The 288,358-nt window shown below is 39.0% G+C and overlaps 2 protein-coding genes and 1 pseudogene across 4 annotated transcripts; 1 reads left to right on the top strand and 2 right to left on the bottom strand.

Moving 5' to 3' along the window:
• Nucleotides 1-14,137: 14,137 nt before the first annotated feature.
• LOC137764630 (NF-kappa-B inhibitor beta pseudogene) lies at nucleotides 14,138-22,497 on the top strand (annotated as a pseudogene).
• Nucleotides 22,498-25,997: 3,500 nt separating this feature from the next.
• Nucleotides 25,998-40,900, bottom strand: CHRNA1 (cholinergic receptor nicotinic alpha 1 subunit). Its single transcript, XM_068543901.1, has 9 exons — nucleotides 40,858-40,900; nucleotides 35,161-35,306; nucleotides 35,013-35,057; nucleotides 33,836-33,945; nucleotides 31,228-31,423; nucleotides 30,496-30,733; nucleotides 27,842-28,065; nucleotides 26,436-26,675; nucleotides 25,998-26,129 (listed from the first exon to the last, which is right to left on the bottom strand). Exons 1-9 carry the CDS (start codon nucleotides 40,898-40,900, stop codon nucleotides 25,998-26,000), a joined length of 1,374 nt encoding a protein of 457 aa, XP_068400002.1.
• Nucleotides 40,901-78,213: 37,313 nt separating this feature from the next.
• Nucleotides 78,214-281,760, bottom strand: CHN1 (chimerin 1). Of its 3 annotated transcripts, XM_068544885.1 has the most exons (14): nucleotides 281,572-281,760; nucleotides 281,245-281,441; nucleotides 232,009-232,047; nucleotides 226,454-226,509; nucleotides 211,344-211,375; nucleotides 208,910-209,023; nucleotides 170,159-170,447; nucleotides 129,765-129,842; nucleotides 101,112-101,196; nucleotides 91,437-91,610; nucleotides 90,334-90,411; nucleotides 86,815-86,952; nucleotides 80,491-80,596; nucleotides 78,214-79,054 (listed from the first exon to the last, which is right to left on the bottom strand). In XM_068544885.1, exons 2-14 carry the CDS (start codon nucleotides 281,261-281,263, stop codon nucleotides 78,883-78,885), a joined length of 1,380 nt encoding a protein of 459 aa, XP_068400986.1. In that variant the 5' UTR covers nucleotides 281,264-281,441; nucleotides 281,572-281,760; the 3' UTR covers nucleotides 78,214-78,882. The 3 variants fall into 3 exon arrangements, with proteins under 3 accessions (XP_068400986.1, XP_068400987.1, XP_068400988.1); XM_068544886.1 differs by lacking the exons at nucleotides 170,159-170,447; nucleotides 208,910-209,023; nucleotides 211,344-211,375 and having other exon boundaries at nucleotides 78,217-79,054; nucleotides 281,572-281,759; XM_068544887.1 differs by lacking the exons at nucleotides 170,159-170,447; nucleotides 208,910-209,023; nucleotides 211,344-211,375; ... (2 more) ...; nucleotides 281,245-281,441; nucleotides 281,572-281,760 and adding an exon at nucleotides 168,091-168,168 and having other exon boundaries at nucleotides 78,218-79,054.
• Between the last annotated feature and the right edge of the window lie 6,598 nt (nucleotides 281,761-288,358).

Raw genomic sequence — 288,358 nt, 5'->3', positions numbered from 1 at the left:
GTCACTTTGGGCAGGTTCCTTAATCTCCCCGTGCTTCTTTTTGTCATCTACAAAACCCTGGCTCACAGGGCCGAGGTGGTGGTTAAATGACGTAATCTGTGCCAAGTATCTACGGTGACGTCTGCACGTGCTAAGCGCCCTTCAGGATTTGCTGCTCTGCTCTCCAGCCCCACCCCACCCCCGCCCCTGCCCAGGAGCCTTTGCTGCTCGGTTTTCCAGCCCTCCCCCCAACCCCAAGAGCCTCGCGCCTGGGGCTATGATTCAGCAGGAACCAGACGGTCGGGTTCACGTCCTGGCTCCCCAACCTGGAGAAAGGTCTGCCTGTGTGACCTGGACAGCCACCTGTCTGTTCCAAGTCTCAGTGTTCCCTCTGTTAAAATTGGGCCGGTGACTGTGCCTAGCTCTTGGGGATGCTGGAGCGTTGAGGGAGATGTGCAGCAAAGGCCGGGCCGAAGCTCGCGCTCGGTTTTATCGATGGACACGTACTGATTGGAGTCCACGCTGCAGGCTCAAGCGTGTCCCTGACCCACTGGAGCGCTGTGCCTCTTGCTGCCCAACCAACGGGTGCAGGAACTCCCTGGGTACCAGGGACGACAAGACCCAAACCCTTCCAGGCAAAGGAGAGAGAGGGCAGGCTGAGCCAGGTGAGTAAACCAGCCTGACCCCTCCCCGGGCGACTCACCTGGATTCCCCCCTAGCCCCTAAGCCCGTGAGGGTGGGGCTCAGCGGCAAGTTTGGGGAGCGTCTAGCGTTTTGCCTCCACATAATGAGTGTATGTGCTAGGTGTACTGTGTGCATAAAGAATAGAAGAATCCTGAAGGTATAAACATGATGACCAGACGGGAGACATCCCCGTCTCTGTCTGTTCTGGGCCTGCCAACCTACGCTGTTAGGATTGAAGGAAAGGCCAGTATGTTATCCCATCTCATCGTTGTCTCTAACACCTTGTTTTCACAGTTCCTCTCGGTGACTCTGGTGTCACCACAAGAAGTGTGTCCTTTTAAGGTATGAACCCGAAACTCCAGTGGGCTTCTCTGAAGTGAGTGGAGAGCTTTTCACCTACTTCAGTTAAATTGGCTGTGGGGATCTCATTGCTTGGAGAAGAATCTTGCACAATGAACGTGAGAACAGTTTTTTTTGTCTGTTTTTGTTTTTTATTATATTGAAGTATAGTTGATTTACAATATTGTGTTAGTTTCTGGTGTACAGCAAAATGATTCAGTTATACATACATGTATATCTATTCTTTTTCAGATTCTTTTCCATTATAGGTTTTTACAAGATATTGAAAATAGTTTCCTGTGCTATACAGTAAATCCTTGTTGTTTATCCATTTTACATATAGTAGTGTGTATCTGTTAATCCCTAACTCCTAATTTATCCCTCCCCCCTTTTTCCCCTTTGGTAATACATGTTTGTTTTCTATGTCTGTGAGTCTATTTCTGTTTTGTAAATAAGTTCATCTGTATCATTTTTTTTAGATTTCACATATAAGCGATATCATGATATTTGTCTTTCTCTTTCTGACTTCACTTAGTATGATAAGCTTTAGGTCCATCAGGGTTGCTGCAAATGACATTATGTCATTCTTTTTTATGGCTGAGTAATATTCCATTTTGTGTGTGTGTGTGTGTGTGTGTGTATGTATATATACAGACATGCATGGTGTACATAGCATGTATGTAGTAAAATGAATTATTTTTAGTACTGACATAGCACTGTAGTTTTGTCAATGTCTTATATCTTTTTTCAGGGAATAGTTTATATAGAATTTCAGCCTTGGGTGCTGGCGGTGAAGCGTAGTACTTCTTCCTTGAGTCTTGGGGAGATGTGCTGTTCTCCATTTTCCGGTTTACAGGACTGGGGTAGTGCGTTATACTTCAAAGACTCTCATTTCAGGAGCTTGTTTTCAATGAGACTAATTATTGGTATTAATACAAGAATTAAAAGAAAGTATAGGATAGATGCAAACTGTCCAACAGCCATATATGGGTACTCCACAGGCTGTCCTCCGATTCATGTTAGTGTCAGTAAGTCTGCCACTAATACTCAGAACAAGAATTGACTGAAGGGCCGAAATATTATGTTTCGTTGTTTAGATGTATGGAGTATTGGAATGAATGCCAGGATTAGGATTGAGAGCAGCAGGGCTAAGACTCCTCCTAGTTTGTTGGGGATTGATTGTAGAATTGCATATGCGAATAGAAAGTATCATTCTGGTTTGATGCGTGGTGGCATGCTGAGTGGGTTTGCAGGAGTGTAGTTGTCGGGATCTCCTAACAGGTCGGGTGAGAATAGCGCTAGTATTAGGCTAAGATTAATAGTAAAGTGCCCAAAATGTATTTTGTAAATGTATATATTTAATTGTATAATAGGGGTGGAATGGGATTTTGTCTGGATCGGATGGAATTCCTGTGGGGTTGTTGGATCCTGTTTCATGGAGGAATAATAGGTGAACGGCCGCTAGTGCTGTGATGATGAAAGGGAGAATGAAGTAGAAGGCAGAGAATCGTGTTAGCGTTGCTTTATCTACGGAAAAACCACCTCAGATTCATTCGACAAGGGTGGTGCCAATATATGGGATTGCTGAAAGTAGGTTTGTGATAACAGTTGTGCCTCAGAATGATGTTTGTCCTCAGGGTAAGACGTAGCCTATGAATGCAGTGGCTCTGACTATAAGTAGCAGGATAATTCCAATGTTTCATGTTTCCTGAAAGGCGTAGGATCCATATATAGGCCACATCCTACGTGGGCATAAAAGCAAATAAAAAACACGGACGCTCCATTTGCGTGTATGTACAGGATGATTCAGCTGTAGTTGACGTCTCGGCAAATATGTGTTACTGATGAGAAGGCAGTTGTTGTGTCTGGTGTGTAGTGTATTGCCAAGAATAGGCCTGTTAGGACTTGTAGGATTAGGCAGATGCCTAGTAAGGAGCCAAAGTTTCATCATGAGGAGATATTTGATGGGGTGGGGAGGTCAATGAATGTGTTGTTGAGAATTTTTATGAGCAGGTGGGTTTTTCAGGTGTTGGTCATTGGTGTTCCTGTAGTTGAATGGCAACAATGATTTTTCATGTCATTGGTCATGGTTGAAGTCCATGTGAGAATAATGATGACATGTATTTATTTTAAGCATTATTTTTGTGATTAGTTTTGTGGGGTTTCTTCAAAACCTTCTCCTATTTATGGTGGTCTGGGGTTGATTGTGGGTGGTAGTGTTGGGTGTGGGATTGTGTTAAATTTTGGCGGTTCATTTCTAGGTTTAATGGTGTTTCTGATTTATTTAGGGGGAATATTGGTTTGTGTTTGATTATACAATGGCTATGGCCACCGAACAGTGCCCTGAGGTTTGGGTTTCTAATAAGGTTGTACTGGGAGCATTTCTTTTAGGGTTGGTAGTAGAGTTTTTAATGGTACTTTATATTTTGAAGGATGAGGATGTGGAGATTGTGTTTGAGTTTAATGGGCTGGGAGATTGAGTTATTTATGTTACTGGTGATTCTGGGTTTTTTAGTGAAGAGGCTATGGGAATTGCAGCATTATATAGTTATGATACTTGGTTGGTGATTGTTACGGGTTGGTCATTATTTATTGGTGTTGTGGTTATTATGGAGATTACTCGGGGTAATTAAATAGGAGTATGCTGAGGGTGATAGTAATGAGGAATGATAAAAAGTAGAGCTTGATAAGACCTTTTTGATTTGAGACTAATGTGGAAGATTTTAGTTGAATGAAAGCTGTAGTCTTTGGTAGGATGGTTTCTAGTCAGATTAAGTTTAGTAAGGAGGTTGCTAATTTTTGGCTTATTAATGGATTTAGATGGGGAGGTAGGTGGTGTATGATGGTGGGGAAGTATCCGAAGAGAGTGGAGAACTTGGAGGAGTCTGACGGGTATATATATTTTAAGTTTTGTGTGTTAAGGTTGATTTTGAATGCTAGTACAAAGCCCAAGGTTGTTACTACAAGGGCAGTCAATTTTAAATATAGGGGTATGGTTATTAGGGGGATGGTTGTTGGAGGAATGGTGTTGGAGATGAGGAAGGCAGCAAAAATACTTCCGATAAATAGGCTCTTGGAGTTGATTAAGAGGGGGTTGTCTCTGAAGGAGAGAAGCGGGGCTGTCCTAGTAGTGCAAAGAAGATAATGCGAGTGCTATAGATGGCTGTGAGGGAGGTAACGGTTAGAGTTATTAAGAGGGCTCAGGAGTTGGTACAAGACATAGCGACAGTTTCGAAAATTAGGTCTTTAGAGTAAAATCCGGTGAGAAAAGGTATTCCTGTTAGTGCTAGGCATCCAATGATAAGGGCTGTTGCAGGGAAGGGAAAGGTCTTGAATAACCCTCCTGCTTTTCGAATGTGCTGCTCGCTGTCTAGGTTGTGAATGATAGACCCAGAGCATAGGAACAATATGGCTTTAAAGAAAGCGTGTGTGCAAATGTGTAAAAATGCTAGATGAGGTTGGTTGAGGCCAATCGTTACTATAATTAAACCTAGTTGGCTGGAGGTAGAGAAGGCAATAATTTTTTTAATATCGTTTTGGGTGAGGGCGCAGATAGCTGTAAACAAGGTGGTAAGGGCTCCTAGGCAGAGCATTATTGTTTGAATGAGTTTGTTGTTTTCTATTAAAGGGTAAAATCGGATAAGTAGGAAAACTCCTGCTACAACCATTGTGCTTGAGTGGAGTAGGGTGGAGACTGGGGTAGGACCTTCTATTGCTGAAGGGAGTCAGGGGTGAAGTCCAAATTGGGCTGATTTTCCAGCTGCAGCTAGTACGAGTCCTGTGAGGGGTAAGTTTAAAGAGTTTTGGCTGAGCATGAAAATTTGTTGTAGGTCTCATGCATTTGTGTTAGATAAAAATCATGCCATTGATATGATGAATCCAACATCTCCCATGCGGTTATATAAAATTGCTTGAAGAGCAGCTGTGTTTGCGTCTGCTCGCCCGTGCCATCATCCGATAAGCAGGAAAGATATGATTCCTACTCCTCATCCAATAAAAAGTTGGAAGAGGTTGTTGGCTGTAACAAAGATTAGTATAGTGATAAGGAAGAGGAGTAAATATTTGAAGAATTGGTTGATACAAGGGTCGGAGTGTATATATCATATTGAGAATTCTGTAATGGATCATGTGATGAACAATGCTACTGGTAAGAATATGATTGAGAAATAGTCTATTTTGAAGCTAAGTATTAGTTTGAGGGTTTGGATGGTAATTCAGTGTCAGTTTGAGATGAATATTTCTTGGCCTGTGTGAAGGAATATTATTGTTGGGATTAGACTAGTAATGAAAACACAGGAGACAGTATTTTTTACATATGACGGGTATTTGTTAATTTTGTAGAAGTTTGTGCTAGTTATCATGATTGGAATAATTAGTATTAGTAATGTAATTAGGGCAAAAGAAGAGAATAGGTTTATTACTTTTATTTGGAGTTGCACCAATTCTTTGGCTCCTAAGACCAATAGATAACTACTATCCTTTAAAAGTTTGAAAAAGCCATACTATTAGGTATGGGGACATGAATTAGCAGTTCTTGCAATACTTTTTTGGTAAATAAGAAGTCTTAGTCTTCTGTTGCTAGACTCACAATCTAGTGTTTTTTTTAAACTATATCTACAGTACAGGGGACCAAGATGATCTTGGGGTTTAGTGATAGGAGTAGAAGTGGAAAGATATGTAGGGTTTTAAGAGCATGTTCTCGTGTGAAGGAGGGTATAATGTTGTTGACACGGTGTGTATGTTTGCCGCGTTGTGTTATGATTAGTATATACATGGAGTACAGGGTTGTAATTACAATATTGGTTCCTATTAGGATAATAGTGAGATTTGATCATGAGAAAGTTGACATGACTACGAACAATTCTCCGATTAGGTTAATGGTAGGGGGTAGGGCGAGGTTTGTTAGGCTTGCTAGTAGTCATCAAGTGGCTATTAGTGGGAGAAGAATTTGTAGGCCTCCGGCCAAGATTATGATTCGACTATAAATTCGCTCGTAATTTGAGCTTGCTAGGCAAAATAACATAGATGATGTGAGGCCAAGAGCAATTATTAGGGTGGTAGCCCCTATATAACTTCAAGGGGTCTGAATAAGGATAGCTGCGATAACGAGTGCTATGTGGCTGACTGAGGAGTAGGCGATGAGTGATTTTAGGTCTGTTTGACGTAGGCAGATAGAGCTAGTTATGATTATTCCTCATAAGGAAAGCATAAGGAAAGAGTATGCTATATATTTTGTTAGAGGGTTAAATATTGATGTGATTCGCAGCATGCCGTAACCCCCGAGCTTTAGTAGTATGGCTGCAAGGACTATGGAGCCTGCGATAGGGGCTTCTACGTGTGCTTTGGGTAGTCAAAGGTGGAGGCTGTAGAGGGTCATTTTTACTATAAATGCTATCATGCAGGCTAATCACAGAAAGACATTGGACCAGGAGGTGGGTAGTGGTTGGGTTTAATATTGGAGTAATAGGAAATTTAAGGAGTCTATAATGTTTTGTAAATATGTTAATGCCACTAATAATGGAAGTGATCCAGTTAGTGTATAGAATAGAAAATAGAGTCCTGCATTAAGTCGTTCTGTTTGGTTACCTCAGCGGGTAATGATAATTAGGGTGGGGATTAGTGTGGCTTCAAGTATAATGTAAAATAGGATTAGTTCTGTGGCAGTAAATGTTATGGTTAGAAGTGTTTGTAACATGATTAGTATTGTGAGGTAAAGTTTTTTTTCGGATTAGTGGTTCTTTGAGTAGGTGGGATTGGCTAGCCATTAATATTAGGGGGAGGAGTCGTACTGTTAGGATTAGTAGTGGTGTGGAAAGGGAGTCGAGAAGAATGTTAATGAATAGTTGAGGCTATTGTCGTTGAACTGATTAAGAAGAAGTAGGCTTGTGAAGCTAATTAATAGACTGTGGGTTGGGGAGTTGATTCAGATCATGTTGTTTTTTGATAACCAGGTCAGGGGTATTAGTATGATTGTGGGGATGATAAATTTTAGCATTGGAGAAGGTTGAGGTTTTGTACATAATCAGTCCCATATGTATTCGATACTATTACTAATAAGGCTAATCCGAGAGCTGCTTCGCAGGCTGCGAATACCAGTAGGATGATTGGTATTATGCTGGCTAAGGTGAAGTGCGAGTTTAAGATTGTTAGGGCTGCTAGGATAAACAATGATAATATTATACCTTGTAAGCAAAGTAGTGAGGATATTAGATGGGATCGGTCTATTAGTAAACCTATAAGGGATATGGTGAAGGTTATTATAATGTTTATATGTACTAGAGACACTTGGTAGTTATGAGTTTAATCACAATCTAATGAGTCGAAATCACTTGTTTTATTTTAAACTAAATACCATGTTCGGCCCACTTCAAGCCCTTTTGAGTTCACTCGTAGGCCAGGCTGGTTGCTAGTAGTGAAATTAGAAACAGGGCTTTGATAAGTATTGTTTCTAGGTTGTTTGTTTGGGTTGCTCAGGAGAGGGGTAGTAGGAGGGCAACTTCTAGGTCGAAGAGAAGGGAGGTGATTGCTACTAGGAAGAATTTTATAGAAAAGGGTAGGCGGGCGGATCCTATAGGGTCAAATCCGCATTCGTAGGGGCTTGTTTTTTCTGTGTAGATGTTTAGTTGAGGAAGTCAGAAGGCAATAAGTACGAGTAGTGAGGCTAGTATTGTGTTTGTTAATAGGGTCAATGAGGCTAGTATTGTGTTTGTTAATAGGGTCAATATTAGGTTTATTGTTCTTTTTTGGGGTGTACCGAAACTAACTGATTGGAAGTCAGTTGTACTAACTAATACTAAAAGAACTATGAGCCTCATAGATAAATAGACACTAAAGAAATAGTCATACAACATCTACAAAATGTCAGTATCAAGCAGCATCTTCGAAGCCGAAGTGGTTGGATGTGAAGTGGAATTTTAGTTGGCGTAGGAAACAATAAGAAAGGTGGATCCAATAATTACATGTAATCCATGGAAGCCTGTGGCTACGAAGCAAGTTGACCCATAGACCCTGTCTGAGATTGTAAAAGGGGTTTCGTATATATATATATATATATATATATATATATACACACACACACACACACACACACACACACACACACACCACATCTTCTTTATCCATTCATCTGTTGATGGACATTTAGGTTGCTTCCATGTCTTGGTTATTGTAAATAATGCTGCTATGAACATTGGGGTGCATGTATCTTTCCAAATTAGAGTTTTTTTTCCGATATATGCTGAGGAGTGGGATTGCTGGATAATATGGTAGCTCTATTTTTAGTTTAAAGAACCTTCATACTGTTCTCCATAGTGGCTGTATCAATTTACATTCCCACCAACAGTGTAGGAGGGTTCCCTTTTCTCCACACCCTCTCCAGCATTTATTATTTGTGGTCTTTTTGATGATGGCCATTCTGACTAGTGTGAAGTGATGCCTCATTGTGGTTTTGATTTGCATTTCTCTAATAATTAGCAATGTTGAGCACCTTTTCATGTGCCTGTTGGCCACCTGTATGTCTTCTTTGGAGAAATGTCTGTTTAGATCTTCTGTAGGTGGGCACAGTTTTGATTCCAAGTCCAGAAGGGACTAAGGGAGTAAGCCCTGTGGAAGTTGGGACTTCTTCACCAGCTCCACGGCCTCCCTCCCAAGAGGGGCAGCGTCTGCCCAGAGAAGGGCCTTGAGTGGGCAGGCAGGCTGGGCCAGAATCCTGGCACTGCTACTTCCTCGCTTCCTGCATGACGTTAGGCTAATTATTTCTTTCTCCTGAAAATCAATTGACTTGTCTGCAAAATGAAGGTAATAAAACGTCCTTGTGTAGCATTGTCATGGGAATGAAAATGGAACATACTTTATAAGGATCCAAAGTGAAACACTTGAGAGCGTGAACGGGGCGTTATTAGTAATTCCACAGGAGCCCGCCTAGCGGCACTGTCCCTGACAAAGTGGCGCGTGTGGTCTCCTTAATTAAAGGGCACATGCTAGGTGCTCAGTGAGTGGTAGGTCACTTCTATCGTTACATCTACTTAAGACAGGATTGCCAGACTAGCAAAGAAAGGTTGTGTCACAGGGCCCAGCAGTAAGGTGAGAGTTACGGGGTTAGAGATAAAGTAAATGTAGCCAAGATTCAATTCATGAATCACTGGGATTATTGCACACAATTAGCATGAAACACAGGTTAGTCAAAGTAGGGAGGAAAAGAGGGTGGATAATAAATCACTCCCAGGAGAAGTTTGGGAAGGAGGCGTCTAACACAGGCAGTGGTCTCTGGTCCAGCAACAGGTCTTGCGACAAGCGTGAATAGAAAGTCACCCTCTGCTCTGACAGGGCCTCCGGTGTCCCTGGATCAGCTCTCAGCAGTGTGGAGCTGGGTTCTCCAGTGAAGAGCCTTCAAGTCCCTGGACTCAGTGGTCCCATGTTAAGGAGTCTGCCAGAAGCGAATAAGGCTGCGCCCCAGGGGGTCTTGTCTCTATCAGTTGCTCCTCCTGTTCCAGTGAAGTTTTTCCGAGGACATTACCAAACAATTTCCTTATCTAAAGTAACACTTAATTTATCACACGAAGACACCACAGTCCTATACCGGATGTTCCAAAACAACTAATTTGGAAGTTCGTGTTGGCCACTGCAATTCCATCTTGAATTACTTAACACAGCTTAAATCCTATGAGTTTCACACCAGATGAGTAGGAATCATGACATGAAAGAAATCACATCATAACACAGGGTCTGAAATATTGCCTGGAACGTACTTGTAATAAAAAATTAGTTGTTGTTTATCTGAAATTCAAATTTAACTGGTTAATACTGTACCTTATCTGGCAACTCTTGTTTAAGAGCCTCAGGTCACAGGGCCTTAAGTTATAAAAGTAAAACTCTGTTACAGCCAATGCCATGAAGAGGGATTGCCTCTTAGAAACAAACTGTTGCATTGGTTCTTTTCTCCCAGTAGTCACGGGTTATTTTGGAGCTGGCTTTAGGAGAAGGGGGAAGAGAAACCAAATGAGGGTGAGGGGAATGGTGGAAGGTGATGGAAGGTCCAGGGAAACTGGAGGGAAGATGACTAAGATCTCCTGAGGAACAAATGGAGACAACCTCAGACCCTTTCCGGGCGTGGAGCTTTAAGAGATTAAGGACAGAATGAGCCCTTTTGGGGAAAGATAAAGAGGAGTTTGGAAAGCTCAGAGTGAGGCGATGAGTTGTACTTCCAATGCCCTGAAGGCAGGAGGATGGTTACTGGTTACTGGTGTAAAGTTTTAGGTGTTGTCTATCTCAACCCTGACATTTTCGGTATGTTAAGTTATTTACCCAGAATGTTCAGAGGAGAAGATTAGCAGGGCTTTTTCTTCATTTGCTCTCTTTTTTACCTCAAAGGTGATCTGAGAGCTTTCGCTCTCCTGTTGGTGTGAGAAAAGACGGTAAGAGAAGGAGGGAGATGAACCATGGTCACCTACACACTGAGTGCTGCAGGCGCACGTGAGAATCAGTCCTGGGCCTGTGCTGCGGGCAGGAGTGGGTCTGGGAAGAGGTGTGCACCGCCAAGGCCAGGGCTCCGCAGTGGTCCTGTCTGACTCAGGGGGACACCTGCTTGTTGGTGGCGGGGCTCCCCCTGGACTCTGCAGAGCCAGGACTAATGTGAGCACCGAGGCTGTCATTTTTGCAGAAGGGCCCTGGGAAGACTGGCCTCTTGGCTGGGGCGTTGCCTCGGTGGGCCATCAGCCCCTTTGGCCGTTCACTGATGGGCTCCCCCTCTTTGGGAGGGGGTGGTATATTTAAGGCAATTTAAGGAGTGGTGCGAGGGATGCAAGCTATAGGTTTCTTTCTCACTACTGCCCACAGACATTCAGTCTGGGTTAAGCCCCTGTACACACACAAACACACACACACAGAGGTATCCCCTTTTTCTGGGTGTGAGAGGAGCAACTGAGAGCCTTTCCCCTTTCTAATCTGAGTCCTGGAGTGCGAGGGAGAGAATTCCTCCACCGGTCCCTTCCTGAGATCAGACGGCTTGGTTGTATGGAGGTGACGCAGTAAAAGAGGCTATTTGAAAGCCTTTCTAGAAAGCAGAGCACAAGACAGCTGCAGGCTCTTACTCGGCTGTTTACCTCATGGTCAGGAGAGAAATTAGCTCCCAGCAAGTGGGGTCAGTTCCTTCTCTCTTTCCCCTTCCTCCCCATAACCCACACGAGGCCGTCCGCATGCTCCCCTACAACCCAGCCAACCAAACCACACACTGGGACCAAGAAATTGGAGAGAAGTGGAGGGTGGCACCGAAGGCAATCACCTGTCTCCCACCTTCCGCCCGTCTTTCTCCTCTATCGGATTCAGAGTTTTTCATTTGACAATCCCCTCACTCGGGTTTCAGCATCAGCTGGTTTCCACTTTAGCTCCTGTTCCCCAGGGACGTGACTTCTTGCTCATTCTCACACACAACAAGGCAAACCTGAACGAGAGGATTATCCAATGAAAAGAAACTATGAAGCCAATTAGGAGAAACGTGGGCGGAAGATGGGTGTCAGGTGTGTGCCCTCGCATCTGCCCTCCGCTTTCTCTCTCCCGTGTTTGGATTCCCATGTGCGGTCCAGAACTAGAGTTAAATGTATTCAACAGAAAAAAAACTTCTTTATTCTGAGATTATGCCCTTCCTAATTTTTGGTGTTAAAAGTTCTTTTTTTTCCCATAAAATGAAGGTCATAATAAATGATGATTTAAAAACTGTTCATAGGTAGCGATATAAGATGTTAGTAGACTCATGTCAGTCCCTGAAAACAATTTCTTTAAAATATTTTACGCTTACACTTGAAATCCGGAAGTCCGGGAAGCACTGAGTTAGAACCTTGGCGCCCCAGGTGTCTGGGCCAGAGCAAGCATTCACATTCAGGTACCCGACGTGGCACTCACAGGCACACCTCTGCACTGCAGCGTCCTTTCATGACAGGCAGGCAGGTGACAGAGCAGACTCTTTCTGACATCATGGATTCTAGGGTAGAATAAATCTAAACTTCCACTGGTGTCCTTATTATACCACAGAAATTGATGAGAAATTCAACATGCATTTTGACAGCAACAAAACGCTACCTGCTCCCTTTCTGAGAGTTATGTGTACAAAGCCGCTGAAATACATTCTCCACCGGAATCTGCTTTTAATTAGCCCTGTTGCTTTCTAATTTTGTTAAATTGAACAAATATACATTTGAATCCTAACTGAACAAACATGGAATGAGGGGCTGTGGGAAAACTAGGAGTGGATCAGATGTGGCCTCTGCCTTCCAAGAGGTTACAACCCAGTAGGGTGATAAGAAAATGACCAACTGTGGTAAAGGGAGGACAGTGGGGGAAAGGCATGAGATGACTCAGTCTCAGGGGGGTGGTGGGGAAAAGGGAAACAGTTCAGAGGAGGCGGAGGTCACAGTTGACAGGGGACCAGCAAAAGCATTATGAGAAAGGTGACATCTAGATGGACCAAACTATGTGAGCAATGTGGGAGCTGCAACTGTGTAATCACCCGAGTGTCCCTAGATCCCTGTACCCAGTAAGTGCTCAATAAATGTTTGAAGGATTAATTAAATAAGTATTACTGGTGGTATATGTGCTAGTTAAAATAAAGAGTTACTAAACACTATGTTTTTCTTGGGCTTAGAGCATTTGGGGAAAGCTCTTAGTTTAAGCAAGTTTTATGTGTATATACCAAGGGATGCTTTCTCACATTTCAATTCAGTGGCTGCAGTACTTACTGTTCAGCACAAGAGGGAGCTGCTGCCCAGCTTACTTAACTAAAATAGTAGTATTTCTCTAGGTTTGCCCATTTTTTCTCAAATTACAGTGTAATATATTGTGCCACTTAACTACCCTCCCCCCAAATAGCCCACCAACCCCAAATTTCCTATCACAATACAATAAAATTATTATCGATGGTGCATTATTTTCTGAATGATTATTTTCTACATGATTAGTAGGAAAAAATATATTAAAAAATATATAAAAAAATGTTTTATAAACAAATACCTTAGACCAGGCGGACTGTTCTTCAGAGCCCTAAATAATCCAGGGTTTCCCAGTAATGGGAGCTTTGCTTATAAAAATGCTTTAGGACCTCATATGTGGGCAACAAATCTGAGATAACAGTCACTTCTACGTGCCCAAGGTTTCATGAGGATCAAAGTCTAGGAGGGATGTTAGTTGAGTCCAGACCTTTGAACTTAGGATGTGCAATTTCTTTTGCAAAGCGCTACAAAGTGTAGATTACGTAGTAGCCAAAATTCAGGTGTGTCTTGAATAAGAACACCTGATATTTATAGTAATCAGAGTTTAGGGGGGGAATTAGCAAGTAATTGTGTATATGATTTCAAAGGATTTCTTGGTTTACTAACAGATTCTTTACAGAATTTTTCCAACAGCAAGCTTCCTAGTACTGTACATTTAAAAAAAACACTTGAATTCCCCAAATCAAATCTACATACTATTTTTCAGTGACATTGTTTCTGTCAAAGTGTGTACTGTTATCTAAAAACAGCCCCTATAAATGACAGTGTATAGAACATTTAAATGTGGGAGGTAGCATTATTAAGGTAAACGGAGAGCAATGTGTTTTTAGTCACCTGCGAATGAAATAATAGAAAGAGTTTAAAGTGAAAGAACATTTGCCCAATTCATGACCAAATTCAACCTATGTAAAGAAATCTGAATTTCATCTTAAAGAAAGAAAACAATCCCTCTCGTCTTCCCAGAACTATTTCATTATTTATGATTCTTTTTGGAACGGTAAGTCCCAGATTTCTGCCATCACCAACGGCCACACTCTCCCATGTCTGAATGCCCGTGTTTGTACATCACCTTCTACCTGTACTGTTGCTCCATGCTCTTCACTCTTGAAGGGCAAGGACCAGGGCTTCTTGATTTTTGTGTCACTTACAAAGCCTAGCCCAGGGCCAGTGGTGGGCTCTTCATTCACGTTTAGAAAAGAATCACAGCCAAGGGTGACTGATAAATAAATAAAGGAGGAAGAAAATGGGCTCTTAATGCTTAAGGGTTATATGTTTGCTTATTTCTGGTTGATTGGTTGTTAAATCTTAATGCTCCAGTCAAGAGGTAGCAGGGGTGGTGAGGAGCATGGACTCAGGCACATGTGGAATAGTGGGACATGGCGGCAGGAGAAGCAGGGAATGGAAAGGTGAATAAGGAAACCTTTAGGGGTAATGTATCTTGGCAATGGCTTCGTGAGTGTATGCATATATCAAAACATCAAATTGTACATTTTATTTTTTTGTTGTTTTTTTTATTTTTTATTTTTTCTTCATTTTTTTTTTCACACACACACACACACTGTATTTTATTTTTACAAGAGATAAATAGACTGACACCAAGCATTGTACATGGATGACCACAACAAAAGCAACAATGATTGCAATTACCAAACATGAAACACAAGGGTTTATTCTTCATAAAATGTGCAGAACACTGTCTGACATACAGTAAATACTATTAGTGATTATAAAATAGAATAATTATATTGACTGAGAAGTAGTCAAAGTGTACGTTGTTCATTAAAAGCCAAATAAAGCTTTAAAAAATGTAATGGAGATGGAGTGATGAAAATGTTCTGGAATTATATAGTGGTGATTGTTGCATAGCCTTGTATACTAAAAACCACTGAATTGTATACTTTCAAATAGTGAATTTTATGGTATGTGAATTATATCTCAATTACAAAAATGTAATGGAGAAAAATTCAATTCAACAAATATTTATGGACACATAACAGGTACTCAACCTTCTCCTGGGCTCGGTGGAGGATATAAAGCAGTTTAAGACATAATCTTTGCTCTGGAGGGTATTGTTTAAGGAGCACCTGCAGAGTGTCATCGGCACCTTCCCCGGCGTCCTGGAGGACATCACTCTCCACGTTTCTTACACTGAGACTCAGAAGGGTTACGTAGCTTGCCCAAGGTCCCACAGGAAATATGGGTAGCAGGAACCCAGCTGCTTTCTTCAGGTAGGGACAGTCTTGTTGAGGACAGATGATTTACATCTACAGAGTAACTAGTGAAGCAGACATCACAGGAGGTCATCAGGCCCCATATGTGGGATAAGGAAAATCAAGAAGAGCAGCCAGTGGTAGGGGAGGCAAAGGCCTTTAGAGGGGTCTTTATAAAAAGGGGAGATTTGTGCGTGTGAGTCACAGTGGGAGTAGGCATCCTAGACGTGTAAGAAGTGCTCCCTGACCTGCTTTTCCTAGAATTATGCCTATTCTCAGGTTGAAAGCCTTATAGTGATCATGTTAACGAACATGGCATATGAGACATTCAGATGACACAGCTGAAGCCGTAGGCATTTGTTTGGACCAATGACACCAAGGTAGGATGTCAATGAGAGAACAGGAGGATCTAAACACAATTTAATTTGCTTGACTCACCACCCATTTGCTTCTTTCGTCATTTATTCAGTACTTTTTTTTTTTTTTTTTTTGAGCGCCTACCTGACTAATACCTGAGAATATAAACAGAAATAAAATGCAATCTTTGCCTTTCAGGAAGATTCCAAGCTAGGAGTTGACATCAGACAGGTATACAAGAAAACAAAGTGATAAGTGATATATAGCAAAGGGCTATAGAAAGGTGAATGGAAACACAGACTTAGAAACACTACGTTCAGTTGATGTTCAAAAAATAAAGATTGTTGAAGAGGTTTATTTTTCTGGCTAAAACGTATACTCTTGCAAAGTACCTTAACAGGGCCTTTCCCAGCTGATAGAAGGGCAAGAAAGGCTTGGGGAAGAGGTATCCAGGGCTGGGAAGAGACAGGAGACCCCTCCTCACTCTGCTCATGTGGGCTCCCTGGCTGGTGGGTGGGCCACTTGCCCCAAAGTGGTTTTAAATGTAAAGTGGGACAATTTCTCTGCTCTCCCTTTCCGAGTGACTTCCTGAGGGAAGATATGTTGGGGCCTGGTTGGAGGAGGGAGCCAGGCCCCTGAAGGATAGGATTCATCTCCCCCAAGACGAAACCAGTTTCTCTATCTGGGCCTCACTTTCACCCAACCCTCACTCAGGGACTATTTTCAAGGATAAGAAAGGAGCAGTTTGTGATTTTAAAAAACAATACTTTTTATTGTGGTAAAATACACATAGCATAAAAGTAATCATTTTTTTTTTTAAAAGAATTATTTATTTATTTATTTTTGGCTGTGTTGGGTCTTCGTTTCTGTGCGAGGGCTTTCTCTAGTTGTGGCAAGCGGGAGCCACTCTTCATCGCGGTGCGCGGGCCTCTCACTGTCGCGGCCTCTCTTGTTGCGGAGCACAGGCTCCAGATGCACAGGCTCAGTAGTTGTGGCTCACGGGCCCAGTTGCTCCGCGGCATGTGGGATCTTCCCAGACCAGGGCTCGAACCCGTGTCCCCTGCATTGGCAGGCAGACTCTCAACCACTGCGCCACCAGGGAAGCCCAAAAAGTAATCATTTTAACCATCTTTTAGTATACAGTTCAGCAGCATAAGTATGTTCACAAGGTTGTCCAACCGTCACCACTCTCTATTTCCAGAACTTTTTCATCATCCCAAACTGAAATTCTGTACCCCATTAAGCAATAACTTGCCCCTCCCCCCAGCCCCTGGTAACCATATTCTACTTTCTGTCTCTCTGAATTTGACTACTCTAGGTATCTCATTTAAGTGCTATCATATAATATTTGTCCTTTTGCATCTGGCTTATTTCACTTAGCATAATGTTTTCAAGGTTTATCTCTGTTGTAGCATGTGTCAGAATTCCATACCTTTTTAAGGCTGAATATTATTCCGTTGCATGTGTGCATCACATTTTGTTTATCCATTCATCCACTGATGGACACTTGGCTTGTTTCCACCTTTTGACCATCGTGGATAACACTGCTCTGAACATTGGTGTACAAGTATCTGTTCGAGTTCCTGCTTTAAATTCCTTTGGGTTTATACCGTCAAGTAAAATTGCTGGATCGTATGGTAAATCTGTTTTGCTTTTTGGGGGACCACCAAACTGTTTACCATAGTGGCTGCACCATTTTACATTCTCAATACCAATGCACAAGGGTTTCAATTTCTTCACATCCTTATCAATAGCAACTGCAGAAGAATGTGGAAAGGATCCTGAACTTGAGTTGAAAGAAGTCAAGTACCGTTTCTGGCTTTTCCTTTTTACTCCCTTCCCTTCCCAGCTCTGCTTTTTAATAAAATATTTATAGGGGAATAATTTTAGATTTACAGAAAATGTACAAAGATAGTAGCCTTAGTCTGTTTGGGCTGCTATAACAGAATACCATAGACTGGGTGAACAACAGAAATTTATTTCTCACAGTTCTGGAGGCTGGAAGTCCCAGTTCAGGGTGCCAGCATGGTTGGGTTCTGGTGAGGATCCTTTTTGGAGTTGCCGACTACAGACTTATCGCTGTGTCCTCACCTGGTGGAAAGGGTCAGTTAGCTCTCTGGAACCTCTTGAACAAGGGCCTCTTAATCTCATTCATGGGAGCTCCGCCCTCATGACTAAGTATCTCCCAAAGGCCTGACTCCCTAATACCATCATATTGGGCATTAGAATTTCAACATATGAATTTGGGGAAGACACAAGCAATTAGACCGTTGTAACAGTAGAGAGAGTTCCCATATGCCCTTCTCCCAGCTTCCCTCACTATTGACATAGCTATGGTACATTTATCCAAACTAAGCAGTTAAGATTGGTACAATACTATTAACTAAATTATAGACTTTATTCAGATTTCATCAGATTTCTACTAAGGTCCTTTACCTGTTCCAGAGTCCAACCCAGACACCACGTGGCAGTAAGCATATCTGCTTTTTAACTTTTTTTAAAAATAGAGGTATGAATGCCAGATAACAGCATGTTAGTTTCAGGCTCACAACATAATGATTTGATATTTATATACATTGCAAAACGATGACCACAAGTCTAGTTAACATCCATCGTACATAGTTACAAAAAATTTTTTCCAGTGATGAGAACTTGTAAGATGTACTCCCTTAGCACTTTCAAATATGCAGTACAGTATTATTAACTATATTCACCATGCTGTACATTGCATCCCTGACTTATTTATTTTACAGCTGGAAGTTTGTACCTTTTGTCTCCCTTCACCCATTTTGTCCCCCTCCCCTCCAGTCCTCACCTCTGGCAACCACCAATCTGTTCTCTGAATCTATGAGCTTGGTTTTGGGTTTTTATTATAAATTATTATTATTATTTTTAAGATTCCGTGTATAAATGAAATCATTCAATATTTGTCTTTCTCTGACTGATTTCACTTAGCGGAATGCCCTCAAGGGCCATCCAGGTTGTCTCAAATGGCAAGATTTCATTCTTTTTTATGGCTGAATAATATTCTTCTGTGTGTGTGTGTGTGTGTGTGTGTGTGTGTGTGTGTGTGTGTGTGATATTTTCTTTATTCATTCATCCATTGATGGATATATAGGTTGTTTCCATATCTTGGCTATTGTAAATAATGCTGCAGTGAATGTTGGGGTGCATATATCTTTTTGAGTTAGTGTTTTGAATTTATTTGGATAAATTCCAGAAGTGGAACTGCTGGATCATAGGTTAGTTCTATTTTTAATTTTTTGAGGATCCCCCATACTGCTTTCCATAGTGACTGTGTCAGTTTACATTCCCACCAGCAGTGCATGAAGGACCCCTTTTTTCCTCATTCTCTCTAGCACTTGTTATTTCTTGTCTTTTTTTTTAATTGAAGTATAGTTGATGTACAATATGGTGTTAGTTTCAGGTGTACAGCAAAGTGATTCAGTTATATATATATATGTGTGTGTGTGTGTGTGTGTGTGTATATATATATAAATATATATATATTTTAGATTATTTTCCATTATAGGTTATTACAAGATACTGAATATAGTTCCCTGTGCTATACAGTAAATCCTTTTTACTGTTTATTTTATTTATCTATTTTATCTATTTTATCTATAGTAGTTTAGTATAGTAGTTTGTATCTGTTAATCCCATACTCTCAATTTATCCCTCCCCCTCCCCTTTCCCCTTTGGTAACCATAAGTTTGTTTTCTATGTCTGTGAGTCTGTTTCTGTTTTGTAAATAAATTCATTTGTATCATTTTTTAGCTTCCACATATAAGTGATATTACATGATATTTGTCTTCCTCTGTCTGGCTTACTTCTCTCAGTATGATAATCTCTGGGTCCATCCAGATTGCTGCAAATGGCAATATTTCATTCTTTTTTATGGCTGAGTAATATTCTATTATATATATACCATATCTTCTTATCCATTCATCTGTCGATGGACACAGGTTGCTTCCATGTCTTGGCTATTGTAAATAGTGCTGCTGTGAACATTGGGGTGCATGTATCTTTTTGAATTATAGTTTTGTCTGGATATATGCCCAGGAGTGGGATTGCTGGATCATATGGCAACTCTATTTTTAGTTTTTAAAATACTGTTCTCCATAGTGGCTGCACCAATTTACATTCCCACCAACAGTGTAGGAGGGTGCCCTTTTCTCCACATTCTCTCTAATACTTGTTATTTCTTGTCTTTTTGACAATAGCCATTCTGACAGGTGTGAGGTGATGCCTCATTGTGGTTTTGATTCGCATTTCCCTGATGATTAGTGATTGAGCATCTTTTCCTGTTGGCCATCAGTATGTCTTCTTTGGAAAAACGTCTATTCAGGTCCTCTGCCCATTTTAAAATCAGATTGTTTTTTGCTATTGAGTTATATGAGTTCTTTATATTTGGGAGATATTACCCCCTTTTCAGACACATGATTTGCACATGTTTTCTCCAATTCAGTAGGCGGCCTTTTCATTTTGTTGATGGTTTCCATTGCTGTGCGGCAGCTCAGCAGCTTTTTATTTGCTGAGACCCTTCTGACACTCTCCTCTCTGAGCCTCAGTTTTCTCACGTGTCCAATGCGAACAACGATAGCAGCAACCTCTACCCACAGGGTACGGTGAGGACTGAGTGGATAGAAGAGGTGAGAGTGCTTTGTGGGCTGTAAAGCTTCATGCCCACGAAAAGGATTATCATTGAAGCCTGCAGCCTCCCTCCTTTCACCAACTGGCCTCCCTGCCCTGCACCACGTCTTGTGCCTCTTGCTGACTGAGCTGCCAAAGGCCGTCAGAAGGAGGCTCTGCCACCAGGCCTGCCCTGGCCAGAGGAGTCCTGGCGCTCCTGGCCCCGTAGGTGGCACTGACCTGATTGACCGAGGGCTCTGGCCTCTGGCGGGGCCTCCTCCCCGTGCTTCCTGTGTATTTAAAAAGCTCCTCCAGGTGCTGGCAGCTTGACACTTTGGGGGTGGAGAGAGGCTGGAGGTTACAGGCTCAGCTCTCTCCCTGGGCATTTGAGATGACCACTTGGGATATCCTCCGGCCACAGAGGGAGGAAGAAACCATGAGTTGGCTCAGCTGCTTTTTAATTCTCTCCAGGTTGGGGTCGGGCAGGGGTGGTGGGCTGAGGGTACAGGGGTGATATTCTGAGTCTGGTTTGAGAGATTGCAGGAGCTGAGCTCAGCATGCTCTCTCCACTCCTGGCTCCCTCTGGGGCTTCTTGGAAGGATCTCTCGCTTGCTCATGGCCACTCTCTCCCACATGGCTTCTTGGTTAGTGCTTGTAGTGGGTTGAATGGGAGCCCCAAAAGGTCCTAACCTCTGCTACCTGTGAATGTGACATTCTTTAGAAATAGGGTCTTTGTAGATGTAACCGAGTTGAAGATCTTGTGATCAGATCATCTTTTAGGCCCACTCTAAATCCAATGACAGGTGTTTTTATGAAACATAAAAGGAGGCAACACAGAGGCAGAGGAGAAGGTCGTTGAAGACAGACGCAGAGATTGTAGTTATGCTGCCACAAGCCGAGGAACGACACAGGTTGCGGCAGCCACTACAAGCTAGGAGTGAGGCCTGGAGGCCATTCCCCCTCGGAGCCTCCGTAGGGAACCAGCCTGTCAACACCTTGATTTTGGACTGCTGGCCTTGTCTTAGTCAGCCCTGGCTGTCATAACAAGGCACAACAGACTGGGTGGCTTAAACAACAGAAATTAATTTTATCACGGTTCTGGAGATTGGAAGTCTGAGCTCAGGGTGCTGGCATGGTTGGGTTCTGGTGAGGACCTTCCTCCTGACTTGCCGACTGCTGCCTTTTCACTGTGGCCTCACATGGCAGAGAGAATGACAGACAGCAAGCACTCTGGTGTCTCTCCTTAAAAGGGCACTAATCCCATTTTGAGGGCCCCATTTTCATGACCTCATCTAAACCTGAACTCCCCAAAGCCCCATCTTCAAATACCATCACACTGGGGGTTAGGGCTTCAACATATGAATTTGTGGGAGGGACACACAATTCAGTCCATAGCAGGCCTCCAGAACTGTAAGAGAATAACTTTCTGTTGTTTCAGGCCACGCAGTTTGTGGCAGTTTGTTACGGCAGCCTTAGGAAACTGAGACAGTGGTCCTCCCCACTTCCCTAGGCACCCTCCTCAGTGAGACCACCAGTCCAAAAGAAGACTTACAGGCCTCAGCGGGGCCAAGGCAGGTAGCATGCTTGGGGATAGCTGAGGATGTGGATGAATGGTGTGACAGCGGCCTGGGCCCTCTGGGTCCAGACTCAGTGCCCCCAGGAGGACTGGCACTGGGCAGCTGGGGGCTGTCATGGGTGCCCCTCGTCTTTGGCCACATCACTGAGGAGGGGGACCTGGCACTGCACTTGGTGGTGATTCATCAGCATGAGCCCTTCCTGGATTTCCTCCTAGGCTTGTGGCCTGGGCCTGCAAGATGAGCTGGGCCAAACAGCCCTGCACCCGGCAGCCGTCCTGGGGAGGCATCCAGGGTGCAGAAGTCATATGTGGCAGGCACCAGGTTGCACATGGTGGGACCACACCTTGCTGCACCTGCTCTGCCACGTCGCAGCTCCAGTGCCCACCTGGTGCGCGGAGGAGCTGCCCACGCCTACCTCAGTCAGGGCCTGACCACACCCCAGCACCAAATGCCTCAGTTGCCTTGTACCTGGAACCTACTTAGAGAAGCGGAGAGTGAGGAGGACTGGAAACTGCAGCTCTGGTCTGAAAATTATGAGGGCCACGCCCCACTCCACACGCCGTCATCCTCGAAGACGCAGAGATGGTCCAGCTGCTCCCAGGAGGTTGAGCTGACCTCAACAAACCAGAACCCACGTGAGGCTGGAGCCCCCTGCCCTCGGCGGTGGAGACCCAAGCAGCTGACTGGTGGGAGATTCTCCTGAGGGCAGGCTTGGGCCCTGCTGCCCCCAGGTACGCGTGTGCACCTCCCGGGGCAGCCCTGCTCCTGCCCACCCCCTCCTCGCCTGGCCCTTCCGAGCATGGAACATCTGAGGCTGAGGAAAGGATGACAAGCCTAGCTTCTGCAGCAGCAGTAGTGACAGCCACTGCGAGGGTGAGGGCGCGAGCTGAAAGGATAGATTGGGCGGTCCAGCAGCGGGGGCAGGGTACACTGGCCGCTGGGAACGGGGAGAAGAGGTAGCAGGCAGAGCACTGAGACCGACTGTGGGCTGGAGCAATTGGAGAATTCAGGCAGCAGAGTGCAAGTGTCCTCATGGAGCAGTCAGCACAGACCTGGACAGGGGTGGTGGGAAGGACTTGGACAGCAGTGGCTGAAAATTAAAGCAACGGCAGAGGTAGAACTCAGGCAGAAGTGGAGACCATGGGTCATAGTGACTGGCAGCCAGAGGCAGTGACAGGTGATTTGGGGGAGCAAGAGATGAAGAACTCAGGTGGAGGAGAGAGACTGCAGGGGCTTTGGCCGCTGAAGAACGGGAGCAGGGCTAGGACTCGAGCAGTAGCGTGGGAGAAATGACTTTGGAAATGGTGGCTTGAGAACTAGGAGCAGGGGAACTCAGGCTTCAAAGCAAGACCCAACTGTTGGGGTGTGAGGAGAGAACTCGGGCAGCGAGGAAAGAGACAGCCGCCTGCGCTCCTCTGCCTCGCCCCCTACCCCCAGGATGAACACGACGGCATCGTGGTCCTCAGTGATTGGAGCAAAAGCAAATACCTCCCACCTCAGCCTCGAAACGTCTCCCCATCTGATTTGTTTAATTGTTAGTACAATTTCCAATTTGATAAAACCCCAGTTCTGACAACCAGAAAAGAAAACAAAAATAACTTAAGGATTCGAACTCTGAATAATTTCTGCTTCCATTTTTCAGTCTATAATCCCCATCCCCCAGGAAAACTTACCCGTCTTGTTCCAGTTGGAGGATGCTCCTTATTTCCCAAGAAGTCACCCCTTTACCCAGACACACTCATCAATAAAGCCACATGGGGCAGGACAGGGCTGGGCGCTCACCTCTAGGAGGGGAGACAGATCCCAGCCTCCCCTCCCATTTCATCAGGAGATCAGCCCTTAATGAAGGGAAGAGATTCCAAAGATGAAAGTCCTTGACTTGGTGACAGATTGATGCGACAGGTATTGAGGGGCTGGTGGGGCTTCACACTGTGACATTGTTGTACCCACTCAGGGCCACCCTGCTGGCTTCCCGGACAGGTGGTGAGCAGGGAACATGTTGGAGAGCCTCACTTTTAGGGGAGAAATGGGCTATTTGATGTAAAGGAAACAGCATGAGGGCAGGAGTTAAGAGACCTGGCTTGTCACTAACTAGCTCTGTGACCTGAGGGAGGTCACTTCTCTGAGCCTCAGTTTCCTTGTTCTTAGAATGGACAACATGATTTTTAAGTTCCTCCTCTGAATCAATAGTGAGTCCTGGGAGACTGTGATAAATTAGGCAAGCAGCAGACTTAGGTGCTGAATCTCTCTCCCTCTCTCTTTTTTGGCTAATTGTAGTAAAATATACAGAATGTGAAACTGGCCATCTCTTTTCATTTTTATTTTATTTTAAATTATGGTAAAATACACGTAAAATTTACTATCTTAACCATTTTTAACCATTCAATCAGTGGCGTTAAGTACATTCACAGTGTTGTACAACCATCACAACTGTCCATTTCCGGAACGTTTTCATCATCTCTGGCTGAAGCGCTACCCATTAAGCAATAACTCGCCCCTTCCCCAAACCTTTGTAACCTCTATTCTATTTTCTGTCTAATGAATTTGGCTACTCTAGGTACCTTCTGTAAGTGGAGTCATACAATATTTGTCCTTTTGCATCCGGCTTATTTACTTAGCATAATGTTTTCAAGGTTGATCTGTATTGTAGCATTTATCAAAATTTCATTCCTCTTTCATGTTGAATAATTCATTATAAATGTATGTATATGTATGTGTGTGTGTGTGTATACACACACACACACACACACACACACACACACCACGTTTTGTTTATCTATTGATGGACATTTGGGTGGTTTCCACCATTTGGCTATTGTGAATAATACTGCAGTGAACTTTGGTGTCCAAGTATCTGTTCAGGTCCCTGCTTTCAGTTCTTTTGGGTGTATACCTAGGAGTGGAATTGGTGGATCATATGACAATTCTACGTTTAGCTTTTTTTTTTTTTAACATCTTTATTGGAGTATAGTTGCTTTACAATGTTGTGTTAGTTTCTGCTGTATAACAAAGTGAATCAGCTATATATATATATATATATATATATATATATACATATATATATATATATATATGTATATATATACATACATATCTCCATATCCCCTCCCTCTTGCGCCTCCCTCCCATCTACGTTTAGCTTTTTGAGGAATTGCCAAACCTTTTTCCCTTTAGTTTACTCTTAAATGAAGGCACTCAGTCCTGCCACGGGTGTGTGATGGGGAGTCCCATGGAGGTGTAGATTGAACCCACCTGCATTCAGACAGGCTGCCTGGCACTGCCATTCCCCGTTCTCCCTGGTACTGATGTGGATCAGATGTGTTCTGGGGATCTGATGACCATTACTGAGCCCAGGGCTGCACATTTTCTAGTTCTGGGGTGAACTGCCTTGTGGCTTATAGGTTGCTATGGAGAAAGGAAATAATTTTCTCTCCTTGTCCAGAATTGCAGAAATGATGATGATATGTGCATACATTTCTGATTTCATTTATAGAACTAGAACCCCAAACAGGAGTGGGGTAAGGACTGGGGGAAAAGGCAGGTGGTTTAATTGGGAAGGCAGAAAGATGGCTGACACTAGGACTGAACCTCTCAGAAACACTGACCAGAGTCGCAGAATGGCCCAGATGGAGCCAGAGTTGATCCAAAGAGCAAGCGAGCAGATGAATTGGCCCAGCCCAGAGCTGCTTTGAACCCACAAGGTCTAGGTTCAAATGTCAGCTCTACTTGTTATTTTGGGCTGTGAACTTAACCTCCCTCAAGTTCAGTTTTCGCATTTGTAAAACAGGGACAGTCATGAGAGTTCTGAGGATAAATAAAAACATGCCTGTGAGCCCATTCCCACAGTGCCTGGGCCCACACTCAATACAGGTTAGGACCTCTTTTCCCTCAAACCCCGAGCATCAAGCTCAGGTGCTGTGTTAGACTGGGAAGACCTTCCCTCACCTCCAAGTTCTAGAAACCTACTTTAAAACGTGAGTTTTTGAGACAGTTTGCGGTGGTGGCCATTGTGGTGGCCATTCTAGAATTTTCCTATTGTCTTTCTACTGCTTTCTTTCTCTCCAAGTCAAATGTTTCATCTTTTTGGGACTGGTAGATGGGCCTTTTTTAGCAGGTACAAAACTGACTTTTAAGCAAAGGATAGACTCTTTGGGTAAAATTTAAAAATTTAAAAACTAACAGAAAAGCTCAGTTATCCTGGGCAAAATTCTTCTGGACACTGTTGGAAATGAACGCTTCATGTAGCAATCCAGATTCATTTACTGCAAAAGGTTCACTCTCCAGGCAGCCACAGCAGGAGTGAAGGGAGAAGCAATGTGAAGACACTTTGAGGCCATAACCTTATGTAAACAGAAACTTTTGTCATGAATGATGACTACAGAAAATTAAATGTTTGATAAGTGAGCGTGTATCCAAGTAGACAGATTTCCCTGGCGCTGAGGTTCAGCTCAGCTTTCTGCTCATCCTTGCTGATTTAATTCAATGAGCCGACCTGCAAACACAGCCAGCGTTCCGATGATGCAGACGAGCATGAAGACTCCGAGGAGAATGTGGTCCATCACCATTGCAACATACTTCCATTCCTCGGCCGCCTGGGAGAGAGAAATATGTTAGAATTTCCGTAAGACGATCACGGACTCACTGTGTTCATGCTATCCATCATCTAGGCGCCCTTCAATCTGTTGATCATCCCTCCACTGGCATTATGATCTTTATTTTTTAAATAGGTTATTCACAATATGATGACTTGCTAAGATGGCCTGGGGGTCACTGGGCACATCTTACGTCAGTAGCTGCCCCTTGAACGCCAACCTTCCCATCAAGCCTAACCCATCCCTCTGTGCTCGAGCATTTGACCATTTAAACAAGAGGTGCAGATCCCAAGCCACAGAGCTTACGTTATTGGACTCCTGGTCTGACTTCATGGTCTCTGCGATGTATTTGATGCCCTCGATGGCACTTTTCACCTCGGGGTGTTTGATCAGGGGAGAGTGGAAACCCATGGGTGGAGGTCCCGGCTTCCCAGAAATGTCAGAAATATCAATGTCTTCTGTAAAAATTTTTTTGTCTTGTTTTTCTCTGGATGGTCTTTTCATCGTGGAGAAGAACATGATATTTGGGATAGTGTCGATAAAAACCTATAATAAAATAAAAAAGAAGTCCACGTATGGGAATTATTGTCAGCAGGGCAAGCATCAAACTCTGATTTTGAATAAGCAATGTGACCTTTGGCGAATCATTCAGCTTCTCTGGGCCTCAGCCTCTTTGTCCCTAAAACAAAAGGACTATACTAGATTTTCTCAAAGCTTCCTCGTCTGTATCCTGTGACCTGTCAAATTACTAAGGCTAACAGAGATGATTCTGTAATGCCAGCAGCTTGCCACTGGAGGGAGCCTGTGTGCAGCTACTGACTCATAAGAAACGAATGAAGCTTAAGCTTCCAGATCCCCTGTAGGCACCCACTTCTTTCAAGGCCTGTGTCCTCATGATCAAAAGGTTAAAGAAAGGGCCCCTCCCACTAAAAAATATATATATAAGGTTCCGGCCCCACAAAACAGCAAGACTGTTTTCTTCTGTTTCTTGTTCCTGAAGAAATGCAACGTAGGTATTGCCAGGAGTCATCTGGCCTTTAGAGAAGCAGGGACTGTCTCTCCTCCCAAAAGAATACATTGCAAGCAGTAGTTTCTCTGTCAATTCATAACAAATCTTTTGCATTGTGCACAAAAGACTGGACGTTAGTGTCTCTGTGAAGATGTATAAAAGAACCAACATATTGGAAATGTTAACACATTTTAAAATTCAGTAATGTAAATATTTGAGAGCAAGTTCCTCACTAAAACTTTTTGACAGTCTCTCATCAAGCCCGCTCCCTACCCCCACTCCCAATTTCTAGCCCTTATTCTAGTCTCAGCAGATGATTCTACCAGCAAAAATATAAGCAGTCTGTTCACAAACTGGAAGACATAAAAACAGACATCTCAAGATTTCACAGCATTTGAATAAAAGGATAGTGATTTATTCATCTTCTCTAATCAAAGAGATTCTTTAAGGTTGAGTTTGGAATGGGCTTTGTTAATTCTGGTTTTCTTATCTCCCTGGGACGGTTGCTTGAGTTATTTATACCCAGCAAGAAGCCAAAGAAAGTTCCTTCCCCAAAACCCCTACAGCCCAGAAAGGACTTTCCGTTCCTAAGTGCCCACAAGGGTTACCTAGGAGGCCACTGGCCACACAGAAGAGTAGACCTGCGGATGCCTTGAGGGAGGGGCAGCCCTGTGCAAAGTGTGCCGGGGCCTTGCTCGCTCACCTTCCGCACCCACTCGGGCATGACGTGGGTGCTGGGGGAGCGGTGGTGTGTGTTGATGACGATGACGGTGATGATGATGGATGCGATGACGAACACCATGGTGAACAGCATGTACTTGCCAATCAAGGGCACCGCACTGGAGGTGGAAGGGATCAGCTCCACAATGACCAGAAGGAACACGGTTAAGGACAGCAGGACAGAGATGCTCAGAGTCATCTTCTCTCCTGGACAAAAGAAGAAACAAACACAACCCACCTGTTATGGGCTAAATTGTTCTTCCACCCTAATTTATGTGTTGAAACACTAAGCCCCAGCCCCTCAGGGACTGTTTTGGAGATAGGGTCTTTAACGATGTAATTCAATTAAAATGAGGTCTTAGGTTGGGCCCTCATCCAATATGACCGGTGTCCTTATCAGAAAAGGAGATTAAGACACAGACACACACAGAGGAAAGGCCATGTGAGGACACAGGGTGAAGACAGCCATCTGCAAGCCAAGGAGAGAGGCCTCAGAGGAAACCAACCCTGCTGATGCCTTGATCTTGGACTTCCAGCCTCCAGCACTGTGGGAAAATAAATTTCTGTTGCTTAAGCCACCAGTCTGTGGTCCTTGGTGAAGGCAGCCCTAGCAAATGAGCACACCACCAAAACCCAAGGGTGAGAGGAATGTGACCGGCATGTTCTCAAGGTCTCGTTGTGGGGAATTTTTTCTGCAGAATTTCCTATGAGACCTTGGCAACTTAACTCTGCTGATGATGGCAAGTGGCAGGTGTTTCCATTAGAGGCTGCCAAGCAGGAAATGCTACTTCACCTCTTGCCCAGCGTTCCGTTTCTTGGCGGAACTCAGGGAACCCAGAGATGTTCTGGGTTGTAATCGAGACCCCAGATGGCAGTTTTTCCGTCTGCAGCAGAATGTCTTAAACCTCACAAAACTGAACTGCAGCCTGGCCTACTTGTTACTCAGCAGTTGGATGGGCAGCCCAGAAGTACATGTATCTTTTTCTCATTGTGGGAGCAAGCTGCAAGACCAAAGCCGAGAAAGGACAAAATCAATGATTTCACACCACTCACTTTCTCATCTTCATCTAAGGGGATGATTTGGGTTTTTTTTTCTTGTTTTGACTTTTTTTGTTTTTCATACTAAGGGATGAGGGATTCCCCTTCCCCTGACTATTTTCTCCAGGCCCTACAATTTCAGGGTGAACAATTCCCGGATGGTGTCTTGGTTGGACAAGTAAACAAGAAAGCCAGGGGCTGGATGGCACCGGAATATTTTTGTGGGGATTGACCAGCTCAGATGCAGTAGAGAGCCTTTGGAAGGGACTTTCCTTGGGCTGGTCTTGGTGTTTGTGTCCTGGGAAACCCCTCGTGTGGCCCTGCTTTCCAGTGTAGAGCTTTTCCCATTCTGGATGCGTCCAGATGCTAGGAATATACACAGGATCCAGAATGGATGCAAACAAGAAATTGTCAGTTTCTGGTGGGTAGGAAAGTCTTCAGAAGTAAAAAAGAAAACAGAATTATAAATATAAAATATTGATCAAGGTACATCAAATTTCTTGATTAATGATAATAATGATAGCTAACAATTATCAAGCAGTCTCACTGTTCTAAAAAATGCCTTTCAAGCATAAATCATTTAATATTTATAGAAACTCTGATTAGTTTCCATATTGCCCTGCCTAGAGTTTTCTCTCTTCACTTTAAGAAGCTTCATTTGATTAGAAAGTTGAAAAAAATATTTGTTTGTGATCATTTGTTTAAGAATGAGTACAATCCCTAGAACATATGTTCTGTGGGGAAAATTCTGCCTTATTCTCTACCTTATCCCTGTCTTGTAACAGTTGTTTAAACGGTATATGTTGAGTGAGTGAATGTGTAAGTCTTTTTTCCTTGTTGGAAAGTTGGATTTAGACTTTTGTGGGTTTTTTTTTTTTTTTTTTGGCCTTTTGATAAAATTGTTATCTGTCATAAGTTTGAGGACCACCTTACCACCTTTCTTTCTTCCCTGCTTGTCTGCCGTAAATCGTTTAAGACCAATGACTTGCTTGCAGGCATATGTGTTCCCTTTCCCCCTTTTCTGTAGATTGTTGGTGTCTGGTGAAATTATGTCACAGATGTGATTACTCAGTAGGAGGTAAGTAAGTCGTCCAGGCTGATATGGGAGAAAGAATTGCCACTTGGGAAGTATGGTGTTGTGTGTAAAGATACTGCCATCTGGAGAATAGATACACAAAAGCTATTTTCAAGGGGCAAGCAGTGGGCAAAGGAGGCAAGACCTGATTAGTCACATACAGCAAGTGACTTCATGGGGTACGAGGCATCGGTAGTGTCTGTGATACACGCCTTACCCAGCACATTTCGGGGCACACAGCAGGTATTCAGCAAAAAGGTGCTGGTGGTTATTCACTTAACCAGACTGAGCTATGTATGCGCTTCTTCAGAGTCCCCTTCAGCTCTCTGCCTGCTCTGTAGTCTGCCCCAGCTGGGACTTCACCACTGCACATGGCCACTCAGTACATGCGTCCTCCCAGGGATGGTGATTTGGGTCTGTCTGCCTGTATTTGTCTGTTAGCCGTGGTTATTTCTGGCTTCCCCCAAAATAGTAGCCCGAGATCCATCAGGGTCAGCAGCCGCCGCCATGGCAACTGCACCCACCTGAGTCTGTGGGGAGGTAGAACACCAGGCCGGTTAAGAAGGAGAAGAGCAGGCAGGGAATGATGACGTTGACGATGAAGTAGAGGGGCAGGCGCTGCATGACAAAGTGGTAGGTGATGTCCAGGTAGGGGGTGGAGGGACAGCAGGCGTAGAACACCCAGTGCTTCCAGCCCCGGGAATCCTTGATCACCCATTCCCCACTCTCCATGAAGTTGCTTAGGTCTGGCTGGTCGCTTTCCTGAGAAGATGGAATGAAACTTTGAATTCCCAGCCTCATCACCCTGAGGAGGGGTAGGGTTTCCTAATCAGCTGTGACAAGGCAACCGATCCCAGCACTGTCACATACCCAGGAGGGACCCTGGCTCACCTTCGCTTTGGGGTCTTAGGTTCCTTTCCTGTAAAATAAGGGGGTTTGGACTATTGGGATTCTCCATGTTGACTCTACATTCAAGTCACTTGGGAGCTTTAAAATATATGGGTGCCCTAGCTCCACCCCAGTCTGATTAAATCAGAATTCTTGGGCCTGAGCCTGGGCATAGAGAATTATTTAAGCCCCAGGTCGTTCTCTTATGCAGTGCATCAAGAACCTTCCCAACCAGTTGAGAACCACCAAACTAGACAATCCCCAAAGTTCGAATGGGTGCTGAGAGCCTATGATAATGGAGGAGCAGAGTTGGAGACTGAATCACGCTTGTCCTGCATCCAACCTCCTCACAGTGGGTCACCACCTACCGGGTTGATGGCCACCACAGATCCGTCATAGGTCCAGGTGCCCAGCTTCATGCTGCAGTTCTGTTCGTCAAAGGGAAAGTGGGTGACGATGATCTCACAGTAGCTTTTAAAGATGGCGGGAGGTGTCCACGTGATGTGGCCAGTGTAGTCCAGGAGCACTTTGGTGAACTTGACAATGGCAAAGTCACCATCTGCACTACAATTGGGATAAAAGAGGAACAGGGATCCAAGTGACAGATGAGCCTTCAATTCTGCTTGGGGATGTTAACGGGAGACAGTTGTTAATTATTCAGGTGCTAATTATAGAAGCTTTCTTTTGCGCTGCATCACTTTTTATCTGTGGCAATGTTTTTCAAATTTGTCTGATAATAAGGATCACTGGGGTGCTTGTTTAAAATATAGATTCCTGAATCTAAAAAATAATACAAGTGAATCTTTACAGAACAGAAACAGACTCACAGATACAGAACACAAACTTAACGGTTACCAAAGGGCAGAGGGAGAGGGAGGGACAAATTAGGAGTATGGGATTAACGGAGACAAACTACTATACTTAAAATAGATAAGCCACAAGGACTTAGTGTATAGCACAGGGAATTATATTCAATATCTTGTAAAAACCTATAATGGAATATAATCTGCAAAAAATCTGAATCACTATGCTGTATACCTGCAACTAACACAATATTGTAAATCAACTATACTTCAATAAAAAATAAAATAAAACAAAATATATATTCCTGAGCACCATCTAAGTGCTGAATCAGGATATCTGGGGATGAACCTGAGAATCTACAGCTTTAAAGGAATAACAGGTGACACGGATTCACTGCATCCCAGATTTTTCTTCCCAGTCCTCAGTAGTATTTGTGATGTTAATCTCCATGTGTCCCTTCTCTGATATACTTTGAAAGTTAATTGAGGAAAAAAACAGGAATTTTAAATAAAAACAGGTCTAGTGGCTCATTACAGTGACAAGCAGGTTAAAGAAGGGGTCTATTACCTTTAAAGAACTATTTAGATCCCAGTGGGGTGGGGGTCACAAACTCAGATGCCTCCAGGGCCAGGCAGGCAAGGAAGGAGGGAGGGTTGAGCCTGGCAAGGGGAGAGACCCTCTCTCCTCTGAGGAAGGCACCACTCGGCTCTGCCATGGTGTCTGCGTGGGAGCGAAGGCTCCATGTTGCCTGATATTGGATTCTTCCTTGGAAGCTGGGAATCAAGACTTTTAATCCAAAATTGCCATATTTTTGAATGTTGGATTTTTCTAGAGAAGTTAAAAATTCAGATTTTAATGTCCCAGTTTTCCAGTGTTGGCAATAATTTCTCGTTAAAAAAGACAACATGGTAGATACTAAAAAATAACAAACTGTTTCTGCAGGTCTTGTTCAGTGGGTGGTCCGCTCATCCCAAAACAGCCCGCACCCCAGGGCCTTGGCAGAGAGCAGGACAGTATAATAGGTGCTAAAAAGTGGGTGGGGTCTACCTTGCTGGGCTTTCAGGGACATGTGGTATATATTGTGCCTCACTTCATAAATCAAGAGATTTTCTTCTTGTTAATCTTTCCTTGGGACTGAGAAGAGGCTCTATCCAGAAAACCATGCAGCTTGAGACCCTCCCAACAGAGCAGAGGGAAAGGATGGTCTATGTCTCTCCTTCTAAGCAGGTGAAACAGGATTCTCTCCCCTATGAGGGTCTCTCTGAGTGAGCTTATCAAAAGGACCCGAGCATTTTAATTGCTTCCCTCAGATTCTAAGTGAAAGAGAAACTTAACTCTGAGAGATAGACACTCTGTCCTATGAGCGTACTTGTCCAAAAGTTTACACAAATGATTGTGTACTTTGACTCAAGTTTGAATCCCAGGTCGGACTGGAAAATATGTAATAAAATATCGAAGTTGGGGAGGGTCATCTTAAAAGGTATCATTTCTGCTCACTAGCCCTGGCCACCTTCCCTGGTGAGTCTGCTAGAACGCACAGCCTGCTCGCTCCAGACACGTGCTGTAGGATGTCAGACCACAGATCCTCTAGGCCAGTGTTGAATGCTCCTGCCTGGGAAGGAGGCTCTTTGCAATGAACATTCCCTGACAAATGAAGGGCGTATGATAATGAACGTGTCATTAAATTGGAGTGTCTTGAATCACATTATAATTTCACAACATGCAGTCTGTCACAGAGCCCAGCGGATGGGCTGCATAGGCATCCCAGGCCATCAGCAGCACGCGGCATCTTGGGATGCTGTGAAGATGTGATGAATAACAACCCCAGGAGGTTCAGACCTATTGGTCGGAAGGACATTTAATTCCAAGGAACTCAATTATATGATGTTTGGGTTCCTTGGATAGTTGCCATATACCCTACAGGAGCTCTCAGGGATTAAATGTCCCCCACCCTGCAGCCCTGATTCAATTTGGCTCTGATAATTGTTTCTATTCATAACATGAGACACCATATGGCAACCCTAGCATGTCAACTTGGCTCTTGGTTTTTAAGGGTTATTTAATGTGAACCGTGGTGAGACGCATGCCAAGAGTGGCAGCCCTTCCGTTAGGGCACTTGGGCTCCACCTGCCCCCGTAATGTCCGCCTCCTCATCCTGTCTGTTGTGCTTACTTGTTATAAAGAACTAGGTCTGGGTGCCAGATCTTTTCCGATGGAATGTGAATTTTTTTCACGCCACCATAGTCGTCTGGGTTCCATTTTAAGTTGCAATCCACCCATTGCTAGAAATGAAGACATTCGGTCGATTAAAAAACTAAAAATATTTTTAAAATCTAGGGTTATCAAGGGCTCTGATGAGCACGGTAATTCAGGTGTGGACAGAAATTGTGCTCCAGTAAGAAGGGTTTGATTCAGAATTCAGTTTTCCCTTTAGTAACAAGTAAGAGCAAACACAGAGCACTGAGTACCTGCAGGCACTGTTGTGAGCATTTTACCCATATTCATCATTTAGTCCTCACAATGTTCCCATGAGGCAGGAGTGATAATTGACCCCATGTTACACGTGAGACAACAAAGGTAGCCCCAAGTAACGCCACCAAATGGTAGTAGATCTACCAGGCACACTGCCCACCTTAGGAAAGGAGAATGACCCTATTGGGAATGTTTTTCTCCAGCAGGCAACATCGTTTTTTTTTAAAGTATTATATTTTCTTCTACATTATGAAAGTAACATATACCCAATGCAGCAAATTTGGATAACACAATGTTGAATTGTCTCCCCCAAATTAATATGAAGTTCGAACCCCCAAGACCTCAGAATGTGACCTTATTTGGAGTTAGGGTCTTTACAGAGGTTATTAAGTTAAAGTGAAGTCATTAAGGTGGGCCCTAATCCAATATGACTGGTGTCCTTATAAGATGGGGACATGTGAAGACAGATACATATTCAGGAAGAAAGTCATGTGAACGTGAAGACAACCAATTCTGAGCAAAGGCGAGAGGCCTGAAGCAGGTTCTCCCTCACAAACTTCAGAAGGAACCAATTCTGCCAACACCTTAATTTTGGACTTTTGGCCTCAAAAACTGTGAGACAATAAATTTCTGTTGTTTAAGCTGTCCAGGTTGTGACTTTGTCCCAGGAGTCCTAGCAAACTAATACACACAGAAAAAGCACAAAGTTCAATAAAAAAATAAACACCAAAACATGATCCACAGTCCCACTACCCCCAAATATCTACTTTTAACATTTTGGTACATATCCCTGTTACCTAAATTGATTCCCTCTGGGCCCATGTTAAATTTCAGGGTGAATAAAAACAACATGAATGCAATTATCTAGCTGAGTTACCTGTTTCAGACGAACATTGGTTGTCACGATCTGACTTACTTCATCCTGAAAACAAGATAAGGCCCCATCTTTAGGAGGACAAGAGGGGAGCCGGGGGAGGGTGCCCCGGGGCGGGAGGTGTGGAGAGCCTGGAGCTCTCTTGTCTCACCACGTTGATGAGCTGTATCAGCTGCAGGCCCACCGTCACCTCCACGGCCTTGCGGTGGTCTTCCACGGGCCGTACTACGCTGTTGTAGTTTTCAAATAGCTTTGCCACCAGGCGGGTCTCATGTTCGGAGCCCAGGACGAGGCCAGCTGAGACAGCAAACAACACACTCACTGTCAGAGTCTGCTCCCACCCTCCACACACACTAACGTGAGTAACTGAGGTGTGGCCAGCTCATGGAAGGCACGCAGGCCCCCTCGTTGAAGGGCTCCCCGATGCAGCTATTATTGCCTTGAAGTCCTTTCCAGGTGCAGCTGCCAGTGTGGTCCCTTCCCAGTGGGGCATGCCGGATTATCATGCACTTGTACTTTGGGCAGATGACACTCCTTCATCCAGCATCTGGCTGCATCAAGTTTGCTAGGAACACGCACACACAAGAAGAAAGGTCCACACAAAGTCGGTCTTGGTATTTCAGAATCTGGTCATGATGCAATGAAATCTCAGATTGGCTGGCCTCAGAGCTCATGATGCTATGAACAGCCCAAAACTGATGCTGATGCACACCCACTAGGTTGTTATTCCATAATTAACAAAATTAAAATTGACAAATATTGGTGAGGTTACAGAGAAACTGGAATCCTCATATGTTGCTGGTGAGAGGTAAATGGTGTAGCTGCTGTGGAAAACAGCTTGGTGGTTTCTCACACAAGTTATACACAGAGCTACCATATGACCTAGCAATGCCATTCCTGGGTATATCCACAAACGAACTGGTCATACAAAAATTTGTATGTGGGGGTGGGGGGGGATAGATTAGGAGGTTGGGATTAACGTATACACACTACTATATATAAAATAGATAACCAACAAGGACCTACTGGGAATTACACTCAATACTCTATAAAGGAAAAGAATCTGTAAAGGAATATGTATACATATATATATGACTGAATCACTGTGCTGTACACTTGAAACTAACACAGTATTGTAAATCAACTATACTTCAATTTATAAAAGAAAAAATCCAAACAAAAAACCCCCAAAGCAAACAAAAAATTTGTACATGAATATTCATAGCAGCAATATTTACAATAGCGATATGGTAGAAACAACCCACATGTCCATCAACGGATAAATGGATAAACGAATTGTGGTATATCTATGCAGTAGAATATTATTCAGCCATGAAAAGGAATGAAGTTCTGATACATGCTACAGCATGAATGACTCTCGAAAACATTATGCTAAGTGATAGAAGTCAGACACAAAAGGGCACATGTTGTTTGATTTCATTTATATGAAATATCCAGAATAGGTCAATCCATAGAACAGAGAGTAGGTTAGTGGTTACTTGGGACTGTGGGGACTGGGGAATGGGAGTGACTGCTAATGCGCCCAGGGTTTCCTTCTGGGGTGATGAAAAAGTTCTGGAATTAGTGGTGATGGTTGCATAACATTGTGAATGTACCCAATGCCACTGGATTGTGTACTTTAAAATGGAAATTTTATGTAATGCATATTTTACCATGGTAAATCTTACATACTTATATATTTTTCCATAATTTTAAAAATAAAAAAATAATCACTGCTGATGGTCCCGTGTCCCAATTAAGTTGCTAAGAGTGAAAACCACATGTTCTGCTGGCCTGGGTTTGGGGCTCCTATTTGGAGCATGAATGATTCCAAGGAATCTTTACTACATTTTCCTTCAGGATGGAGGGCAATATCATCCAGTATTGTCAGAGCCCACAGGCTTTGTGTGTCCAGCGTGATATGGTCCTCACCAGCAGGCAGGCAGGCAGGCAGACATTCTCGCCTGAGATTCTAAGAAGTGGGCTGACTTGTCTGCGGTCATGCGGCTAGGGCAGAGCTGAAGTTAGAGCCGGTCATTCTGTGCCGTGCTCCTGCGCTCACTTTTTTTTTTTTTTTTTTTTTTTGCGCTCACTTTTAATGTTATGAATGTGCTGGAAACTGTACAGCTACATGTGCCATTATTCCTTTGAGAAAATGTGTTCCAAATTCCAACAAGTGCCTTATGAAGAATCTCCGTAACTCAAGCCTGCTGTGGTTTAGGGGTTGCCTGTTCAGGGCTGGGAGAGGAAGTAGACACACAATCCATTTGCCCGGATTCATGTAACCAGATCTCCCCTTTCCGCCGGTTATTGCTGAAACTACACTTTTTCCCTGGGCCGAGACAACTTTAAAAATGAAACAAGTGAGATGCTTTCCCTTTTTTCCCAGTTGCGTTAACCGATCACCGCTAAGGCAGGTGATTGGGTTTTTTTTTTTCCTCCTTGGATCCTAAGTTTGGAAGCGTTTGTCAACAAAATAATTATTAAGTAAAAAGTAATTCCGTTTTCTATCTTTATTGATGAACAAAAATAATAACTAACACACCCAACTTGTCTTGTGCCAGCCCCTCTTCTATGTGCTTTATATGTACTAAGTCTTTCAATCCTCATAACTGGGTGTGGTATGTACTATCATGGTCCTCGCTTTACAGATGAGGAAACTGAGGCCCAGATTTCATAAATGGTGGAGCCACGATTGACACCCAGAGCCCATGCTCTCAACCACTATTTCTCATCCAGAACTTTCTATCAGTTTGAAATAACCAATGCTATGGAATGAATTGAAACATTTTCATGCTCCCAAAAGTATGTGTTTTATTTAGCCTGTAGAGCTTTATTGAAGGTCCTGTATTTGTATTACCTTATTGAATCCTTATAAAAATCCTATGAGGTCAGTCTTTACTCCTACTTCACAGATGAGAAAACTGAGGTCTGGAGAGCTGAGCCATGTATTCATGGCTCCCAGCTAGTTAGAGGTGGGATTATAAGTGGAGGCCGTCTGACGAGAGGGCCTGTGCTCTTCACCACCTTCCTAAAGGCAAATGTGTCACGTCCATTCGGATTTTTGAAGGTTTCAGTATAGCTCAGATATCTTCATTATGACCTTCCTGGACTCTATGTATTGAATGCCTTACCTAGCCTACCTCTTCATTTCTAGTTTCCCAAATGTTCTGGGCCTAAAAGGGTCTGTGCAGAGCTTTCATGTGGCATCTCCCCCAAACTACCTGCATTTGAGGACCCTTAGAGCACCATGTTGTCCAAAGACCCAGGTTTTGCAGGTGCCCCACTGAGCCCCTGGGATGCAGCTGTCCTCTGTCCTCCACGCCTTGTCTATCCCAGGGCCCACCCAGCCCACGGTGGGAGCAGTGGGGGACTGGTGTGGATCACTGAGTGCCTTGGCCACTGGGTTTGAGGTCATTGCTTTGGTGTTACCTTGGGCTGCTTATTTTTAAGTGACCGTTTATTCCAGTTTGACAGGAAGAACATACTAGAAAGCAACAGAGAGAGCAGATGCTCAGCATTCTGTGGCAGGAAAACTATGCAGGCCAACCCTAAGTTCTGCTAGGGAGTAGGGGGCACTGGGGAGCCAGGCACGGTCAGGGTTCCAGGGACACTCACTTCCTCCTCTGCACCCTCGCCAAGGCCAAGGGGCCTTGTGCCTTTCGTAATGAACTTCCAAGGAATTTCCAAGGAGGTCTCCATTCCTTAGACTATATTCATTGGTATTCTTTTCTTTTTTCCTCCCCAAAGCAGGGTAGAACGATAGAAAACTTACAGGACCTGAACTCAGAATTCTAGGATTCCGTTCCCAACTCCAGTATGGTCTGGAGAATTGGGACACCTCTTCACGGATTCAATAAATCACAGTAAATACTTTCTTTAAAAGGCAGGATGTAAATTAACAAACACACAGACAAACACATACGTAATGTCAGAATCTCCCTTTTCAGCAAAATCATGCTGGTCACCCCCCTTCAGATGGTGGTAACATGAATTCATTCACATATTCGTTGAACATTTGCTGTGTGCAAAGCATTGTTTGAGGAGCTTTGAGGTTTTCCAGCATCAATCTGATACAGATCCTGTCTTCCTACCTTCATGGACATTGATATTTTCCATTTACATAAATAACTGTAAACAAGCTGGAAAGTAATATGCCGTAAGAAAGGTGGTAATGAAGTGCTTGGGATTCCTGAGCTGGGGGAGAGGAAAAGTTGTAATGAAAGTGCTATAAGAATAGAACAGAGATCATTACGTGTTACGCTAACACGGGGAAAAGTGTCCCTCACTTTTGCCCCCAAAGGACTGAATCTAAGTAGGGGAACCCAGCCACAATTTTAAAGTGTTCTTTTGTACCATACTAGTCCAATCTGTATTTTTATGTGAGGAACAGCTTGGTGGGTTGGACAAAAGGAATTCTGTCCTGTTAATAGTCACCTTGGGTAATTCTTATCTCAACCTGGTGCTGTGTTTCTTGCTACCTTTTCAGTTTCAGGCTGTGTTCTCTGAACATGCACATAAAAAATGGGGTCTGATCACATTCCAAAGTGTGTGCATGAAGTGACTTTGGGAAGGTCAGTTCATGTCTTTTAGCCTCAAGTTTCCCTACAATATAAATTTGAAGATGTTGGATTGCCTCATCTTGCTCTCAATTTCTGTTAACTATCCATGTGAATTGACACCAGCAAACTCTAGGTTTGATCTAAATGCATATCACATACTTCAAACAATAGCTAAACTTGCATTTTTGGAGATCTTTGGTGTCCTAAAAGATCTCTTAAGGATTTTTATATATAAACATATCACTTAAGAATTTCCATTGAGTGTAGTGTTTGCAAACACACACACACACACACACACACACACCACCACCACCACCATCACCACCAAGCCAGCTTTGGTTGGATCGAGTCCAAATCCCAGAGGATATAGTTTATCAGAGTTTAGGCTATTTCCTTCAATTCTGCTATTGAAAAACATTAATAATAAAGCTCTTCACCTCTTTTGCCCAGAAGACCTGTGTTTGTCAGAGCAATATTAGAGAAGAGAAACCAAAGAATGTCAGCCGCCTTGTTTCTCAGTTGAGATGATATCACCAGTAAACTTTTATATGAAGCAATCAGCAAACATCTATCTCCCTCGACCGGAAGTTTGGGATTCACGATGGCTTTTCAGCTGCTGTGTTGTGACACATTCCAGAGTTGAATGCAGGTCAAGGGCTGTGCAAGGTTTTATGGTTTCAATTCAAACCCAAACCTACATATAGTAGTGTCCTTTAAAAAAAAAAAAAGTAGGCCGTAGTGCATTCATATGACTTTTTTTTTTTTAGCTTCAAAGTTTAAAAAATTACAAAATATTTCATCTCTCATGGAGAGAGTTTAGTTACAGTTATGAAAAGGTTTCTCCCCCCAGCACATGGAGCTGTCAATCTATCCTGTTCATTTTCAGAATTCTCCTAGAGCCATAAAGAGATTTGTTAACCATATTGCTTGTGATTATAAGTCACCCTTCTAAGTTCCTATAGTTGTTCAACTACGATAGCAGCTCCAGGATGGTAGAAGAGGTGAATCAGATCATACGGATTACTAAGGTGCAGGCACTGAAGGAAAGAGAGATTGCCTGTCTACTTTGTAGCTTTTGACCAGGCAGCTCCTATTTTAATTGGATAACCCAACTAAAAATCTTTATCCACAAACCCAATCAAGCCAACATCGGTGAGAAACTGACAGAGCAGCCTGGGGCTGGTGAAGCCCTGCCATTCTGTGTTCCCATCAAAGAAGCAAGACTCTGGTTCGGGGGCTTCTAGTGCTTCAGCCTCGAAGGAGAGCCCCGCAGCCCTGGCACTTACCTGAGCAGAGGCCGAGGAGCAGGATGAGTGGCCGGGGCTCCATGGGCTGGTGGTGGAGTGGTCGCCTGTGCCGCTCTCTGGCTGGACACTCGGCTGCTGGAGGGTTTGGCAAGTGAGTGGGCTGAGCCAAGCTATCGTTTACACCACCTGTTTGTGGCAGTGACAGCTGGGCTGCCCGGAGCCCTGGAGCCCCGGGGCTGAGGTCCTTACGTTATTGCAGGGTGTACACTTTACACAACTGCTGGACCTTTGACAAGTTGAGGGTGAATTGCACTGTGTTTTCAATGCACCATGAGTCAGGTCTTCATTAAAAAAAACAACAACACGTTAGAGTAGGGAATGAATTATTTTGCCCGGTGAGCAACTCCCTCCCTTTTGTATAAACCAGAGCCTCATCTGTGTGGATTGATTTGATCAGGGTCACTGGGTCTGAGTAGATAGTCAGCTGTGTGTGTAAGACGCTGATCATCCTAAATCACAAAAGTCCACGTTCTACAAAGAGGAAAATTTATTTGCTCTGGTTCCCTCTAGGCTGAGAATGCCTGGGGCTTTTGTGAGGGAGTGGATTTGAGAAGAGTGGGGTTGGTGCCGCTGGAGAGAATTCCATGTTTGATTGGGTTTGGTTTTAAACAACGGTGGCTTCTTCCATAAAACTGGTTTTACAATGGTCCCCGGAGTGGCTGTCACCAGCCCTGTCTCTGTATCAGGCAATACCTATCCTGCAGTGCGCCATTAGCGACAGCAGACAGCCCACCTCCCATGTCCTGTTATTCAAGTGAGAAGTAATTAATGGGAAAATTGTCCCACTGCATAAGCGCTGTTCCAGGTTCCTACTTCCTGCCATCATTCCTCTGCCTACTCTCACTCAGGGAAGCAAAGAGCAGAGTGCTTCAGTTTTTCAATTTATTTGTTTTAAAAAAAAAATCCCGAAAGCCAGTCGTTAGTAATTGCTCAGTCAGAGAAGGATTTTTACCAAAATAGAAAAGGGAGCAGTTATTTAAAGACACCCTGCCGGTTCCTTCCTTGCTTCCTTCTCAAATTGAATCAGGTGAAGAAGGTCCCTCACCTCAAGCCCAAGAACAGCATCCTGGCCAATTCCCCCATTCCAGTGAATCCAAAGAAATAATTAGGGAAAGGGCTGGGAGTGTAGTGAAGAGAGCTTGGAGTCTGCACTATTTTTTTTTATATAAATTTATTTATTTATTCATTTATTTAATTTTTGGCTGCATTGGGTCTTCGCTGCTGCACGCGGGCTTTCTCTAGTTGCAGTGAGCGGGGGCTACTCTTTGTTGCGGGGCGCAGGCTTCTCATTGTGGTGGCTTCTCTTGTTGCAGAGCACAGGCTCTAGGCACGCGGGCTTCAGTAGTTGTGGCACACGGTCTTCAGTAGTTGTGGCACACGGTCTTCAGTAGTTGTGGCTCACGGGCTTAGTTGCTCCGCAGCATGTGGGATCTCCCGGGACCAGGGCTCGAACCCGTGTCCCCTGCATTGGCAGGCGGATTCTTAACCGCTGCACCACCAGGGAAGCCCGAGTCTGCATTATTTATATATTTTTTGCTTTAAATTGTGGGAGATGTGCTGTCAACGGAAAAATTGGTTCCCTCCTTTCCATAGCGTAGCACTGCGACTACAAAGCCAGGAATACATCCTTTCACCCTGCCCCTTACATCTACATGGAGCCATGGGACTGAGTTCTAGAAAATGAAATGGGAGGGGAAATTTTGAGATTCACCATCCTCCCACTGGAGCTTGTCCATGCTCTTCCAGTCTCTGACTGGCTGGAATGGACATGGAATGGACATGACGCCCAGGGTGACCTTGGAAACCACATGTTGAAGGGGGCTTTGCTTTTGATATCCTGAATCCTTGAGTGACTCCAGGGAGGAGGGTGCCCCATTGGCCTGGTTACCACCCAGCTCTATTTCCATGAGAGAGAAGAAAACTTTGACTGTGTCAAGCCATCAAAATTCTTGGGTTTATTTGTACAGAAGGTAGTTTTATCATTATTAATACAAAACTTACTCCCTTGCATTGGGGATCCTAAAACATGTAGCACAGCGGGGAAAGTAAGAAAATTGGTACGGGAGGCAGAAAAGATGAAGATAATAGTAAATTACTTAATAAAACTGTTGTCCTGGATTTCTTCATGAGCAAAGTATGTACCAAGCCAGTGGCTCTAGAAGAGGTTGGAAAACACAAAGTCAGTGTTAGGGTTCTGGGGGGTTTTTTGTTTGTTTGTTTGCTTGTTTTGTTTTTTGGCCACATGGTGTGGCTTGCAGGATCTTAGTTCCCTGACCGGGGATCGAACCCATGGTCCCTGCAGTGGAACGGTAGAGTCCTAACCACTGGACCTCCAGGGAATTCCCAGTTCTTATTGGCTTTGCTTAGGGAGTCTGTACAAGGAAGAGTCAAGCTCAGGCAACAATTGGTTGGTTCAAGAACAGAAATGAAAGGGATAGGATGAGTCCAGAAATCTGGAGCTTTCTGCTTTGAACCCTAAGAGTAAGTGATAACATGGAGAAAAAAAAAAAAAAGGCTCTGAGAAACAAAAGCCCATTAGGACTTCTCAATACCTGGTCTCACCACTGTAGCAAAAATCGTTTAAGGTTGCTCTCTTCACGCTCAGGCCAATTTCTTTCCCAGAGGGCTTCAGGATGGTTTCCATTAAGTTGGAGGAGAGAAGCCTAGGGGTTAGGGTGCAAAGAGGTAAATCGGGCTTGAGAACTGTGTCTGGTAAAGAACCCTAGGTGTGCATACTGTCACGTGCAAATGACTGCAAAGAAAGATTTCAGAAGCTTACTAAATATTTGAAGGAATTGTATGGCCAAAGAATTCTGGGGTTTTTTTAAGAGTTACTTTTTTTTAACGTCTTTATTGGAGTATAATTGCTTTACAATGTTGTGTTAGTTTCTGCTGTACAACAAAGTGAACCAGCTATATGTATACATAATCCCCATATCCCCTCCCTCTTGCATCTCCCTCCCACCCTCCCTATCCCACCCCTCTAGGTGGACACAAAGCACCGAGCTGATCTCCCTGTGCTATGCGGCTGCTTCCCACTAGCTATCTATTTTACATTTGGTAGTGTATATATGTCCGTGCCACTCTCTCACTTCGTCTAGAGTCTGTCATACAGAGTGAAGTAAGTCAGAAAGAGAAAAACAAAAACCGTATGCTAACACATATATATGGAATCTAAAAAAACAATGGTTCTGATGAACCTAGGGGCAGGACAGGAATAAAGATGCAGACGTAGAGAATGGACTTGAGGACACGGGGAAGGGGCCAAAGAGTTCTTGAACTCAGACTACCAAAACTTTGGTTGCCCAAGCCTTGAATCAGTGCTTGGGTGCCCAAAGACGCACTGGGGGAAAGCAAGCTACAGTCTGCAGGAGGGCACTCTCCGCACTGCTCACCTCACATGCGGCCTTGGAGATAACGGACCAGGAAGAACCCTGGCAGAGGGCGCATCCAGGAGCCACGGAGGGCAATGGACAAGGGAGCTCCTCCCAGAGAGCAAAATCAGAGACTTAACCAAGGAATTGTTGCAGAACCTCTCAGTGCCCAGCCACGTTCCCTTGGCTTTCACCTCGACCTGGAGAAATCTACTGACTGCCCACACCTGCAACCCTCTACCTGAGATTTTTTTTTTTTTTTTTTTTTTTCTGGCTGTAGGACAGGGGACGTGATGGAAGTGCAAGGGAATTAATGCCCCACAAAACAGCCCTCAACCACTGTCGGAGGATAAATTCCCGCCTCGGATGGGATAACTGAGGCACTCTCTGCACTGCGTCCCAGGGTTCATCCATGGGATGGAGTCCTGGTTGCCCATAGTGGACGTGGCCTGACAGCCTTGCCTTTATTCGTTTCCATCTCTTTTCTGTCTCAGTGTCCCCACCCTGCCACCTCTCTGATAAACCCCTTGCTGGGTCTGCTTCTGGGGAAACACAAATCAAGACAGAATTTCTCGTGCTATCTGGGCAGGGGATCTTCACGATGACGTGAGTGGGTGCCTTTCCCACGTTTCCACCATCTTACCTTTTCTCTTCTGTGGGTGAACCGCTGGAACTGCAGACTAAAAAAAATATAACTGCTGTCATCCACAGGAGTAAACCTATTTTTTTCATTGAAAAGTTTATTATTAAAGTAATTCAACCTTATTATAGAAAAATTGGAAAACAGATGAACAAAAAGAAAAATTTTTACCCATGATCCTTCTACCAGAAATATCTATGGTTAATGGGTTATTTTATATACATTCAGACTCTTTCCATGCATTTATGTATGTTTTATGTATTTGTGTATTTATTTTCACTGACCCCAAACCCTGCTTTATGTTACTTGAAGTCAAAAGATTTCCTTTAATTTTTAGGTTCTTATGCTAGGGAAATGATATTTTCAGGAAAAGATGAATTTTTTTGCAATTTTATTGAGGTATAATTGACAAATAAAATTGTAAGATATTTAACGTGTACAATGTGATGATTTGACATCCATATACATTGTGAAAGGATTCTGCCCATGCCTTCATTTATTAAAAATTTTTGTCATCGGGCATTGCTATGTGCCAGGCACAGTTCTAGGCATTTGGAATACATCAGTAAATAAAATGAAGATTTCTGTTCCTCAGGAAAAATGCATTCTAGTTGGCGGAGATTATCGATAAAAAATATATATAGAACTATACTCCAATTAAAAAAATAAATATATATACAGATAATAAGTGAATTGTTTAGTATCTTAACAGGTCAAAATGCTATGGAAAAAGTAGAGCCGGGTAAGGGGGATCGGGTCAGCTGGAGAGGGGATCGCAATTGTAAACGTGGTAGGTCGAGGGTACGCTTCAATGAGGATGAGGCATTTGAGCAAAACCTTGAAGGAGGCGCAGGTATCTGTGGGCTGAGCATTCTGGGCAGAGCGAGCAGCAATAGAGGTCCCCAAGGGGAATGGGCCTGGCGTGCTGAAGGCAGAGCAACGAAGCCAGCCCGGCAGCAGCAGAATGAGTGATGGGGAGACGGCCAGAGGATGAAGTCAGAGAGTAGCCTGGGGGCAGAGGGGACTCAGCACACCTTGTAGACTTTTACTCTGCGTGAGATGCGGAGCCCCTGCGTGGTTTTGAGTGGGAGTGACATGATCTGACACATGTTGTAAAAGGGCAACTCTGGCTCCTGTGGCGGCCGGAGGCTGTAGGGGAGACAAGTTAGGAGCTACACAGTAATCCAGGAGGTGGATGGTGGTGGATGGGACCAGAGTGGATGCAGTGAGGGCCATGAGAAGTAGTTGGATCTGGGAACTATATTCTGACACTAGGGCTAACGGGATTTCCTGAAGGATTGGAGCTGCATGCAAAAAAAAAAAAAGAGGATGATGATTAAAGATGATTTGCAGGGCTTCCCTGGTGGGGCAATGGTTGAGAATCTGCCTGCTAATGCAGGGGACACAGGTTCGAACCCTGGTCTGGGAAGATCCCACATGCCGCGGAGCAACTAGGCCCGTGAGCCACAACTACTGAGCCTGCGCATCTGGAGCCTGTGCTCCGCAACAAGAGAGGCCGCGATAGTGAGAGGCCCGCGCACCGCGATGAAGAGTGGCCCCCGCTTGCCGCAACTAGAGAAAGCCCTCGCACAGAAACGAAGACCCAACACAGCCAAAAATAAATAAATAAATAAATAAACTCCAATCTCTTTAAAAAAAAAAAAAAAAGATTTGCAGGGTTTTGGCTTGAACATTATGAAGGTTTTATGTGCCAACAAGTGAATTAAGGAAGGCTGTGGATGGAGCAGATTAAAAGGGAGGAAAATCATGAGTTCTGTTAGTTTGAGGTGTCTATTAGAAATCTGAGCCGGCAGTTGGATTTAGGGAGTCAGGAGTTTAAAGGAGAGGTCTAGACTAGCGTAAATGGTGCTTAAAACCACGACTGGATAAGATCAAAGGAATGAGTATGGGCAGAGAGGAGAACTAACATCAAAACCACAATGAGCTATCACCTCACACCTGTCAGAATGGCTATCATCAAAAAGACCACAAATAACAAATGTTGGTAAGGCTGTGAAGAAAAGGGAACCCTCGTGCACTGTTGAGGGGAATGTAAACTGGTGTAGCCACTGTGGAAAACAGTATGGAGGTTCCTCAGAAAACTAAAAATAGAGTTACCCTATGATTCAGTGATTCCATTCCTGGGTACATATCCAAAGAAAATGAAAACACTAATTTGAAAAGATACATGCACCCCCATGTTCACAGCAGCATTATTTACAACAGCCGAGATATGGAGCAACATAAGTGACCACCAACAGATGAACGGATAAAGAAGATGTGGTATATGTATATACAATGGAATACTACTCAGCCATAAAAAAGAAGGAAATTTGCCATTTGCAGCAACATGGATGGACTTGGAGGATATTATGCTTAGTGAAATAAGTCAGACAGAGAAAGACAAATACTGTATGATATCACTTATAGGTGGAATCTAAAAATTACAACAAACTAGTGAATATGACAAAAAAGAAGCAGACTCACAGATACAGAGAACAAACTAGTGGTTACCAGTGGGGCGAGGGAAGGGGGAGGGTAAGACAGGGGTAGGGGATTGAGAGGTACAAACTACTGTGTATAAAAGAAATAAGCTACAGCAAAGGGAATATAGCCAGTATTTTATAATAACTATAAATGGAGTATAACTTTTCAAAATGGTGAATCACTATGTTGTACACTTGAAACATGTAATGCTGTAAATTAACTATACCTCAATTGAAAAAAAAAGTTGGGAAGAAGAGGAGGATGCAGCAAAAACTGAGAAGGAGGAAACACTGAGGCAGGAGGAGATTCAACAGAGGATGGGGTTCTGAAAGCCAGGTGAAGGGCTCTGCAAGGAAGAAGGTGTGGCCCGCTGTGTTAAATGCTGCTGATGGAGCCCATGAGACGAGGACGGAAGTGACCACAGGGCTTAGGAATATGGCGGCCACTGGTGACCTTGACATGTACAAAACCTGACTGGAGTAGGTTTAAGAGGGGAGGAATTAGAGGGGCTTTACTGCAGAGCATAACAAGGAAATGAGGTTGTAGCTGCTGAGAGAAGTTGTCAATAGAGGTTTTTTTGTTTTGTGCCCTTTTTGGGGAAGGGAAAAATAACAGCATATTTACATGATGATCATAATGACCCAACAGTAACAAGAAAAAAAAATTGATTGTGTAGTAGGGAGCTGGACGAAAACGCCCATAAAAATGTTTTCAAAAATGAGATTTACTATACATACTTTTCCATAACTTACAGAGTATATAATAGGCTCCCAGTCAAATAATGTCTCTACATTTTCATTTTTAATGGCTGTAGAATATTCTGTTTTTTGAGTGTATGATAATTTGTTTAACCAACCCCTTATCACTGGCCTTTTGGATGATTTCCTTTATTTATTTATTTATTTTGCTGTTATATGCAGTCATGCAGTGGACATCCTTATAAACCAGGTAATTTTCTGATTGTTGCCTTAGGATAAGCTCCTACAAGTGGAAGTACTGGGTCAAAGAATGAAAAGATTTTAAATAATTTTAATGCATATCAAATAGCCCAAATCCCTGTTTTAGAATTGATCAAAGCCATTCAGGTCTGCCCTTATCACAATTATATTTTTCTGTTATACCTATCACAGTTGTGTACTGTTACATTTATTTGTGTGATGATCTGATTTATGTCTGTCTCTCCCACTAGGCTGCCGACCAGTGAGTGCAGGGACAGCGCCTGATTTTGCTCACTGCTGTATCCTCAGCTTTTGGCCCAGAGCCTGTCCCACGGTAGGCATTCGGTTAATAATTATTGGTGATGGAATGAATAAATGTAAAGCTTAGTTCAATGCATAGGGGAGAAGATCACACTGATCATGTCATTTGGAGGTAGAATGAGGGATGGCAATCAATTGCTCCAGTGCCTCTCAGGGTACCTGGTACATAGCTACAAAAGTGTTTGTAATTGACTAATTAAATAATGCATGAATGAAGGGTACTGCTTTTACAAAAGTCCACCTTCTTGTGTGGTTTAGTGAGTGGAATAGTTGTGGATCCTCCCAAGGTCACTTCTTTGGAGAAAACCCTCAGTCTGTGTGTGTATTTTGATGCCTCTCCCAGGAGCCTGGCTATCCCCTAGCCAAACCCTCCTGTTCCCAGCGCTGAGCGCCTCCTTCCAGCGGCCAGCAGGTGGCAACAGTGGGTCATTGAAGTGACGGTGGGGCGGCTCTCCTGCCTGGAGCACCGCCCGCGGTCCCCAGGGCCTGTCGGGGTGCCGTCCACCCGGAAACCTGAAGGCAGGAGGCTCACATGTGTTCCTGGGGACCCCGGAGCGGTGGTCTCCCCTCGGGAGAGTTGGGAAAGAGGGGTCAGCTCTCAGGCCCCCGACAGAGTCTATTTTATAGTTCACAGTTCCCAAGAATCCTTACTGGACAGCTCAAGAGCTAAATGAAACTCATTTGAAAACCTGGACTTCTTCTGGCTCTGAGATTTTATCCAGTTCACACCAACTGACCCACCTCTGTCATTGTCTCAGGCTATCTGAAATGGTCAGTTTCTTTTAATTCAGTTTTTTTTCAGCCAAGCTCAGTGCCCGGCAGTTCAGGCTGACAGTTTTGTAGGAATTACTGGATCTGTAATCATTGGGTTACAGAAATGCTTCTTATGACGTACAAAACAGGTTGCTGCCCGCTCACCATGGGTCCACCCTGTCTTGGTGCTGTTTTATTCCAGAGGCTGGTATGGATTTGCCCCCATCCACCTTTGCTCTCTCTCTCTGCTTTGTCCCCTTGAGACTAATGATAGGGAGGAAATCACCGTTTGCTGAGATCTAGCCGTCTACCATTTCACTCTCACAGCCACCCAGAGGGGTGGGTGTATGTTAATGTGTCCAAGCCCACTTAGGTCGTAAGTAGCAGAGATATTTCTAATTCCATGTATGGTGCTCTAGCCACTACACTCATGGTCCAAACTGTGCTCCAAGAGGCCGCTCAGAGGGTAGATGTGGCCTAGGGGTGGTGCTTCTTGCCTCGCACCTTTGCTTCATCTAGAGCAACTGCACTTGGACTTAAAAGAAAAAAATTATATACGTATGGCTGTGCGTGTGTGTGTGTGTATATATTCTCCTTCTAAAAGGAAAGCTTACATAATAGTTTATGTACTTATATAAAATATAAGCAGAAGTTCTGAGCCTCACAGGATATGTTGATTTCAGGGTGCATTCTGACACGTGACTCATGGCAGAAATGTGCACTGTGGCTATAAGACAAAGCAAAGTTCACGGGAACTGCAGCAAGGCCTTGGCCCTTGCAGCGCCAGGGTCTAACCACTTGATTAATTCAGGAAATGCTTTGATGACAAAATCCTTCTGCAACCGGCTTCTCATGTTCTCTGGGACAGACGCAAATCAAGGAAAATGAATCTGATGCAAAATCAAATGTGTCCCGCTCCCACTCTCTGCCTGTAACAAAGGGTGTGTTTTGAACTTTTCTTTGTCACCCAGAGTCTGGGTAATAGCAGTCTGAAGGAAAACTAAAGAAGCCTTTGAGGCCAAGTTGAATGACAAGTGAAAAACTGGGGCAGAGAAAGAGGGAGTGGAGAGAGAAAAGCCTCTGGCTGGGTCTCTGGAGCTGGGAAGGGAGAGAGAGAAGGAGAGAGTGCTAGTCAGAGAGAGAGGAGTCCAAACAGTATTGTTAAGGAACTTTGCTGGAGATTTAAAGTACACTCCTACCTTTGGCATTTTCTCAAGAGACAGAAAAGATTTGAATTGTTTTAATTATATTTTCCTGCAGGGCTGGGTCCAAGACTGGACCATGTAGGATTCTGGGTTTGTATCGGTTACATAAGCAAACTTCAGTCTTTGCTGTCATCTGGAAGAGTCAAAACCATGCATGTTTTTCAATTTCCTTTTGTCAGCTGCCTGAGTTTCTATTCTGAGAGGTGCAAACTGTTAAACATTGTTATTCACTTGTGTTCCCTAAATAACTTTTAATTAGTTTCAATTTGGACCAAGAATGTTCCACTGTTGACATAGTGACAGGAATTATCAAAAGTAAAATTAATAAGGAACTCCAGAAAAAAACTTGCACTAGCATTATAGTATTTTATCATATCTATCTCAGCAGAGACACAGATAATTTTAATTTTTTAATGTTGGTTTTTAAATGATTTTCTTCAAAGTAATGATTGCGTTGGAAAGAGGTTACTTTAAACCTTATTTTTCACTTCTCAAGCATCTTTCACAATGGAATTTTTCTGTTGTCTTTCAATGAAATTAACTGCATTAGTGCAAGAAATGCAGTCAAATCAGCAACTGTATGTAGCCTCTGAAACCTCATGTGGAGTTGGATAGTTACTGCATTCATTACACAGTGGAAAACGATGAGCAATGACACTTCCACCTAAAAAACTGCCAAAGAGAAAAGCTTGTCAGGGCTCTCAGAATATCATAAAGCAGACAATACAGGAAATTTCAAAATATTGTCGGAGTTTTTAAATCAACTCTCTCCTCTCCCCTCCCTTGTCCTTTAGGACAATGGTGTTAGTGGTCCCCTAACCATTAGTGCATAATTCTAACAAAGACTTGCACACCCCTTTGGCTAAAAAGTAGCCAAATATCAAAGAGCTACTAATCTTGGGGTCAGCCCTTTTTCCAAAACGAGTAAGGCCTTCTGAATCCTTTTGGGTAAAAATCTGGCAAAGATCACAGAGAATTTAGTAAAGGTTTCTGATACATCAGTGGAATATCCTATGAGGATTCCGCCCATGAGACTAATCCAAGCATGCTCTAGTTTAGTCCAAAAACCTATAAAGTCATAAATGCATGAGCGGGTTTCTTTATTGAAAGGCTGTGACCTGCGGGGTAAATTCGCCAAGTGCAGCAATCAGCTGTGATCCTGTCTACAATCTCATCTTCATCATGCTCTTAAGTACTATGTAATTTGGTCTTGGGACCACTTAGCTAATTACAGATTAGAAGGATGGAGCTTGAATGTTACTGAACAACTGACAGAATTATTTAGTATTCTGCAGTTCAGTGAAAAGAGTATAGATGTGCTTGAATATTTATGGAGTTTTACCTTCTCTTTTTGTTACAGAGGTCTTACAACAAATTAAAACATGTGTCAGCGCCATAATGATCTAGATAGACTTTTAAGGATTGGCTAGCCAAGACTGAATTTTATTCAAGCACTATTTCATTAGTCATATTGATGTAACCGAGCAAGGGCTCGTGTGCCCACAGTGCAGAAAGCCAAACTCTGACAACGGATGTCTGTGGCAAAGTAAGGGTTTATGTCAGGGCTCCAAGCAAGGGAGTGGGTGACAAGCCGCAGATCCACTCCCACTTGGTCTTCGAGCTAGAGGGTTTTCTTAAAGGGGAAGAACAAAGAAGCTGGGGTTAATCATCGTCTTGTGACATTTCTTATTCATAGTTTCGGGAGTCAGGATGCCTATGATTTACGTCTCTGGTCTGGTGGTCCATGACAGGGGCAGTGGGGACAGGGTGTGTCTGTTAGCTCATCTTGCCCTGGAGAAACAACCTGAGTGTGTACGTCAATGATGTTACTGACAACAGCAATTTTAGTCCTCTGACTCTGGTGGATTAGTGTGCAGTTAGCAGAGGATTGAGGTCAGAGGGCACAAGAAAGGGAATAAAGTTTTGGATAGAGAGGTTAATCATAAACTCAGCAGGGGAACTTGGTTTTAGGGAGACTCGGTTTCACTAATTTTAAGTATTTTAGCCTATTGTATGGCTGTGATTGGTACTATTTAAACTGCCAACGTCTGTGTGTCCCTTCTGTGCGCCCTGACAATGTATCAGTGGCACTAGCTTGGCTTTGTCACAGCTCTGGGCACAGTGGCAATCCCTGGGGGGTGTCTGGAGCTCCTAGATAGACACGGTGCATCTGCCTGGAGCTTCAGTTTTACATGAAGCCTTGTAGAAAACAAAAGTAATCAATTTAACCATTTATTTAATGTGCTGCCAATTCTTTATTTAATTTGCTGTGAAGCAAGCAAAATTATGCATTAACTATGTTATGATTAAAAACTAAATATTGGCTAATACTTGCAGTGAGAGAATAACAACTTGTAAACCAAGAAGTGTGTCTGTTTAGCTGTCAGAGTTCCAGCCAGAAAAGAACTGGTGACATGGAGAAAAAAAAATATGATGACAATTGTCCTAGGAGAGTGACGGGCCTTAGTCCCACCTGGCCCAAAGGTGAGGCAGCCCGAAGTCTGCTGCTCCCATCTCCCATCAAAGTCCTCTGTCATTGCACAGGAACTCTAAGGACTACTGTTTCCAACCTGAGGAAACAGGACCCGTCCTGTTATGTGAAGTCCTGAAAAACCTGGACCAGCTGAGCGTGGGCAGAGCCATCAGAGAAGTTCCCACCCACCTCATCCTGGCCTGCACTGGGCACAAGGACATCCTCCAAGAATTGTCCCCATTACTCTCCCAAACTGGCTATGGCACCTCCCAGCTCCTGTGCCTGAGGTGCCATGGATGGCACCTTGAATGGGGACCACCCTCTAGCACACCCTCATTGTACCCCTGCCCTCACCAGTCTACCCCACTATGGGCAGCACAGCCCTGCTCACATCCAGTCCTTGCCCCTGGTCCAGGCTTCGAGGTCCTGTCTTTGTGTGGTCCATTCCCAGGAATAAGGACTGAATCATTTAAAGCCTGATTTTTCTGTGAAAATAAATATGACTGCAAAATTCATATGAGCGTGAAGACCTCAAAGAAGATAGGTGCTGTTTGTGACCCCTTTGAGAGGTCCCTGGGGGTGCATTCATCCTCCTCTGCTGTTAGAGCGCCACCAGTGTGCACGTTTGAGAAGCACGACTCCAGGGGACATCACAGCAAGGTGAAGGATACATCTGTGATGTCCTACCCTGCCCCCCAAATTGGGGACAGTGCTCTTCAGAGGGTACGTGTCCTGCTGCAATCAGGGAAAATTCCATACAGTTCCAGATATCCGGCCTCCTGACTGAACACCTGCAACGCCTTTGTCCCCTCCTGCCAATCTGTGCAAAATGTCAGGGAAAGAAACCAGTTTTCCTTCTTCATGGGCTCACAAGTTGTGCCAATTTTGTGCAGACTGGTCCTTTCTCTCGTTTTCTGTAAATTTGTTTTCAGAAGTATTTGAAGTTGTTTTGGTGAAATTCAGCTCTACGTTGCTTGTTTTTCATTTCAAGAAAGACAAAGCCAGCTTTGGCTGGTGCTGGGGAAGCTGAGCTCAGAGAGCTCAGGTAGGATCAGGGGCTGTTGTGGCTTCCTTGTGATGATTTGTGCAACAGAGCACGTGGCCTGGGCTCCATCCTCTTCCCTGCCCCTTAGAAACTCGGGGAGCCCAGGCAGGAATGAGAAGCCTTTCTGAGCATGTGACTATCGCTGGATGGAGAGGTCCCGGGATGACCTTTTCCTGGACAAATGACTGCTGTCCCTTACCTGGCCTTTCCTCCTTTCTCCTGCCCTGAGGGCTTTCAGGATGCATTTTGCGTGGGAAGAAGTGTACCATGGGGGGGGAATCACTCATTGGAGATCTGATTGTGAGAGTCTTTGGTTCCAGCCAGGCTGGTTCCAGGCCCAATTCAGTTAATTCTGGATTAAGATTGAGGGTCTGACCCTTCTCAGGGAGCCCTTCCCTCACAACCTCTTAAAACATAGTTTCCCAGAGACTGATCTTTGGTTTGTGTTTCCTAGAGAATAACTGGCAAATATGGAGGATTGTACTTCCGTATTCATTTCTACTCTGGTGGCTGATTAGCACGTTGGTTAAGAAGGATCTTGCGCATTTATTAGAATGGTCACCTTAGCAGTGTGTCTCCAGGGTCTGGCTCTGGAACAAACATCCCCACCCTCCCAGCTGCACAAGGTTTGTGTATCCCTTTTTGTCCTAAACCAGAGTTCTCTCTTGTACCATAAGCATGAAGACTTTGCAGACGGAAATTCATCCCTGAGACGGGGGCAGAGCATCTGCCTTCCCCCAGATGGCTTAGGAAGGGCAAAGAAAGATTCAGAGGAACGAAGCTAAGAAAGTGAGAACCATGGAATTGGGTCAGCTTAATTCTAGGGAAGAACTGGGAAGCAGGTTTGGGGAACGAGAGGTTACTGTCAGAGACTGAGGGAGATGCACCAGGGAGCTGCCTAGGAATGTGGGAAAGGACCCTGGTATCAGGGTAGAAAGACTCATGACTTCAAGGAAGAGAGGCTGAAGAAAATCCTGGCTGGCTGTGAGCAGGGAGAGGGTGAAGGTGTGGGGTGTGGGGAAATGGAGAAAGAAATTAGGGAGAAATTCAGACAAGCCAGGTAGTGCTGGCCTCTACAGGGACATGTGACTGGCCTGCGTTTATTGGGTCCTAAATTTTCTCACACATCAATAAAGTAACTCTTCCACCTGCATTAGAATGGGATGCATGTATACCCCTTCTCTCTCCCTGCCACCCCCAAGAAGATGATATAAGGACACTTGTTTGGGGACATAAATTCTAATATGTTTGATTTTTGAAAAATTAGTTTCATCACCCCAAAGTTATGCTTGGTGCATTCATGGTCTGCCTTTATGCTCTCTGAATTTGCCTTTTCAAAGCCAGGCTCTTCTCCAATAATCCACTCTGGCAGGAGATCAAGGGAGGGCCCGATGTTCTTCAGCTAATGATAAAATTCCACAGCGAAGCTTTCCCAGCATCACCCAGAAAGGACCCAGAACTAGCAATCTGGCTGTGAAGACCGCAGCATATGTCCCTATACAGGCTGTGCATCTCGTCTGAGCAGCACCCCTGTCCCCGGCCAGCAGGAGGATGGCTCGGCCAGGTGGGGGCTGATGGTGCCCGGAACAGCACGCCCCCAGGCTCATCCCTGGTGTCCCTTCCGAGTCTTTCCTGCACCCCAGAGCCACGGCCCTGCCCCTTGCCCCAGTGCCAGTGCTGTGGTTTGCTTATTTTGACGTATTCATCCCCGACATGTCAAGATGAAAGGCAGGAAATGGGCAGTTGCAGTTCCCAGAGCAGGAGTGGTTAGACCACATTGCATCACATCTCCAGGCCGGTCATGGGATCCTGGAGGCAAACTCAGCGCAGGTTGACCTCAGGCACCTCACACACTGGGCGCCGAACCCCCTGCACGGAACCCCTTCTCACCACGGACTGCCGGCAGCCTTGCTCACTCCCACTACTGCCTGTGACTGAAGCCACCTCCTCAGAAGGTCACTCGCACTGGGGCTCCCCACTGCCCCGAGGGGCGTGCCCCGGAGCCAGCCCACTTCCTGCCAGCCACTCCCAGGCCCGGGTGGCCTGACTGTCTCTGAGCAATTAATGTGGAGCTTTCCCTGCGAACAGGAAGTGCCCCCAGATCTTCAGGGCGGAAGTTTGGAAACCCCCAGGATTCTAAAAAAGTGGCAGAAGTTGACCCACCAAGACTCAAGCAAAAGAAAGGAAAAAAAAAAAAGCCAAGGCTTTGCTGTTTTCCCTGAGTGACTACTGGCTTTTCCTGCAGCCACCCAGTCAGCTAGAAGATTCTTCTGTAAACACGCCATCTTTTCCATAAGACATAAGTAAGCATCGCTTCCACCCACACTCAGGATGTTAAAACATTTGAAAAATGATTTGTTCTGGACCAGAAAAAACCTTGCAGGAAGAATTCCATTCCTCTTCCACCAGGTGTGTACCATGTGTCTGGGTTATGGGGAAGGTGGGGACTGTAAGTGTACAGTTCCTGGCTTTGGTGCAGTTACACCAAGCCCTCGTCAACAGGCCACAGAAAGAGCATTTGTGTATTTCATTTCCTCGGGGATGATTTTTGAAAGTGGCTGTAATGCACCTGATCACATTCAGATGTGTTCCGTGGGAAGCGGGTGATTTGAAAGTGCCATAAAGCCAGCTTGCAAGGTGCCCAGATAGAGCGCCACTTCTTGTTCAACAGAAGCCACTAAAGACGAATACTCAGGGATGATAATGTCCTTTTGTGCCTTTGTCTGGGGCAGCTTATTAAGGTAGAGACCCCTCAACATTGACAGGACAACCCCTTCCTGTGTGTCCTAGGAGAACATAATTGGCTACAAAACCTGTTCTCAATGTCACCACTGCCACATACAAACCCAATTAGCAGCAGTGAACTCCGATGACCCCTGGGAACATGGAAATCGCACGTTATACAGCTAATCAGACCCGTGGAATAGTGGCACATATCCCTGTCCTCAGGAAGGTGGGATCCGGGGACCACAGGGGGCTGGGTTCTCGCAGAGCCCACATGTTCCACTGATTTCAGAGCCCCCCCCTTTTTGGGTGAATTACATGGTCTTCAGGGATTAACAGAGACCGGCTTCTGTCTGCTCAAGGCCTCTGGGTCTGGGAACACCACAGTTTTACTGTGAGGCCAGAGATATTCAAAAGGAGTCATCTAGGTCTTAATTCAAGCACAGCCCCTCAGTCCTCTCCACAACTCCCTCCCCACAAATATGGATGGATTTAAGAAACCCTTTGTTTCTTGTGATCTGACCCTCCTCCCAAGGACTAAGGAATCGTACATTCTGACTCCTGAGAGACGAAACAAATACATAATTTCAAGGCATGGAAGGATGCTCTGGCCAACCCCTATCTCAGTTTAAATAAATAACTAATGTTGGCAGGCAGGTGCTAAAAGCATGTGCAGAGAGAAAAATATTAACGCAAAAGGGCAAGACCAAAGGAAATACTTGCCTAGTTTTGGAATCGTTATTATGACGGGACTATGGCGATCGTTGATCATTGCCATGTGGGATCATAAGCTGCAAGAGGCACGCTAGGCTCCGGGCACCTTGCTCCTAGTAATAAAAGTCCCATTTAGAAATAAGCTTCTGACTAGAGCAGCTGGGCTCAAATCGACTGGCCCAGCAGCCATGCAGGAGGCTGACGCAGAGCCTCTCTGGAGGTCATGCTTTACCCTGATTGGTGGTCTTGTTGTTTCAGGCGCTCTCCACTGCCCATGGGACAGGTCACTCCTCTCTTTCCCACCCAGCGATTGATGGGAAGAGCCCCCTGGGTGGAGGAAGCCCGGCTATTAGGGTAGGACGGCAGGGCTGGTGCCAGATTTGGAGGCTTTCTCTTTTTTATTTGACATGTGCTGTGCTGGGTTTGTCTCCATGGAGTTGGGTCTACTCTGGCCTCTGGCAGCAGAGAACATTTGGAAAGAAGTAGGGTGGAAGTCTCTGGAATCAGAGACCTGGGGAATCAGCTGGAACTCTCACCTGTAAGCAACAGAAGCCAACTCTTAAATGGCAGAAAAGGACTCTTAAATGGTGATGGGATGGTCCAGGGTTACAGGGGGGCGGGAGAGTGAGCTTGGAAAAACAGAGGCCTGAGGGCTCAGCCACAGTCAGGCCCACAGGCAAAACGACTCCCAACCCCAGTCTTTCCATGACTCTGCGCCGCCTGCTGGGGATCTCGGGGCATCGCAGCCCCCCAGGCACCGCTGGGACCGGACGTGGCCACTGTGGCTGAACAGCTGCCTTCGGGCCGCAGACACAGGACCCCAGAGCGCGGCCACAGGGCTCCTTCCTGGCTCCTGCCACCGTTCTGGCTCCTCGCTCAAGTCCAGAGCTGCCCCAAACGGTCAAGACCGGCCACTTGCCTGTGCCTCACAGATGTTTATCGCGTTGCTTGTAAGCCTGAGTTCTGATGCCGGTTCTCCCACTTTTATTGTCAGTGGGCTTTAATGAAGATGAAAGGAGACATCTCCTGAGCCCTGGAGGTTCCTCTCCTGTCCCTACACCCAATCACCTCTGGTCCAAGCCTAGTATTCTACTTGGTGCATATCCATGCCCTTCCCTTCTCTTTCTCAGGCTGTTGTCATTTTTATTTTTCACCTTAGAAACTGCATCAGTCGAGAGGGCAAGTTGTGGGCCAAGATCAAATGTGCCATTGCTCTGCAGAAAGTTTAGGGGGGCAGGGTGGAACCAGTGGCCAACTAGTGGCCAAGGCAAAGGCGAGACCTGATTAGACAATGCTAAGCATCTGTCAGAATTCCCAGCACGTGGAACAAAGCTTCGGCGGGGGGCTTCAGCTGGGGTCTGCAGCTTCCACGGGGAGGGGGAGAAACTCCGCGAGCAAGGAGATGGTCTCTAGCTGCAGGATGGAGCCGGAGCCAGGAGAGCTCGTCCCCCAGCCAGGTAGGAAGGAAACGGAGTGGGCTGGAGAACATTGGGAGGTTTTGAAAGAGTACAACAAGACTCTCTGTTTATCTTCTCCCTGGCTCCTGCAGCCGGTCTGCAGTTGGGATAAATTCAGCACCGGAGGAAGAGGCAGCGTTTCCTCCCCCTCTCTCCTCCCATTTTAGGTGAGAGGAGGAGGTGGCATGGGGGATAGAGAAAGATCTGGCGAGCTCACCAGCTGGTGCTGCGGGGCTGAGCACAGCGAGCTTGCTCTGTGCTCCCACAGAGAGGGGCCCCCTCTCTTTATCCCCTCCCCCATCTCCTTGAAATCAGGATGGAGGGAGTAGGTAGCCCCCGACACGGTGGGATCCAAGGGTCTCCACAGCCAGCACGCCCCAAGCAGAGCCCCACCAACCAAACCAGGCCATGTAGCTTCTCTGATGGGGGCCGTGATTTTGGAGAACAGCATTGTTTCCCGCAGACCCAGGTGAAATGCAGTCCTGCTGCCTGGGGACGGTAATGACTAGCCCCATCCCTTCTGCAGAGCTGGTTACTGAGGGGTGGGTGAAGGGGCGGCCTAAGGATGGGAGCTGGAGAGATTTCGATGCTAGTGAAGGGGAGGGGGGAGGGTGCACAGTGGCAAGTGCTCTGGGTGTAGGGGTCACTGAGGCTCTTGGATAAGAAGGGGCACCAGGGAGATTGGAATGAGTGAGCGACAAGGGATTGGGGACAGGATAATCAACTCGTGGCCTCGTGGCCACTAAGATGCAGCCCCACCTCTCTGTAGCTTGAGGAAGAAGCTAGAAAGCTTTGCTCCAGCTTTCCTAAGCCCTGTTGAAGCGTCTCACAAGAGCCTGGGTCCGGACAGCATGCCCAGATGCCTCTCGGGCTGCGTGTTGGCTGTGGAGATGGTGGAGGGAGTACGGAGGCCAGTTCACTTCGCAGGGAGAAGTAACTCTCCCAGCTGGCTCTAGGGACAGACTTAAGCAGGACTTTATTTATTGTTTCTATTTTCTAAATGGTTTGTTTTAAAATTTGGTTCAAGGCCTTGTAGTTATGGAGACGATATACTCGGTCTCCACTTGGCTCATCTCGTGCTTTTTTAGGAACCGTACAAGGGCCTGCCACATCTGGTCTTGCTTTGAGCTGCAGTGTCTGCACTCTGAGAGCATTAATGCAGGTTATAAAATGATAATGCTGATGATAAAAGTCTAGCTATAGTGTTAGCTACTATGGAAAAATTCTTGTCATTGATCTTTTCTGTGGATTGGGCTATGCACCTCTATCTATATACTGCTTATCACCATAAGTAATAGGTTTGGCTTTGTTTTGCTTCATGTGTGTACTGGTGTTTATGGCCAAGCTGAGAAGCAAAATATTGCCACTCACCATTAACAAATAAGGGCTGATCCTTTGGTTGTCTGGGCTCCTTATTAGGAAGTGTGATATTTGGTTATTACTGAGCCCTGCCTGGGTGGGAGGGTCATTTTGAGTAGGCCCAGCTTGGGACCTGGAAGCCAGCATTGCCAGAGGGTGGTTGGCCACTGGGCAGCCTAAAAACCTAGAAGGGAGCTAAGGGAGGTGGGTGAGAGCCATGCATTGTTATGCTGTTTTGATAAAGACATCACAAGTAGGTGAATGTTACATCATATGTATTATATAGACACATGTATGCAGATATGTTAAAAAGTAATCTTCTGGTGGTGGAATGCAGGTGAATTTTTTTCTTTATGTTCTCTGATTTCCAGGTTTCTGCTCTGAGAATAGCTTACTATTGTGATTAAAGGAAGAAGGCCACAAATATTAGTTTGTAAAGAGAAGGAATGAATTTTTATTTTCAAATAACATGTACGGTAGGATTTTTTTTCTAGAATTATATGTATAACTTGTGTGTTCATCTACCTGTCCATCCACTCATCCATCCATATATCCACCCACCTACCCACCCATTCATCTTTCATTTATCCATCCATCCATCCTTCCATCTGTGTATTTGCACAGAAAGATATTTGGAATTGTGTTGACCAAATGTTTGTGATGGTTATGTCTGGCTGGCGAAATTTCAAATGCCTCTGTGTTCTTTATACTTACCTCTGTTACTTGAAATTTGTAATGATGAGGTACATTTTTTAAAAAGAGCGTCTCTGTTCTATTCCTGGGTGAGCCCCGGTCACAGAGCCCAAGTGAGTGCTCCCAGCAGGCAAGGCCAAGCAAGACTCTGACCTCAGGCCCCTGCTCCCTAGTGACACTGAGGCTGCCTGCTGAAGCCCTAGTATGGCAGGTGTGCAGCTCAGCAGGGAGGGAGCCAAGAGGGAGATGCAGGTGACACCTGAGCTCTGTTTAAAACCCACAGCCAGTGGCATCCTGAGCCTTTGATGTACGTTTTATGCCCGGCTGGCTGGGTCTGTAGTTGGCTAGGGCTTGTGGTTCACAGTTCCAGGGGGTGGCAGCTACAAGCCTCCGGGTCCCTGTGCCCCTAAGAGTCTCATTCTTGTGCGGTGTCTCTCTCACCCCAGTTACCCTGAAACTGGCATAGGGGCTCCTGTGGAGGGATCTCCAAGGGTCCCTGGGTTTGGAGGTTGCCAAAGTCAAGGATGTGTCTGTTAAATGTTTTTAGCTCAAGTAGAAGAGCCAGGCAGGTGCTCCTTGTATACAGATTTGCAGAGCATTTTCTGAGTACTGGGGAGCTGGGAGGCAGCAGGCACTTTCTCACCTGGGGTGAGAGTGAGAACGACAACCACTTAGGGAAGCAGGCTGGCATTTATTATCTAGTGGAGGGGAAGATATACAGACACTGTGACCAGTGAATGCTGTGCTTCTGGAAATGTATAAGGATGATCATTGGAGTGCTTTACATAATATCCCCAAACTAGAAACAACCCACCATCCATCAACATTGATAGCATACATGCCCTAAATAAACCGAGCTATGTTTGTACAATGGAAGGCTATACATCTGTAAAGATCAACTAACTACAAGTAGGTGCAATGACGTGGATGTAACTCACAGACATAAAGTTGAGTGAACGGAGCAAATTCAAGAATATATACAGCATTAGTCCACTCATGCAGAATTCAAAAACAAGCAAAACTAAACCATCTTTTTAGGGATTGCATATAAAAGTGGTGAACATATGAAAAAAAGTCAAGAAAAATTATTATAAAAGTTGGGATAGGGTTACCCCTGGTGGAAGGGAAGTTAGAATTGGCCAGGGTTTCCCAGGGTGGAGGGGGGCTCCTGGGGTGCCTGGCAATGTTCTCCTTCTTAACTTCGGTGCTGGTGACAAGGATGTTTGCTTTACACTTATTCATTAAACCCATCAATTACATCTCACGTGCTTCTTTGAATATATGTTATATTTCACAACAAAAATACTAAGAAGAAAAAAAAAACAAAATGTAGCAAAGGGATCTTCCAGCCTCCATGTCTAGAAATGGCCTCTTTTTTTACCTGTAGGCTCCCTTTATTTCAAGGACCTCAAGCAGCATGTTTGTCCAAGTCTCTGACCAGGGTCAGAAATCAGTAGGCTCTTATTCCCCAAGTTCTTCTATGAGCTTAGCCCTGTGCCAGATACTGGTGGGAGTCAGCTGCCGCCAAGATGACAAAACATTATGAATAACAGTGAAAACACCAGACCAGGCTACAGCGACTTCCAGTGCCAGGGCAATTCTTAGGAGACGGAGCTCTGTGAAGGCTCGACCATCAGCTTCTGCTGGTCCCGAGGATGGGTTGGCTGGTGACAGCAGTGGGTGTGGGGAGGGTGGAGAGTGGGAGAGGGTGTTGTGACGAAGGAAAGGATGTCACAAAAGATGCAGGAAGTTGAGGAGTGTCAGGGAGGCCAAAGAGGCCTGCCTGACCAGATGGCCAGGTCCCCATGCGTTTGTAGGGGAGGCCAAGTATTGCTGGATTGATGGGGTGGCTCAGGAGGGTTTAGAAAACCAGGATGATGAATTTCCCCCGCATTCCCACCTTATTGCTAGTCTAGGTCAATCAATCAATAGATCATCACTCTGCTGCCCCCAGGCACATTATAGTCTAAACAATCAATAGAAGAGAATTGAATTAAGAAGACATGTAGAAACCCTCAGAGAAAAATAGGTGAGTGAATATGAGAGAGTTAAAATATAAATACAATGATGCTCTTTGCCAAACTCCATTAGGAAAAAATTCTCATCTGCCCCAGGAAACACATTGATCAAAAGTCCACAGGGACTGGAAAACAGCATGACACGTCTTCAAAAAGTTAAACATAGAGTTACTATATGGTTCAGCAATTTTATTCCTGGGTATATACCCAAAATAATTGAAAACAGAGACTCAAACAGATACTTTGTAAAGCCATGTTCATAGCAGCATTAGTCACAATAGCCAAAATGTGGAAACAACCCAAGTGTCTATCAGTAGACGACTGGATAGACAAAGTGTGGAATATACATACAGTGGAATATAATTCAGCCTTAAAAAAGGAATGAAGTACTTATACATGCTATAACATGCATGAACCTTGATTGCATTAAGTGAAACAAGGCAGACACAAAAGGACAAATACTATATGATTCCACTTATATGTCATTGTTTAATGGGTACAAAATTTCTGTTAGGCATGGTGGAAAAAGTTCTCGAAATAGAGAGTGGTGATGGTTGCACAACCTTGTGAATGTTCTTAATGCCACTGAATTGTACACTTAAAAATGGTTAAAGTGGTAAATTGTGTTATGTATATTTTACGATGCATTTGGAAAAAAAGCCTATAGGGGCTGTTATGAATGGAATGTGTCCCCCTTAATTCATATGTTGATATCCTAACAAACAATGTGATGGTATTAGTAGGTGGGACCTTTGGGAGGTAATTAGGTCATGAGGATGAAACCTTCATGAATGGGATTCATGCTCTTATAGGATGAGACAAGAGAGCTTGCTTCCTCTCTCTGCTGTTAGCTATGTGAGGATACAGGAGGGCAGTCATCTGTCAACCAGGAAGCAGGCCTTCACCAGACACTGGATCTGCGGGCACCTTGATCTAGGACTTCCAGCCTCTAGAACTGTATGAAATGTGTGCTGTTTAAGCCACCTCATCTGTGGTAATTTGTATTAGCAACCTCAACCAACTTAGACAGGCTCAAAAAATTGTTCCTGCATGTTGAGATACAGGAGAGAGACCAGGGCTGTGGAATCATTTCTGAACAGCAGGAAAGACAGAAAACAAGGTAAAGTTTCCTCGTTGACTGAAGAAGAAGAAAACACTGTCCTTGGTGGGTTTCTGGAGCTCCTCCTGTAGCCCCGTCAACATCAGAGATGACCCAAATGACCAATGACCGGGTAGACTTGGCCAGTTCTTGAAAAGTAGCCCACCTCTCTCCTTCCTGCACTCATGCCTAAACAAAGGTCAACCCCAGCTACCCTCCAAGGAGCCATCCCTTGAAAAAGTACTTTTTAGAATTCTTTTAGAAGAACAAAAAACCCCCCAAAGTTAGCAAAAGGAAAGGAATCATAAAGATCAGATCAGAAATAAATGAAGGAAACAATACCAAAGATCAATAAAACTAAAAGCTGGTTCTTTGAGAAGAGAAACAAAATTGATAAACCATTAGCCAGACTCAACAATAAAAAAAGGGAGAAGACTCAAATCAACAGAATTAGAAACGAAAAAGAAGTAACAACTGACACTGCAGAAATACAAAGGATCATGAGAGATTACTACAAGCAACCATATGCCAATGAAATGGACAAACTGGAAGAAATGGACAAATTCTTAGAAAAGCACAACATTCCGAGACTGAACCAGGAAGAAACAGAAAGTATAAACAGACCAATCACAAGAACTGAAATTGAAACTGTGATAAAAATCTTCCAACAAACAAAAGCCCAGGACCAGATGGCTTCACAGGTCAATTCTATCAAACATTTAGAGAAGAGCTAACACCTATCCTTCTCAAACTCTTCCAAAATATAGCAGAGGGAGGAACACTCCCCAACTCATTCTACGAGGCCACCATCACCCTGATACCAAAACCACACAAAGATGTCACAAAAAAAGAAAACTACAGGCCAATATCTCTGATGAACATAGATGCAAAAATCCTCAGCAAAATAATAGCAAACAGAATCCAACAGCACATTAAAAGGATCATACACCATGATCAAGTGGGGTTTATCCCAGGAATGCAAGGATTCTTCAATATATGCAAATCAATCAATGTGACACACCACATTAACAAATTGAAGGATAAAAACCATATGATAATCTCAAAAGATGCAGAAAAAGCTTTCAACAAAATTCAACACCCATTTATGATAAAAACTCTCCAGAAAGTAGGCATAGAGGGAACTTACCTCAACATAATAGAGGCCATATATGACAAACCCACAGCCAACATCGTTCTCAATGGTGAAAAACTGAAACCATTTCCTCTAAGATCAGGAACAAGACAAGGTTGCCCACTCTCACCACTATTATTCAACATAGTTTTCAAAGTTTTAGCCACAGCAATCAGAGAAGAAAAAGAAATAAAAGGAATCCAGATCAGAAAAGAAGAAGAAAAACTGTCACTGTTTGCAGATGACATGATACTATACATAGAGAATCCTAAAGATGCTACCAGAAAACTACTAGAGCTAATCAATGAATTTGGTAGAGTAGCAGGATACAAAATTAATGCACAGAAATCTCTTGCATTCCTATACATTAATGATGAAAAATCTGAAAGAGAAATTAAGGAAACACTCCCATTTACCACTGCAACAAAAAGAATAAAATACCTGGGAATAAACCTACCTAAGGAGACAAAAGACCTGTATGCAGAAAACTATAAGATACTGATGAAAGAAATTAAAGATGATACAAACAGATGGAGAGATATACCATGTTCTTGGATTGGAAGAATCAACATTGTGAAAATGACTATACTACCCAAAGCAATCTACAGATTCAGTGCAATCCCTATCAAACTACCAATGGCATTTTTCACAGAACTAGAACAAAAAATTGCACAATTTGTATGGAAACACAAAAGACCCTGAAGAGCCAAGGTAATCTTGAGAAAGAAAAACGGAGCTGGAGGAATCAGGCTCCCTGACTTCAGACTATACTACAAAGCTACAGTAATCAAGACAGTATGGTACTGGCACGAAAACAGAAATATAGATCAATGGAATAGGATAGAAAGCCCAGAGATAAACCCATGCACACATGGTCACCTTATCTTTGATAAAGGAGGCAAGAGTATACAATGGAGAAAAGACAGCCTCTTCAATAAGTGGTGCTGGGAAAACTGGACAGCTCCAAGTAAAAGAGTGAAATTAGAACACTTCCTAACACCATACACAAAAATAAACTCAAAATGGATTCAAGACCTAAATGTAAGGCCAGATAATACAAAACTCTTAGAGGAAAACATAGGCAGGACACTCTATGACATAAATCACAGCAAGATCCTTTTTGACCCACCTCCTAGAGAAATGGAAATAAAAACAAAAATAAACAAATGGGACTTGATGAAACTTAAAAGCTTTTGCACAGCAAAGGAAACCATAAACAGGATGAAAAGACAGCCCTCAGAATGGTAGAAAAGATTTGCAAATGAAGCAACTGACAAAGGATTAATCTCCAAAATATACAAGCAGCTCATGCAGCTCAGTATCAAAAAAACAAACAACCCAATCCAAAAATGGGCAGAAGACCTAAATAGACATTTCTCCAAAGAAGATATACAGATTGCCAACAAACACATGAAAGAATGCTCAACATCAATAATCACTAGAGAAATGCAAATCAAAACTACAGTGAGGTGTCACCTCACACCAGTCAGAATAGCCATCATCAAAAAATCTACAAACAGTAAATGCTGGAGAGGGTGTGGAGAAAAGGGAACCCTCTTGCACTGTTGGTGGGAATGTAAATGGATACAGCCACTATGGAAAACAGTATGGAGGTTCCTTAAAAACTAAAAATAGAACTACCATATGACCCAGCAATCCCACTACTGGGCATATACCCTGAGAAAACCATAATTCGAAAAGAGTCATGTACCACAATGTTCATTGCAGCACTATTTACAATAGCCAGGACATGGAAGCAACCTATGTGTCCATTGATAGATGAATGGATAAAGAAGATGTGGCACACATATATAGTGGAATATTACTCAGCCATAAAAAGAAACAAAATTGAGTTATTTGTAGTGAGGTGGATGGACCTAGAATCTGTCATACAGAGTGACGTAAGTCAGAAAGAGGAAAACAAATACTGTATGCTAACACATATATATGGAATCTAAAAAAAATGGTTCTGATGAACCTAGGGGTAGGACAGGACTAAAGACACAGACGTAGAGAATGGACTTGAGGACACGGGGAGGGGGAAGGGTAAGCTGGGACGAAGTGAGAGAGTAACATTGACGTATATACACTACCAAATGTAAAATAGTTAGCTAGTGGGAAGCAGCTGCATAGCACAGCGAGATCAGCTTGGTGCTTTGAGACCACCTAGAGGGGTGGGATAAGGAGGGTGGCAGGGAGACGCAAGAGGGAGGGGATGTGGGGATATACGTATGCATATAGCTGATTCACTTTGTTATACAGCAGAAACTAACAGAACATTGTAAAGCAATTATACTCAAATAAAGATGTTAAAAAAAAAAAAGAATTCTTCTTTTATTGTGTGAGCCCACCCTGGACGCTATTTGAAAAAGAAAATAAATTTAAAGATGCTGCAAAATGTTTACATATACCCAATGGAAATTTTGCTTCTCAGACTGCTTGAGCAGAAAACCTCACATCCCCATGGCAACCACATTCCACCGTGACCACGCATCTCCGCCAGGTCACCCACCCATTTGTAAGCCTCAGCTCTTCAAACCCCTCCTGTCAAACACATGGGGCCCAGATGATACCACCCACTGCGGTAGTTCCACGCCTCCAGGATTGCTGGTTAGGGCTTGTTCTAATCTGTAAGGGACATTCCCGGAGACCCATCTAACCTGGGGCAGGGACCAGCTCTTCGTGGAAATCATTAAGAGACAGAGAACTCTGGGGGAAGCCATCGCCCTGTGGAAACGCAAGGCCCTTGCAGCCTACTCAGGGGTTTGGAGCGCGGGGATGAGGGGTGTGCTGCTGACTGGAACATCAGCCCCTTGGTAATCACAGGAACTGCGAGTCCCACATTCAGTAAAAACTCAGCTGATAATTAGATCCGTAATGCTTTATTCCCTTGAACAGAAATCATGACCCCTTTATAGGGTCTCCGTGTCATCTTCCCTTTGATGTTTCAGAACAAATACTTCTTTCAAATGTATGTTCTCAATACCATTTTCAAATAGCATTTTGGAATGGCTGACCTATGATAAGGCCACCTTCCCCTTCCTCAGGGGGGTGGCCGGGGCCTGTCTTCCCCCGCAGTCACCCTTCCCTGCTGACACAAGGAAAGCTTTGCAGGGGGTTGTCGGTAGAAATGAAAGCCTGCGATTTTGATGTTTCAGGGTCCCCAGCCCCTGACCGGCCAGCATTCCCCTCATCCCTCAGTTTTTATAATCAGCGAGTTTTGAGATTCCAGGCCTGAAGTCTCTTTCCCCACAAAATTGCAGAAAGCCTCGGGCCCTCCGAGAACTGACTTGGTATGTTTGCCCTTTGGATTATATTTGATTGGGTCAGACTTCCAGTATAAGGAAGACATACATGAAAGAAAGCAACTGTCCATGTTGTTGGTGGATCACAGGGTTTTTTTTTTTGTTTTTTTGTGTTTTCCTTTACTACTTTCCCTTGCCTTTGAGAAAGTACAAAGTAGGGAAGGGGGAAGTGCTTCCTAACAGGCAGAGTTTCTCTGCATCTTAGGCTAAAGCTGGGCTGGGCTAGTCCTCTGCTGGGCCTTCCCTGAGGCTTCTCAACACCCGCCATAGAGGCGGGCACTTGGCAGGTATTCCTTGCGCAATGTCCCCAGCTCCCCACTCAGAGTGACCTTCCACCAAACCCTTTGTTTCCCCCACCATAAAGTTGGAGAAAGAAGAAAGAACAGTGGTTTATGGGTTGTAGGCAAGAAAAAAAATCTTTGACATAACCCATATTCAGCTCAGTAGACATGGAGTGGTATGGACTTTGCAGAATGAGAATCTGAAAAAAAACGTGTATAACTGAATCACTTTGCTGTATTAACATAAACACACTGCTATATATAAAATAGGTAACGAACCAGACCTACTGTATAGCACAGGGAGCTGTACTCAATATTTTGTAATAACCTGTAAGGGAAAAGAATCTGATTTTGCAGAATGAAAAGCTCTGGCTTTCCTCTGTAGACAGATAGCTATCAAATAGAAGTGAGCAGCCAGACAAAGAAGAAAGCATGGAGGGGAGAGAGAAGCGGGGAGAAAGAGGGAGAGAGGATCAGTGTCTCCAGGAATCCAGGCCTGACGCCTAGCCCAAGCCTGGCTTTTCCTCACCCCCCCCCCCTCCCTTTCTTTCTTTCTTGACATGATGAAGCTTGTTCCCTTTGGCAGCTCTGTTTTATCTTGCTACACCCAGCCAGAGCTATAAGGATTCAAGTCTGTCTTCACAGATGTTTCCTTTTAATCACTGTAATTAATATTAATGGTGATTAATTTTTAATGAGGACATATCAAGGAACACCCTGGCAAAAATGCCCACTGGTAATTTGAATAACCTTGATTTTGTGAGACCATCGTCCTTTTGGCTTGGCCACCTGTTTCACAGACAATGCATCGGATCCCAGCATTCTCTGATAATGTGTTAATTTTTCCTCCTAGATCTGGGACAAAACCAGGGTGTTTCCAGAGCAGAAGCAGTGGGGAAGTGAGCTGCCCTGACTGATTTCTCCTCCCACCTCTGAGGAGACTGTGAAGGGACTCAGTGGGGGGATCTCCTCTGATCTTTCAGCAGTGCCACCAGGAAGAGGAATTGTTGTTACCTGGTGAGCATTCACTGAGGCTCATTCTGTGCAAAGCACAGTGTAAAGTCAAGTGGCTTTGGGAATCCAAAGCCAGAGGCCATCCTGGTTCCTCCTGCTCTGACAAAGTGGATGGATGCCTTATTCACGGGCCTCAGGGAACGGTCCTCTGTAGACAGCCTGGTGGATGCCAGTGAACCCTCCCTCACTAATCATGTAGAAACCATTCGTAATGTGCAAACTACCCTCACCGGGCAGCCAGCCCAACACCGAGGTGCTGATGGTGGGTGAGGACGCTTCCGGTCAGGGAAGCCTGGTGTCAGTTCCCTCACCAGCAGCTTCAAAATGTCAGGGTTATATATTATTGATACGTGCCTAGTAGTTCTTAATTTCTCTCCAATCATTCATGACTTTACCTAAATCAATGTTTTGAAAACAGATGTTAAGGGAGAAAATGTTCTTAAATAAGTTAGTAAGTTTGCAGAAAAACAAGGCTTTCCGTGCACAAGTTGCCAGTTCACTTGATCTCAAGTTGTTTTCTTTTTAATGCAAATCTTTTCAGACTCCTTATTATGCTAACATGATTGCAATCTTTATTTATTTATTATTTTATTTATTTATTCTTGGCTGCGTTGGGTCTTCGTTGCTGCGCGCGGGCTTTCTCTAGCTGTGGCGAGCAGGGGCTGCTCTTCGTTGTGGTGGCTTCTCATTGCGGTGGCCTCGCCTGCTGCAGAGCACAGGCTCCAGGCACGCAGGCCCTGTAGCTGTGGCTCGCGGGCTCTAGAGTGCAGACTCAGCAGTTGTGGCGCACGGGCTTAGTTGCTCCGCGGCATGTGGGATCTTCCCAGACCAGGGCTCGATCCCGTATCTCCTGCATTGGCAGGCAGACTCCCAACCACTGAGCCACCAGGGAAATCCCATGATTGCAATCTTCATAAAGGTGGCATTGACGCTTGAACAGTTGACCCTTGAACAATGCGGAGACTGGGGGCACCAACTCTCTGGCACAGTTGAAAATTTGAGCGTAACTCATAGGTGGCTGTATCTGCGGTTCCTCCATTTTCATGGTTCTGCTTCTGCTGATTCAACCAACCGCAAATCCTGTAGTAAGTATTTATTGAAGTGGACCTGCGCAGTCCAGACCCCTGTTGTTCAAGGGTCAACCATATAGTATTTCCCAAACTTATTTGACTCTAGAGCCCTTTACTCTTGAAACAACTGTTGAGCTCCCCAGTGTACTGTCAGACTGCCTGCTAATAAAACCAAACTAAGCTAACTGGAATTGAAGGCACTAAGCAGAGCACCACGGCAGCTGAGCAGTGTTAGAGAAGGGGGACGTCAGAGGGGGGCTTTGCAGGGTTTCGGGGGTCTGGGCTCAAGTGTTTAAGATGTGTATTTCAAGGTGGGGGAATAGAGTCACTTAAGACAGGTGAACATCGCAAGGGTCTTGAGGGGTAGGCTGTGGTTTGATAAGCAAGCTGTCTGCCCAGGTGGAGTCCATTGTCTCGGGTAACGTGATCTGCGGGAATTTCCCGAAGCAAAGTCCTATCTTCCTCAGGCAAAGGTCTCTTGGAACAAAGAGCTAAGTCATGTTGACACAAGCTCTTAGGCCTTCTAGCTGTGTGAGGTTGGTGCAGGTTGTTGTAGTTCTGAGAACAATTTGTATTTCTTACATTTTGTGGAATGTTAGTCTCATCAAATGTGGTCTGAGAAATATGGACTCCTTCTTAAAGTGGTTTAATATGGTTCCTGTTAGAACCCATCTTCTTCTTCTGACTTAATATCTAATTTAGGTTAGGCTATGTGATTTTGAACAAAATTTGAGTAAGAAAAATACTGAGGACAGAATCAGACTTAGGTCGGAAACTAGGAGGTGAGACTCTGAAGGAGAGCACCTGAAGCCAACTCCATGTCGGACTATTCCTTCTTATTTTCTGCATTCTTGATGTTCTGGCATTTGAGGCCTTCATCCTGGAGAGACCGGCTGACCCAGGGTTAGCTAACTCCTAGAGACTGCAAAGGACTCTTAGGAAAGTTGCACATTTGATGTGCAAACCAACCAATCCAGAGCCCACATCCCCAACTATCTCCTTTATTAAACTCTCACAGACCAAGCCCATATTCCCCCTGCCTTAAGTCACCCTAGTGTCAGGTCCTGGACAACCAGGGACCACCCCTATAGTCCAGAGCCCATTGAAATTATTCAAACTATCCAACCTAAACCAACTCAGGGAACCCACCCTGCCTTGTCCGCTCCTTCCCAAGAGAACCCCCATAAAGACTCTGGGCCATGCTCTGCTCTCTCCCCTTCTGCTCCTGACGGACCCTGTTCCATCCCCACGGGGCCCTGCACGGCTCCTGTTCCTAGGGATCATCATTTCCATGTCTGTGTGTCTTACCATACCTGATTAAAACAAATCCCAGGCGTGTTTTAACATACCAACAGGAAATGCAACAGTCTGCACACCAGGGACACATTAGAATCACCCGAGAAGCTGTCTGCCCAGCGCTTGCGCACAGAGGGTTTGATTTAATTGGCCTGTAGTAGGGCCTCAGGTGACTCTAATGAGTAGCCAGGGCTGAGAAACACTGAGCCAGTGGTTCTCAAAGGGTGATCCTGGGACCAGCAGCATGAGTATCACCTGGGGCCTTGTTAGAAATGCAAATTTTGGGGCCCCACCCCAGATCTCCTAATTCAGAACCTCTGGTGGTAAGGCCTTTATCAAGTTCTCCAGGTGACTCTGAAAGACGCTAAAGTTTAAAAACCATTGCACTGGGCCAAAGTAAGGCAGAGTCAGAGAAGCAGGCCACCAGTGGGCTGAGGGCCTGGAGCCCTTACATTTATGACTACATTTAATGCCACCTCCTCCTGCTGATCAACCACTTCTTCGCTTCCTAGAATCACGGTGCACCCCATGAATTTGGGTATGTTGTATTTCCATTTTTGTTTGCCCCAAGGTATTTTTTTAATTTCACTTTTGATTTCTCCTTTGACCCATTGGTTGTTCAATAGCATGTTTTTTAGTTTCCCCATATTTGTGTATTTTCCAGTTTTCTTCTTAGAATTGATTTCTAGTTTTATACCATTGTGGTCAGAAAAGATGCTTGATATGATTTCAGTCTTCTTAAATGTATTGACTTGTTTTGTGGCTTAACATATGATCTATCCTGGAGAATGTTCCATGTGTGCTTGAGAAGAATATGTATTCTGTTGCTTTTGGGTGAAATGTTCTATACATGTCTGTTAAGTCTGTCTGGTCTAACGTCGTTTAAGTCCCATGTTTCCTTATTGATTTTGTCTGGAATCTGTCCACTGATGAATTAAAGTCCCCTCCTATTATTGTATTGCTATTCTCCCTTCAGGTCTGTTAAAATTTGCTTTATATATTTAGGTGCTCTTAGATTAGGGGCATAAATATTTATAAATGTTATATCCTCTGGTGAGACTGACCCCTTTACTGTTATGTAATGGCTTTGTCTCTTATTATAGTCTTTGTCTTAAAGTCTATTTTGTCTGCTATAACTATAGCTATCCCAGCTTTCTTTTGGTTTCTATTTGCATGGAATATCTTTTTCCATCCCTTCGGTTTCAGCCTGTGTGTATCCTTACTTCTGAAGTGAGTCACTTGTAGGCGGTATATAGGTGGGTCTTGTATTTTTTTATCCATTTAGCCACTTTATGACTGTTGATTGGAGAAGTTAGTTCGTTTACATTTAAAGTAATTTTTGATAATTGTGTACTTATTGCCATTTTGTTAATTGTTTTCTGGCTGTTTTTTATTTCCTCTCTTCCTTTCTTCTACTCCTGCTCTCTTCCTCTGTGACTTGATGATTTTCTGCAGTGGTATGATTAGATTCCTTTATCTTTTGTGTATTTACTGTAGGTTTTTGCTTTGTAGTTACCATGAGGCTTACATAAAACAACTTATATTTATAACAGTCTATTTTAAGATGATAACAAGTTTAAGCACATTCTAAAGCTCTACATTTTTACTCCCTCCCATGTTTTTGATGTCACAGTGTTCCTAGAATCTTGGGACAGAGCTGGCACTGATGTAGTTGAACTTAACCTTTGTATGCCCATATCACCTCCTCTCTCATATAGTTTGGATACTATTTAAAAAAAAAAACTTGAGCAAATTATTCCTCAAAACTATATGAATTTTCTTTGGTAAGAATAAAAACTGTCTTAGGAAAATGTTCATTCCTATGGGGAGGCATCCAAATATCAGGCCAGGCCTTGATTTTTGCACGGACAAGCCCAAGCCTGTGGCCACATTTTACCTAGAGACACATCAGAGGAAACTCACTGGTCTGAGATTGGTACAGTGAAAATCAAAAGATTTTTCTGTTTTCAGAACATTCCAAGTTTACAACATTTTACCTCTGGAGGGCCCTTCTTGCTAATATTCTTCATTTTAATCTCTAAACATTACCTCCTCTGCTTTTTGTGTTACCACAGTGACATGGGCAGTTAAGTAGATATGTTTCAGAACTAGAAATGCATCTAGCTTCACATGTTGACGTTACCTGCTACAATTAATCGTGATTGTATCTGAACAATAATAAACACCCTAACACTTTCAGAGCTCCAAAAACTCAGTCAGCAACATGCTTATACTTCTTGTTTTGTGCTATCCTGTGGAATAAGCAATAATGGAAAAAATTTACATTGTGAAATATGCTATTACTGACTATATTAAAATAGTCTCTCTTCAGCAAAGAACAAAAAACCTCATAAATCAGGGGTTTCCTTACACTATGTGTTGATGAATGAATCATATTTTTAGCTTAGCTCTTTCTTGATTTTTGGTTTCAACACATGAAATATCAATTGATGCGAGATGCCTGTGTGATATGCCAGACTGGTGAAATAATTTTACTTTAAAAGTTATTTAAGCATTTGCTGAGAGGCCCCAATGACTTTGGTAAGGTGGAAGAATGTGTTGAAACCAACAAATGTTTGAATCTATAATAACATTATTAATACAACCTTTTCTAATAAAATTGCTAATTGGTCTTAAATAGGATTTGGTATACTAGTTATAACCTAAGTCCTTGACTATACAAAATCTAGAGAAAACAACTTCAGTTTTTTCCCTTCATTACTATTTGGGAAATGCTAGGGCTGTCAGTCTGTTTTAGATAAATGGTGACTCTGAGCTGTCAGGTTGAGACAGCTTTTTCCAGAAAGACTGCCAACTGTGCGTGGAATTGGCCAAAATGAGCTAAGTGCACTCAGCTGCAGTAGACTGATACCATCATTGCCGAGCCTTGTGTGATGCAGGGAAATTAGAGGCTAGTGAATCCACAGCAGAGGATGGCATGACAGGGCCCTTTCATGCTCTGTTGTCCCATTCCAGAGTGCACACCCTCTTCACAGGGATAGGCAGCTAGTGCCGAGGCCCATAGGAAATAAGACAGTGAGGAAAAGGACAGGATTCAAGTTTTCCTAGGCCAAAATGATCTGGTAAGTTCCTTGAGAACAGGAGCTGACCTTGTTCCCAGGCTAGCACAGTGCCTGGCTTGTGGGGAGGGAGCAGGCAGGAAATGGGTGTGGAATGAGGCGTGCGGATGTATTGGGATGCAGGTCTGGGCTTCACTTGTTGAGAGAATGCAAGTGAGAACTAGATTGCTAAAAATTGGAGACGCTGGCCGATCCCTGACAACGCTATATTCCTCTCAGCCTTCTATATCCCCACACAACGCATGCCAATCAAGGGTCAGAGCCGCCCAGTGTCCGGTGGAGGTGTGATGTGCGGTAATGACGTATGTAAAGAGCACGGCTACTTCCGCTCATAAGAGTAATGCCTCTCACTTAACACTAGGAGACAAATGTGAATGCTGTACAGTTGCTACAGGCAAATGAAGTTAAGACGCTTAAAGAGTTCCATAAGAAGTTATCCTCCCAATGACAAAAATATAGAGTTGGGAGAAGAGTTTGGAGTATTCTGCTTTTCCAACGTGCATTAAAAACAAAAACACTTTTGGCTTTTTAGGTGGACTCACCAATAATACGTAATCAGGTTTGGGACTATAAACTCTAAAATATTTTGTTAAAAATGAATAGTGTTGGAGCCCTGAACCTAATTTATTCAGAGGCCTTCTATTTGAGCTCATTAAGTAACCAGAAACATTTTGATAAATATCCATTCTTCCACTTAGGGACACGTTTTTCATCTCAATTCAGTGAAGAACTACTTCCTCTGGCCAGCTGGTATAACTGGCATTAAAAACTAACAAAGAATGTAGAGAAGGGAAAATCTTCCGTTTCTCAATAATTTCCTTAAAACTATATACAGAGAGTTGAGAAGAAATGGACTTTATGTTCAGGGCAGAGGACCGGCAGTGCTGCCAGATCTGTGGGTGATGGTGGAGCGGCTCGCTGGTCCCTTCTCCCACTCCTGATGGGATGGAAGTTGAAGCCTCTGCCTCATTTTATAAAAGGTCACGATTTGAGAAATCTCCGAGTAGTCTTAGAAAGATATGTATAAAAGACTCTGGCACATTATTGAGTAAGAGCCTCCCTAAGTGACTGAGAATTGTTCCTTCATTTCAAGAAGTGTCACCCGACAGTCCAAAGGTGCTCACAGATGACGTAGCTGTGATTTGTATCCGCATGTCCTGGGGGAATGAACCACACATCCGTTTAGAAACATGCCCAGTGCACTTGTTCACAAACCTGGTAGATAGTAACCTTGTCTGAACTTACTCAGAATTTTATCTGAGCATCTGCTTCTTATGTATTATGATCAGGCACCGCTCCTGCTCCTGTAATACAGACACACCTCTAATTCCAGTAAGTGCCTGCTCTAAAGTCAACCATGTCTGTTACTTTCAGGAAAAAATTAGGGTGATTATATTCTAATAAGGCAACTGAATTCTCCTTTAAAAGGACTTTGTACAAAATGAACTTCAGTCCTGAGCACGTAGCGGCAGTTCAACAGATGTACCTAACCCAGGGACAGACCCATGTGATCAGATTTAGTGCTTTTCAGTGACCTCCATTTTAAAGAAAATGTCTATATTATATAAAACAAATCTCTGTACTTTATTAATCTATACATCTCATGTTGCTTAGTGCAGTGACATTTTTCATATAGGCGACTGTGGTTGAGGAGATAGCTGTAATGAACTGCACCACCACAGTTTTCTGAATATAGACATTAATAAAACATATGATCAACTTCCTACTATAGCCTAAGGGTAAAAATATGGAAAAACTCCATATTTCTGTCAGTTTCCGTTATCTTTGAGACAGTCTTGAAAGCACTAAGGATCGAAATGGCAAACATGGAAATGTGTCTTGTATTACTTTTTCAGTTGTTTTTTTTTAAATAAATTTACTTATTTTATTTATTTATTTTTGGCTGTGTTGGGTCTTCGTTGCTGCACGGGGGCTTTCTTTAGTTGCGTCGAGCGGGGGCTATTCTTCGTTGTGGTGCGCGGGCTTCTCATTGCGGTGGCTTCTCTTGTGGCGGAGCACGGGCTCTAGGCGCGCAGGCTTCAGTAGTTGTGGCACGTGGGCTCAGTAGTTGTGGCTTGCGGGCTCTAGAGTGCAGGCTCAATAGTTGTGGCACACGGGCTTAGCTGCTCCGTGGCATGCGGGTTCTTCCTGGATCAGGGATTGAACCCGTGTCCCCTGCATTGGCAGGCAGATTCTTATCCACTGCGCCACCAGGGAAGTCCCACTTTTTCAGTTTTTAAAGCAGAACAGAACTTTAGTTCTGGGAGGGCGCTCATTTGACAGATAAGGAAACAGACTGGATGGTCATTAGCTCAAAGCCATGTGGGTGGCTAGTGACAGTATCAGGCCCATTGCCTGGGTTTCCGGGCCTCGTGTTGTGCGCAGAACACCCTTCCCTAGTTGTCAGGTTGCTACCTGAGATTCCTCCCAGGCAGTTCGGTCAGCTCAACTGCACGTCAACATCATGCATCTCTGACAAACCCTCGAGCGTTCAGAAAAGTCATTCTTTTTAGTTAGCCCTTTTTCTTTTTCTGATGGCTCTAGAAGGAACTCCTGCCTGCCCTCCCCCCTGCCCCAAAAAGTTGAGAAACTATTCTAGATTTTTGCCAGAGTATGCAAGAAGAAAAATAAATTCAATGAATGGGTATTCTACTTCTAAGCAGTTTTATATTATTTTTTTAGGAGCTCAACGCAAAACTTTCAACAGTAAACAAAAGAGGTGAGGGGGTGCACTCAGTATTAAATAAATGGCCAAACACATTTTTCCAAATACTCTCAATCATGAGAAAAAAGTGAGCTATCAATATTTTTGATTTCTAAAAGCCAAATTTAATAAATTAATAACTGCATGCCAGATAAAAACACAAAATTACAACTGAAAACCAATAATAATTTAACAGAAAATGCTCTGCGTTGTACTTTTTTATTGGTAGAGATAATTTACTAAAGTAACAAATCTGAAAACACATTTTGCTTTTGCTGGAAAGAAAGTACTATGCTAGAGAAGAACTAAGAGAAACCAGAAATAAAGCATTTGAGAAAAGCAGGCATATGTTATAGTCTATGGCAATGCGGCAGCCAGAGGTGCTGGTTTCTCCATTTGTGTGCATGTTTATGGAAGCATCAGAAACCAGTGACGCAGGACCCAAAAGCAAAGTCACGACAGAGTTACTGTGTGAAACATGCTGCACTACAACCGCAGGTGACCCAGGACAAGGGGTGGTGCAGGCTTGTGTCTCCTTTGTATGAGGTTCCCTTGCCAAACAGGGGGCTAATCATGCACTAGCTTGAGTTTCTCTTAACATGATAAACACCCAGGACTACGAGAACTGGAAAGCATGTGTTCACTGTTTTACAAGGACAGCGGAGCAGTGCTATGAACACAATGGGGAAGTTCCTTCATTTTAATCTGGTTATATGCCCAAACTTCTAACCAAGACATAATTCAGCTATAAGAGCCAATTAAATTACTATAAAACATTCCTTCATCTGTAAAACATTTCTTTTTTTCCTTCAAACTAAAAATTTAAAATAAAATGTCTTCGTTTTTGATAAGCAGCTCCACCACCAGTCTCTGATATCGTATATCGTTCAGGGCAGCCATGGCGTCTAGTTCTGGAGATCTCATGAGGGTTGGGCCGAAAACAATCCCAAGGTTCTCTGCATTCATCAGATTCTCCTTTTCGTGGAGGGTCACTCTGAAACGTACAAGGAAGGGAGGGTGACTTCACATAGGCTACGGGGGGGTCTTTGGCGTGCTGAAGCACTAAAACAAAAGATTCACAGTAAAGGTTTGTGCCCACTGATCAGCTCTTTCGCTCGGTTATTTCTCTGCACTTCTCCTTAACTTCAAAGTACTGACCTTCCTTAACGTAAATGATGTTAGTAAATAATTTAAACTTCTGGTGATCACTGGAGCTGAAGCCTGAGTTGATGTGCTGGGCTGTGTGGAGTTCTATCTGTGGATTCGCCTGCCATAGCCTAGAGCTGCAGGGGTGGGTTTGTACACAGGGAGGGGACCGGGTCATCCGGATAATTCCATCAGCTCTCCCTCCACTTTGGCGAGATCTTGTTTCCTATAGAGCATTTTTGCAAGTTGAATGGCTTATTGAGTAGTTAGGGAGAGAGTGGTAGCGATATTAACAGGAAATGGCTCAAGCTAAGCAACCTCATCAGGGACTGTAAGTAAGTATTTATATTCTTTTTACTGCTACAGCAAAGGCATAGAGACTATAATTTGAGAGTTATTCCTTTGTTTTAGTGTGGAGTTCTTAACTGCATCCACATACATAGCAAACTTGAATTTACAAGTGAAGCATATTAAAAAACGTTTTAACTCATGGTGCTTTTAAGGAGGGAAACCATGTAAATCCTTAAAAGCACCGTGAGTTAAATAGTCACTTCTGGGTAACTCGCACCTAAAGGCCTACAAAATAGATGTCAAGTTCTGCTGGGTTTTTTTTTTGTTTCTGATTGGTACTGTATTTGGAAATCCTAAAACCACCAAAACTTGGTCATATAATTTTAAAAACCTTGCTTCAACTGGGAGAGATGGAGGGTGACCAAGCAGGGAAATAAAGCTATATCACCATCAATCCCTTTAGAACATTCAACCAGAAGTAACTGAAATATTTTATTTTCCATTCTTCTCTTTACTCCTTACTTTACTCCATCACTTTTTACAGCAGGTTTCAATGTTGGTAACATTAATTCAGTAATCTAAAATGCCAAGTCTGAAGTGCCTATTTTGGAGCAAGACATAAGTGAGCTTCCTTGCAAGTTGCTTCGTTCTTGCTTTATTATACTAACGCTAGTGTCTTTACAGCTGCAACCTTTTCCCTTTCCACAAAAATTAATGCATGTCCTTGGCAGAATACTGGTATTTCTAACATATTTGGAACATATACTTGAACTGCGAATACCTTTATGTCGGAATCAAGCCCGCATTCAGTATTGTAGTGCATTTTTTTTAGCATTCCTTCTCAATGTGTGCGATTTCACACAAGAAGACAAGATACCTATGTATTTATTCATTCATTCAATAGATCATTTGTCCTTTCTTTCACCTTTGCTTTTATTTGATTCTTAACATTTGGATGTGGTACAAATATAAGCGTCCGAGTTGGGAACTTGCCTCTTTAGATGCGCCATGAGATACCGGAGGGTTTCGCAGTGAGCGGGTGGCAGCAGTTTCAGTGCCTCATGAAGGGTTTCTAATTGCTCATCAGGATCCATAATTTCTACAGTAGCAAGATGAATACCAAGGAGAGAAACTTTAATAGACAACTGGTACACATGGCCCATTTAATTCTATTCTTGTGGTGATCTTCTAAAACTGACAAAAAGTGCTTTCTCACAGGTCCTTGCCCACAGCTTTGGAAAATATTTTTAAGGTTCAAGTCTCAGATTTCCAAAAGTTTAGTGTCAATGTGGCAATATCATTCACTTGGACTTTCGGGGCGAGCACCCAGTGTTTTCACTTGAGGGTCCTAAAGTCTGATAAATATGAAAATTAGATATTGGATGTATAGGATGTAACTATAAAAAATTCAGACACATAAACGTATGCAAGGATAAAAACTTATATATTCAAATAGGGTCATCTTAGAACATTACAGACATACTGAAACAAAGTTGCACTGTTCAAAATATTTTGAAAATCTCCTTTCAGCAATGGTATACAAGCGATGCCAGCCCAGTGCCCACTGCAACCCCTGCCAAAGTTTTATTAATTGATATTCATGCTTTTTTCTTTATAGACCAAGAAATGTATCATCCAGTATTTACTTCCTTTATTCATTAGACTTACTTTTAAATTATTTTGTTATATAAAAAAGTCAATTCTACCCTCAAAGCACAATTCTTCTACTTAAGATATTCAGAAGAATGCAATACAGACTTTGAAGTCAATTCCAAACGTTCTGAGTGACAACAGGATCCCTGAAATAAATGTGACTCTTACAAAGGTGTAAACTTTGAGGGGGACAATCTTCATTTGGATATTTTAGTTCTGTTTTGGCCAAAAAACCACATTCCTTTGAGGTCACAGACTGCGTTTAATTCATTAATCACTTCCATATTCAGAAACAATAGACATCTTCGGAATTTCATGCTCTCAAAAAGAGGACCATGGCACATTCCTGCTTCTAACCAAACGTCAAGAAGATGGGGTGCCTTTAAACGCTGGGCTTCAGGGCAATTGCCTTTAAGTGTTGGTTAGCAGCCTTGAAATGCTGGAAGGCCATATCTGACCAGAATACAACATTTAAGACACAAGACCAAGAATCCTACTCTTTCTAATTTATAAAACAAACCAACTCAACGGCAATGTACTGGAGTCAGGTAAAAACTGATATAAGATGGAAGTGAAAAGTTCCTAGCATTGGCAGAGCAGATGTGATAAATTTCAGAATGTGAACAGTGACTGAAGCTTTTTAATTCAAAGAAACTTCGGCCATTTTACAATTTCTGCCCAAAGCTTCCCCAGAGTTCTTGGTTCATTTCTTAGCAATAAAGAATGTATTATTTGCCTTTTGCTATGATAAATAATGCATAGTCTTTGAACCATGGGGCTTTAAGGTTCAACGTGCCAATTCATAACAGCAATAACATCTCAGATACTGAAATCCAATCATTTAATTTCTAGAACAAACAGAAGAAAATTCCATTTACTATAGAAAACTACTACTTAGTTTTTACTTAGCTAAAGTTTTTATGATTGGACTAATTAATTTGAAACTACAGTATTCTGGAAATTGAAAAAAGAGTAACGTCGTTTCCTTTTCATTTCTATAGTTAACCTTTATAAGGAGACTCTTGAGATAGTGTGAAATTAAGGACAGTGTAGGTGGCCTAACAAAGAAACAAAATTCCCCGTTCACAGAGAGCGTACTTTCTGCTGGAGGCAATAGACAATAAATACTCTATCTTACAGTTTATACTAGATTAGAATGAGCGCTACACAGAAAACAGCAGGATAAGAAACACCGGGAGGGCTGCGAGGGTGCAATATTACATGGGATGGTCAGGATAGGCCTTCATGAGAAAGAAAGTCTCGTGTACAGACTTTGAGGGAGGGAGGGAATGAAACCCATGGAGACCTGGGTGAAGACGGTTCCAGGCAGAGGGACATCCGTGCAATGGTTCCGAGGGGAGAGTGTGCCTGTAATGTCTGAGGAGAAGCGCGGAGCCAAGTGTGGCTGCAGGAGACTGAGCAGAGAGGAGTAGACGGGGGTGAGGTCAGAGAGGTAACAGGGCACTTTATCATGGCAGGTGCTGCGGGCTAGTCTAAGAACACAGCATTTACGGAAAGAAATGGGAAGGTTCTGCATGAGGGAGGGTCAGGATCTGACATACACTTTTCACAGTATTGCTCCTCTGGCTGCCACGTGGGAAACAGGCTATGGAAGGGCAAGAGTGAAAACAGAAAGACCACTCTGGTCATTACAAACATCCAGGTGAGGAATGACACTCGTTTAGACCAGGTGGTGGCAGTGAAGGTGGTAAGAAGTTGCTGGATTCTGGGTATATTTTGAGGGTAGAGTCCAGAGGGTTTCTTGATGAGGGATGTATGAAAAAGAGAATAATCAAGAATGAGCCAAGGTTTGGGCTTAGGCAACTGGAAGGATGGAGCCTCAATCAACTGAGATGGGGAAGATCACGGATGGAGGAGGTCTGGGGGGAAGATCAAGAGTTCTGTTTGAGATGTCCTTCAGGTGTCCAAGTGAACGTGCTGACTGTGGACTGATCTGGGGTTTAGGGAGAGGTCCAGACTGGAGATATAAATTTGGGAACATATGACAAAATGCATTTGAATATATGGATGTTAAATTGACAAAAATTCTTCCCTGGAGTTCATTTCTCATTTTTCCCCACTTAGAAGAGTCTTGCCCATGATCAATTCTTCAGAGAACACAAATCTTTAGCCTTAAGAAAACCACAGCATAATTTAAGAGCGAGACAGACACAGTGGAATGTACTCTGAGATGAATGGCCACCATCAGTTGTTCAAGTATACGAAAGGCTTGCGTGTGGGAGAGGGTGATACTGGCACCACCGCCAATGGGAGGGAGTTAAAAGCAGGCAGATTTCACTGCGCATCTGTCAGTGGACATCCGTCCACCAGTGGACAGGCCGCCTAGAGAAGCAGTGATCTTGCAGTTACAGGGTATTTAAAAAAGAATGTGTTGTAGAAGAAAGTCCAGTTATGGGACCCCTTAGAGTATCTAAAAACTCTAAGATTCTACGGTTCTTAATATAAAATTATGTTTACTCAACAAATATTTTTGAGCACCTATTACGTGACTGGGCACTGAGGGAAAACAAACAGGAGAGGACCCCTGCCTCTGAGGAAGTTACAGTCTACTAGGGAAGACCAGACATGACTATAACTTTTTCAGGAAGGAACAAGGCTGTGAAAGAAGCCCAGCCAAGCGCGGTGGGAATCCAGGGGAGAAAGGCGGCCTATGGCTGCGAGGTCCAGGGAAGGTCTGGAGGATTTGGGGATGTGGACATTGTGAGGGCAGGAAACGAGCACTCTGAACCTGCATCAGATCTAGTTACAAGCTCTCTGAAAGAATGTATTGTCTAATTCTTTACAGAGAAACTCAAATACAAGAAGAATAAAACTTAGCCAAGCAAAAGGGGTGAATCAGTGGCAGAGCTGAGGGGGAACTCGGCAAGCTACCAGGCTTCTCTTCAGGACATTTTAAGTTGCTGAGGACAAAGAACTCTGGGTTTTCTCTCTGAGTTGATCTGACTCGCTCAAGGTTACACATTGACTGAGCCACGTAGTTTTTCTAAGATCTTCTGGGAAGAGCTCTTAGACTCCTTGGCCAGAGGGAGGTTTCTCCATTCAGCCTGACCAGGAGCTCAACTGTGGCAGTGCTGTTTTCACGGTGGTTGGGAAGCCTCCGTGCACGCTGGGTTATTGAGCATGGCCTGTGAGAAGCATCTGTCTTCTGGGCCTTTGTATTGTAGGGCACCAATTTCTTCACTGGGGAGAGGGAATGAGGAAGAAGTGCTGGGTAGAACAAGGCTTCTAGGTGGTTCATAAGTGAGTTTCCAGGGGATTATGAAGCTCTTCAAGATTTTGGTTGGGATGCCCTGGCCTCCTCCACCCTTGAATCCTTTTTTTCATTTCCTGCCACCACTCCCTTCCAGCTTTCACCCAGCAGCTTCTCCAAGGGAGGCTGCAAGAGCAGAGCTCAAACAGCTTTTGCAGGAGAAAGCTTTAACACAAACTCTGATTTTTTTGTTGGCAAGGGCTGCTAATAAATGCCAGACACCTGAGACCTGAAAAACACGGCCCCAGTTGTTTTAGTGGCTGAGATACAAAAAGCTCATCGGGAGGGGTGAGCTAGCCCTGTCCTTTGTTTGGAAAGGGTTCCGCCCTCCCCTCCTGTCTTCCTCCTCCATTTAAGCCTTTTGTACCCTGTTCCATCAGGCGAGCCAGGCTGTGTGTAGAGTGGAGACAGCACGGCTTTGACAGATGTGGGTTTGAATGCCAGGGCCACCTCCTCTCACCACGTGACCCTGGACAGTTTACTTATACCTGTAACACCTCATTTCTTCTAAAACAACATCATGCGTGTAAAGTGCCTAGCACCATTCCTGACACCTAGTATATGCTCTGTAAATCTTAGCTTCACTCATCTTCCTTATCTGCTTATACAGGTAAGAGAATGGCTGTATCTGTGCATCTAAAGAATAAAACAGACTCTACTACTAGGAAAGACATGTTACAAGGACACAATGCTCCACAAAATCTTTGATATCAGTATCAAACACGTACAGTAAACGTTTATATTGTGTGTAAGCATTATGCCAGGGTTTTTGACGTCACACATCAAAACAGTTTTATATTAGAAGGAAATGGAATTTCTACCTTGATTTAGGAAAGTTTCTCTCTTACGATGTGCTTTCAAGAGCTCTCTGAGGTGTGACATAAGGGGACTTGCTGATTTCACACCGGAGGGCTGTTTCAGAGACAAACCCAAGAACAGTGACAAATGCTTTGGAAGAATAATAAAGAGGGAAGATTGTCCTCAGCAACTCAGGTGGGTGTGGGGAAAGAAGGTGAGGTAGTTTGGGGGTGTGGGGCAAAAGGCCTTAAAATCCATAAGGAGTGCTTAGATTTTTCTTCTAAGTAGATAAAGGGGTTGTGTAGCGTTCAGACCCGGGGTTTGAATCCTGGCTCTGTCCTGTGCTAATCGGATGCCCTTGGGGTAGCCACAGAGCTGAGTTTCAATTTTACTAACAAGCAACAAGGGGGCAGGAACACCATCCAGTGGAGCCCCCAGAGTTGTGTTGGGGGTCAGCGCAAACCGAGGTCTGAGCAGCCCTTCGCGATACAGGTGTATCTCTAGTGCCTTCCAGGTTAGTGGCGATCTGACTTATCTCTCTGGGGAGGAAACCTCTGCCCCACCAAAGAAGAACCCGTAAGCTCCCTCAGACAATTTTCATGATCTGCCCTGAATCCCCAATTCCCATGGAAGAGATCTGGAGTCTTTTCAGGCTTCTAACATGAAAGTTTGTAAAAACCAGTGTAATTCTCACAGCTGTTCTCTACATGAGAGCTTGAGCTGACCCGCGAGAAATCAGGGCTCCATGGAACTAACCACAAAAATTCTCAACACAAGCTCTGAAGGGGAAACTGAAAGTTAGAACAAAGAAAGTTTGTACTTGTGAAATTTCAAAATCAGAAAGCCAATCAGTGTTCCTAAGGAAGTGATGTTATTATTTAAAGATTAACACAGCATATGGTTTTTAAGAGAGAAAAGTAAATGACAGAAATAGCCTATCTCTGCTAAAAAATGGTAATGCCAACACTTAAAATCTGTTAAGAATTCCCTTCTTTAAAAAAACAAGTGTAAATTACAGGTATGATTTTTGCACCATAAATAAAATTTGGCAAATGAGCCTTTGCTTTTTCTCATTTTCATCTTAACTAGAACTTAAAAAATAACTTTTTGATCTAAAATAGTGCTCCTTAAAGTATAATCTATGAACCCATGCCAGTTTGCAAACTGCTTATTAATGGCCTGTCACAGGATAAGGACAGAAATTGAGAGTAAGAATTTATATATTTTATAGCAATCTGACAGAGTAATCTTCATGCTTGCTGAATCTAATAACAAATAGTTGGTCTTGTTTTTTTCAATTTTATTTTTCTAGTTATTTTTATCTTATTTTACAAAAGTACTGGTTCATATCTAGGAGAACTGGTATAAGCCTTACTTTGGAAAATACATTGCAAAGATGCTTCTGATGGTAGAAGTCATAAATAACCTATGTTGGAGAAGAGTTCAAAATTCTTGTGAGTGTATTAGCCATGGAGAGAGGCCAGGGAGAAATATTTCATAAAACGCATTCAAGATACTCAGCAGAAAAAAACAGGAGATGTGATTACCAAGAAGAGGCGATTTGTCAGGTTACAAATGCACGCCTTCATACTTACTGGCAGACTCTATAAACTTAGGGTAGGCGTCATACGTGATGAGTGGAATTGGTAAATCTCTGAAGTACAGTTTCAGTGCACCAGTGATAATGTTGATATCTTCATACATGTTCACAGAAATATCTGCTTTCTCACCATCTTTGAAGGATGTTAAAAGAAACAGAAGTAAATATCTGGATTCATAGCACTTTTAACAAATAACATTTTTGTATACTGTTTTTAAAGATTAGCAATGCTTCAGTTTTTAACATCAAATTCACTGTGCTGAAATATATATATATATATTTTTTTCTGTGAAAGACAATCTATTTTTTTGAATTTTATATTCTGAAGTTACTTATTTTTCCATGTTTAATGATAGAGGAGAAAAGTAGGAGATGACTGAGGTTAACAGAAATATTTTTAAACTTCATGAGTACTTGAGAATTCCTAGGGGAATAATGTGGGCTTACTTTTTTTTCCTTTCTAAAATAAACATAGAGAATGAGAAAAATAACAACTGAGGTCCTCCCAACTTACAAAAGACCCAGCACAAGAGGCCACCTTTGATTCACCCCAGGTTCCCACACCTAACGATAGATCTTGCCTGAGCCCTGGGGGTAGGAGAGGTAGTGAGAAGTGAAAAAGCAAAACAAAACTTTAGAGTGTTGAGATAACAAGAGAAAAAATTACAAAATAGAGGAAATTTTAGAGTTGCTGGGCCTTACGACTCTCAAGCAAAGCTGGCCTTCTTTCAGGGTGGCCCCTTCTGCCCTCCACTGCACTTAGTACTTTGTTAAAACAGCTGAATTTTCATCTACTAAAGACTTAATTAGTGTCTACTCTGAGCTAGATCTTATACTAGATTTCTTTTATTCCATTTAGTTTATGAAAGATTTTTAATGATTAAAAAGCAGCCTCTTACATTTGGTAGTGTATATATGTCCATGCCACTCTCTCACTTTGTCCCAGCTTACCCTTCCCCCTCCCTGTGTCCTCAAGTCCATTCTCTATGTCTGCGTCTTTATTCCTCTCCTGCCCCTAGGTTCTTCAGAACCTTTTTTTTTCTTTTTTTTTCAGATTCCATATATATGTGTTAGCATACGGTATTTGTTTTTCTCTTTCTGACTTACTTCACTCTCTATGACAGTATCTGGGTCCATCCACCTCACTACAAATAACTCAATTTCATTTCTTTTCATGGCTGAGTAATATTCCCCTGTATATATATGCCACATCTTCTTTATCCATTCATCTGTCAATGGACACTTAGGTTGCTTCCATGTCCTGGCTATTGTAAATAGAGCTGCAATGAACATTGTGGTGCGTGACTCTTTCTGAATTATGGTTTTCTCAGGGTATATACCCAGAAGTGGGATTGCTGGGTCGTATGGTAGTTCTATTTTTAGTTTTTTAAGGAACCTCCATACTGTTCTCCATAGTGGCTGTATCAATGTACACTACCAAACGTAAAATAAATAGCTAGTGGGAAGCAGATGCACAGCACAGGGAGATCAGCTTGGTGCTTTGGGTCCATCTAGAGGGATGGGATAGGGAGGGTGGGAGGGAGATGCACGAGGGAGGGGATATAGGGATATATGTATATGTATAGCTGATTCACTTTGTTATACAGCAGAAACTAGCACACCATTGTAAAACAATTATACTCCAATAAAGATGTTAAAAAAAAAAAAAGCAAACATGTATTCAAAAATAAAAGAAACCATGATAAATGTCAAAAAAAAAAAAAAAAAAGCAGCCTCTTTCCTACACAGCTATTAGAATGGCTAGACTCCAGAACACTGATAACGCCAAATGCTGGCAAGGATGTGGAGCCACAGGAGCTCTCTTTGGTTGCTGGTGGGAATGCAAAGTGGAACTGCCACTTCGGAAGACAGACAGGTTCTTGCAAAGCTAAACAAACGCTTACCATATAATCCAGAAATCACACTCCTTGGTATTTACCCGAAGGAGTTGAAAACTTTTGTCCACACAAAAACCTGCACACAAATGTTTACAGCAGTTTTATTCATAATTGCCAAAAAAAATGGAAGCATGATGGTCTTTCAATAAGTGAACAGAGAAATTGTGGTATATCTAGACAAAGGAATATTATTCAGCAATAAAAATAAATGAGCTCTCAAGCCATGAAAAGACATGGAGGAACTTTAAATACGCGTTGCCAAGTAAAAGAAGCCGGCCTGAAAAAATTACATACTGTATGATTCCAACTATATGATATTCTGGAAACAGCAAAGCTATGGAGTCAGTAAAAAGATCAGTGGTTGCCAGGAGTTCAGGGGAGGAAGGGAAAGAAGAACAGGTAGAGCGTAGGGATTTTTATGGCAGTGAAAGTTCTGTATGACACTGTGATGGTGGATACATGATGTTATGCATTTGCCAAAAACCACAGAACTGTACAACATACAAAGTGAACTTTAATGTAAACTACTGACTTTAGTCAATAATAAGGTATCAATGTTGGCTCATCAATTACAACAGATTTACTGTATGAATGAGAGATGTTAACAGAGGAAACTATGGGCAGGGGCAGGAGAGGAGGAATTATATGGAAAATCTCCCATGGCCAGTGGCTGGGAATGGACATGCTCAGTTGCTACCTTTCAGAGAAAAAGAAATGCCTAACATTCAATCTGGCGTAGATTCAGGGTTGTTCCTGATGCCATTACTTCACCTCATTTTCTTCAATCTTATCAAATATGTGGGCTGACCTAGGTTTCCTCCTACTGGGTTAGTAATATCTCATTTATATTGTCTTCTGTCTCTGTTGGCTGTAAGGGGTCTGTGATGGGAGAGGAGTGTAATGGAATAGAAATATGTACTTGCAAAGGAAAGAGGCTCTTTACGATCACAACTCCTATTCTGTTTCACTTCCTGTATTCAAGTTTACAGTTCCTTGGTACCACCTATTCCAGTGCTCAAAACAAAGACAAACTGGAGAACCATGGCAACAAACCTTAATTTAAATGTTAGTTAAAAGAAAAGAAGTCCCACTGAGCTTTTCTTTGGCTGGATCCTTCCTCCCACAGTGGGAAGTCTGATGCCAGAAGGTCCCCAGCTCCTCTCAGATTCCTGCCCTGACACAAGCTCAAACTTTGATAACGAGATGTCGGGGAGGCTTGCACGGCAGGCAGAGTTAGGTGGGCCACCACAAACCTGGAAAATCTGAGATCTGCAATGACTTAGATTCCCTCCCCTACCATCCACCTCCACTGTTTTCTCCATGGTTCTTGGTAAATTTAACTGCTATGTATACATTTTGGTGAACGTGGACCAGCCTTGGATACTCAAATGTTGGTAATACAGTTAAATTTTATGCTTATTTCTCACCCTGAAATTTAACAGTTTAATAACTTACAACTAATACAAAAAATAATAAAAATTATAAGCTAAGTCTTTTCATTTGGCATAATAATCATTAATGATTTAGAAAAATAATGCAAAGAATAACATAAGAAATTGTGCCTTTTTTGGCAGAGAATTACTGTCGTAAGTTGATGAACCTGCTGGAAAACACACCTCTGTCAAAAGCCATCTTGACATCTTCAATTAGGTCACTAAATCCTGAGACTCGGTACAGTCCTTCAGAGTTAAGACCTGTAGAAATAAAGCAGGGAAGCTAATTAGTTTCTTTGGAATTATGCGTTTTATTCAAATTTTAACTTCTCATACTTTAGGCTGGGGAAGTAATGTGTCAGGAAGAATGATGAAATATACATGTTTAGAAACCTCTTCGCACTTTTCTCCTAAAATAAAACCATTTCACTCACAGTTTTTTAAAGTTTTTTTTTTTTTTTAAATTTATTTAGTTTTGGCTGTGTTGGGTCTTCGTTTCTGTGAGGGCTTTCTCTAGTTGCGGCAAGCGGGGGCCACTCTTCATCACGGTGCGCGGGCCTCTCACTGTCGTGGCCTCTCTTGTTGCGGAGCACAGGCTCCAGACGCGCAGGCTCAGTAGCTGTGGCTCACGGGCCTAGTTGCTCCGCGGCATGTGGGATCTTCCCAGACCAGGGCTCGAACCCGTGTCCCCTGCATTAGCAGGCAGATTCTCAACCACTGCGCCACCAGGGAAGCCCCTCACAGTTAATTCTGACCCACTGTCACTTGAATATCTGTAATTTGGCTCATCATTTTGTCTAACTAGATCAAATACCTTAGGTCTTAAGGGAAATTATTTCATCACCCCCCTTACACCATAAATTCTTTTACATAACGGAAGACTAAGATAAACTATATTAATAGGCATATAGCAGTTTTTCCCAAGTGGCAAAGAATAATTAGGGTGCATGCCGTTCTGGTTTTTGGTTTTTTGGCCTAGGATAGTTTAAAACAGAGCATTTATACCTTTGCTTTTTGGACCTAAGAAAAAATATAAAAACTGAAAAATGAATTGGTACCTACATATCAACTTTTACAGACAGGAAGCATCAACCATAAATATATTTTCAGTATATTTCTTATAACTGGTTAAATGTACCTTGAAATCATGCTGGTTAATTACCTGTTAACTGATTTCAGACTTTCAGATCATTTGTTATCTGAAATCATTCCCCCTAAACTTGCAGAAGAAAACCTGGTTGTGCAGTGAGTTACGACTGCTCTGAACCTTGCTGGAAACGCCTCACCTCGAGATTCAATCTCCCTGATGCACATGTCCACCACCATGGGCCGCTTAGTGATGTGGGCTTTCACGAGTGTTGTCAGGTCACAACTGTACACCTTCTTGACATGTTTCAAGTCTGGCTTACAGTCATTTGGGACCATCTTGGAACACTGCTTATGAACATTCAAACCACAATCTAAAGAATGAGGAAAGGAAAAATTCATTATTATTTTCAGAATTTTGAGCATTCTGGAGTGTTTATTTTGGCAAGACACTCCAACTTGAATTAGGTTTAAAAGGGGACTAGCTTCCAGCCTGCAGAGTGGGGGAAACATTCTTCTCATTCTTTAGGAAAATTCTGATTTTAAGTTAGAAGACTAGAATTCTAGTTCATGTTCTGTCATTTACTTGCTGTATGATCTCAGGAGAATACCAACCCAGGCCAAACAAAATTAGTAAGTGTTCAATTAAATGTCTACAAAATGTAATATTACACCAACTAGCCAACTAAAAATGTAAAGTTCCATTTCTTTAAAGTTATATAAAAAATTATATTCAATGTGGATATAACTGCATTTTAATAAATCTGATATGAGGTGGAATTGAACCTCCAAAAGTAAGAGTATCCCAGGGCCCTCTTAAATTGATGCTGCTCATATTTGTATCTACTCCTAACTCTTTATATATATGTATAAGATGATGAATATAGAATACATCTAGTAGCTAAAAATAGCCACAGTTATTATTTGTTACTACTATTATCAACAGCTTACTAATGCCAAGCACTATTCGAAGTGCTTTACATCATTTACACAAAACTCTATAAACCAGGTACTTTTATTCTTCTCTTTCATAAACCTGATGAAACCAAGCACGTACGTGTTAAGTAACTTACCCACGGCATTTAGTACATTTGAGCTGAAATTCAAGCCTACAAAGATTGTAGAGTCCACGATTTTAACACCTATGCCATATTGCCTCTACTGAAGTTGTTCCTTTGCTTTGTCATTTTATTGGGTTATAGCTTCTAAGATGCCAGAACCCAAATATTGTCTAGTTAATATTTTGAGATATTTTATTTTCCACAAGAAGAGCACAATGGCATTTTAGAAGAAATAGAGAGGAATACAAATATTTTGCTAAATTGGACCTAAGAGACACGGACCATACCTGAATAATTTAACTAAAAATAAATGTCACCTTTATGTTTGCTTAAAATATTACCCATTTGTTTTTAAGTTCATGAAAACTTTGATGCTGACCTCTCATAAATCCAATCCAACTGGGGTACACACAATTTATAGCCAGGTCTTAATGGATTTGAAAACCATACAGTATCACGACCACTGTCTGTGGTCCTTGGGCAAGCTTCAGTTTTGCTTGCTGTTTGGGCAGAAAGGGGAGCATAACATTTACCTCACAGAATTGTTATGAGAATTAGTAAGCCAATGCATTCAAGGTGATTTGCATATTATAAAATGTTAGACAAATACTGATGATCATCATCATTATTATGACTTTTGGTAAAGGTGAAATCTAGTTATATATATGGCAGTAACAGTTAACAAAGACAAGGAAAATTAGCCAAAACTTATAAATGGAATTGTTCTTTCATTAAATATGTAGACATTACCAACTTGAAAAAAGAACTTAAGGCTTGTGGTGACTCTAAGTGAAGTAGTCATGTGTACTGAGCACCTCCCATGTGCAAAAGCAGGCTAGGTGTAGAGGGAAGCTGAGTCTTTGAACATGTGTGTGTAAGTGAACAGCACTGGTGATGGCACAGCCCATGCTAATAGTGTCCAAACATCGTCATCACTAAAGAAGAACAGGTGCTTCTTTGAATACGTAAAGGCTGCCAGGGCAAGGAGCTCGATCTACACCATCTGAAGAAATGACCCAACACTTCTGTGTAGTTAAATAATGTCCAAATGAATACGTAACCCAAACCCCAAATTCCTCTTTATTCTATATTAGATATAAATAAGATTTCTGATTCAATCATAAGGCAACTCAATGGCAATGGCCACTTAAAGGACCTCATTCCCCCTGAAATTTTAATGTTTTGTATAACTTCCGTAATTTAGAGTTAGATCTAGAATCTATTAGTTGTGTGATTTTGAGGGGGTTACTTAAACTTTCTGTGCCCAGTTATATAAAATGGGAATAATAATAGTATTTATCCATTAATATTAGATCTATTATTAGGTTCTATTATTATGTTAATGTGAGGCTTTAATGTTAATACACATAAAATGCTTACACATAGTAAATTATAATTGTTTACCATGACTCTGTTATTGTTTAGAAGAATGAAACATTTTGAGAGGCCTTTCCTAGGTAGTGCCCCAGGGTTCATTGTAAGGCACTGTCATAATCAGCTTAAGGTCAGGAGCTAAGCTGACTTCTAGGCCAATTCTGTGTTCCTCAGATGTGAATGCCAGGTCCTGAAAAGGACTTGGATGCTGGGGTTATAGCTGCTTCCTCATCTACACTGCTCTTTATACATTTCATTTACATAAATGCACCTCCAAATAGGTACATCATTTTTCTCTGACTGCTTTCACCAAATCTGGGGAGTTTTCAGCCACCAGTTTTTCAAATATCTTTCACCCTCTCACTCTTTATCCTCTCCCGGGACTCCAAAAACACAAATGCTAAATCTTCTGTTACTGTTCTACAGGTCTCTGAAGCTCAGTTCACTTTTAAAAATCTATTTTTGCTCTCATTTGAATTGGATAATATCTACTGATCTATCTTCAGCTTCACAGATTCCTTCCTCTTACATATTGTATCTACCATTGAGCCCATCCTGTGGGTTTATTTGTTAATAAAATTTTCAGTTCTAAAATTTACATTTAGTTCTTTCTTATATCTTTATTTCTTTTCTGATATTTCCTATTTTTTTCATTTGTTTCAAGAGTGTTTCTAATTGCTTCCTGGAACGTTTTTATGATAGCTGCTTTCCTTGTCTGATAATTCCAACATCTCTGTCATCTCAATATTGGCGGCTGTTGATTGTCTTTTTTCATTTGAGTTGAGATTTTCCTGGTACTTGGTATGAAATGTAATTTTGAACTGCATCCTGGATATTTTGAGTGTTATAAGACTCTGGTTCCTACTGAAATTTTCAATTTTAGCAGGTAGTTAACCTGTTTAGATTTAGAATGCACATCCTGGCACACTTTCATAGGCTGTGTTTCAAACGTCAAACTAGTTTACAAAGCCTTTGTAATGCTATTGCAGTGCTATTTTGCCTACCAAACTTGTATGTTACTCAAATGGCAGGACTCTACCCCACATTCTGGGGAGGGAAGAGGGCCATATCCTAGTTATTATTGCAGGGTAGGGATGGAAGCCAGGGTTTGCCCACAAACCTGGTCGGGGAGGAGTGCTGTGCTGCATGGAACTGCAGGGTGGGCACGGAAGAGAGTTCCGATCATGGTCTCAGCTGCCTCATTACTGAAGGTCAGGGATGAAGACAGGGCTCTGCCCATAGACTTGGGCTGAGTGGGTGCTGCTTCTACTGTAGGCGGGGGGATGAAAGTCAGGGTTCCACCCACAGTCTCAGCCAAGGAGGGGTACCACTTTCTTCCTGCAAGATGGTGATGGAAGACAGGGCTCTACTCACAGACTCCCAGGAGAGAAGTGCAACCTTGTTACTGCAGAATGGGATGGAAAACAGGGTTCTACCCACAGACTTCTGCTGCAGCGTCCAGCAGAAGTCCATGGGTAGGGGTAGCAATGTGGCTTTATCATGGTGTTCACCTGGAGAATGGTAGATACGGCTAAAAGACTTCTGTCTGGCTTGGGTGTCCTTTTCCCAGGACTTTGGCTAGGAAGAGCCAGCTTTTCTCGGGATTTGTCTGTGCCTATTGGCATTTATGGGTTGTGGGTATCTTTAATGCTCAGGCTGGGATACACAGGAGTTTCAAAAAAACCCAAAATCCAAAATACCACCAGGCAACTCGCTTCTGGGTTCCTTGAGTCCTGAGGTCCCTAATCAGCCTTCCTTCTTTTACCCAACTTTCACAGTCTTTTGATAGTTGATGTATATATTCTGTCCAGGGTCTTTTGTTATCATTATTGTGAGGAATAAAACATAACATATTTATTCAACTCGTCTAGAACTGGAAGAACTCTTACATAATATTTTAAAAGTATAAAAGTCAGCAGGGCTTCATTATCTAAAAATAATGTTGATGTGCCTCATACTTTGTGTATCCAGAAGTCACAGATCCAGCTGGAAATGGCTGTTAGTAACAACCTACCCCAGTGTCTTCTTTTCACAAAGAAAATGAAGCTCAGAGAGGCTAAATGACTTGTTCAAGTTGCTCAGCCAGAAACTGGTAGAACTGAGATTTAAACCTTGGCTTCCTAATTCCCAGCCTGTGCTCTTCCCACTGAGTGATATATATACCACTTTTCACCAGCAGTACATCATGTACGCTGAGTTATTGTTTTCAGGGTTGAAGATGAATTTGCTATTTTCAACCTCTTATTCAATGATGTATGTTGTACCTATTATTTGTTGTATATACTTGAGTTTAAAAGGCTCTGCTATATTTTACTGTTACAGAAATCTATATGTGATTTGGCAAGGACTTTTAAAAAGCAGTGATAAAACCTACCCATTATATTCTTGTTTTGTCACATTCTTTCCTAAGTAAGTGGAAATCCAGTAGAAGGCAAAACAGTAAAATTTGGATGCATCCACAGAATATCAAAACATCTGAATGGCACTAATGGTCTGATATTAACATTAACGTTTTTCCTTTGAATGTTTGCAGTTATCTCCCATTTTACACATCAGCAAATGCCTAATTTATTTGCGACTCAGTGAAAACTGGACAAAGAGATGACTGAGCTCATATTTAGGTATTTAACGAGAAGGGAAATGTTTCCTAAACTGATACTCTTTCTTACATTTGGCTAAGATTAAACTATGGGACAATATATTATGCTCAATTTTAGAAATAAATTTCAAAGGCCAAATTTTTTGGCAGGATTGGATATGAAGTCCTTCAAAAGGCCAAAGGATGGGGTAAAGTCATTAAACTGAAGTATCGTTATACCCTTAAGTTCACAGTGCAATATACCAGCTCTGTGCTGGCTCTGAAAATTGCTGCTTCAGGGACTAGCAATATATCAATATTTCAGGTTGCCATTAAGACTTTATTTGGTTTTCATACTTATTTATTAAAGTCATATAATTCCTATATAGTTCGATTTCTCCCAGGGAAGCTCTACAGTATAAATGAAAAAAAAAAGTCCATAAAAGATTATTTCATTTGTTGCATCTCTTGGTTTGGTAGGTTATTTTTATGTTACAATTAAATCATATTGCCCCCCTCCCAATTCTTCAAGTTAATAAGCACAGAATAAACACATGAAAGGAGGAATGAGAAATTCAAATCATATTTCATTCTGTCCTTATTAATCAAGTATTTCTATTAGAATACTAATTTGAGGTTACTTTCAGATTTTCTGGGCTTGATTTCTCTAAAAAACATGCGTGCTTTATATCTAAAAAGCACAGAAACCTATTTTTTGAAATAAATAGCTGATATTATTTATATTCTATTGATAGGATTAAGGGGTAATGTTAATGTGTGTTTTGAAAGGAAAGGTAATCATTCATTCTTTCCTATGAGTGTTCCTATTTTAAATTAATTGCAAATAGAAGTTTTATTTTAAAACATGTCTCTTAGCTGTCCCTACCTCCACCTCCATGCCCACCCAGGAAAAGTGGGACTAGCCCATTTCTAACATGCATCAGAAGTCATTATTTTCACAAGCAAAATTAAGAAGAATACTTTGTTCTTTGGGATATTTATGAAAACACTGCTTTCAATTAAAAGGAGCTACATGAAAGTCATAAGCAAGTCTAACCAATTTCTCATTGGGTTACAGGGACAAACATAACTTTTTAGGTACAATCAAAGCAGTAATTAAAATAGAAGACATTACTTCCCCTTCTCCAACCTAAAAGTTAAGTGCTTGTATACGCAAAGCAATAAATACATTTTATTATTAGGAAAAAAACTGCTGCCATTTCCTTTTGGGGGCCAGCAGCAATGATAATGATACACTGGAAAAATGAAGTTACTTTCATAAATAACCAACACTAAGTTGATGTGTCTGATTTACAATTATTATCCGGCTTAACTTCTTAGAATATTTTGGGAAGGCTAAAATGAAAACAATTCAGGAATGCTGGTGGAATAATGGTCTTTTTCATGAGAGAGATGTTTGGTGATCTTATAATAGATTACTTTAACCTATAAGCTTACATTTCATAAAGAAAGGAAAAATGGTCTGGGAAAATTATTCCATCTGAACAACAATGATCCTTTGCACTTAACTTTTGAAGGCCACTTACTTTGCTCGTAAATATTTCAGTAGGAGGATCACCACTCCCAAGCTGCAGTTAGATGGTCTCTTGCAACGTCATTTTACTCACTTTAAAGAAGCCTAAAGTAAGGGAGACTGTGGTAGGTGAGGTGTTTAACGCCGACTGTGGAACCTCACGTTGTGGAGTTGTGGAAAGATCATGTCTGCAATGACTGCATCCCCATGACCGTCCCTGCTGCCCCCTCAGCTGTCCTCGTCAGCTGTGGGTGCTGAGCAAGCCTAGAGCTTTCAGTACTGAAGGGACAGCTTGCTTGCTATTAGCTGGATTCAGTCTGATTCCTTCAGCTACTCTGCCACCAGCCTGGTGACTGGAACACCACCCAACACTTTGCATAATGTTAAAAAAAAAAAAAAGAGGGGGGTGGTGGGATACAAAACTGCTGCTTTTGGCAAACATTCCTTTAAAAATTCCTGACAACCTCTCTTCTGCCTTGGTGGATTTTGAAAAAAGAAACCAGAACAAAGCAAGCTGTTTTAGGGATCAAAAGCAGATAAATACATCTCTTTTCTGACAGGCAGTATTACTTCCATTTTTCTTTGGAAGTAAAAGCTTTAATGCTTAGTGGCTAATGTATTAGTCTTCTGTTGCTGCTGTAACAAATAACCATAAACTCCATGGTTTAAAACAACACGAGTATATCATCTAACAGTTTTGGAGGTCAGAAGTCCAAAATCAGTTTCACTGGACTGAAATCAAGGCCTTAGCAAGCCTAAGACCTCCTTCTGGAGGCTCCAGGGGAGAATCTGTTTCTTGCCTTGCCTTTTCCAGCTTCCAGAGGCTGCCTGCATTCATTGGCTCATGGCCCCCTTCCCCCATCTTCAAAGCTAGCAGCATAGCATCTTTGCTCTTTTCTGACCTCTGCTTCTGTTCTTATACCTTTTATCTGACTCAGCCTCTTTTGCCCCCCTCTTACAGGGACGCTTTGATTGTGATTACACTGGGCCACTCTGACAGTCCACAGTAATCTGCCCATCTCAACTTCATTAACTTAATCACAGAGTCTCCTTTGCCATGAGAGGAAACAGTCACAGGTTCTAGGCATTAGGAAGTAGACATCTTTGGGGAGCCAATGTTCACCCTACCACAGTTAGTTCTCTCTCTCTTGAAGTTCTTAATTCTTTGCATTCTGTTTTATATAAAGTAGATGGCTCAAAGGTCAGGATGAGCCACTTCAGATGAAAGAATCCCACTGTCAATCTAAATGTAATTAGTTGTCATAGAAAACAGAAGTAATTCAAATCCCAACCTTCCACATTTTAAAAAAATGGGTTGACTTGTTCTTATATTGCTCAGTAATAGGGTTCCAATCACATAGAATATAATGCTTTTGAAGACAAGATATAACATAAAATTAAAAGGCTTTTCTTTACATTGTTGACCTTTACTCACAATAAAAAGTGGAGGCTATTCAAGTGGGTGGCTATGGGATGGGGTGAATCATTTTCTTTCTTCTTTTCCTTCACATTATTACTATCATAAACATTCCAAAACATTTCTTCTAAACATGATTTGGGGTTGTAGCGTATGGCCAAAGATTATTCACATGTGCTGTGCTAGTTCTCTGCTAATAGCTGACTCAAAATTTCCATGTAGATGGCCTTCACTCTTTCAAAATGTAAACAGTAAACATCATCACTCTAGTAAAAGAAAAGCTTTTGAATTAGTGACAGTCTTAAAGTGTGTAAGAAACCGTTGCAGTCTCAGCTGGTCAAGGCTATGTCATAAAGGCAAACCAGGCTTATTAAGACGACCATTCTTCGAGCAGGTGATTTGTGCTTTGGAAAGGGTACTCCATTTGCCTTTGAAACACCACAACGACGTGGATGTTCTTAACTACACGACTATGTTCCATTCAAAGGCTCAACCACAACCTTCCTCCAGTTCAAAGACTCAACCACAACCTTCCTAGTGATGGGTCCTCATCCTGACTCTGGGTAACCACCAGCCAGAAAGATAATGTCCTCATTTATTCTCTGGGCAGAGACCTGCAAATGGGGCTGTCAGCCCTCTAGGATGTTGGAGGAATTAGACTGGCTCTGAGCTGCGGCTCTCCTTGACGGACACCTCTGCACAGTTCAAAGTCAAGACGTGAGGAATTCTTCCCCCTCCTCATGGCAGCAAGGTCCCTGAATGGATCTGGCTAGTGATACATGCCTGGAACCTTATCATGCCTTAGTGGTGCTAAGGGAGTTATAACTGAAGGAAGGGCGACTTGGAACGTTCACGTGCAACGCATACCACACCTTGCTATTCAAAGAAAAGGCAATTTAGAAATAAGAAAAATCAAACCCCAGAAGTTTCTGCACATAATGGACAACAAAAATATTCCGTTAGGAATCATGCCACAAAAGAAATGTGGATTTTTACAGTGCTAAACTTGACAGAATTATTTCAGTTACCATTTTGAAATACTTTACTCTTCACATACATTTTTAGAGTTAAGCTTCAGGCAAAAGACATGTAAGAAGGTATTTTTTAGCTTTACAATTTAAATAGCAGAAAGAAACTTCTATGACCTAACATTACACATCTGAAATTTAAATAATTATTTTAAAGCCTATACCAGATTTTAGAGCAGTTTGAATAAATGGCCGGTACTCAGTATAGTTGTTCTATACAAATGAATTTCACATGATGTGAATAACTACTTATTTCATAAAGCATTTCAATAAATCCCTGAGTTGGTTATTTCTTTATGTGGAAACCTTCAAGTTTCTAAATTTAAATCTTTATAAAGATGATATGGCATATTCAAGATTTCAAAATGTCACACACAAAATATTAGTGACTAAGTGGTTTTTCAGAATTTGGTAATCATCTTTTAAGATAAATTCACAGATTTTTTTAAAGCTTCAATTTGATTTCACAAAATTTAGTAAGGACAATTCAGCTTAACAAGTTATCTTTAAAATTCAGTTTCTAAGGCAACAATCATAGGTCCCTGTACACTGCTTTAAAAAAAATCATTCTTATAAATTTAGTTGCTGCAACATCAAAGGCAAGGCAAATATAACTGCCTTACTTTTATCTCCTTTTATCAGACTTTCTGAACAAGACAACTTCTCTTTTTAATGGACCAGACTGCTGCCCATTAAGTACAAGAAGGTGAAGGGCAGATAAAATATCAATAATCAAACTGGCTGCCTGAGAATCCAGCCTGTTGCATGTTACGAGCAAACGGGGGTCCAGCCCATTGTATGTGCAGAATAGCAAAGCTCCTCATGAGTTACTCCTTATAGCTTCATAACTTACACAGTCAGGCGAAAAGGGAAGAGCTCTTACCTGCACATCTCACTCCCTGAGCAATGAGTCCCCACATGAAGTTGGCACAGTATTCACACCAGTGCGGCCCCCTGAATGTGTGGACCTGAAAAAGAGTAGTGACAAAGTGGCCCCGAGGGGAGATTACAGATGAGGAGATTATTTCCCTTCCAAGCAGTCATACACAAGCCATAGTCAGTATCAAGAGGCACAGTATGGTTACAGCTAGAAAAACCTTGGTTGAGTGGAACTGCCAAGCAGTTACAATTTCCTTCAGAGCTTGATTTCCTCTTTGCTTTAGAAATGGTGATAAATCAAACCAATATTCTGCTCTTTACTTTTGAAAACAATTTCTACAGTGGAATTTTCCAACTGGTCCCCTCCAGCTGGAAGCAGTCTCATCTATGCGCTATACAAGTACGGGCATATTCTGAGCGCTACCGCATGAAGGAGGATGAGGAGTAATGTAGAACCTGTCTGTAAGGATTCTGTCAGATGATCCATCTCCTGTCCTCTGTGACCACAGTTAGGGCCACGGGTGGTGAAGGTGATATTTAGTGGCTGGTTACAACGGAATCATCAAAAAGGGCTAATATCTGTTCAGAACCATTTGATACTATGTTAGCAAAAGAAAATGAATATATTTTAGAAACTGCAGAAGCTACAGTTGATCAGAAACCCTGTTTGAATATAGTAATTATTCACTCATCTTTCCAGCTCATAAAGGTTTTACTGCATTTGATTCTTTTATCCCTAAGAAAGGAACCTCCAAAGAAGAAGGATTCAAATGCCAAGATACCTATAGACTTTATGGATAGGAAAGAGAAGCCATTCTAGCTTAACCTAAATGAAAAAATATTGGTAGAATAGAGAAGCAATAAATCCAAACCCCAAACATTAAAGAATAAAAGAAAAAATATCTTGAATATTATCAGTAACACTTTAAGACTTCTGAGCAAGTATTGGCTGAAAATGTACTCAAGAAATAAGTTAAAAGAAAAGGGACAGGGCACAAGGAAGTTACTGATCTGTATCAAATTATTTACTTGAGATAATTTCTTACATATATATGATTTCCTCCAGCAGAAAACAGTAATACAAGAGAGTGAAAACCAAAGTGTGACGATTTGATTTCAACATAAATATCTGCCAAAACAGCTATGGCAAATAATGAAATTCACAGCTAAGACTGTCATTTTTACTACTATTTATAGAAGTGATTTTTTGTTTGTTGGTTATCTATTTTATACACAGTAGTGTGTATATGTTAACCCCAGCCTCCTAATTTATCCCTCCCCCTTTCCCCTTTCCCCTTTGGTAAACATTCTGCTTGGGAAATAAGTTCATCTGTGTCTTTTCCTTCCTTTTAGATTCCACATATAAACGATATCATATGGTATTTGTGTTTCTCTTTCTGGCTTACTTCACTCAGTATGATAATCTCTAGGTTCATCCATGTTACTGCAAGTGGCATTATTTCATTCTTCTTTATGGCTTAGTAGTATTCCATTGTGTGTGTGTGTGTGTGTGTGTGTGTGTGTGTGTGTGTGTGTGTATGTGTATGTCTTCTTTATCCATTCATCTGCCGATGGACATTTAGGTTGCTTCCATGTTTTGGCTATTGTAAATAGTGCTGCAATGAACTTTGGGGTTCTTGTATCTTTCTGAATTATGGTTTTCTTCCGATATATGCCAAGGAGTGGGATTGCTGGATCATATGTTAGCTCTGTTTTTAGATTTTTAGGGAACTACCATACTGTTCTCTATAGTGGCTGCACCAATTTACATTCCCACCAACAGTATAGGAGGGTTCCCTTTTCTCCACACCCTCTCCAGCATTTATTGTTTGTGGACTTTTTAAAGATGGCCATTCTGACTGGTGTGAGGTGATACCTCACTGTAGTTTTGATTTGCATTTCTCTAATAATTAGCAATGTTGAGCATCTTTTCATATGCCTTTTGGCTATCTGTATGTCTTCTTTGGAGAAATGTCTATTTAGGTCTTCTGCCCATTTTTTGATTGGATAGTTTGTTTGATATTGAGCTATACGAGCTGTTTGTATATTTTGTCGGTCACATAGTTGGCAAATATTTTCTCCCATTCTGTAGGTTGTCTTTTCATTTTGTTTATGGTTTCCTTTGCTGTGCAAAAGCTTTTAAGTTTAATTAGGTCTTATTTGTATATTAGTAAGTGATTTTAAATATATATATATATATATATATATATATATATATATATATATATATATATATATATATATATATATATAAACTTACTTCAAACTTAAGAGCCTACTGAACATAAGACTTACCCTGAATGTAAGATACACATATTCCATTTAGAAAAACCATGCCAATTAATTTATGACATGCCACTGATTATAAGCTTAATCCCAATTTCAGAGATGTTAAAATGAAAAAAAAAAAGCATATGGTAGAATCAATGAAATATGGTATATCAGAATTTGAAATACTACTACTGGCCAAAATAGCCATATAAGGTAGCAGTGGATAACCCAGGGTTCATTCCAAGCAGGTATGTGCTTGTGACTCTGATCACTGCCAAGTAAGCTCAAGTACAAAATGTTGTGCTGATTTTGAAAAGGCGGCCATAATCCCTTCTATGTCTTTTATGGAAAAGGGTCAGGAATGCAGATACAGTTGCTTCTGGATCGTTAATGATGTTCAGAGCCTGTAAATTGAAAGCATTTCCTGGAGTTCCTGAAGCCGAGCTCAAGATCAACTTTCAGATAGTCTGTGATGTCTTTATTTTCTTCTGTGTCCCTCTGAGTGAATAAAACTGGATAAAGTATGTAATCTTGCTTTTAATCTGAGGCGAATGAGTGAAATAGATAGCACTGACTCATGTTTTAAAAGTTATATAATCATGAAATAGCTAGAGAATTGTGAAGTTATTTTTAGGGGAAGTCTCAGGATAATCCAGTTTTACTTAACTTGGTAAGGTTAATAAATTGGATTAGAAGTGTGGAGGAAGTCCCGGTTTTGTACCTGCCAGTTACTCGTGATAAAGGGTGTTGAAGTTCTACTGGTATGTAAACCACTGAAACAGAGAAGGGCTCTTGGCAAACACAACTGGGTACTGAGATATTGTGATAGAACCAATTCCCTTCCTCACCTTCACAAAGCAGTAATGAATGTGGCCTTTTGAAAACCTTGGGGCATTTCTTCATATTACATATGCTGAAGGAAGGGTTTCACTGTCCAAGCGGCCCAGTGTTCTCTAATCAGAGAATCACACGTATATCTCAGAAAGTAATCTTCAGGAAATTGTTCTTTATACATTTCCTTCTTGGACAGGTTTTTATAAAGGCAGCTTGCCACTTGGGGCTGGTTTTAGTGGTGGTGGTGTTTTTACTTTCGTTTTTTAAAACTGTTTGTAAGGCAGGTTATGTACCTCTCCAGGAAATGGTTCTAGAAGTAGGCCTTGAAGCACTGGAAGCTTACTAAACTTGTATTTGTATAACAGGATTTAACTGGATTGCCTTTTGAATTTTTGTATCTAAAATTTGTTATTTCTTAAATTTTGTTTTGTGACTTTCATGACGCTGGATTGTATTTGTAAAAATGGAGTATTGTAGTCTTTTTGTCTTTTTTATTCCCCTAGAGGTCATCAAAACAAATAGACGTCACTCATTAATTATTTTTATTCATTCGTAAACATTTATTAGGTGATGACATATACAAAGATTAAACCAAATATTGGCTCAAGGAATTCACCATAGGTTTCTCCCGTTAAATATAATGTGAAAAGCCTCTTCTGAAAGTGTCTGCAAAATGTGAGGGTAGCTGGGGTGGGCACTGCTCGGGTATTACGTGTGAGCTGCGGCTTCCGGGATGAGCAGGGTCAGCCAGGTAAGCAGATCAGGCCTGAATGGGGGTCGGCGTGTTGGAGCGGGGTGCATTAGGTGACCCTAATGACTGGCATGGCAAGAGCTGAGAGGCAGACGGGGCCTCTTCCACGCCTACAAATGTATACTTTGTTCAGTCAGCAATGCAGGGCCACTGAAGATTTTTAAGGAAAGTGACACAGTCGAGGGGACAAGGCTGGAGGAAGACAGACTAGGTAGGGTGCTACAGCAGTAGTCCAGGTAACAGATGACACAGATCTGAACTCGGGCAGTGCTGATGGAGAACATGGGGCAGAATCAACAGCGCTTGGTGACTAACTGAATCGGAGGCAAAGGAGAGAGGAAGAACGAGGGCTAACTCTTAGGGGGAAGATGGCATTAACAGGGGGGAGAGAAGTAGAACAGGTTTGGAAGTGAGGTGGGAGGGAAACAGTGGAAGAGATGGAAATGGCTGATTGAAGATTCCTGAGAAACAGGAGGTAACCCATGGAGTAAGGTTCCTGAGGGCATCCAATGGAGATGGGAGCCAGGGCAGAGGGATTAGTTTTGAATAAGAGAAAACTCAACTCTTCCCTTCCCTGTGTTGGCAGGGCCAAGGGCAAGGGGGAGAGGATGGCTGTGCAGTGCAGGAGTGGTGGGGGCCTGGAGGCAGAAGGCTAAGGGAGTTCATACCCGATGGTCTAGTTTCTGTGTGTTAGGAGGTAAGTTCAGTCATGGAACCAATGAAGAGTTTAGAAAAAGTGGGGAATAGGAACTGGAACTGGCCAGAAATTCAGAGAAGGGCTGTTGGACTTGAAAGCAAGCTTCTTTCCTGGATGTCATTACAATCATACTATAACAGTGTCAAGTGCATTAAAGAAAAAGTGACAAATACTTTCTTTTAAAAAGGGTGATTGTGTTATATTTGAGCTTTATCTAAATGTTTTCTTTTATATGCAGTTTTACATTATCAGTGATGTTTATATCACATATTTTACCAATTCAGAAAAAGATATCTTTAACAAGTCAGTTGCACAAATTGTACAACTTAGAATAGCTCTGCAGTTGTTCTCCTCTACCTAGGCATGACGGAAACAGGGCGCTGTTCCCGCAGATGAGGCTCTAGGGCACTGACACCTGCAGATAATTCTGCTTCCTAGATATGGTTGTATTTTGATTACCCGTCTCAGAATGATCAAATCAGAATGTAACAGGCATTCAAAACGCAATAATTAAAAGGTCAAAAGTTGCATCTTGGGGGTTCTTTCTGCTTAGGAGAATGCTAAGAAAGAGCTAGGATGGGATCTGGCAGAAAGGAGGCCTGAGTGGTTCACAAGGAGTGCAGGAGCTCGGGCCAGGCCCTGGTTTATAAGACAGAGTTACTTGTGCCTGTGATTCCCTGTAGTGTAGCAGACGCCCTTAGACATCTGCACAGGTCAGCACTCAGGGAATCAAGATTACTGACGTCTTCATAACAGAACACAATGAACACTCATTAGGTGACATTTTCCATTTTTAGGGGATTTCAATTCTAAATTGCCCCAGATTTTTATGTTTTCATAAGTTTGTGTTTTAGTTTTCCTGTCTCTTCTTATTCTCCAAAGTTGTTGGCTCTTTTTCTTTCCTCCTAACCATTCTCCCTTTTCCATCCATCAGTTCTCAGTTACGGACCAGGAAATCTGATAACTTTGCTAGCACTGGATATAAATCAAGAAAATGTGTCATCTATCTTCCTCTTGAAGGTGTTAAGAAACCAAACCAAATGAAACCCACCAGATTTCTGGTTTCTTGTAGCTGAGGCTGAGGGACAGTGGTCTTGTGAGAAAGGAGGTGTTAGCAACTTGTTTTTTATTCTGTGACATTCTTTAGTCTCTAGTTATTGTTTCTTATAAGCAGAAGCCACCTCTGTTTCTGCTGTTTACTGTATGACCATAATGACATACACTGGCTTTATAAGGTGGGAAAATAACCAATTCCTTTATAAACAGGACTGTTTCTTCTTTAGAGTTATTTAAACAAATCACTTGATCATTTTATAAAAAAGGGATTCCTTTGGGGGATGTTTTGGTAACAATCAGCATCATCATATAACAGTATTAGTGAGGTCAGAGATGGTCCTGAGAAAAGTAACCTCGTAAGTTGGCCACAAGTATTTTTTTTCTAGGCCACCTCCAAAGCTTTTGGTACATCTTGACAAATGAAAGTGAAAGAGTACACGGCTTGAATTATACCTTCATGAACAAAGGGCATAGCAACTTGTTTTAAAGACCTCTTCTCTTTTGCAGCTGGAAAAAGGACAACTTTATTACCATGGCATCTGAGATTGCTCTCACCTGTGACTACCTCCTGTCACATCAATCACCTTAAAACTGGAGATGAAAGACTGGATTAACTAATGGACCCAAAAGAGTCTGTCACAGGGAGGGCACTGGTCAGAAGCAGGCTGAAAAGGACAGACAGCGAGGGAGATGGGTGGGCTACTGAGAGGCCCACGTGGCACAGGCCAAGGGTCCTGTGTCTCCTGTGTACTGGCCTAGGTAAAAACTGAAGCCATTCTCACTGGGCCTACTGTTATACTGACCCAAACCCTGGCTTCTATAAGAAAACCAGCATGTCTGCTTCTCATGTTTCTGACGTTCACATCTCCAGTTTGAATGTCAGTAACAGAAACAATGGAAAAGAATTCCATGCTATTAGAAGAGAAAGAAAAATTCAGCACATCTTCATTATCCCTTCCAAGCCATAACACTACCTCTAGAAATAAGCATGAATGCAAACAGCCAAGGAGCATGCCTGCAAAGCCTGCTGCAAATGTAAACTATGTTGGAGGCAATAAGAACGTTGGGGGAAATGAAATTGTGCTTGAGAAGGTGGGAATGACATTTCAGCTGCCGCTCTTCATTTGGGAGGCCCTGATGAATCAGTTTCTCCAGCGCGGTACTGGGCAATGAAGGGAGAGAACAGATGATCAAAATCGAAACGAAAGGAACATAGGTAGGCAGGCAGCTGGGCAGGAAAGGCTTTCTCTCTCTTTTTTTTTTTCTTTTCCATTTTTATCTTTAGGGAAACCAGAATGTACTCTTTTAAGTAACCGATTTTAGTCTCACCAAGATGGCTTGATTTTGATCCAAAAGATTTGGAATTTAGAATTTGGGTCCTAATTTGACCTCTTCAGTTAAAGTATATGTTGATTTATACTAAGTAATGAGAAGAGAATGTAGAACATTGGCTATGATCATTAACAACAAATACATAAAATTGTATAGAGGTTCCCTATAGGAAAAAAAGGTAGGGAGGGGGAACTTAAAAATAGGAATATCTTTAGTATCAAAGCAATACCTTCTTGCCTTGTTATTTAAACTATTAGTGGTCTTAACATTCTTCAGGAAAAATCTATAACAAACAGTAAGGTTTGGGTACGGTTAAGCCAGCAGCACTGATAATCACGCTGACTATGCCTCCCCCTCTTGTCCTGATGGAATGGACATGAAAGGTGGTGCCCACACCAGGAAAGGCAGAAGGAATGCCCGGAGCACTTGCTGAAACATGGCTTCGAGCAGTACTTGGGGCTGGTGAGTGCCTGGTATAGGAGGAGGGGCACACCCTCTGGCCAGCGGCAGACAGGATCTAGGAGGTTCTGTGTGCATGGGGGCACTGGACAGCTGGCGAAGGGGCACAGGTGCTAATAACGGCTTCTACAACTGGCTGCTACACATGATTGTGCAGGGACTCTGTGAGGCACACACTTCACCTCACAAGTAGTTAACACTGTCAGAAGTATTACTGTGAAAAGCATGACAAATGACAGAAAACTCAGTGACCTAATGTTTCAAGAGTGAGAAAACTGTTCAAAATTGAGGGAGATAACTATAAAAGCCTGCTGGACATAAGATGGTCATATCGCAAATAAGTGGTATCCCCTTAAATATGAGAAATAACTACAGGAAAAAGCTGATATAAATAACATGGTCAGGCTATGACAACACTAGTCGTACTTTACTAGTAGGGCTATTACTAGGACAATATTAATAATTTAGCTCTGCTTCCACATGAAAAACATAAAAATGGTTTTTATTAATCGGCATATAAAACAATACTTTAAACATGCACAGAAAAAATAATGAATTATTATCAATTCTACTCACACAGTCCATTCACCATAATCCTATACAGGGCCTTACTAACAAAGTTTAAATTTCTTTATGGCTTCCTTCATGATCTACATTTCCCTATCAACACTAGCCCAATGAAGGAGAAATATCTAAAAATTACAGCTGAGGGACTTCCCCTGGAGGTCCAGTAGTTAAGACTCTGTGCTTCCACTGCAGAGGGCACAGGTTCGATCCCTGGTCGGGATCCCGTGCTGCGTGGTGTGGCCAAAAGTAAATAAATAAAGTTACAGCTGAGCTGATGTGGTGCAAATGAACTTGCTGAGAATCATACACAACCACATTAACGCTGGAACACGAACGTAGTTTCTGGTGTCAAGGTTCTGTTCTAAGCTGCAAGAGTGGCCCCTTGCACAAAGCCATCGACTTGAAATCTTGGAATCAGGCAGTGGAAACACCAAAGTAATCAAGGCATTTATTTTATTTATTTATCACATTACAAGGTACAGTTTGTATAATAAATAACAATAAATATCACCCAGTAATTAAAAAACACTTTCGATTTCAAAATATGGGTGTTTAAAGTATCAAAAAACCTATAATTTAATGTTTAGCCATTTTCCAGGTTTCAGAAGCAAATTTCTTTTCATAGGAGCTCTAATGAGAGCCTTACCTCTAAACTGAATAACGGTTAAAGTTTAAACATGTCACATGCCATACCTAAAACACTTCTACTTTGACAGTTTAGTTTCATTACTTGGAATAATGCTTGCATTCAAATACCAGTAGTAAAAAATATCGACACAGTGAATCAATACTTCAAAATACCGATTTCCTAAAGTTGTATTATGAAGGTATTGATATAACAGGAAAATAAAATCAATGAATCAACTTGGTTGTGCAATAAAATCCACTGTATAATACACAGCTGAGTGACAGATAATCTCTATACCACATTGCAGTATGTAAACTGAACACTGAGAGACAAAAAAAGCCTCAGACTAATCCACGTTATCTTATGATCCATAATTCCACAAAGCCTCAAAGTCTGTACTAATATTAACATTTCCACAAAACCAGATTTCAATTTCTCTTTGGTTTGGTTGTAAATATGTCATCTAAAGAAGTTTGCTGTTAAAACATATTATATTATGAATAAAGTATTCCTCTAATACACCTGGAAAAAGGTTTGACTAAAATGTGCAAAAAAATTATTAAACTATGTAGTTCAAACCCTTTTTAAAGCTCTAGTAAAAGAGATCCAGATTTTCTCTATTGTTTTTCTATTGGTTTAATTGGGTCTTTTTCTAGTTTCCTAAGGTGGAAGCTAATTGATTTGACCTTTTTTTTCTTTCCCCAAATAAGCACTTAATGGTACAAATTTCACTTTAAGCACTACTTCAGCCACATTCCACAAATTTTGATGTGTTGTATTTTTCTTTTTATTCAGTTCAAAATATTTTCCAATGTCACTGTGATTACTTCTTTAATTCATGAGTTATTTAACAGTAAGTTGTTTAATTTCCAAATATGTGGGAACATTTTCAGATATCTGTTATTGATTTTGAATTTAATTCTGTCGTGGTAAGAGGATATACTTTGTATGATTTCAATCCTTTTACATTTATTGACACTTGTTTTATGGCCCAGAATATTGTCTATCTTGGTGAATCTTTCATGTTCACTTGAATAGTATGTGTATTCTGCTGTTGCCAAGTAGAATACAAATATCAGCTAGGTCAAATTGGTTGATACTGTTGTTCAAGTCTTCTAAGTCCTTACTAATTTTCCATTTGTTCTATTTGTCTATTTGTCCTATCTCTGAGAGAGAAGTGTAGAGATCTCCATCTATAATTGTGGATTTGTCCATTTCACTTTTCAATTCAGTTGTTGCTTTACATATTTTGAATCTCTGTTTTTAGGTGCCTATAAAATTTAAATTATGTCCTCTGAATGAATTTTATTTTGTTATTAATTAATTATTTATTTTTGGCTGTGGTGGGTCTTCGTTGCTGCACGCGGGCTTTCTCTAGCTGCGGCAAGCGGGGGCTACTCTTCGTTGCAGCGTGAGGGCGTCTCGTTGTGGTGGCTTCTCTTGTTGAGGAGCACGGGTTTTAGGTGCACGGGCTTCAGTAGTTGTAGCACACGGGCTTAGTTGCTCTGCGGCATGTGGGATCTTCCCAGACCAGGTATTGAACCCATGTCCCTTGCATTGGCAGGCGGATTCTTTTTTTCTTCTTCTTTTTTTTTTTTTTTAATTTATGTATTTATGGCTGTGTTGGGTCTTCATTTCTGTGCAAGGGCTTTCTCTAGTTGTGGCAAGCGGGGGCCACCCTTCATCACAGTGCGCGGGCCTCTCACTATCGCGGCCTCTCTTGTTGCGGAGCACAGGCTCCAGACGCGCAGGCTCAGTAACTGTGGCTCACGGGCCCAGTCACTCCGCAGCATGTGGGATCTTCCCAGACCAGGGCTCGAACCCGTGTCCCCTGCACTGGCAGGCAGACTCTCAACCACTGTGCCACCAGGGAAACCCTGGCAGGCGGATTCTTAACCACTGTGCCACCAGGGAAGTCCACTCTTAATGAATTTTAATGTTTTTACTGCCAATAATATTTATTCTGAAAACTATTATGTTTAGTATAAATATAGCTATTCTAATTTTCTTCGAATTATTGTCTATATGGTATATCTTTTTCTTTTTACCTCTCTGTGTCTTTAAAGTGGATTTCTTGTGGATAGAATATAGTTGGGTCTCGGTTTTTAAATCCAATCTGACAACAACCTCTATCTTTTAATGGAGTGTTTAGTCTAGTTCCATTTAATGTAACTATCAGTATAACTGGGTTTAAATCTGTTATCTTGCTTTTTCTTTCTATATATTCCGTTTGTTCTTTTTTCTCTTTTCTTGCATAATTTTGGATAAATTACATACTTTTTATGAATCCATTTTGCCTCCTCTATTAGCTTATAACTATTTTATTCTTTAGAGTTCTAAGGTTTACAGTACACATCTTTAACAATATTATACTCTGCCCTCAATATTATACCACTTCATGTATACTGTATCTTACAACAGTACATTTCCACTCCTCCCACCCTGTACTTTATGATATTGTTATTTGTTTTACTTGTACAAACTACATATTACTATTTTTGCTTTAAACAGTAAATTTATGTTTTAAAAAACACTAAAATGAAGGAAAAGAAACATATTTTACACTTACCTATATGTTTACCATTTCTGGCATTCTTCATTGCTTTGTACAGATCTAAATTTCCATCTGGTATTATTTTCCTTCTGTCTGAAGAACTTCCTTTAATATTCTTATAGCATAGGTCTCTTGGTGATGGATTCACTCAGTTTTTCTTTGTTTAAAAAACAAATATTTTATTTTGTCTTCATTTTTGAAAGATAGTTTTGCTGGATATAGAATTCTAGGTTATAGTTTTTGTTGTTGTTGAGTACTTTGAAAATGTTATTCCATTGTCTTGCATAGTTGCTGATGAGAATTTTGCGTCATTCTTTATTCATCTGTATGTAACGAGTATTATTCCCACTTCCCCTGCTGCTTTTTAAAGAACTTTGTAAAATATGTAAGAGTACCAGTGACAAAGGAAAATAATCCATGTTTCTTCTGCTGACATATTTTTCCTACATTGAAATAATCTTAAAGATGCTAATAAAAAAAACAGTAGTGTAATTTTCTTCTTTTAAAAAAATGTACTTCTAACTCCAAGTACACTGAAGTTAGATTGATTGGCATTGTCCCACTGGTCACTGATGCTGTGCCCCCCACCCCCCACCGAACTTTTGATTCTTTCTCTCTTCCATTTTGGTTATTTTTTATTGCTATGTCTTCTGGTTCACTAATCTTGTCTTCTGTGGTACCTAATATGCCATTAATACCATCCAATGTATTTTAAATTTCAGGTATATTTTTCATCTCTAGGGATTCCATTTGGATTGTTTTAAATAGTTTCCATTTCTTTCCTCACTGCAGCCTTTAGTCTGCTGCTAATTCAGTCATGTTACTAAGATGATACCATTTTGAGGACTTTTAAACAATGCCTTATGTTTTATGATGTCTTTCTATTTCGACTGGTGGGCAAAACTATACGCAGCCCAGGGACAATTTCAGTAATTATTCAGCCTATTGCTTTCTGGTGGTTTTCTGATAGTTTTTTCTCATGCAGGTGTAGATAAGTACCAAAGACTCCTGAAGACTCTTATGCAGATCTCCAGAGCTCTTTCTGTGTACAGCTCTGTCCCCCAGGTACCCTGCCCCAGAAATTTTAGCTGCTTTGTCTTGCCAAACTCCAGTCTCTGTGTCCTCAACTTGGTTAGACCAGCAGGTCCTCTTTGGATTCCCGCTCCAGGTGCTGTGGCCTAGAAACTGCCTCCAGGCAGTGAGAGCAATCTTAAGACTCATCTTGTTTGTGTTCCTTCTTTAGGTATCACAGAACTGTAACACCTGTTGTTCAATGTCTGACTGTTGTTTTATATACTTTTTATGGTTTGCTAGTTGTGTAAGATGGGAAGGTATATCTATTTCTTCCATGGCGTCCATGGCTGAAAGTGGGAGTTCAGATTATATTCTTGTTTCTAAAACTGATCTTTCATTTGAGCTTGAACTTGACGTTAACCTAATCAGCAATTCTCAATGCCCTTTATATAGGCTGAACTGCTTCAGGATTCTTTTACCCTCATGCTCTACAAGCATGCTTCTCTCAGCAAAGTGTTACATTAACATTGTTGTATTCAGTAGGCTGTATAGTAGGGTCTTGTAACTGGTGATTTCATTTGTCATTTAATGTTGTAGTGGGCATTTCTTATTTTTTAGCCATGCAGAATAGATGTCTTGTCTTTGTATAATGGTCCTCAATCCATGTGAACTGTATGGAGCTGATCCTATTCCAAGCTCCAGGGGAGGGTATGGGACCTAGATCTAAGCCAATAAGCACATTCCATTCTCCTAAACCAGAGCTAATGGTTCACAGATGGGCATACAAGATAACTGTGTGAATGCCTACCAGGCCTAGACCTTTTGCTCAAATAGTCTCTTTATTGGAGCTGACTAGAATCTGAGAATATACACAGCTGGAGCCTTTGCCAGCCATCTTGTCACCAGAGGGAGCCTAAAAAATGAAGACAGAGCTGGGAGACAGGATTCTGGTAGCATTTTAAGCCCCTGGGCTAAGGGATACCTTCAACTAACACTGAACTTTTCCTACTATGTGAGTTAATAATTTCCCATTTTGCCTCCATGAGCATGGGCTGGGCTTTCTGACACTTGCAATGGAAAGTCTCCCATCTGTTCCATCAAATGGTAAATATCAGTCATGGGTTCCAAGTGGATTTTTAAAAAAGACACACTGAAGCAATGTCATACAATTGTGGATTAATGAGCTGTAATAGCAAACCATCAAAGCAAAATCACATACCTCCAAGAGATGGACCTTCTCTTTATGAATGCACTGTGCAAGCTTGTAAGGCAGAGCCACAAGCAGCCATCAGGGTGTGGGACATGTAAGGGCTAGAACTCCAAGAAAAGGGAGTTCTACAAAAAAGAAAGAACGAGCCTGACATTTTAGGCCTGATCTGGGCAAATCCATTCACATTGCCAAAAACGTCATCTCTACTACAACAGTCTGGAGGATATCATCTACCACGTCAAGAAGCCTCTGGCCCCCATGACCTAAAAATGAATATATTCTTTTCTTTTTAATTTTTGTCTGGATAACGCTTTAAAAAACACACCCAGTTCTACTTTTGCTCCCCCCAAAATATAAACATGTAGAAAATAAGCAGCTGACAATGTTCTTCAGAAGTGTAACACCACTGGGCTATTTCCCCTTTTCTTTTTAGCTTTCCTATTTTGCAGCCAGAAGAATAGTAAGATAATTTAATATGAGAAGTTAGTAAACCTGAAAAAACGCTATCGGTATGGTATTTATCAGGAAAATAATCTGTAGTGGTTTTCAGATACCAGCAGTGCTGTGGTAAAATATCTAAGAAAGAAAAATCAATATCTGCATGTGTTCTCTTCACTTAAAAAATTCTTTCCTAGATTTATATTCCACTTCCTTTGGTGTTTATGCATGTCTCTCTTTTTTTCTCTGCCCTTTGGGCAATGATATTTTTGTGTCAGATCCTATTACATACGAATAATGAATGCTGACTAATAATGATAATAATTGTACTGAGATATAGGGAAGTAAGATGTTATGACATGTACATAGTCAAAGCATGTGCTTGAGGAATATTTTATTAAAGCCACAATAGGCTTCACTATTAAGACTCTTTGTCCTCCAAGGAACATTGATATAGTGTGTCACAAAGAAGATGAAGTATAAAAGTATAATTTGTCGAACAAGGTTTTGGAAAACAGAAATGAAATATTATACATGTATCTCTCCTATTAACTTACAAAATAAGCAGAATAGAATTAAGACTTAATCCTCAGTTAAATCTGGCGGGGGGGGGTGGGATGGATATATGATACAAATGACTATAAAAAGTTGCCTTTAAAGTACTAACATGTCCCAAATCCTTGAAGGTTAGATTACTGTGTGGACAAAAACTAAAATATTAAGAGAACAGAATTCTGGAGGAGGTGACTTTTTAAAATTGTGTGTTCTTCCTAAGGATTTATTTACATCCTTAGCTTGTTATTGTGTCAGGAGTCACATGCCAGGCCGATTCTCTACTTTGGGATAAATTTTGGAGAAACCAAATTTTCTAAAACATTAAATCAGCAGGATATACATACATGATGGAAATCATCAATACCATATTAGATGCAGTTGTCTACCAGAGGGTCTCAAATTAGGATACTGGTTGAAAATAAGAACTAGGATAGGTGCTGGTGAGAGAGAGTGCCAGGCTCCTCCTTAAGGTGTTTAAAAGTGGCAACGCTAACATCTTAAAGGCTGGCCTCAGGTTTTGTTTTATGTTTAAATTGTTTGGTTTTTAATTTCATAAAAGACATGGTACACCTAGTATGTTCCACTAACAGTCTCCTAGTGAAAACAAACTTGCAAATCTCTCCCCAAATGTTAAATTACTCTCTAATATTTTTTGTTTAATTCCATAAAAGAAATGACACCTAATAAGTTCCACTAACAGTCTCCAAGTAAGAAAAACTTTCAAATCTCTCTCCAAATTTGAAAGCAACAAAAGCAAAAATAGGCAAGTGAGACTATATCTAATGATAAATCTTCTGCACAGCAAAGGAAATAATCAACAGAGTGAAAAGGCAACCCATTGCTGGATCATAATAAAGTTTTAATTTTTTGAGGAACCTCCATAATGTTTTCCATAATGGCTGTACCAATTTACATTCCCATCAACAGTGTACAAGAGTTCCCTTTTCTCCACATCCTCGCCTACACCAGTTATCTTTTGTCTTTTTGACAACAGCCAATCTAACAGGTGTGAGATGATATCTCACTGTGGTTTGATTTGCACTCCCCTGATGATCAGTGATGCTGAACACCTCTTCATACAGCTGTTGGCCGTTTGTATATCTTCTTTTGAGAAAGGTCTATTAAGGTCCTTTGCTCATTTTTAAATCGAGTTTTTTGTTTGTTTGTTTTTGGTTTTTTTGCTATTGAGTTGTATGACTTCCCTATATATTTTGGATATTAACCCCTTATCAGATATATGATTTGCAAATATTTTCTCTTATTCCATAGGTTGCCTTTTCACTCTGCTGTTTCCTTTACTGTGCAGAAGTTTTTAGCTTGATGTAATAATCTCACTTGTCTATTTTTCTTTTGCTGCCATATCTAAATAATCATTGCCCAGACCACAGTCAAGAACGTTTTCTTCCCCTCTACTTTCATCTACTAGTTTTTTGGTTTCAGGGCTTATATTTAAGTCTTTAATCTGTTTTGAGTTGGTTTTTATAAATGCTGTGAGATAGGGCCAATTTCATTCTTCTGCATGTGGATATTCAGCTTTCCTAACATCATTTATTGAACAGACTATCCTTTCCCCATTTAGTGTTCTTGGAACCCTTGTTGAAGTTCAGTTGACCGCGGATGTATGGATTTATTTCTGGGGTTTCTAGTTCATTCCATTGGTCTACAGGTCTGTTTTTATGCCAGTACCGTACTGTTTTGATTATTGGAGCTTTGTAATATATTTTGAAATCATTAAGTGTGGTGCCTTCAGTTTTGTTGTTCTTGCTCAAGATTGCTTTGGTTATTTAGGATATTTTGTGGTTCCACATGAATTTTAGGATGTCTTTTTCTATTTCTGTAAAGAATGTCATTGGGATTTTGATAGGCATTGCATTGAATATGTAGATCACTTTGGATAGTATGGACATTTTAGCAATATTAATTCTTCTAATCCATGAAATGATGAGTTTCTCTTGAGTTAAGTACAATATTTAAAGTTCTCTAGCTCCATAAAGTGGCTATGAAGAAGTATAAGCAACTATGTGCAAACCAACAAAAACCTTGTGAAATGTTTCCTTTTGGAGTATTAATGTTAGGCAGTAACCCTTCCAATGACCTTAATGATCTAGATCTACACTCAAGGTGTCATAACCAGTTCCCCAGCCAGCATTACAAAACACAAGAAGGATAGACAGGACTGAGGTCGAGAGGGCCACAGTGCTGGGGTGCAGTGTACAGGCCTGGATGGAAGTGCATGATGAGTCGCTGTGGTCCTACTCACCACCAGCAGCAGCAGAAGTAAAAAGTGGAGCAGTGTGTGTTCATTTTTGTTTTTGTTTTTGGCTTCCATATCATCTGGTAAGTAAGTACTATACTGGATAGCAACAGAAACACAGTGCCTGCAGGGACTTTACAGATGATCTTGTCTAATCTCTTAGTTTCTCTCCATCACCCTCTACAAGTTTGACTGCCCTAGACAGAGAGAACTGCCCACTATGCTCTGATCTTTATTTTTTTTTAAATGGAATGCTTGCAGTCTCTCTTTTTTTAAATTTTTATTTATTTATTTATGGCTGTGTTGGGTCTTTGTTTCTGTGTGAGGGCTTTTTCTAGTTGCGGCAAGTGGGGGCCACTCTTCATCGCGGTGCATGGGCCTCTTATTATTGCGGCCTCTCTTGTTGCGGAGCACAGGCTCCAGACACGCAGGCTCAGTAATTGTGGCTCACGGGCCCAGTTGCTCCACGGCATGTGGGATCTTCCCAGACCAGGGCTCGAACCCGTGTCCCCTGCACTGGCAGGCAGATTCTCAACCACTGCGCCACCAGGGAAGCCCTGATCTTTATTTTTATCTTCCCTTGCAATGGACCCACATTAAGAATCAGGAACTTTGTGTGTGTATACATATCCATATCCACGTGTAATACAGAAATTTATAATATAATTCAGTTTAATCTCCTACTTGGAAAAAAACATTATGTATTCTTTTAAAATGTTTGTTGGACACTCCATGTTCACATCCACGGGAGAAGCAATGGTGAGTGACATTATTGCTGAAGGTTAATTATGAGACATTCCAGGTTTACCATTTCCATTTTGTCATGTTGCATTTAACTTCTTTTAAATTACTATTAATTCAAAACAATATTCAAATTTTTGAGAACTTAAAATGTGAACAGATTCTCCAGTCAAATATAACATGATATTTTGGGTTTTATTTCATTTTAAAAACTCATGTGAATTTGATTTAAAAAATTTTGTAACAATATAGGTTTTAAGGTCATTAGAAAAATCTATTTTTGTGTCAAAATTTCCTGCTGCATGAAAGTAGTTTCAAAATAACAACTACTTCCACCACCACAACAAAGGTCCCCCATCTCACACCGTGTGCTCATTTATTTAGTGATTCAGTGGATGCTTCTTGAGCATCTACAAGTCATTTTACTAGATATGGGGACAAGGGAAGGAAGAACAAAGGGAGAAAAGATGGTGGGAGGTGGTGTTATGATGGTTGGTGGAAATAATACAAAGGACGTGGTGGATAACGGTCCTGGAATATGACATTTCACTGACTGTTAATATAACTAGTTAAACTATATGTGAAAGAATATTTTTTTAACAATGGAAAAGAGAATAATTACATTAACAAATCTAATACTTCTCAATATAATTTAATCAGAGAATTTAAGAGCTGTTGGAGAACTTATAGATCATGTAGTTTAAATCCACATTTTATACTAAATCTATTTTTGTTGTTTCATCTTGTATTTTTTTCTCAAATGTGAATCAAATGAAGACCATAGGGCTCAGATTTGTCTGTGTCCTTCGAAGGAAAGGAAGGACCACTTTCCACAGGAGTGCTTGCCATTTCTAACCTTCAGTTTATCAAACAGCAGGACATCTGGTCTGGTGGCCAGGACTGACAGGTTAACTATTATCACTATATCCCAAGTCCTGAATCAGTAATTTTTTGAATATTATAAGGTTCATGTTATAGAGTTAATTTAATTACATTACCAATTAATATTTCAGGGTTCATTGCTTACCTATTATCTTGGCAACATTAAATCTATTAATATGTCACATCTTTCATTTCTGTGTAGAACGCAAGTGTCTGAAACTCTAAATTCAACCAGTCACCACTTCAAGACTACCTTAGAGAAGAACTAAATTCATATTTTAAAGTATCTATAATTCTTCAGCAGCCTTTTTGCCCGAGGAACTGTGGTCTGAAGTGAAGCATGCAAAGCCTCTGCATGCCACCCCTGATGAGCAAGTGACACTAGACTCAGCATGAAGGAAAAGAAAAAAAAAAGAGGAGACAAGATGGCGGAGTAGAAGGACGTGAGCTCACCCCTTCTTACAGAGACACCAAAATCACAACTAACTGCTGAATAACCACCAACCAAAAAATGCTGGAACCTATCAAAAAAGATACCCTACATTCAAAGACAAAGAAGAAGCCACAAGGAGAAGGTAGGAGGGGCATAACTGTGATAAAAAACAAATCTCATACATGCCGGGTGGGTGAACCACAAACTGGAAAATAATTATACCACAGAAGTTCTCCCACAGGAGTGAAAGTTCTGAGGCCTGTATCAGGCTCCCCAGCCTGGGGGGTCTGGCAATGGGAGGAGGAGACCCCAGAGAATCTGGCATTGAAGGCCAGCAGTGTGTGATCCCACAGGACTGGGGTAAACAGAAACTCCACTCTTGGAGGGTATACACAGGGTCTTGTGCACACCAGGACCCAGGAGAAAAACAGGTAACCTCATAAGAGACTGGGCCAGACTTACCTGCTTGTATTGGAGGGTCTCCTGTGGAGACAGGGTGCTGGCTGTGGTTCACTGCAGGGACAAGGACACTGGTGGTGGCAGTTCTGGGGAGTACTCATTGGCATGAGCCTTCTTGGAGGCTGCCATTTTCTCACCAAGACCTGGCCCCCACCCAACAGCCTGTAAGCTCCAGTGCTGGGATGCCTCAGGCCAAACAACCAACAAACAGGGCAGGAACACAGCCCCACCCATAAGCAGACAGGCTGCTTAAAGTCTTCCTGAGTAAACAGCTGCCTGATAAACACACCCCCTGACCCAGCCCTGCTCACCAAAGGGACAAGACCCAGCTCCACCCACTAGTGGGCAGGTACCAGTCCCACCCACCAGGAAGCCTACACAAGCCTCTTAGCCTCATCCACCAGGGGGCAGACAGCAGAGCAAGAAGAACTACAACACTGCAGCCTGCAGAACGGAAACCACAATCACAGAAAGTTAGACAAAATGAGATGGTAAGGGAGTATGTCCCAGATGAAGGAACAAGATAAAACCCCAGAACAACAACTAAATGAAGTGGAGATAGGCAATCTACCTGAAAAAGAATTCAGAGTAACGATAGTAAAGACGATCCAAGGTCTCAGAAAAAGAATGGAGGCACAGATCGAGAAGATATAAGAAAAGTTTAACAAAGACCCAGAAGAACTAAAGAACAGAGATGAACAATACAGTAACTGAAATGAAAAATACACTAGAAGAAATCAATAGCAGAATAACTGAGGGAGAAGAACAGATAAGTGAGCTGGAAGACAGAATGGTAGAAATCACTGCCACTGAACAGAAAAGAAAAAAGAATGAAAAGAAATGAGGACAGTCTAAGAGACCTCTGGGACAACATTAAATGCACCAACATTTGCATTATAGGGGTCCCAGAAGGAGAAGAGAGAGAGAGATTACCTGAGAAAATTTTTGAAGAGATAATAGCTGAAAACTTCCCTATCATGGGAAAGGAAACAGTCACCCAAGTCCAGAAAGCGCAGAGAGTCCCAGGCAGAATAAACCCAAGGAGGAACACACCGATACACATAGTAATCAAACTGACAAAAATTAAAGACAACGAAAAAATATTAAAAGCAACAAGGGAAAAACCACAAATCATGTACAAGGGAACTCCCATAACGTTATCAGCTGATTTTTCAGTAGGAACTCTGCAGGCCAGAAGGGAGTGGCACAATATATTTAAAGTGATGAAAGAGAAGAATCTACAACCAAAAATAATCTAGCAAGCAAGGCTCTCATTCAGATTCAACAGAGAAATCTTTACAGACAAGACAAAGCTAACAGAATTCAGCACGAACAGACCAGCTTTGCAAGAAACGCTAAAGGAACTTACTTCTCTAGGCAGAAAAGAAAAGGCCACAACTAGAAACAAAAAATTAAAATGGAAAAGCTCACCGGTAAAGGCAAACATACAGTAAAGGTAGAAAATCATCTGTACACAGATATGACATCAAAACGACCAACTGAGAGAAGAGGAGAGCACAAATGCAGTATATTGGAAATGCACTTGAAATTAAAAGACCAACAACTTAAAACAATCTTGTTTTTATACAGACTGCCGTATCAAAACCTCATGGTAACCGCAAACCAAAAATCTACAATAGATACACAAAAAAGAAAAAGGAATACAAACACAACACTAAAGTTAGTTAGTCATCAAATCACAAGAGAAGAGAACAAAAGAGGAAGGGAAGAAAAAAACAAATCCAAAACAATTAAGAAAACGGCACGAGGAACACACCTATCAATAATTACCTTAAACGTAAATGTATTAAATGCTCCAACCAAAAGACATAGATTGGCTGAATGGATACAGCAACAAGACCCGTATATATGCTGTCTATAAGAGAACCATTTCAGATCTAGGGACACATACAGACTGAAAGTAAGGGGATGGAAAAAGCTATTCCATGCAAATGGAAATCAAAAGAAAGCTGGAGTAGCAATTCTCATATCAGACAAAATCGACTTTAAAATAAAGAATGTTACAAGAGACAAAGAAGGATGCTACATAAAGATCAAGGGACCAATACAAGAAGATATAACAATTGTAAATATATATGCACCAACATAGGAGCACCTCAATATATAAGGTAAATACTAACAACCATAAAAGGAGAAATCAACAGTAACACAATAATAGTGGGGGACTTCAACACCCCACTTTCATCAATGGACAGATCATCCAGACAGAAAATCAATAAGGAAACACAGGCCTTAAATGACACATTAGACCAGATGGACTTAACTGATATTTATAACGCATTCTATCCAAAAGCAGCAGAATACACATTCTTCTCAAGTGCACATGGAACATTCTCCAGGACTGATTACATACTGGGCCACAAAGCGAGCCTCGGTAAATTTAAGAAAACTGAAATCATATCAAGCATCTTTTCCGATCACAACACTATGAGATTAGAAATCAACTACAAGAAAAAAATTGTAAAAAACACAAACACGTGCAGGCTAAACAATGTGCTACTAAACAACCAATGGATCACTGAAGAAATCAAAGAGGAAATCAAAAAATACCTAGAGACAAATGAAAACGAAAGCATGACAATACAAAACCTATGGGACGCAGCAAAAGCAGTTCTAAGAGGGAAGTTTATAGCAATACAATCTCACCCCAGGAAACAAGAAAAATCTCAAACAATCTAACCTTACACCTAAAGCAACCAGAGAAAGAAGAACAAACAAAACCTAAAGTTAGTAGAAGAAAGGAAATCATAAATAAATGAAATAGAAATGAACAAAACAACAGAAAAGATCAATGAAACTCCTTTGGTTCTTTGAAAAGAACCAAACAAAATAAACAAAACAAAATAAACAAAATTGATAAACCTTTAGCCAGACTCATCAAGAAAAAAAGGGAGAGGGATCAAATCAATAAAATTAGAAATGCAAAAGGAGGAGTTACAACGGACACCACAGAAATACAGAGGATCATAAGAGACTACTACGAGCAACTATATGCCAATAAAGTGGACAACCTGGAAGAAATGAACAAATTCTTAGAAAGGTACAATCTCCCAAGACTGAACCAGGAAGAAATAGAAAATATGAACAACTAATTGCAAGTACTGAAATTTGAAACCGTGATTTAAAAACTCCCAACAAACAAAAGTTCAGGACCAGAAAGCTTCACAGGTGAATTCTATCAAACATTTAGAGAACAGTTAACACCTATCCTTCTCAAACTCTTCCCAAAAAATTGCAGAGGAAGGAATACTCACAAACTCATTCTATGATATGAGGCCACCATCATCCTGATACCAAAACCAGACAAAGATACCACAAAAAAAGAAAATTACAGGCCACTAACTGATGAAGATAGACATAAAAATCCTCAACAAAATACTAGCAAACTGAATCCAACAACACATTAGAAGGATCATACACCATGATCAAGTGGGATTTATCCCAGGGATGCAAGGATTTTCAATATCTGCAAATCAATCAGTGTGATACACCACATCAACAAATCGCAGAATAAAAACCTCATATGATCACCTCAATAGATGCAGAAATAGCTTTTGACAAAATTCAACACACATCTGTGATAAAAACTCTCCAGAAAATGGGCCGAGAGGGAACATACCTCAACATAATAAAGGCCATATATGACAAACCTACAGCTAACATCATTCTCAATGGTGAAAAACTAAAAGCATTTCCTCTAAGATCAGGAACAAAACAAGGATGTCCACTCTCGCCACTTTTATTCAACATAGTTTTGGAAGTCCTAGCCACAGCAATCAGAGAAGAAAAAGAAAGGGAATCCAAATTGGAAAAGAAGTAAAACTGTCACTGTTTGCAGATGACATGATACTATACATAGAAAATCCTAAAGATGCTACCAGAAAGCTACTTAGGCTCATCAATGAATTCACTAAAGTTGCAGGATACAAAATAAATACACAGAAATCTGTTGCACTTCTATACACTAACAACGAAAGATCAAAAAGAGAAATAAACAATCCATTTACCATCACATCAAAAAGAATATCAAGGAATAAATCTACCTAGGGAGGCAAAAGATCTGTAACTCCAAAAACTGTAAGACGTTGATGAAAGAAATTGAAGACACAAACAGATGGAAATATATACCATGTTCTTGGATTGGAAGAATCAACATTATCAAAATAAGTGTATTACCCAAGGCAATCTACAGATTCAATGCAATCCCTGTCAAATTACCTATGGCATTTTTCACAGAACTAGACTAAAAAACTTTTAAATTTGTATGGAAACACAAAAGACCCCGAATAGCCAAAGCAATCTTGAGAAAGAAAAACAGAGCTGGAGGAGTCAGGCTCCCTGACTTTGGACTATACTACAAAGCTAAAGTCATCAAAAGAGTATGGTACTGGCACAAAAATAGAAATATAGCTCAATGGAACAGGACAGAAAGCCCAGACATAAACCTATGCACCTATGGTTAATTAATCTTCAACAAAGGAGGCAAGATTATACAATGGAGAAAAGACAGTCTCTTCAATAAATGGTGCTGGGAAAACTGGACAGCTACATGTAAGAAAATGAAATTGGAACATTCTTCAACACAATACACATACACAAAAATAAACTCAAAATGGATTAAAGACGTAAATTTAAGACCAGATACTATAAAATGCTTAGAGGAAAATACAGGCAGAACAGTCTCTGACATAAATCGCAGCAATATCTTTTTTGATCTGTCTCATAGAGTAATGGAAATAAAAACAAAAACAAATGGACCTAATGAAGCTCAAAAGCTTTTGCACAGTAAAGGAAACCATAAACAAAACAAAAAGACAACCTACAGAATGGGAGAAAATATTTGCAAATGATGTGACCGACAAGGGACTAATCTCCAAAACTTAAAAACAGCTCATGTGGCTCAATATCAAAAAAACAAACAACCCAATGAAAAAAAAAATGGGCAGAAGACCTAAATAGACATTTCTCCAGTGAAGACATACAGATGGCCAAGAGACACATGAAGAGATGCTCAACATCACTAATTATTAGAGAAATGCAAATCAAAACTACAATGAGATATCACCTCACACCATTCAGAATGGCCATCATCAAAAAGTCTACCAACAATACGTGCTGGATAGGGTGTGGAGAAAAGGGAACCCTCCTACACTGTTGGTGGGAATTTAAATTGGTATAGCCACTATGGAGACCAATATGGAGGTTCCTTAAAAAACTAAAAATAGAACTACCATATAATCCTACAATCCCACTCCTGGGCATATATGTAGAGAAAAACGTGGTTCGAAAGGATACGTGCACCCCAATGCTCATTGCAGCACTGTTTACAATAGCCAAGACATGGAAGCAACCTAAATGTCCATCAACAGATGAATGGATAAAGAAGATGTGGTAAATATATACAATGGAATATTACTCAGCCATTAAAAAGAATGAAATAATGCCATTTGCAGCAGCATGGATGGACCTGGAGATTATCATACTAAGTGAAGTAAGTCAGACAGAAAAAGACAAATATCATATGATATTTATATGTGGAATCTAAAAAAATGATACAAATGAACTTATTTACAAGACAGAAACAGACTCACAGACTTAGAGAACGAACTTATGGTTATGGGTATGGGGTGTTGGGGAGGGACAGATTGGCAGTTTGGGATTGACATGTACACTGCTGTATTTGAAACAGATAACCAACAAGGACCGACTGTATAGCACAGGGAACTCTGCTCAATACTCTGTAATAACCTAAATGGGAAAAGAATTTGAAAAAGAATAGATACATGTAAAATATATGTATGCAATATAACTGAATCACTTTGCTGTACATCTGAAACTAATACAACATTGTTAATCAACTATACTCCAATATAAAATAAAAATTAAAAAAATAAAGTGTCTATAATTCATGTCTTCTTTTAATTATTTAATTTGCCTAAGTAGCCAGGTTTCTGTTATTATTATATGTAATCTTGATTTTGTTTTATAGAGCTGTTTGAATTAAACATACCAAATGGAACACTGAATAATTTGAAGGGAGTAAAAGAAATACAGAGGATTTCACTGTATTCTGTGGTGCGTGAAAATGCACTGCTCTTACGTAACATCTAACTGTGCCTGGGAGCTAAGAAAGACGCAAGAGCTTTCTTTAGCACCACAATCATGCCAGGGTTCTCAACTGCATCATACTCTCTGCTACTGGGCAAGAAACAGTCTTGACATGGATTCAGAAAAAATACCCACTTAGGGGCAATTTGTAATAACAAGAACAGTGCGTACCAAGTACCTACACATAACAGGAATTCAATTTTTCTGATGCAGAACCAGAGGTTCAGAGAGATGAAGCAATCTGCCCAAGGTCATACAAATAGCAAGCAAGTTCCTCAGGGCAAGGGCTGGGTCTTAGTTATCATCCTATCTGGAGAGCCTCAGATATAGGATGCAATCACTCTTGGTGGGGTGCTTGTGTCTGACTTTTAATGGCAGAGGTTGTCTTGTTTTGCTTAGTTTTTAAGTTGGTTTAGTTTTTACGTTGGTTTAAGAAATTAGCACTTGTGTGCTTACTCTCTCTCTGTTGTGTTAGGATGGGGCAGTTCTTAAAATGAGAGGTTGATCCAGGAGACGGTTAAAATTACTTTCACTCTAAGTTACATTGACAACTTACAGGGTAATCATTTTTAAAGGATGTGGTACATTTATATTTAAACTGATGACCTCCCTGAGAGAAACAACTATCTTTCTTGTGATAGATGCTTTATCAAATCCTTGTAAGTAACAATAGGGGGGGAAAAAAAAAGACTGTGTTATATAACACAGCAAAATGGGAAGACTTCCTGGGTTTTTTTTCTCCTATTAAAAACAAACGACAACAACAAAAAACAAACACCTGCCTGGAGTCTGGAGTTAGGCCCAGTTGATTTTTTTTTTTTTTTCCCTTGGGATTTCACCTTGGTAAATGCTTTCACCAAAGATATATGACACTCATGGTTTCACCTTCTGAAATGAGACTTGACAGCTGTTCGACACCACAGAGCAACGTTATATAACTAGGCAGTTCAAGAGGCAAAAAAGAAAACCACATTGAAATGAGTTTGGTGAGTGGGTTGGTGGTTAGGCAGAGTACACTTTCACCAACATAGAAAATAGTCAATGGCAAGGCCACGTGAACAATTATCATTTTGTAAATGCTCCAGATTTTTCCTACAATAAATCTCTGAACTGGACATACTTACATATCACAGGCAGTGACCTTCTAAGTGAGCATTTGTGTGGGAGAGCACTGCTCCTGCCACAGAGTCTGAATTCTTTTAGGGATGTGCCCGGAAATCAAGTATGACCCCTCCTTCTCTTTTTTATAATGCCACCCCACAGAAACATTTTTTAAGAAACAAAGAGTAATTTCAATGGAAAGAGTCAAATCCTTTTGAGAGTCAAAGACTTTTGACCTTATTAGCAACTCTAAAAAAATATCTAATGCAATTCACTGTCCAACATGAGCTCTTCCTGAGCATAAATATTTTACTTTTTTTAAACAGTGAGGCCAAGCTCGTTTTACTTTTTAGCTCCAGAGAAGGAAGCAGGCTTCTACTGTTTAACATGCCTCTTTAAAAAAAAAAAAACAAGTATCTTTAAAACAGCGTGGGTACCAAGCTATGAGTCACAGTTGGTCCCATAGTCAGTACTTTCTGGTTATACAAAATTTGCTCATGAAAGTCATGTGTTAAATTAAAATTGAGAAATTACTGGAAGACACAACCAAAAAAAAATAGAGAATGTGTTTGTTTATGCAAATCCTTGAACAGCTCTACCCTTTGCTTTTTATCAATATTGACAGAAAGCATGTACAATGAACTTGACTTAGCACTAAAATGGCATCCCTAATAGGTCAATCTGTTCCTGCTTAACATACCAGAGGGATATATTTTAAAATCTCAGCCATTTCTAAAAAGTTTGCAGTTTCCTGCTTAGGAACCTAAATGGCTATTTTTGAGACCGAACATGCACATAACTTGATATTTGCAAAAGGATGTATTTGGGGTCATTTTCCTGATAAAAATCCTGTAAGACCAGGTTGTATATCATGCAAGAAGACACTGAGGACTAGTACCTGCATGGACTGTTTAGGTTCATAAATGGAAGAGGTGGTTGAGACTGGATGCACACACTGAATGGTCTCAATTTCATTTTACATCAAAGATACTGGTTGAAAGATCAGGTCTTTAATAATATGTTTAAAGAGGGAAAAGAAAACTCTATTTGGTTTACCTTGAAATATTAGCAATCTTTACACAGCCCATACATTTTGGAATGTACCCTTTATCCCCAAATAATCTGAAGTTCATAAAAATCTTTTTCACTATGGAAAAAGCAGAGCATATTGGGGGCTGGGTATTTAGCATTTGAGTAAAATTAATGCTAGTGTTAAAAATCGGGATAAATTGCAAATTTGGAATGAAATGTCTTACTACAGAGCCTGGTGCATTCTATCTGCTGAATAAATGTTGAATAAATTAATAAATAAAAGGAAGATCAGGGTTTCCAGCTTTATCATCTTTTGAAAACAGATACCCGCTAACATCAAAACTAATGCCATTTCCTCTACACTAACAATATTCATGTCTCAGGAACTTCATCATAAAGTTGTATAACTATTGGGAAGTTACTATAGAAATGCTAGTGCATCTACCCATGAAGTGTAACTGGGTCTCCTTACGCACAACCTCACATTGTATGTTCTCTGAATTAGGTTGCAAAGGACTGAACTTCAAGGTCTTATATCATGCTATAAATACAGGCAAGATCTACACACAGCTTGAATCAACACACACACACATCTTGATGAAAAATGATTAAAGTATAGTTGGTACAACACAGTAGCACAATAATTAAAAACTACACACACACACACACACACACACACACACACAGTGAAAGAAAATCCTCAAAAAGTGAAGAGAAGCTGCTGGTGTCAGCAGCATAATGGTCCCATGGTAGCCATCCTCCTTTCATCATGGTCAATTCATTAGCAGAGGAGAAAAGACAGAAACTATGGGAAATGCACACCATCTGCTCAATCCAGATGCAACAGCACATGCCTCTTATAGCCAAAGCTTTTTACCAGAAACGGAAGGAGATAAGATCTAATCCTCTCACAAAATATCCCACGAAGGTAGTTAGATGTATTTGCATCACAAATAAATATAATGCCAAAATCATTATTAGATGAGATCTTTTAAATATCAGTCAAGACTTTTACCACTCAGTATACACTGATCAAACAGAATACTAAATCAGCATCAGAGCAAATGGGGTTGGATTCTATCACCTTTATTAAGCTATTCCTTAAAAAAAAATCATGCTTAAAACATCTTCATTCCCTGAATAGCAAGAACATTTTCGTCCAGTTGTCCTGGTTTTAAAAAGACACACTTTAATATTGTATATTTCAAGTAATGTGCATTTCCTTTCTTATAAGAAAAGGTTAAAAATAAATATTCTTACCTTGAAATTGTGAACCTTTTCATATTTTGGAATTTGCTCGTTTTCTTTCAGAGTTGCTCTTCTAACAAGTGATGTCAACTGCGAATAAGCAAAGAGTTTCAAAGGTTGCCAGATTGTCACAGACGACTTTTGAGAACCCAGTTTCATTCCCAAGGCTGCTATCAATAAATCTTGCTGACGGCCCTCTTGTTTTGATTTGTGAACTGTAGCTCTATTAGTTTTCCTACCCGACCAAGACTCTTTGGATGGCATTTTGGAATTCACAGGAAATAAAGAAAACCTATATTGATCTATGTCTGTCGATGAACTCTATTCAGCTAACAAATGAGCATTCTGCCAGCCAGCACAGAACCCTACCCTACAGAGAGCTGCAGAGAAACATCACGGAGAGGTGGAGGAGGATGATGAAGCACTTCTTAAAAAGAGGTCGACTAACCAGAAAAATTCTTCTTTCCTCCTTTTTTTTTTAAAGGGCTCTATATTTAAGCTTCTGAAAACTTAAGAGTCTGAACAGAAATAGAGTCGATGCTAACATACAAAACATTCAGCATTTCTCTATCCTTTTTAAAAAGCCATGCAATTTTGACAAATGACACATTTCTAAAAGCTTTCTTTTCTAGTCAATATATTAATGTCCATCCTGAATGAAAGATGCCTACATACTGCCTGCAGTCAGTTTCTAGCAACTGACACCCTGTGAAGCCCCTGGCAGAGGATGGGGGAGGGGAGGGATTTGACAAGGAAGGCTGGATTAGACTGGTCACCGTAAGAAAGGAGATAACCAATGAAAACCAAGCAACAGTATTTAAGTACTGTATTCCTCAACTCGCTGTCTGTTTCTCCCTCCTCTCATGTAAGATTTTCTTGCTGGCTCAAGGCAAAAAAAAAAAAAAAAAAAAAAAAATTAGTGGGAAGACAATGAGCACTGAATGAGTCATGCATCATTACAAAATGGATTTTTTTTTAACCTATTAAAAGTAAAGGAAAATTAACACACACAGCACTAGGTTTTAAAAAGAACGCACCACTGCCAGGTAAATTATCAAAGGCTGATCTATAATCTACCTTTGTGCATATGGACTGAGGTTAGTTAACTAAAACTCCATTTTATTCAAGATGAGCAAAAGCTGATAAGTATTTTGATGAAAAAGAAAAGGAGTTTAACTAGTTATCATTCTATTTTCATGGAGAGCAAGAAGCATGCACATAATGCTGCCAACACCCTGGGGCGCTCAGTTCTGACTTCCTACCATGAGTAGTTTTGTTGTGGATCTATGCTTAAATAGGTCCAACCACTATTTTCATTCTTAGTCTCAACATTCTTCATTCAAAGAGCTTCAGGCCAGGTCACAGTGCAAGCTGGTTGGGAATAATTCCTCATGTTCACAGGTCCCAGAGGTAGTGTAACTGTGCTTGTTGGACCTTAGGTGTTTGTTTGCTGACGTAGAAAGGCGGGTGCTGGGCAAGAGGCTCAAATCCAGCTCCATTTAAGAGCAATACCTATACAATACTTTTTTACTAAGGTGCTATATAAGCTTAAGTTTTCTCATATTAGTTCCTTAAACACCTCCCATCTGTTTCCTCATGCTATAGTAATTAAGTTTAACCCATTATGATTCTAAGGTTACACTGTATTTAAAGAATCTAAAACTCTATATTGAAATGAATTCAGTCCATTTCCTTAGATAATTGCAAATATTTTTATCTCAGATTTCATAATCTACAGGGGTTATGGGCCCAATGCAGATTCTAATTTAATCAGGGCATGAAGTGGTCCTTAAACCATGCTAGATATTGATGATACTGAATGACTGATTTTCTAAACACCCCCAAATATTTTGAGTATATAGTTCCAACTTTTAAAACGGTTTATTCTTTTAAAAACATTTCTAAGAAAACAGAAGGCAAGTTAATATTTACATCTACAGATGTTTCATTTCCACAAATTTATATCCTAAGGTGATTAGTATGAGACAAAAAAAATTTTTTTTCCCAAGAAGAAATACAATGGAAAGAACTTTCCTTGCCTAACCTAAATTACTCTTCAGCTTAGACTTAGTTTGTCACATGATGACTAAAAATATAAAGGCCAGCCAACTCTTTAGTCACATATAACCTAAAGTGAAGTTTATCTGATTCTCAGTGGGCCCAGAAAAAAACAGATTCTAAAGGCAAATTTAACAGTAATTTTTTTCTCCACAACATTTAACACTGAATGTTAAAGTTACTAAGATAAAGAAAACAATCACCCATGTAACCCAAGTAACTTTTTTTTCCTGAGTATTTCGGATCAAGGTCCTTTATTATAGATCACCCCAGTCCTTCAGCTGTAGTAACTAAAATTCAACCAAAGCATAAAAATATTCATGGTAGATTTATCCAGAAAATTCATGGCTGAGTAAAAGTGAACATTTTGTCACTGAGAGGCCAGGTCTACTGTAGACTCTGCAGAGTCATACTGTCTTTCCTGAGTAATTTTTCTACCTAAGCAAGAAATACTGGAATAATTACAACTTGGGCAACTATCTAGGGCACTAAGAAGACAGGAAACAATGGTTTAGGATGAAAAACTTCTTAGCTCCCCTCAGGTGGCTGGGGGTTTGGTCACTATTACACCTCCATAACTGCAGCTGCATTTCTGCATTAATTTTGAGGAGCTCTCAAGTCAGAACTGCTAACTCTCGAATTCAGAAACAGTATCAACGTTCTGACATGCCAGACAAATGTATACCACACTTCCTTATATTTTTTCTGGTCATATCTATCTACTTAGATAGATACAGCATCTATTAATTATGCCTATCGTTCATTGATTATTAGGCACTTATGCTCTAAGCACCCAGCTAAGCACTTTACATACAGAATCCCATTAATTCCACAGAAAAATGTCTATGAGGCATATACTATCCTCATTTTATAGCTGGAAGAGCTGGGGCCTACGGAAGTTAACTTCCCAAAATGGTACAGCTGTTCCGTTAGGTGGTGGATAGGAGTTAGGCTCGTAAACACTATGCTGTATCCACTCAAATGAGAAAATGAGAGGACACCATGCAGTCTGAGGGTAGTCTGATTCTATTCAAGGTGGTTTCTCCATCTTCTCCTTTCATATTGAAGAGTAGCAATAGATAGTAAGACACAGTAAGCAATGAGTAACAATGGATGGTAAGAAAAAGTAACAGGCACTAAGATATCTAGATCTCAAGTTTACTATGCAGAACCTGCAGTAGGAAATGCAGCCCTCAGGCTCCATTCAGACACGCCCTCCTTCATGATGCCTTTGAACATTTGCGGCAATTAGACGTGACCTCATCCACCTGTGAATATCGCAGTCCTTCACTTGTTCATTGATTATGAGATGTATCACCTTCTACCTCATATCACAGTTGCCTGTGTACCTGTTTATATAGCACTGGGTCTTATACATCTTAGTATAAAGCCTGAATCTAACACAGTAGCTTGTACAAATAAAGGTTCAATACATAAAAATAAAACCAAATGAAGGCAGTTATTTTTATTGGGGGGCAGTGTGTTATAATAAAAAATGAGATTTGAAATCACAGACACTGAAATCTGAATCCTGACCTTGGGAGATTTGTTTGTTGCCTTGGTTATTACCCCATTAACATACTACGGACAATAACACTTATCTTACAGGTTACTACTGGGCAGTTTAGAGGGGATGATATGTAAAAGAGGAAAAGACTACAGACAGTGAGCACTCAATAAATGATACTATTACAGGGCGCTGTACCAAACACTAGCTGCAGGGCACACTGTGTAGTATAAGACATAGGCTCCTGTCCAAGGAGCTAGTAGACTAATCTGCTTTTGGTTTATACATACAAACATGCCTAGAAATGCCTGCCCTTCCCTTTATATTATGGTCTCTACCAAATTCCCCCAATTCTAGTTCTGATCCTATCTTTTCTTTTTTTCTTCTTTTTTTTTTTTGGTTTGTTTTTTTATACTGCAGGTTCTTATTAGGCATCAATTTTATACACGTCAGTGTATACATGTCAATCCCAATCGCCCAATTCAGCACACCACCATCCCCACCCCACCGCAGTTTTCCCCCCTTGGTGTCCATATGTCCATTCTCTACATCTGTGTCTCAACTTCTGCCCTGCAAACTGGCTCATCTGTACCATTTTTCTAGGTTCCACATACATGCATTAATATACGATATTTGTTTTTCTCTTTCTGACTTACTTCACTCTGTATGACAGTCTCCAGATCCATCCACGTCTCAACAAATGACTCAATTTCGTTCCTTTTTATGGCTGAGTAATATTCCATTGTATATCTGTACCACAACTTCTTTATCCATTCGTCTGTTGATGGGCATTTAGGTTGCTTCCATGACCTGGCTATTGTAAATAGTGCTGCAATGAACATTCGGGTGCATGTGTCTTTTTGAATTACGGTTTTCTCTGGGTATATGCCCAGTAGTGGGATTGCTGGGTCATATGGTAATTCTATTTTTAGTTTTTTAAGGAACCTCCATATTGTTCTCCATAGTGGCTATATCAATTTACATTCCCACCAACAGTGCAAGAGTGTTCCCTTTTCTCCACACCCTCTCCAGCATTTGTTGTTTGTAGATTTTCTGATGATGCCCATTCTAACAGGAGTGAGGTGATACCTCATTGTAGTTTTGATTTGCATTTCTCTAATAATTAGTGATGTTGAGCAGCTTTTCATGTGCTTCGTGGCCGTCTGTATGTCTTCTTTGGAGAAATGTCTATTTAGGTCTTCTGCCCATTTTTGGATTGGGGTGTTTGTTTCTTTAATATTGAGCTGAATGAGCTGTTTATATATTTTGGAGATTAATCCTTTGTCCGTTGATTCATTTGCAAATATTTTCTCCCATTCTGAGGGTTGTCTTTTCGTCTTGTTTATGGTTTCCTTTGCTGTGCAAAAGCTTTGAAGCTTCATTAGGTCCCACTTGTTTATTTTTGTTTTTATTTCCATTACTCTAGGAGGTGGATCAAAAAAGATCTTGCTGTGATTTATGTCAAAGAGTGTTCTTCCTATGTTTTCCTCTAAGAGTTTTATAGTGTCCAGTCTTATATTTAGGTCTCTAATCCATTTTGAGTTTATTCTTGTGTATGGTGTTAGGGAGTATTCTAATTTCATTCTTTTACATGTAGCTGTCCAGTTTTCCCAGCACCACTTATTGAAGAGACTGTCTCTTCTCCATTGTATATCTTTGCCTCCTTTGTCATAGATTAGTTGACCATAGGTGCGTGGGTTAATCTCTGGGCTTTCTATCTTGTTCCATTGATCTATGTTTCTGTTTTTGTGCCAGTACCATATTGTCTTGATTACTGTAGCTTTGTAGTATAGTCTGAAGTCAGGGAGTCTGATTCCTCCAGCTCCATTTTTTTCCCTCAAGACTGCATTGGCTATTCGGGGTCTTTTGTGTCTCCATACAAATTTTAAGATGATTTGTTCTAGCTCCGTAAAAAATGCCATTGTTAATTTGATAGGGATTGCATTGAATCTGTAGATTGCTTTGGGTAGTATACTCATTTTCACAATGTTGATTCTTCCAATCCAAGAACATGGTATATCTCTCCGTCTGTTGGTATCATTAATTTCTTTCATCAGTGTCTTATAGTTTTCTGCATACAGGTCTTTTGTCTCCCTAGGTAGGTTTATTCCTAGGTATTTTATTCTTTTTGTTGCAATGGTAAATGGGAGTGTTTCCATAATTTCTCTTTCAGATTTTTCATCATTAGTGTATAGGAATGCAAGAGATTTCTGTGCATTAATTTTGTATCCTGCAACTTTACCATATTCATTAATTAGCTCTAGCAGTTTTCTGGTGGCAGTTTTAGGATTCTCTATGTATAGTATCATGTCATCCGCAAACAGTGACAGTTTTACTTCTTCTTTTCCAATTTGTATTCCTTTTATTTCTTTTTCTTCTCTGATTGCCGTGGCTAGGACTTCCAGAACTATGTTGAATAATAGTGGTGAGAGTGGACATCCTTGTCTCGTTCCTGATCTTAGAGGAAATGCTTTCAGTTTTTCACCATTGAGAACGATGTTTGCTGTGGGTTTGTCATATATGGCCTTTATTATGTTGAGGTAGGTTCCCTCTATGCCCACTTTCTGGAGAGTTTTTATCATGAATGGGTGTTGAATGTTGTCAAAAGCTTTTTCTGCATCTATTGAGATGATCATATGGTTTTTATTCTTCAATTTGTTAATATGGTGTATCACATTGATTGATTTGCGTATATTGAAGAATCCTTGCATCCCTGGGATAAATCCCACTTGATCGTGGTGTATGATCCTTTTAATGTGTTGTTGGATTCTGTTTGCTAGTATTTTGTTGAGGATTTTTGCATCTATATTCATCAGTGATATTGGTCTGTAATTTTCTTTTTTTTGTAGTGTCTTTGTCTGGTTTTGGTATCAGGGTGATGGTGGCCTCCTAGAATGAGTTTGGGAGTGTTCCTTCCTCTGCAATTCTTTGGAAGAGTTTGAGAAGGATGGGTGTTAGCTCTTCTCTAAATGTTTGATAGAATTCATCTGTGAAGCCATCTGGTCCTGGACTTTTGTTTGTTGGAAGATTTTTAATCACAGTTTCAATTTCATTACTTGTGATTGGTCTGTTCATATTTTCTGTTTCTTCCTGGTTCAGTCTTGGAAGGTTATACCTTTCTAAGAATTTGTCCATTTCTTCCAGGTTGTCCATTTTATTGGCATAAAGTTGCTTGTAGTAGTCTCTTAGGATGCTTTGTATTTCTGCGGTGTCTGTTGTAACTTCTCCTTTTTCATTTCTGATTTTATTGATTTGAGTCCTCTCCCTCTTTTTCTTGATGAGTCTGGCTAATGGCTTATCAATTTTGTTTATCTTCTCAAAGAACCAACTTTTAGTTTTATTGATCTTTGCTATTGTTTTCTCTGTTTCTATTTCATTTATTTCTGCTCTGATCTTTATGATTTCTTTCCTTCTGCTAACTTTGGGTTTTGTTTGTTCTTCTTTCTCTAGTTTCTTTAGGTGTAAGGTTAGATTGTTTACTTGAGATTTTTCTTGTTTCTTTAGGTAGGCTTGTATAGCTATAAACTTCCCTCTTAGAACCGCTTTTGCTGCATCCCATAGGTTTTGGGTCATCGTGTTTTCATTGTCATTTGTCTCTAGGTATTTTTTGATTTCCTCTTTGATTTCTTCAGTGATCTCTTGGTTATTTAGTAACGTATTGTTTAGCCTCCATGTGTTTGTCTTTTTTACGTTTTTTTCCCTGTAATTCATTTCTAATCTCATAGCGCTGTGGTCAGAAAAGATGCTTGATATGATTTCAATTTTCTTAAATTTACTGAGGCTTGATTTGTGACCCAAGATGTGATCTATCCTGGAGAATGTTCCATGCGCACTTGAGAAGAACGTGTAATTTGCTGTTTTTGGATGGAATGACCTATATATATCAATTAAATCTATCTGGTCTATTGTGTCATTTAAAGCTTCTGTTTCCTTATTTATTTTCATTTTGGATGATCTGTCCATTGGTGTAAGTGAGGTGTTAAAGTCCCCCACTATTATTGTGTTACTGTCGATTTCCTCTTTTATGGCTGTTAGCAGTTGCCTTATGTATTGAGGTGCTCCTATGTTGGGTGCATATATATTTATAATTGTTATATCTTCTTCTTGGATTGATCCCTGGATCATTATGTAGTGTCCTTCCTTGTCTCTTGCAACATTCTTTATTTTAAAGTCTATTTTATCTGATATGAGTATAGCTACTCCAGCTTTCTTTTGATTTCCATTTGCATGGAATATCTTTTTCCATCCCCTCACTTTCAGTCTGTATGTGTCCCTAGGTCTAAAGTGGGTCTCTTGTAGACAGCATATATATGGGTCTTGTTTTTGTATCCATTCAGCCAGTCTATGTCTTTTGGTTGGGGCATTTAATCCATTCACGTTTAAGGTAATTATCGATATGTATGTTCCTATGACCATTTTCTTAATTGTTTTGGGTTTGTTTTTGTAGGTCCTTTTCTTCTCTTGTGTTTCCCACTTAGAGAAGTTCCTTTAGCATTTGTTGTAGAGCTGGTTTGGTGATGCTGAATTCTCTTAGCTTTTGCTTGTCTGTAAAGCTTTTGATTTCTCCGTCAAATCTAAATGAGATCCTTGCTGGGTAGAGTAATCTTGGTTGTAGGTTCTTCCCTTTCATCACTTTAAGTATATCATGCCACTCCCTTCTGGCTTGCAGAGTTTCTGCTGAGAAATCAGCTGTTAACCTTATGGGAGTTCCCTTGTATGTTATTTGTCGTTTTTCCCTTGCTGCTTTCAATAATTTTTCTTTGTCTTTAATTTTTGCCACTTTGATTACTATGTGTCTCGGCGTGTTTCTCCTTGGGTTTATTCTGTATGGGACTCTCTGCGCTTCCTGGACTTGGGTGGCTATTTCCTTTCCCATGTTAGGGAAGTTTTCGACTATAATCTCTTCAAATATTTTCTCTGGTCCTTTCTCTCTCTCTTCTCCTTCTGGGACCCCTATAATGCGAATGTTGTTGCGTTTAATGTTGTCCCAGAGGTCTCTTAGGCTGTCTTCATTTCTTTTCATTCTTTTTTCTTTAGTCTGTTCCGCAGCACTGAATTCCACCATTCTGTCTTCCAGGTCACTTATCCGTTCTTCTGCCTCAGTTATTCTGCTATTGATTCCTTCTAGTGTAGTTTTCATTTCAGTTATTGTATTGGTCATCTCTGTTTGTTTGTTCTTTAATTCTTCTAGGTCTTTGTTAATCATTTCTTGCATCTTCTCAATCTTTGCCTCCATTCTTATTCCGAGGTCCTGGATCATCTTCACTATCTAATGATAGTGAATTCTTTTTCTGAATTCTTTTTCTGGAAGGTTGCCTATCTCCACTTCATTTAGTTGTTTTTCTGGGGTTTTTTCTTGTTCCTTCATCTGGTACATAGCCCTCTGCCTTTTCATCTTCTCTATCTTTCTGTAACTGTGGTTTTTGGTCCACAGGCTGCAGGATTGTAGTTTTTCTTGCTTCTGCTGTCTGCCCTCTGGTGGTTGAGGCTATCTAAGAGGCTTGATGGGAGGCTCTGGTGGTGGGTCTGATCCTATCTTTTAAAATGCATAGAATGACACCTAATGTTAGCTGAGGGAGCAGGGTTGGGATGGGGTGAAAAGGAAAGATTATCAGCATAGGAAGCCAGGAACAATGTGCGATACTTCATATCGTTGTTCTATTTCTTGGTCATATATCCTGAGATGTGTTGTATAATGGACATTTTATAGACGAAGAAACACTCACAGAATGAATTGCTCAAGGTCCCAGTCAGGAAGTGGAAATTCTGTGGTCTGAATCCCTGTCTTTTGTCCCCGAAGCCTGGCAGCTCTTTCTGCTACCTTGTAATGAGAGTAGGAGATAAACCCGAGGTGTTAGAGCCCCCTCATATTCTGGTTCTATAAAAGAGAAGAAAACGGCTTCACTGGGTGGGGGTCTGAACTGGCAGGGTACATGTCCCACGAGGTCATTCTAGCTAGAAACACCAGCAGTATTTAGCTTTTTATTCTGACTGGGAATCTTTGGCCTGTCTTGGACCTGACTCTTGCCATCCTTCATACAGATATCACTTCTGTATTGTTTGCCTGGATGAGGGTAACTGGCCTGGAAAAAGAGATGGGGAAGGAGCAGATTCCACAACGTTCTCTGTTTCTACCTTTGTTCAAACCATCTGTAGTACAGAGGACTGGGAAAATAATGGGGGGGAGGGGTGTCGTGTGAGGAATAAGGAAAAGAAGGGGGAAATAGGTGACCTTGGAAAGGAATACATTTGCTATTTTTCGAATAAAGAAATTTCCACCACTGACCCTACTACCCTGTTGTCTGTCTAGTAATAATACTGGATTTGTACTGAGTTAGCCTCTCATTTTCACCATGTGTAGCACAACAGGATCATGGGCACCAGGGCCAGACAAAATCTAAAATCACATCCTATTGGCTGTGGTGTGTCCTTGGTCAAGCTACTAATTTGTGTGTTTCCTTATGTGTAAAATGGATTAGAAGTACTTACATTACAGAATTATTAAGAATTAAATAAGTATTTTGCATTATTCCCAGCACAGAAAGTAATCAATAAATAGAAGTTTCCCCTCCTTCCCTTCCAAGACCCCATCTTTCCAAGATCAGGGTTAGTATAACATGTGACAGTGATAAACATTAAAGGCCCAAGGCCACTGTCCTAAGCAGCGTGAGCTTCAGGTCAAATTGTAACCAGGTGGTTTAGGGACACATCATAGGCATCACCGTTCTGCAATTTTTAACTTACCCTGTCCTGGTAATCTAAACCCCTGGGCTCAAACTCTGAGTAATCCCTGTCCTCTCCTCCTTCCTGCCTCAAACCCTGCTTACAGGGAAGGGTCTTATCAACTCACTTACACTAAGGTGCAAATGACTGATTACACTTCCTTCTCCATGAATAACTGGTTTTTAGTATGGGAGCAAGACTTAAGCCAAAAGAATAAATCTCCAATTACTGAATGTCAGGACACACTAATAGTAAGAGTGTTCTCTAGGAAACTGGAGGGACCTCAGGCAAACAGCCACCTCCTTTGTAACTTCATGATGACATCACACACTCATGATCTCAATGCCCCAGTTAACTAAGCTAAATCAACATTCCATCCAAAAAGCACCATAAAGGATTGTTATAGCTGGCATGGCCCTGAGGCTCCGGGAGATGAAGAATAGCTGGATTTACTTACTACTGGGTGATCTGAGTCACTGGTTCAGGTTTAGCAAATCCTGCAATTTCTATAAAATGTTAAAATTGAGATATAAACACAGCTCTTCCACTATCAAAATTTGTAGATCCAAGCAAATTCAGCTCACTCTAGATACACAGATTATTCATACATTTGTCCCCTGAATTATCATTTGTAACCTAGTTTCACACCATTAGAGCCAAAAGTAGAATATATTCAAGGTACTTAACAACAATATGTCAGCTTACATTTATTAACTGACAACTACATGGCACTATACTGGTAAATGCTATACATGTATGATGTAGTTTAGTTGTTAAAACAATAGGGCAGGTGTCACTTTATAGATAAAGAAACAGAAGCTCAGAGAGATTAAGGTCACCTAACTAATACGTGGTGAGAAAAGGAGTTGAACCCAGGTCTACGTGACTTCAAATTCTGTGTCTTTCCTCTAGACTCTCCTGCCCCTCATATTACCTATAGTTAACATGCAATTTTGAAAGGCTATCATTTGAATAAGTTTCTGGATCATTTATATTCTAATACCTCTCAGATCACTAGCCAATTTAGTACTGCTTATATTTAATTTATAGCATCTTTCAGATTCATCACCTCCTCAAAATTTTCAAATGCATTTTAAGTCAAACATTAGAGATTTCTATACAGAACTCTATAAATTCCTTAAGTTAACACTGGGATAAATAACTTTTTATGTTGCATAGGAAACTCTTAAATCCGGCCAGGGCTCTAAACTTTTTATGCTCCTGGCATCAGTCACATCATAATTCCTAACTCTCTTCATTACATAGCTGCCCTAGCATTAACGTAATGTCTCTCTAAACAGATAACAGTAGGCACATCAATGCATTCACTTCAGTGTATAATAAATTTACTCTATATTAACACTCACACTACCAAACTCTGTACACTCTAACATGTTCCCTGACTTACATGCAATAATTATAAGCAGAAAACCTTTGAAAACACAATGCAAACAAAAAAGCACAGCCCAGCATTCCTTACCCTTTCAAGAAACAAGAAACGATCAACTTCTCCAAGCGACAGTTGGAGGAAGGGTTTTGCACACCAGGCCCAGAGAGGAGGGGGCAGAGTGGCACACACCCTGGTTACCAAGCCTGGTTCTGACAGATACCAACTAAGTCACTGAACTTTTTTCTAAGTCCCAGCTGGACTAAATGAACTCCATGGTCTTCTTTATATTTTTAACAGAAATTCAAAACGAAAAAGGAAGGTTCACACTCATTTAGCACATAGGGATGTGAAGATGTGAGTGTGTCTAAGTAGGAAAGGCCAGCTTGGCTATGAGTGAGTCCCTTCAAGGTAGCTCTGGCTAATTCACTACAGGCTTTTGTGTGGTACTCAGTTTTGCAGGCTCAGAAACTTAAATTTGTCAGCAAGGAGATCATGTCTATTTCTCAAGGGGAGAGAATGACATAATACCAAGCTCATGAAACTGATAAGTAAAAGCAGAATGATGGCTGTCTAGTTTATACTAAGATATGAGATATAATTATCATAAAGTGGGTGACCAACATGCTCTTTTTTGGGCAGTATATCTACACTGGAAACAAAAAATAATCAGGAAGCAGATGAGAATGGAATCAGACAAGTGGAGTGTGTTAGATGAACTGAATATTTAATGCATAGAGTTAAGACATCCTTTGAGTCCTCTACAATTAGGATGGCCCTGCCACAGGACTAGAATGCTCAGTGCCCATTTAGTGAGAGGCACCTTCATTTTCAGTCAGTGCTTAGATGGGCATAAGCAGCTCCGAGCTCTTTGAGTCTCCTTTTTCCAGGTGTCTCTTTATGATGATTTTGCATATATCTGTCCAAATATCTCAGGTGGTGATCTTAAAGTTAACTCATAGGACACAGTCTTATTTTTTCATTTACAAGTTCTTAATGGATACTAGATTGTAGCCCTGGTGTATTGATAATTTATATAATAGGTACTTTGGGAAGATAAAATAAAATAAATGGCAGATGTTTTCCTGCCCTGAATCATGTAACAAGTTAATATATACATGTAATTATATATAAAATTACATAATAAGAGTAAAGTATTCTAGTCTAACACACTCCAGTACTTGGCCATTCGCAGTGATGGTTGTATGATGATGATCATAACATTCTTTCTCGGTTCTTCCGAATGAAAAGCTGAAACTGGCCCCCAAAGGAACTTTTTCTCAATTTTCCCCCCTAAGTGAAGTTGAGGGCTAATTAGGGAAATATGTCATTACCTTTTGGTTTTTGTTTTACCCAAAATTTTGATACTTATTACTTGCACGACTTAAAGAAACACTTCTATTGTTCTGTAACAATAGAGGAGATGAAATTAGAGAAGCTCTAACACTGTATCAACAACTAGAGACTTTAAATTCAGTGCAAAACTCTGGGATCATAGATGTTTTCACTTTTTCAGAGAGCTTTTCATTGTAATATACATATGGAAGGTACAATTAAAAAGCAGACTCAGATTGACATTAGGAGTATTTTCAGATTTTAAACTGCCATTAGAGGTTATTTCAAGTTATTGCAGTTCAGTGAACATTTCACAATCACCAATTTAACAAAAGCAAGCCAGTGAATCAGAATAAAAGCCAGGCACTGTATTTTCAGTTTTCTCATTCTACCACTGACTTCAACTCATTAGGATAAGATGAAGTCTATGTGATGTGGTTCTTTTAAAAAGGACCTGTTACCGAATTTCTTAAAACTTAAGTTATAAAAGCTATTTCCTACATGTGTAATTTGATTAGAATATTCCAAATGTAATTTATTTAAATATTCATTTTAAGGCTCAATAAAGATAAACACGGGCTCATGGTATAAAGTGTATTTGTGAAGTTCAACCATACTTTTGGAAGCCTATCTTTAATATTTGAAAATGGCAACGTGGGCTCACGGTATAAAGTGTACTTGTGAAGTTCAAACATACTTTTGAAAGCCTATTTTTTTTTTTGTTTTTTTATTTTATTTATTTATTTATTTATTTATTTATTTATTTATGGCTGTGTTGGGTCTTCGTTTCTGTGCGAGGGCTTTCTCTAGTTGCGGCAAGTGGGGGCCACTCTTCATCGCGGTGCGCGGGCCTCTCATTATCGCGGCCTCTCTTGTTGCGGAGCACAGGCTCCAGACGCGCAGGCTCAGCAGTTGTGGCTCACGGGCCTAGTCGCTCCGCGGCATGTGGGATCTTCCCAGACCAGGGCTCGAACCCGTGTCCCCTGCACTGGCAGGCAGATTCTCAACCACTGTGCCACCAGGGAAGCCCCCTGAAAGCCTATTTTTAATGTTTGAAAATGGCAATAGTGGCCTGAAGGTAACAGATTTAACTTTCATAAATAATTTCCCTGAGAAGAAGTATAAGCATGAGAATTATTCATAGATGTGTTAATTGTTCACCTCACTGCCAAATATTGTCTTTTCTTTGTAATGACACTACCACATGGCATGTTTTACATTAAGATAATGATGTTGAAAAAGTAAAAATAGCTTGCATCTGGGCATTTTTCTAAAATAAACTTTATATCGTGTCCATAGTATTTCATCTTATGAAATTCCTGGTAGTTCAAAGGTTCCTAATGAAATTGAGAGAACAACCCCTAACTTGAATGTTCTTTTTCATAGAAGAGATAATTAGATTCTTTCATATATATATCATACATATATATGATACATATGAAATCTATATATAATTAGATTCTTCCATATATATGTGTGTGTATATGTGTGTATACACACACACACACACACACACACACACACACACACACACTGTGTTCCATTTGAACCTTGATATCTTATGAGTGATTTGAGGCATCTAGACCAGGCCCACAAATGATTAGCGCATTAGAAAATAAGACACAGAAAGTCAGACTGCAATCAACTTCCTGTGAGAAGGAAGAAGGAAAGATTAAAGGATGATTTAACATCTATCTTTCAGTGACATTTTAATGTATTGAGAGGGATCTACCTTGCCATTTTCCTCCTCCACAAAGGATAGGTTAATGAGAGATAATTTAAGGAGCAAATGAAGATCTTAGGTTGATAAGGTCAAAAGTTATTTAAGGCTATCTGGCAAGCTTCAGCTAGTGCTTTACTACCTTTTCTACCAAAATGTCCCCAATAGCAACCAACAGTGAACAGGGGTGCGCAGGGATCCAGGGGTGGCTCTTCAAGCTCCCCTAAATGTGCCCATATAAAATGTTTAAAATAAAAATGTTTTCGATCAATGACTACTGAGTAAAATCGATGCTCTGGGAAGATGGGTCACAGTTATCTTTAGGTTTAGCATGTCCCTGCCTAGTAGCAGGAAATTATCATCTAGTTTCAGGAAAGCAGGTTTGGGTGACTGGGGGAGTCTTACAAAATCCCTTTCAGCAGCAGGCCTGATTCTGTCACCATGGTGCACAGCAAGAAGTAATCCGTGAGGTAAATGGCTTCATAATCCTGTTCCAGTCTTACTTTACAATAGCTTTAATTACTGTATTCTTCTGCTTGTTTTGTTTAAAAAAAAAAAACAACACCCAGGCCCAACTCTTTCACTGCCTCCAAATCAGGAGCACTTATTTAGTCAGAGTTTTAGATTCTACAAACTGCTTTGTCACATACACTATTTCACTGTATCCTCACGTTCCTGTTTTTCAGAATGACAGTGCAAAGGTGTTAAGGTACTTGATCAGGGGCAGAAATCATTAAGCAAAGGAGCAATGGTGGGAACCCAGGCCTCCAGATTTCACACCTACCCCTCTGTCCATTCCACCTGCTTTCCTGGGACCTGGAGATAAGATTACTCAAAGTGTGAGGAAACTGACTCTTACTTTAGTAAGGCCCCAGGCTGCAAACACCCAGGACCATCAGCAAGCAGAAATATTCACAGCTGAAAATGACCTTCCCCAATTCAGTGCTAAGCCTGACAAATGGTTTACAACATCCAGAGAAGTGAGGTCAGCCTTGGTGATTAATTTCTGGCATTTTAAAAGCCTTTTTAATTATTTTGAGGGTAGTGGGTAAAATGATATGATGCTCTTCCTTAGATACATGCAGCTCCTTCATCAAATGCCTACCAGGGCTTCAAGGAAAGTTACTGAGCAGCATGCCTGGTTTTGTTTTTGCATTGACTTTTCCTTTTTTTTTTTTTTAATGAAAACAAATCAACAAAACTATCCTCCAAACATGAATTGAGAGAGGGGTCTCTTGAGCAACTAATTAAGCTGTCTTTAGAAACAGGTAATTAAACTTTCCATTAAAATTCACCAGACAAACATAATTTACAAGGTGGAAAGCCATTCCAATCTCATGGGTAAACAATCAACTAAGGCTTGTATTAATAACAGAGATTCCAGAATGGCCAATGCAGTGAGTAATTACATAATTAAGATGCATTTTATCTTTAAAAGAATTTGAGGTTCTGGACATGTGGTCTGAAAAATTGTAAATACTTCATATAGCCCACAAATTCATTAAAAGAAAGTACAGAAATGGTCAACGCATACGTGTACATTACAGACTCTCAAATAATTTTCATTCAATAAATATTTTATTGAGTATCTACTATGTTCCAGGCATTAGTGAAACTGGTGAACACCAGAGAATAGGGCACTATGCTATTTTCAACAGGACCAGTTATTAAACAAATAGATATATATTACTGAATTAATAATAATTAAGTGGTGGATGGGTGATGTATTTTTAATCCTAAAAATCACATTTTCTTACAAAGGTGGAATTAATTCATGAAATTTATGTCTATGCCCTCTTTCCAAGCTATTTCCTGCTCTCATGGTCCTTCTGAGACTCTAACCGGTGACTTCTACACTCTCCATCCCAGCTCTCTCTTGCTCTCCTTCCCCTATGGATGTGCCTTCCTAAGCCTTCTAACGCCCAAACCACAGGGAATTTTGCTGAACACCTCATATAGTCTTTTTATCAGAAATAATGCACACAGAGAGCTGCTGTTCTATTTACAATAGCCAAAACATGGAAGCAACCTAAATGTCCATCGACAGATGAATGGATCAAGAAGATGTGGTATATATATACAATGGAATATTATTCAGCCATAAAAAAGAATGAAATAATGCCATTTGCTGCAACATGGATGGAACTGGAGATCATCATATTAAGTGAAGTCAGAAAGAGAAAGACAAATACCATATGATATCACTTATATGTGAAATCTAAAATATGACACAAATGAACTTATCTATGAAACAGAAACAGACTCACAGACATAGAAAACAAACTTATGGTTCCCAAAGGGGAGAGTGGTGGGGGAGGGATAAATTAGGAGGTTGGGATGAACAAACGCACACTACTATATATAAAATAGATAACCAACAAGGACCTACTATATAGCACAAGGATCTCAAGGAACTATACTCAATATTTTATAACATATAAGAGAAAAGAATCTGAAAAAGAATATATATATGTATATGTATAACTGAATCACTACGCTATACACCTGAAACTAACACAACATTGTAAATCAACTATGCTTCAATAAAAAAAAAATTAAAAAAAGAGAGAGCTGTTGTTTATAAACTCTCCTCCTCAATCTGCCTAATCACCCTTTCCATAAAGACTTAAAACAATTTAAAAAAATTTAAACTAAAGTTCAGTGTTATCTATAGTTAAGTGGTTAAGAGCTTGTCTCCTCTGTAAAAGAATCTCAGCTTCACTTACTAGTTACAGGATCTAAGGAGAAGTCTCAGTTTCTTCATCTGTAAAACTGGAATGATGATAGAAACTACCTCATAGGGATGAGATAATGAATGGAATATATGTAAACCCGTATCTTTAGTACCCAACATACAGAGAGCTCTCGAAGCTCTCAAAGACCAGGTGGTGGTAGTGATGTTGACACTGCTCACATCATTAGCATCAGTCTTATCACCTAACACAATGCTTGGAACAAAGTAGGTGCTAAATGTTGAAGCAATGAGCTCACAAAGTCATGGCACATTTGCAAGCCTTGCTGAATTCTTCAGACTCATAGACAAATGCCTGTCTGAATGGCTCCAGCTTCCTGCTCTTATGATATGGTCAGAATAGATTTAATATCAATACAAAGAAAATGGCCACTTTAAAAAATGTCTTAATGGTTTTAAAAAAACATAACGGCTGGCCAGAGGTGCACGGAAGCAGAGTATCTTAAATATTGTTTCCTCATTTGATGGCCAAAATGTATGCAAATATGAACTGAAAACATGTTAAAGAGAAAATGTGTGACAACGTAGGCATCTTAGCAACATAGCTGACTAAAGGATGAGACTGAACTGAAAGCATTTGTTGGGTGAAGAGAACAGGTGCCACCTGAAATACAAAGGATGCCTGGGATTCATGAATTGCAGTTTCCAATTCTAAAGATTGTTGAATCGTGGTTTAAATTAATATGCAGGACCAAAACAACTATTATGGGAGGAATAGTGCAAAGTGCCATGAAAATTTATGGATGAATAAAAACTCTCTGTATTGATGAGTTCCAAGAAAATGTTAGAAGGAAAAGGGAATTTGGTTATATCTACCATTTGTAAGCCTAAAGTTTGATTATTTTTCTTCCCATAAACTCAAACCATAGCTTGCTGGAAAATTCCAAGATGAAACTATTTTCAAATGCATGAATTAATAAGGAAGACATTAAAATAAGTATGATGTTAAAAAAATAACTTGCCTAAAATATCTCCTCCTGCAGGATCAGCTGTAGATTTTTTAAAGTGGATGCTCTGGTTGCATTTTTCAGTGTCAGAAATATTAAATCACGTCATCAGTTCAACAGTGTTTCTCTGTTGTTTTCAGTTTCAAAAGAACCTGGTCTTTCAGATACTAAGTATAGAATTTAATGCATTATTTTATACCAGTGGTACTGCTTTTAATGAACAACGGCATATTAAATTAGTTACTGTGGGTCACCTATTTAGACAGTTTTTTCCTAACTCTGTTTCCTCTGTTGTTTCTAATCTGGATTACATTTAGAGATGTGCACCTCCACATTTGAAAAACTCTCCAAAAGAGGAAGAGTTAGCGTCATACCAAATGATGTAAAAGACATCTGGGATCCTTGTGGGGATGGTTTTCTTTAGGAGAAGTATTGTTTGAGGTGAAAGCTGAGCTGGTGGCTTTTTCCATGGAATACCATTTTTTTTTCTTGGAAGAACAACTAACATAAATTCTGGTTATTGAGACTGGGCATTTTCTCAAAAATGAACAAACTGAGCCTGCCACCTCAAGGAAAATAACTGACAGTGAGTGATAAAATCCAAACTTTCAAGTGAAAATAAGAATTTTGGAAATTCTGTATCCGCCACCCTGAACACGACAGCTTCCCACTACTTAGATGAGTTTTCTGATGAAATTAATGATGATACTAACAAATGTGATATTTTTAATCATTTACAGAAATGTTTCAATGTTTGAAAGACCTAAATAACTCACTGAACCAATATTTTCCAAATGACCAATGCATGATGTTACAGAATAATGCATAGTTGAAAGATCCATTCAGAGTTCAAGACAGACCAATGGATTTTAGTGTAACGGAATAAGAAATGCTTATTTATGACATTTCAGATTCTACATTGCAAGTTGTATTTAAGAAACTACCACTTACCCAGTTTTGGTGTGATAGCAAAGAGAAATATCCAAATTATCTGAAAAGTCTCTTAAGATACTCTTTACCAAATGTGTATTTGTATGAGGTCAGATTTTCTTCATATACTTCAACCAAAATAAGATACTACCAGAGATTGAATGCACAAGCATTTAAAAGAATCCAGTTTTCTTAATATTAAGACATACATTAAAGAGATTTACAGAAATGTATAAATGCCACTCTTCTACATGTTTCATAAAATATGGTTATCTTAATAATAATGCTATTATGTTAACATGTCTATTATTATTATTATTATTGTCTATTATTGTTTTTAAAATGAATTACTAGGTATTTTAAAAAATCTGTTTTAATTTCCAAGATAGTAAATATCACAGATATAACCCACATAAATAAAAGTTCTTTTGAGATCTTCAACAATTTTTAAAGCGTAAAGGGATCCTAAGTCCAAAAAGTTTGAGAATCATGGATCTAATCCATTAGTTGTAACCTTTACAACAGGATCTCACACATACACACAGAAAGACAATTATAGTAATAGATGTCTGGGCCCTGTGTTGATTCTACTGAATCAAAATTTCTGCAGGTATCTCTATAGTATATAAAGCTGCATTGGGGAGCGCACTGATCTGACTTTGCCCTTTAATAAAAAAACTATTCATGACTGCATATTTTATTTTATTTATTTATTTATTTATTTATTTATTTATTATTTTTTAAAACATCTTTATTGGAGTATAATTGCTTTACAATGGTGTTAGTTTCTGCTTTTATAACAAAGTGAATCAGTTATACATATACATATGTCCCCATATCTCTTCCCTCTTGCATCTCCCTCCCTTCCACCCTCCCTATTCCCACCCCTCTAGGTGGTCACAAAGCACCTAGCTGATCTCCCTGTGCTATGCGGCTGCTTCCCACTAGCTATCTATTTTACGTTTGGTAGTGTATATACGTCCATGCCACTAAGACTGCATATTTTAGAACTTTACCAAAAGTTTATTTTACATTAAAGTTATTTTAAAAATTTTTCTTCATTATTTTATTTCTCAAAAGTACTAACATTAGTAATAATATCTTTGATTTTTTTCTTTTATAGTTCTGAAGCAAATCTTTATTCATTGTTATTGGTTTCCCTGTTTCTCAGAGATACCATGGAAAATGGTAAACTCGAACTGTGTTAAAAAGCTGAGAGGGTTTTTTGTTTGTTTATTTTTCTTTTTGCCTCTAAATCATAATAAACTCTCTTCAGTAAGTTTTACATATAGTCTCTGGAGTACTGATTTGAAAGACACTTCAACTGCCTTCAAAATCTTGTTTATTTAGAAGATGACTGTCAACTCAGAGGTCTTTTGTCAGTTTCAAAAAGCTAAGTAAGCTTCAACTTTGACAATAAAATGCTAATAAGCACTCTGAAGACTGAAATGATGAAAACCTGAAGATGTCAACCTAAATTTAAGTCAACTATTGAAAATGTAAAAGTGTGTTGACATCTTAAATATAATAAATTTATATTATTATAAATACGCTTTATATTATATACATATAAGCATATACATGCTTTATTATAAATCTTAGTTACCATTAAATATCATTAATACTCAGATAAATTATGTTAATCATTTAATATGGTTCCGTTGTAAAAACTTTAAAGAAATTAATCCAGATCTCATTCTATTAAGTATACTGCGATTTAAAATACACATGCTCAAGTCCATTCTCTACGTCTGTGTCTTTATTCCTGTCCTGCCCCTAAGCATGGGGACATGAGGACATGGTGGGGGGAAAGGTAAGGTGGGACGAAGTGAGAGAGTGGCATGGACATATATACACTACCAAATGTAAAATAGATAGCTAGTGGGAAGCAGCCGCATAGCACAGGGAGATCAGCTCAGTGCTTTGTGACCACCTAGAGGGGTGGGATAGGGAGGGTGGGAGGGAGGGAGATGCAAGAGGAAAGAGATATGGGGATATATGTATATGTATAGCTGCTTCACTTTGTTATAAAGCAGAAACTAACACACCATTGTAAAGCAATTATACTCCAATAAAGATGTTAAAAAAATAAAATAAAATAATTATTCACCCACATAAAAAAATAAATGAAATAAAATACACATGCTGTGGGGCCTGTCTGGTGGCGCAGTGGTTAAGAATCTGCCTGCCAGTGCAGGGGACACGGGTTCAAGCCCTGGTCTGGGAAGATCCCACGTGCCGCGGAGCAACTAAGCCCGTGCGCCACAACTGCTGAGCCTGCACTTTAGAACCCACGAGCCACAACTACTGAGCCCGCGTGCCACAACTACCAAAGTCCACATGCCTAGAGCCTGTGCTCTGCAACAAGAGAGGCCATCGCAATAAGAAGCCCGTGCACCGTGACGAAGAGTAGCCCCTACTTGCCGCAACTAAAGAAAGCCCGCGCGCAGCAAGGAAGACCCCATGCAGCCAAAAATAAATAAACAAATACATTTTTATAAAGAAGCCTACAGGTTAAAAAAAAATAAAAGAAATAAATAAAATATACATGAATTATTGGCAGCTTTGCACATTTATGTATAATTTACACCATAGCAAAAGTATAAATCCTTTCTTATTTGTGTTGTTGTTGTCCCTATGAAAGGAACAAGACTATTTGGATTTGTACACTTCTGTGGTACTTAAAGAAGGGAGGGTAGCATTTGATACAAGCAACCATTAGAGAACTAAGCTACATTATAGGGAAAGATAGTTTGTTTTAGTTTTTTATATTTAAAATTTGAACATAGGCTTTTTTATTCTGGAATCTGGAATCTTCTTCTTTTAATATTTGATAAGGGTTTATTTTAAACACTGAACATAAAGAGTTGCAGTTCTAGAGTGGCATGCCTCAATGGGTGAAGGGCCCATCTGAACTACGCTTCAACTTCCTCTGGACAGATTCCAGGATGTTTTAACTTCTCTCTTTTGAGTAACCCAGTTACTCAAGATACAGTGATCCACTTAGTCTAAATACTAACACAGTCCAGTGTTCAGTCTCCACGATGACACCAAAGGGCATCTTGTGGAAGGGTCTGGTTGTCCTCCAAGATTTCATATTTAAAAATAAAGGATGCACTATTAAAACACACCCATAGAATCCCTTGATAACTCACCATAAACCTATCATCCCCAAAGATACCCATGTTAATATAATACCTACTCTCAAAAGGATTGTTACAAAGATTAAAGGAGATAATCCAGTAAAGTACTTAGCCGACTTTCTCACATAAAGAGGCTCAATAAATGTTAGTTACTACTGTTATTATTCTTAGTTTTACAACTTTTAGAGGATCTATACTGAGGAGCAAGAGAAGACCTTCAATTTCCTGAGGCCAAAAAAAATTATATGACCAGCTCAAAGACTTAAAATCCTAGTCAGCGGCAGAGTCAAGCCTATACTTAAACGTGCATGTTTAAACTTAAAAGCTTTTGCACAGCAAAGGAAACCATAAACAAAATGAAAAGAAAACCCACAGAATGGGATAAAATATTTGCAAACGATGCGACCAACAAGGGATTAAACCCGAAATACACAAACAGCTCATGCAGAAAAAAAACAAACAACCCAGGCCTTCCACCGTCATCTTGAGCTGCAGTGTCGGGGCAGCGCTTCTGCACAGGGCTTGGCCCACCGAGCTGAGGTGACAGTGCAGCCATTTCTCACTAGGCACTCTAATCTGAAGTGCTGGGTGCGAGGCCTCTGCATGAGGTACCCTGTGAACAAGTGAAACTAGACAAAGCACAAAGGAAAAGAAAAAAAAAAACAAGTTGTAAACCCTCTGAAAAAATGCCTCTGTACCTCTAGTTCTTGTGGGGATTGGCGTCTTCAGTGGAGTTTCCTATTGCAGGGGGACCTTCAAGATGGCGGAGGGGTAAGACATAGAGATCACCTTCCTCCCCATAAATACATCAAAAATACATCTACATGTGGAACAACTCCTGCAGAACACCTACTGAATGCTGGCAGAAGACCTCAGACTTCCCAAAAGGCAAGAAAATCCCCGCGGACCTGGCCGTGTGGCTGACAGGGTCTTGGTGCTCCGGCCTAGTGTCAGGCCTGAGCCTCCAAGGTGGAAGAGCCTAGTTCAGAACACTGAACTACCAGAGACCTCCTAGCCCCATGTAATATCAATTGGCGAGAGCTCTCTCAGAGATCTCCGTCTCAACACTAAGACCCAGCTCCACCCAAAGGCCAACAAGCTCCAGTGCTGGACGCGCCATGCCAAATAACTAGCAAGACAGGAACACAACCCCACCTATTAGCAGAGAGGCTGCCTAAAGTCAGACAAAGTTCACAGACACCCCAAAACACACCCCCAGACACAGCCCTGCCCACCAGAAAAACAAGATCAAGCCCCACCCACCAGAACACAGGCACCAGTCCCCTCCACCAGGAAGCCTACACCAGCCACTGAACCAACCTCATCCACTGGGGACAGACATCAAAAACAATGCGAATTAACGAACCTGCAGCCTGCGAAAAAGAGACCCCAAACACAGTAAGTTAAACAAAATGAGAAGACAGAGAAATATGTGGCAGATGAAGGAGCAAGGTAAAAACCCACCAGACCAAACAAATGAAGAGGAAATAGGCAGTCTACCTGGAAAAGAATTCAGAGTAATGATAGTAAAGATGATCCAAAATCTTGGAAATAGAATGGAGAAAATAAAAGAAACAATTAACAAGGACCTAGAAGAACTAAAGAGCGAACAAACAATGATGAACAACACAATAAATGAATTAAAAATTCTCTAGAAGGAATCAATAGCAGAATAACTGAGGCAGAAGAACAGAAAAGTGACCTGGAAGATAAAATAGTGGAAATAACTACCACAGAGCAGAATAAAGAAAAAAGAATGAAAAGAATTGAGGACAGTCTCAGAGACCTCTGGGACAACATTAAACGCACCAACCTTCAAATTATAGGGGTCCCAGAAGAAGAGAAAAAGAAAGGGTCTGAGAAAATATTTGAAGAGATTATAGTTGAAAACTTCCCTAATATGGAAAAGTAAATAGTCAATCAAGTCCAGGAAGCACAGAGAGTCCCATACAGGATAAATCCAAGGAGAAACGCAAAGACATATATTAAGCAAACTATCAAAAATTAAATATAAAGAAAACATATTAAAAGCAGCAAAGGAAAAGCAACAAATAACATACAAGGGAATCCCCATAAGGTTAACAGCTGATGTTTCAGTAGAAACTCTGCAAGCCAGAAGGGACTGGCAGGACATATTTAAAGTGATGAAAGGGAAAAACCTACAACCAAGATTACTCTACCCAGCAAGGATCTCATTCAGATTTGACAGAGAAATTAAAACCTTTACAGACAAGCAAAAGCTAAGAGAATTCAGCACCACCAAACCAGCTTTACAACAAATGCTAAAGGAACTTCTCTAGGCAGGAAACACAAGAGAAGGAAAAGACCTACAAAAATAAACCCAAAACAATTAAGAAAATGGTAATAGGAACATACATATCAATAATTGCCTTAAATGTAAATGGATTAAACGCGCCAACCAAAGGATACAGACTCGCTGAATGGATACAAAAACAAGACCCGTAGTATGCTGTCTACAAAAGACCCACTTCAGATCTAGGGACACATACAGACTGAAAGGGAGGGGATGGAAAAAGATATTCCATGCAAGTGGAAGTCAAAAGAAAGCTGGAGTAGCAATTCTCATATTAGACAAAATAGACTTTAAAATAAAGACTATTACAAGAGACAAAAAAGGACACTACATAATGATCAAGGGATCAATCCAAGAAGAAGATATAACAATTTTAAATATTTATGCACCCAAAACAGGAGCACCTCAATACATAAGGCAAATGCTAACAGCCTTAAAAGGGGAAATTGACAGTAACACAATAATAGTAGGGGACTTTAACACTCCACTTACACCAATGGACAGATCATCCAAAATGAAAATAAAAAAGGAAACACAAGCATTAAATGATAATTTAAACAAGATGGACTTAATTGATATTTATAGCACATTCCATCCCAAAATGACAGAATACACTTTCTTCTCAAGTGCTCATGGAACATTCTCTGGGATAGATCATATCTTGGGTCACAAATCAAGCCTTGGTAAATTTAAGAAAACTAAAATCATATCAAGTATCTTTTCCGACCACAATGCTATGAGACTAGATATCAATTACAGGAAAAAAACTGTAAAAAATACAAACACATGGAGGCTAAACAGTACACTACTAAATAACCAAGAGATCACTGAAGAAATCAAAGAGGAAATCAAAAAATACCTAGAAACAAATGACAATGAAAACACAACGACCCAAAACCTATGGGATGCAGCAAAAGCAGTTCTAAGAGGGAAGTTTATAGCAATACAATCCTACCTCAAGAAACAAGAAACATCTCAAATAAACAACCTAACCTTACACCTAAAGCAATTAGAGAAAGAAGAAAAAAAACCCAAAGTTAGCAGAAGGAAGGAAATCATAAAGATCAGATCAGAAATAAATGAAAAAGAAATGAAGGAAACAATAGCAAAGATCAATAAAACTAAAAGCTGGTTCTTTGAGAAGATAAACAAAATTGATAAACCATTAGCCAGACTCATCAAGAAAAAAAGGGAGAAGACTCAAATCAATAGAATAAGAAATGAAAAAGGAGAAGAACAAGTGACACTGCAGAAATACAAAGGGTCATGAGAGATTACTACAAGCAACTATATGCTAATAAAATGGACAACCTGGAAGAAATGGACAAATTCTTAGAAAAGCACAACCTTCCGAGACTGAACCAGGAAGAAACAGAAAATATAAACAGACCAATCACAAGCACTGAAATTGAAACTGATTAAAAATCAGTTTAATCAGTGATTAAAAATCTTCCAACAAACAAAAGCTCAGGACTAGATGGCTTCACAGGTGAATTCTATCAAACATTTAGAGAAGAGCTAACACCTATCCTTTTCAAACTCGTCCAAAATATAGCAGAGGGAGGAACACCCCCAAACTCATTCTACGAGGCCACCATCACCCTGATACCGAAACCAGACAAAGATGTCACAAAAAAAGAAAACTACAGACCAATATCACTGATGAACATAGATGCAAAAATCGTCAACAAATACTAGCAAACAGAATCCAACAGCACATTAAAAGGATCATACACCATGATCAAGCGGGGTTTATCCCAGGAATGCAAGGATTCTTCAATATATGCAAATCAATCAATGTGATACACCATATTAACAAACTGAAGAATAAAATGTATGATAATCTCAGTAGATGCAGAAAAAACTTTCGACAAAATTCAACAAAACTCTCCAGAAAGTAGGCATAGAGGGAACCTACCTCAACATAATACAGGCCATATATGACAAACCCACAGCCAACATCATTATCAATGGTAAAAAACTGAAACCATTTCCTCTAAGATCAGGAATAAGACAAGGTTGCCCACTCTCACCACTATTATTCAACGTAGTTTTGGAAGTTTTAGCCATGGCAATCAGAGAAGAAAAAGAAACAAAAGGAATCCAAATCAGAAAAGAAGAAGTAACACTGTCACTGTTTGCAGATGACATGATACTATACATAGAGAATCCTAAAGATGCTACCAGAAAACAACTACAGCTAATCAATGAATTTCGTAAAGTAGCAGGATACAAAACTAATGCACAGAAATCTCTTGCATTCCTATACACTAATGACAAAAAATCTGAAAGAGAAATTAAGGAAACACTGTCATTTACCACTGCAACAAAAAGAATAAAATACCTAGCAATATACCTTCCTAAGGAGACAAACTATAAGACACTGATGAAAGAAATTAAAGATGATACAAACAGATGGAAAGATAAACCATGTTCTTGGATTGGAAGAATCAACATTGTGAAAATGACTATAGTACCCAAAGCAATCTACAGATTCAGTGCAATCCCTATCAAACTACCAGTGGCATTTTTCACAGAACTAGGACAAAAAATTGCACAATTTGCATGGAAATACAAAAGACCCCGAATAGCCAAAGCAATCTTGAGAAAGAAAAACGGAGCTGGAGGGATCAGGCTCCGTGACTTCAGACTATACTACAAAGCTACAGTAATCAAGACAGTATGGTACTGGCACAAAAACAGAAATATAGATCAAGGGAACAGGGTAACAAGCCCATGCACATATGGTCACCTTATCTTTGATAAAGGAGGCAAGAGTATACAATGGAGAAAAGACAGCCTCTTCAGTAAGTGGTGCTGGGAAAACTGGACAGCTACATGTAAAAGAAATTGGAACATTTCCTAACACCATACACAAAAATAAACTCAAAATGGATTCAAGACCTAAATGTAAGGCCAGACAATACAAAACTTTTAGAGGAAAACATAGGCAGAACACTCTATGACATAAATCACAGCAAGATCCTTTTTGACCCACCTCCTAGAGAAATGGAAATAAAAACAAAAATAAACAAATGGGACCTAATGAAACTTAAAAGCTTTTGCACAGCAAAGGAAACCATAAACTAGACAAAAAGATAACCCTCAGAATGGGAGAAAATATTTGCAAACGAAGCAACTGACAAAGGATTAATCTCCAAAATATACAAGCAGTTCATGCAGCTCAATATCAAAAAATAACAAACCACCCAATCCAAAAATGGGCAGAAGACCTAAATAGACATTTCTCCAAAGAAGATATACAGATTGCCAACAAACACATGAAAGGATGCTCAGCATCACTAATCATTAGAGAAATGCAAATCAAAACTACAATGATGTATCACCTCACACGAGTCAGAATGGCTATCATCAAAAAAAAGTACAAACAATAAATGCTGGAGAGGGTGTCGAGAAAAGGGAACCCTGTTGCACTGTTGGTGGGAATGTAAATTGATACAGCTACTATGGCGAACAGTATGGAGGTTTCTTAAAAAACTAAAAATAGAGCTACCATATGACCCAGCAATCCCACTACTGGGCATATACCCTGAGAAAACCATAATTCAAAAAGAGACATGCACCACAATGCTCACTGCAGCTCTATTTACAACAGCCAGGACATGGAAGCAATCTAAGTGTCCACTGACAGATGAATGGATAAAGAAGATGTGGCACATATATACAATGGAATATTACTCAGCCATAAAAAGAAACGAAATTGAACTATTTGTAGTGAGGTGGATGGACCTAGAGTCTGTCATACAGAGTGAAGTAAGTCAGAAAAACAAATACCACATGCTAACACATATATATGGAATCAAAAAAAAAAAAAAACCGGTTCTGATGAACCTAGGGGCAGGAATAAAGATGCAGACATAGAGAATGGACTTGAGGATGGGGAGGGGGAAGGGTAAGCTGGACGAAGTGAGAGAGTAGCACTGACATATATACACTACCAAACGTAAAACAGATAGCTAGTGGGAAGCAGCCGCATAGCACGGGGAGGTCAGCTCAGTGCTTTGTGACCACCTAGAGGGGTGGGATAGGGAGGGTGGGAGGGAGACGCAAGAGGGAGGGCATATGGGGATATATGTATACATATAGCTTATTCACTTTGTTATACAGCAGAAACTAACACAACATTGTAAAGCAATTATACTCCAATAAAGATGTTAAAAAAAAAAGCAAATAACCCAATAGAAAAATGGGCAGATCTAACAGACATTTCTCCAAAGAAGACATACAGATGGCCAAAAAGCACGTGAAAAGATGCTCAACATTGATAATTAGTAGAGAAATGCAAATCAAAACTACAATGAGGTATCACCTCACACCAGTCAGAATGTCCATAATCAAAAAGTCTACAAACAATAAATCCTGGAGAGGGTGTGGAGAAAAGGGAACCCTCCTACACTGTTGGTGGGAATGTAAATTGGTACAGCCACTATGGAGAACAGTATGGAGGTTCCTTTAAAAACTAAAAATAGAGTTACCATATGACCCAGCAATCCCACTTCTGGGCATATATCTGCAGAAAACCATACTTTGAAAAGATACACATACCCCAAAGTTCATTACAGCACTATTTACAATAGCCAAGACATGGAAGCAACGTAAATGTCCATCAACAGATGAATGGATAAAGAAGATGTGGTATATATACATATATACATACACACACACACACACACACAATGGAATATTACTCAGCCATAAAAAAGAATGAAATAATGCCATTTGCAGCAACATGGATGGACCTAGAGGATATCATACCTAGTGAAGTAAGTCAGACAGAGAAAGACAAATATTATGATGTCACTTGTATGTGGAATCTAAAAAATGATACAAATGAACTGATTTATAAATCAGAAATAGACTCACAGACTTAGAAAACAAACATGGTTACCAAAGGGGCAAGATGGGGGTGGGAATAAACTAGGAGGTTGGGATTAACATATGCACACTACTATATATAAAATAGATAATCAAGAAGGACTTAGTGTATAGCATAGCGAACTCTACTCAATACTCTGTAATAAACTATATGGGAAAAGAATCTGAAAAAGAATAGATATATGTGTATGTATAACTAAATCACTTTGCTGTACACCTGAAACTAACACAACATTGTAAATCAACCATACTCCAATATAAAATAAAATTTTTTAAAAATCTGCATGTTTTCAGTCTGTTCTACTTCTTAAATAATAAGTTCTCAGAAGTACAGAATCTTAAGTCTGAGAAACCTCTTGAGGGTTAATGAAAATTTATGGGTGACAGCTAGAAGGGACCTGAATGACATATGTGAAGCTGGGTCCTTCATTTTACATGAGGCTCAGAGAGGTTGATGACATGCTGAAAGTGACATCATTACTTAAAGTCATAAGATGAGGATCCTGATCTTTCCCAAGGAGATGCCGAATTAAAAAAAATTGTTTTGGGGGTGTGTGTGGGAATGACTGAATAAATAGGAGACAACATGTGATAATCAAAGCTCCTTTTGAAACGCTTTTATTTGAGGAGTAAAGGTGGATCTTTGTGGAAAACAAATCACAAAAAATAAGGAATTAAGAGAGAAAGGGAGTAGCCTAAAGAGAGCATTTGAACTAGATGCTGCAGACTGCTCCAAAGCTATGACCAAACACTAGGCCAGAGGGCTACAGAATTTCTTTTATGGGTTAAGACCAGATCAAATGTTAAAGATCCATTATTATTTACGCATTCTGTCCTAGAGCAAAAAAATTAATTTAGCTTAAAAGTTTAGAATATTTTTGTATGAAACTCAAAGTGAAAGATTAAAATCCCTTGTTTACAACCCAATATCACTATGAATTTAAAAATATGAAAAAAAAAAATCAGCCCCTTTGCAATAACTATGAACACTGCTTCCAAATAAAAGTATCTGTCATAATCGTTAATTAGGCAAACGCATTTTGGTGGGGGGGCTTTATCTAAAAGGAAACAATGGAAATTTACTAGTCACACTGAAATAAGTGGTAATTAGAATGTTACGTCCACAAGATAGCAAAATATTTCTGGTTTAAATAATAGTTCCAACTAAGTCCCTCTGTGAATGCTGCAGATGGAACTTATGGAAATACTTTCCTCTCAAAAAGCTTTGTTAATTTAGAACTGGGTAACTGTAAATGATACACAAGCTTGGCGTGCGCTCTCGCTCTCTCTCTCACACACGCGTGCGCGCACACACACACACACACTCTAGAAGGATAAACAGCAGAATATTATTGGTTATGTTACCCATCAATAGTAGGATTTGGTGGGATTTTTATGTTCTTATTGTTTTTCACTGTTTTCTCATTCACTCACATTCCAATAGGCTTTTTTGAGGGAGACAGGAGAAAAGTGATAACCATTTCTCCAGGAATTTTATATGACCCATAGTCCTCCCATGGGAGCTTGTTACACAAGAGAATGTCACTCTTCACCTGGGACTGGGCAGAGAACTCTGGTCTACAGGACTCTTGAGTGGGTTGCACCTGCATGCTTTCAAGGATCATAGGGAGAGAAATATAAATGCTTTAGTGGTCTCAATGAAGCTGAAAAAAAAAATGCTTTAGTGGTGTTCCATAGGGAATTCTGGAATCATATCACTGCCACAAAGAATGCCTTTTTCCCTTGGAGTAGACTGGGAGGAGGAAGCAGAAATGGTAGTTTTTCTCATTGTGATACCTGGTACCATGTAGTAACAGTTCACATTCAGAGAGCAGGGGACACCCTTCTTTTCCATCAACTTGACTGTGACTAACACCCTGCCATGGGACCTAGCCCAGGTCAGAGAGGAATGGCAAGGAGAACAGCCAGTGATTAAAGGAGGGCTGACTGAGTTCTTCTGGCTCAGGTCCAAGACCCCAGCAGCTCTCCCTCCCTGCACCTAAGAACCCTCTTTCATTGTGCACCCAAATTTATTAAAGTCCCTATTACAGATTAAAAAGTGAAGAGTCCACAGTGATAGGGCTTAACTTCAACAAGTTATAGTATTTTGCAAGCACTACTACATACCAACAATTCCTTTGTTGCTCATATTTCCCTAAAAATACATGACCTGAGAAATTTTACATCTAAAATCAGGGATAATGAAGATAGGTATTTAAAGATAATAAGATGATGTGTTTATAATGAATAAAAAGAAAAAAGATGGAGGTCAGAAGTGCTATAAATATAGAAAGTTAAAACATTAAATAGGATGTCACCTGTCATATTAACCATTAAACAAATTTCTTGTCAGATGGAAACCTAATCAGTAGTTGCCTTAGGCAGGGGGTAGAGGTGGGATTTTCTACAAAGGGGCACTAGGGAACTTTCTGGAGTAATGAAATGTTCTACATGTGATTGTATGCGGTGGTTACACAGGTGCATACATTTGTCAAAACTCATCAAACTGTATATGTAACTGTATACATTTTACTGTATGTAAATTATACTCAACAAATTTCACTTATAAAGAATTCTTGGAAAACAAGCCTATAAAGAGGTATGGGCTCATTTGTAGAGTTTTCCCCGTTATATAGAAAAACAGAACTTTCTCAAGGGATAGGGCACCAGTTTTTTCCTTACTATGAACTTGGGCAGCAGCCCAAAATTATTCTAAAGTTATGAAGCAAACTATATCCACAATCAGGGATCTCTTCCTGCTGAGTGGGCAAAAGGAAGGGAGGTATAAATCTCTTAACAAGGTGCTAAACAATCTGCAGCTTATATAAAAGCTTCTGCTTTTGGAGGGAAATTTTACAGCAAAGGTGGCCTTTTATCAAACACTGCTGGTAAATAAGTATAGTAACTTAGAAATTATCAAGGAAAATGTTTAAGCTGTATGAGATGTAAAATTTAATAATGTAAAATAAGTCATCAGCAAACCTACAGCATCAGTGGATTTTCACTGGATGGTTTCAGAAGCTAAGGAAATAGAGGATAACAGAGCTGATTCATTCAAGTTACTGAACAAACCACAGTGAAAATAATGTAGCAGCACTAAACTTAAAAGGAGACATATAAATAAGGGTACAAATAGTAGCCACTAGAGATGTCTATAATTTCTTACTGAAAGAATCTAATTATTGTAATATAAAGCTCAGGTTTGAGCATTTTTGACCAGTTATAGTAACTTGAAGGAAACCCAAGAAGAGTTCAGGACTAACTTATGAGGCCATATAAAACTATGAAGCTTTCATAATTTACAAAAAGGCTCAGGGCATGGCTTTGACTTATCAGTCTCTGAGAGATCTAAATATTAGGGGGAAAGAGGAATGACTCCAAATATAAGGGGGAAATATGGAGCAAAGAGCAGAAGATGAAAATTATAGATCCAAATCATTAAGCATAAGATCTAATGTAAGGATTTACTAAAACTAGAGAGCTGATTCTTTTAGAATTGCCCACAAAGTTAGTTTGTGAGCAACATGGAAGGCCAGATTATTGCTTGATAGTCTCTACTTGCTTGAGACCCCAAAATGCTATTCCCATCATAAAGCCACCAGAGTTTATTTCTGTTTCACAAAGTTAATGGACGGGGATCTTGCCATCAATGATTATTTTCCCACCAAAATGCTAAAGGCTCTGAAATAGCAACTATGAAAGAATTTCTAACAGCTTCCTTTTCCAACCCTCAAACCAGTAAATTAAGAGTTATTTATTTAATTGGCTCATATACAGAAATCTTCCAAAACTGCAGCTGGCTTGGAAAATTACGATTTGGTCTTCCGTTGGCCTGGTTCTTTGGAGCTGAGGAACTGATGTTTATCTTCCATCTTCCTCTTTCCATCTGGTTTTCCCTAATGGCTTTCAATTACTAATCCTTTCTGTGGGTGATAAGATGGAAGGACAGCTGAGATTCATGCAAACAATTTCCTGGGCCCCATTTGAGTTTTCATTAATCACTTCAAGTATGATTCTCTGATGGGGTCTAGGTTGTCCTGACACACGACTGACAATGTAAGTTTGGGGAGATGCCCTCTGCCGTGTTGGCTTCTTTGAGCATATCCCTAAGGAGGTTCATCTACCCACCACCCTTCACAAACTATTGCATATCACAAAGATAATTTATCTGTAACTCAAATGGTATATCTGTGGAAAGAGGAATGGCCCTCCCTGACTCACAGGGACATTCTAAAGATTCTTAGCTCTTAAAGGGAAAAATATAGAGTATCAAGTTGAATTAGTATACTTTTCTTTCTCAGTCTTAGGACTGAATTATATTAGGGCCTTGGATTTGGCTGAATTCATAAAATATAGTAATTTATTCATTTGTTCATTTAGTCAACAACTGTTTATGTAAAACTCAAGGTGCTGATTCAGAAATGAAACAATATTGAGGGATTAAAGCCTTTGAAACCGGGGTAGATGCCAGAATGTCTTATTAATTTCTGATTCATGATTCTGAAAAATTAGCGTTCTTATCTACAAAAGTGTTTCCTGTAATCTGCTGGGCTATTATAGTAGCAAGCTCAAATCAGAGTAAGTCCAACTTAATATTTGATGAACACCTGTAATATTACATAGATTATACAGGTGGCTTACCTCTTGCTATCAGGATGTCTGTGTTAAATAGGGTAGAAACAATGAAAACATTAAAATATAAGCTCTTTGAGGCAGGGCTTAAATCTTGTACATCTTTTATTACTTCCAGAGCCTGGCCTGTTTCCTTACAAATAGGAGGTTGAATTAAATGCAATTAATTTTGACAGGAGATGACATAGTTCATGGAAACCAAAGAAGAAATGGGGATGATATTCTGCTGTGCTCTTAACTTGCTTAAGTTCCAAGACAACTTTTGACTAACAGAATTTCTTTATATAGATAGCTCGTGAAAGACTACTTAGAAAATAAAGTGTGAAGACATTAAGGCAAAGGAAGGAGAGGGTTTACCCAGCTGGAGTTAAGAGAATAAGCAGACTTAGAAGTTAGGGGAGATTTGAGAGATCCTAACAGTCTCAACAAGGAGTGCAGGTTCAATAATAGTTCACTGACAGGAAGAGGACCAGAAGGCTTTACTTGTCTTACAATTAGGGGAAGTAGAGTTAGAATACTGGTCAATACTAAGATGTAAATATGACAGGCAAATAACATATTTTAGCCTTAAAAGTCATTAGCACATTACTGGGCAAAGACACATGCTTCTTAATTGGACACAATTAGAGGTATCACAGTCTTTGTTAAGAGAAACTCCACTTTTTGATGAAGCAAGTAGGAGCCTTTTGATGTTATCTTGTGAACTCAGAGGGCAACTGAAGCACTGAAAAGACAGATCTTGAAGAGAAACCTGAATATGCTGTTTCTAGCGAAGGCGGGGGAACAGTACTGAGACCCATGAAGGGACATCTGGTTGGTGATCGCTCTGAGCCTAGAGTGCAATAATGCGTCACATACAAGGAAGGCCACTTTACAAAATCTCATTAATACTCATAACCACCAGTGCAATGGAATCCATAGACCTTATTTTAGAGATGAGGCAAACTGAGACCCAGGGAGGTTAAGGGCTTGCTAAGAACACACAGACTAATATATACTTATGTACTGACCATGTAGGCTTTTCTTTTTTTTAAACTGTATTTGATTTCTTAAGAAGGACAGTTACAGAGGAGGACAAACCCACTATTAGAAGTTCTGTATGGAAGTTGTAGTCTCCTCATAAATTACTAAATTGATTTTTTAATACAAATAAGTGACCTTGGGCACATCTGGCAGTTCTCTAAGGGCCTGTTCACCCTGAACAACTGATCCTAACCTTGAACAAGCCACAGAGGAGACTTGGGCATGTAAATCTGACGAAGGGCAAGAGGGATGGATGTGGATAAAGGCAGAGTTAAGGAGAACAAGAGGAGCACAGCTTGGGGAGGAACAAGGAAGGAGAAAAAAAGGCCCAAAAGACTGGGAACACACAAAATCCAGAAACCAAATACAGTTTTCTTCAGACTGCTTCATGCTACCCACTCCTCTGGTATTGTTATTTTTATAATGATTAAATTTAAGTATTTTTCTTGCTGATTTCTACATTGAGATGATACAGAAACAGAAAATGTGTTATATGTATTTTTAAGCAAAGTAAAAACATTTAGAAGAGTGGCTTTGTGGGAGACTAAGGCAATTACCAGACAGACAGCACGTGCTCCTTTGACAGGGACAAAGACTCCTGTCATTTTCTGGAGGTAACCAAAGAATTCCAGTAGTTACGGCAGTTTTTGGCAGGGCTTTCATTTCAACTTCAAGTTTCACTAGGCTTTTCGATATATATGCAGTCTGGCGATCCCCAAAGAAGTCTTTGATAAATGAAATTTAAATGTACAGGAAATTCCTTAAGAATAAATTAATATGAAAATATGCCAAGAATTGCATTCATTCCAAACTTCCAGGGAAAGAAAACATATATACACACACACATAGACACACGTAGCTTATTTAGCTTGGTGAACTTCCATAAAACCAACAAGCTGATTTTGCCGCCCCTCGCCATCACAGGTCATTCTTACATGTGAGACAGGTTTGGAGCTTGGAGGACTAAGTCTGAAAGTAAAGAGGTTTTGGCTAGAGTCAGAGTTCTGACTCACAGTATGGTTTCTGAAATGCAAATTATACATTTTATTTGACAGTTTATATTGCTAACAGTCATGTGAGACATTTTCAAAAGCATGGTTTTGGAAGATTTAAAGTTACGTTACTGATAAGTGTAAAATTATCATAAAACCATTGCATCCTGCCATAGGTCCAGTATCTGTTGAAGCAAGTGTACTATATTCACTACTTGAAGTGTACTATATTCACTACTTGGAAGAAACTATTCAAATACAGTTCCAAGATAAATTTTTAAAAATTAACTAATAAAAGTTGGGCTCTTGGCCAATCTAGACTGCCAAAGGTAAGCTGTTCTAGAAGAGAAGGAAGTCTGGCTTTTCAACATGCTACAGCTTCATGATTAAAAAATATTTTCAAAAATGTTGAGAGACATTTAAAGTTCCTAATTGACTGTAAAGCAATTATACTCCAATGAAGATGTTAAAAAAAAAAGAGAGAGGGATATCAAAGAAGGAATTTCAACATCAGAGGGTATGCTTAAATTCCTTCTGAAACATGGTAACCTTGAAGGCCCCTTCCAACTCCATGATTCTTTGATTTATGATTAGGAATCACAACAAATTTTATGAGTAAACAAGAGAAGAATGTTTTGAAAAAAGCATTCATACACACACACAAAAGTTTCTAACTGATATTGAAGCTGAGGAAGCAACTTTAATAGTTAATGAGAGGGACCTCCCTGGTGGTCCAGTGGTTGACTTCGCTTTCCAATGCAGGGTGTGTGGGTTCAATCCCTGGCTGGGGAGCTAAAGTTGGGTAGTTAAGATACCATGCCTCGTGGCCGAAAAACCAAAACATAAAACAGAAGCAATATGGTAACAAATTCAATAAAGACTTTAAAAAAAATGGTCCACATCAAAAAATAATCTTAAAAAAAATAGTTAATGAGAAAAATGACACAGATAATGCTTGGAAAAAAAATTTTTCCCCACACAACAGGCCATCAGATTTCCTAGGGACAACAAAGAATCTTCAGGATTCACTTTCTGTGGCAAAAAAACTTTATGGCCATAAAACCTGCCAACCTTCCACAAAAGCTCAGACACTCAACTTATACCTTAAGGACTAAAAAAAAAAAAAAAAAAAAAAAAAAAATACACATAGAATTCTCATAATTAGATTTTAGAACAAGGAAAGGCCTTAAGAGATCATCCGGTTCAAAATTTCCCAAAGTTGGTTTCATGAAACATTATTTTCCCAAAATGTTCTGAATAGTGGCGAGGTGACTCAGATAAGTTTGGGAGCACTCTTGAGAGTCGTAATGCACATTAGGCATTAGCAAAGCTGAGAAGCCTACAGAAAAGAAATGGTTAAGCTTTTTAAAAAAAACTTAATTTTTATCAAACCTATTTGAGCACAGAACGCTTTTTGCAGTAAGTATTTATTAAAATCCTGTAAAATTAATGTTTTGTAGAAAACCCCTTGTCTTATATACAGAGGAAGTGAAGTCCAGACAGGCTAGGGGATTGTCCCAAGGTCATACACTTAGTAGATAAGAAAAAACAGATCTCTCCTTTCTAGAGCCCACCTCAGTGCTCTTCCTCGTGCTGTGTTCTCTCTCCTACAAAACCTGCACTCCCTGAAGGATCACAGACTATATAAACCAGACCTTGGATGTCACCTAGTCCAAAGCCCTCCTATTTAAAGGTGGGAAACAGTCTCCACAGAGAGACTGAAAAGTGACAGAGAAGTGAAAAAGAAAGTGACACAGAAAAATCAATGCCTGTAGTAGAACCTAGCTCTTAATTCCAACGCTACTATCCTTTCCACAACAGCATACTAGCTCCTGCAAAGCCAACACTTTTTGCCTCTGAGGAAAAGGACTGATGAATGAGAGGGGATTTAGCTATGCGGGACCCGGTAAAATATTTATTAAACCACACTTGTGTCAGTAGGTATCTTAAATCAGTTAAACATGATTGTCTTTACTTACAAATGTCATCCACTGTGACAGGGAATCAATGTTTCAAGCTGTTGAACAGGTCATCATCCCTGTCCTGTTGGATGACACCTGTAAATAAAATAAATCTAGTTTTGAGTGAGTAGATTTTAAGCCAACTAGATTTAAGATGCATGCAGTTTAAAGCAAAGAGTAGTTTTTAAGAGATGATTCTTAATCAAAGCTTGCTGAAGAGAAACACTTTCTGGGCTAGCTACTCCACTCTATGTCACTGGCCTTCAGCACAAAAAAATCCAGGTAATTTAACAGGTAATGTTGCCAGAATACATAGGGCATCATGGATCCTAGAGTTAAAAGCGTCCTCTAGGCACTAGCTACCTCAGTCTCTTGCCCCTGTGAATATTTATTTTCATTTTGTAGGAGGGACAACTAAGGCCCTGTGAGGATAAATGACTAGCCCAATGTTAAATAGCTAAGTGTCTGTAGCTTGAGTCCCTTAATGTACAAAAATGTATACAGAATACATTAGCAAAGGTTATCATTAGGTTGATCAAATTTGAAAGACTCACAGGTACGTATTTAAAAAAACATTTCACAGATGTTAACTTAGAATATTCAAGGCACATCTTCATAACATACAATATCGGTATTAGATATTTAAATACAAGCATTACTGAAAAATGCCGTGAATGAAAAATAACCAAAAGTGAGAAAATGGGAACTAGAGTGAAAAGAACAATATTAAATACAGCATGCATTTAGGACTCTAAATTCTGGTTACTTCCAAAAAAGACGTGTAGTTCCTAACAAATTTAAGTGTATGAAAAACTATTTGCTACAGACTATAGTTTAAAATGTTGGTTTCTCTGCAGCCACAAAATGCCACTCTAAGTAAGATCTGCCAGAAACTAAAATTTGAAATGGGCAATGAACATTTGAAATTTCCATTCTGTACCTAAATACTCCAAGATAATGGGAAGTATTTTAGGATGCTGCCATGAGGTAATATGACTGTCACAGTAACATTACCACCAAACTCATATTGAGTGCTTACTTTGTGCCAAGCCCTGTTTGATTATTTTATACATACTATCTCATTCAGTCAATCCTCAGAAGTTGATTATTACAATTTTACAAATAAGAACATTAAAGCACAGAGAATTTAAGTAACTTGATGAAGTCACTCAACTGGTAAAATGATAGAATTTGAGCACAAATCTATTTGGTGACAGAATCAAGCTCAAATGACTATATAATACTACATTTCTTTAATATGGCAACTTAAGATACTCAAAAATATATAAGAATTAGCTAACACAATTACAATTAAAATACATAAAATTATCCCAACTAAATCCCACACAATATAAAACATGAGAAAATTCTCACTTTTTCTTGGGGGATGAAAGGGAGGCTCGGGACAATTTTCAAAGTAAAATTATCTTAATGCCAAGGAATTAAAACTTCTGATGTTAACCTTAAACACATTACAGCTAAAATATGACAAATGAAAAACTTAAATTGTCTTTCATAATTAAAGAAAAGTATATCTTCTGGATTCAGTTACTTCATAAGTCCATAAAGAGATAAATTCTCCTGTTACTCAAGACTAACTGATTCTCAAAATAGTTTAACAGTTATTGATAGACTGAAATTTAATCATGTGTATTTGAGAATACATATTATCTATCAATTTGCTAAAGAACAGAACTATTCATAAAGTAAATTATCTTTAAGGGAAACAAAGTAAGTTTGATAGATAATATGACCCCCTTAATTCTTTATGTAATATAGCTAGTGTAAGTTATGCTTCTGACCAAAACCCCTGAACTTCTTTACTAGGAGTCATTTTTCCAACAAATTTTTAAAACTGTGAAACTGATAAAATAGGAAATAATCAGGAGTACAAAAATATACCTGACATATTTTAACTGAACAAGAATTAGATATATCAAAGCTCAGCATCACAGAAACTAGACATTAAGGAAAATGCATATCCTTTCCAAAGCACTGTGGAGAAGTCAATTTCTTCTGGCAATAATGGTTTTCTTATAAGAACCCCAAACAGAAGAAGACAAAGTGTGGTTTCATGGTAGCTTACCCTTTTCTCTGATACCCCATCCTGGCCTGTAGAATCTTTCTCATCAAGTGTCTCTTTCGGGACTGGCATATGTTTTTGGTATGCTGGCTCTCTGTTTAAGGTTGTGTATCCTATGTGCTCATAAATTGGGTTTATCGTCATCTTGGCAATGTATTCTGCTGCCTTGGTTTCAATATAGAGAGTAATCAATCCATCAGTCACCAGATCGTGGATGGACTCAAAGCGCTTCTCCCCAACAAAGTGCTTTCCATCGTAGTAGAGCCTGAAGTTTCTGGTTTGACTTCCAAATCTGCCTCAATGAAATGGGAAAGATGTTTTTAAGAAAAGTAAGCAAGTGAATTCTTTCTGAAAAAATATTTAAAACTATTGCTTTGTGTGTGTCTTCTTTGTTTAAATAAACTGTGGCTAATCTCTATGAGTCGTCTGGAATATGGAAAATTACACTTTTGAACACAAAGAATGAATCTGCAACAACTAGGGATAACTAGCCAAAAGCATGCCTACCCTAGAAGGAAAACCTTGTTCTTATTCACCTTTTCTAAGCCACTTCATTATGCCTGTAGGAAAAACAGGGGAAAATAAACCTCATATACTGTTAGAACACATTCAATAATCAACTGGTCAACTACATAATATATGAAATTTCTATATTAGCATGTTCTCTCCAAGTTGATCAATAAAAGTATTCAACGTACTTCAGACCCCAACATTCATGTCTTTCAATGGGAAAGCTCCCTTTAGGGCTCACCTGAGTGTGATGCCAGCAATCATTTAAAGTAGAGCTGATTCCAGAACCTGAGTCATACAGTAGAGCAGGATGGCACAGAAACACACTTTTGCTATTTCTAGCCATGGGTCAAGGACTTGCTCTTCCCTCTTACATAGTCATTCTTCTGTCTGCTTGTTGAGTTTGGGCAAGATATGCTTGCAATATATATAGGGCATATAAGTTATCAACTATTAAACTCTAGAAATTCTGTTCTCACTTTCGAGTCATCTTTCAGTGACATTTTTAAAAACCTGAAGAATGATTTATTTTATGATAATTTCAGTATTTTGCTTCCTGTGGCAAACCTTGGAAATGGATCCAAGTTGGCATGACTAGCATCAGTGTCCTTCCAAGATGACAAAGACAAGAACATGCACTGACTTTAATAAAAGCTGATGCCAAAAGGCACCAAGGGCCAAGTCACAGTCTCTGGAAGCTAGCTCCGAGTGAGCCTAATTTAAAACTAAACAAATCCGAAAGGATATATTTAATTTCACTGTTAAAAATACACAGAACAGAGATGGACTAAAATACTAAATTAATAGCTGTTTAAGTAAAGTGTTTAAATAGAACTGCAAACTTATGCAACAATACTATTCTGGTATAGGTTACATTTCAGGAGGACAGGAGTTAGAACCTTCTTAAGATTTCACTTTAAATGTGCCCTAAAAAAGGGAAACAAAAAAATTTTTAATAGTGGCCTGAGGTATCTCTGTTTCTGTCGTTCAAATTAGACTTTAGTAGTTATTTAATCTAGAACCCAATATTCTATCCATGCTGGTCCTTCTTCTAAAATAAAATTGATCTACCTTTTGGTTCTTTAAAAGCAATTAAATTTTGATTTATACTCAAGCGAATGATCCATATAATTCCACTTTTCCATTCTCATTTTCCTCTAATGTTAAAGACATATTTCTCCTAAGTAAATTTTCATTATAATGCAGGTCTAAAAAGTTGGAAGGTAAAATTTCTACACCAAAGTTAAACATAAACTTTTTCTCAGTTTAATATACTGCTATTTCCTTTTCACTAATTTTCATCATCTGTTATTAAGAAATAAATATAGCCACTTCATAAATTTTATAAGGTTCATATAGCAATAAACACAACATTGTTTAACATTAAGTTCCTTTATATTTCAGTTGTATTCAGAGGCATTTCAATAAGGGATTTAGACCATTTTACTCCTACAGGGGCTTAAGATTTTACAATAAGCAGTTTCACAATGGGTATGGCACTTAAAATAAAGACTATCTAAGTAATGGTGGCAGGCATTTGTCACTCAACTGTCTTCTGAAATCTGAGAAGTATGGGAGCACAGGGTGGAAGGGAAGATGGCTGAACTGGCGTACGTGGGTTGGGATGGTTAATCGAAAGAGTGGAAATCTAAGGTTAGATTTCTTGGCACTTGACAATGGAGCTGTTTCTAAGCCATCCAAGGAGAGAGTTTCCTGGCTACCTCTAGGTTACTGGGCAAAAAAGTCTAAATAGGGCTTCCCTGGTGGCGCAGTGGTTGAGAATCTGCCTGCCAATGCAGGGGACACGGGTTCGAGCCCTGGTCTGGGAAGATCCCACATGCCGTGGAGCAACTGGGCCCGTGAGCCACAATTACTGAGCCTGCGCATCTGGAGCCTGTGCTCCGCAACAAGAGAGGCCGCGATAGTGAGAGGCCCACGCACCGTGATGAAGAGTGGCCCCCGCTTGCCACAACTAGAGAAAGCCCTCACACAGAAATGAAGACCCAACACAGCCATAAAATAAAAAGTAAATAAATTAATAAAAAAAAAAGTCTAAATAAGTTTGTCCGTTTCTCTTTCTCAACTCAGTGACTTTAAGAGACCCTATGCACAATTCCCAGTTCCTCTTCAGCCTGTACTTAAGCTCTAGACTTCCAGTTCAATCAAGCTTCCAGCCTTAAGGAAGCTGATCAGATAACTAAAATAACTCATAATATGGGTTGGTTAAAACAATATCAAAGGACAAGAAAATGAATTTCCATTTTGGAACTATAACAATTATGATTGAATTTTTAAGAAAAATTGCATCATTTTTACTAAAGGAACTATAAGCTTTGTATGCCTACTCTGAACATCCCTCTCTTTTATTTTGGAAGCTACATAAAAAATAGCATCGCCCTACAGACTGACAGAGAGACTTCTCCCCTTCCTTGATCTGAAAAGGCATGACAGAGAATCTTAGCAAGGTGGGGAATGAGTGTGTCTATTCTACAAAAAAGAGCCATAAAAAGGAGATGCCAAATCTAAGGGCAAATAAAGAATCCTTCCTTATAAAACTTATCGCTCACAGACTGTCATTTATACAACAAACATTTAACAAGACACCCAGGAACTCTTAAATATTAGGTAGTTCATAATAAAGTTCCTGTTTCCTTGATAACCTCAATGGGAAATAAACAAACATAAAAACAAGTCAATACAAAGACAAGATGAAATTGCTGAATTTTAAAAAGTTCATCTTTAGATTGATTTCTAAAAAATGATTATAATAATGTGTATAACCTTGTTCATATACAGAAAAGTTACATTTCTCTACAGTGATACAGGAAACCAAGTAAATCCAGTATCTCCCTCACACTAAGAAAACCAAGAAACTCACTGTTTAACTAGATCTGAAATATTACACTTAAGCCTACATAAGATCTCAGAGCTACTGTTTATGTCCCAGTACAAAAGACCTTTGCAGTCTTGAAATACGGTTTGGACAGGGACAGGCAAGTCCTGGGTCCTATGTGTTTAACAGAAAACCTTAGGCTTCAGCATCAGACAAATTAAGTTTAAATCCTGGATCTGCCACTTAGCTGAGTGATTTTGGGAAAATCATTCTTCAGATTCTGCATCTAGAAAACAGGAATAACATTACCCTATACAGTAATAACATTACATGGCTGTGAGGATTACATAAGAATATTTAAGTTAAAGCTAAGTACAGCTGACCCTTGAACAACACAGGTTTGAACTGCACTGGTCCTCTTAGAGACACGGGTTTTTTCAACAGTAAATCCTACAGCACTACACTATCTGCGGCTGGTTGAATCCGCAGATCTGGAACCATGGATACAGAGGGCCAACTATAAGTGATATGTGGATTTTCCACTGTGCAGAGGGTAGGTGCCCCTAACCACCATACTGTTCAAGGGTCAACTGTATATAGTACGTTCAACAGTAGTCCCCTTTCTCCTCTGTTAGCTTAGACCTCTGCAGAGAATGACAGAATGATTACCAAACAATAAAGTAAAACAAAAGATGTTCGATAAATATGCACTGAAGACAGTTGAATAAATAATTGGTAATGCTGGTTGTATAGGAACATCTCTGCCTGGGCTGACTTTACAGTCAATGAAAGACAAGGAGTTCTTTGTGACTTTCTTTTACTCAGGATACCCCTGAGTATGTTTATACTACGTGGTTAACTGAGTGGAAATACAACAGAGTGCAAAGAGGGGAGGAGAGAAGCTGGGAGAGTTCTTCCACAGGGGGTTGGGAGTCAGGTTTCTGATTTCAAGGAAGAAAGGTCAGTAAATGTACTTGTATTGAAAGCAGGACATATTAAATGGATCTAGTGACAACTACTGAACTCTTGAAGGCAGAGTACTGATTTGTAAAAACTGTTAATGCTAAACCATTTTCCCTGCATTTTTATAGGAAAATATTCTTTTCACTTTTTCTTATATTTATTCCCTGCTTCTGCCCTTTCTTTTACATACCTGTTCATTTTTTGATGAATATGTTTGAAACTGTATAGGTCCAACCCTCACCTAGATAGAGTTCAACACGATGAAAATTCATTTTTTCCAAAGTGGTACTGTAGCTAACAAATAGAAAGACTGGGATAATCTGCTCTGAACTGCTACTGTTGTACATAATTACAACTTTCTACAAAGAATGTCTTTTTCTCCAGTGATTCCAGGTTTTGGTTTTCATGTTTTGAAAAACTGTTTAATGCTGTGCCCTGCTGCATTCAGATGAATTTCAAAATACATAATTCTAACAGCTAGCTTTAAAAAGTGAACAAAACCCTTAATACCATCCTTTCTATTTTTTAGCAAGTAAATCGCACTCACAAAAAACTCAATCTAGAGGTACAAAGTGATGAAAATATATACAAAGAATAACCTTTGGGATCTTACTTTACTTTTTCTAAAACCAAGAATTAGTTCTGATTTGAGGCCAAAGTATTTGGAAGTATCTCCAAAGGAAAGCTCCAAGCTAACAGATGTTTTCTGTTAACAAACAGAAAACAAAACATATACAACACACTTGTCTAAGGTAACAATAAAATGTTAGAACTATTTCCAGAAACCAACACAGGAAAACAATTTTATTTATCACAAATATGTATTTCTGTATTGTTTAGCAGAGTCAAAGAAGCTAATCTAGTGGTGAAATAAAAATGTTTCATAAATTCTTCTAATCATAAACATACTCTCGGAACAAGGGTTAAAACAGAGACAAGAATATGATGAGGCATTCACTTAAATACTACAAAATGAATTTAGATTGACTAAGAAAGGCTAAGGGAGAGAGAACTTAGCTATATACAATTTCACAATATTTTCTCCATCTAAAATTTTGTTAGGATACTACTTTTTTCTATCTTGCTGTATAATTTTGGATGGCAAAATGGGGCAAAATGTTAAAATATGTGAACTCATGATGATATTCCCTTGGCAAAATAACTCATCTTCAAGAAAGAAGCAAACCAATGTACCTAACTAAACGTTCAAAGGTGGCACCAGGCAGCTCTGCAAGGTGGAACTGATACAGAAGAAGAGTTGAAGAAAGTCTCTTTAAGAAACAGTTAGACATCCCCCCACACTCCCTAATCTTGTCCCCAGTGCAACCCCTTCCCCACTCTGGTGGAAGACTTGAGCTCTGTTCTCTGGATAGTAAATCAAGGAGATTTTGAACTGAGGAATGCCAGACAGAGTTGAAGGCAGAGATACCATCCTGAAAACTAAATGAAAGTTTTAAATACTGAAGATTGAGACTTCATCTCTCTTCACCACCAGGTTAGAAGGCTTGCACCTTTCCTTATAAGAGTGGAAGATTCTTCTCTGGGAAATCCTATCAGCTCAACTGAAAAGACTTAAGAATAGAGACATCACCCTATAATTGGGAGGCTTCTCTCAAGCTCCCAGAACTACCAGTCAACTTTTTAGTTTTTATTTGCCTCAAGAAATTTTCTAATTTCCCTTGTGATTTCTTCTTTGATCCATTGGTTATTCAAGAGTGTATTGTTTAATTTCTATATATCTGTGAAGTTTCCAGTTTTCCTACTGCTCTTGACTTCTAATTTTATTTCATTGTGATTGGTAAAGATATTTGATATGATTCAATCTTCTTAAATATGTTAAGACTTGTTTTGTGACCAACGTGTGATATATGAATGCTCTCTGTGTGCTTGAGAAGAATGTGTATTCTGGGGCTGTTGGGTGAGTGTTCTGTATATGTCTGTTAGGTCCAACTGATGTATAACGTTGTTCAAGTCCTTCTTTTTCTTATTGATCTGTCTAGTTCTATCCACTTAGTGCCAAATAAATATGAGCAATCAGCTAAGGACCACCTGACATCTGAGGAAAATCTCTCTCATGAAGGACAAAGATAGATAAACAAACAGAATCAAAGCAAGCTGAAGGAAACAAACCATGCAAAGAGATGACAATATTTTTTTTAATTATCAATCTTCAGAGAAACAAAAATGGGATGTTTCCCATTTCTATTATTGAATAGGATTCAGCAAGAAACATTAGGATGCTATAAGAAAAGGAATAAATATAGAATACATAGAAAAATAAGTAAAAAAGGAAATATAACATAAATGAAAATTTTAAAGAAGAAATGAAAGACAAAGTTGGGAGAATATTTAAGAAGAGCAAAAAGACAAAAAGATGAAAAATAGAGAAAAAAAATTAGATAGAGAATCAATCCAGGAAGTCCAACATCTAGATAATAGTAGGTCTGGAAAGAGAAAAGAGAAAACAGAAGGGGAAGAAATCTAAAAGGTAATTCAAGAAAATTTATCACAATTGAAGACTATAAGATACAATAGACAAAAATAGGTCCACACCAAGAGGGTAAACATGAAAAGATGCTCAAAGAGTAGTCCAGTAAATACAAATTATATCTTTAGAATGATGAAATTTTACAAGTCTGACAATACCAAGAACTGGCAAGGATACAGAGCCACTAATATAACCAACACCAGGCATACTGTTTAACAAAATGGTTTTAAAATATCTAGTAAAGTTTAATACATGCATACCTATGATGTAGCAATCCTATTCCTAGATAATATTCCAGACAATATGAGTGATTATGTGCACTAGGAGAGAAACACACACACACAAACACACACACACACACACACACACAGCAGGAACAGTGTTCAAAATGCCTAAACCTAGAAACCACACAAATTCCCAGTAAAACAAACAAACAAACAAAACTGTGGTACACATACTGTGATGGTTAATTTTCTATGTCAGCTGGAAGGGTATTTTCAGATGAGATTAACATTTAAATCAGTGAACTTTGAGTAAAGCGGACTGCTCTCCATAATTTGGTGGGTCTTATTCAGTCAGTTGAAGACCTGAATAGAACAAAATGACTGGCCTTCCTGAGCAAGAGGGAATTCTCCAGCAGACTGCCTTTGGACTTCACACCACTGGCTCTCCTGGGTCTCAGGCCTGCAAGCCCACACTGCAGATTTAGACTTGCCAGCCTTCACAATCACACGAGCTGATTCCTTGTAATAAACCTCTTTCCGTATATATACACATCCTATTGGTCCTGTTTCTCTCAAGAACCCTGACTAATACAATAAAATACTAAACAGCAAGGAAAATGGATACATGCAACAACATGGATGAATTTTAAAAATATGTTGAGAAAAAAGAGCAAGTCACAAGAGTACATACAGTGTGGTTCAAATATATAAAGTCCAAAGGCAGGCAAAATCCAACTGCATTATATCGGAATGTAAATATGGATGGTAAGACTATAAATAAAAGCATGAAAAAGAAGAGAGTCCAGTGGTTAACTACAGTGAGGAAGGTAGAGATAATAAGAAAGGGAAACATGGGATCTTTCTGGACTACCATTAAAATATTATACCTTGATGTGGTAGGGATTATATAAGTTCACTTATATTTAAATGCAATCTATTTTAATACTGTACATATAAGTTTTATATACTTTCCTGTATGTTTTATTTTATAATAAATTTGTTTAAAGAATAAAAGCAAAGAATATAGCATCCAAATGACAGTCAAAGACCTTACCCTGGAAGAGAAGCAATCAGAAACAGATTCTTTATAAGTGCTTGACACGGAATCTAAGAATATAAATTTAATAAGAGAGTTCAATGTTGAGTTTTTAAAATAATGACATGAAAAGGGAGATTATAGAGCTAAGAGAAACAAATTGAGTATCAAAATAATGTTACTATAAATCTAATAAATAACTAGAAATGGTAGGGAATAGGATCAACAAGACTGAAAAACAAATTGGTGGCATGGAGGTAAGGCTTGAATAAACATACTGAATGCACAGGAAAAATAAAAGAGTAAATCAATTACAGGGTAGATAACAAACACAGAAGACTAAGACAATAGAACATAAAAAAATGCCCCTGAGGTTCAGATGCCAACAAATGGAACAGAAAAATTACTCAGAAATATAATTTGGGAAATAGTCCATGAAGAAAAGAAAGAACTAAATCTCAATAATGAAAGAGCACCCTGTTTGATGGATAAGTTTATTAAAGAACTATCAACATTAAAATGTATCCTAGTTTAAGTTACTAAATTTGAGGAATAAACAGAATTTTTCAGATAACCAGGCAAGAAACAGTTCATACTGGGTGACAAGCAAGACTGTTCTTAGATTTCTCTTCAGTAACTATAAATGTCAAAAACAGTGGTATGATAACCATACAGTGTTGAGGGTAAGAAAAAGTACAGTGAGGATAGTCTATCCAGACAAGCTGTTGTTTAAATTAAAGACAAAAGGAAAACATTCTTGATATAAAGTTATACCTTCTTTTCAAAAAGTCTTTAGAAGTCAATGAATGATAATGTTAACTTGGGGTATTTTTATTTTTGTTTTGCTTTGTTTTTACAAATACTGCATTAAGTAGTAGCAATTTAACATTTTAAAATATTGATACCTTTAAGAAATGTCTAGAATTTTACTTATGTTAATAAATGACCATCCCTCACAATAGAACTATATGTATTAGAATTTCACTTCCATGAAATCCAGTGAACCTTTCTTAATTATGAACGGGTGGATGAGTTCCTTTATGTCTTTAGGATACCAGTTAACAGAACTGTTGTAATGAAGCCAAATCCAAGCAAAGACTTGATAAGTAGGGCCAGTCTTGATGACCTGTTCAAGAGGCCCCCAAAGTCCCTTAAATGCAGGGAGAAGCTTATTCCCTGGTAAAATCTCTTCTGTATACAATTATAGTGATAGTATCTTGCATCTTTAAATTTGTAAAATTTCTCTCCTACTCATCTCTTCTTCCCGTACCTGCTCATTCTTGACAACCCCCAACTCCCTCATTTCTATCGTAATCTCTTATTAACCAATGATCATTATACAGAATGTCAGGGGTAAGTCAATGGATGTCACAGTCAAAAACATGCACAAATAAAAGCTTTCTGCTCTCCTCTGTAACACAGCCAGTGATGTCATGTTTTATATTGACTAGTGATTGAGTAAGGTTGGGAAAGATAATTTATTTAAGCAAGTATGTCAATATCATTCCAGAAAAGAAGGTATGTACCATACAAATTTACACCATCACAGAAACACACCTCATATTTCAGTCAACTGTTCATCTTCATAGCCAATAAAAGTATAATGAAAGATTTTAAAAATGAGAACATGTTAAGATAATTTAATGCATATGACCCAGTCAAACATATATGGAAGAAGAACAGATGACTTAATTTTCTGGAACTATAATGCCTGGCAGAGCTATTAATTAATAATGTGTTTTGTTGAGCCTTATCTATAGCTACTGGTACACCTGCCAGTCATGAAATAGAAATGTACGTTGAAAGAGTAAAGCATAATAGTTCCAGCTTCTCCTACTTTACAAAAATCTTAAGTCTGAAAGATAAGACTGTGGAATTAGAAGAAACCTTCGTGATTGTCTAATCCTTTGTTAATGTTTGTTGGAAGGCCCCCAGGTCCCATCCCAGACCTTCAGGTTCAGAATCTGCATTTTTAACAAGATCCTGAGGTGATTTTAGGTGCATTAAAGTTAGAGAAACACCAGTCTAATCCAACTCCCTCACATAATAGATGAAACAACTAAGAGATCTGAGCTCCTAAAACAGTACAATAGGCAGGCTAATAAAGACAAACCGAAAACCCCAAACAAAACAAAAATATTAAAAACCCAATCCATTGTTTAAAGTAAAATGGTTATTTTTCTCCATCAGTAAGGACTGCTTTATAGTCTCCCTGGAAGGCCTCCTAGCCCAGCCTGATTTCATGTACACCATTCTCCCCAAGCATCTCTAAGCACGGCCAAATCAACAGGTCCCCTACCAAACTTATCAACTCTCTCATCTCTTCTCCCCCTTCAGAAAGCCATTCCTGCTCCAACATCGCTTAACAGAACCACCACCCACCCTGTCAACCAGCCAAAACTTCCATAATTATCTGAGAATCTTCGATCTCCCTCTATATTTAAAATTGATTGACCTTTTTGAATCTATGCAAACTGCACCCATTCTGCCTACAGCTACCAGAGTTTGTCCCAAGACAGATTTTCTATCTTGAAAATTGTTAATGCTTCATTACTGTTGAATAGAATTAGTAAAGGCTTCATTAATACTTTCCCCTAAGTTGGCCCACTAAATGTAACAATAAATGTATTCTAAAAAATACTTGTGAGCAACACCGAATTGCCAAAATATAAGCAGATTACTACAGTTTTGTTGCGTGTAATTTTTAGAAAGTGGTAACTACCATGATATATTGTTTATCATTTGAAGAGCTGTAATGCTCTGGATAACATATTGACAACTGGAAGTAATAAATGAAAAATAACCTTTCTAATGTAGTGAACCAATTATAATAACTTCTGCTACCTTTGTTTTCATTTTACCATTAAATTAGAGAAATACTATTAAGTATTACGTCCAGCCAATAAGTAAATGTATATGTTTACTTACAGAAAAGTATTGTACACATATCATAATCAACGGACAAAGGATTAATCTCCAAAATACATAAACAGCTCATGCAGCTCAATATTAAAGAAACAAACAACCCAATCCAAAAATGGGCAGAAGACCTAAATAGACATTTCTCCAAAGAAGACATACAGATGGCCAAGAAGCACATGAAAAGCTGCTCAACATCCCTAATTATTAGAGAAATGCAAATCAAAACTACAATGAGGTATCACCTCACACCAGTTAGAATGGGCATCATCAGAAAATCTACAAACAACAAATGCTGGAGAGGGTGTGGAGAAAAGGGAACCCTCTTGCACTGTTGGTGGGAATGTAAATTGATACAACCACTATGGAGAAGAGTATGGAGGTTCCTTAAAAAACTAAAAATAGAACTACCATACGACCCAGCAATCCCACTACTGGGCATATACCCAGAGAAAACCATAATTCAAAAAGAGTCATGCACCACAATGTTCATTGCAGCACTATTTACAATAGCCAGGTCATGGAAGAAACCTAAATGCCCATTGATAGACAAATGGATAAAGAAGTTGTGGTACATATATACAATGGAATACTACTCAGCCATAAGAAGGAACAAAATTGAGTCATTTGTTGAGACGTGGATGGATCTAGAGACTGTCATACAGAGTGAAGTAAGTCAGAAAGAGAAAAACAAATATCGTATATTAACACATGTATGTGGAACCTAGAAAAATGGTACAGATGAACTGGTTTGCAGGGCAGAAGTTGAGACACAGATGTACAGAACAAACGTACGGACACCAAGGGGGAAAAACCGCGGTCGGGTGGGGGTGGTGGTGTGCTGAATTGGGCGATTGGGATTGACATGTATACACTGATGTGTATAAAATTGATGACTAATAAAAACCTGCAGTATAAAAAAACAAACAAACAAAAAACAACTAATACTAAACTTTCTTTGGGTTATTTATATGGAAATATGTTAATATAAATGTTTCAGACATTACATGAAATTTCTAAAAATCTTACATGTTCTGCTATAATGTTATAAGTCATAATTCTAGTTATTACTTTAAAATGTATATCTCAGAAATAACTAAATTTCCTTGTCAATTGCATTATTATGAACTTCCATCAAATCTTTAACCATCATCATTTTTAAGTCTTTTGTCATTTACAGACAGTTCTGGGTGTACTCTGATGCTTTCGCAAAAATGTTCCTATAAAAGGGTTTCATCTTCAAGGAATTCATGGAAAAGACTGACAAGTACAGGTTTCTGGTAACTGACTATACTGCTGAACTGAATGAATAAGCATTTTCAGAACTCTAATGGAAAACTGATGAATTCATAAAAGTGCTAACAAAAGATCAAGATGAAAAAAAAATTAATTACATGGGACTGAGTGAACTGATGAGGATGATTATAATTTTTATGACTTTCTGTTTAATAATAATAAAAAAAATCCCACAAGGACTCAGAGGCAAAAAATATACAAATCAATTTTCACTGCAAAGTAAAGGAGCTGTTACAGTGGAGGATTACTGGACTGAATGTCAATATTATGACATAGTATGAGTGTGTTTCGTGGTTGATAATTGCAATCATTGTTGCTTTTGTTGTGGTCATCCATTTACAATGCTTGGTGTCAGTTTATTTATCTCTTGTAAAAATAAAATACAGTGTGTGTGTGTGAAAGGAAAAAAAAAAGAAAAGTATTACAATCTTGTTAAAACCAGGGTAGGTCCAGAAAGAATCAATGTATTTGTATAATGAAAATAGACTTCGCTTATTCAAGAGTTGGTGACCACTCCCACTAAAAGCTTATTAAAATTTTGTTTTCATGAGTCTATTACTTCAGTATAAAGTCACACTACTATAGAAGTTTACAAAAGCATGGAGTTACATATGTGTGTGAGTACTTGTAGAGTTCTGTAAATGTGTATAAGTGTGTGGGGGGGGTTACAAACACAAAACCCACATGATCATATACATTTTCCATATTCCTACTATTTAATTCCTTTAAACAAGAAAATGCTTTTATTTAATCATTTCTGTATAAACTACACAATTCTAAGTATCCTATACAGACTATGATTTAATATTTTTCTTGAAGGCTCAGGTTCATTATCATGAATGTACTACTAAAATTTTAGTGTCTAAATACAGAAATATCCCAGGGTCTATTGTAGTGTATTGAGTTGCCCTACCCGGATCTTCACTTCCCCTAATTATTGAGCTCATAGTTCTTGAATCTAGTTTTATATTTAAAAAATCTTCTTTGCAGGTTATCACCTGTGTTCCTCTTTTAATTCACTACTTTTAACCTGCAGTAAGTTTAGAAAAAAGACAAAAGGACTTATTAATAGTTTATATAAAGCTGTATTAAATAGACTGCAGTAGGGATTCCTGAGCATTCCTTTGCTATAAACATATGGGCTCTGTGGCAGCTATTCAGCCACTCAAACGCATTTCCCAGCCTCTTGGCCATATTTTGGAGACCCGAGGTTGGCAACAGTCTGACCTCCAGGTAAGTAGGATGTTACTGTAGATGAGCTGAGGCAGGCCTAAACTGGGTTACAGCTTTAAGTTTATTACCTAGCGGTCATTAACAATCAGCAAGTTCCTACATTAAATGCATCGTAAAATGACTCACTTTAGAAATCAATTTATTAGTGTATAATTTACATACAATAAACTGTGTCCATTTCAAGTGGACAACTCAAAGAGTTCTGACAGATGCTACTATCACAGTCAAGATTCAGAACATTTTCAACACCCCCTAAAGTATCTTCATGTACTTTTGCAGCCTATACCTCTACTCCCTTGTCCTATTCAACCCCTTATCTGCATTCTGTCACTATAAATTTCTATTTTATGTAAATGGAATCATACAGCATATATTCTTTTGTGTTTGGATATCTCAGTTTCTAACATAAAGATTTACTTTAAACTGATGGATGTTATTCTCACCAGATTTTAAATACAACTAGACCAGGATTTCAGGCTATGAAAAAGCAATAACACAAATTTGTAATGGCTACTTTGTTTCTGAAGTAGTTTTTAAATACCCTCTTATCTCTAATGATGTTAGGCATCAGATATAATCAACCTGTTAGCTGGAAAGAAAGAATCATCAACATAGCCATGGTTGCCACTTGTTGACTTTTAATGGCTAATAAGTAAAAGCTTAAAAAGTAATACACAATGTATCTGTGTGTGTTCATTTTAATAATACTATTTAATAATTTTGAGTGTTATGTGCTGTACACTAGGCATGTATTATCCCAAATAATCCTTCCAATACATATGAGGTATTACCATTACATCTCATTTTATAGAAAAGGAAACTGAGATTTAGGGAGCCAAGCAATTTGCCCAAAGTCATACAGAATATGCTGGAACCAGAATTTGAATCCAGGACTGTCTGACTGCAAAACCATGTTCTGAACCACTGACCATACATACTGATTTAAAATCACAGGTTCGGGACTTCCCTAGTGGCGCAGTGGTTAAGAATCCACTTGCCAATGCAGGGGACACAGGTTCAAACCCTGGTCCAGGAAGATCCCACATGCTGCAGAGCAACTAAGCCCATGCGCCACAACTACTGAAGCCTGCGCGCTCTAGGGCCTGCATGCCGCAACTACTGAGCCTGTGTGCTGCAACTACCAAAGCCTGCGTGCCTAGAGCCCACGCTCTACAACAAGAGAAGCCACCACAATGAGAAGCCTGTGCACCGCAACTAGAGAAAGCCCGCGTGCAGAAACGAAGACCCAATGCAGCCAAAAATAAATTAATTAAAGAGTAGGACACCTTGCTCCTGTAACACCAGAGAATCTGCAGTATCAAGACAGACACCAGACAACACAACAGATTACAATGTCCCGAAAAAGAAAATGACAAACCTCTTTAATTGGGAAATCACACACACAAGCCCAGAGAAGTCACATCTCCCCTCAAAAGGTGTCAGAGGCCCCCACAACCTCTACCTGGGTTGACTGGTGAAGGGCTTCCTCTGCATGAAGCCAGTCTAAAGTCTGGGAGAAGTAGCTATTTTACAAATGCATAAAACTCAGAAAGAAAATCACAAATTACATGAAGAATCAGGGAAACATGGCCCAAGCAACAAAAATAAATCTCCAGAAACCAACCCCAAAGAAATACAGATCTATTAATTACCTGACAAAGAATTCAAAATACCTTTCAAAGAGGCTCAATGATCTAAGAGAACACAGAAAACTAAATGAAATGAGATCAGGAAATGATGCATGAACAAAATAAGAAGATCAAAAAAGAGACAAAAAAAAAAAAAAAAGACAAAGACTATTAAAAAGAACCAAACAAAAATTTTGGTACTAAAGAATATAATAATTAGAAAGGTTCAACATCAGACTTGATCAAGCAGAATAATGAATCAGAAAACCTCAAGACAAGTCATTTGAAATCTTTGAGACAGAGTACCAAAAAGAAAAAAAATGAAGAAAAGTGACATTCCTAAGGGACTTATGCTACATCATTAAGTGGCTCAGTATATGTATTATAAGAGTATTGGAAAGAGAAGAGAGAGAAGAAAGCACAGAGAGCTTATTTGAAAAAAATGATGGCTGAAAACTTCCTAAATCACAGGAAGGAAATGGACATCCAGATTCAAGAATGTCAAAGAACTCCAAACCAGGATTAAACTGAAAGAGGTCCATACATTATAATCAAATGTCAAAAGTCAAAGACAAAGATAGAAACTTGAAAGCAGCATGAGAAAAACGACTCATCATGTATTTACAAGGGAGCTCCAATGATATTATCAGTGCCTTTTACAGCAGGAACCTTACAAACCAGAAAGGAGTAGGACAATATATTCAAATTGCTAAAAGAAAAAAATACTACCAACCAAGAATATTACATCTGGCAAAAAAGTCCTTCAAAAATGAAGGAGAAATAAAGACTTTCCCAGATAAACAAAAGTTAAGAGAGTTCATCATCACTAGAACTGCTTTATAAGAAATGCTGAAAGAACACTGCAAGTCAAAACAAAAGGACACTATACAGCAACATGCAAACATATAAAAATATAAAGCTTGCTGGTAAATGTTAACTACATAGACAAATACAGAATACTGTAATACTGTGCAGTGGTGCATAAAGAACTTTTAATTCTGGTATATGTATATTATACATATGTATAACATATAACATATAACAGTTATAATGTTATGTTAATGAATACACAATTTATAAAGAGGTAATTTGTGAGAGCAATAACATAAGTGGAGGTGCCAAGATGTGTATTTTTGTATACAATTGAAGTTAGGTTTTATCAGCTTAAAATAGATTGTTATAAGATGTTTCAGGAAAGCCTCACTGAAACCACAAAGAAAATATCAATAGAAGATACACAAAAGAAAATGAGAAAAGAATCAAAGCATGTCAGTACAAAAAAAAAAAAAGTCAACAAAACACAAGGGAAGGTAGGAGGAAAGAGGGACAAAAACAGATATAAGACAGAAAACAATTAACAACATGGCAATAGTAAGTCCTTCCCTATCAGGAATTACTTAAAATATAAATGTGTTAAACCCCCCAATCAAAAGGCAATGAGTGACTAAATGCATAAAAAAAGTTTTAACTATATGCTATCAACAAGAACTTACTTTAGATGTAAAGACCAACATAGGTTGAAAGTAAAAGGATGAAAAAAGACATTCTATGCAAATGGTAACCAAAAGAGAGCAGAGGTGGCTGTACTTATATCAGACAAAATAAACTTTAAGCCAAAAGCTGTCACAAGAGACAAAGAAAGACATTATATAATGATAAAGGGTCAATGATTCAAAGAAATGGAAACATAACCCATGCTCTTGGATTGGAACAATTAATATTGTTAAAATAGTCACACTACCCAAAGCAATCTACAGATTTAATGGGATCCCTAGCAAATTACCCATGACATTTTTCACAGAACTAGAATAAATAATCCTAAAATTTATATGGAACCATAAAAGACCCAGAATTACCAAAACAATCCTGAGGAAAAAGAACAAAGGTAGAGGCATAACCCTCCCAGACTTCAGATAATATTACAAAGTCAGAGTAATCAAAACAGCATGGTATTGGCACAAAAACAGACATATGGATCAATGGAACAGAATATAGAGCCCAGAAATAAACCTGCACACCTGTGGTCAATTAATCTTTGACAAAGGAGCCAAGAACAGACAATGGAGAAAAGACAGTCTCTTCAGCAAGTGATGGTGGGAAAGCTGGACAGCCACATGTAAATCAATGAAGTTAGAACACACCCTCACACCATATACAAAAATAAACTCAAGATGGCTTAAAGACTTAAATTTAAGACATGACACCATAGAACTCCTAGAAGAGAACATAGGCAAAACATTCTTGGACATAAATTGCACCAATGTTTTCTTAGGTTAGTCTCCTAAGGCAATAGAAATAAAAGCAAAAATAAACAAATGGGACCTAATCAAACTTATAAGCTTTGGCACAGCAAAAGAAACCATAAACAAAACAAAAAGACTACCTACAGAATGGGAGAAAGTATTTGCAAATGATGCAACCAACAAGGGATTAATTTCCAAAATATACAAGTAGCTCATACAACTCAATAACAACAACAACCAAAAAAACCCAGTCAAAACATGGGCAGAAGACCTAAATAGATATTTCTCCAAAAAAGACATACAGTCAGCCAATAGGCACATGAAAAGATGCTCAACATTGCTAATTATTAGAGAAATGCAAATCAAAACTACAATGAGGTACCACCTCACACCAGTCAGAATGGCCATCATTAAAAAGTCTACAAACAATAAATCCTGGAGAGGGTGTAGAGAAAAGGGAACTCTCCTACACTGTTGGTGGGAATGTAAATTGGTGCAGTCACTATGGAGAACAGTTCCTTAAAAAACTAAAAATAGAGTTGTCATATGATCCAGCAATCCTACCCCTGGGCATATATCCAGAGAAAACTCTAATTCGAAAAGATACATGCACCTCAGGCTTCATAGCAGCACTGTCTACAATAGCCCAGACATGGAAGCAACCTAAATGTCTATTGACAGAGGAATGGATAAAGAAAATGTGGTATATATATACACACACTGGAATATTACTCAGCCATAAAAAAGGAAATAATGCCATCTGAAACAACATGGATGGACCAAGAGATTATCATACTAAGTGAAATAAGCCAGACAGAGAAAGAGAATTATCATATGATATCACTTATATGTGGAATCTAAAATATGACACAAATGAACATATTTATGAAACAGAAACATACACACAGACATAGAAAACCAACTTATGGTTACCAAAGGGGAAATGGGGTGGGGGAGGGATAAATTAGGAGTTTGCAATTAGCAGATATAAATTACTGTATATAGAATAGATAAATGACAAGGTCCTACTGTATAGCACAGGGAACTAGATTCAATATCCTCAATATCCTGATTCAGTTTTTTATATATATATATATACACACATATATATAACTTTTCTTTTTCAGGTTCTTTTCCCATATAGGTTATTACAAAATATTGAGTATGGTCAAATGATCTTTGACAAGGGTGCCAGGGCTACACAATGGGAAAAGGATAGTCTCTTCAACAAATGGTGCTGGGAAAACTGGGTATCCAAATAAGAGAGAATGAATATGAATGGACCTTTATCTTATACCATATACAAAAATTAACTCAAAATTGATTACAGACCTATATGTAAGACCTGAAACTATAATACTCCTAGAAGAAAACAGGGGAAAAGCTTCAGAAAAATGGAATGGGCAATGATTTCTTAGATATGACACCAAAAGCACAAGTAACAAAAACAAAAACAGACAAAAGGGACTACATCAAACTTAAAAACTTCTGTACAGCAAAGGAAGCAAACAACAGAGTGAAAAGGTAACCTATGGAATGGGAGAAAATATTTACAAACTAATATCAGATAAGGAGTTAATATCTAGAAATATAAGAAGAACTCATACAACTCAAAAAAAATTTTTTTAATGGGCAAAGGACTTGAATAAACAGTTCTCCAAAGAAGATATACAAGTGGCCAATAAGCATATGAAAAGATGATCAACATCACTAATCATCAGGGAGATACAAATCACAGCCACAATGAGGTATGGCCTCATCCCCAACAGGATGGCCACTATCAAAAAGACAAAAATAACAAGGGTTGGAGAAGATGTGGAGAAATTGGGACATTTGTGCACTATTGGTGGGACTGTAAATGGTGTAGCCACTATGGTAAACAGTATGGAGGCTCCTCAAAATATTAAAAAACAGAACTACCACGTGGTGCTGCAATCCCACTTTAGGGTATTTATCAAAAAGAACTGAAAACAGACCTCAAAGAGACATTTGCACATCCATGTACATTGCAGCATTATTCACAATAAGCAAGATGTGGAAGCAACCTAAACGTCCACTGTCTGATGAATGGACAAAGAAAATGTGAGCCAATTACAAAAAGCTAAATACCACATAATTCTACTTACACGAGGTATTAAAGTAATCAAACTCATAGAAACAGAAAGGAGAATGGTGGTTGCCAGGCACTGGGGGAAGGAGAAAAGGGAGAGTTGTTGTTCAATGGCTACAGAGTTTCAGCCATTTTTCAGCAAGATGAAAAAGTTCTAGAAATCTGCTGTACCAATACAACAATGTGAATAAAGTAAGCAATACTATAATCTACACTTAAAACTTATTAAGTGGGTATAAAGATATATATATTTATATGTATATATGTAGTTCAGAAAAATGAAGGTATAGATTAGGAATACCAAAGGGATACTCCATTGAGACAAATTAATAACTGCTCTTTCCCCAGCAAATCCAAATTCATGTCTTCATACAAGACAACAGAAGTTATTATCCTCAACCCGTACACTGTCCATGAGGCTATTTGAAAAGTTATCCCTATCTATGGCAGAGGAGGTTTCTGAAACCTGAAAGACTTTATTATATTTATTAATTATATATATGCAAAGGTTCCACTTTCCCCTCAGCTCAACTCACAAGAATTGTTCATTTTTAGTGACAGAGGAGAGCTGAAGGCTTATTAATATTTTCAGTCAGTAGAGGACAGACAAATGTGATTGAAATATAAACACTGAAACGCTTCTGGTACAAGGAAAAAAATGAAAGGCTTCACCAATTAATTAAGGACAACACCTATACTGAACTCTAAAGCCACATTTATAAATACTTACATGACATTTATAAAGTCCTTGACTATTTTTGGCTTCAATATTTTTTACTCATATAAGCTGGAAAATGATGTCACAAAGGTTAACTCTGAAATTTAAAAAAATCCACCTTTTTTAATAGGAGATCCATATCTATTCATTCATTCATTCATTCATGTAGCCCCAACAGAGTATAAAGAGCCAGTTTATATTCCTGAGATAGAACTGGACACTGCCACATAATTCATTAACTTCACTATGTATTGGGTATGACAAAGGTTAAGTTTGTAAGAGAAAACCACAAACTTCTTTACGTCTTCGTGATCTCTCCCCTCTTCCCAATCGTAAGTACATACTTGATTTCCTACCATTTTCTGGTGTCACCTACATGTCACCTCTTCCTAATCTTTGTTAGTTCTTTAAAAACTAAATACAATTAAGTCACAGTTTTCTAAAAAGTATGTGGTGACATTTGGCTGGGGCAGGGAGGGCAGTTTAATTAGGTAGGTGCATGAATATAATATGTATCTGTTTCCAACATCACTGTATTTAATTCTGCTTATCAATAAATCTTCAAAATTCATATTTGTTGCTCAAATGCCAGACTCAACTAGTTAAATCTTAATGTATATCGCCAATCATATATATAATATGCACCTATCATATACTGGTATAAATTATACTTTTATCTACACTATAAATGTCATATCAACATTCAAATCACATATATGCTTTAGTGAAATGCCTTATAAATATGAAAAAACAGGGAGGGAGGAGAGAAGCAAGGAAAGAGAAGAGTTGTTTTTCCCATTTTCTATTGATATATTCTGACAAATTCTAAAATTGGTATATTCTGAAATCTGTTTGTTCTGGCAAAACCTGACTAGAAAAAAGTTGGTTAATTATTTGGGACCTCATGCTTTTTATTCAAAATGGATGTTCCACTTTGTGAAATCCACTGAAATTTAGAGAATGGAAAGATGATTTTTCCCAAAACAAGCAAAATCTGAATCTCTCTGTATACTTACTGCATTTCTATTATTTTGTACATTATAATCTGAGAGAAAGTGCATTCATTCTTTTATATTTTGACAGGGCAGAAGTCTATCCTTGAGCAGCTGGCAGCATAAATGACAAAAGAGCGATATTTGCCTTAGGATCATGACAAAATTATCTTCAAAGAAATCTGTGTGTGTGTCTGTATGTGGGGGGGCGGTGTGTGTTATGAGAGATATAAATACAGATATACATAAATGTATTTTTTCAAACATTTCTAAGATACATTAGTGCTATTGTCAGGATAATTTTTAAAAGTTAAAACACTCCAAAATTCAGCTGCACAGAATAAAAAGTATTCCTCCTCTTCCTAGTTTATAAAATCAATATGAAGTTTCATCAACCTATGATGTGATCAGTTGAGCTACATATTATGTATGCTATTTTGGAAACAAAGAAACACATAATGATTAAAAAAAACACAAAAATAATTACAATGGAACTGGAAAGCTTGCTAAACAAGATAGCTCTGACAACCGTAGAAAGACTAGGCTCCCCTGAACTGATCACAGTCTGTTCTCTCCTGGGACTACCAACAAAACGAGGTATGTGGTGAAAAAGGGAAAAAAAGGAAAGAACAACCAGCTTTTAGTATTTCCCAAAATGAATGACCTGCCTCTAAATACGACAAAGTCTGAAAGAAACCTGTCATTTACTTTTGCATCAGAGACTGTTGATAGTCTCCCAATATCCATTCCCCTCTTCTTCCTCCACAAAAAAAAAACACCCTGATTTTCTGGTGTGAATATGGCTCCCTAAACTGAAGACTAAGTTTCTCAGCTTGCCATGCCTTGCTGTTAGGAGTAGCCTATGAAAACTAAGTGAAAGTGATAGGGGTCGTCACCCCTCCTGTCTCTTATTAGCTGGAATGTGGACATAGTCTGGCACTCCAGCAGCCACCTGAGATAAATTCAGAAGCCACACACAGGAAAACAACAAGATGGGACCAGTCTGGATCTACCATCTTGTGGAGGGCCACACTGGCCTTGAAATACCTCTAGATTTTTCGAATGTGGGAGAAAAATAAAAATCTATTTTGTGTTAGGAACTGACACTTACTCAGTTACTTTTAGTCAAACCTAATCCCAATTCTTATTCCTTACCACAAAAGATAGTCCACTTTTGTTTCTGTTACTTGGGGATTTTCCTTTATGAGGTCATGTCTTTCTGACTGAGTATAATACAAAAAAATTTTTTAAGTAATACTATGAACAACTTTCTGCCACCAGTTGCCACCAGCTACCCTAAGAATTCTATGACAGTAACAAAACAAGAGAGCTAAAAAATGTACAAACAGAAAGGCTCTAATTTATTTTCCATTACCTAGATATTACCACCCCAAAAGATGCTTTTGTTTGTCTGTTATAATGGTATAGTGAAAATCAACAGTAGAATTTAAGTTTGATGGTGACTGGACTTGCTTGGAAAATTCCCAGAAAAATCCAGAGTTTTAAACTCCTTAGTCTGCCAGTGGGACAGGCTCCGTTGCCTCCAAGGCTCCCACACTACGTTGCCACTTTCCTCATTTCCTTTTAAATGTGCATTTAAGCCAGTAGAATCTTTTTTAATAAAACAAGAATAAAAAATAGCAGAAAAAGTTTTGGAAACTGAAAAGGTAAGGGCGCTCAGGAGAGGACAGACATGGCAAATACAAATTAGAAAGAGCCATCATGGTATAGATAAGTTTAAAAATCACTGATAAAAATAATAGGAATTATATTTGGACAACAAAAGCAAAATGGAGTTGTAAAAACGTCCTGTAAATATCTTCTTTTCCCTGTGGCTATGACCCAGTATGTACATCAACTCTAGAATTCATAAGGTCAAAGATTTGCCAAATGTAGCAGCAGGAACACAGACAGTGCCCTACATCAGGGGTTGGCAAACCATAGCTCACCAGCCAAATCCAGGCCACTGTTTTTGTAAGGCCAACAAGCTAAAAATGGATTTTATATTTTTCAATGGTTACATTTAAAATAGCTGTATAAGTACCTATATAACATAATATGCCCAATTGGCCTGCAAAGCCTTTAATATTTACTACTGGATCTTTCACAGAAAAGTTTTCCAACACCTGATCTACATGACTAGCCATGTCTTTTTAACTAAGGTTTAAAGAAGGGAAAAATAAATATAACTTCAATTTTGAGAAGCTTGGCACAGTTCACAGTATAGCTAATAGCAGTGTGATGTTAAGAATAATCCCTAACAATTGGGAAAGAAAGGACTACTTAGAATTTGAACCACTGGTTAGCAATTAGCAGATAAATCTACTTGGAATTATCTCTTATGGTATGAGAGGTATTAGTAAGTACTATTTATTGCCAAAAACTTAGGGAAATACTTATAGAAAGTGGAACAAATTATTATTTTGTATGTGTGTATGTGTGTTTGTCTTGTTTTACTGTAAGACTCTCAGAGTCTTTTAAAAAGTCTCCAGAACAGGATATAGTATGTACCAATTCCAAAATTCATTTTACCTTACTTCTGTGAAACCAATCAATATCTGAAAGAAAGTATCCCAGATAATACAGTTGGGGAAATATTTACCTCATTTGACATCAAAATAAATTAGTGGGGGGATTAAAAAGTTAAATGTATAAAATACATCATAAAATCTAAAAGAGAACCAATTTAACTATCAAATCTCTTGTGGAGGTGGTGTTTTCCAGGCTAAAGAAGAATGGAATAAATCATTAGAAAAAGATTCACTGAAAATGTAACCAAATAAAATTAAAATATTTTTATGTTAAAACCAACAAAAAAGAGAAGCCATGCACAGTAAATATGATAAATGGTTGCATACATAATATGTAAGGAATTTATAGGGCAATGGACCTAACAGGTCACTAAGAGAAAATCTAACAAGTAACTTCCTTGTGTGTTCACTATTGCTCTCCTTCTGCTGTTTTTCCTACTAAAACCAAAAAGAAATTCAAACTTGGGTCAAATCACAACCCAGCTTAAAACTTGGCCATGGTTCCCTCAAGAGCAAAATCCTTAACATGGCCCACAGGAGGCAGATGGTATAGCTTCATCCCTTCATTCTCCAGCTCACTCTGCCCCCCAGCTACATTCTTCTTTCAGCTTCTTTCAGTTTTGCACGAGGCTGCTTCAGCATTAGAGCCCTTGCACATGCTGGTCCTTCTGCCTGGGTTGCTCTCTCCCTCACTCTCCCTCACTCTCCCTCTCTTTCCTCAGTTTCTTTTTTCTTCTTATTATTAATTTTTATTGGCGTATAGTTGCTTTACAGTGTTGTGTTAGTTTCTGCTGTACAGCAAAGTGAATCAGTTATACGTATACATACGTCCACTCTTTTTTTAGATTTCCTTCCCATTTAGGTCCCCACAGATCACTGAGTAGAGTTCCATGTGCTATACAGTAGGTTCTCATTAGTTATCTATTTTATACATAGTAGTGTATATATGTCAATCCTAATCTTCCAATTCATCCCACTACCCCTCTTCCCCCTTTGGTAACCTTAAGTTTGTTCTCTACATCTGTGACTCTATTTATCCTTTGCAAATAAGTTCATCTGTACTATTTTTCTAGATTCCACATAAAAGTGATATTATATGACATTTGTTTTTCTCTTTATGACTTACTTCACTCTGTATGACAATCTCTAGGTCCATCCACATCACTGCAAATGGCACTATTTCATTCCTTTTTATGGCTGAGTAATATTCCATTGTATACATGTACCACATCTTCTTATCCATTCCTCTGTCGATGGACATTTAGGTTGCTTCCATGTCCTGACTATCATAAATAGTGCTGCAATGAAGATGGGGGTGCATGCATCCTTTCAAATTTCGGTTTTCTCCAGATATACATATGCCTAGGAGTGGGACTGCTGGGTCATATGGTAGCTCTATTTTTAGGAAATCAACAGTAACACAATAATAGTGGGGGACTTTAACACCCCACTTACACCAATGGATTTTCCAGATAGAAAATTAATAAAGGAACACAAGCCTCAAATGACACATTAGACCAGATGGACTTAATTGATATTTACAGGACATTCCATCTGAAAACAGCAGAATACACTTTCTTCTCAAGTGCACACTGAACATTCTCCAGGATAGATCACATCTTGGGTCACAAATCAAGCCTTGGTAAATTTAAGAAAACTGAAATCATATCAAGCACCTTTTCGGACCACAACGCTATGAAATTAGAGATCAATTACAGGAAAAAAACTGTAAAAAACACAAACACATGGAGGCTAAACAATATGTTACTAAACAATCAATGGATCACTGAAGAAATCAAAAAATATCTAAAGATAAATGACAATGAAAACGCGACAATCCAAAACCTACGGGATGCAGCAAAAGCAGTTCTAAGAGGGAAGTTTATAGCAATACAATCTTACCTCAAGAAACAAGAAAAAACCTCAAACAACCTATCCTTACACCTAAAGCAACTAGAGAAAAAAGGACAAACAAAACCCTCAGTTTCACTCTCAGACATCCTTCAGTTTCCAAATCAGACTCTATTTTTTCAGAATAACCTTCCTTGACTGTGATTCCTTGGATTTAGATCAGATTCTCCTTTACACAGCGACAGCACCTGTGCTTTCCCTCCACAGTGCTCACCTCCATTTTAATTCTATATTTGTGGGACAATTTCGTTAAAGTCTAACCCTCTCACCATCTGACAGACTCCTTGAGGCCAGGGATCTTGACTGTCCTGTTCATCCTTGCATCTTCAGTACCCAGAAGAGTATCATTACAATTTTTTTAGAAACAAAACAATAACAAAATACTTTTTTTAAAATGCCAAAAATGTTATTTATTTTGGGGGCAGTGAGACTATAGGTAATATTTTTCTTTTCCTACTTTTCTGCATTTTACATATTTTCTGTAGCACACATGTTAATAAAAAACAAAAGTTTATGATGGACCTAAATTTAAATAAACAAATATAACTAGTGAAAACCAGAGTTTTAAAAAATCAGGAGGTGAAACCAGACCTTATGAAGAATTAATTCAAATAACAAACTTCTGACATATTTATTAGCATGGAAAATGTTCATGATATACAGCTAATTGAAAACATATGCCATAAAATAGTGTACTTGGTATGAAACCATTTCTAGTCAACCCAGGAAAGTACTAGAATTTCATATACTTCAATTTTAACAGTGATTATCTCTGACTAGTGGGATTAGAGGTGATTTTTTGCTTTTCTTTCTGATTTTCTACTGTTTTTTCCCAAATATTGTTTTCCGTATTATATATATATGTTAGGAAAAACTAACCTCTTTAAACAGCTATGCACTCTTGTGGATTTACAATACGGTTCAATTTGCAACCCATTTTTAGGAATACATCTATTTTTTTCAAGTAAGGGATGCTTTATATTAAACTACCCATTCCCTACTGTGCCATATCAATTACTTTCTATAATTTGTTTGATTAAAGCATACTTGACCAGAGGGTCCTTGATAAGAATTATTACACCAATATTTTTTTAAAGCTTATGGCACTGACAACATGGTATTGCAGTTTAAAGTAAATCATGCTATTGTTTTTATCAATTTTAATTTTCTGACATTGCAGGACTACTAAATTCTATGGTTGTTATGTGTTTTATCACCTACTCTTATATTCAGAAAATTTCCCCAAAAGTGATTGATAAGCTTAACTAAGAGAAGCAGAAAAGCATTTTTGAAAAATTATTCTGCGGAACACTATTTTCCACTTATTCCAAATAGCACAACAAAGAGGCCTGCAGGAAATGAAATGAAACCATGGTAACCAACTAAACCTATCATGAGCTACCAGATCAAGAGAACACATAGTACATTACACGTCAACGCCTACCAGCAGCATAATCCTTCCCCAATTCCTTTTGATCCTTCTTCCTAAACATGAAAAAAGCTTTCAACTAACTTTCATATTTTAAAAATGTGAAAGCCCCTGTACCAATGACTTTACCCAGGAATTCTTTGGCTGGGTTCACTTTAAAAGTCAACCTAATGATCTGAGATTCAATTAGAAATTTTTTTTTCAATCATTAGCAAATTACATTTCCTACTTCATGGCATTTTATCATTTTCTAATACAGTAGCAATAGTTTCTTCATACTAAATCTCAGAGTTGTAAAGATTAAGTAACATTCTCTCAGGAATTCCTTCCTTAATAGAATCTTACCAGCATTCTAAACTCAAAGCCACAATAAATTAAATCACAAATGCATTTACATAATAGAAAGGAGCCCATTTTATCATCTTGTTGCCCATTCTACTACCAATCATCAACCCCTATCATAGAAACTGAAGCTAAACTAACAGAATATAGCTCAACATGTTCTTAAACTACCAACCATCAGCTAAGACTAAATAAACAAGGTATTGATGGCTTTTATTACATAACTATACAGCCAGGCAGACAACAGGGCAAAACTTCTGGAAAGACTAGAGATGATCTTTGCTGCTATGGTTAGCCACTACCAAATAACTGTCACATATAATAAAATACAATGTACATACATGCCATAAAAATATATGTATATTTTATGCACGACCAATTTCTGGAAGGATAGACAAATAATTGTGAATGACCTTACCTCTATGGAGTGGAACTAGAAGTATGTGGAGGGAAAGTAATGTAATTTATCATTATATACAATTCTCTTATTTGAAAAAAATATTTTTTTACAACAGCCATGTATTGTTTTCATAGTCATAACAGAGATGTGATAAATGACATGGATGCAAGTATACTATTATTTTTTACAGATAATTATTGCTGTTTTTCTCTGAAAAGTTGTCCAAACTCACTACAAAATTATTTTTATAAGCACATATGATCACCAAATGATTTTATAATGTAATTTTAGCTTAAATAATTAAACTTTACATATACTTAATTTGGCTTTTCTCTTTTGGGGGGGAGAGGGGTGGAAAGTTAACCCTTGAGAATTAGCTGGAGTAAATCTCATCCTTAAAGGCTTTAAACAAAGGTTTATCTGCTTTATAAAAATGGTACTGTACTGATAACTTAAAAATCTTTATTGAAAACTCATTGACTTAAAAGCTAAGGGTTTGGGCTTCCCTGGTGGCGCAGTTGTTGAGAATCTGCCTGCCAATGCAGGGGACACGGGGTTCGAGCCCTGGTCCGGGAAGATCCCACATGCCACGGAGCAACAAGGCCCGTGAGCCACAACTACTGAGCCAGCGCGTCTGGAGGCAGTGCTCCTCAACAAGAGAGGCCGCAATAGTGAGAGGCCCGTGCACCGTGATGAAGAGTGGCCCCCGCTTGCCACAACTGGAGAAAGCCCTCACACAGAAACGAAGACCCAACACAGCCATAAATAAATAAATAAATAAAATTTTAAAAAAAAAAAAAAGAAAAGAGGAGGAACTCGAATAACCTATATTAAAAAAAAAAAAAAAGCTAAGGGTTTACTCTTGTGCCACACCCCTTTTCAACTTACATAGTGCTACATGTTTTATTATTATTTTGGATGTTGTTTTAACAGGTTATATTTTCTGTTTCTTAGCTTTTTGTTCTTGAGCAAGTTAAGCCTCAGTTTTCTTGTAAAACGCAGAAAATATAGTATCTACTCCATGGGCTTATTTTGTAGATAAAACTGAGTTTTCCAACCTGTTTGTCAGGAACAGAGGTTAGAGGCTACACGATATCAAATCTGTCAGCCCTTTCAGAGGCCGGGACGGTCTGATGCAGCTCAAGTCCTGGCGCTGGCCACATTTGGCCACAGTCAGCCCCCTGCATTTACTCTCAGTGTGCCACGTAAAAGCATAATTTTCAACGGGTGCCACAACATGAAAAAGCATTAGAAAATACTGAAAGATAATTCACATAAGGTATTTATCACAGTGCATGACACAGTAAATATTCAGAAAACATTAACTATTATCATATGTATAAAACCAGTAGGCCCATTAATAAAATACGTGGGTACGCAACTCGTTCATAGGAAAGGAGGCACATTATCAACACATTCTGGAGCTGTCTCTGGTTACCAAGAAACAGACCTTACATTAAAAGAACCTGGTATGTCTCCTACTGCACCTTAAAGTAGATATACAAGTCAGATTCCAGTTTCTCTTTCAGAGTAGACAGCCAGAGAGTTGGACTTTTATCTCCTATATCAAAGTTCCTGTTGATTTGCCAGAAAATATACTTGAAACTCAATTCCGCCCTAAAAGAACTGCTCGGTGGAATCTGCCTTATGCTGTGCCTTAAAAATGCAAAACCCAAAAATATCTTGAAATCCGCTTTTTTGATTTCTCTACCTTCTGCTTTAAACCCATTGCTATAGATGCATACTTTCTGAGAGGGAACTGAAGTTTGAATAGAAAGAACATCAGTTAATAAAAACCATGCTGTGCATAAAATCTGAAAAATGAAGTACCATTCAAGAGTAAAGTGCAAATCAAAACCACAATGAGATACCACTTCACACCCACTAGGATGTCACATCTACTGTTTAAATCAAAGACATGATAACAGGTATTGGCAAGGAATGGAGAAGTTAGAACCCTCACACATTGCTGGTGGGATTATAAAATGGTAAAACCACTTTGGAAAAAAATTTGGCAGTTCCTCAAAATGTTAAACACAGAGTTACAATATGATCCAGCAATTTCACTCCTAGGTATATACCCACGAGAAATAAAAACATATGTACACACAAAGCCTTGTACACAGCATTATTCATAGTAGCATTATTCATAATAGCCAAAAAGTGGAAACAACTCAAACGTCCATCAACTGATGAACGGATAAGCAAAATATGATATATATCCAAATACTGGAACAGTATTCAAATATTATTTATTAAAAAAAGAAATAAAGTAGTGATATGTGCAACAACATGGATGAACCTTGGAAATATGCTAAGGGAAAGAAGCCACTCACAAAAGAACACATATTATACACAATTCCACTTTTATGAAACATCCAGGATGTATAAATCTACAGAGATAAAAAAGTAGGTTATTGGTTACCTGAGGCTGGGAGGGTTGGGAGAAATGGGAAATGACTGAAAATGGGTATGGAGTTTCTTTTTAGGGTGATTAAATGTTCTAAAATTGACTACGTCGCATAACTTTGTGAATGCACTAAAAACCACTGATTTGTACACTTTAAATGGGTGAATTGGTATGTTATTTATAACTAAAAGAAGGGAAAAGTTTAAAAAAAAAGACTAAGATACAACACATGCAAAAGCCAAGCTTGGGAATAAAGTTAGAAAAAAAGAAAAAGGCTGCATTTTTGTTAATACATAGAAATAGTGCTTGGTTGCCATAAGTACATGTTTCAGAACACTCTTAGGATAGGAGGTAAACCTTTTTTGGTACAGGGGAAAAAATCAGAAAACAGGAAGAAAAAGAACTGGTGAGGTAACTAGGTCTTAAAATTTTTTTCCTCTATCAATTGAACACTTTAACAAGAAGTCTTTTAGGTTCATTTATCAAAAAGAGGTCTGAAAAAAAAAGAAAAAAAAATGGGGAGGGTGTCTATCTGACTTACCAAACAGAAGAAACCTGGTAAATTTTTATCATTCTTTTCTCCCCTTTACTCCCAACATTTAATTCTAATTTATTAACTGAAAGTGAGAAATAACTCAAAGGCTCTTAAGAGTCAGCCTATACATTTTAAGTTTTTTCTCCCTGTAGACGAACCACATCAGAAGCCATTAATCAGAAAGTTACATTCTATGAGGCCACCATCACCGATACCAAAACCAGGCAAGGATACCACAAAGAGAGAAAATTACAGGTCAACATCACTGATGACTACAGATGTAAAAATCCTCAACAAAATACTAGCAAACCAACTTCAACAGTACATTAAAAGGATCATACATCACGATCAAGTGAGATTTATCCCAGGGATGCAAAGATTCTTCAATATCCACAAATCAATCAATGTGATACATCACATTAACAAACTGAAGAATAAAAACCATATGCTCATCTCAAAAGATTAGAAAAAGCTTTTGATAAAATTCAACATCCATTTATGATTAAAAAAAAAAACAAAACTCTTCAGAAAGTGGGCACACAGGAAACATACCTCAACATAATAAAGGCCATATATGACAAACCCACAGCTAACATCATAGTCAATGGTGAAAAGTTGAAAGCATTTCCTCTAAGATCAGGAACAAGATAAGGAGGCCCACTCTGGTCATTTATATTCAACATAGTTTTGGAAGTCCTAGCCACAGTAATCAGAGAGGAAAAAGATATAAAAGGAATCCAAATTGGAAAAGAAGAAGTAAAAACTGTCACTGTTCACAGATGACATGATGCTATACACAGAAAATCCTAAAGATGCTACCAGAAAACTACTAGAGCTCATCAATGAATTCAGTAAAGTTGCTGGACACAAAATTAATATACAGAAATCCTGCATCTATACACTAATGACAAAATATAAGGAAGAGAAATTAAGGAAACAATCCCATTTACCACTGTATCAAAAAGAATAAAATACCTAGGAATAAACCTAGCTAAGGAAGCAAAAGACCTGTACTCTGAAAACTGTAAGATACAATGAAAGAAATTAAAAATGACACAAACAGATGGAAAGGTATACCATGTTCTTGGATTAGAAGAATCAGCATTGTTAAAATGACCATACTACCCAAGGCAATCTACAGATTCAATACAATCCCTATCAAACTACCAATGGCATTTTTCACAGAACTAGAACAAAAAATTTTTAAATTTGTACAGAAACACAAAAGACCCCATATAGCCAAAGCAATCTTGAGAAAGAAGAATGGAGCTGTAGGAATCACGCTCCCTGACTTCAGACTATACTACAAAGCTACAGTAATTGAAACAGTATGGTACTGGCACAAAAACAGACATATAGATAATAGAACAGGATAGATTTGAAGTAAGTCAGACAGAGAAAGACTAATATGATATCACTTATATGTGGAATCTAAAAAAATGATACAAATGAAATTATTTACAAAACAAAAATAGACTCACAGACATAGAAACAAACTTATGGTCACCAAAGGGGATAGTGGGGGCTGTGGGGGGAGATAAATTAGGAGTTTGGGAGAAACATGTACGCACTACTATATATAAAGCAGATAAACAAGGATCTACTGTATTGCACAGGGAACTATATTCAATATCATGTAATAATTTATAATGGAAAAGAATCTGAAAAAGAATATATATATATGTATATATATATAACACTGACACACTTTGCTGTCCACCTGAAACTAACACAACACTGTAAATTAACTATACTTCAATTTTTAAAATAGTTTAAAAGGACCCTCAAAAAAAAAAAAAAAAAAGAAAAGAAAAGAAAAGAAAGTTACTTGGTGAACATGGAGTCCAGAGCAAGAGGAACTGAGTGAATCGAATGTTTAATAGACTATTTCTCAAAGAGTGTTTCACAGAGAGATTCCACAAAAAGAGGGTCTCATAATCAAATGAGTTTGGGAAATGCAGCATAGTTCTATTAAAAATGCTCACAGGCTCTGAGAAATACTGCATCAAAGAAACCCAACTGATTATGGTTAGTGGCAGGGAGACTCACACAGTTCCTTTATGAGCATCTCTATACTAGAGATAGCACTGCCAATGTTGGTCAAGACTCCCCTCTCCCACAGACCCTGGACTCTAGAACACACCTCTGTGACTTCCCTTTCTATTGCCCCCAAGGCTGTCCCTCTCCTTCTGATAAATGATTTAAATAAGGTGACGCATTTCACTTGGAGTCATATCTTCAAAGATTTAGGAGGTACTGTCTTTCACTTTGACCCAAGGTTGCAGCTAGTGTCTTCAATTTTTCCCAAAATGAAAATAACCCTATTGATTTTTTTTGTCTGACTGTAAAAATGATACACATGGCATTGTGAAAAAAAAAATTAAGGCAACTCAGAAAGGTACAGAGAAGTAAAAATCACCTTTAAGTTCAAACTCAGAGACAACACTATGAATACTAGCAATTATTCTTTTAGACAGCTGTCTACTTACATATATACCCTATACATACACAGACACACACAAACACACACACATATATTAAATAGTATGATACTCTACGTACTGTCCTGTATAGTGAATTTTATTTTGTAGATTAACATAGGGTATACTTCAGAACTTATCAAATAAGAAATATTGTTTAAAGAAAATATATGTCCAAACATCACGCTTTCTCAGTTTTTTAATTCTCATTTGTTTTCCAGTACCTAAAATTTTTCAAAATAATTCTTATCATTATGGTCAGCATAAAATCAACAGGAAGTGCCAAGCACTGTGGGTATGAAACATTCTCTGGAATAGTTCCAAAATCTGTTCTGGAATATCTAGACACAGGACTTGGAGATTATCAAGACTCTTACACGTGTGTCATCTTGCTCTTCTCCAAGTTTAGAGAAGCTAAAATGAGTCAGACTCAACAGAAATGTCCCTAGAGTTGCCAAATTTGGAGTTAACATTTCTCCTCAAAGGGAACCCTTTAAAATCTATAAGGTATCTAGAATCTCTTTTAAAGATCACTTTTCCATTGCCCAAGGAAAACTACTTACTAAATTAATTATCAAATAATTCTGGTAAAACTTAATTCCCACCACCCTATCCACTTATTTATTCTTATTGCTCCCACAATGATCTTTTAAAATTACAAATGTTCAACCATTACTCTCTTCTATTGAAAGTCTTCAGTGACTCCCATTTCCTACAGATAAAGTCCAAATTCTTAAGCATGAAATACCAGCCTTTCCTGGCATACTTACTGCTAAAACTTCCTGCACCCCCGAGTCCTAGCAGCCTGCCATACACCAGATGTTCCATGCTGTTCTATATATTCCTTCCTTGGCTTTTTCTTCTTGCCAAAATGCTCGTTTTTTTATAATCACATCCTATCCTTCTACCTGGCAAACCTATATTCTACCTTTAAGAGGCAGCTTAAATGTCTTCCTTTTTGACCCATTGGATAATATCTGGCAGAATTCAAAAGCTCAATAAAAGCTCCTAAATCATATGTAATATTATTTCTTATTGAGGTTTGCAATCTGTATGGTTTCTCTTTTATAACAGGCTCTCTTTTATTTGATTTTGTTATGGTTTCTACCATGTGAAGAAAATTCCTACTTTCACAGTTACAAAGTAAATATTTTGGGATGATGTGCTGTTGTTTTTGATGCTGCAGTTACCTGTGCTATACTGTGTAACTGGTATCCATTTTCCCTCCTCACTCCAACCTTCTTCCTTCTTTTAAAACAGGAAAAGAAAACCAGATTTGTATCTGATAAGAACCAGATTCTTATCAGGTACAGTGGTGGCAATGAGAAAACAGATACCAAATATTTAAAAGGTCATTTCACATGATCACTTACACTAGCTCTCCACTAGTCTTTTCACCTTCTTATTTCACTATTTCCAAGAATTCATGGGGTGCTTACGTAATTCTAACAGTTACTTATAGTGAACAACTGTTTTGATAGGTTATAGTTCAAGAATATATAGGAAAAGATGGAGAAAATGCAGGAAACCATTTCATCAGAGGATCAGAATCTTAAAAAAAAAAAAAAGTAAATGGAAATTTTGGAACTAAATAACACAGTATATGAAATTAGGAACTCAATGAATGGATTTACAGCCGATCAAAAAGAGCAGAATAAAGGACTGGTGGACTGGAAGACAGGTCAATAGAAAATGTCCAAATTGAAGTTCAGAGACATGAAAGTCAGGAAGTGAGAAGCTCAGAGGAAAAACAATTTGGAAAAGTCAGGAAATAATTTATGATGAATAAACCTACAGTTATACTATCATGATATTTAATAATTTTATATTTCTTATAACTATTCTTTTGTATACATTTAACATTTAATAAAAAGGATAATACAAAACATGCACAGTCTTATCTTTTTCACTTGTCACTCCATATGTACAACACTGAACAATTTTTCCTTCTAGTGAGAAAAATTATAGAACGACATAAAAATTTTTTTTAAAAGAATTAGTTCTAAAACTATGAAAATCATACAAAGAAAAATGTTTTCTACAAAACTTCTTAAATTATCTTAGGTTACTTGCAGCTAATACATGCCATGATACCTCATTAAACTATAACTAATACAAATGTTGTCAAAATCAACATACAGAAAATCCCGAAGTCATAGGAAACACTTCATGCTTCATGAGGTATAATCCAGTGCCTGGGAGAGCATCTTATCTTCAACTGCACACTCCAACTATGTGGATGTCTGTCTAGTGTTTCACTGTATAAAAGACTTTGAGCGACAATCATTTTTTCTGAACCAAGGGGCCCACATGGGCAAGGCAGAAAAGCAGGACAAGGCCTGGCCAGAAATTCAGGCTGAGATGGTGTGTAAAAGAAGATGATGGTGAAGAAGAAAGTGAGATGTCAACTACAGACGACCTTCCATGCCATGCAATGAAAATCTCCTTGCTGACTGCAAAAAACTGATACTGTGACAACACACATACAATACATCCCTGCCGAACTGATACCTCACATTATACATAAAGATCATCAGTAAAAGTTAGGCTCCCCCAGGTATGGGGGAGATGCCAGTGACACAGGGAGGTGTGGCCTTCGAAACCTTGTGTCCTACTCAACATTACGACTTTGCTGATCACTGCATCAGATTTTAAGATTGATCACTCATGATACCATGGAAGATACATTAGAGGGGATAAGGCTGGATACAGGTAAATTCCTCATGAAACTAATCCAGGAGGTGGCTTGATTGAAAAGAAGGGGAAATTTTGAAAATTACTTAAGAAATAAAAGATTGTTGGGCTTGGCTGTGTGAGATGAGCAAGAAGAAAAAGTTCTTTTAACCATTAGATAATATAGGTACAGTACCTTGGGCTTTCCAGAGTCTATGAAAAGGTATAAAATATGAACAAAAAGGTGTGGCTCCAAAACATAAAAGGAAATCTAAAGTTAATTTCAAAAGCAATTTATATTTTAAAAAACGAAGTTAACAGCAAAATATATATATTTGATATGGGATATAGTGTTTGATATGGTGTAAGGTGGAGGCCTCTAAATGAATAAGGCCAGGCCTACAAACATCTTAAAACAGAACTAAGAGAAAAGCAAAATGATTTCTTGCTTTCGGTCTTGTGAACTGGCTAAATAACAGTGTCACCAGCTATTAAAGGGATACAGGTGTTACAGCATATTTGGGAGGAAAACTGATGAGTTCAGTTTCGGACATATTGTGAGGTTGAGGAGACTATGGAGCAACTTGAAATCAAGGACTTATTCCTAATTTTAGGGCCTTTGTTTAACACAGTAAACGCATAATAAACACTGATGGCTGTAAATTCAAACTGCCTCCCTACCTCAGTGGATCATGCATTCTGTTAAAAACAGACTGATGTTAACTGGGAGAATCATTAGTTGAAATGGGGAATATCAGATAAGATTAATAGATATATCAATACAACTTCTATTTCACATTCTGTTTAACACTTCCCTGCCATTCATCTAGTTCAAAACAAAGAAAATCATATTTCAGCATGTAAATTACTCACGATGCATACTCACAAATTCCCTACCTCCACTACAAGCCCTTTTACTCACTATTTCTTTTCCATGTAAAAACTTTATGATGATTTTCAAAAACAAAAGGAAAGCTGCATGTTACCCCAGACCTATACATTAAAAGCACTCTCCTCAATCCCATGTTGCTCTATTCCTCAATCCAATTCTAGGATTTCCTGGGCCAAAGTGGGCAGTGAGTGATTATAAAGTCATGAGTAGCACGAGAGAGGGTGAGAGGGTGGGAATGAGGAAGAGTTTGGAAGATCTGGGTGCTACTTTTCTCCACATTGAATCCTTGGCCCTAGGGCGTTTGCTGGTGTTATTCAGTAAGAACCAGCGTGATAACCACATTATGAGGCGATGTAGTATAATAGAAAGTACCTGAACTTTGCAATGAGGCGAAACTGAGTTAAAATTCCAGTGATCTCAGAAGAAGGTGGGGAGACAGCAACAAAGGGAAAAGGAAGAGAGTATACAGATTGCTTTCTTTCCTTTCACCCCACCTCCTTCTTGCTTATTTTGGCCCACTAGCTTGTACATCAAGGCTTATCTACCCCAGACACTCAGATGACCATCTATTTGGACATGTGGTATTGTAGAATCCTAGAATTATAAAATGTTAGGAATAGAAAGATGAAGCAGCCGGCTTCAAGAATACCTGTGATTTGCTCCAAATTAGTCGTCTAGCTCATTTAGTGGCAAAATGAATAGGTATTTAAATTCTCAGCCCAGATTTTTTCCCTATATACTGAAATTTAAACCTGAAAAAGCAACATAATTAAGTAATTGAAGGGGGATTTACGCTTCATAATTTTCCATAAAAGCAGATTTCCATGAACTCCTGTTAACAAGCTCTATTGTCCAAGTATGCCATTGATTCAGAATTCAGCATGAAGAAATACTGAATTATACCATTCTTTTGCCAGAAAGATTAATAATAAATCTGGTGGATGGGAGTAAGAACAGTCCCTGCTCACTCACCTAGGCATAAGTGATTGGAGAAGGAGTTGGACGTGGTCATATCAGAGTCCTAAGCAATAATATTACCTTTCTCTTCTCTCTCTGTGGCTACCAAAAGAAATGTTATTTCTTTGACCTCTTTCTTCAAAGTTTCTACTTTTAAATCTTTTCCAAACAATGCATAAATGAATGCATGAATGAACAAATGAAGGAATGAACAAAGACAACGGATAATTATTCCAAGCCTCTAGAGAGGCAGCAGTGTAGAGTGATTAAGAGCATAGACTCTGAAGCCAAATCGTCCGGGTTCGAATACCAGCTACACGAATTACTAAATGTATAACCTTGGCCAAGTTACTCAACCTCTAGGTCCTCTGTTTCCTTATCTGTAAAGTGGAGATAGAAATTGTACACACATCCTAGACCTGTTGTGAAGATTAAATGAGGTTAGAATCCTGGCAGGAGGTTAGCCCAATGGATAAGCGTGCTATTGTATTATTCTTCTGTTACTATTGCAGGGTTAATGGAAATACTTGTTTCTGGCCACTGTGCTGTAAAGCTAAGAACAGCCAAAATGCTAGGCAAAGTTCAGTAGACAGGAAAGAGCCAGGAGTTCCCAAGGAAAGCTGCTTGAACCAAAAGCCAACCCAAGAGAAATGACATCGGCTTTAATTTTAAGAGTTACAAAGGTCTTTTCTCTTTAGTTCCTTTCCTTATTCAAGAAATAGATGGGAGCTGATACAGCAGGACAGATGGGAAGGAATGGGTAAGATGAAATAGAAGAAAGCAGCTACAATAAAAATGCCTTAAAAGTTTTTCAGTTCTTAATTACTGAGTCTACCATTCATGAGGAACTTTTTAAGAGTCTCAAAGCTATTAAAATGGTAATTAGGTCCCAAGAAAACAAGAACCAATTCAATTACATGCTGGATGCTTTTAAAATTTAAAGCCCTCTATTAAGAGGGTTTTAAGTGAGGCACAGTTATAATTACAGGTCCATGACCAACCTTAAAGCCAAAGTGTAGGTTCCTGGCTGACGCTGGCTCTCCCGAATGAGGTAGCTCCCCTCAGCTACACTCAAGAGCTGGTCTGCCGCTTCTCGGGAGATCATGCCATGAAACCTAAGAAACAAAGTCAATTCAGAAACTGCATGCTTTCCACCTTTTTCAATAAAACAAGATAAAGCAAAACCTCCCACCTTCTCTTGTTGTTTTCTAGACAAAGTAGTGCCATAAAATTGAAGGGGAGCAGTTGGGTTTAACTATGCTTGTGTTTCTCTGGGCCTGGCCCGGGGCCAGCTTCTCTGTGGTGACAAGAACAGCACTGAAGCAGCTCTCCAATCCATTTAACAATCACGGAATCAAAATTCACATCCATCTACGGAAGACCAACCACCTCTCTCAAGAGGACAATTCCCTTCTTATGTAGCTGCCTGACCATATGGACATGCTAAAAAATACTCAGCAATGTGTCCCACTTCCTTTCTTCACACCAGTGGCATTGCTCCAAAAATTCTGGCTCAGAGTTTAAGTTGGCAATTTTCCAGGTACCCTGGGTTGCCCTTAATTGGCATGATTGCCCAATAATGTGCATAATCTGCATCACTGCATACTCAAGCCAAAAGCAAACAACTGTAATACTTGCTTTCACTCCCTGCTAAAACCCTATTTTTGATTAACAGAGAAAAAAGGAGGAAGAAGAGAAACAAAAATAACACACTCCTTATACAAACACAATAGATTCACCTATAACATTCTGATGTAAAACACTGAAAAATTAAAAAACATCAGTGGTAACTAATGATTAATGTTAAAAATATAAAACCACCTTATATTCGTATGGTGATGTACAGTTTATAAAGAACTTACACATATATTATGTCCTTTCATTAACTCAAAGAGAACTGAATTGAACAACTGCTCACATGAGACCGTAGCTTTTAAAGGTACAATAAAGCCAACAGTCCCTTGAATTTGGAATGATATTTTGAAAAGGCCCTGAAATGGCACCTTAATAATTTAAGAACTTTACGAGGGTTCTTGTGGCAACTTTTTGACATTTTTCTCATGGGAAAGGTTCGGTCTTTCTCATTTTAAGTCTTAAAGCAGTTTGTAGTACACACGCTCAAATCATGACAATTAGAACAAGGAGGTTTAACAATGGGCTCCTAGAATTTCTTATCTCCTTAAATTCCTCAATCTTTCAGAACCAGGTCCACTCTGATTCTGTAGGAGTAAGAAGATAGTAACCTATCTGTGGTAATAACACATATATTAGATCAGCATATTGGTATATTATTTTAAGTTTACATGACAACAACTAATAAAGTTAGTAAAATTTAATATCTCCTTGTTTTTAAAAACCCAATTAATCCAGAAGAAAATCTCATTCAAGGAAACAAATTTTGGAATAAAACTTGATGGTGGTATTTAAAGACTCTTAAAACTATTCATACCAGCTGACCCAAAATTTCCACCCCAGAAAAAGGTTAATGCACTAAGATATTGCTTACGGTGTTACTTTTAATACTATCGTTTAAAGTCAACCTATATGCCAAAAGCAGAGAAATGACTAAATTATGGTATAACCATAAAGAACACCAGTGGCTCCCCTCAACTCCTAAGTACCTAGGTTCTACTCATAAGAGTCCTGAAAACTTAAACAGAATTTTAGATAATTTAAAAATATTTGTTATATACATTATTGTTTATCTGATATGATCTTCAGCCATGAAAAACAAATGATTTTATTTGGGGAATGATGGGATTACAGGTGATTTTTATTCTTTTCCTCGAAGGGTTATATTTCTATTTTTTTTAATAATCAGAAGAATTAAGGACTTTAAAAATTATTACATTTTTCATAAAATAGAAAAATGCTCATTATTAATATTAAATGGAAAAATCAGGCTACAAAAAAGTATATGTATAATAACTCAATTTTGTAAAAACCATTAAGAAAATAGATCTTCAGAAGGTAATACTTCAAACTGTTAACATTAGTTATTTCTGGGTAGCATGAATTTACTTACAGAAAATTTGGAAAATAAAAGTATAAATGTAGAATAAACCACCCACACCTTACTACATGCATACATGTATGTATATGTATCTATATGCTTAATAAACACATACAATCAAATATATACTTTTCCTCATATACATATATCTAGCATTATTTATTTACATATATGGCTTGCATCTTTATTTTAACATTATCCTGTACACATTTTCCCATGCTACTTTCTTCTCTACACTTATCTTTATTTTCTATATTTTCACCAACTACAACAATTACATTTACAATCAGAAAAATAATTTAACTCATTCAAACTCGAATACCTCCTTCCTCTTGCTTTTATTTTTTTACTAAAAGCATCCATTTACCTGTCTCTCTTATATATTCCAATCTACAAAATGTTTTCTGATAATCCATACTTACTCTCTTCCGTAATACTTTGGTCTATTTTCTACCTATTGGGAAAGAGAAAAAAGGATATTTGTGAAAATGGAAATGTTCAGAACATAACTCAACATTCTGAATATGTGACAAACTAAAACATATATTAAGAAAAAGAATTAGAATAAGATTAGAAAAATCAGAGTCTGGGGTCCCAGTCCTGTCAGCAGATTGACTGTGCCATTTGGACTGGTCACTTCATCTCTCAGACCTTTTTCTTATCAGTGTTTCTTAAAACACTGTGCATGTAAAAAGAGTCAAACTAAATTATCTTTCATTTCTAGGATTTTATGCATCTGAAAAAATACTTACATCACTTTATCCAAAAGGTAAAATGAAACATCCAAAAACTTAATGCCACGATTGTGTCAGAACAGATTGTGGCTTTCTCTCCCATCCTCTCCCTTCCTGTTACACCATATTCTCCATTCTGTTAACATCTCCATATAATCTTGCCCTTCTGTTCTCCCATCAGCTCTTCCCTCTCCACAGTTTATCTCCCCTAGCTTTTCATGGTTGGTGTGCTCATTGTACCTAAAGAAAGGTCCAGGAGAATAGATTCTAAGGAATTTTTACTAGGGTAGACTTAAAATATTTGCCCTGTTCATTCAAGAAACATTTATTTAGTGGCAAATAAGTGATAAGCATTGTCCTACCTGTAATATGACAAAAATAGTCATTACTCTTTTGAGACTTTCTAATGATGACAGACAATAAATAAGTTTACAGAAATAAAACAAACAAGAAAATAGGAAGTAGTGATAAGTGCTGTAATGAAAATAAGAATGAGTAACAGAAAAGTGAGGACTAACGAGGTATTTAAGTTGGATAGTCAGGAAAGATCTCTCTGAGACGACATTTAAACTGGGTCCTGACAGGAATGGAATAAGCTTTCCCGAGGAGGTACCTGGGTGACACCATGGACTACATTTATTGAGTTTGTGCTTTGTGCTATAACTACATTTGGAGATCATTTAATCCTCACAATGAGATGAATTATTCTACTGCATCCTCATTAAGATAGTATTATCATTCTCATTTTATTGATGAAGAAAACTGAGAATCAGAGAGGTTAGAGAACTTGTTCAAGGTTTCTTGGTAGAGCCTAAGGTAAAACCGGGATTCTTACTCAGGAATAGCAAGAAGGACCCAAACCCTTTGTCTATTTGACACTGACTCATCTGAATTAGTTAAATATGGCAGTTCCCAAAGCTAAACTCAAAGTCTATCCTTTCAGTGACTGTCTTCCCTTCACCTCTACACAGAGCCTGACTACCAAGTCTAGGTTACCTAACCACGGGTCATCAAGGTCTGGTACTGTTTCAGCAAACTTGAGATATTTATTCGTCTTGGATAAATAAATTTTGTATTTCAGTGAACTGCATGATATATAGCATACACTGCTGGCTTATGTAGCCCAGATCATTGTCTTTGAGCTATTTTGGAACTCTATAAGATGTAGGTAACTGATACACATACATACACACACACACACACACACACACACACACACTTTTCCTGTGTGGTAGTGGTTTAACTGACTTCTTCCCTACCCCTTCTCAGGGGAAAAACAGGTTTTGTCTTTAACTACAATTCATCTCACCATTCCTTGAATCCCTGTAAGTATATGCTATTTTGACTTTTCCCTTTGAACTGATTATTAACATCTGCCTGGTTTCCTCATATCACATGAGAAAATACATTTTTATGGCAGGGGCGGCTGCGTCAAGTCTTCGTTGCAGCTCACGGGCTTATCTCTTGTTGTGGTGAGAAAATACATTTTTAACACATGTTCATCTTCATTTCTGTAGGAGAGACACGATTTTACCTCTTCCTGAACATTATATTTAAAAAATACTTTACCCTTCAGGAATCTTCTGTTGTCTGCTGAGATTGTAGTCAGGTTATTTATATTCTCAAAGTAAATTCCACCTGATTTGGTCTTGTTGCATAATTTTTCTGCTCATAAAACTCAGTGTACTAAAAATATACCAGTTGGTCCCTATAGCTACAGAGGATGGCTATTCTATTTTTAGGTCCAGAGCTTATTAGAGTAGGGTCATGCATCTACTTTTGTTTGAAAGCAAACTTTTGCTTTTGAGAAAAAAATTCAATGTTTAGGTCTTAAATAATTAATTTACGGCTCTACAGTATTATATGATGAAATGTTATCCAGAAGAACAATTTTGCAGTGTCTATTCAAACTAAAAATGTGCAAACCCTCAGTATTTACTATAGAGGAACACTCGCACATGTACACATGAAAACATATATAAGAATGTTCACTGAAGCATTGTTCACAGTCATTTTAAAAACGGAAGTAAATATACACCAACAGAGGAATAACTAAACTACTCTATAGTATAAATAACATGCATGGTTTTAAGGAATGATGTAGAACTACAGGAACTAACATGAAGAGGTCACCAAGACAAACTATTGAATAGTATAGTTATAAGCTATAAAATAAGTAATACAGTATGACACCACTTAGGAAAAGCACATGCACATGCAATAATATATATTTATAGCATAGAGAGATATCTGGAAAAATATATACCAAATTCAAATGGTACCTATAGGAAGCTGGGAGGTAACTGAACTGAGGGGCCCAAGGGAAAAGCAAAAAAGGGACTTCAGTAGTGTCTGTAAAAAAAAATTTTTAATGAAGAACGTCACCTTTAAAAAAACAGATATCAAGATTAACTTCCGTACAACCTAACAGTGGAGTCTCAGACACATTAGAATGGGGGCCCCCAACATTTTGAGAAGAGGAGATCATGGCCTTTCTGTCAAATCATGAGATCTTTGCAGGTGGTTGAAGGTAAAATACTTTATCAGGCCTATGCGACTGAGGTAAAAAGAGGAAAGTTCTTGAATACACTCTACTCATTGATGAAAATCCTGGACAAGTAGTGAAGGCTGAGGGGCTGGTGGTGGCCCCAAGTGGTGTGGCAGCCCAATGGTGTTGAAACTGAGCAGGGCCCTCCCAGGTACAAAAGCCTCTCCATAACCCCCATTTCTTGTTTGTAGAAAAAGGCTTCAGTCTCCCAGGCCTTTTCCTGAGTTCCAAGGAACAGACTCAAGCAGTTACTAATTAGGGATGTGAAGAAATGCAGAAACAAAGGAAAAGCAGTCAACAAACATAGTTCAGCAATAGAGTCCTAGTTCCTCCTCAAAGGACATACACAACAATCTGACATATTTTTGACTTGTTCTGCAGGAACTAAGACCCATACACAGATGCAGGATGGTGACTATGTGCTGACCACAAGCACGTAGACCCTAGACTGGCTGGAACCAGAGGGTTGATGATTAAAATTCTTGAAACACCACCCCATGACCTCACCACCAGCCAATCAGAAGAAAGCCATGCACCCTGCAGCACTCGCCCAAAATGCTGCCTTTAAAATCCCTTCGCTGAAAGCCATCAGCGAGTTCAGTTCTTTTGATCATGAGGTGCCCATTCTATTTGCTTAGCCATGCAATAAACGTTGTACTTCTCTTCACCACAACCCAGTGTCAAAAAGTTGGCTTTGCTATGCGGGTGAGTGGACCCAAGTTTGGTTCAGTAACAGTGTTACAACCCAAGACAAATACTGATTATTTATTTGATAGTCCTGCGTTAGTCCACAATATGTTTCCATTGATTACCTAAGTAATCATTTTCATGGCATAATTGATTTTGGCCTTATATTGCTGAATAATTATTTTCCTTTACCCAAAAGAATCTTGAATTAGAAGAAATTAAGTAAACACTGTTGATTAATACAGTACTGTTACAATAAGCAGTAAGTCCAAAATAAAATTCACACACCAATTATATCTTTTCTGCATTTTTATAACAGAAATGTCAAATAAAACTCAAATTTAAAATAATTCTTTTTTTCTCATATCTAGATAGTGAAGGGGATCAGAATATGCCACCCCAAAATATGCCACTTTAGCATAAGGATTATTTTGAGCTGAAGGCAATTAAGAAAGAGCAAACACAGGAGGAGCAATCTGCCCTCCCCGTTTCTGCCTAAAAGTAGGGCACAGATTTAATTTCCCCTTGTAAAGGTGTCCTCCTCTCCCAAAACAGAAGGACTTCAGAGACACCAAAGATGACTTGAATCTGCATAATAACCCTTACTAAACAACCCTTATTTACTGTACATTTCCTAATCACCTTCCCACAATTTACCACCTCCCTCAGAAGCCCAGACTCCCTTTTCCTTTGTCTCTTGTGCACACTTTAACACCCTTTATTAAAATGGCATAAAAGCCCCTGGGTGTAACTGCCTCTTTGGGGTTTTTATTTCCTGCTGTGAGCCCCTCCTTACCCATGTGCCTATGAAATAAATCTTTCCTCCTGTTAATGTCTCTTTTGTAAGTTTAATTTGTAGGCCCCAGACACTGAACTTAAGAGGGTAGAGAAGTTTCTCCTCCCCAGCTACAGCATTTAGATGTCTTAGGTATCATTATTAAAGTACTGACTTGGAATAGTCTTTTCAAACTCACAGACAGTGCAGCATTACACTAATAATCGAATTAAAGGATTAGTCAGTAATATAACCACCTTACAACCAATTTGAAATTGATTCAATTGAAATCATACAAATAATGATTATGAATGATCCCAAACTACTTTACTTGCAAATAGATCAAACTGGGAATTTAAATGTTATATGCAATAATAAAAATATGCTATGTGTATATAAACATTAATACGCTTATTTCTAAGTTTTTAAAGTGCATAATAACAGTCAATGAACTTTTTTCAGACTAAAACTGGTTGAAGTCAATATGACTAAGTAAGACATGATTTTACATTAGTACTTGTGCTGAATTATATGCTTTGCTTTCTCTAATTTTCTATATTTAGTAGGTAACATTTCTTTTATGATAGCATATCATGGGTAGAAATAATGGGAAATGAGGAGAACAAAAAATTCCTAAATAAAAATAAAAGGTGACAAGCCTCTTAGATAGCCTAATCCACCAGAGGGCAGACAGCAGAAGCAAGAAGAACTACAATCCTGCAGCCTGTGGAAAAAAACCACATCCACAGAAAGATAGACAAGATGAAAAGGCAGAGGGCTATGTATCAGATGAAGGAACAAGATAAAACCACAGAAAAAAACCTAAATGAAGTGGAGATAGGCAACCTTCCAGAAAAAGAATTCAGAATAATGATAGTGAAGATGATCCAGGACCTTGGAAAAAGAATGGAGGCAAAGATCAGGAAGATGCAAGAAATGTTTAACAAAGACCTAGAAGAATTAAAGAACAAACAAACAGAGATGACCAATACAATAACTGAAATGAAAACTACACTAGAAGGAATCAATAGCAGAATAACTGAGGCAGAAGAACGGATAAGTGACCTGGAAGACAGAATGGTGGAATTCACTGCTGAGGAACAGACTAAAGAAAAGAGAATGAAAAGAAATGAAGACAGCCTAAGAGACCTCTGGGACAACACTAAACACAACAACATTCACATTATACGGGTCCCAGAAGGAGAAGGGAGAGGACCAGAGAAAATATATGAAGATATTATAGTCGAAAACTTCCCTAACATGGGAAAGGAAATAGCCACCCAAGTCCAGGAAGCGCAGAGAGTCCCATACAGGAGAAACCCAAGGAGAAACACGCCGAGACACGTAGTAATCAAATTGGCAAAAATTAAAGACAACGAAAAATTATTGAAAGCAGCAAGGGAAAAACGACAAATAACATACAAGGGAACTCCCATAAGGTTAACAGCTGATTTCTCAGCAGAAGCGCTATAAACCAGAAGGGAGTGGCATGATATACTTAAAGTGATGAAAGGGAAGAACCTACAACCAAGATTACTCTACCCAGCAAGGATCTCATTTAGATTTGATGGAGAAATCAAAAGCTTTACAGACAAGCAAAAGCTAAGAGAATTCAGCACCACCAAACCAGCTCTACAACAAATGCTAAAGGAACTTCTCTAAGTGGGAAACACAAGAGAAGAAAAGGACCTACAAAAACAAACCCAAAACAATTAAGAAAATGGTCATAGGAGCATACATATCGATAATTACCTTAAACGTGAATGGATTAAATGCTCCAACCAAAAGACACAGGCTTGCTGAATGGATACAAAAACAAGACCCATATATATGCTGTCTACAAGAGACCTAATTCAGACCTAGGGACACATACAGACTGAAAGTGAGGGGATGGAAAAAGATATTGCATGCAAATGGAAATCAAAAGAAAGCTGGAGTAGCAATACTCATATCAGATAAAATAGACTTTAAAATAAAGACTGTTACAAGAGACAAGGAAGGACATTACATAATGATCAAGGGATCAATCCAAGAACAAGATATAACAATTATAAATATATATGCACCCAACATAAGAGCACCTCAATACATAAGGTAACTGCTAACAGCTATAAAAGAGGAAATCGACAGTAATACAGTAATAGTGGGGGAATTTAACACCTCACTTACACCAATGGACAGATCATCCAAAATGAAAATAAATAAGGAAACAGAAGCTTTAAATGACACAATAGACCAGATAGATTTAATTGATATATATAGGACATTCCATCCAAAAACAGCACATTACACTTTCTTCTCAAGTGCACACAGAACATTCTCCAGGATAGATCACATCTTGGGTCACAAATCAAGCCTCAGTAAATTTAAGACAATTGAAATCACATCGAGCCTCTTTTCTGACCACAACGCTATGAAATTAGAAATCAGTTACAGGGAATGAAACGTAAAAAGCACAAACACATGGAGGCTAAACAATACACTACTAAATAACCAAGAGATCACTGAAGAAATCAAAGAGGAAATCAAAAAATACCTAGAGACAAATGACAATGAAAACACAATGATCCAAAACCTATGGGATGCAGCAAAAGCAGTTCTAAGAGGGAAGTTTATAGCTATACAAGCCTACCTCAAGAAACAAGAAAAATCTCAAATAAACAATCTAACCTTACACCTAAAGGAACTAGAGAAAGAAAAACAAACAAAACCCAAAGTTAGCAGAAGGAAAGAAATCATAAAGATCAGAGCAGAAATAAATGAAATAGAAACAAAGAAAACAATAGCAAAGATCAATAAAACTAAAAGCTGATTCTTTGAGAAGATAAACAAAATTGATAATCCATTAGCCAGACTCATCAAGAAAAAGAGGGAGAGGACTCAAATCAATAAAATTAGAAATGAAAAAGGAGAAGTTACAACAGACACCGCAGAAATACAAAACATCCTAAGACACTACTACAAGCAACTCTATGCCAATAAAATTGACAACCTGGAAGAAATGGACAAATTCTTAGAAAGGTATAAGCTTCCAAGACTGAACCAGGAAGAAATAGAAAATATGAACAGACCATTCACAAGTAATGGAATTGAAACTGTGATTAAAAATCTTCCAACAAACAAAAGTCCAGGACCAGATGGCTTCACAGGTGAATTCTATCATACATTTAGAGAAGAGCTAACACTCATCCTTCTCAAACTCTTCCAAAAAATTGCAGAGAAAGGAACACTCCCAAACTCATTCTAGGAGGCCACCATCACCCTGATACCAAAACCAGAAAAAGATACTACAAAAAAAAGAAAATTACAGACCAATATCACTGATGAATATAGATGCAAAAATCCTCAACAAAATACTAGCAAATAGAATCCAACAGCACATTAAAAGGATCATACACCATGATCAAGTGGGATTTATCCCAGGGATGCAAGGATTCTTCAATATACGCAAAGTCAAACAATGTGATACACCATATTAACAAATTGAAGAAGAAAAACCATATGATCATCTCAATAGATGCAGAGAAAGCTTTCGACAAAATTCAACACCCATTTATGATAAAAGCCCTGCAGAAAGTAGGCATACAGGGAACTTTCCTCAACATAATAAAGGCCATATACGACAAACCCACAGCAAACATCATTCTCAATGGTGAAAAACTGAAAGCATTTCCTCTAAGATCAGGAACAAGACAAGGATGTACACTCTCACCACTATTATTCAACATAGTTTTGGAAGTCCTAGCCACGGCAATCAGAGAAGAAAAAGAAATAAAAGGAATACAAATTGGAAAAGAAGAAGTAAAACTGTCACTGTTTGCAGATGACATACTATACATAGAGAATCCTAAAGATGCCACCAGAAAACTACTAGAGATAATCAATGAATTTGGTAAAGTTGCAGGATACAAAATTAATGCACAGAAATCTCTTGCATTCCTATACACTAATGATGAAAAATCTGAAAGAGAACTTAAGGAAACACTCCCATTTACCATTGCAACAAACAGAATAAAATACCTAGGAATAAACCTACCTAGACCAAAAGACCTGTATGCAGAAAACTATAAGACACTGATGAAAGAAATTAAAGATGATACCAACAGATGGAGAGATATACCATGTTCTTGGATTGGAAGAATCAATATTGTGAAAATGACTATACTACGCAAAACAATCTACAGATTCAATGCAATCCCTATCAAATTAACAATGGCATTTTTTACAGAACTAGAACAAAAAATCTTAAAATTTGTATGGAGACACAAAAGACCCCGAATAGCCAAAGCGGTCTTGAGGGAAAAAACCAGAGCTGGAGGAATCAGACTCCCTGACTTCAGACTATACTACAAAGCTACAGTAATCAAGACAATATGGTATGGGCACAAAAACAGAAACATACATCAATGGAACAAGATAGAAAGCTCAGAAAGCTCAGAGATAAACCCATGCACCTATGGTCAACTAATCTATGACAAAGGAGGCAAGGATATACAATGGAAAAAAGACAGTCTCTTCAATAAGTGGTGCTGGGAAAACTGGACAGCTACATGTAAAAGAATGAAATTAGAACACTCCCTAACACCATACACAAAAATAAACTCAAAATGGATTCGAGACCTAAATGTAAGACCAGACACTATAAAACTCTTAGAGGAAAACACAGCAAGAACACTCTTTGACATAAATCACAGCAAGATCTTTTTTGATCCACCTCCTAGAGTAATGGAAATAAAAACAAAAATAAACAAATGGGACCTAATGAAACTTAAAAGCTTTTCCACAGCAAAGGAAACTACAAACAAGATGAAAAGACAACCCTCAGAATGGGAGAAAATATTTGCAAACGAATCAATGGACAAAGGATTAATCTCCAAAATATATAAACAGCTCATGCAGCTCAATATTAAAAAAACAAACAACCCAATCCAAAAATGGGCAGAAGACCTAAATAGACATTTCTCCAAAGAAGACATACAGATGGCCAAGAAGCACATGAAAAGCTGCTCAACATCACTAATTATTAGAGAAATGCAAATCAAAACTACAGTGAGGTATCACCTCACACCAGTTAGAATGGGCATCATCAGAAAATGTACAAACAACAAATGCTAAAGAGGATGTGGAGAAAAGGGAACCCTCTTGCACTGTTGGTGGGAATGTAAATTGATACAGCCACTATGGAGAACAGTATGGAGGTTCCTTGAAAAACTAAAAATAGAATTACCATATGATCCAGCAATCCCACTACTGGGCATATACCCAGAGAAAACCATAATTCAAAAAGACACATGCACCCGAATGTTCATTGCAGCACTATTTACAATAGCCAGGTCATGGAAGCAACCTAAATGCCCACCAACAGATGAATGGACAAAGAAGATGTGGTACATATATACAATGGAATATTACTCAGCCATAAAAAGGAATGAAACTGGGTCATTTGTTGAGACGTGGATAGATCTAGAGACTGTCATACAGAGTGAAGTAAGTCAGAAAGAGAAAAACAAATATCGTATATTAACGCATACATGTGGAACCTAGAAAAATGGTACAGATGAACCGGTTTGCAGGGTAGAAATTGAGACACAGATGTAGAGAACAAACGTGTGGACACCAAGGGGGGAAAGCGGCAGGGGGTGGGGGTGGGATGAATTGGGCAATTGGGATTGACATGTATACACTGATGTGTATAAAATTGATGACTAATAAGAACCTGCTGTATAAAAAAAAATAATGTCCCTTCTTGATAAAATGTTTAAAATTTAAAAATGTAAATAAAAAATAAAAATAAAATTAGTAACATGAAACACTTTATAATTACTGAGGAGAGACTGCCTACAAGAGCCTTTAGATTCAGAAAAATCTTTGATTTAAGAGCATCTTGAAGTGAACACAGAGAACTTTTAATACAGAAACAAGATAAGGCAGAGATTAATGATGTAGTTTCATGATAGATTATCTTTCTGTAATACTAATCACAGAATTGCTTTAAAGCACTGCAACAGTTATGGATCTCCCCAAATGCTTGGCAGGATGCCTTTGTGCACTCATTTACTAAAGGTGGCTTTTGGACCTTAAAGCATCCTTCAGAAATATTAATTTCTAGTTATTTTAGATAACTCTCTTAGAAGATTCTGCTGTCTTTCACCAGGATTCTTATCAAATAAAATAAAATGTAAACTTAGGTTTATCTAAGAGGCCAGGAACAGAACAGAATTAAATGAACTGGCACTAGAAGATGGGAAAGGAAACAGGAAAGGACCCAGTTTCAGACAAGTGATCATGGTTCAGGTCTTTGCCAACTCTCTCACTAACGTATTTGGTTGTGATTGGTATGTCTATTCTGGAAAACAATGCTTATGAGTAACTCATTTTGTAGCTTGAGAAGAGAAATTTAGGTGCAGCGTCAAGTTTCTGAAGGTTGAAGTTTAAGCTTCCTAAGGTTGTTATGTGGGGAAGGATTTGATTGATTCTGCAAAAGTCCAAGGACAAAACTCAAATTGAAACTAGAAGGTTCAGAGAGAGAGGATTTAGTACAGCTGAAGAACAAACCTTCTTTCAGCTAGAATTCTTGGAAGACAGAACGGCTGCAACGAAGTCATTAATTCCCCTGGAAGGCACAAAGCTATCTCAGAGATACAGTATAGAGGTTGGACTGACTGGATGGTCTCTTAAAACATCCTATGATTCCACTGAAACAGGACCTTTGACAAACTATTGGTATTCAAGCTTCTAAACTTGTCCTATACAAATCATAGCCCTCAATACATGATAGTTGACAATTTTGATAGTTCTCTGAAACAGAGAAAATGGTGGATCTTCATAGGGAACTAAGACATGATTACGAAATGTAATGGAAAAACACGAGTCCATTTCTACTAATTATCTCTCTTTATGCCCATGAATAAAGAGCTCATCTTAGTTCAAAGATGAATATTTGAGGGGATGAGTAAAGTGAAGTCATCAGAACCTGTACGGGTGGAAAATGACAAGCATTTCTAGCAGACAAGGATGAATGAAGAAGAAAAACTTCAATTTGCTAATAAGCAGATAAAGTAACTACCTAAAGCAAAATCAGCAATGTAGAAGCTTAGTTGAACAATCTCTCCTCAGAAACTCCTTGGAACTTTCTTTTTAACTCTCTCAGGAGTAACTCAAAAGTCAAATTTATTTGTCAAAACATCTTCAAGATGTTATTTTTTGCAATATCATAACTAAAGACTTGCAGTGCTAAACATATACTAGTCTCAGCAGCAGTGGGCAACACAGTCATCTTCAAAGATGAGTCAAGGGCCAAATGGAGCCTGGTCTCTGTGCTGCCTCAGTACCTAGCTGGTGATGACTCACCTGTGGGAGGGCTGAGTCTACTCCAGGTCTCCCTCCAGGAGATTACTCTATACCAGGGCATGCATGAAGTATCCTCTTTTTTCAAAGATTTTAAAGAAAAGTGCGCTGACTTAACAGCTCTGTAGGTCAGAATCATTTGTGGGCTTCCTATACATACAGATTTCTGAGCTCCGTTACCAAAGATCATACTTCAAAAGGTCTGAGAAGGGGCCTGAACACATGTACTTTTTTAAAAGGATCTAGACATGATTCTGATGCCCTTCCAGGACTGAGAAGGAGTGGTTAAGGAGGTAGGTGCAGGGGGAAAAAGAAAAGGTAATCTCGGGACTTCCCTGGTGGCGCAGTGGTTAAGAATCTGCCTGCCAATGCAGGGGACATGGGTTCGAGTCCTGGTCCAGGATGATCCCACATGCCTCGGAGCAACTAAGCCCATGCGCCACAACTACTGAGCCTGTGCTCTAGAGCCCACGAGCCACAACTACTGAGCCCGCATGCCACAACTACTGAGCCGTCGTGCTGCAACTACTGAAGCCTGCGTGCCTAGAGCTCGTGCTCTGCAACAAGAGAAGCCACCACAATGAGAAGCCCACACACCGCAATGAAGAGTAGCCTCTCGCTCACCGCAACTAGAGAAAGCCTGTACGCAGCAACGAAGACCCAGTGCAGCCAAAAATAAATAAATAAAAGGTAATCTCATGAAATCCTTGCCTAATTTTGTAAATTCATTCCTTTGTGACTAACTATGTGCTTTCAGAGTTATTCAATGTTTTTTTAAACCAGACGTCACAATAACAAAATCCATTTCAACATTTTTTTAAACAATGAAGACGCAATTATTTTCAACAGTATATCATAGGAAAGTTACCACGACTTTATATTACCTAATATATAGTCCACATTCAAATTTCTCCAACTGTACCCAGAATGTGTAGCTTTAAAAAAAAAAAAAATATATATATATATATATATATATATATATATATAAAAAACCAGGATTCTATCGAGGTGCATGCATTGCATTTGGTTGGCATGCCTCTTTAGTCTCCTTTACTTTAGAATGGTCCCACGACTATTATTTCTTTTATGAAAATGAAATTATTTAAAAGCCCAGAACAGTTGTCTTATAGAATGTACACATTCTGGATTGGTCTGACTTACACTTCATAACAGATTTAAGTTAAACATTTTAGGCAGAAGTACTACATAAATGATGTTGTGTATGTCTCATTGCATCATTTAGGAGACACGTGTCAGTCTGTTCCATTGCAGGTAATGCTAAATTTGATCACCTAACTAAAGGTGTAACTGTTAGACCTCTCCGCTATAAAGACGTATTTTTCTCTTTGCAATTCATAAATAATCAAGACCATGTGATTATTCTGTTTACCTACAACCTTTTATTCAGTGTTTTAATGTCCAGTGATGATCCTTGCCTGACTCAATTATCAGTGCAAATCATTATCATTCTTTCTACATTTTTAGGCACTAGTGCTGGAAAGAACAATTTTCTCCCCTTCCTTCTCCCTCTTTGTATTGGGATAGGTTTTTTTGTAAGTATCATTATAGACTTACACATTCTTTTTTCATTCAATGTATTGTAATTCATTACTATCATTATTCTTTTTGATGTCAAATTGTCCCAAATTTTGCTTTTGGGAACTCTTCAAGTGGGCTCCTATGTGTTTCTGACACATCCTCATCCATTTTTGAGCCCTTCTTGCTTTCTGACATAAGATGTTCCTGGACCTCTCTGCCCCATATTCTACAATCAGGAATTTCTCTAAGGAGCACTGGCTCCTTTTAGTAGGAAACAGTATTTGGAAACTAAAATTTGGGCACTGGGTTTATTCATTCTTACTGGGGCATCACTGCTTCTAAGCCCTTTCCATAAACTGAGATGGAAAATACATTTTTAAAAATCTATGATGTCATAGGTATTTATTAATACCTCCAATTCAAATTCAATACCACAGTGTGCCTCTCAATTTCCCCCATTCCATATTAATATCTCCTAAAAACCTTGGTTCCCTAAAATCCAATATAATTACTTATTTGCTCTATCCTATAATACAACAAAATAACTGCAGAATTTCTAAACAAGTACCACTAACAACAACAAATCTAATAACTATAGTTAAAAGATCTTTTTGTAGGTTATGGATCTTAGAATATTTCCCTCTATGTTTGTATAGCCAAAATAACATGTTTTAAAACTACTTAAATTAATTTGGGGTGATTATGTTATGAATTTGTTAGGTTCATTTGTTTCTATTTGTATTCAATTTTAGGGTTTTTAAAATCATTTTTATTTAATTTGGTTATTTGAATATGTGAAACACTCGCATAGTTCAAAAGTCAAAACTATATAAAAACACACCCTCAGAGGAATCTCACTTCCATCCTTATCCCCTCTACATTGCTCCTCACCCACTCCTTATGGAAAACTATTTCACTCGTATCTGGGTTAACTCTCCTGTGTTTCTCTTTTGCAAAAATAAGCTTTATTTTTCTCTTATTTTTCCCTTCTTTATTACTAAAAAGGGACCATAATTACTATATATACATTTTGCATATGGAAATCATTCCATATCAGCTCGTAGAAATCTTCCTTATTCTTTTTAGTATTATAATTTATTCAGTCAGTCGCCTATGAGCATTTAGATTTTTTCCAATATTCTGCTATTACAAATAATCCTACAATGAAAAACTTTGAGCACATGCTATTCCATATTTGTACAGGCAATTCATCAGAGTAGATCTCTAGAATTTGGACTGGTAGGTCAAAGGGTAAATGCAGATGTTAGATATTACAAAACTCTCATAAAGTTGTAGCATTTCACATTCCCATCAGCAATATATGCGTGCCTATTTCCTCACAGGTTTACCAGCTAAGGAGTATATTCTATGTTTTTGAACTTTTGCCAATCTGAAAAGTGAAAATTTTCACTGTGTATTTTAATTTGCATTTCTATTATTAGTGAAGTTGAACGTCTTTTCATATACTGTCATGTCATATCTCTTTCGGTGAACTGTCCATGATTTTGCTTTTGACTTTTGCTTTTTAAAATCATGATTTAAATCTTTTTTTAATGGAAAAATTACTTCAATAATGCTACAATGATGCCTTCAAACTCTGTTTTAAAAAGTAAAGAATAAAACACTAAAAAATGGAAGAATGTATAAATTCACTGAAAAGAATACTAACATCACTTAAAACTATACTGTCTTATTCTATCCTGTGTTCTAAACAGTCCATTAAAAAGTGGTAGTTATTTCAAGTGAGAAGGATGTTAAGAAAAATGCATTCAAGTTACAGTTTTATGATGCTAAGTAGCATCAAAAGTTAATCCCACAAATAACCATGTCACTGAGGAAGGTCAAAGTTTGGGAAACAAATGATTGAGAGACATTTCGTTGTAATGGTTTCATTACACCCACCTCATTAGTACAGGTAATTCTCCGAGGATGAGGGGCTTCTTGTTGCAGTTGATATACTGGGAAGTTAGAAAATAAAACATGTCAGTTTCCCTTATGTAGAACATCTGAATATATTAGGAATCAAAACCTGCCTGCTTTTTTATGTTCATAAGAAAACTGTGGTACGGTCCTATTTGTTATTAAATTAAATTTTGCTATGAAGCAAAGAAAGTAAACCAAACTAAATTTAGTGAAAGCCCAGGAGCAAACACAAATAAGAAAATCATAATCCACAGAAGTGTTATAACAAATCAGTATTGGATATTTGGCTCTGTTCTCCATAATCTGGTCATTTATTTTCCCCAATTTGTGTGGATATATTACATAAAGCATGCCTCTGTTATAAACAAATACTAGTTGTATATTTTAAAAGGACATTATTAAGTGTCAAACTTGAAACTAAAATTAGGATTTATAGGCTAGATGTAACACATACACTGTTTTTCTCCCCTATTTATATTGTGAACATCTGTCTTCAAAGACAATCTCCCCTAGAAACAAAATTTCTGAGCCAAAGTTACCACCACTCATTCAACTAGGGTAAATGCAGCAAAAGAGAGAATTCAGACACTTAAATAGCTTGCCAGAGGATAATTTTTAGGGTATCTGAAAATGGATTGGTGAAAATTATACCAATACCATGTCCTTCTAAGACTCACTTCAGGCTTCTTGACTTAAAGAAAAAATGAATAGAACGTGTAGTTATCAGAGAAAGTGTGTTTATGTAGGTCTAAGTTTATCTCTTGGAGAAAATCTGTTTTCTATTTCTACACATATAATCACATATAACTGAATTTAATACTGTATTTAAATACATAGACATTTGGTCAATATAACATCAAACTACCCAGCATCTGGGATTGTCAGACAATGCATGGATCACATTTCAACTGTCATTATATAGACTCTACCTCTGATCATATTCATTCATATAGAGTATAGGGACATATATAAACATATACAATTAGACTATGTATATGTATACATGTGTGTATACATACACTAAATATACTGAGAACATACACAGACACACATCACTGTTCTGTATTGCTATGTAAAGGCAACAGAGTATTGCAGTTGCAAATCTGAACTCCTGAACCAGACCACCTGGGGTCTGAACACTGGGGCTCTGCCTCTAACAATGCATACTGAGCCTCGGCTTTCATCATTTGAAAATGAGGATAATGATAGTTTCTACTTCATAGATTACTGAAAGTCTTAAATACTATATGTGAAAGACTTAAAATAGTCCCTGACACATGATAAACACTCAATAAAGATTAGCTATTATTATATGTAGGTGACTGATACTAATACATAAAATTTTTTACAATAATATTTGGGTACTAGGATGCATCTACAGTTCATCACTAAAACATAACAACATGGTAATGCTATAATTTAAAAGGTGCTAAGAAGATACAGTTTTACTGTTTAAGAATCAAACCATAAACAAAACACTTCTCATTTAATAACGTTTGAAATCTACTGAGAGAAATGTATTCCTTTGCCTTATCCTCCTGGTTGCAAAAATCCCTAAGAGACATAACATATTAAAAGTTTTAGATACCCATATTTTACTGTGAGAGTTAGTTTTTCAAAAATACTACTGTGAATATATTTTTATGGATTAAAGAGATGATATGAAGGGAATAATTTTGAGATGGGGAAGGGAAGAAAGAAAGCACTGAAACTAAATTCGTCTGGCCCTGATAGTGAGAGCACATGTGTACCACCCAGAGATATTTGTAAATCTCCATCCTCCCAAGAGAACCAAATCATGATATGCAAAAAGGTCCATTCTTCAGCTCCATTCCTCCCTGTTGGTAACTATAACTCTAAGATGTGAAAATTCAGTTCACATTTCTGTTTCGACCAGCAATTCTCAAAAGATCAACTGTTTCCCTTTGTCAAGCAAATGCTTTGGAAAGTAGGGTCACCTATAGAAACTGAATGACGAAAACTGAATGGTGGTCAAGAAGGACATTAAAAGTTACTACAGAAAGTAAAATGTTGATTTTGATTCAAAGCACAAATACTGTAGTATCTGGTTACCATCAATAATGCATTTACCTATTCAGCAAGCAAATATTAAGATAAGCCAGTATGAAAAAAAGAGTGAAATATCATCACGTGAGAATTTCACCCTTTGTTTTAACCAGAGTTTCAAAGAGTATAGTTCTATTTCATGGAGAGGAGTAATTTTTAGACAAATGCCTCCTTATTGGCTACCAATGGTTAGCCTATCTTTAAGACTCATTTTTAATAAAAATATATATAAAGGGAGGGCCTTTGGATATTGTATAACTGAATATAATATATGAATTCAGGGAATACCCATCAAAAGGATCATTAAAAAATCATACACTGTAATAAAGAGTAATTAATTCAGGCCCTTCTCAATTTAGTTTTTTGGCCATTTAAACCAGAACTCAGCTGAAAATTTAAATTGCACAATCATCAAATGATTCACCAAAAATTAATAGCTAACTTCAAGATGAGAAGACATATAAAGTACTCAACATTTTTCAATCACCTTAGAAGTGTCAATGTTTCTGCACTTATTAATGAAATTCTCAGTATCTAGAGACAATACATTGTTAATCAAGTTCAGAGATCACAAGTTGGTATCTTGAGGTCAAAACTGGCTCACACGTGTTGTTTGGTTTGCTGTTTTCCAAATTTAAATGTGTTTTTAACATTTAAAAATTAAGAGATTTAACAGCAACGACAAAAGCAAAAGAGAATTCCAGCTTCTCTTGAAAACTTAGAAGATGTGACAACACTGGACTCAGAGAGTGTTAGATACCCACAGTAAAGGGGAGCTAATTATGAGCTACTCCCTACATACAGGGCATCCCCTCTCTGCTTTCTCACAGTCCCCACCTGCCTCACTTGCCTCATTGATTACATCTTTGGCCCCTGGTTTAATTCAAGCAATACACACTGAAAAGCAACAAAATTGTACTTGTCTTAAAAGAGTTCTCAACTTAGAATCTTGCTAATTCTATTTAATTATTGGTTTGAACTTGTAAGGTTTTAGAATTATGTTTTCACAAGCTCAACTAAACCAAAATCAGAAAGCACAAGAGAGGCATGGGTAAAATAAGTTTCTTATAGAATCACAGTGAAAATAAGTTTCTCATAGAATCACACTGTGAAAAGCTGTTCAGACCCCAACAAGCTAAAGACAGAAAAAAAAAATCCTTAACATGCTGCAACTTTTGACATGAAAATGTAACTGTCCCCTTTAGTTTTACAGATGTAGTACAGAAGAGAAGTGAACAATCAGAACATTCTGAATAGCTTTCATTCTGCTTGTATCTCCTTATGTGGACTGACATACCTGATTTTTTAAAAATCTCAATCCATTTAGAGGAGTATTTTAATTACAAAATTTTAAGTCACAATACAGAGAAGATGACGAATGCATTATGGTTTGTCAGTCCCAAAGACGATCAAACAGAATTTGTTAACTATCAACTCTGATCAAGGCATATATAGGAATTAAACAAAATGTCACGGCTCCATTATTGAGGGTACTGGGCAGGGCCTACTACTCCAGTAACTTAAAATTTCAGTCACTATTGATGAAATATGGGTGTCACAGGCTTGTCAGTTTAAAATTTTTTTCCTATTAAAATGCACAGACTCTGGGACAGATGAACTTCATTAATAAAGATGAATTTTATTAATAAATACCTTACTGGAGATTATTTACAGCTAGCTAGACATAAAACTATAAAACTGACTGAGTGGTAAAGGCAAAACAAACAAACAAAAAGAAAAAAGAATTCAACCTACATCCCAATTTTTTCTAGGATCAGAATTTTGACAAACACATTTAACAATCTAAATGATCATCACAACAATTACTTCAATGTGACAATGTAACTTTTACATGTTTTCTCATTAGTTAAAATTTGCACATATACAAATTCTTAGAAGACAACATCATGATTTCATAAGGAAATTTCACAAGACCAGTTTTAAATATGGACCTTTCTGCTTGGCTTTAGCACAGTTTAATCATAAAATTTCCTTGAACTGGAAGTTTTTGCATTTGATGGTCAGAAAATGAAGTCTATTCTAATAATTTCCTCCCTGTTTCTACTGTTAAAATGATGGGGGGTGGCAGTGTTCTTCAGGCACTTAAGTCACTAAAAGAAATTATAAAACTCAGTATTATCACCCAAAAAAAAGAAATATGCCATTTTTAAGACAAATGGTAGCTACTATAAGACATAGGAAGATACAGAAAATACAAATTGCATATACCACGTTTAGTAATCAATATTCTTCAGGGGGAAAAATCACCACCATGATTCAATGACAGTCTGAGGTTTTATAAATGCTCTTACATTAAAATGTGCAAGGCACAAATCAGAGCAAAGAGAATAAAGATAAACTGAAAACCAGAAAATGCAGAGAAGAATTTTAAACAGGCTTCCCGCCAATGAGATTATGAGACAAAATCTTTGAGAGATAAAGAACACCAGTCATTTTTATACATTCTTTGAACTATACTCCCCAGAATCAAAACAGAAGCAGCAGGGGTGGGAGAAAACGCATCTATGGCAATATTTTTAGAGACTGTTGATATTTTGCTTACTATAATTAGCCCCCAGTGGCAACCTATTACAATAAACTATCTGTAGCTCTGGGAACATAAAACCAAGTAAGAATCTGAATTGCTGCTCTTTCAGTCAGCAAATTTCAGCAACTTACAAATATTAAAATTCAGAATATCAACATTTACAAAGATGCTAATAATCTGTATTTAAAGTACAGGTTTTTTAGGTTGCTTATTTGACTCTATAGACAACAAACAGAAGTTTACAGTACTGGTTTCTGCAACAGTGCGTTCATGGATTTTTAAAAAACAACTCTGATTATATTAACCCTATTTCCATTTTTAAAAATTCTGAAATAGCTTTTACTTGATGCAATAATATTCTCTAGGCAACAAGGAAGGGGAAATAAAGGACTAAGAACCTAGACTCTTCAGAAAAAATTTGTATTCTAATGCCAAGTTTAAAGAACAATATAGATTCAATGTCTCTCTTTTATATTTCGGAAGGCAATTCCTAAAAAAGAAGACCACTTTTTACTCATTCTTTCTAGCAAGATAGCCTCCTGACTTATCATTATTTATTTATTCCTTTTTTAATATAAAAAACAGGATCTAAGAATATTAGATTCCTTGAATTCTTAGTTAGCTTCTCCTTGCATCAGTTTTACCAGCCACTGTCAACAAGTGGTCTCAAGTTCCATAATATGGAATTCCATGCGAGTTCAGAGGGATGACATGCATTCCTGACATGCAAACCATGACAGACTTTCTAGAAATGCTCCTATTTCCCCAGTTTCTTTTTCTGTGCTATTCACAAATTCTGTGGTGAATTAACTTTTCAATAATGGACACAAAATGGAATGACTCTTCATATCTAATGATCCTAATATTTTTATATTACTTATAAAGCACTATAACCCACCCAATTTATTTGTATACTTACAGTAAGATTTCCAAACAGGAGGTCTATATTCATCTGTATCTGAAAGAATAAACATCAAATTAACATTATTGAATACTTATATTTTAAATGAGATATTTTAATCATTAATTCATTTAATACATATTTGTTTAGGTCTATTTGTCCTAGGCATCGTGCTAGGCACTAAAGGGCATTCAAAGGTTTTTTAGTCTTGGTCCTCCCTTCCTTGGAGTACAATTTCACAAAGATGTTCGAAGAAAGTTACTGTATTTATTCAACTGCTTATCACATAAAAACATCATGCTTGGGGCTTCCCTGGTGGCGCAGTGGTTGAGAATCCGCCTGCCAATGCAGGGGACACGGGTTCGAGCCCTGGTCTGGGAAGATCCCACATGCCGCGGAGCGACTGGGCCCGTGAGCCACAACTACTGAGCCTGCGCGTCTGGAGCCTGTGCTCCGCAACAAGAGAGGCTGTGATAGTGAGAGGCCCGCGCACCGCGATGAAGAGTGGCCCCCACTTGCCACAACTAGAGAAAGCCCTCGCACAGAAGCGAAGACCCAACACAGCCAAAAATAAATAAATTAATTAATTAATTTTAAAAAAATGTACTTAAAAAAAATCAAAAAAAAAAAACAAAAAAAAGGTCATGCTTAATTTTTACTGCTTTTACAGTCACTGAGGTAATATCAATAATGTCTTTGGGCTTAATTCTATGATCATTCCACTGAAAGATCCCTGAAATCATTGGAACTTTTCTATATTTCCCTCCATCACATTTGGGGGAGTCCAGTGAAACTGGTTTTACTAACATCAAGCGAGAAGAACAGCAAGGTACAGACCTTAGTCCTCATACATGCTGGACAATCAAAACCAGGAAATGAGCAACACTTCAATGGAGGACAGTGTATCTAGGGAGCCACAAAGAACATGAGGTGAACATGTGCTCTCCAGGTCCACTTCCCCTCACTCTGCTTGAATGTGAATTAGGAGACAGTGTGAAGAGGCAGTGGAGAGAGATGGAAATACAAGCACACGAGGGAGACGGGGGAACTGGAGGAAGGAGAGAGGACAGCGTGGTCTGGCTTCTCATCTGTGAAGCACAGATGAGCAATAATCTTGCCAGCACAAAGCCCTGCCTGCAAGGCCATGGAGTCAAACCAGCAGACACAGCATTCTGGTGTGGGGAGGTGTGGCCAGACACATCACCTGGCTCTGCTGGCATCCAACAGAAACCCACTGACGAATCCGATCCTAAAAATCGTGGTCTCCAAGGAGGCAAGAAAATTCCTGGGAAGTTTACTGAGAAGGGTGATTTCTTGTATAGGTAGCTCACATTAAAATGGTCACAGACTCAAAACATTCAGGCCCCAACTCCCAACCTTTAAAATGCCACTTCATTTATGATGTGTTATCATAAACCACACAAATGCTTTGAGTCAGAGGGCTACAGTAAGACTACTGATGATGGGCAAAAGAACATAAAAGGGAAATTCTAAGTCATGTAGAAATTGCTTGGCACCCAGGAGAAGTTTTCATATATGTTTTCTCAAAGAATGAATAAAACATTACATGAATAAATGAATGAAGTAATGTAGCAAATACAGTTGACTCTCATTATTCACAGTAGTTATATTCTACAACATCACCATAAACACTGAACTAACCAATACTGAACCACTGCACCTGGGGAAACACAAGTTAGGTTCCTGTGAGCCTCTGGTCACAACATTTTCACCAACCAATCAATACCTAACTTTGTTTTCTGTGTATTTTTGTTTAAACACACCTTATTTAGTATACATTGTTGATTCATAAACATTGAACTCACAGCCAACTGCACTATAACTCATGCCTCAATGAAACTTATCTGACACATGTATTTTCTCTGTAAGATAACATCACTGTCTTCTTGCACTTAGAAGCACGAGACAGGATTCTGACACTATGCTTAGGGGCCATTTTAAAAAGTAAAAACACCAATAAAAAGCCACAAAAATGCAAAAAATGTGGCACTTAAGAGGCTATGAAAAGAACACTTGTTAACAGTATAAGAGCTAAAACAAAGGCAGAGTTGCCTTGCTCAACCTCAGCCGGGAATATTCAGGTCATGCGACTCAATTTGCCACTCTATAAATGTTGGCAAATGACTATGAAAATGTCACAGGTATTTATTTTAAAAGGGTTACAAATAAATACTAGCAAGTAAGCAAATCTGCAAACACAGAATCAAGAATAATGAGGACTGTCTGTATATGAATGAGCAATTATTTAGGAAAACTACCAACTCAGGTAAACTCACCTAGGAATGACATAACATTAGGATGAAATATGACCTCAGCACAGTGACATATAGGTATATACATATTTACTTTGCTAGGGGGTGGGGGTGGGGTGTGTGTATGCTTGGAGCGTTAATTATACTGACATTTGTCTTAATAAGTAAATTGAATTAACTGAATTATATATTTTTAATACGAGGAAAAATTTGCCTCTAAGCATTCAAGTCATTTAATGATTTCATTGATGCCATATGGATGCTGTTATATTGCCATTCAATCCTAGGACAGTTCCCGGTTTAACAGGAGAGTGGACGTTCACTCTCCTGGCACTCACCCGTGTTCATGTGTGTGTCTCAGCCTCCTTGCCAGCGTCCAAACAGCATAAGCTGCAGTGACCAGGCACCTCCTGACCCACCACGCGGAAGATGGCTCACGCGGCCAGGAAGAGGAAGGGCACTCAACAAGGCTGAGACCCAGTGTAGTAAAGAATTTAACCTTGCGCCCCAGAAGAGGTCTGACTTTTGCCTTCAGCTCCTAGGAGGTAATTTTATTTGTCTGGGAGCCTTGGGCTAGCCAGAGAGTACCAATGTGACTTAGGGTGGGGTTTTGGGTCACACAGTGTCAGTCAAGCTGGAGACTGAGATCAACCATGTGGGCCATCAATCATAAAGCCCTCATTAAAAACTCTGAACTCAGGGTTGGGAGAGCTTCCTTGGTTGGAAATACTCCATGTGTATCATCACGCATCAATGCTGGAAGAGTATGCATCCTGACTCCACAGAGGATAAGAGAATCTCTGCATTTTGTACTTCTCCTGGACCCTGTCTTATGTGCCTTTCCCTTTGGCTGATTTTAATCTGTATCCTTTCCCTGTAATAAATCATGACTCTCAGTATAACAGTGTTTAGTGAGTTCTGTGAGTCCTTCTAGAGAATCATCAAACCCAAGCGTGATTTGAGGGAACTCTTTCCAACTTGCAATTGGTGTCAAAAGTGAAAGAAATGTTTAGGACTGTGCCCTCTCACTTTGCAGTTGGCCCTAACTCCTTGCAAACTCTGTGCAAAGCCTGTACCTATGAGCAGGAGGCCCTGGAGATTGCTTTCACTTTGGAGATGGCAAGAGAGTAAGAGGCTAATAATCAAAGTTCTTTCTCTGGGGGATTGTTTATCTAGTCCTAGATAGGGCTTTCTTAGGGGAACATCAACCTTTACTTGCTGTGTGACTTTAGGAAATGTACTACCTCTTTTTTCTTAATCTATAAAATAGAGTAACAATATCATCTAAAATGGGAATAGTAACAACACAAGTTTGTTGTGAGGATTATATTAGGTATCATACATTAAGCACCTTGCACTCAGGAGACCTTTAGTAAATGAGTACCCTCTCCTGCCTTCACCAAAAGCGAATTTAAAAACACAATGAGGGACTTCCCTGGTGGCACAGTGGTTAAAAATCTGCCTGCCAATGCAGGGGACACGGGTTCGAGCCCTAGTCTGGGAAGATCCCACATGCTGCGGAACAACTAAGCCTGTGAGCCACAACTACTGAGCCCGCGTGTCACAATTACTGAAGCCCACGCGCCTAGAGCCCGTGCTCCACAACAAGAGAAGCCACCACAATGAGAAGCCTGTGCACCGCAATGAAGAGTAGCCCCCGCTTGCCACAACTAGAGAAAGCCCACGCGCAGCAACAAAGACCCAACACAGCCATAAATAAATAAATAAATAAATAAATAAATAAATAAATAAATAAATAAATAAATAAATAAATAAATAAATAAATAAATGGCATTATTTGAGATGCTACAGATCACAATTCTGTGGCCAAATAAAATGAGTATCTGGCAAATAACCAAGAAATATTGGGATTTAAGTTTGTGTTTCCTTTAATATTAAAACAATTCTAATTATTAGTGACATTTAACAACACAGTTTGGGTTTTAAAAGTCTTTTCCTAGCAATCTATTTTTTTCTGGTGGAAGTGTAAACTGGTGCAACCTCTCTACAGAACAACTGGCAATACATACCATAAGCCTTAAAAGTGTGTAACAGGCATCTGTTAAGGCAGAGATTAAATGAGATGCTCTTTGAAGGGAATGTTTAAAAATTATGACAGTCTCTCTCATGTTTAGGGGTGGAGACCCTAGGTCACCTTGGTATGGGCCATTTTGTTGAACAAGTTAGGCAAAGGGTAGGCACCACCGTCCTCAGGACTCAGGGAAAAGGGGCTCACTGGGAGGGGGAAGTTGCATGCTTAGAAAAACATACCTTACACTCCTGATGTGCAAAATTAATTGCTAGAGTTGCTGAGACCAATTTTCCAGTACCCTAAATCCTTCTGGAAGGGAAGAAACATTACCCCAATCTTTGCTTCCTCGGATTCAAATTTAAGGAGTTCTGTCAGAGAAAAAACTTATAGCCTAAACCAAGTTCCACTGGCAAGAACAGGCAGAAACACTCCTGAAAGAAAATGACTTTGAAGATGGATTAATTGAAACTGGTGATCCAGGGTCACAAAGAGGGCTTACGGGTTTATTAGGAAGGACAGATTCTGGCCCAGCATGAGGCAGAGGCCAGAAGTATCTCTGACCTCAGCCCCCCTGGCACATGGAATCATTGAGTATAAGAGTGTGAACTAATGAACTGCAATCTTAACCTCCAATTGGGGTCACTACTTTGACCTGGGCCAGGTCTGACCAAAACAGGTATCCTAGTAGCACTCAGACAAGCAACTATCGACAAAGGGCTGGTCTTCAACACAGACAGAAAGTGATAAAGAGAAGAAGGATAAACAGTGTACAATTATACTTACTGCACTTTTCTTCTGGGTAGTTGTAAGAGAATGGGACCACTCTGGGACTGAGTAAGCCTCCTGAAGTTCAAACTTGGAGGAGGAGACTGCCTAAAGAGGAAGGTACTAAATTTCCTGCCCACTGGGGCAGTGATTAAGAGGAGAACGTATGGGAGCATATTTGGCTCCTGCATTTATGTAACAGGTCTTCAGTTCCTTCTGCATACTTTTGACCCAGCAGCTCTATTTCTAGGAGTTTATTGTAAAATAATTAAGGATATTAGAAAAATATTAATATAGAAGAATACCACTGAAGTATTTCTTTTTAAACTAAAAAACTGGATTCAACCTCAATGCCTAACAATTAGAAACTGATAGAACCAATGATGACAGATTCTAGTTTGAAGACACCTTGACTACATCAAGATTTCACCTTTTAATCTGTTAGAAAGTCTGACAGATATTTTAAATATTTTTAATCTTTTAAAACAGTGTCTCTCAAACTTTTTGGTTTCAAAAACATGGATTCTAAAGAGCTTTTAATATCTACTGATATTAACCATATTAGAAGTTAAAACAGAAATTTTAATAGTATATATTTGTTAATTTATTAAAAATAATAAACCAATTATATCTTAACATTTTTATGAAAAAATAACTTTAGTTTTCAAGACAAAACATTTGTTTTAAATTTTGCACATCTCTTTAATGTCCGGTATAAGTGAAGACAGCTGGATTCTCCTATCTGCTTCTGCATTCAATCTGTTGTGATATCACATGCCATGTACAGTCTGGAAGATCCAACTAGCCATTTGTGAGAGAATGAGAGTGAAAAAGGGAAATAATGTCTTATTACTATTACTTAAAATAGTTTTGACTTTGTGGAAACTCTGAAAAAACTTGGAGACTTCCAGGAGTCCCTAGAACATGCTGTGAGAACAACTGTTTCAAACCATGATTTCCTTGGCACATTTAGGGTATGGGGTAAGGTGGGATAAGATACATTTCATCTAATAGAAGAAACACAAAAGTTAACTAAGACAGGAGAAGAGAGGAAATCACGAATTCCTTTAGCAGAACGAAGTCCTTTCAGCTCGTTCAAAGGAAGTTAGCAAGAGCCTTCAGCTAGAGGTCTCAAGGACTCCCATCACTTCTTTTTGATTCTGTCAGAAAATCCACCCAAGCCAAGCATATCAACATGACAGACTTCCATCTCTAGAGCATGACTGAGAATGACAGCCTGACAACCTATAACTCAGTGACAGCTAATTTTAAAACCAACTTAAAAAATTCAGGGACAGCTGCTTAAAATAATCTTAGCGTGGTATAGATGAGTGCTTAAATTAAGTACATACCCACAAAATCCATTTTCTCCATTGCCTTTACGTGTCAGTAATACTTTTCATTCACTACACAAAAGAATCTTATATAAATATCAAAATTATGCTGCCATACAGAAACGTTAAAACAATCAGAAAGTTCCATTCATTCAATAAATATGTATTAAACACCTTCTATGGGTAAGAATGTCAGTTACAAGGTGGGTCCAGATGTAGTTTATGCCTTTAAGGGCGGTAAGAAAAATAAGACAGATATGATTACTTACTAACAAGGTAATATAATAAGAGTAATACATAAGAGTATAAGAGTAATATGTAATACTCTTCTACATAATGAGAGTTTCACAAACCATCATCTTGTCAAAATGCTTGACAAGAATAGGTCCCCAATAAGTATTTGCTAAGCTGATGAAAGAATGGAAGGGAAGAAGGAATCACTTTTGGCCAGAGTGTCAAGAAAGACAAACCAGAGGTGATATCATCTGACAGTGGCTCTGAAGGATGGATGATTTTTAAAGTACAGGGGCCAAGGGAAGAAGACTGGAAATAAAAGAGAGAACAACATTCTAAACAGAGGGAACACAGTGAATAGGACACAGGAACAAGAAAGTTCAGAAAGTGTTTGAGGAACAGTAAAAATGCAGAGTGGTTGAAACAGAAGACATGTTGAGGAAAGCTTGAGATTCGGGTCCTGGAGGGAACCTGGGCTGTGTTGTCCAGGAGGCATGCATAAGTAATGCACCATGTGTTTTCCTCTGCTTTGTGTATTAAATACTCAGATGTCTGAGAGGAATACTATGTCAGGCCCAGGTCAATTCTCATGAGTCAGAGAAAACAAGCGAAGCAGCAGGAAGGCCAAAGGTAAGAGAAAAAATCGATGGAGCAAAGACTCGGAGGAGGAGAAAGTAATGGACTCAAAAATCACAGGTGGTGGACAAGGCCTGGGAAGGTGGAGACATGGCTCTACGTCTAATCAACTGGGGAGGTAAAAAGGCGGGTTCTGTTTGAGACATTCTCTTCTGTGACTCTAAGTAAAAATCTAAACAAATAATTCAGGAAAACAAAAGAAAAAATGAGATTGTTAAACTATATGGAAAATAAATAAAGGCCAAGTTGATTAGCATGTATAGTATGATCTCATTTTTTTTAAACAAAAGAAAAAACATAAATGTGTATGTGAATGTGTACATGGGGAGGGGCACAGGGACAAGGAGAGAGAATATGAAAGATTCAGAATGACATATGCTAATTTAAGTAACAGTAATGATCTCTAGGTCAGCCCTCCTCACCCAGGCTCCTCACCTGAACCACAGAGCACATAAAATGTTTTGAGCGGTATTTTCTCAGATCTCCCATGTATGGTAGATAACCAGAGTCTTTCTAGAAGCAGGAGAGAAGTTGACTTATTACATACAGTGGATGTGCTGGGCCACTGGGACATCATTCTCTCCCCAGAACCAGGAGAAAGCATTCTCTTGATGGTGATTTTTACTTTTCTTATATATCTGTGTATTTTTAAAAATTATATAATGTATATATTCATTTGTGCTAAGGAGGGAAAAAAAACTACTAAAAACAAACAGTATATAAACGAACCAATCAAAAGATCGGCAGAAGACCTAAATAGACATTTTTCCGAAGAAGACATACAGATGGCCAACAGACACATGAAAAGATGCTCAACATCACTATTAGATAAATGCAAATCAAAACTACAATGAGATACCACCTCACACGGATCAGAATGGCCATCGTTAAAAAGCATACAAATAACAAACGCAGGAGAGGGTGTGGAGAAAAGGGAACCCTCCTACACTGTTGGTGGGACTGTAAATTGGTGCAGCCACTATGGAGGTCCCTTAAAAAACTAAAAATAATGTTACCATATGATCCAGCAATCCCACTCCTGGGCATATATCTGGAAAAGACGAAAACTCTAATTCAAAAAGATATAAGTACCCCAATGTTCACAGTAGCACTATTTACAACAGCCAAGACACGGAAGCAACCTAAGTGTCCATCAACTTTATCCATGAATGGATAAAGAAGATGTGGTACACACACACACATACACACACACACACACACTGTAATCTTACTCAGCCATAAAAAAGAATGAAATATTGCCATTTGCAGCAACATGGATGAACCTAGAGATTATCAGATTAAGTGAAGTAAATCAGACAGAGAAAGACAAATATATGATATCACTTGTATGTGGAATCTTAAAAAATGATACAAATGAACTTATTTGCAAAACAGAAACAGACTTACAGACATAGAAAATAAACTAACTTTTACCAAAGGAGAAAGGGCGGGGGCGGATAAATTAGGAGTTTGGGATTAACAGATACACACTACTATATATAAAACAGATAAACCACAAGGACCTACTGTATAGCACAGGGAACTATACTCAATATCTTGTAATAACCTATAATGGAAAAGAATCTGAAAAAGAATGTGTGTGTGTGTATAATTGAATCACTTTGCTGTACACCTGAAACTAACACAATATTGTAAATCACCTATACTTAAATTTTTTTAAAAGTATAAATTAACTATTTATAAGAAGAGAAAAACATGGAAACTGATTCAGATAGAGAAAAGCACCATTTAACAAACTCCACAGGAAATTATAATTATTTTGAATGGGCTCTTGAAATAAATACCTTACCAGAGAAATAATATCCCCAGTCTGAGAGGCTCAGAAATCAATTACAAGCTTTGTGGCAAACATATAAATAACACCACCTCTTCTAAAGTCCTCGAATTCCCCCTGAGAACCTCTGTGGAGGTCTTCATTTACCTCTTCTCCCTGTTCTAAATGAATTTGCTGAATGGAAAAGAGAACAGCTTCTTAATTAAATGTTTTTCACTACTGGTTAACTAACTGTAAGAATTATGACCCAAGAGTATCATCCAAAAATCTACAAACAATAAATGCTGAAGAGGGTGTGGAGAAAAGGGAACCCTCTTGCACTGTTGGTGGGAATGTAAATTGATACAGCCACTATGGAGAACAGTATGGAGGTTCCTTAAAAAACTAAAAATAGAACTACCATACAACCCAGTAATCCCACTACTGGGCATATACCCTGAGAAAACCATAATTCAAAAAGAGTCATGTACCACAATGTTCATTGCAGCTCTGTTTACAATAGCCAGGACATGGAAGCAACCTAAGTGTCCATCGACAGATGAATGGATAAAGAAGATGTGGCACATATATACAATGGAATATTGCTCAGCCATAAAAAGAAACGAAATTGAGTTATTTGTAGTGAGGTGGATGGGCCTAGAGTCTGTCATACAGAGTGAAGTAAGTCAGAGAGAGAAAAACAAATACCGTATGCTAACACATATATATGGAATCTAAAAAAAAATGGTTCTGAAGAACCTAGGGGCAGGACAGGAATAAAGACACAGACGTAGAGAATGGACTTGAGGACACAGGGAGGGGGAAGGGTAAGCTGGGACGAAGTGAGAGAGTGGCATGGACATATAAACACTACCAAATGTTAAATAGATAGCTAGTGGGAAGCAGCCACGTAGCACAGGATCAGCTCGGTGCTTTGTGACCACCTAGAGGGGTGGGATAGGGAGGGTGGGAGGGAGGGAGACGCAAGAGGGAAGAGATATGGGGATATATGTATATGTATAGCTGATTCACTTTGTTATACAGCAGAAACTAACACACCATTGTAAAGCAATTATACTCCAATAAAGATGTTTAAAAAGAAAAGAATTATGAGCCAAGAAAATCTTACTTTTACATATTTTATCATGTTTATGAAAATGATTTCAATTTTTTCTTGCTTTTTTTTAAACTCAAAGATAAAGATTTTAAGCATGATTTAGTGTTAAACTTGTTTTTGCCTAGAATTTTCCCTTCTGCTACTTTTTTCTGTAAATACTAATATTTTTAGGACATTCATTTTTCCTTTGATTATTAAAAACTTCAAGACACTTATCTGTACCTTTAGGCAATGACTTTAAAAATCTTAGTAAAATATATCTAGGATATTATCTTAGATATGATAGATTATAATGTATAATATTAGGGCTATTTGGGAGGTACTCAAAGCATTCACTTATTGATTCACAAGGTTAAATCTGCTCATAAATACCCTAATGTTCTGAATTTTTAGATTAACTTAAAACATTTTATGATTGAGTAAATGTTTATGCTTTCTCCAATTAGATCCTATTTAGGTCCAGTCTAGCTATGGATGTCACTGAAAACAACTGACCTCTGAAAACAGAAAAAATTTTATTTCATTCTTTCTATTATACAGTATTGTGTATCATTATATAGTTATGTCTTACGAATTCTTTGATTAGGATAATATTCCACTGATGAAGTTTAAACCTGCTTAACTTTTTTTTTTTTTTTTTTTTTTTTTTTTTTGCTGTGGGTTTGTCATATATGGCCTTTATTATGTTGAGGTAGGTTCCCTCTATGCCCACTTTCTGGAGAGTTTTTATCATAAATGGGTGTTGAATTTTGTCGAAAGCTTTTTCTGCATCTATTGAGATGATCACATGGTTTTTATTCTTCAATTTGTTAATATGGTGTATCACATTGATTGATTTGCGTATATTGAAGAATCCTTGCATCCCTGGGATAGATCCCACTTGATCGTGGTGTATGATCCTTTTAATGTGTTGTTGGATTCTGTTTGCTAGTATTTTGTTGAGGATTTTTGCATCTATATTCATCAGTGATATTGGTCTGTAATTTTCTTTTTTTGTAGTGTCTTTGTCTGGTTTTGGTATCAGGGTGATGGTGGCCTCATAGAATGAGTTTGGGAGTGTTCCTTCCTCTGCAATTCTTTGGAAGAGTTTGAGAAGGATGGGTGTTAGCTCTTCTCTAAATGTATGATAGAATTCACCTGTGAAGCCATCTGGTCCTGGGCTTTTGTTTGTTGGAAGATTTTTAATCACAGTTTCAATTTCATTACTTGTGATTGGTCTGTTCATATTTTCTGTTTCTTCCTGGTTCAGTCTTGGAAGGTTATACCTTTCTAAGAATTTGTCCATTTCTTCCAGGTTGTCCATTTTATTGGCATAAAGTTGCTTGTAGTAGTCTCTTAGGATGCTTTGTATTTCTGCGGTGTCTGTTGTAACTTCTCCTTTTTCATTTCTGATTTTATTGATTTGAGTCCTCTCCCTCTTTTTCTTGATGAGTCTGGCTAATGGCTTATCAATTTTGTTTATCTTCTCAAAGAACCAACTTTTAGTTTTATTGATCTTTGCTATTGTTTTCTTTGTTTCTATTTCATTTATTTCTGCTCTGATCTTTATGACTTTCCTTCTGCTAACTTTGGGTTTTGTTTGTTCTTCTTTCTCTAGTTTCTTTAGGTGTAAGGTTAGATTGTCTACTTCAGATTTTTCTTGTTTCTTTAGGTAGGCTTGTATAGCTATAAACTTCCCTCTTAGAACCGCTTTTGCTGCATCCCATAGGTTTTGGGTCGTCGTGTTTTCATTGTCATTTGTCTCTAGGTATTTTTTTATTTCCTCTTTGATTTCTTCAGTGATCTCTTGGTTATTTAGTAATGTATTGTTTAGCCTCCATGTGTTTGTCTTTTTTACGTTTTTTTCCCTGTAATTCATTTCTAATCTCATAGCGTTGTGGTCAGAAAAGATGCTTGATATGATTTCAATTTTCTTAAATTTACTGAGGCTTGATTTGTGACCCAAGATGTGATCTATCCTGGAGAATGTTCCGTACGCACTTGAGAAGAACGTGTAATCTGCTGTTTTTGGATGGAATGTCCTATATATATCAATTAAATCTATCTGGTCTATTGTGTCATTTAAAGCTTCTGTTTCCTTATTTATTTTCATTTTGGATGATCTGTCCATTGGTGTAAGTGAGGTGTTAAAGTCCCCCACTATTATTGTGTTACTGTCGATTTCCTCTTTTATGGCTGTTAGCAGTTGCCTTATGTATTGAGGTGCTCCTATGTTGGGTGCATATATATTTATAATTGTTATATCTGCTTCTTGGATTGATCCCTGGATCATTATGTAGTGTCCTTCCTTGTCTCTTGTAACATTCTTTATTTTAAAGTCTATTTTATCTGATATGAGTATAGCTACTCCAGCTTTCTTTTGATTTCCATTTGCATGCAATATCTTTTTCCATCCCCTCACTTTCAGTCTGTATGTGTCCCTAGGTCTAAAGTGGGTCTCTTGTAGACAGCATATATATGGGTCTTGTTTTTGTATCCATTCAGCCAGTCTATGTCTTTTGGTTGGGGCATTTAATCCATTCACGTTTAAGGTAATTATCGATATGTATGTTCCTATGACCATTTTCTTAATTGTTTTGGGTTTGTTTTTGTAGGTCCTTTTCTTCTCTTGTGTTTCCCACTTAGAGAAGTTCCTTTAGCATTTGTTGTAGAGCTGGTTTGGTGGTGCTGAATTCTCTTAGCTTTTGCTTGTCTGTAAAGCTTTTGATTTCTCCATCAAATCTAAATGAGATCCTTGCCGGGTAGAGTAATCTTGGTTGTAGGTTCTTCCCTTTCATCACTTTAAGTATATCATGCCACTCCCTTCTGGCTTGCAGAGTTTCTGCTGAGAAATCAGCTGTTAACCTTATGGGAGTTCCCTTGTATGTTATTTGTCGTTTTTCCCTTGCTGCTTTCAATAATTTTTCTTTGTGTTTAATTTTTGCCACTTTGATTACTACGTGTCTCGGCGTGTTTCTCCTTGGGTTTATCCTGTATGGGACTCTCTGCGCTTCCTGGACTTGGGTGGCTATTTCCTTTCCCATGTTAGGGAAGTTTTCGACTATAATCTCTTCAAATATTTTCTCTGGTCCTTTCTCTCTCTCTTCACCTTCTGGGACCCCTATAATGCGAATGTTGTTGCGTTTAATGTTGTCCCAGAGGTCTCTTAAGCTGTCTTCATTTCTTTTCATTCTTTTTTCTTTAGTCTGTTCCGCAGCAGTGAATTCCACCATTCTGTCTTCCAGGTCACTTATCCGTTCTTCTGCCTCAGTTATTCTGCTATTGATTCCTTCTAGTGTAGTTTTCATTTCAGTTATTGTATTGGTCATCTCTGTTTGTTTGTTCTTTAATTCTTCTAGGTCTTTGTTAATCATTTCTTGCATCTTCTCAATCTTTGCCTCCATTCTTATTCCGAGGTCCTGGATCATCTTCACTATCTAATGATAGTGAATTCTTTTTCTGAATTCTTTTTCTGGAAGGTTGCCTATCTCCACTTCATTTAGTTGTTTTTCTGGGGTTTTTTCTTGTTCCTTCATCTGGTACATAGCCCTCTGCCTTTTCATCTTGTCTCTCTTTCTGTAACTGTGGTTTTTGGTCCACAGGCTGCAGGATTGTAGTTTTTCTTGCTTCTGCTGTCTGCCCTCTGGTGGTTGAGGCTATCTAAGAGGCTTGATGGGAGGCTCTGGTGGTGGGTAGAGCTGACTGTTGCTGTGTCTAACTTTTTATTTTAAAAAATAAATACGGCTTCCCTAGTGGCGCAGTGGTTAAGAATTTGCCTGCCAATGCAGGGGACACGGGTTCAAGCCCTGGTCCGGGAAGATTCCACATGGCGCGGAGCAACTAAGCCCATGCGCCACAACTACTGAGCCTGCACTCTAGAGCCCGCGAGCCACAACTACTGAACCCGTGTGCCACAACTACTGAAGCCCGCGTGCCTAGAGCCCGTGCTCCACAACAAGAGAAGCCACCACAGTGAGAAGCCCGCACACCACAATGATGAGTAGCCCCTGCTCGCCGCAACTAGAGAAAGCCCACACGCAGCAACGAAGACCCAACACAACCAAAAATAAATAAATAAATAAATTTATATTAAAAAATAATAAAAATAAATAAATAGTTCATTCTAGAACAGACTAGAATGTTAAATTTAAGCTGTTTATTGTTTTAGGTTCAAAACAAAAAGGCTTTTATAACTTTTTAACAATATGATGAATTTTCTCAAAAAGGACTATGTTGCATTTTAAATGAGGTTTAGACTAACGACATACACTCAAAAACTATGTGATTAATGTTTTAAAGCATGTTTCAGATTGCCTTTGGTTTGAAAATTGACAATTTAGAATTCTGTAAAAAATTGACGTTTATTGATAAGAAAAAGCCATTTTTCCCTTGAAATGAAGACTCAACTTTCAACCTACTGGCAAGAGATTCCCTGCCCTGCTTTAATCAGAAAATACAAGGCATTAATGATTAATCCCCACCTGTTGTGTACCAAATTTTGGCATACCAAAATAATGAGATGCTTGTGACCATAAAACTCTATTTTACTATAAAGTGATCTTCTAAAAGAACAAGGGCATAAAATTCACAATAAAAACCAAACAATTACTACAGTTAATATTTGCAAGAGTCATAAAGAAAACAACCCAACTTCTCACTCTAAAAGAAACACATTTCTTGGAAAACAAAAATTCACAGGAAAAATTAAAAGGCTCATAATAACATTCACAACTCTAAACTAAGGAGAAACCAAGTAAAAAAGAGCTTTGCTAGGTTTCTAGGTAACTCATATCTATAAACTTCTTTCTTAGAAGATGCTTCAAAACACAGTGAATAAGCATTTTAACTAAGATAATTAATATTCACTCTGCAAAGTCATGGCCAAATCAGGTCAGTTAAGTTCAACCTTAGAAGAAACAGTCACTTAAAACTGCTCCAAGTTGAAAAGTGATGTGTCATGATACAATTCTGACAGAAATAAACTATTTTTAAAACCAAAGATAATTGTTTTTAATTCTTCAGAGAATAATGACCCAGAACTGTTAATACATGGGAAAAAGAACTTCTGAGACTGTGCAACTAGAGTGCTCACATGTAACTTCATCAAAGATCTCCAAAAACAAATATTCTGCAAGTGCAGTGCTCAGCTCTTCACCATGGACCCACAGCATAGGCCAACAAAGCCTCCTAAATTAAATGCGAGCCAAGCTTGGAAATCTCTTCTTTCGAAAACTCAAGCTTGGCCTTTAATTAAAGATCTAAGCAATGGTTCCTCTAACCAACTTGGCAGACCCAGCAAACAGACTACACAAACAAAGCCTTCTGCTTACTCAAACCTTTTCACAATACAGTACTCTTGGAACAAAAAGCTATACACAGGAACTGGGTCATTCAGCTCAATTCAAAGGTAAGGGCTGTCATTTTCCAGCCTACTATTTCTCCTCTAGACAAGTCATATCTCTCTGAAGTTTTCTCTTTAAAAGGTTTGGTCATTTCTGATCATGTTTATCCTAACATGTTGGCATTTTTTTAAAAAAATAAATTTTATTTATTTATTTTTGGCTGCGTTGGGTCTTCGTTGCTGCGTGTGGGCTTTCTCTAGTTGTGGTGAGCGGGGGCTACTCTTTGTTGTGGTGCGCGGGCTTCTCATTGTGGTGGCTTCTCTTGCTGCAGAGCATGGGCTCTAGGCATGCGGGCTTCAGTAGTTGTGGCTCGCGGGCTCTAGAGCACAGGCTCAGTAGTTGTGGTGCACGGGCTTTGTTGCTCCCCGGCATGTGGGATCTTCCTGGATCAGGGCTCGGACCCGTGTCCCCTGCACTGGCAGGCGGATTCTTAACCACTGCACCACCAGGGAAGCCCAACATGTTGGCATATTAACAGAAAGTCCTCAGGCCCACTTAACACAAGGTTTCTAACAGAAAACTTCAAGAAGAGATTTAGCTCCTATAAAGCTTCTCAACATTCCCAAATGGCTCCCATTTGGATTCTGTTTAACTAAGTAAAAAAATTCAGCTTTACTAACATGATAGTTCCTAAAACCCTCTACCACAAAAAAAAGAGAACACACAAAACTCAACGAATACAATAAAGTATATACCCTTCTACTTGATTTCTCTGCATCTCACATATCTAAAATTAAACTGCAATAAATTAAGAAATCCTTGTAATTCTACATCCTTAAAAGAGTATACAATGTGGTATATACATTTTACCACACACAAAAAAAGAATACACCTGGGGAACACTTTTTCCAAATCCAACAACTCCAGAGCATTTGAAATTACAGATATTAAAAATGTAACCATGAAAACTATTCAAAGCAATTTTACTTTTTATAAATACAAGTTCTAGAAAATAATCAACTAAAACTACACTTTTAGTAGGGATCTTCTTAGTCAGTTATTTAAGAACTATAACTCAGTTGTCTCAAATGCCCTCACCTCCTTCAGTATCCTCCTTGTTCTTTTCTTTCTTTTTTTTTTTTTTTTAAACTTTGGGTTTATTTATTTATTTATGGCTGTGTTGGGTCTTCATTTCTTTGTGAGGGCTTCCTCTAGCTGCGGCAAGCGGGGGCCACTCTTCATTGTGGTGCGCGGGCCTCTCACTATCGCAGCCTCTCTTGTTGCGGAGCACAGGCTCCAGACGCGCAGGCTCAGTAATTGTGGCTCACAGGCCTAGTTGCTCCGCGGCATGTGGGATCTTCCCAGACCAGGGCTCGAACCCGTGTCTCCTGCATTGGCAGGCAGATTCTCAACCACTGCGCCACCAGGGAAGCCCCTTGTTCTTTTCTTAAAGGAAAAGTTGCAAACAATGTTTTTTCTCCTTGTTATTCATCCTTTGGGACAAATTATTCTTAATCCATACATTTCCCATTGCTACATAGTTTTATAGCAATGTCTCGCTTGGATCCTTGCCCTTGGAAAAGGAATCTCAGGCGTCAGAGTATGCAGTAGAATGTGTTTATTAGAATGTGCATTATTTTTTGACACAGATTCATAGAATAATTAGGATTCCCCCATGCCAGCAAGCAACCTTTCAAAGTCTTGCCTTACATCAGCGTTTTCAAGCTTTATCAAGAGGACAGCTACTCAGAAAATAGGATATACTAACCCTTAAATTTAACTCTATGGGGAAAAGAGGGATAATGTTCCTATCACTAATACTTTGACATCACAGATAAGTGAGACAGGAAAAGGTTACAACATTCCTCATCTTATCATGATAATTTCCAAATGTGCTTCTTTTGAACTGGACTTCTCTGGGAAAACCAATCAGAGTCTCTCTCTGTCTCTGTCTCTGTCTCTCTCTCTCACACACACACACAAGTAGATTCTGAAGAACACAAAAAAGTTTGCTTTAGATTACACGATGTAGAGCCAAATGTGGAATAAGGCAGCTCACAGCTGTAGGAAGAAAACAGAGTCAGATATGGAAGTAATATTGTGTAAACCACAAATGAGCAGAGTTGGGATAATTCTAAGCACATGCTAACTGTCCCAAGGTATAATAAAATGCTCAGCATGTTTTAATTAACTGTGCTTTGACTGCGCACATGACGGTATGGACTGCCAAGATGCGAAAACTCTTTGGAAATGAGAACCTGTGTTCCAAATTGATAGGTTACCTATGTTTCTTCCTCTGAGAGCAGAACCCAGGGCATGAAAGATCTGGGGCTGTGGTCTCTCTTGCCAACAACTGCATCCAGCAATGCCTAAAATGAACATGTGATGGACTTCTTTGTTTTAAAGAAGTTCCTGCAGTGTGAGGACACGAGGAGCAACTAACTGAAAGTATAATAGCAACAAAGACCCACTTTTCTCAGTTCTCAAAATCTGAATGCTTTCAAGAGTAGAAGTATTTTTATAACTCATCTGGCAGCAAACTCTAGTCTGACCTGAACCTGAGAGTATTTTTATAGTTCTTTATAACTCATTTGATGGTAAAAACCTCACCTTAATGGATGTGAGAATATTTAGTCCTTATTTATTATATGGAATGTGACTTCATTTCACTGCAGAAATATTAATGTGTGATTATAAAGTGATGTGTGAGACACTGCTAGGGTGTTATACATATAAGTATATATGTATATACGAAATGTATTACCTTTCTAAAATCTGAAAAATTCTGAATTCTAACATACATTTGTTACCAAGGGTTTTGGATAAAGGATTCCAAACCCGCTACTCTTGTTAATATTATGGCTGATCATGTTACAACGTTAAGTCAGAACGTTAACAACACTCTCCTGCTAGAGTCTCTCCAATGGCTTCCTATGTCACTCAGAATTAGAGCCAAGCTCTTTACAACAGTCTACAAAACTGCTATTCAAAGAGGACCACGACATTGACATCACCTGGTAATCATTAGAACTGCAGAACTGCAGGTCCCAACTCCCACCTGTGAATCAGAATCTGCAGTTTCACAAGATCCCCAGGTGATGTGCATGCACCTGATTTTCCAGAAGCACTGACCTCTAAGACCCTAGCTGATCTGTCCTTCTTACCTTGCTGAGTTCACCTCCTACTTCTCTCCCCTTCACCCACTCTGCCAGTCTCTTTGGTTTCCCTGCCATTCATGAGACACACGAGAAACATTCCCACCTAGCTGTTCCCTGGGACTGGAATGTTCTCCCCGCAAGAATCTCTGTTGACTTGCTCTTTTACCTGCTTCAGTTCTTTACTCAAAATGAGGCCTTCCCTGTCACCCTAACTAAAATGCTCAAAACTCCCTGACAATTCATATTCTCCTCTGTTTTCATTAGTTGTCACTGTATTCTTTCTCTTTAGTACATATCACTATCTAAAATACTAACATTTTGCCAAACTATGTTGGTTTTTGTTTGTCTCTTTCTGCTAGGATGTGAACTTCACGAGGGCAGGGATTCTTTTGTCTGTTTTTCACATTGCTGTATCCCTTGGTGTGGTTTGTGAACCTCTGGCTCACTGAGGCTCTTTCAGGGGGGTACACAAGGTCAAGCCTATTTTCATAATTACACTAAGAAATCTGCCTTTTTCACTGCACTGACATTTGCTCTGGTAGTGCCAAAGCTCTGGTGGGTAAAACTGCTGGTGCTTCAGCACAGAAAGATGCAGTGGCACCAAACTGTCTTAACTGTCATTAGCCAACATACATTCATAGTTTTTTAAAAAAATTCAGTTTCACTTAGGAATGCCCTTGATGAAGCAATTGAAACAGTATTAATTGTGTTCAACCTTGACCCTTGTGCACATGCCTTCGTGATAAAATGGGAAGTGTGCATAGGGTGTTATCTGCTGCACACTGCAGTATGATGTTGTCTTGAGGAAAAGCACACGTGAGATCATTCGAGTTGTGAGCTCGACTAACTGCAATTTTCATAAACACCATTTCACTGGAAAGAATGACTGACAAACTATGACTATTCAGACTTGGGTATTCAGCAACTATTTTCTTGAAAATGAACAAAGTGAGCTTGTCACTTTGAGGAAAATAACTTGAAAGATTCATAAAAATCCAAGCCTTCAAATGAAAATTAGAGTTTGGGGAAGCTGACGTTAATCTTTAAAGACTTTTCCAATGGGATCGATAATGATATTAAAGAATGTGATTTGTTAATATGTTGTACAATGAAATGTGTTAACTTTTGGAAGATTTGTACAACTCAATGAACAAATACTTTTGAAAAGACAAATGCATGACAGGACAAAAATCACACATGGGTAAAAGATCCAATCAAAGCACAAGACAGGCCAGCAGATTTTAATGTAACAGGGTACATAATGTTCACTGATATGGTTTCAAAGTCTACGTTACAACTGACCTTTAAGAAACTATCACTCGTTGGGCTTCCCTGGTGGCGCAGTGGTTGAGAATCTGCCTGCCAATGCAGGGGACACGGGTTCAAGCCCCGGTCTGGGAAGATCCCACATGCCGCAGAGCAACTAGGCCCGTGAGCCACAATTACTGAGCCTGCGCGTCTGGAGCCTGTGCTCTGCAACAAGAGAGGCCGCAATAATGAGAGGCCCGCGCACCGCGATGAAGAGTGGCCCCCACTTGAAGCAACTACAGAAAGCCCTCGCACAGAAACGAAGACCCAACACAGCCATAAATAAATAAATTAAAAAAAAAAAAAAAAGAAATACAACCAAATTAATTTAAAAAAAAAAAAAAGAAACTATCACTCGTCAAGTTTTATTGTCATATCAAAGAATATCTATAACTATTTGAAAAGATTATTAAAATACTCCCTTTTTCAATTACATATCTGTATGAGGCCAGATTTTCTTAATACACTCCAATCAAAACATATTACAACAGATGATAGCAGATATGAGCTTTCTTCTTTTAAGCTAGACATTAAAGAACTGTAAAAATGTAAAAGAATGCCACTCTTCTCACTACCTTAAAAAATAGTTATTTTTCATAAAATACATTATTTATGCTAACATGCAATGGTTTATTCTTATTTTTAAATCAACAGATAACTTTTTAATTTCTCAATTTTATTTTCAAATACAATAAACAGCAATATATATAACCCACATAAACAAATGCTCCTTAGGTTCCTCAATAATGTTTAAGAGTGTAAATGGGTCCTGAGATTAAAAAAGTCTGAGAACCACTGGCCTAAAACAATAGTAAACAGTAGTAAACAATAGTAGTAATAGTAAACACAATAGTAAACCACTGTAAACACAATAGTAAACACAATAGTAAACCACTGTAAACACAATAGTAAACACAATAGTAAACCACTGGCCTAAAACAATAGTAAACAGTAGTAAACAATAGTAAACAGTAGTAAATTTTGTCACCCTGAACACTTACAATGTGCTGGGCTCTTGTTAAATACTTTTACACTGATTTATGCCTCACAACAATCTTATAAAGTAGGTATTATTGCTATCACCATTTTACAGGTAAGGAAACTGGTACTTGAAAGAGATCAAGGCATTTGTTTAAAGTCACAAACAGCAGCTGAGATCAGGTGACTCCAGATCGCATGCTCCTAACCACTACTGACACTATAATAAAGGCATGCTGGGTTAGAAACAAGGCAAACAGTACAAAGCCAGGTGACTATTTTAAAACTATCAAGGCATAAGAAGGAGCCAAAATACAAAGCCAAATGGCGTGGGGATTGAAGAAAGGCAATCTAAGAAGGTTCATGTGAGCAGAAGAAAGACCAGAACAACTTCTCAGAGGCAGAATCAGATGTTTGAGGAAATATTTCAAGCACAGCTCACAAGGTTACAACAACTACCACTAGGCTGAAGAACACACAATAAAAACCCTAAGATGTCTATTTAGCTTCAAGACCAGCTTCCAAGGATAGTACAGACAAGCTGATATCCCTTATGGTCAGGTTCATGCATGATGCTGTTAAAGTCTTCTTGCTGCTGTTGGCTTCCCTGTATCTCAAGCTTGAGTATAACCTTCAATGAAATTCTGTGGTTCCCATGTCCAAAGAGAGCTTCCGCCTCGTTAAATCTACCCACTCTAAGAAGTGGCTCCTCTCGGGCCCACAGTAGGGTGATACCCTGAAGCTTCATCATCCTGACTGGATTAGTGACAAGAAGGGCACTTAATGTCTGCATTTTACGAAGGAGTCCTATAAGGTCAAGAACAGTAATTCCATTCCAATTTCAAATTTCCCTAAGCTAAAAATTCCTGCTAGAATATGCAGACATACCTCTACAAGCTTGAAGTTTCTACATCCTGTAATATTTAAACCATGACTCACTTTTGTTGTTAAGGATGATTTAAAAATGAGTGATGCGGGACTGGGGAAAAAAAAGATGAAGTGGGTGGCAGAGCAGTAATCCTAGTTTTAGCAATGCACCATTCAGACAAATAATGGAAGTTAGGGCAAAGGAAGTAAAGTGAGATCTCAGAACCGTTCTCCTCACGCCATTGAGAGGGAGGCCATAACGTCAGGTTAGAGTGTTCACCTACGTGTAATGTGTTCAGTGCTGAGACCGTGAGGAATTAGGCTGTAAAACCCTATCAGAGAAAAATTCTGACTCAGCTATGCATATAGAAGGTCAGAAATAGGAAAATATAACCTCTTGGTATGCACAATAACTGTGGCAATGGAAAAAATGAATTTATAAGCACAGTCTCAAAACTTTGGATGAGGGAAATCCTGAAAAGATTCTAATATACAAGGAATGATAAATGATTACTGACATTCTCTTTCTCTAGTCTTCTGTCTTCTTTTTCTATCAGTGAATATAAAAAGAAAATTATAAGGGCTTTCATAGCTTCACTAGTGATCCAGGATTACCCTAACGCTATTTTTGCCTGGAACCCTTAAGTTGCTCAACCACAAGTTCTCCTACACGGGGTCATCGAAGTAAAAGTCTAGGTTTTAGAAGGAGAATGCTAGGTAAGGATTATTATGCTCACCGGTATTTTCCAGAGCTGAGCGGGCTGTCATCCGATCATCATGCCTCCTTCCCACCGCAGCCCATGCTTTGACATATGGTATACCCAACTACAGTGACTCAACATTTTGCTAGATCATAAAACAGAAAACATGTATATGAAACACATTTATTTGTGTTTTAGATTCCGCAGTGTTCTGTGGTCTTTCTGCATGACAGTAATGCACCAACTTAGACCACTCAAAGCCCGGAACACAGTTTTCTTAAGAAGGGCAGAAACCTAGAGCAGAAGTTGACAATATATCCAACTGGGTCAAAAAATTAATGATGGAAACAATGTTCTGGGATACGTCTCTATAAACATATCAGAAAAGTGAAAGAACAAGGAAAGAACAAGGATGCCCGAGTGCTTTACCCCTGGGTTCTTAGGAGGAAGATGAATGATACATTGTGTGCCAGGCTGGCATGAGTTTTAGGACTGACTGTGAGGACCTGCCCCACTCTGTGCTACCAGCTTTGGCAGTGCAGGGTAGTGGTTACAAGCGTGGGCTCTGGGGGTTTGGATACCTGCCTCTAGCAGCACTTACTAATTGTGAGCCTCACCTTGGGCAAGTCAACTCACGTAATAATCTGTTATTATTATTATTAGCAAAAAAATTTTTAACTTGATTCCTTAGGTACCTGACATTAAAGAAATTTCCAGGGAAAGAAATGTAGATATCACTAGTAAGACATTTCAAAGACATTCTTCAGAACATGTTATATGCCATAACCTAAGCCATTACAGAATAACATTCCTTTTTTGTCATTCCACAATGAGCATTTCCTATGCTACTGAGCATTTTCTGTAGAATGAATGGCAAACAGTTTAATAAAAGTGACTGATGTGGAGTCAAAGTTGTCTAATTCGATTCCAGCCAACATTTATCCCCCACGCACATAACAATCATATATAGATGACATATATATATATATAACAATACATGGCATATCTGACAATTTTATGTTTATGTATATACATATATATACACATATATATGTATAAAATACCAAGCATGGGATGGGGAACAGTGGGAAAAAAGGTACTGGCTAAAGCCTTATGAAGAAATATATGAGTTAAAGCAGTACAAGAGATCTCTTATATGAACATAGCTAGAGCTCAGTGAAGTCCGACCAGCTCTAATGGGAAGTGAGGACAACCATGTAAACAGAATACCTAGAAGTCTCTCAAGAGACCATACTTTAAAGAATGTTCCAAAATATCCTTATTTAAAAGACATCAATTCGGGCTTCCCCGGTGGCGCAGTGGTTGAGAATCTGCCTGCCAATGCAGGGGACACGGGTTCGTGCCCTGGTCTGGGAAGATCCCACATGCCGCGGAGCAACTGGGCCCGTGAGCCACAATTACTGAGCCTGCGCGTCTGGAGCCTGTGCTCCGCAACAAGAGAGGCTGCGAGAGTGAGAGGCCCGCGCACCGCGATGAAGAGTGGCCCCCACTTGCCACAACTAGAGAAAGCCCTCGCACAGAAATGAAGACCCAACACAGCCATAAAATAAAAATAAAAAATAAATTAAAAATTTAAAAAATAAAAAAGATAGAAAGCTGTCTTTATAATTAAAAACAAACAAAAAAAGACATCAATTCTTTTTTCCCCCAATTCTACTTCAGGACCCAGAAAGAATGCTGTGCTAATGTCTAACATACCTCAGACATGAAATGTTACAGTCCAATAGTTCTACCAAAATGAAAAGGTAGATAATCAGTTTACTTAAGACATCTAAATGGAGTTTTTTGTTTAACTCCAGACTTGATGCACCTTTCTAATAAGCAATATTATTTGTTATTCAAAAAGCAGACTGAGTGATTTATGTCATGCAGCTGTGAACAAGCATTTTGTTTAAAGTACTGTCTGCATGCTTTACTGAACTAACATTGTTAGAATGCCCTCAAGGATGCTGAATACTACAATTGGAGAACAAAAGGTCATTGTCACTGGAAAATGAAAAAAGACTTATCAAATTCAAACCAGCATCGACCACAGAGAAATGACAGCAGTGGAAAAACATTTTCATGTCCCTTTATCAGTCAGTAAGAGAGAATCATTTATCTCTAATCAGACTTAAAATTCTTATATATATCATAACAAAAATAAATGAATTTTTACAGTTCATCTAACAATTAGATCAAATTCTGTTTCCTCATAAATTTTTAAGTATTTAATATACTCTTGAAAGTCAATGCAGATATGCTAGTAGTAAATGTTTTCCCAGCAACCATGAAATGCCAAAAACAGAGGTAAAGTAATATAATTTCATTCATATCATTAATACCTACATATACATGAAACAGGTTTCTTTCATGCATATAATATATATATGGGAAATAAACAATTTCAGAAAACTTGAGTTCTCAGTACAAAACATAAGCCTGTAAGTTTAGATAAAATTCTCTTCATTTTCTATGTAAACAGGCCATAAGAAATGATAAAAATGACACAGAACATACTGCCGCCATCTGGATCACCCACTGGGGTTAACTGTTTTAACAAACTTGCCTAATACATAACAAAAATAATTTCTGCATTTTACTGGTAAATGTAATATTTTCTGAAAGCACGAGAAATTCTAAGAAAAGCCCTGATGGCAAACAAATGCATATTATTAAATTCACCATTTTTTATTCCTTTATTGCTCAGCAGTAAAATGCTGATACAGTCAGAAGCAAGCTAAACTATTAAAAAATATGTATTTATAGTATAAATGCAAGTGTCCCCTCTAAAAGGAAAGCATATTAAGGGGAAAATGTTCTTTTTTTCATCTATTTGGAAGCCAAATTTTCATTTCTGTGATTTTTTTCTCTGTTTTTTTTATTTTGAAAATATCCAAACCTACAAAAAAGTTGAAAGAACAGTACAGGAACACCATTGTATTTTTCATCTAAACTAATTGTTAACATTCTGCACCTCTGTTACCTCCTTCTCCCTCTTCTCTCTATATACCTCCCCAAAACAATTTCAGAGTAAGTTGCAGGTGTCACAAAACTTCACTCATAAGTAGTTCAGCATGTGTCTCCTAAAAATAAAAACATTCTCCTACCCAAACCACAAGATCATTATCACACCTGAGAAATTAACTCTCTGTGAGCCAGGAAAAAAGTCAACACCGTTTACTACCCAGGTCCATGAAACTTTATTTTTGTATATTTAAGTCACTGTATGAATAATTTATAGATGTAAGAATAAAAGGATGGTGGAAAAACAACAAATCAGAAGTTTAATAAAAATTTAAACATGCAAGCCCAAATTTTATCCCCTATTTTTCTCTTTTGAAGATAATATGGCCAAAACAGGCAGCATTCTTTGAATGCAACCAACTGCTCACCAACTGTCGTGCGTGAACCTGCGACATATCCATTTTGTGAGTACTGATTCCAGGTTTCAAAAACATCTCTAATGGATTCTAGCTTATCACTGCTCTGGTTCTTCTTGCACTTACACTGTCTAAGTGCAATAAATATTTCATATTTCAAAAACATTTTGTTAATGTCCTAGCTTATTGTTATTTCTGGCTTTTCCTCTTGCACTTGCATCTTCAAAACATAACACTTGAAAACTTGGACGGCTCATACATTTTGTCAAAGAGAGGACAGCCATCTTCTTTGCTCCATAATTGCAAAACATTTTCATTTTTAGGTTTACAGAAACTAATTAAAATGACCAAGCCAATAAATTTGTTCACTTCTATTCTACATCACCTATTTCCTGCCTGTCACTTTTGTAAACATACCTGCCTTTGGCATTTGTCCACTTAAGAACTGTATCAGTCATATTTTGGTGCAAAAACATCATGAAAGACAGAAAAATAATGTCAATTATTTTTAAATTAGTAAAGTAAGATGGTCCAGATTCTTGCTGCAAACTATGATGCCATGAAATCCTTCCTGTTGAATGACTAACTGAATTTAAATACATTATTCCCTTTTTTCCTTAGACATATTGTTCATTGTCAACTTTTGAGGTTAGAAACTTCACCTAAGACATTAGCTGGCAAAGTTTTTCTGTAAGGAGTCAGTAAGTATTTTTCGCTTTACAAGCCAAACCACCTCTCTCAACTAGTTAACTCTGCCGTTATAGTGTGAAAGTAGCCATAGACAATATGTACATGAGGGGGCATGGCTTTCAATAAAACTTCACTCATGAAAACAGGCGGTAAGCCAGCTCACTGACCCTGGACCTATCATCATCTAATGATTTATGTTGAGATTTCTTCTTCTGTATGATAAATTTAACTGTCATCATTAGAGTCTAGAGTGCTGTTATCTGTTCATCTTCTGATTTATCTAATAATTGTGATATGTCTTCCTCTGTCAAAATAAAAAGATTTTGAAAAATCTTTGCCATTATAGGCTGAAAATAAAATATTCTAAACTTTCAACTGTGTTCAATGAAATGTGTGCAATGAAATTTTAATAAAACACAACTACAAAGGTAGTGTCTCTGAGCTTCTTTTATACCTTCTTGAAGATGATGCAATACTGTTACCTAGCCAAACTTGGGTCCACTCTCCTGCCGCACAGCAAAGCCACTCTACTGACACTGGGTTGTGGTGAAGGAAAGCACAGCATTTATTGCAGGGCACCAAGCAAGGAGAACAGGCAGCTAGTGCTCAAAAGGCCCAAACTCCCCAGTGGCTTTCAGGGAAGGTTTTTTTTAAAGGCAATATTTGGGGTGAGGGTTGCTGCTGGTGGACTTTCTTCTGACTGGTTGGTGGTGAGGTTACAAGGTGATGTTTCCAGAATCCTAATCATCAACCTTCTGGTTCCAACCAGTCTGGGGTCTAGTGCTTGTGGTCAGCATGTAGTCACCATCCTCCACCTGGGTAGGAGTCTTAATCTCTGCAGAACAACTCAAAGGTATGTGTCAGATTGTTGTGTATACCCTTTGAGAAGGAACTAGGACTCTGCTTTTCCTTTGTTCCTGCATTCCATCACTTCTCTAATTAGTAATTGCTTCAGTCTGCTCGTTGGAACTCTGGGAAGGCCTAGGAGACTAAAGCCTTTTTCTACAAATAAGAAATGGGGGACAAAGAGGGGCTTTTGTACCCAGGAGGGCCCTGCAGGGTCCTGCTCAGTTTCAATACTTTGGACAATGCAATAAGAAAACTGAAGGATGACAAAATAGAGATCATGTATTTCACAACTGCAGCATTATTCTGTTTTCTTATTGTTTTAGTTTTTTTTCTTTTAGCATAATTGGGAATAACTGATAAGTAATAATGAAATAATTCCCAGAATGATGAAGTGGCAAAACGCTTCAAGATACAGGAAAAGTAAGAACATAAAAATCCCTTAATGTACCTTAGATTTATAAAGAAACAAACTATATGATAATTGCAAGATACTGTTCTATTTAAAAAATTAGCTATCACAAGTAGTTAGAACTGCTCAAAAAAGAAATTCAAAAATCAGTAGTGAGTAAAAAAGGACCCTCATGATATATCTAGGGTTAAACATGCTATCAAATATCCCCAATTATGTGGAAAATGTCCTTTTGTTTTGTTTTGTTTTGCTTTTTTGATGCAGGATGCAATTAAGGTTCATGCATCACCTTTGGCTGCCATCTCTCCTTAGTATTCTTTAACTGAGAACATTTCCTGCTCCTCTACCTTTTTAAAAAGCTTCCATGACAATGACATTAAAAACAAAAATCAGGAGAATTTTTCTTACAGAATTTCGACGTTCTGTATTTCTGTGATTATTTCCCCATGACTCAGGTCAGGACCTGCTACATAATTTTCAAGTCCTTTGTTAAAAAGTTATTAAGAATTTCAACATGGCAACAGCGGAACATTAAACTAAAAGCAAGGTTCTTCTGACTGCAAATCCTGTGTGACCACATGGGTCACACACCCATGAAGCCAGCCTTGATTCAGATTAAACATTTCTGCAAGCCTACTACATAGATGATGATTCATACTTCCCACTGCACCACATGAGGACACATACCATTTTGTAAATGCTAATTCCAGGCTTCAAATACATCTCTAATTAGTGCTAGTTTATCATTACCTCTGGTTCTTCCTGCATTTGCCAAAATACAATAAAGAGTCTAGATTTCAAATATATCTCAAATAAATTCTAGCTAGTGCGAAATGTAGTTAATGATACACAATAATCTGAAACTGTTCCCAGCATACTATCTCCTATCCTTCCAGACTGGCTACAACAATAAAATGTTTTCAAAATACCCTGGAAATCAAAATGGTATGTAAACTTTTAGTGACTCCAGAGATGAAAATCTATATTACCATCAGATAAAATCTCATCTATTCATCCTCCCACCAAACATGTATCAAGTACCAACTATCAGTGGGACCTTGGACTACATTATATAGAAATAAACAGGCCTAAGACACTGTCCCTATACTTGAGAATTCCATAGTTTAGGGCTGAAGAAAGACATTACAAAAATCATAAAGCAGTATGAGAAATGCTCGAATAGAGTTGCTAATGGATACCAGGAGAGCCAATTTCAAGCCCAGACTTTGCCATTTACTAAATTTTACGAACACCCACAGCACATTTCACAGAGGATTCAGTGGAGTTACAATGAAAGAGAAAGAGCTTTGGAAACAAAATTATTAAGTGATGTAGAAAAATGAGAGGTATTATTATCAACCATAATAACTTGTTCCTGATACACACAGTAATTATCTCATTTGATAAAATACTCATGAGCAATGAGAGGTTTTGTGGATTATAAGCTAAGTATTTATGTTAAAAGAAGGCAAGGTCAACCTAATAATATCACTCAAGCCAGAATCTCAGTCCTCCATTCCTTTTTTCCTACAGTCAACCCAGGAAACCTGTCTAGTGGCAGGCTCTGGCCACCTGTAGCCCAAGGGGTACAAAGCAACACTTAGGATGCACACAGGATTAACATGGCGCATCCTTTCACAGAAATTTTATGCCAAGATTTAAAATTCTGGAATTTTTGTATTACCAGCTGACTCACGCTTTTCTCTGGGGATGGGGAAGTTATGCAAGCCCTAAGAGTAGAAATGCTTCTACACAAAAAAACAAAAAACAAAACTGGAACTGTTGGCTGTTATTAGCATAACATAACTTTTATGTTATTAGGGCATTATTCTTGTTGTCAAGTCTAAATACACTTAATAAAAGCTAATGCTTTTTAGCTAATGCTCTGAGAAAAAGACAGGCTAGTAACACTGACCAACACAACTTCTGCAATCTTCATTTCACCCAGAAGGGAGAAACATCCAACATCAAGATTTAGAAGGAAAAAAAAGCTTTTACCCTAGGAACAAATGTTTGGTTTGTTTGCTTATTTACTCGATATGCAAAAAAAAAAAGGCCACAACCCCCCACATATCAGTTAAATTTCCTGCTGCAGTTGCATTTGATCACATTTGTAAGCACTACATTTAGTTCTGTTTCTCTGACACTATGAGTCTCCATAACATAAAAATACCTGAAGTCGTGTTTTTTCCATGTGAAATTTTACAGCCTTTATTTATTATGATTTTAAAACTGTTTTCAAATGGGAACATGCATCATTGGTTTAAAAGAAAAGGGTTGAATAATCAAGCTTAAAGTACATTGGAAAGTACAAATGATTTAAAAAAAAAAGAAATTCACATGAGGTATACCTGGTTTCCTAAAAGTGATTAGGATGTTGTTTTTCCTCAACCACAACTAATGAATCAGTAACAATTAGCAGTCATCATCCAAAAAGCATATCATGTACTAAAATAATTATTTTTTTAATGGGTTAACTGTTGTGAACTAGAAAATGAACCTAAGCCTTTATATTTTTTATATAAGAAATGCCTGTAATGAAATTATCACTCTTCCAGTGATTTGTAATCATGTAAAATTTGAAGGAAAAGCCCCAAATATATTTTGCAACTAAACAGAAGACACTTCCTAGGTGGGAACAGTAAAGTAAGCAGCTCGACTTCAAACTAATTTGCAAATTGAAAAAGAGCTTAAAACTTCCATACAGGTTGGTTTGAGAATCACCTTGGAATGTGAAATTTGGCCAAATTTTGCACCTTGGGTATAGGCTAATCCATATCCGGCAAGAGGAGGGACCCAATTGGAGAAAGGTGCCATCATCAAATGATATCTCTTAATGTGCTCTAAGATCTATTTAAGCAACTGACTGAGGAAGCTAATCTGGCTCTTTAACTTCAAGTTGGATAAGAATTCTAATACTTTGGTCTTTGTTCATATATTTATAATAATAACATCTATGTAGACATGTCATTTTGCAAAGTGATGATAAAGCAAGAGTTCTGAGATAAACTAAAAAATTCCACAGGCATATATCCAAGAGACTGGGCTAAAAAGAAGACAGGTAAAATTATGTGAAGGTCCTCAGCACCAAGGCCATAAAGCACCGCAGAAGCTACCGTATCATTCACAGGACCATTATCTTTTGTCACTGAAAACATCCCTTTAACAAATATTTTCATATGACAAAGCAACTTAACTTCTCAGTAAGGTCACACCTACTGAAACTCCCACTAAGTGAAGTACAAAAACATTGCCCAGGCTATTCAGCATCCCTTCTATGACTGCCTGAACATATCTACCACAGTAATAAAAAAAAAATTCTTCCCATTTGTGTTAACGAATTTATGAGTCCGAACACTCCTTAATTCAATGCAGTTTTCCAAACGTGACATCTCTGTTCATCAGCACTCTGTCCATTAACTAAGGAAAGCAATAATAAATAATTTTTTCTGAGTTCAAAGAAATGCCACGCTTATGGTTATATCAGTTTATGACCCACAAATGTCCCCCAGCAATCCCTAACCCCACCTATTTATTCTCCTCTGCCTTTGGCAGCAAGTGTGAAAAACAAATGTGAGGTTGTGGTGCTGTAGGTCCCTTTTTCTGTTGGCAACAGCACATACCTTCATCTGTCATTGACATCTTTCAGCTATTTAAAACAGATAGTTATATGCCAGGAAATACCATGTTCATTTTTTAAATTTATAATTTAAAATGCATTTTAAAAATACAGTGTTTCCCCACATACACAACTCCCTCCCCTTCTATGAGATTCAGAAGCATTTTACCGGGTTGAATTGGACTCTACTAAAGACTCTCGTATGAAAAAGCATTTCATCCTCACCACCAAAAAGAAAAAATGTTGTTAAAAAAAAAAAAAAACAAAACAGGCAAAATTAAATCTATAGTGTTAGACGTTGGAATAGTAATAAACTTTGGGGAGGCTGGAGGGGATAGCGATTAGGAAGGGTTCCAAAGGGGACTATCTAGGATGCTGGCAATGTTGTATTTCTTGACCTGAGTAGTCGTTACACGGGTATGTTCACTTTGTAATAATTCATCAAGCTTATGACACCTAAATTTTACTATTTTTATTTATTGATATTTGTGTATTTTACTTAAATATGCTTATGTATTGTACATTTTTCTGTATGTATATGACACTTCAAAATGAAAAATAATCCTTAGGGAATAAATAAACATGGCTCCTTACAGTTCCACAGTTATTAGGATAACGTCGGTAGTTCTATTGATCAAGTACAACTTGATCAGAGGGTGCAATAATTATCTCAAATAGTGTTTGTCATGGGCCAAAAAATCTCAGGGCCAAAAATCTCAAATTTAACAGGCCACTGTTAGAGATTAGAAGAAGAAATGAGTAAATTGTATCTAAGTCTAAATCAAGCTTTAGAATTCATGTATTCTAGAAACAAAAAAAAAAGTCAGTCAACCAACTGAAAAGACAAATCCTTTCCTTGACAATTATATCCATGTCTACATTTTCTAAAGATGTGATGGGAAAGACCCACAAAGAACACATTTCAGTTTGAGCTATTTCATTTTCACTTGGTCTCAAATGTGGACTGTGAATTTAAAGACATAAAGAAAGGAATTTTATTGCTTGATTTTTTTTCAGAACTTTTTTAGAATTCTAGGGAAAAACCTGGAAACAGGCACACTTGAAAGCACAATCTTCATTTTATCAATGGAAAAACAATCTAAGCACTTTAAAAATGAAATCTTAAGATCTCAGCACTCAAAGATGCCAATGGATGAATCAGCCCTGTGTGCTATGTGTACATCCCCTACATCTGTTCCCGTGCTACATTTCTTTGACCAGCGTTTCTCAGGAAGTCCCTTAGCTCAGAAACTAATTTAGCTTAGATTCAATGTTTACATAAATTCAATGAAAACTACTGAACTTTAAAGAGATTGTGTTACATAAGCCTTTTTAAAGGCGATCCTGTGCAAAACAGTATGATGTAAATGATGGCAACCTGAAACCGAACACTGAAGCCTTGACACAGGAAAGGGAAAGCTGACAAAGGAATGGTCTCAATGTGCAGCCTACCCACGGAACACAGTCATTATGCAAGCTTAGCAGCCAGCATGTACGGTAATTGTTTTTGAAAAGAAACCCTTAGTGATTCTTTCTCCATATACGCAAGATTCTTTTTCCACAAACCTTCATAAGAATGGTGAAAAATGACTACTTTCCCAATCATCTAAAATATTTGATTGTAAGCTTTAATTTAGATTTTCCAAGTTTGACTTCGTTTTCAACAGAAAATTCCTTTTACTGTTCTTATTTCATGACAGGCCTTTGATCCTACTGACCACTCTTTTGATTCTATTGACTACTTTTATGATGAGGCTAAGAAAAAATCAGACTTATGGAATGCTACAGACCTAAACCTAATTTGCTCTAAATTTTACTGGATATACCTTCTTAAGTTTTTTATGAATATAGCTCTTTTCTTTGAAATTATGCACAGGATTTCACAAAACAATAAACAAATATAAAACTTTCCTTACCAACCCCAACATAATTTTAATATGATTCCCTTCCCTAATAATGTTAATGTAAACAGTAAACATGTAAAACAGTATTAATTAAATGCTAAAGGCACAAGAGTAAAAATGAAGCCTAATATAATCCATATTATGACTGGGTGGGTTCCTGTTACTCTTCATTACTGTTCCACTTATTAAATCTCATTCATAATTAGAAATTCTAAACTATATTCCAACTACACCTTCCTGTTTATTTTAGAACAATTACTACTGGCCAGGTCCTTACAAACATCAATCGTTTAAGATGTCTAGAAACTATGCATGCATATAGACTAGATGTCTCACAAATCACATATTAAAGAATCACATATTCTTTAAAAATAGGTGTGAATAAAAATAGAGGTGAATGGAGTGAATGGAGGCAGCCCTTGTATTATACAGATCCCAGTGTGTTTTCAAAGTAACCTTAAACTCTTTAGCAAAGACTCTTAGTTCCGATATTAGAAATGAGCACTTTCCAAAACGTTAAATTGAAGCTCATCAATTTTAAGGAGTCAAGCTTTCTGGAAATCTAAGCTTTAGCATTTAAAATACATTAATATTTAGATATTCCTTCTTAAATTGTTGCCAAATTTCCTTAAGGTAAGGAAAAACCGAGGAAACAGGTTGGCAAGCGCCATCTTGTGGACTCCCTAGAAAATGTTTTCACTCTATTCATCAGTACAGTTCCAGAAGCAAGTCATTCTAATATTCAATACAATGTTCTTAATATTCAAAATGTTACTTTAATTTAAATCAAACTATTCAGTTTTCCAGGGCCCAAATACCAATAACTGTAATGAAGTACATCTGTGAATTTATGATCCTTCTTCTAAAGCACTTGGAATATTTATAGCCAAACCATCACATCTGATCTTAAGAGCATCCTCAGGAGTCAGGCTGGAAAGATATATTATGCAATTATGAAGCTTGAGAATCTTATATACCAAAGGAATTTTAAGAGCATTTAGTCAGTGGAGAAGTTAGAATAATTCTCCTAATTTTGTAATGTAGCAAACAGTCTTAGGATAGTACCTTGCAAAATAGAGGCCTTCTGTTGTTTATAAGAACTAAATCACAAAAGTTAACAAGAATTCTAAAGTTTAGTGGAACTAATAAATAGATACATTCATAGATCCGCTGTGTGTGTGTCTTATAAGCAAAAGTTTACAAGTTGAGTTAGGAGTTAAGGTACATAGTATGTGAAGATGCCCCAGAGTCAGGCTCATATGATCCTCTTTAGACTTTAGAGACAGCATCGTTTTATTTTTTCATATTATATTAAAGATGAAATATTAATATTCTAAATTTACATAGTGGCCTAGAGTTGCCTCACCACCAACCCCAAAATATGTTTTCTTTGGCCCACCACAATGACTTTTTTCTTATTAGAGTTTTATAAATGACTATTTACAACATAACTACCATAATATTTTAGTTGCCTTGTGACAATATGATAGATAACATTATTTCTATAGCAGCTTTCTCAGGAGCTATGAATCTTTTTATAATAAGGCACTGGAAAATAAAATGTGAAGACTATTAAATTTCATCTTTGGTTTGCTTTCTTTAGAAAAGAGTATGTAAAATGATAGTACAGTGTTAAATATACCAGTTCATTCACGTTTTCAGCATTAACAGTGTATTTTTATAATTAGGACAAAGTTTCAGATGGATATAACTTAAGGAAATAGATCGGAAATATAGAACATGAGAGTTTAAAGTGGTAGACTTCACTCATTTCAGTTTATATTACCATTTCTAAGTCTGCCTTAAAACCATAACGTAAGTTTGAAAAAGTGCTGATTGAGAGAATTTATTATTAAAAGTGGCTGCATTTTCTCAATTAAAAAAAAAATTAGATATTATAAATTCTTGATCTCTCAATCTAGGGACTATTCATTAAATGGAGCTTAATTATATTTCCATAAGCCTTCTGTTTAAATTTTAAAATAAATAAAAATTGTACCTTGCCATCTAATTATGGCGGCTGAAAATACATAGTAAGCAGCATATTAAAAGTGCCCATTTTGAGCAGAGTTCCCTGTGCTATACAGTAGGTCCTTGCTGGTTATCTATTTTAAATACAGCAGTGTGTACATGTCAATCCCAAACTCCCAATCTATCCCTCTGCTCAGTACTCTGTAATAACCTAAATGGGAAAAGAATTTGAAAAAGAATAGATACATGTATATGTATAAGTGAATCACTCTGCTGTATACCTGGAACTAACACAACATTGCTAATCAACTAACTATACTTCAATATAAAATAAATTTTTTTTTAATTTATTTCATCAAAGAGTTGTAGTTTGCATTGCAAGATCTCTCTCATTCCCTGGTTAAAAAAAAAATGCCTATTTATTTTAAATGTAACGTTACTAATGAAAAAACTACTTGGGACAGATCTTTTGCAAATTATCTAACATTAATACACGTAGCATACGTTAATGTTCCTTCTTCTCCTGGTAACGGAAAATAGCTTATTACAGGACCTGAAAACGTTGGATATTTTCTGTAGAGACTTTTATTAACTTTTGATTAAGTGAAAATTACTTCAAAATATCATTTTTAAGTTTTCAAATGCCTCTGTTTTCCCTAAGGTCAATTATGATAACTGAAAAACAAGATGAAAGGAGAAAAGTTTTGATTAGAGGAGTGAAGTCAAAAGGCACCTGGAGCTGAATGAGGTCTCACCCCAGAGAAACAAGGGATCTGCGTGTGCAACCACTGCTCCTTCCCTCCCATCCTTCCCCAAGTTGTGTGAAAGACTGAGAAAAAAGAGAGAGCACGAGCTCCTCTGTCTGGAGAGACGTAGAACAGCAGGTGGGGCAGGGGCGGCCCAAGAAAGAGGCTCTTGTCTCTCCAGAGAACTGCAGAGCCATCTGTCTGGAAAATTCAGGACGACAGGCCTCTTAAGTATTCTGCAAGTCTCCCTACTGTAGAGCAACGTCTGTTTCCTCCTTTCTTTTTATTACTGTATGATTAATCCATCTTGTTCTTTTTTCTTGTTCTTCAGAAATAATTTATCCTTTTAAGTTCAACTAAAAGAGTGAAATGACAAGTTGAGAATCATTTCTTATTCAAAGAATATAACTTAAAAGTCTCTGGTTCACTTTTAAAAGTTATGAAGAAGAAAAAACACACGAACTTTGCTTTTATGGCTCTCATCTTTAACTACATACTTTGCACACATACATAATGAGCATTTTTATAACATCTAAACCTGAGAATACTAACAAATGTCATCCAAAGACTTAAATAGGTAGGATCACCAAAAGCAACTTACAGGAGTGGCAAAATCATTTTCATAAAAAAATTTTTCACAATGAAATGAAGTATTACTGTCAATACATGAAATGTCCTATAAACCACAGACTTCATCTTTCTTTTTGGGTTTCAGCACATTCTGAAAAACAATCACTAGCATTAGCTTTTTGGTCCACTGCTTAGTGACTTCTATTCAGCAACTTTAGAAACCCTTAATAAGCTAGTTTCCAAATGGCGGACTAATATACAAATGTCCTATGAATTTGGCTAACCCACCGAGTCCTGAAAGGGAGCTTGAACAGGGTAGGGCTCTTCACCATCTCCTTGCTAATGGCCTGAGAAAGTCTAAAAGAGCAGAGAACATATATGAAACCAGGAGAACCCATCATGTCTCTTACTTTTAGCACGGTCTCTCCACAAGGAGGGAGAGTATTCTGTTTTCAGGTGAATACTGGACACAATGCAACATTAAAGGGACCAGCAAAACAACCTAGATTAACAAGCCCTGTGTGTGTAGTATCTATTGTTTAGTGCCCTTCTCCAGGATTAAGAGGATTTCTATAGAATAAAAAGCAGTATAAATTCAACCAGAATTTCACCAGAAACTTTTGGAAAAAGTCAAGCTAACAAAAGCAACCAATCACAAAGTAAATGACATATCTGCCCTTGACATGCATCAATACTGCAGGAATATATGCATTTCTTCCTTTAAAGACTGAAAATAAGATCATCAGACAACAAAAACAATATATGAGAGATTCTGAGATATGCTTACTATTGTTAACTTGTTTAAAGTATTATAAAGTTATAGAAAAAATTAGAGAATGCTTTATATTTCTACCCTGGAAACTGTTCAACTATGGAAGTACTGTGGTTTAATAACTCTTTTATTCGCTTAAGTATTTTTTGAGCACCTGCTATGTGTGAAGCACTGTGCCAAGCAAGCATGGTAAGGAGTACAGAAATGAGAATGACTCTTCCCTTATAGGAACCATTAGCCTAGAAAACATATGATAAAGATACATTACTACTGTGAAAGGAACACATTGACAAATGTCACAGGAGATTCATGGATAAAATGATAAAGAATTCAGAAGATGAAGGTATTCCTTCTGAATGGGTGGCAGGAGGCGGAGGGTATGGATTGCAGCACTGAAACGAAAGTCAGAGCAAGAGCTGGAAATAGAGAAAGGAATAGAAAGGAAGCTATTGCAGAGATCAAGCTGCAAGAGTTAGCAGCTGATTGGGTACTAGAGGCAAGGGGAGGGAGGACAGAAGGGCAAAAGCTAAGGATTTGGGGCTGGGAATGTGTGGAGTCAGAAGTGTCCGCAGGAAATCCTGAGAGCGATTTGGAGGGCATGGAAGGGCAGAGCTGGAGATGGAGACTTGGGAATCGCCCACACAGTGCTCACTGCTGAAGCCTATATATTCCCAAGTGAGAAAGGAAGGTCCATTCCTGAAAAGCAGTAACAGTTAGGGGAGCAAACAAGAGAAAACTGAGGAACAGTGAAAGGGAAGAAAAGAATAGCTAGAGAATACAATGTTTGAAAGACGAGAAAAAAGTCTCAAGAAGAAAGAGGCAATCAAAAATAGCAAATAGTGCAAAAAGATCAAACATGATGACTATGGAGAAGCCACTGTTTACTGGCTATGAATTGATAAAGCACTTCCAAACAGAAGCAGAATGGAGGCTCTTCTTGGCCAAACTTTAGTTAGGCTCCTCTAAGCCCATTTCTAAAGGGCTCAACCTTCACCCCTGGCCTTGCCAAGCCTGCACTGCCCAGTTTTAGCAACAATTCTAAGTCACTTTAGAAAGAATCCCGCACCCTTGATACCTGATCCCTCCTGATACCTAATCAAATTCCTCGCCCCGGCCCTTGATATTTGACCACCTGGCCTGCCCTCAGCAAGAATCCTGTTATAGGTCAGTTTAACAAGAACTCCCCCTATCCTTGTCTCCTCTTAGTAATTTTCCATCCACTGATCACCCCCCCACCAATCTGCTCCTTGACTATAAATCCCCACTTGTTCTTATATTCGGAGTCAAGCCTGATCTCGCTCTCCTATTGTGATAGTCTTGAAGAAAGTCTTCCTTGTTGTTTCAACAAGTGTCAGAAAAGTTTTTCCTTTCACAGTTGTCAATCTTTTTTTCACTAGAGATTAATGACATTCATTCACAAATGTCTCATAACCAATAATGATAAAATATGGTGGCCGGGAAGAGAGAGTGTAGAGGAGAAGGGTGGGGGGCTATACAGAATGCCATTTCAACAAACCTCTGGTAAGAAGAGGGCCACTAATAACTTAGGATGGCATGAGAGGGTTCTAACGCCCTCATACAGAATAGGAAAGCATGGCTGTAATCAGAGGGAAATGATCCAGGATTCAGGGGACAGGAAGGAACTAATGATACAAGACAGAGAAAAACGAATTCCCACACTTACTGTTTTTAACCCTCTTGCATTGTATCTTTTGGGAAACCACCTCAAATTCTTTCTGGAACAATGAGAGGTATTAATAAGTAATAAATAAAATTTTCCTTTTCTTTCCACTTAAAAATATGAATGCTGAAACTGTTGCTTATATCTGCTCTTCTAATGAATATACGAAAAGTAATAGGAATGCTCATGTAGCACACAAATTTATTATTATGAGAGGATTATATTGTTTTTACTTCTGACCTCTAAAAGGTTAAGTTAGCCATTTTCATACTGAATTCCTATTCAATTTGATTATGTTCGCTACTGTGAGGGTAAAGCACGAACAAAGCAAGCTACTTTATGTGCAATTCCTTTGTACTATTGAAATGAAAAGGAACAACGGTTTAATGAAGCGGAATTTGTTATCTAATTATACCAAATAATTTAGAAACATCTGCGGATGCTTAGTAATACTATATTTAAACCTCAAAGAATCTGCTCCCAGAGAGATTTCCATTTTATTCAAGCCTTTGCGAGCTTCCAGTTGGGGATTCCATATTAGAGTATGGAACCAAGGGATGGTATGATGGCACATTTACCGAATTTTTTTAAAAATGAAGAAATGAACAAAAAAATAATGAAAAATAGAGAGTGTGTATCATATGGATTTGGGCCTTAAAATTAACTTCCAAATTTAAGGAATACAGTAGACTACTGTAACATCATACATTCATTCAAACCTTTATTGTTTAGCTATTGAGTGGCTGCATCACAGTGGCAGTTGTTAAGGACAGAAAGAAATCCACAGCTTTCCCACTAAGGAACTTCACCTAACGGCGAAGATAGGACAATATAAACTAACCATTATATCACCACATGAAAAGTGGCAGGGCAGAGACATATATACGGCACTATGGAGGCAGAAAAGGTGTAACTAACTCACAAAGACCACACAGAAGAGATGACTATTCAAGCTGAGTTTTGCGAGATGTGTAGAGGGGGAGTGGGGCAAAGAAGGGCTTGAGCAATGATGCCAAAGCCACGCTGGGTACAATCCCTTCTGAAACTTCAAGTCCTTCAGCATGCCTGAAGCACAGACTCTGAGGAGGGGATAAGATATGAGGCCAAATAGGTAAGCAGCAGTCCTATCTTTTTTTTTTTTTTTTTTTTTTTGGCCTCACTGAGTGGCTTGTGGTTGGGATTGAACGCAGGCCACCGGAGTGAAAGCCCGGAATCCTAACCACTAGGCAACCAGGGAACTCCCAGCAGCAGTCCTATCTTGCCAGCCTTATATGCAAACTAGGGAATTTGGACTTAATGGTGATGGGGACTCGCTGGAGGATTTCAGGTAGGGAAGTGAATTGTTAGACTAATAAATTTCTAAGAGGCAGGTTTGAGTTTCCAATTATGGACACTAATACAATAAGCAAGAATAACCCAAAATAATAAAGGAAGAAAAAAGATAAGTGTTTAAACTGATTCAAGGTTGTTCACAGGATAAGTGTATAGAGTGACAGTCCACTGTTACATGTTTATTCTTCGCTCGTTCACTTATTCACTCAATAAATTTGGATTAAGCACCTACTATGTGCCAGCCATTGAGCTCACAGTCCTTGATATACTTTAAGTGTCACGAGGGCTGAGGCTAGATCTGACTATATTCTGGATTACCTCCCAAAAGAGAAGTCAGCCTTGGCCAGTGTATTTTTTACATTTTCAGAGTGCACTAGAAAGTACCAAGTGCCCAGCACTATCAGAAATCTATCTGCTCTTCCCTGTACCTCCCTGAACCAGAGCTCTACCAGAGCATTCCCAGACAAAGTCTACAGTGGCATGTGACATGTATTTAGCCACACATACAAACAGAAATATTGCAGAACCACTTTTTCAAGTGGGTCAACAGACTTGTGAAAAAAACAGAGAAACTCTGTTGGTCTTGGATCTTTGCTAATAGTTATCATAATAATATTAGTAACAATATTAGCTACTATGTATCTTCAACCACCTTGTTAAGGGAATTAATAGCCCCTGTTTACATATAAGGAAAATGAGACTAGGATTTAGAGCTGACACTTGGCAGAGAAAGGACTAAACGTAGCTCTCTTACTCCAAAATCTAAGCCCTTTCCTCTGCACTTCATGCTATGGAAGTATCCTCCACGAGCTTCCCATCTCACTCCGAGTAAAATCTGAAGTCCTAACCGTGCTTTACGGTCAGGGCCCTACATAATCTGTGACCCCCAACACTCCTTCCCCAGGTGTCTCTTTGCCTTCACCTCCTAGCACTTCCCCGGCTCACTCTGCTCCAGCCACGTTGCCCTTCTCCCTGTTTCTCAAAACTGCTGAGCAGCTCTATTTACAATAGCCAGGACACGGAAGCAACCTAAGTGTCCATCGACAGATGAATGGATAAAGAAGATGTGGCACATATATACAATGGAATATTACTCAGCCATAAAAAGAAACGAAATTGAGATATTTGTAGTGAGGTGGAGGGACCTAGAGTCTGTCATACAGAGTGAAGTAAGTCAGAAAGAGAAAAACAAATACCGTATGCTAACACATATATATGGAATCTAAGAAAAAAAAAAAAAAAAGGTCATGAAGAACCTAGGGGTAAGACGGGAATAAAGACACAGACCTACTAGAGAATGGACTTGAGGATATGGAGAGGGGGAAGGGTAAGCTGGGACAAAGTGAGAGAGTGGCATGGACATATATACACTACCAAACGTAAAATAGATATAGCTAGTGGGAAGCAACCGCATAGCACAGGGAGATCAGCTCGGTGCTTTGGGACCACCTAGAGGGGTGGGATAGGGGGGGTGGGAGGGAGGGAGACGCAAGAGGGAAGAGATATGGGAACATATGTATATGTATAACTGATTCACTTTGTTATAAAGCAGAAACTAACACACCATTGTAAAGCAATTATACTCCAATAAAGATGTTAAAAAAAAAACAAACTGCTGAGCACATCCCTGCCTTAAAGCCTGTTCCACGAGGTGATTCCCCATTTTCACAGGACTCTTTCCCTTACTTCCTTCTGGTCTCTGCTCAAAATCCACCTTTGCTGTGAGGCCTTCCCTGCCCACTCTGCTGCATAGCTAGCCCCGTCCTCCTCACCCTGCTTCATTTTCCTTCACAGCATTAGCCCCCTGGCACATTACACATTTTCTCTGTCACCATCCACTGCATAGATAAGTTCCTTGAGGACAGGAACTAATATATACCTGGCACATATTAGGCCCTTGATTCATCAAACAGATGAGTAAACAAATCACTAAACAGGAAAATACACCCCAGGCTACAGAGCTACTCCTCAGGAAAATTATGAAAGAGTAGGCTTCTTGTTTCTGCTTCCTTCTCCCACTCTATCATCCACTCCTCCCCCCTCACCCCAGATGTCCCGAGCTTTTATACTGCTTTGCTTATTACACCACCACCGACAACACAGGTCCCTCTTAGTAATGCCCCACCCTCCAAACAAAAACTTCCACCACTTTCTTTTCTCTTACAGTGTAGCTCCCTCGGTCAAAACACTTGTCTTACTACTTTAAGATCTTCAGTCCATAAATTAAAATTGTTCTTCCATGCTATATGAAGATAAGTATCTATATTTAGCATGTTATTCTTTACAGGTAATACGCTAAAAAATCATGCTTTAATTTTAATATAATGGTGTAAAATTCATTCGCCATAAAAGGCCTGCAGGGGAAATATTTCAGTCAGGCAGATGTTTACATAACCCTCAAATGGACATCTACCCACATACCTGTTGTCTGTCCCCCCTATTACAGGCTACTTCAAATCCTAAAATCATCTCTGACAAAGTAATCTCACAGCCCTTAAGGAGCTGAAAAACAACATTCTGTATAAAAAGTACAAGACAGAAAGAATAAAGGCTGAAGCTATGTGTTAATCGCAGAAATGGGAAAATCAGAAAAGATTAGCAGTTTAAAGAGGACGCATTCCGTTTTTGAAATGTCAAGTTTGTGGTCATAAAAATCTATTCCAGTGGAGATAATATGTTTCTTGGACAACATCCTTTTTCTGCTTGCTTTACACCGTGAAATATACAAGGTCCAATGAAATCCAAAGGTAAAAAGTCCCAGTGGAAAGGGAAAGGAACCACTTTCAGCACAGCTGGATGAAACACAATGAGGTGGTCCCACGCCACCAAGCTGCTGGCGGCAGGCCTGGCCTGACTCATCTTCCCTTCTCCCCCAAACTACTCCATTGTCTGGCAGTAAGTCTTTCCAAGAAGTGCTTGCTTTTCTAAATTTAAAACAACCATTCAAAACAGGTAGGGGTATCTTAACGTATCAATTTTTAAGTTTGTTTTTTGTTCCTTGGGGAATAAAAGAAAAAAAAAAAAAACTTTCTAAAAACATGGAGAGTTCTAAAGCTTCCTGTATGTAAAACCACTCTTTTAAAAATAGTATTTTCTTAATGAAGTTTTTTCTATTTGCAATCCATGGTGTCTGGCTCTTTTAATCTAACGGTTTGGCATCAGACATTATTTTATGGTTTTGAATATAATACAGAAAGTCACAAGGGAAGCATTAATTCAATTTGGCAAGTATCTTTTGACTGCCTAATGTGTGCAAGATTCTGTGCAAAAGAAGATGCTGGAACAAAAGTGATCAGCTTATATCCTGAACAAATTAGCTGTTACTCAACAACAATAACAACAACAAATTAAAAATAAATAAAAATAAAAATAGTATTTTCTGTTTTTACAGTTTAAGTGAAGTAAATTTTCCTTCTATTCAATCTGATTTCCTACCCTCCCCCCATGATTTTATTAATACAATCTTATATTGAGATGAAATCACATACCATAAAATTCACCCTTTTAGAGTACACAAAGCAGTGGTTTTAGTATATTAACAAAGTACTCATCCTGCTTTTTAAATATAAGGAGCTAAATTAGGAATGTATATTTGTAACTTTATTTTATCAGACATGAGTCTTTTTTTAATATCAGTTTTCAATATAAAATATGGTTACATCATTCTGCTTTCTTAGTTTTTCCTACTCTGTTTTTTAAGTACAGTAGGATAATATTAATAAATAAAAAAATCAAAGTTTATGGGAATCATTTTCTGTGTAAGAATGACTTATGACTGGTAATTGGTTGCAAAGGCCAGACTCGAGAATTTGTCTTTCATCGGGTTTGCAAAGCAAGTTCAGTGACTTCATTTAGATTATATATTGCAGATAAAAAGTTCTTTAAAGGTGCTGTTACTGGCACTTTATAAGAGTGAGAAAACATCAATTACCCATATCAAAGGATATTATCATTACTAGAGGGACTTTTGAGAAAAGCTGCACACACCCCAGCCCCAGCAAGGAACTCTGTGTCACGGCTGCTCTCAAGATGAAGCAAACTGTTAATACTTAAGTTAAATCAATCTGGTGAAAAACATAGCTTATGACATCCTTATGTCATTCCTTCAGAACTATTATTATATATATTATATTATGTATAAAGCACAACCAAACAGTATTTTTCTGCCTAACTAATTATCTTACGATTGCTTTAGATTAGTCTAAAACATGTATTCTCAATGGGGGTAAGAATGCCCTCAAGGGAGCAAAACTTAGCTTCTGGGAGTCAAAAAACTTTACTCTTTTTATGCATAAACCAGACAAACATACAGTCCATAAACAGAGTCTCATGGAGAAAACAATTAAGAAAAAATGTCTAAAAGGCTTCTTACAGAGGGTAATTTAAAAAAAACAAGGTTGAAAAATACTGATCTAAAAGAAACTGAAACTCTTCTTGACAAATATGTCAAATGTTTGTAATTACACATATCACTATCTTCTATCTTCAAAGATTAGAATGCTTATAGGATGGTTATTTGCAGGGACAGATGTGCCTCAAAAGACTGCATAACCAACATTCCTCTTACACTGTACACAGATGGTGACTATCAGAGTTATAACAACTATAATTCTTTTATCTCTCTTACATAGTACCAAGTCTCCAAACATTAAAAGACAAAATTTTAAGCTGAAATGTTAACTTTTTGACACCAGTTAAAGAAGGAATATGCACAAGTACTTAAATAAGGATGGTGATTTTAATGACAGCTGAAAAGATGAAACATTCTAAAAAAAGTAGCTGGGCTCTCACCATCGGACCACCCTGCTGCTTAGGTAACTCCCTCTCATATTCCTTGATGAGCAATGTCTGAAAAATTAAAATGTCAGCAGAGAGTGTATTCAAGTGGGAGTTTCCTATAAAATTAGCTTTTTGTCAAATAAATCGTACTGAAAATATACAGTTGTCTTTTTAAAAATACATTTTAATGCCAGGACAGTCATGGAAATCAGAACATTTCCTAACTGTATCACAAAGAATACTCCATTCCCATTTAACTGCTCCAAGGGATCTCTGCCAAGATGCCCATAGGCAGGTGTGTCAGGATAGTGAAAGATGCCAAAAAGAGCAGCATAATGAAAGGTTTCCATGGCAGTAGAAGAGTGTGAGGAAAGAATGTAAGAAATTACAGTGTAATCCTAAATATTAGAAGTGATCTATGGCAGTGATGATGGTGAATAAATGGTAAGAAGAAAAAAAGGCGGGGAGCAGGGGCAATGTCAGAGCCAATTCTACCCAGGTAGAGAAGAGAGTTATTCAGGTTTAGCTAGCCTAGCTGAAGTGCAACTGAGTTCCCAAACTCATCAGTTGGCCAGGCTATAAACCAGAGCTCCGTTTAGCTACAAATGACAGAAATTCCTGCCAAGGGATGACCTGACAGGATGCTTTTTCCTCAGCTCTGGCAGTGGTTACTTTGGGGAGGCTTAGGTAGAAACTCTATGGAGCTCTGACCTTGATGGCTGAAAAGTCACACCTGTCTAGTTTCTTGTTCCTACCTTCTCTTCACCATCTCTTAGAACTTTATTTCATTGTTCCTCGGTTCTAGGTTGGTTATTAAGAAGGGATATGAGGTACTTCTGACTAAGACCAATTAGTTAAATAGTACTATCTAAAATAAAATCTATTTCTTCTAACCCTTGCGGACTGCTCTTAACATATTCAAAAAGCTATTTTGAACTGGGCAAGTTTGAGCAAATCTAGTATTTAACATTAATATAATAGTCCTTAAACTTGAATGTGCCTTAGAATCACAGGGGAGTTCCTTTAAAATCCCCTTCCTCTAAAAATGCAGATTCGTGCTCGCTTCAGCAGCACATATACTAAAATTGGAACGACACAGAGATGTTCATTGCTGCTCTATTTATGATAGCCAGGACATGGAAGCAACCTAAGTGTCCATCGACAGATGAATGGATAAAGAAGATGTGGCACATATATACAATGGAATATTGCTCAGCCATGAAAAGAAACGAAATTGAGTTATTTGTAGTGAGGTGGATGGACCTAGAGTCTGTCATACAGAGTGAAGTAAGTCAGAAAGAGAAAAACAAATACCGTATGCTAACACATATATAAGGAATCTAAAAAAAAAAAAAAAAAAGTTATGAAGAACCTAGGGGCAGGACAGGAATAAAGACGCAGACGTAGAGAATGGACTTGAGGACACGGGGAGGGGGGAGGGTAAGCTGGGACGAAGTGAGAGAGTGGCATGGACATATATACACTACCAAATATAAAATAGATAGCGGGCTTCCCTGGTGGCGCAGTGGTTGAGAATCTGCCTACCAATGCAGGGCACACGGGTTCGAGCCTTGGTCTGGGAAGATCCCACATGCCGCGGAGCAACTAGGCCCGTGAGCCACAACCACTGAGCCTGCGCGTCTGGAGCCTGTGCTCCGCAACAAGAGAGGCCACGATAGTGAGAGGCCCGCGCACCGCGATGAAGAGTGGTCCCCGTTTGCCGCAACTAGAGGAAGCCCTCGCACAGAAACTAAGACCCAACACAGCCAAAAAATAAATAAATAAATAAATAATTTAAAAAAAAAAATAGATAGCTAGTGGGATGCAGCCTCATAGCACAGGGAGATCAGCTCAGTGCCTTGTGACCACCTAAAGGGGTGGGATAGGGAGGGTGGGATAGGGAGGGTGGGAGGGAGACGCAAGAGGTAAGAGATATGGGGATATATGTATATGTATAGCTGATTCACTTTGTTATACAGCAGAAAGTAATACACCATTGTAAAGCAATTATACTCCAATAAAGATGTTAAAATGAATAAAAAATAAATAAAAATAATAAAAATAAAAATGCAGATTCTGTGGGTCTCTGGGCAAAGGAATCGACATTTTTAACTGACATCTCAGATGACTGATGAGTGGTGTGCAGCCACACTCTTGACATCAACTGCTGCTCTATCGTTACTGAGAAAATTGCCTCTGCACACAGATATACTTTGCTTTACAACAGAGAAATGTTCTTAAAAATTGTAACCAAATTGGATTTTGTAAACTAAATTCTATATTCCCACAAGATGACTTTAAAATTTTAAAGATATTTTATTCATCCTGAGGGGTGGGAGTGGTTTCTTGTACCTTCTTCTAGAGGTCAAATTCCAAGCTCTTCCATTCCTCACCTCTACCTCAGTAGTTAAAGATTTAATAATTTAGGAATCCATTTAAAAGAGCCTCATCACATGTCTCCCCAATTTATCTGTTTTATTCATCGAGAATGTCAGTCTTTTAAAAGTCGTTGATTCGTAAATCTTATCTTTGAAAACAAACCTTGAAAATGCAGACTATCTCTTTAGGAAGGAAAGTCAAAAATAGCTTTAAAGAGAATTTACTGCAGTAGATTTTACTACTATGTATTAGCTACAACAATGTAAGATATATGCTTCTTCAAAAGAAAATATCAACTATGAGTAAAGCCATCATTTTTAACTTCTATACCAAAAGAAGTCCACACTTAAGGAAATGCTTCTACTAAGTAATGCATATTTGATACAAGGTATTGAAAAACAAGAGATTTTTATTACTTCTTTCAGAGAAAGAAGAAACATTTTTAAAACACTCATGGAGAACCACCAAATAAGAAATGCCATTTCTAGTACTGTGGGTATTTGGGCAAAGTAAGTAAGCATAATCCCAGACTGAAGATTGACAGACTATGTCCTAGGCTCAGTTTTGCCACAAAAAGGGCCATGTGACCTTGGGAAATAACCTCTCCGGGTCTAAATTTAATTTGAAAAATAAGATTGTTAATTAAAAGTAATTCTTTGATTTCAGCAGATTAACTCACTCTGAAGTATTTACATCAAAAAGCATTGTGGTATGTGATGCCTGTAAAGTGCTTGATCAAATGACATTATTAAAATGTAACTGGAAACTTGATATTGTGAGTAACTCACTAAGACTGTCCTTGTAGCTATCAAGTATGTATCACTGGACTTTCCTCCTTTGAAAAACTGAATACTTTGACCATCTAAATTTTCACATATTGAGTTTTCTTAAAGCAAGGTACGTAAGTACCACAGTCTGTTTCTGTAAAAGAAAATAAAGTATTTTTTCAGTCCTTCTTTCCAACCCATTGTCATTACAGACTCTGGGGAAAAACAAAACAAAGCAAAACAACCTTTAAGTCTTAACCACTGAAATAATGTTACAGTAATTACACCACAGAAATAACACTTTTGTAAAATACTCAAAGATATTCACCTGAGACTACTTACCTTCAGTACCAACTTTCTTCTGTCTACTCTATTTGTTAGAGCAACATTTTCAATTTTAGCAAATATTAAAATAAATTCACCACTCATTCTTGTTTCCAAAGGAATATACCGAGTCCAAAAAATTCCCCCCAAATCCAACAGGAATCAACACAGGCATTTGACAATTCCAGGGAGGTTGGGATGCACAGACATCTTGTTCAAAATGAATAAACTTTCCAGGACCTTTATTTACCGACTTGAGAAACATAGGTTTGGAAACAACCAGCTAACTTCGCTCCCAAGTTGACATCTTAGAGAATCCTACGTTTACAAAACACCCAGGACCTCAGAGCCTCCCTGCCCAGAATTGGCAAGGGGAGCACACGCCCATCGGCCCTGCCTGGAGAGGAAACAATGGGAGAGGCGCGAGGGAGCGAGCCCGGGGCCCCGAGCGGCCCAAGTCCGCGGCCCCGGCCCGCGCCCGACACTGCCTGCGGCGTCCCCTCCCCAGGCGCCCCGGCCAACGGCCCCGAGCCCCGCGGCGCGGCCCACCTGCGGCGGCGCGGCCAAAGGGCTGCACTTACCAAACAGGGTCAGGGCCATTGTAAAGGCGCTTGCCAACTGCTCGCCGCCGCCCGCCGGTCCACGCGCTCCTTCCAGGCCGGCCGGAGATCACCGCATCGGCCCGATGCGCTCACACCTCGGAGCGAGCGGGGAGTCGGAGGGGCGTGGTGGGGGCGCGGGCGCGCGAGGAGGCTGCAGGCCGGGAGGCAGGGCACCGCTGCAAGAAAAAGTTATTTACGCGTTATTGTCAGACGCACCCGGACAAGGGGGGACCCGCTAGCCCTCGGCGAGCCGGCACTTGTCGCTGCCATTTGTGCACTACGCGGAGCGCGCGCGGGCGCCGGTACCTGCGAGGCGGGGAGGCTTGGCCGCGGCGCAATGGCAGGAGGAGAGGCGGCGCCGCAGTGGCGGCGGCGGCGGCGGCGGCGGGGAGAGGAGCAGTCTCGCAGTCCCCGGCGGGGCGCGCTCACTCTGCATCCCGCGGCCTCGCAGACGCCATCTTGCGATAGCATCTCCCACTGGATCTGCCGCCGCGCCTCCTCCCGTCTCCCCCTAGGGCGGCGTAGCCCCGTGCGTTCCCATGGCAACGGGCGCGCGCGGGCGCCGGGGGCGCGCCCCCCTCCTGCCTCGGGCCGCTGGGAGCTGCCTGGGCCGCCCGGGAGGCGGCCTCCTGGAGCCAGGGAGGGGCGGGGCAGTGTGCGTTTTAGATGAAATCCCCGGTTTTTTCTTGAATGGGATTTGTGGAGGCGCAGAGAGAAGCTGTTACTCGAAAGAAGAGTCACTGGAGGATGCTCCGTGAACACAAGGACCCAGCCAGGGTCATCTGGGGATCGGGTTCGTTTGAGGATATATCTCTCCCCCGGCGCCTCCGGGGTTAACCGAGAGTCTGGAGCCTTTGACGTGAAGCTATAGGATACCGGGAAGGGAGCCTAGAGTCGAACAGAAGCACTGAATGTTGCTTTCCTCTCCATTTGGACTTAGGAGTCACTAAGAGTAGTTCTGGTCAGATTGTCGTCGGTTAAAAAGCATCTGGGAATACCTAAAATCATTTGTTATAAGTGCTTAAACCTAATTTTCTTCTTTTTACTTTACACCTCTTTGATATTGCCTCAGGAAAAAAATCAACATTTCTCGCCGATTGGCACTTCTTTACCACAAAAGATTGTTCCCCTGAGCTTTTTGCATTTATCTGATAATCACTGGCAACATCCCTCTTTCTGTGATGTTCTCTGATCGCCTCTGTCCTTGCCTTAATTAACGAGAAGCCATATAACGCCTTGAGATTATCAGCCAAAAGATGTTACTGAAAAGCTCGGTTATGATGGTTTTTGTCGTTTTCATTTAATGTATTCAAAAATTCAGTATTCCCTAGTTGCTATGATTGTTTCCTGGGGGTTTTTGTTTTGTTTTTGTTTTTAACCCTCCTTTTTTCTTGTTTCTCTGCTTAGGGGTTTGATACTATTTTAGCATCTAATCATGTAGATTTTCTCTTTGGTTCTCATTTCTTCCTGGCTGCATCTTTCCTCTTTCAGTTCCTCAGGTTCCCTAATGTCATTTTCCTCTTCTCTCTACTTTTCAACTAATTCTTTTAAGAATATTATATCAATATCTTCTATTTAATTTATCTTGAGGATGAAAATCGTTATAAAAATGAAAATTACTACTTCAAATAGAACCACAGTTAATTCATCATCCTTTCACAGCAGACTCAAAGATCAGAAGAAAAAGAAAAGCAGGTTGGAAGGAGGAGCCAGCCTTTTGTTTCACATCAGTTACCTCAAGAAAAAAAGAAATAGTAAAATAATTCAGCATCAGTGGGCAAATATTTAAGATGCTATATGTTTGAAATTTTCTGATGTAGTAAAATGGCTCTCCTTTAGCCACTAATACCAGAATAAATCTTGAAATCCCCAGAATTTTAAATCTTTAATGAAAAGGACTCGATTTTGAACAGGCTTTCTGCTCGTGAAAAATTACAAACACACAGCTCATGAAGATAAATGAGACACTCAAGAAGGCTTTGTGGGACAGACTTTAGAACTGTGTAAAGATTGCTGCTGATCTGCTCACAACTAGATAAAGCAAAAACTAAAAACACCATTTACTCTCTCAATCAGAGGTCCCCAAACTTTTGGGTACCTAATTTCCCTTTGAGGGTCAATGAAAATACTGTCTCTCTTCCTAGAAAAATGTTTATGTGTATACATACAGTCACCAAAATTGTTTCGCACAATTTCAGGGGGATTATAGACTATTCAGGGACCTTAGGTTAGCCTCCAGATATCCTTTTTAATCTAGGAAAGTTTTTGCCTTTATAATTAAATTTTTTTTTAATTCCCCTTTCATATAGAAGCATGGAATTTTGAACAGAAAGGGACCAAAGCCCCAATATACAGATAAGGAATCTGAGGGTGCAGTGGTCAAAAGAGTTTCCCAAATGTGCACACCTATATAATGGCAGAACTAATAGGAAAATCTTAGGCATCTGGTGTTCTCCCTGACCACCTCTCCCACTCTCCACCCCCCACCTGTTTACAGGGTGCATGGTTTGAATTTAAAAAGAAAAATCTGTTTAGTATTAGAAGCAGAGTTGCAAGGGGGGCGGGTTTCCTCAACCATTTTACATGTTTGGGTCTTCTTGTACTTTGGGAAGTTGAATTTTGTCCACAAGAATCTTTCTTCATGTGCTCTTCAACTCCCAACTACGTGCCCAATCAGGCTAAGAGGCGCTCTTCTCCCTCTTTGTTAAGCTCTCTTTGAGAGGTAACAGAGCATCAAGGTTTTGATGCTACAGCTCAGCTTGTTGGTAATTCTCTCTATGCTTTGGAGAGATATCCTAGGGGTGAGTCAGAGGGAAATTAACAGTCCTGTGCTCAGACTTGGCCTCCCGTTGTACAGCCAAGCTTTGGCTGGACCACCTTTGCACTCACTAGTTACGGCTGATCACAGCTGAATCCTGGTGACAGTCTCAGCTTGTGCTCAGGTGGGGACCATCTTCCCCTCCCCTTCCTCTTTTCCATACAAGTCTTATCACCCCCACACCCAACACACACACACACACACACACACACACACACACACACACACACCCCAGGATGTTTTTAGGATACTGTACTATTTAAAACAATACAGCTGAATGTTGCCGTGTTTCCCTTTTTAAGCATCTAGCTTTCCACAAGTCATTCTTTCAATTGACTTCCTAATGGTTTTATCCTCTAACAAAATGCTTTCTATACTTGATCAAAGTGCTATGTCTTGAAAATAGTATTCATTTTTATAATATTGTATTATCCAATGAGGAATAGAGTGTGTTTCTTTTCTCACTTAGCTGGAAATTAAGGAGTAGGCTTTCTGCTACGGATTCAATGTAAGGAAGGGTGTTAACCACTTGGGGGTGATTATTATGGTTGGTGCCTTAGACTGTTTATTAACAGGGCAAAAAATGAATTGACTTTTCAAAACATTTATGTTTTCATTCAAAGATTTAATTTTGTGCTTAAAATGTAAGCACCTAGAAGGGCCAGATTTGTTTGCTCTGTTGCTAAGTAGTTGTTCAATTTTCAGACCTATGTTATACTCTTTCTGGTTCTTATCTTCCTCATTTGTAAAATAAAGGAATGGGACTAAGTTATCTCTAATGTTCCTTTTAGGTTTGGCTGTCATTCTATGACATTTTAAAAATATATAAATCAACTGGATTATGGATAAAACAGAAGAAGACTTTTTTATTTGAATAGTCAATATATTTCAGTGTTGGTATATCTAGTGAATTTAAGCATCTTATGTTACAGTTTCATAAATACCTAGTATGACTAAGAAGTTATATTTTATTAAAACACTGATACTGTGATTTCATCTGCACTATGTTATACTGATGTTATATTTATTGTATAGAGAGCAACCTTTTGTTCAAGTTTAACAAGATTAAAATTAAAAAGATGCACCAAACAATCCATTTCAAATCTACTAAAAACGGTTTCTCATTTTTATTTAAGTTTTGTTGACTAAACAGAACTTAGACAACCCTTGAAAATTTTTTTCTACATTTTAAACTAATGACTTATCACAAGTGTTTTGGGTTTTCTTTTTGTTACTCATTTAGCTTCATTCCCATTGGTAAACATTGATTTGTTCCTCGGTTTTGAATGAAACAGAAATTAATGAGGCAGTTTCTGCCTCACAATAACAAGTTAAAATTATAGCACTTTATCATGTCAACACAGCTTTAAGCACTAGGAATACCAGTGCTATTAGCACAGTTCCCAAAATAGTGCAGAAGGTTTGCTGTTGAAAAAATCAGAGTGTATTTCTGCTGTGATAGAAAATTCTTCTATTCCTCCTCAGTTATACTGATTAAGGTTTAAATTATTTATTTAAAATATTCACTATAGGGACTAACCTGGCAATCTGGTGGTTAAGACTCCAAGCTTCTACTACAGGGGGTACGGGTTCCATCCCTGGTCAGGCAACTAAGATCCTGCATGCCGTGAGCCACGGCCAAAAAATTTCAAAAATAAAAAATAAAATAGTCACAATATGTGACATTCTCTCCTATGTTTATGTTACCAGTTGAAGTATTTAATTCCATAGTGTGGATTCATTTAGAGTAGATTTGGTCTGTTTTTAATAATGTTTTCCTTACACATTTAATCTGGATGAATCCCCCTCCCCCTTTTATCTGAGGCTTACCTGATGTTTGCATGGAATTTCATGATTCATAAATAGCACTTTCACTGGGCAAGGCCATTTGCTTTGTAACAGAGGCAGCATTTACTCTGAATTTAAGGATTTAGACCATGAAGCTGTTTAGGGGAAAAAAAAGAATATTTATGTCCTAAGCTGTAAAATTGGCCTTCAAGCTTATAATTCAAATTAATGTTTACGAGAGTTAATTGTGTTCTACTGACCACCAGAGGGTGTCTAAATTTTATCCATAAGAGTAATTTTGGATCTTAGAAATGAAGTAAAATTTGGAAAATACATAAAGATCCTTAAGAATTGAAAACTTTTTCAGTTCCCCTCCATAGTGTTTCTTATAGTAGCAGAAGATAATCCCACCAAAATCGTGCTAAAAGGGGAGGTGGCTATTGGCTGGTTGGGCACCAATTTGGAACTGCATATTACTGAAGAATTGCACATTACACAACAGTGTTTGCTCAGTCTTCATTATATCACTTCCAACGTTGTAGAAGGGCCATGTGTGTGTGTTTGTGTGTGTGTGTGTGTGTAGAGGTATGAAGAGAGAGGAAATTGAAATTCAAAAGCAGAATGAAAAGGTTTTCTATCCCTGTCCTAGGGTAATGGATTTCTTGTTAATTGCTCAGCTTGAAGAGGAAATTTTAGTTCAGTAGGTGATGGGACCATAGATATTACTATGAACCCTAGGTTAGAAACTTCTGAAAGCCACTGGTCCTATTTTTTAAATTTTGTGGTAGAATTTATTTTGACAGATCAAAATGACCACTGGTTTCAAGTGATCAGGAAAAAAGAAAGGGTAAAAGAGGTCTGTTTTTAATTTGTTTTGAAAACACGTTTAAAAGAATACTTATTTCATGGTAAATAGTATAGCAGAGCTTTTGGAAATTTTTTTATGGGTTTAAAATCAAATACGTTTTCCAATACACACCAGATTAAAAGTACAGCAATTATGGCTCCTCTCAAGTAAAAGTTTTTGTTCTGAACTATAATCATGTTATAGTACTTTAAGCCAGCATTTCCATTTGTGTGTATTTTTCTGAGGTCACCAGGCATAACTAATGCACAGTGTAGCTAAAAGTCTATTTGACTTGAGCAGTTGGATTTCTGCCAGATTTTGTTTTCAATAGGGTATAAGAAGATTCGGCTACAAATCAAATATCCCTGACATGGCCATGGTTTTTCAGGTGAATGTGGGTGTCCACAATAAGATGACTTATTCAAGTTGATTACATTGTGAGTTATAAATCAGCAAAATAGCTATGAACTCTGGATGAGAATTACACAATCTCTAATTGAATAACAGAGCTGAAAAAGAGGGAAGTGTATTTCCATGATTAAAAACACAGTCTGGGCTCAAACCTTGTCTACCCCTGTGATGGATTTTTCACAAAGCTCCTTTGTATACTATTGTAAAATAGGACTTGTATTAAACATTTAAGACAACGTACTGATTGGAATTTATCCATCCATCCTTCATCCAATCAACAAATATTTACTGAGTACTTGTGATATACCAGGCATTATGCTAGATTCTGGCAAAGGAGTCAACAATGTATAAAACATGTATCCAGATCTTTAAAAATTTGCAGCCCCTGGGGATAAGAGTCATAAATGGGACAATGACAGGGCCACAAGAGGTGTACAGATAAAATATCGTGGGAGTTCAGAAGAGAGAAAGATTATTTCCAGCTGATGAGATAGATGAAGTCTTCATGAGGAATGAAGCTTTGAGGTATGGACAGGAATTAGGCACCCAGAAGAAAGAAAGGGAGAGGTGAGGTCTAGATAAGAGGAAAGAGGTAGACAATCATAAGAGAAGAATGGTAGGCAGGACAGTTTAGCTGTAGCAAGGACTCACGGGAGAAGAGGCTAGGGACATATGTAGAAGGCCAAGCTGTTGCATTGATGCTTATTATGTTATCTAAACCCTGCCAGCTTTTTCAAGAACTTGAGGCAACAAGAAGTTTAAATGCATTATGTAAAACTCTGGTCTCAATTTTTTTTTTTTTTACACTTTTTGGTCACGCTGCACGGCATGTGGGATCAGAATCTTAATTCCCCAACCAGGGATGGAAACTGTGCCCACTGCAGTAGAAGCGTGGAATCTTAACCGCTGGACCATCAGGGAAGTCCCTGGTCTCAAATTTTTTATTGCCCTGTTTTCCAGTAACAAATTGAGTACCCACCAATATGTGTGTGTGTGTGTGTGTGTGTGTGTGATATTGCTGTAAGCTTACAACTTAAGGCATAATAGCACAATATACCCTTAAGGTGAGGTTTATCATTAATGATATAAATCCATATTTTAAAGTCTTTTTGAGGGACTTCCTGCCAGTGCAGTGGACACAGGTTTGAACCCTGGTCTAGGAGGATCCCACATGCCACAGAGCAACTAAGCCCGTGTGCCACAACTACTGAGCCTGCACTCTAGAGCCC

The sequence above is a fragment of the Eschrichtius robustus genome, chromosome 5, assembly GCF_028021215.1.
Source record: "Eschrichtius robustus isolate mEscRob2 chromosome 5, mEscRob2.pri, whole genome shotgun sequence".
Lineage (NCBI taxonomy): Eukaryota > Metazoa > Chordata > Mammalia > Artiodactyla > Eschrichtiidae > Eschrichtius > Eschrichtius robustus.
The sequence above is the reverse complement of the archived record's forward strand: the minus strand, read 5'-3'. Positions and strand labels throughout refer to the sequence as shown.

What these genes read in the sequence shown, in the direction of transcription:
- CHRNA1 (XM_068543901.1), bottom strand. Translation starts at nt 40,900, where the DNA reads ATGGAGCCCCGGCCACTCATCCTGCTCCTCGGCCTCTGCTCAG. An exon ending in CTACCTCCCCACAGACTCAG is followed by an intron (nt 28,066 to 30,495) that starts GTGGGTGCAGTT and finishes TCTTTTGTCCAG; the next exon opens with GAGAGAAGATGACTCTGAGC. An exon ending in TGCCCGAGTGGGTGCGGAAG is followed by an intron (nt 26,676 to 27,841) that starts GTGAGCGAGCAA and finishes ATTTTATTATAG; the next exon opens with GTTTTTATCGACACTATCCC.
- CHN1 (XM_068544885.1), bottom strand. An exon ending in CAGGGAGATTGAATCTCGAG is followed by an intron (nt 90,412 to 91,436) that starts GTGAGGCGTTTC and finishes TTATTTCTACAG; the next exon opens with GTCTTAACTCTGAAGGACTG. An exon ending in CTCATGGCGCATCTAAAGAG is followed by an intron (nt 79,055 to 80,490) that starts GCAAGTTCCCAA and finishes TGTACGTTTCAG; the next exon opens with AGTGACCCTCCACGAAAAGG.